Source organism: Chrysemys picta, chromosome 7 (assembly GCF_011386835.1).
Source record: "Chrysemys picta bellii isolate R12L10 chromosome 7, ASM1138683v2, whole genome shotgun sequence".
In the NCBI taxonomy this organism is placed as follows: domain Eukaryota; kingdom Metazoa; phylum Chordata; order Testudines; family Emydidae; genus Chrysemys; species Chrysemys picta.
Genome location: NC_088797.1, coordinates 89,843,325 through 90,131,682, shown reverse-complemented (window position 1 = coordinate 90,131,682; position 288,358 = coordinate 89,843,325). Strand labels below are relative to the sequence as shown.

The window sequence follows — 288,358 nt, the reverse complement described above, 5'->3', positions numbered from 1 at the left end:
AGTGGGATGGTGTTTCCCTTCCCAGTGTTATACAAAGCAGTTCACTAAAGGAGAGCAGATGTCCAGACTCACTTTTCATGACCACGTGGTCTCAGTGAGCAGAGGTGGGCTAGGGGTTTCTTGCGGATTGAGGGAAGAAAAAGCACAAAGTTTGTTAACTTGTATGAGGTTCTATAGAGAGAACAGCACAAGACAGCTGATTCTCCAGACAGAGCAGAGATGCTTTGTCTTAGGTTGCTGCAAGAAGTAGTTATCTTGCACTGTTTGTTATAGCCATACATGGGGGGGGGTTGGTGTTATAGTGATGGTGGTAACATACATCCATACATATAGGTGTGTCTGTATGTATAGTTTTCATATTGATATGTATGAAAGCATGTAAATCAATCTCTGTATAAGTTCTTTGTTTTGAGAAATTGCTGGTAATCTTTGAGTCTTCTTAGCATGCCATATGTATCAGGTATTGCTATGGTAACCTAAATTCTCCCAAGAACTATCAACACCATATTGTAGACTGGAGTTTCTGTTTCAGTCTTTTCAAACTGACAAGGCACTGACCTTTCCATCATATGCATTTTCTAATTATATGAAAAACTGAAAGCAGCTGTGAAGAAAGTTTGTAGGTAGAAAACAATTCACTCCAGTTAGGAGCTGAGGAAGAGTATGAAGAGAGAAAAAAATGACAAAACAGGCATAAAACAGAGATTTAGCAAATATATAGCTCTCTCTGATGAAAGAAATATTGGAAGTCTGACTGGCAGCACACTAAGAAGTCATTGAAGGGAACAAAGTATGAAACTCCTCTCACTGAAAAGTATGAGCATTGCATGATAAAAATATATATATATAAAATCACTCACCAAGGACAGTTATATCATGTCAGCAAACACATACTAATAATAGCAAATGAGTTCTTTAGCATAGTTGTAAATATTGATACAGACGAGAGTTATGAGAAAGAGCAGGAAGCATATTCCACAGATAAAAACAATTCTTTAAAAAAGCTCTTTGCTCCTACACTCTCAAGGTTATAGAATGATCAAGTGGCTTATGAGATCTGGACAGAAGTATTAGCATGAATTCAGAAGTAAAACAAGCGACAGTCTCCCAAAGTTTGATGATTAATTGACCTATCTGAACCTAGATCTCCACACACACCCTCTGCAGCAAGTCAGATCTGTAACAGGTAGGAAGGGAAGATGGTACATTGACCAGCTTCTTTGCTTTAGTGCTGTCAATACCTGTTAAATTCATAATCTCTCTCTTGTCTGCAGCCCAACCCCACCTTTCCAGAGGCCATCACCCCCCCCACACACACACACACTCTGGCATTGGGGCATGGAGGCAAAGCAAGGTGCATTTCATCGCTCAGCAGGGAGAAGGGGTGTGACATTGCACTCCATATGCTTTATGAAAATATGCTTATGAGCGTGAATATGATGTAACTGGAATACGCTTTATGCAAAAGGTCTCTTGTAAGGTATCATTACAAAGCTTATAATCTACTGAGTGTGTTCATCTATTTGTTTGCATATATTATTTCTATGTCTGGAGTTAGGAGAATAAGATATAAACTTGTATTACTGATGTAAACATATTAAGTGGAAGCCATTAAGGGTGCTTCAGAATCAATGAACTGTAAATGGCTCTGTTTACAAACCTTCCTGTGTACGTGTGGGCCAGCCCAGGAAGAATGGAGGCTGGGGTCTCACATGACATGTGACCCCACGACACTGGAATCCATCTTAAATCTTGTACTTTTTCATTTAGAAGGAGGGGTTGGGGCCAAGCACAGACAAAAGATTCCTGCCTTCCTGATTCTTGTGCCAAAGCTATAAAAGGGGTGGAGCAGAACAAAGGGGGCCAGTCATGAGAAAGCCCCTGCTTACCACCTGAGATGTCTGCTAGCGCTAACAAGGACTATACCAGGGGAAAGGATTGGGTCCAGACTAGGAAGGCATCTACTCTGTTAAAGAAGCTTATTGGAACATCTCTGAGGGTGAGATATTACCTGTATTCAGTTTTTTAATGTATTAGGCTTAGACGTGCGTGTTTTTGCTTTATTTTGCTTGGTGACTTACTTTGTTCTGTCTGTTATTACTTTAAACCACTTAAATCCTAGTTTTTATACTTAATAAAATCACTTTTGTTTATTAATGAACCCAGAGTAAGTGATTAATAGCTGTGCATATCTCTCTATCAGTGTTATAGAGGGCGGACAATGTATGAGTTTACCCTGTGTAAGTTTTATACAGAGTAAGATGGATTTATTTGGGGTTTGGATCCCATTGGGAGCTGGTGCTGGAGAGGTAACCTGCTGAGCTGTTTTTGGTTAAAGTCTGAAGCTTTGGGGGCATGGCCCAGACCCTGAGTCTTTGTTTCAGCAAGCTAGCGTGTCTGGCTCAACAAGGCAGGGTTCTGGAGTCCCAAGCTGGCAGGGCTCAGAGGTAATTTCAGCACATCAGGTGACAGTCCCAAGTTCTCTGTGACTGAACCCATCACAGGGGTTTCTCAGCAATCTCTCTCTCACCTTCCCTGCAATTGTCCAGAGAATTTCACCTCTCATTCTCACTTTGCTAATGTAACTGTCCAGTAGGGGAGGAGAATTCTTGGCAGTTCTCTTCTACCAGGTACCCCTAGATCATAGCTTCTGCAATCTTTGAGTGGGAGCTCTATGCATGGGAGCAGTGATCCCAATTGCCTACTTATGCCTGACTCAGGACAGCTAGTCTAGTTGTGAATCACTGTTGCACATACAAGAAAAAAGTGATTAATGACTCACTTATTTAGGCCTGGTTTATAGCAGAAATAATTAGGTCTGAACCTGAACCAGAAGATCAGTGTCTATGCAGTCTATGAATGGACCAAGACTCATGGGGCCAGATAGAATCTGAGTCTTGTTTTTTGTAACCTCTAAGTTTGGGGGGCAAAAGCATTTCCAAACAATAGGCCATTCTTGGTCTATCTTTATCAGAAGTTAAAACAAGTCACCACACTGTAAGGCTGAGTTTTCTTGCATGTGTTTAAAATTCCCTTTCCCTTTGAGGATATGTTAGAATTCAAACCGTTAAAATGAATGACATTATGTTAAATCAGTCATTTTACTTTGTTGGTTTTCAGGAGGAGATTTCTTTCAAAGCATTAAGAGTTACGGTTTTCTAAATAAATTTGCCATGCTCATGTAACCCAATGGTGATTGTGCATTACATGTTCTTCTCTGTGATGATCCACAGAGGATATGAATTATTATAGCTAGAGCTGGGTGAAACTTTTCAATTGATTATTGTTGTGGGTGAGTTTTTTGTTTTGTTTTGTTTGTTTGTTGTTTCTTTCCCCCGCCTTCAGATTTGCAGATTTGGGTCAACCAAAACATTTCATGAATTTGTGTGGCTTTTGCAGAGTTATTTCGGTCATTAAAAAACCTGGAAAAAGATTTTAAAGACAACCTAAATGTTTCATTTTTTTATTCTAAATGATTTGTTTAGAAATTTACTTTATATTTTATTAAAAACTTAAAGCTTGAAATCTGAACATCTTTTGTTCAATCCAAAATGAAATTTTTTAAACTTTTCCATTAGCCACAATTATTTTTTTTTGTTACAGATTGATCCAAAATGCTGACTCTGTTGAAATCAATGAAAGTTTTGCCATTGACTTCAATGGGACCAGGAGTTAACAGTCAGTGTTGGCCTAACTCCATTCTCATTGATGTCATTGAATGAGTTTGAAAATCTCATCAAAAAATGACATCACCATTTTAAAAGTAAAGTCACTAAGTAGCTAGGGCACAGTTCTACCATACTTATGCATACTGAGTGGTACCTTGCTCTGTAATTAGACCCAATGAAAGAAAATGTGAGTACTTGCAGAGCAAGCTATTAATGACTAACAGTAAGGATGGTTTCAGAGTAGCAGCCGTGTTAGTCTGTATCCGCAAAAAGAAGAACAGGAGTACTTATGGCACCTTAGAGACTAACAAATTTATTAGAGCATAAGCTTTCGTGGACTACAGCCCACTTCTTCGGATGCATATAGAATGGATCACTTCAAAAGTTTTTTTTCTCTTAATTAATTGGCCTCTCAGAGTTGGTAAGACAACTCCCACCTGTTTATGCTCTCTGTATGTGTGTATATATATCTCCTCAATATATGTTCCATTCTATATGCATCCGAAGAAGTGGGCTGTAGTCCACGAAAGCTTATGCTCTAATAAATTTGTTAGTCTCTAAGGTGCCACAAGTACTCCTGTTCTTCTTTTTAGTAAGGGTGGTGGAATCTTTTAATTATCTACCTTTTCCACTGAATAATAAAATCCACTAGTCTTTTATATCTGTAAACCTGAAACAGGTCAAGTAAAATGTACATATTGGGTGTGCAATAGGGATCATATCACAAAACCACTATCATATTTGGCAATGCCTGATAGGAAGGAGGGGACTGTCAGCCTAAAAGACATGTGTTGGATTAGAATTGCAAGGATGTTACAGGTCAGGTCACTACCAGCCTGAACTAGATAAGGCTTTAGCAAATTCAATCAGTCTCCCACTTCTAAAAGAAATCTTATCTAGTTCCCTATGGAAGGCTAGATATTCTGCTGATAGGAAAAGAAGGGCTAGTGTTTGAAAATGTTTTCTAAGATTATGGTATGGTAACAACAATTGTAGTTAGAAAAATATTTGAAATAAGCATGACTGACTGTGTGACATAAATCGAGAAATTAGATGAATTGGACTCAGATGTTCAACCTCATTATTACTCTTCGGAACTCAATGGGGTAAAAAAGACATTGGTTTACTGAGGCTCTACCCACACTAGTGTTTTAATTTAAGTAAATTAATTATATGTTTCTTTTTGAATATCTCACTGCACAAATGTCAAATAATTTAGATATTTGTTTTTAGTGTTTGGAGCCAGGAAATGAACATCTCTTATGTGTTTGTTAGAGGGATTTTTTCCCTTGTCTCTCATGTAAGCATACATAATATCTTATTCATGTCATGAGATTATATTCAGCTGATAATTGTTTATACTGTCACACACAACCCTTGTGAATCTTTACTGGGATTCTGAAATAGCCTCAAGCAGAAATATTCTGTTCCTTAAGTTTTCTATTGAGGAAAATGTTGAGATACATACAATCAAATAATAGCTAGGTTATAGGATCTCCGGTTATTAAAGACCAAAAGGTACCAAGTTACTTCTAAATGAGCTTTAAAAATGTTATGCATAATGCCAATATTCATTTGCATGCAGGTCTGAATTCAGAATTATATCAAATAAAAATATCAAATATTAAAAACCAAGATTAGGCAAAGTAATACTGGGGGCTTGTATTAATGTTACTTTTCTAGGAAATGTAATTGTTTGAATTTTTCAATGTCCTGAAAATGTCTTAAAGAATTCTAAAGGTGACCTGCAAAAGAAAAGCAATTGAGCTTGTGTCCTGTGTTGCTACTTTATGATGTAAAGGGTTCCCCCAGCCCATCTGCTTGTATTTTACATTAGAAATTCATGTCTTGCCTACTATAGAAAACAAGAAGATTATGACATCACAGCCACCAATTAAATGAAACCTGATTAACTGAGAGGGGAAGTGATTTTTCATTCAAACTGTTTAGAACTCTCTTCTTTGTTGTTAACACTTATTTTTAAATTTTTAATTAAATAGAAAGCATTTTTCTTTGTTGTGAATTCAGTTAAACCCCTGACTAGACCAGGGTTTATTTCATCACACTACACTGGTATAAATCCCCAGTGAAGATTTGTTGCACTGACATAAAGAATGGAAGATGGGTAGGATCAGCAAGGAAGGCTACCTCTTGGAGGTCAGAAAGCATAGAGCTAAAGTGAGAACTACCAAAAGCCGAGCACAGTGGGACCTTGCAAAAGAAATTAAAATCAATAGTAAAAGGTTCTATAGACATATACATAAAAAGAAAACAAGGAGAGAACAAATGGGACTGCTAAGCTCTGAAGATGGGGTGGAGATTGAAGAGAATCTAGGCATGGCCCAATACCTAAACAAATACTTTACCTCATTTTTAATAAGGGTAATGAAGAGTTTAGGGGTAGTAGCTGGGTGGCTAATGGGAACAAGGATATGAAAGTAGAAGTTACCATGTCCAAGGTGGAAGTCAAACTCAAACATCTTATCGGGACTAAAAATGAAATTGCAAGCCCAGTAACAAGGATTTTTAATGAATCTGTAAATTTGGGGGTCATATGCTCTGACTGGAGAATTGCTAATTAGTACCTATTTTTAAGAAAGGGAAAAAAAGTCATCTGGGAAACTACAGGCCTGTTAGTTTGACTTCAATTGTATGTAAGGACTTGGAACAAATTTTTAAAGAGAAAGTCATTAAGGACATAGAGGTAAATGATAATTGGGATAAAATGCAATGTGGTTTTACAAAAGGTAGATCATGCCAGACCAACCTGATCTCCTTCTTTGAGAAGATAACTTATTTTTGTAGACAAAGGAAATGCAGTAGATCTAATTTACCTGGATTTCATTTTTTAAATGTTTTTCTATCACCTTAAAAGACCAGAACTAGGACGAGTAATGTTTTTACGGCTTTCATCTTAGGGTGGCTAGTTTTGTCCATGGCAATATTTAAAATGGAGCAATTAGTGGCAGTTCTCCAATCTCAGATGTTCAGGTTTACAGTAACAAATTCAGGACTTCAGGTGATTTCAATGGGACAATTTATAAAAGAGTGGCTGCTCACAAATTTGAGAAAAGAGCTCATACTCTGAGCCTAATAACCTGTGAACCACTGATTTGCTTTTGCCAAAATTTCACTTAGCATGAAAGATGATATTCAATTACAGCTTTAAACCTCTTTCTCAAAATATGTAAGTCAAATAGTCCTTTATATGTTGTAGGTACATTGTTCTGATTTAACTGCATCAAAACCAGAAAACACTACTTTTTCTACAGTTTCTCAGACACAATGGTTGCATGCTGACTGTCCTATTATATCAGAAAGAGTTCAAATCATATCCCCTTTTGCCAGTGACTAGTATCCCTTTTATTCTCCTCTTCCACAGGTCACACTCTAGGCTCTTGTTTATCTCTGATGTATACAGTTTTACTAGCAGTAATTCCTGAAAGATTCACTGGCAATAGTAAGTATTCTGTCTTCTTCAGGTTACAGTCATTAAAGATATCATCGATCACACACACTCTATATTCCATCTAATAGAGGGCAGTAGTACAGTACAAACATGCATTGTCAGAGAAGAGGCAAACAAACATGGCTTGTTATTACATAGATGCTTAGCCAAAGAATTGAACAATTCAGCAATCCTTAAAATGTCTGAAAAAATATGACACTGCCTGTAACTCAGCCAAACATGCACCCAAACAAATCTTTCAGTACTAGAGCTGTGTGAATAATGTATTTATTTTTCAGAACTGCTTGGGGGGGAAAATCAATAAACGGAAAAAATTATTTTTCAGTCAATCTGAAACTGAAATATTTTGACATTTTCAGTAAATCAAAAAGTCAGAAAAAAATCTGTTTCAGTTTGAACAAAATGTTTCTTTCAAGCCAAACCATCCTGTTTCATTTCTGGGAACAAATGGCTAGATTCATAAAACCCCACACATGAACTGTTGGTGTGGATGAATAAAAGCTGGTTTGGGGATTATCTTAAAAACATGGTAAACACTTTAAATATTTGACAAATGATAGTAGTATCCATATTTTCTCAATCTGAAGTGTTCCCAGAAAGAGTACTGTTTTTGAAAGGACCAAAATGAAAGGGGGTCACCATTAGAGTTGGTCGAAACTCCGAATTTCCAGTTAACAAGAACATTTTGACATTTCAAAATTTGGTTTAATTCAGATTCAGACTCTTGAGTGGATTATGTTTTCCAATTTGCATTACTTTGCACTTATCAACATAGAATTTCATCTGCCATTTTGTTGCCCAATCACACAGTTTTGTGATATCGCTTTGTAACTCTTCAGACAGTTTTGAACATAGTCATTTTGAGTTATTGTGTATCATCTTCAAATTTTGCCACCTCATTGTTCACCCCCTTTGCCAGATTATTTAGGCATATGTTAAATAGCGGAGGTCTCAGCACAGAACCTTGGGAGCCTTTTAAAAAAACCTGATGTTGCATTAGCTAGCCTCCAATCATCTGCTGCAGAGGCTGATTTAAGCAATACATATGAAACTGCAGAACTATTTACTGTGGTTTGTAACCTAAATTCCTTCAGAACTCTTGGGTGAATACCATCAGGTCCTGGTGACTTATTATTGTTTAATTTAACAATTTGTTCCAAAACCTCCTCTATTGAAACCTAATTCTGTCACAGTTCCTCAGATTTATCACCTAAAAAGAATAGCTCAAGTGTGGGGACCTCCCCAATATCCTCTGCAGTGAAAACCTATTCAAAGAATTCGTTTAGTTTCACCACAACTGCCTCATCTTCCTTGACTGTTCTTTTAGTACCTCCATCATCCAGCGACCCACTGACTGTTTAGCAGGGTTCCTGCTTCTGATGTACTTAAATATGGGTTGTTTTTTTCTTGTTTCTTTTTGTGTGCTTAGCTAGTTACTCTTCAAATTCTTTCTTGGACTGTCTTATACGTTCACACTCAACTTGCCAGAGTTTAAGCTACCTTTCTATTTTCCTTAGTGTGATCCGACTCAATTTTTAAAGGATGCTTTTTTACCTCAAACCATATCTTTTACTCTACTGTTTAGGCATCTTTTGGGGACCTCTAACTGGTTTTTTGTTTATTTGCTGTATACATTAATTTGAGCGTCTATTATGGTGTTTTTAAATAGATTTCATGCATTTGACCCCTGTGACTGTTCCTTTTAATTTCCATTTAACTTGGTTCCTCATTTTTGTGTAGTTCCCTTTTAGACATTAAATGCTACTGAGGTGGGTTTCTTTGGCATTTCCCCCCGTACAAGAGTATTACATTTAATAATATTATGGTTGCTATTACTGAACAGTGCAGCTATATTCACCTCTTAGACCAGGTCCTGTGCTCCATTTAGGAATAAATCAAAAAACGCCTCTCCCATCATGGGTTCAAAGTTAAGCTGCTTCAAGAAGCAGTCATTTATAATTTTATCTCTGCATCTCTTCCTGAGGTGCTTTGTACCCAGTCAGTGTGAGCGTAGTTGAAATCCCCCATTTTTATTGTGTTTTCTGCTTTTGTAGCCTCTCCAGTCTCCCTGAGTATTTCACAATCACAGTCACCATCCTGGTCAGCAATAGTATATTGCTACTGCTATACTCCTACTGTTCAAGCATGGAATTTCTATCCATAGAAATGTTATGGTGCAGTTTGATTCATTTAAGATTTTTACTATATTTGACGTTCTTTCATATATAGTGCCACTACCCCACTAACACGACCTACTCCGTCATTCTTATATATTTTGTACCCTGGTATTACTATGTTGCATTTATTATATTCATTCTAACAAGTCTCCATGATGCCTGTTACAGAAATATCCTCATCTAATCACAGGCACTCTAGTTCACCCATCTTAGTATTTAGCTGTCTAGCATTTGTACATAAGCACTTGTACATTTTGTCAATATTCAGTTGCTTGCCTTCACGTATTGTATTTAAATGGAACTTCTGTGTTTGACTGTCCCTCACTAGCCCTGACCTGTACTTTACCAACTTCTTTCCTATCCTCCTTACTATGATAGGGATCCCCCTTTAAAAAATACATCCTAAAGTAGGTCTCTGCTTGAACCATGTGTTCCTGTCGGCTTTCCCCCCAGCCCTTCGTTTAAAAAACGCTCCACAGGCTTTTTAACTTTACATGCCAGGATTCTTGTTCCATTTTGATTTAGGTGGAGCCCATCCTTTCTTTATAGACTTCTTTTCCTGAAAGTTCCACAGTTCCTAATAAACATAAAACCATCCTCCCTACACCATTGTCTTAGCCACACACTGAGACTCTGCAGTTCTCCGCATCTTACTGGCCCTGCATGTGGAACTGGAACCTTTTCAGAGAATGCTACCATGGAGGTCCTGGACTTTAATTTCTTACCAGCTGGCTTAATTTTGCTTCCAGTACCTCTCTCCTACCTTTGCCTATGTCATTGGTACCTACATGTACAATAATCAGCAGCTCTTCCCCAGCAATGCACGTAAGTCTGTCCTATATGTCTAGTGAGATCTGCAGCCTTCACACCCAGCAGGCAATTTATCATGCAGTTCTCCCAGTCATCACAAACCAACTAGTTATATTTCTAATAATCAAATCATCCATTACTAGTACCTTACTCTTCCTAGTAACTAGGGTTCCCTCCCCAGGAAGGGTATCCTCAATGCAAGAGGATACCATGGCATCATCTGGAAGGAAAGTCCCAACTATGGGACTGTTTCCCTCCACACTAGCTTGATGTTCTCCTTCCCTGAGACTTTTGTCCTTCTTAACAGCACAGAGGCTGTCAGACTGGGGATGGGACCACTCTTCTGCATCCTTGAAAGTCTCCTCTATGTACTTCTTTTTGTTGCTCTTAGCTCTTCCAATTCAGACACTCTAGCCTCAAGAGCCTGTACTCTCTCTCTAAGGGTATCTTGCATGATGTGCCCACACACTTCAGGATCAGGGATCTAGACGCTTGTATAGAATTGGGAATATTAAAGCAGGTAAATACCTTTTTCTTCTATAAAGCTATGAATGGAGACAAGTTAAAATGGAGATGTAGCCCAGTCTGTTAAATAATCAGAATTTTTTAAATTAAAAGGTCATTTGCCAACAGATTTCACTAGGACTAATCATAGTAATAACTTTCAGCACACGTGTGTTTGCAGAATCAGGGCTTTAGTTAGCTAGTTGATTAAATCCCAGGGTATTGCTTCTGTTCCCTGATTGGATGATTTATGTCACTAAACAATCACTGCATGAATTTCAAATTGTATATTTGAGTGTAGAATATGCTATATGCATTGGGTAAGTATGGTACGTATTAGCTATGCAGTTAATAAATAATATAAACACTGTTAAAACACGTGCAAATATGTTTGTTTTTAGCAGAGCTCACACCCCACTGTGTAGTAATTGCTGATACGTTATGATCTTTTTTTTCCAATATGAGCACTGTGATACATGTTACAAAATAAACGTTCTACGTATGTAGTAATAGTTTGCATATATCTTTTTTTTAAATCAATTATAGAGATTAAACATACTCAAATGTATCTGAGATTTTGTGCCATCACTAAAGAAAATCTAGAATACTGCATGTACCTCAATCAATTTTTTGCAATGGAATTTTAAATGGATAAGGGAGGGGAGGAACTATGAAATAGCAGGCATTCATGTCCACAGAGGACTGGAGGAGATGGTTAAAGCCAACTGGGGGGAAATAAATAACAAGATTAATTCTATTAGAAGCTATTGAATCTGCCTCATCTGGGAAAAGGGACTATAATAAAGATGAAATCCACTACAGAATTTTATTGCATTTTATAACTGCAACCTTTGGTTAGAAACAGTTTAGCAAAACTGGATATATTTTGTCTTTTCTTTGAGTGGGAGCAAAATACACCCATCAACGACAATGTTATGCTTCTGAAGGAAGTGAGGTTTAAACATTCCAATTTTATCAACTTTTACTGACATTGGCCCCATGGTTGGAAATAAAGAAAACTTATCCCAACACAGTTCTCAGTGGAGACTTTCTGCTTAAGTCTACACAGAGCATTGTGGCAGGATAGGCTAGATTTACAGGAAACACATTGTTTCCCTTCAGCGCACTTGACTCTTAGGGCAAAGGCTCCTGGGGAAACTCTCATGGTTTTAGGTCCCTTCTTTGTTTTAGGGCTTGTCCTCTTACCTTCCTTATCTATCAAGTTTCTATTGGTTATGGAGATCATTAGCCAGTTTTCAATCTCTCAACTTTAATATAAGCATCCTGTGGCTGAAAGCATTTCTGTATTTAACTCCTACACATTATTGTAATCTTTTTACAAAATAAGCCTAGTGAAGTATCATTTGAAAACTAATAACTCACTGGTCAACAATATCATGGTGACATGTATGTAACACATTCTGTGTAAAATTATGAAATCCTCCTGTATGATGTTAGCACATGTTAAAACCACACAGCCCTGCCCAGGCAGAAGCATCCTGTCTCATACCTCAATTTACATATAAGTAGTAAACAGGGTCTTCAAGACAGCAGGGAGAATAAATGGCAGACGAAGCAAATTTGCATTTCAGCAAACTCAGGTGAGAAGAGAGAATGGAGTCTCCTTCATCACCACATTCCATGTCACTTTCTTTACTGTTTGAATAAACAGTAACCCTGAAAAGTATCCACTTCAAAGGTTAACTGGACTATAAAAGAAAGGGGCAGAAAACCCCAAGCTCTCTCTCACTCCTCTACATCAGAAGACAAAGGAGCCAGCCCTTTGACTTTGCGAGGAGATCCTGACTTGAGAATTTGGTCAACCATGTTGCTGGGAACATCTGGCACGAGTTTTATGTTGAACCAAGTCTAGCTTGTTCATCTTCTAAAAAGCTTTTTCTTTCTCTTGTAACCATTTCTGACTTTAATACCTGATACCTGAATGCATTTAAAAGCCTATCTTCTTTTGTTAATAAATTTGTTTTACTTTTTAATCAAAACCAATCCAATGCTGTGGCTAAACTGAACTGTTTGGTAACTCCAGTTAAAGTAGCAAACTGTTGAATATTGACCTTTTCAGGGGCTATGGACCTTTAATGTCTGAACTGTCCAGGAAACGGCTGGATGGTGCATAACATGCCTTTTGGGGGAAATTCAGGACTGGGGGTGTGTTGGGGCCACCCTGCAAGGAACCAAGGTGGTGAAAGCCAGAGTATGACTGGAGTGTTGCTGACAGGCTACTGGGGTCAGAGCTTCTGGACCAGGGATGTAGCTATACACAGACACTAAGGGTGTGACCTGCATGCTTGTAGGCTATTTGAGAGTGGCCCAGGTCGAGAGCTACAACAGCAAAGCATTATAAGGGATCCAGGGTTACGGGGCAGGCAGTGACAACCACTCACTGATTGGGATTGCACCCCAGAATATGACACATCCATTTAAAATGTAGTTAAAATAACACAAATAGTAAGGGGGCCGCTCCCACATCATTGAAGTAAATGGAAGTTGTTCTAAACTTCAGTAAAAGGGGTTGTGGGAAGGAGATGACTCTAAGTGTACATAATTATTTTAATCTGTGCACAGAAATGCCATTGTTTAAAATAGTAGTAGATACAGAACAAGTATAATACCAAAATGACCCAATGATATTTGGCTTCCTCAGACTGCTGCTAGACTGTCATTTTTAGCAAGATCATGGACTCGAGCAAGTGACTCAAATTCTATATTAAATTAAACTCTTTTATGTTTAAATAAATATTCACAATTTAAACAAGGTACAAATTGTTCAACTGTCTGAGCTACATTCTCAGGATTATTTGCATAGCAAAGTGGCTTTTCAGAAACCAAAGTGTTTGAGGCTTATAAAAATGGCTTTAATATTATACATAAAATCAGGTTGAACCAACTTAGCAGTAGACTTTCTTGTGCTGGTACATCACCAGACTGCATCCCCTGCATCCTCAAGGCAGGGGGAATTTGTTTAGACTGGTTGGAAAATAGGGCAGTGACTTTTTGACAGTCCTCCCCACCTTGGGAATTGGGGAAGGGGTGGGCAAGATGGGGGATTCAGGTCCCTGCACACTAGAAGAGAGTATGTACACCCTGCTTCTCCAACCTGTACTCATTCCATAGGGTGTCCAGTTCCCTGATAAACCAGAATTGGGAAGTGGATTTAAGGGAAGGCATCCTGTAAAATAAGCCCCTGCGAAATGGGACTGGGGTGCCTATTGTTTGGCACAGTGAAGAGATAATGCCCTTTCCCTAACCTCTTAACTCTCAGACAAGGGAAAGGTGGTGGAGTCGAGCAATGGTTGGCACCAGGTGTGGAGGACTGCCATCCAGGTGGAAATGATTAAGAATGGAACCATGATCCAAACTGTAAAAATCATTGCTGGTTAATTTCCAGGAGCATTAAGTAAGAAAATTGAGGTCTAATTAAACCACGTCTCTTCCATCTTGTTTTTCTTTCCACATATTCAGGCAAAGATAAAAATCACCAGTTTACTAGCTGTGAACACCTTCCATAAGAGTTTCACACACACACATGATTTTGCTATTTCGATACCATTTCTAACACACATATGATCTGATGATCAACAGGACAACTGAAGAACAGATTACTGTTTGTACATACAATGACTAAGGCTGCAAGTTTGTCACAGAGGTCACGGAAGTCACAGATTTTGTAGCAACTGGTGCACCTGGCCCAGGGCAGCTCAGGCAGTCCCTGCACCAGTTGCATCCCCCTCAATCAACTCCAAGGTGGAGGCCTGGCCAGGCAGCTCTGCACACTGCCTCCACCTGCAGGCCCCGCCCCCGCAGCTCCCATTGGCCATGGTTCCTGGCCATTGGGAATTGCCAGCACTCTGGGTGGAGGCAGTGTGCAGAGCTGCCTGGCCAGGCCTCCACCTTGGAGCTGAGTGTGGGGGATGCTCCCGCTTCCAGGGAGGCACAGAGACAGGTAGGGAACCTGCTGGCCATGCCAACCCCTCCCCCTGCACCAGCAGGCATCCTGGCCAGACTGTGCACAGCCTCCTGCCCCCCCTCCCCAACACCAGTGGGAGTCCCGGCCAGGCTGTGCGCCGTTCCATACCCCCCCCCCCCCGCACACACACACCCTTCCCAGCTCCAGCGGGGATCCCGGGCCTCCCCTCTCCCCAAGATTAAGTCAGGGATATATAATAGAAGTCATGGATAGGTCATGAGCTGTGAATTTTTGTTTACTGCCCATGACCAGTCCATGACTTTTACTAAAAATACCCATGACTAAAACATAGCCTTAACAATGACTAACCAAAGCCTAATGTATAGAGCACAAAAATGTCATTTAACAATACTATATTTGGTCAGGAATAACTATCTTTATGGAATGCAAATAGTGCCTACAGCTTTTTGTAATCCTATAAATTCAATATAGACTTTGCTCAGAAATTAAGTATTATAGTGGGGGACTAAAGGATTTGTCATTCTCCAGTGTTTCAAATTTTATTAATTTTACCAAGGTACCCAGCAGTTTAGCTTCTTATCAAGCAACCACAGAAATATGTGGCTTCACAGTTGTCTAATGCCTCCAAGTTTCATTCAACAGTCAAAGGTAAGTGTTTATTGTAACAAGGACCAGTATTCTAAATGTCTTTTGAAAGCCAGGAATCACAAACTTTTTTTAAGTAATTATTTCTAAAGCAAACAAGGAATTTCTCTGTGGGCTTGGAAGTTGAACATTTTGTTTTGTATCAGAAGATGAAGTAGTTTTAAAACTGTTCATACACACACTTCCAGACATTTAAAATGAATTTGACTATACCTTGCAACTTAAAATAGTATTATTCAGAGGTCTTCTGCCTTCCTATACTACAGATGATAGTAAAAGCAATTAAAGAGTAAATTTGCTGTGAGATTTTAGCAATTAACTCAAGTTTATACATTTAGATGAAATGTTCACACCCCTTAAGCAAGTGTAAACTGTAGACTGCAGAATATTGATTGAGCTCAAAAACCCTGGAATAGAAAAGCTTATTTTTCTCAATTCTCCTATTATGTCCTTATCCTGCAAAGATTTAGGCACAGTTATAACTTCACACACTATAAACAATATTATTTATATTAATAAGGCTACTCACAGCGCAAAGTTACTCATGTGTAAGTGTTTCCAGGTTCAGGGCCTTAAAATGCTTTTCCCCGTGCATAAACCTCTCCCCACACAACTAATAAGTTGTCTTACGATGTAGCTAAGAAAGTTATATTAAACCAAAGGACTTGGCAAAAGATAGATTACATTGAGGGGAACACAGGCAAATATTCATGAGGGTGTAAACACCAGAGGAAGGCATGGATCCTTTTAATAAAGCCTTTTCTCATATCTTTTAACAGAGGTAAAATGTTTCACAGAAAAAACCTTAAAATCAGAAGTTTATGTGTAACAGGAACATCTGTTTAGGCGCAGTAATTCTGGTACAAAATTTGTATCTAAACATTTGCTACAGGGGTTTTTAGATAACATTAGCTGCAAAAAAAAAAAAATAAGAGTAATCTTAAATGGGACTTACAGACATTTTCTTCCACAGTTTTCTAATGTTCATTTGTCAGAGTCCCTCGGGAAAATGACGTTAAGAATTCTAATGTTAATTTCCCCCACTAACAGCAATTAAGAAGAAATATCAAGCTATAAAGGCAATATTTAGCTTTGAAAGCTATTCTTTCCTGAACTGAGATTCGTTCAGTTATTCAGGAGCCAGCTTTTGATATTTGCAACAGCTATGATGTGCAGAATTATTCAGGTCTAGTGGAGATTGTTTTCAAAAATAGTTCTTCCACTCTAGCATTTAAATTGCATATCACAGGGTAATTCTTCCCTAGATTTACTAGTCACAGGTGTCTGGGTTTTGACCTGCTATCTAATTCCCTATTAGGATGGCGTCCCTAAAACAATTTGCAGATTTTCCATGCAATTTTGATATGACCATCACAAGTAAATTGTAAAAAAAGGGAAAATTTCCCTGAAAATAAGTTTGTATGAAAACCTGTAACTTTCTAATCTTGCTACTACTCTCCAGCATCTCCTTTTTATCATTTTCTCCTCTTTTCTAATATCTTAAGATTATTTATGTTTAAAACATATCTTACATCCCTCTTTTTCTTAGCACTGTGATATCTTTTGCATCATTCGATAACTTATTTCTCAATCACTTAGAAGTAGCTGTGCTTAACACCATTTCTCCCTAAGTACTATTGTGCCTGTAGGAAGAAGGAGAATTGTGCTGAATACATTTCAGGCAGAAGTCTATTACCATAGGTTACTCAGTAGGGACTTCTCTCAACAACTGTGTCAGACACAAAATCATAATGGGATATTAAGCTTAATTAAGAATCTTCTGTATGTTTCTTCTCCGTGTTGAATATCTGTATGGAGTACCTGTATGTTTTGCACAGAGCCAAGCGCACAGGTAGCCCCTAAGGAGCTGATCCTGCCTTGTGTAGCATACAGATGGACTGTTGCTCATGTGCTGAACCTCCATTAAAGTCAAATACATACTTGAATGTTTTTCTGAATTGGAGCTACAAGTGTTGTCATGCACACAAATGAGTTTAAAATAGGAGAAGACAGAAGGTTAAAGGAGTAAATTCTGCTTGTAAAAAATTACCAATTACACAAATCAACCATCACTTTTTTGTTTTTCTAAAAAAAATACTTTCATACATTGTTACCAGATTTGCCCGTTACTTTGGGGTATGCTCATTTATTAGGGTTTGTCATAAACAGATAGTTAAGGGTTAATGCCTCTTTTACCTGTAAAGGGTTAAGAAGTTCACCTAGCTTAGCTGACACCTGACCAGAGGAACCAATGGGAGGACAAGATGGTTCAAAGGGAAGGAGAAAAGTTCCCTTTGTCTGTTGAGTTTCACTTTGGACTGGAGTGGGAAAGCTCCAGAATTCAGCCTCTTATTAAGTAGTGAGTATTAGTGAAGGAAATAAATAGGTTTATGTTTATTTCTTTGTAACCTGTCTTGTGCAATTACAGGAATAGTCAAATTGGGTATTTGGGTATTTTTTGTGTGTGTGTGTGCAACTAAGGGTTTGCCCAGGGGAACATCCTCTGTGTTTGGAATCTGTTGTCTGTGAGAGTAGCTGGTATGCTAATCTCTCCCAGAGGGTTTTCTTTTACCTTTCTTTTCTTTAATTAAAAGCCTTTTTCTTAATACCTCATTGATTTTTTCCTTGTTTTTAGATCCAAGGGGGTTGGATCTGGATCCACCAGGAGTTGGTGGGAGAAAGGAGCGGGGATGGTTAATTTCTCCTTGTTTTAAGATCCAAGGGGTTTGGATCTGTATTCACCAGGGAATTGGTGAAGTCTCTCCCAAGGCTACCCAGGGAAGGGAATTAGCACATTGGGAGTGGTGGCAGCAGACCAGATCTAACCTGGTAGTTAAGCTTAGAAGTTTTCTTGCAGGCCCCCACATCTGTACCCTAAAGTTCAGAGTGGGGAAGGAGCCTTGACAGGGTTACTCTTCTGGGAGGAGGGTTCTGTAATTCTATCAATGTACTACTTGTGTCACTTGTGTTTTCATACAGAGCTCTACTTCTCCCTTCTGCAAGTTCCCTCCCAATGGAGCTATCCTGCAGGACCTCAGTTCCCCAGGGCTGGGTTCCTCCAGCCCCAGAATCAGATGAACACACACACACACCACTCTGAAGCTGACCCCTTATATGTCCCTGGACTCAGCAGGCTGGGTCAAACAGCACTTCCAAGCTGCAACCCTCTTATGCCACAGGTTCAGCATGTCCCTATCCCCACTTTCACATTACAATTGTTCTGGTAGTAACCCACTTGATGAGCAAACCCCACTGGACTTTTGGGTGCTACAGGGATCTTTAGCTTAGATAAGAGGAGTGTTGCTGCAGATCAAATGGGGAAGCCAAAAACACAAGTGATTGAGAGAGAGAAGGGGGGTAACCAGTTTAATCAAAAAGTTATTTATTGCCAGGTAATAATCATACAAGGAGAGCCAAACAAACAAAACAGTTACAATATTAAATCTAGCTTAAATTTGATTACAAAAGTCAGGTTTAGAAAACTAGACCTGATCACACAAGTCAGGGTTAGAAAGCTATACCTGCAGCAGAAGAAAAAAAAAAAAGAGAGAGAGAGAGTTGGGTTCTCACCACTCTGTAAAGCTTGAACCAGTCGGAATTGCCAGGTGGTGGCGGTAGCTGAAGGTCCGGAGTTCCAGAGACAGGCAGAGCCCCCAGCACGATCAGTCAGGAGAAGATGAAGTCCCAATGGAACTGATGCAGATTTTGGATCCAGGCATCAGAACCCTTACTTGAGCATGGGTAGGGGTTTTTGTAGGGAAACAGCAATGGTTCAAGGGAGAACACTAGATTTGTTTATGGGTAAACTGATGGCTCAAGGGAGTATACCAAAGTTGTTTTATTCAGGCTAGACAATAGGAACTAGTCATTCCTGGCTCTGGGTGGTGTTCCTTTGAGGGAGCTCACAATGCATTTAGGCAGCTTCAGTATTTTGGATACCAATCAAGGATTTATTACTAGAATTGGTCTGATAACTACTGAGCTGGGTGTGTGCAGGCGTGGGTTCATTAACATCTGGAGCAGAGATTCCCCCATCATGCAGTGCTTCCCTGCTTCCCAGAGTTCGGTGTGGTTCTTGCCTTGGAATCTCAGTTCTCCATTCTGTATACTAATGGCGATGCCTCCCTGTCCCATCTTCAATGCAAATGAGGCAAGGAGAGTTGTCTTAATCCTCTCACCCTCGTGGCTCTCACTGTCTTTTCATTGCTTTTTGTATATTTTTCTTCTGATCAGTTTTGGTTCAAGCAGAGGCTGGGGGGGGAGGGTGTCCTTCGTGAGTCAAACAGGCTGGATACTGTACCCCGATTTCCCAAGAACACAGAGCTGACAGGTAACAACATTTCATTTTCTTTTTGATTGGGGAAAATATTGAACGAGCATTTCCTAACAAATCATTTCTAAAGCTTCTTGTCATGTCTGAGATTGTGGGTTTCATTACAGTGTCAACCTATTAAATTAAAAGGTAAAACATCCCAATTAATATAACTAATTCAATAAATAGTTCTCTCTTATCATTAACATTCCCCGTGAGACCTCCAGGAAAAAAAAATCTGATCTGAAATAGTTAAATTTGGCATCTTTTTTCTCTGTCCAGGAACATTTTTGGAAAAGTTTGGTTGAATCATTTTGGCTTATCTTCAAGAATAGATGGTGGGTCGGGAGCTTAAATTGCAACTTTATAAATGCAGTGTTGCTGTAGCCGTATTGGTCCCAGAATAGTAGAGACATATGGTGGATGAGATCTTTTTATTGGACCAAATTTCTGATGGTGAAAGAGACAAGCTTTGGAGCTTTCACAGAGCTCTTCTTCAGGTCTGGGAAATGTACTCAGCATGACACAGCAGGTCCGGGGAGATGTGTTAACCACTTATGCGAAACAATCTGTTCCATCTTGTATTAACAAATGATATTCTGAGTACATTTCCAAGACCTGAAGAAGAGTTCTGTGTAAGCTCCAAAGCTTGTCTTTCTCACCAACAGATATTATCTCACCTACCTCGCAACTTTATTATGAACAGCTGTAGCATGCTATTAGTAAAAAGTGATTGGGTATGGAGAGGAGCACAAACATAGCTTTCAATAGTTCGGTAGAATTTGGCTGCCATTTGTCTAATTTATAAAGTATTATTTTAATATACTGTGTGCACACATCAACTAGGCTTTGTGAAGTAATCTAATATTTGCCATTGTTCTATGTATTTTGCTTTTGTCTGCAACTCAAATGTTCATCAACAGTGCTGTGTTTTTTTTAAATGATTATCTATGTCAGGGATGAAGTAGTTCTTTAAGGGGATCCTCCTTCAGCCTAGAACCTTCCTCCGTTCCCCTTCTGCTTGAGTTCCTGCTACTGTGAAACAATACATATTCTCATACCTACATCATTACTTGTACATATTATGTAGTACAGATTGTTCTGCTGCAGTCCAGCACACAATTAAAGATGAAGCAATTACTTTGTTTATTCATTTGTCTCAATGCAAAATGAAATCATACAACATTTTTAAAAGAACATTAAGGTTGCTAAGTGAATCACTCCAAAGGCAAGAAATGACTTCAAGATCCTGCTTTCTAAGGGTGAGGTTTTAGCTAGAAGTCAGACCTGTAACTTCTTTAGAGATTAAAACTGTTGCCTTACAAGGGAAATTAACATTGTCTAAGATGAATGACAATGCAAAAATAAAAACAAACTAATTTTCAGGTCATACTGCTTCTTTACGATGTTTAAAAGTTTATTTGTTTTTTAAATTCTGCTTCATTTGTTTTATAATAGCAAGTCTTCACTTTACTGAAGGACACTGGAAACTATGGGGAATCTGAAGGGTCACATCACCCAAGGCTAAAACTGTTTAGAAATCAGAACCTCCTCCCTATGCAGCTGTGAAAGGAAGAGGTGCTGTTCAGGTTACTATTCAAGTCCTCCAAATATGTTGTTGAGGTTCTACAGCAAAGAGTAAAGTGAGGACTTAATATTTCAAAAGTAAAACAATCAGAAAAACAAAAACGCTCAAATATTTAGGCTGTCTTTATACATCACAAAGGAGATGCATTTTTTGGTTCCACCGTTGACCTTTAAAATAGCATCCCTTAGCAAAGTCCCAGGTTCAAATGGTTTCTTAGGTTTTTTTTCTCCCCCAATTTTTCATTTTACTTGATGGCATATGTATTGAATGTATTCAATTATGCTAATACAGCACATTTAATTATGCACCAGAAATAGAAACTTCCTGAGAGCTAATGTGGGCATGGGTTTTCAAATCTGCAAATTTTACGGACCTATTTTGTTCATAAATGTCAACATCAGAACTTTGGTGTGCATGTTAAAGTGTCATTAAAAGATGTATTCATCTGCATCAGAGTGTATATTACCACAGCATTCTCTTTGTAACCTCATTAGCTTGATTCAGTTAAGACTATCGCAAAAGCATTCCTCCTTCATCTCTAGTGATGCTGAGAATTCCATTTTACTGTATGAAAAGCTATTTCAATTTCTTACGTTAAAAGTTCTGGGGTTTGGTGATGGGCTTCAGAACTGCTTTATATTTCCTTCCTGTGATCCAATGCACTGTCAATACTACCTAAAGATCTACCTGACAGGGTGTCATGAGTGGAATAAGAACCGTTTTTAAAATTTACTCTGACAGACAAACTCCTGGAACAACTGCAAGTGGAAGCAATTACAAGATCATTTGTATATATTTTATACCTTCAAGTTCTCTGTACTTCCTACTACTCTACATTGAATCACTTGGATTATGATTGTGCTATTGTATTTGGGAAAGTTGATAGTCTATGGGATTCATTACACACTGGAGTACGCACCTACATGTAAAACAGACAGCTCGGAACCTCCTACCATTTGCAGAAGTTGGACTTTATCATTTAATTCCACCAAGAGAACCTGATTAGCAAGCTACCAGGCAAAAACAATAACTACAGCTGTTAACCCGATGCTGATTCATAAAAAGTTTTCACAGAAATGTATCAATTTTGATGAAAAAACTTTCATCGGGAAGGTTTTGCAGGTCCAGAATAGCCAATAGCCTGGTGGTTAGGTCACTCACAGGAAGTGCAGGGGCTGCAAGTTCAAGTCCCTGCAACACACACAACACGAAGAGACCAAAATCCAGACAAAGATCTGGAATGAAGCATTTATTGATAATACTTCTGACCTCATCTGCATTTTTCCTTCAGGAGATTGGAGGTGCCAAACTGAACCTAAAGTTCTTTCAGATAAATTCAAGTCTGGCGGTAAATAACACTAGCACAATCTATGACCCAGTCACTGACAAGGCATTATAAATATAACAAGTCACAGAGAGCTATACAAATGATAGTTTAGTTAAAGTAAATAAATATCCCAGTTAAATGGTACTCTGTGGCGCTTAATCCTACTAGTGTATCAGAGTGACGCCCAACAACCAAAGCAATATAAACTCACCTCAGATAGGTATATCCCCAAGAAGTAAGGCATATATCAAACTATCCATGCATGTGTGTATTAAATATATATACTTACACAGACAAATGTGTTTGTGTAAGGTCAAGATTGTGACACATGGCCAGAAAGGGTTAAGCAGCTTGCAGGCTAATTGACCCAGATTTAACCTTTAGGGACGTATTGGTAGATAATGTTTGTGTTTGTGTGTGTTTACATATATATGGTTAGAGGTTAACGATGTAATGGAGCAGTCCCTCTCTATGCTGTATTATGTTAATTCAGAGATCAAAAGGAAATATTAACATTTAAATGAATCATAAACATAGTGATATCGCTGTATTCATTCCTCTTTTAAATGTATATCACATCACCTGTGAATGGTGGAAAACAGGCAATTGCCTTATGTTAATCCCTGTAGCTAATTACCAGTGACCCTTAGGAAATAGATCTACTTCAAAACCTCCAGGATTGCCTATTGTTCGCCTAAGGACTCCAACCTGTCAGGAGAAGGCCTTGAACTGTATAAAAACCCCTTGGGTCCTGATCTTTTTTAATCTCAGATCTGCTTGGTGCTTTATGCAGGGGAAGCTTAATTGGAAAGATTGAGATCTCCGGTCCTATCCGGATCACCCTGAATATGAACATTGGACTATAACCTATGGACTAATTCTGAAAGAACTCTTTGCAACTACAAAGTTCACCATCTCTACTATGAATCTGATCTCAGAACTGTACTCATGTCTGTATGTATACTGATCTTTTAACCAATACTCTCTCTCTTTTCTTTTTTAATACATTTTAGTTTAGTTAAGAATTGCCTGTAAGTGTGTATTTGGGTAACATCTGAAATATTCATTAACCTGGGAGGTAATGTGTCCGATCCTTTGGGATTCATTATGATGAATAAGATTTTTAGTAATGCTCATCATATTTGACTTGGGTGTCTGGGTGGAGGCCTAAAGCTGGGTTGCTTTATGGCAACTGAATTGTTGGCTTCTGGGTAACCAGTGAGGTATTATAGAAGCTGTTTTGTGATGGCTTGGTAAATCTGAGTATTGGAATATCTACCAGCTTTGGGGATTGTCTGCCCCATTCTTTGCAGTTCACCCTTATTGAGTAACCTGAGCGTGGCTCCTTGGGATCCTGGTCACAACTATCACAACATACGTTCTCTATATTAATGATAATCAGTCCTAGAGAAGACTGTCTGTGCAAAACTACTCCGTCTGCAGGGGTATTTCTGAAGATTTTTTGTCAAGGGCTTACTGGAGCCCAGTATCCCAGAGAGCAGGCTCACCACGGGTTTATAGAAAAAAATGCACCAAACTCAAAATAGTCACCTAGGTGTTAAAATCCCTAACACAAACACTAGTCCTTCATAGAGATCAAAGTACTGGCATGCTTAGGCCCCCAAACTGCACCAGGTTACTTGGCTTAGGGCATGCAGAGCATCCTGGCTTCACCCAGAACTGGCCAGCCCTTTTTATCTGGCTTGCTGAACTCTGATCAGCCTCTGACTCCTCCTGGCCCTGCTACATGATGGAGGACCAATTCTCATTTGAGCTGCCGGCAGATGATCTGGGAAGACCCCACGGTCACCCGGTGGTAGTCTGAACTTGCTGCTCGTCCCTTCCAGCAGCATGACAGCTTTGTAGGGCAGAATACACCAAGGTGACAGGGACTCTGACAGGGGGCAGCAAACACCTGGTAGACCCCCCCATCACAATTTTGTTTTAGCCCTCATAAATTTTACTTTTGTTTTAATTAGACTTAGAGGCTAGGTCTACACTACCCGCCTGAATCGGCGGGTAGAAATCGATCTCTCGGGGATCAAATTATTGCGTCTCGTCGGGACGCGACAATCGATCCCCGAATCGACGCTCTTACTCCACCAGTGGAGGTGGGAGTAAGCGCCGTCGACAGGGAGCCGCAGAGGTCGATTTTGCCGCCGTCCTCACAGCGGGGTAAGTCGGCTCCGATACGTCGAATTCAGCTATGCTATTCGCATAGCTGAATTTGCGTATCTTAAATCGACACCCCCCTCCCCATAGTAAAGACCTGCCCTAAGTCTCCATTCAATGGCATTTCCTAAATATTCAAATGTAATCACTCTGCTAGGGCATTCTTGTAGAAAATTGTCTGTGGCCAAACAGCAGGAGTAAATTCATCATTTCTACTTTCCTGTTTATCTTACTGAAGTTTTAACTTCAAAGTCTAGTTGGGGCAATTTAAATGCTAATATTTATCCAGTAAGGCAAACAAATTTAGGAGTAGGATAACCACCCAAAACCATATGTCTCCTGACTGTTTCCAGTGTTTTGATATTTTCTGGTGCACCTTTGTTTTCTTTGTTCCTAACAGCTGTTGCAATTGAAGCACTCGTCTCTGAGCATACACACATACCTTCACAATAGGCAATAAGCAGCAGGAGAAATGAAGAGTGAAAGGAATAATATTGACCGTTTCTGCTTCTCCTGAAGAAGAGAACTCATAGTGAGTTATAGAGCTCTAAAATGGTTGCATAGAAATATATAGTGTGCTTTCAACATGAGGAAGAATTGCTTGGTGAAAAGGCATCAGCCATTGCAGTGATGGCTTGTAATCAAAGTTTACCGTCAGAACAGAGCTAAAATGAATTTCCTAGTCCATCATGAATACCACTGGATTTTTTGCATGTATTTTAAGTTTAATTGTCTTTGTATATAGATATTAGACAAATAAAGGTTTAAAAGACAATTTAATACAACTATCTACACACCAGGTGTGTCCACAGAAACTACTAAAAAATATTAGTTGCATTACCATACCACTGTAAGCAGCAGCAAAAAACAAAACAAAACAAAACAAAACAAAGAACCCATATGATCTAGTCTATTTGCTATTTTGTCTTGAATCCAAAAAAGTCTATGAAATTAGACAGTACAATAAATTAACAAAATAGATCACTGAATCTTATAAAACTGTAAGGTTTATAAGGTATCAATTAAAGTAATGCTCCCACAGAAGACAACTGATTTCTATAACTATGAGCAGCAGCATGTCAAATATACATTGAATAGAGTAATTATAGTCAGGGCCCTGTGTAAATCTGTTTTCAATGGCTCACCAATTCTGAATTCTGTAGCAAACTGGAAGTAATGTGGCAGCTTAGAGAATAATTTGGAGGGGGAGGGGGAAGAGGCCAAGATTTGCAGAACTGGGTGCTTAAAGTCAGGCTCCTAAATCTATATATATGTACCTAAATATATGCTCTATTTTTCAAAAGTGTAGAGAACCCTGCATTTCTGGGCCTTCAAGTATGATGTACATGTCCTGGTCAGAAATTTGGCTGTCTAGGAAGCCCCTTACTGTTATCTACACAACAAAATGCACCAAACGTTGGAATATGCCTGCTGAAAGTGTCTAGAACAGGGGTCGGCAACAGTCAGCACGCGGCTCGCCAGGGTAAGTACCCTGGTGGGCCGGGCCAGTTTTATTTACCTGCTGACGCGGCAGGTTCGGCCGATCGCAGCCCCCACTCGCCGCGGTTCGCTGTCCCGGGCCAACGGGGGCGGCAAGAAGCGGTACGGGCGAGCGATGTGCTGGCCGCGGCTTCTCACCGCCCCCATTGGCCCAGGACGGCGAACTGCGGTGAGTGGGGGCCGCGATCGGCCGAACCTGCCGCGTCAGCAGGTAAATAAAACTGGCCCGGCCCACCAGGGTGCTTACCCTGGCAAGCCGCGTGCCGAACGTTGCCAACCCCTGGTCTAGAACATCTGATTGTAGGGGTAAACACAAGCCAACAGAAGGGACAAAATGGCAGCTGATTATGTCAAAATTAGTAAAATAGATTGTCTAGGAAGATTTGTAACAGCTGACTGAACTTGCAAATTCTGAGGCTGATTCTGTGATTACAAGACCCTGACTACAGCACAGAAGTATTTCCCTGCTGGTTTGAAAAGACATTCCCTATGGGATATGAAAAGCTAACACTAACACATCCTTATTTTTCTCTGAGTTTGGCTTTTTAAACTGTTGGGGCAAGAGAGATATTTCACTCTCTAAAAATTCTAGCGAAAATGATAATAAAAGAGGAAAAATATATATCTTCCCTTCTCTGCTTGCCTAAACCCATCTTCTGTCATTTCTACTTTTTATTTGTGTTTAATAAATATAAAATAAATAATCTTAACAACTCTTCATCCCTCATTTCCTACTTCCCTAGCAGTATAGACAGTTGCTGGTCTGCAGTATGTGTCTTCTGTGTTTGGAGCCCCACTTATTCCCAGGATTCTGCCCATGGATGACACAAAATGAATCTGGAGCCAGTTACTGATGCCACCTGCTTCCACAATTCATTTGGGAAGAACCAACATGCTTGTAAGGAGGAATGATTCTTCTTTGGAAGATTTTTCTTTTCCTGACTGGCCCCAGACATCAATGATAGACAGCTCCTAATTCCCTCAATATCCTCTCTGCTGCTGCATGCCAAAGTATCTGTTTGCAATTAATGTATTAATGGCAGAAGAACCAGAATGTCTAGTACAAGTAAAAGCCTTCTCCTTAAATGAGACAGTGCTATAAAGGAAGCATTGACCCATCAATTCCCTCAAAGCTCTTTGCAGCAGGAGTTTCTATACTCTGAGATGGGACAAAGGTGGATCGGTTAGACCAGAACAGTTCCAATTGTCATGATTTTTTGCACAGTCTATGGAGAAGAACAATTTCTTAGTAAACTCTCATTGCTGAGATACAGGATTTTGAGGACCCAGCACTAGTCACTTAACATATGGGTGGGTCTCCTGGGCTAACTGGCAAAACTACATCTACTAAAAATAGAAAAATAAGAATAGCTGTAATGTATAGTTTTTGTTTTCTAGGGTTCTAATAGGTCAGTGAAGTTTAAAAGGATTGCAGTATAAATATCATACTGACGACTCACTATTAGCAAATCAGAAGAGTTCGTGATGTATAATTATTTAGTAATACGTTAAACCATTTTTCATTCTTTTGCATGTATTGTGTTTATCAGGATTTCTTCTGAGGAATGTAATTGGGTTTCCCATTACAGATAATTGGAATATGTTTTATCTCCTTGCAAAGTCCAGTCAGATGAAACATGGAATGACATTAAAAAAAAAAAATCAAAGCACCTAATAGTTTTTTCTATCAGTGCTGGGGGACAATCTGCATTAACTTTTTTCTATTTTATCCAACCCTCTTTCCTTTTATATATACAATTTGAAAGAACTCAGGCAATCCTTATTTTTAGTTTTCACTAGCTACAGCATACCCCAGAGTGGCAGGAGTTACAACAAAAATAAATTCTTGAATTAGACAGCAATTTCTTTAGAAAGTTGAGTGGCACATTTAATATTTCCCGAAACCACAATATGTTTTTTACCAGAGACATATTTTAGAAAGAATAAAAAGAGTACTGTCTGAAAACTGGAAACATTAATGCACTACTGTCAGAGTTTCAGACTGGCAATTTTGGTACCAAAAAAATCAACTGAATCCTAACAAAAACAAAAAATGTATTCTCTTATTCTTTATTCTAAATAAATTCCAATTATGCATTTCTACAGGAGCATGTCAGTGAGATAATCATAGGCTCTTAGAATCATAGAAATCTAGGGCTAGAAGAGACTCAAAGAGTTCATCTAGTCCAGGCCCCTCCACTCAAGGTAGACCAAGTATATACTTAAGCCATCCCTGACAGGTGTTGGTCTAACCTGTTCTTAAAAACCTCCTGTGAGAGATTCCACAGCCTACCTTGGAAGTCTATTGCAGTACTTAACTATCCCGTTAGTCAGAGAGTTTTTGCTAATATCTAACATAAGTCTCCTTTGCTGCAGAGTAAACCCATTACTTGTTGTCCTACCTTCAGTGTTCACAGAAAACAATTGATAACAGCCCTCTTTATAACAGCTTTTAGCATATTTGAAGACCATAATGAAGTCCTCCCCAGTCTTCTTTTCTCACTACTAATGCAACCAATTTTTTTCCACCTTTCTTCATAAGTCAGGTTCTCTAGATCTTTGATCATTTTTGTTCCTTTCCTCTGGACTCTCTCCAATTTGTCCCATCTTCCTTAAAATGTGGTGCCCTGAAATTGACACATTACCCCAGCTGAGGCCTTACTAGTGTCAAGTAGGAGGAGGACAATTACCTCCCATGTCTTACATACAACACTTCCGTTAATATAGCCCAGAATGATATTAGCTCTTTTTCACAACTGCATCGTATTGTTGATTCATATTCAATTTGTGATCCACTATAAGCCTCATTCTTTTCAGAATTATTACTGCCTCACTAGTACAGCCCCATTTTGTGGCTGTGTGTTTGATTTTTCCTTCCTAAGTGAAGTACTTTGCATTTGTCTTTACTGAATTTTATTTTGTTGATTTCAGACTAATTCTTCAATTTGTCAGGGTTGTTTGAATTCTAATCCTGTCCTCCAGAGTGCTTGCAACCCCCCCTCCACCTCCGAGGTTGGTGTCATCTGCAAATTTATAAGCTTATTCTCCACTCCATTATCCAAGTCATCTCACTATGGTTCTGACCCTGGACATACTTCAACACATGAGTACCCTTTACTTACATGATTAAAATTACACCAATGTGGGAGCATTTGGAGCATCAGAGCCTATCTCAAACAGTTGTCTTTTGTTGACATGTGACTATAAAATTTTAGAACCAAAGATTCAGAAGCATTATTTTAGGCTATGGGCCAGATCCTGAGCTGATGTAAATCAATGTAGCTCCACTATCTTTACAAAATTAAAAAGCTAAAAATAAATACCATGCACTTCCCAGATTTTAGTTGTCCCAAACCATAAAATGACACATTTCTCATAGTAAATGAAGTATTGGGATTACTATGAGAACTAAAGACTTCAACAGTAAGTGCAATATGTCAGCTAGTAAAATGATGCATTTTACGTTGAACAGTTTTGAAAAAGGAGGACTGGCTAAATGACAGTTTTCCCTGGAGAGAAAGGGACAAAGGGTAAGATCTCGGTCTCTCTTCTTATACAGATTAGAGGGGAAAGAGCGGTACGTTATGTTCTCCCATCACCACTGCATAACCACTTCTCCCAACTCAGTGGCTGCTATACTGAAGCTCAGCTCCATCCACAAATGGGTAAATGTGGCCAGGAGAGGGGAAACAACTTTTTTAAGCAGAGTATTTTCCTTGAACTCCTTTGGAAACTTCACAGCATTAAACATTGTAAGTAAGTCTCCCCCCACTGCTTCTAGAACAATTATATTTTCTCACCACATTAATCAAACACTTAATACATACTGACCTCACTCCTGCAAGTGAGTTCTGTACAATATATCCTGGTTCTATTGAGCTTATGATCCTAGTGCCAAACTGTCAGTGGGCCTCCAATTTGGCAATCCACAAATGTAACAAATCTGTGTGCATGTAAAAACATATAAGCTGTATATGCAAATTCATAGTTTTGTGCATGCAGTTTGGCACTCATTTGCATGTGGAAATGCAATATTTGGCCCAGTCCTGTAATGATATCCAAATGTTAATGAGGTACATTGTGCTGTTAACTTTGTGTCTGAAAGATCCCTCTTCCTGTCACACCCTATGCAAACACTTGTCAAATGTTGCTCACAGACATCTGGACTTCTCTGGCATAAAGTCCCTTCTCCCCCTCCCCCGACTTTATTTTCTGTCCAGCCCCAGCTGCCAGCAGATTTGTGAAGTAGATTGCACAGAGTGATACACAACTATACAGGACGATCATACCGAGAAATACAAAGAAAGAGGAGAGGCAGATATTCCACTAATTTATAGTCTTCCTCAGTCACAGTACCAAAGCCCCTGCTTCTCATTTTCTATCCCATCACTCACCAGTCTTTGAATTGCTTTCAGATTTTCTACCTTCCTCCACAAGCAGGCATGAGCAGGTGGTGCCATAATACTGAATGCTTTTATACATACCACCTGCTGCAAGTTCTTTGGTTCTTGTTATTTCCACAGAAACCTTGTACTTTGAACACTATATTTTCAGGTCAGAGAAGTGAAAAAAGGGAGACTGGAGCCTCGACATTGTTGAATAGCATTTCCGTCTTCCCCACGCAGAGAACCAGCTGGACATGGTAGAGCTGGCACTGCTTGTAGATGGTGCCTGAGTTATTTCTATAGTTCACAATTTCTTGCCAAGTCACAACACTTTTGGACTATGGGGCATTTTGTAATCAAGTTTATCTCAAGCATACATTGTGCTGAGAATGCAACAGGGCATTGCTCTCTCTCTCAGACCCCTTCTGCATGAAGATGAGCATTCTTTTTACACATTTTTTTAATTCTTATTTAGTTTCTCACAAGATGAAATTACTGATTTACATTTGGGGGCTTCTCTTTATACATTTTTGAGTCATTAAACAGTGAAAATTCACTCTCTTATGCTCCCATTAAATATTTTTTTTTACAATTAACTTACTAAAATTTTGTCAACTGATAGTGAAAAAAATTAGATTAATATTCACTATTTACTACTAGAAGATTGTCTACATGTAAACATATATTTTTAAATTCAGCATGGATCCTCTGGCATTTCCCATAACAGGGCATTTATGTAAACAGTACAGACCAATATGTGGACTAATTCAATGTTATGAAATTAATGTGTGTCCTATCCTATACTAGGTTTCAATGCTCATTCTGAATTTGGATGCTCTCTGAATTTTATATGATCCTCTTGGGTCTGCAAAACTGAAGTGGAAACTTCACAAAAACAGAAACTGGTGAATTTTCTGTTACTGGTGCCTGTGAAGCTGGAAACCCACTATGGAATCCAGAAGTACAAATGTTAAAAATAATAAGGAAAATGGGTTTCTGAACTTATACTTAAAAATTAATCCAAAAGATCTGAATTTGAGAGGGAGGTTCAGGTTCTTCTTTGCCAGTGACCTCCACAGGTTAAATATCCATTGTATAAAAGGAGTACTGCGGTGATGGACTGGACAAACTCATTTGGTCTGTCCTGCAGACAGGGGCTGAAGCCAGCCCTGGCCTGCAACACTTACCAACAACGCCAAGCATGGAGGGAGGAGAGGGAGTGAATGAGAGGGAGAGGACCTTGGGGTACAGTATAGCAACAATAGCTGTGGCTGGCACCAAGCCTGGAAAAAATGCTGGGATAGGAGTATGTTGTGCTATTGTTCATTTGCATGTTAATAAATTTAAACCCTAGGAAGGGGGTGAAGTTTAACCCTTCATATGGTGTGATATCTGTCTCTTAGTTCAGGCGGAAAAGTCACCTGCTTCATACTCTTTAACCATTTTTTTAATTTGTTGATTTTTAATTTATTTGAGTTTCCCCCAATTCTTTTTTTATTATCAGTACCAAGTTGCTACAGTGATTGCTACTCTATAGATGTATTAGACATATCATTATAATGGTATTTGGTTCTCGATGATCTTTGTGTGCTGAAAGACAGTCTAGAACAGCGTTTCTCAAATTGGGGTTTGGGAGGGTACTCCAGGGCATCTGCCAGCCCCACTGATCAACTCCTCCTCCTCCCTCCCAGTGCCTCCTGCACACTAGGGAACAGCTGTTCAGCGGCATGCAGGAGGCACTGGGAGGGACGGGGAGGAGCGGGGATGGGGGAGTGCTTGGGGAAGGGGGCGGAAAGAGGCAGGGAAGAGGCGGGACGGGGTGGAGCAGAGGTGTGAAGAGGTGGGTGGGGCCTTGGGGTAAAGAGTGGAGTGGGGGCAGGGCCTGGGGCTGAGCAGGGGCTTGCAGGTCTACGAAAAAAATTAAATCAAAATGGGGGTCCTCAGGTTGCTCAAGTTTGATAACTGCTAAAGGTATAATTCTTGGGGCCAAATGTTAATATGCTGAAGGTTATGGTGATGAGAGCCTGATTTTGGAGGGATTTTTTGTTTATTTTTAAGATTATATAAACTATTTATTGAAGTACCATTACCCAGATGTCTTGAAATTTGTATATGTCAGATCAAAAATAACTTTCTAAAGCAATGAAATACGAGGAGGCAGCAAAAGCACTTGTTAAAGAAAACACTTAGTATTTCTACACGGTAGTGTCTTCCATCTGAGAATCTCGAAGAGCTCTGCAGACATTAATGAATTAAGCCTGTGAAGTATGTTAGTAAAATTTATCTACATTCTGCGTGCTTATGCCTTCATCCTGTAAACATATACACAAGTTTAACTTTACTATTGTGAGCAGTCCCAATGAAACTAGTCAGGCTACTCACAGTAAAAGTTAAGCATCAGCACAAGCATTTGCAGGAACTGCAAATCAGGTAGGGATCCCTATTCAGGAAGGGTACTTAAGCACATGCTCTTCATGAACTGGGCTTTCAGAAAAGTTAAGGTAACTAGAACCCAAGTCTCCTAACTTCCCCTTTTGGGTGGTAACCAGTAGGCCAGCCAGCCTGCCTGCCTACCTAAAATTAAAAGTAATTTTATATCTGTCTTGATAATAAAACTTTGCTATTGGATAGAGTCTATCATTATGTTTAGTAACATCTAATAAACACCCTTGAATCAGGCTTAATTCAGTAAATACCAGCAGAGCCAACTTTCAGAAATGCACAATGCTACCACTTTAATTCTTGTTATGAATCAGATTTCTGAGTTATTATTAGCACAGGTATTATCTTCAATACTTTGAGTCAAGGAAAGACAAAATCAGGTTTCATTTATCTGCATGTTGCTGGAATGTTTCTATATATTATGGGTTGGGTTTTCTACAGGAACATTGCAATACAAATACCTATTACATTAAAAGCTCACCAGCTGCAAAACAGCATTAGAAATAGAATGTAATTTAGTGAGCAACGCAATGGATACTTGGTTGTCAAGGAAGCTGGAAGCATTATTTTCTTCCAAATAATGATTTATAGAGCTCTAATGTTAGCATCTACAAGGCTTCACTTAGCTGCTTGTATCCTTTCTACTTCAGTCCAGAAATGATGCCCTCAGAACTCTGCAAGCTGTGACACATATAAATAAACCTTATCTGATTTCTACTAAACAAATACCTTAATATACAACAGGATTTTGTTGGAGAGGCATATAACTGCAGTATTACCAAGATCAGAAAATAGATTGACAAGCACATCACATCACTACTTGCCCCCTAAAACATTTTCCAGCTTGTGATATTTCCCTTTCTTTGTAAATTATCAGTGTGTCAGTGTGATGGACACTGAATGCTGAAACTGTTCCCCCACAAATAGATGGAAAATTGGTTTAAAGGTGAATGATAGGAGGAAGGGATCCAGCATTGAAACACTAGAAATATTTCAAGTGGTAATTACAAGATCAGTATTGGGAGGTAATGTCCAGCATCATTCTGATTAGACTGACTAATGCAAAGTATGAATCTCCATATATATCAAGTTTATCGTTTCAGAGAATCCTAGTACTGAACTTGTTTGCTATTGGTCTGTCCTAGAATCTTTCTCAAACAAATTTTGTGCATCTGTCTCTCCCATATGAGTGCATGTGCTCAGTTTTCTAGACCAAATTATGCCATTGTAGTAGGGTTATTAAAGTATGGCTTCTGCTCCATCTAAACGCTTCATTTGAGGCTGCATCACAGCTTTCTTAAGAACATTCATTCATTCTTCCTCCAACACATAAGCAGCAGAAGGGGGATAAGAACATTGTAGAGTATATTCCAACTCCATCTTTCTTAGAATGGTGAGGTCCTATAACCAAACAAGTCAGAATCTTACATTAGGTTTAGCTGAAACTTAATTATAGGGATCGGTGAAGATTCATGACAGAGTGGATTTATTTTTCTGAACTGGTTTATGTTGGTCTACCTCGATCAAATGAAATATTCTATTTAATATCAAGAAGGAAAGACGAGGAATGGCTGGTTCAAGCCCATTCAGAAGATTAAACATCATACTAAACAAAAGACTCCCTCTCTGCTTGAAAGAGAGACTTACAGATTCGTATGGTTTATCATCCACAATACAAGGAACATGGACAATTACCAAGAAGCCTATTAAAAGAGCCAACAGAGTACAATAGAACATATATTCTTGGTGTCAGTGGAAAGTCAGGGAAACCTACAGATTACTACAAGAATAAAAACATTACAGTACAACAAAGCCATGGCATCACTCTTACAAGTAGAAAAATATTAACATTTGTAACTTACAATTATTTAGCATCTACCATATCAAAGTACTTTACAAACTATATACTGTAGCCTAATCACTTCACCCACAGTTAAAGGGCAGAAGCTTTTCTCTCCACTGTACAGTCACTACACAGCTTTGGACAGGGCCACTGAGAGCGGGTTCGGGCCCCGGTGAAAAAAAATTTTCGGGCCCCCAGCAAGGGCGGACCGGCTAAACAGGGCCGATGAAAGGGGGGGGAAGCTGGGCCTGGAATTTTTTCGGGCCCCCCAGCAAGGGTGGATTGGCTAAACAGGGCCAATGAGGCGGCGGGAGGCCAGGCCCCAGGCCCCCTTCCGAAATGCCGGGCCCCGGTAATTTGTACTGGCTTCCCCGCCTCTCGTCGGCCCTGGCTTTGGAACAGGAAGTGAAAAAGAACCTATCAACTTAAAATAAGAAGCAATCATTTACAGCGGCGGCTCCAGGCACCAGCACACCAAGCGCGTGCCTGGGGCAGCAAGCCGCAGGGGGCGCCCTGCCAGTCCCTGCGAGGGCAGCAGTCAGGCTGCCTTCGGCGGCATGCCTGCGGGAGGTCTGCCGGTCCCGCGGATTCGGCGGCAATTCAGAGGCAGGTACGCTGAAGCCACGGACCTCCCACAGGCATGCTGCCGAATCCGCGGGACTGGGGACCTCCCGCAGGCATGCCGCCGAAGGCAGCCTGCCTGCCGTGCTTGGGGCGGCAAAAAAGCTAGAGCCGCCCCTGATCATTTACTATGAGATGGAATTATGCAGGATATTGGGATTAACATTGCTGTTCTGGCAAAATGGGCCATGAGAGGTTTTTAGGGTGGCCTTTTTCTTTAAAAAAAAAAAAAAAAAAGTTTGGCATGTCTAGCTACATGCTGTCCTTAAACTGCATGGCAATTGGTTCCTTTCTGTCTCTGAGAGTGCCACCTATTAAATCACCATTTCCTTATAGTATCAACTGTAGTTTGGAGCACTCCCGCTCAGCTATTGAGTATGTCAGTAACACTAGCTTACCTCGTCTGATGTCAGATCATGCTTGCCTCAGTTTCCCCACTTCTCATCTCCTGAAGTACTTTGGTAAGTCAGTAATGTCAGGGCTCTCATTTGGTGGAGTAACTTACCTTCTGAGTGATTAGAAAGTCCTCCCCGGGAAAACAAGAGTCCAATTAAACAAAATGGTCTCCTCAGCCAGGTCTTGCCTCACTATCTTCTGAGAAAAAGGCCTCTCATATCCTGATTCCTCTCTCATCATGCAGTGCAGCCCAGCCCACAAATCCCAAGAATTCCTCCCAATATCCTTGGCCTTAAAGAAGTCAGGCTTAGGAACAGTGCTGGCTAGATCAAGGCTTGCCATTAAAGGGACCCACTGCCCTGTTACAAGGCCCAAATAACATATATTGGTGTGGCTGTAGGCATGAGGTCAGTAGTCACTCTTGGGTTGAGAGATATTCAAAAAATTCTTTGCCTGGGTAACCATTGTATTTATAATGAAAGCTCTGATTTTTTTTCCAAAATAATTGGCTACAAGCAAAAGAATACAGTATTCAGCCATTAAAAAACACTTGCGTTTCTAGATTTTCAGCGTTATTCAGAGCAAAATCTTGGAAGCTAAACAGGAAAATTTAAGTTAAGTATAGTAAATGTATCCTATTGAGCAAGTCACTCTGAATGTTCAGAGGTAAGTATCCAGGCAAGCTAGTCAGAATAAGGTACATCTACACAGGTAGCTTTAATTTACACTTTTTGCCATTGACTTAATTTTGAAACTTCCTCTCATAAAGCCTGAGTCAAAGGGTCTGAGATCTCATTGTGGCCAGGACAATTTTTTCCTTATGTCTATGTACAGTGCCTAGCAAAATGAGACCTGAATCTCAATTGCTGGCCTTTAAATAATAATATCCATTCAGACCCATATTTGGAAATCACTGGGTTGTAAGGTATACCCAAGAGAAGAATTTGTATTTCATTGAAACAACTGGGGAGATTTCTACCACACCGGTTGCTTCACAGGATTTGTTTTGCAGTCCTAAACACTGGGAACAACTGTGAACCAAACTTACATTTCTGCAATGCTTTCAAAAATACCACTTCACTTGGCTTATTTTTTGGTTAACAAATGGAAACAGATTGATAAAAGATATGATATGCAAACACTAAAACATTCACTTGCTAATTCTAGTTAATATTTATATTTTGTACCAATTACTGGTGCCTTTGGGAAAGTAAATGTTAAGCAAGATGGGGCCTTGAAATTGAAACTGTGCGTCTCAGTAAAGACAACTCTCAAATGATACAAATGAAATTTTAAAAGGGAGGGCAAAATGATCAGCACATTCTTCATGAAATCCAGGAAATGTCAGTGAATTAAAAGGGAAAACCATCTTTAAAGAATCTTTTCACGCCCCTTAGCCTCCGTAGTCTTTTTTTGAAAATGTGATATAGCCATGTAGTTCATTTTTATCATCCATTTATCATTGTGTTATATGGTGTTATGGTCAATTCATATGCTATTTCATATATAATCTATGTATGCAAAATAGATTTAAGTTGTAGGATATAGAAGTATAAGAGAGACAAATATGTAGGAGTGATGAGTGTGTATTAGATATACAAGTAAAGCATGGCTGGAATGCAAGGCCTACAGGCTGACGCCTGTAAGATTTTAGCTTAGCCAGACAAGGCCATAGGCTTAAGAACACCTGACATGAGCGGATGACCTAGGAAAAACCTTATATCAGTAAGGTCACAAGATTACTGTAAAAGATGTGCCAATAGGTAACGTTACAGAAAACTAGATTACAATAAACTGCCACATATTGTCCAAGCGCACCAGACACCTGATTGCAACATCATGGACTGTCCTGTCTTGACCATATTGATGCTAATGAATATTAGAGGAACTAAGAAACAACCTATGAAAACCAGGCCCCCACAATATTCATGGGGTGTGGAAGTACAGATAAGGAAAAGAGGGTTGGAACCCTCTTGCATATGCATACAGTGTGGTCAGAACAACAATATAAAAGAGGTTCTCTGGGTCAAAGTAGGAAGATCCCACAGGACAATCCCTTCCCTCAATCAATGATCATCTGTTAAGAGATCCATCAGACCCATGGTAGTTTAATACTAAATTATTAAATTCATTTTTAAATTAAACAAAGGCTACAGTGATCTTTTAACTCATGTTGAATCACACTAAATTTAATCACAGTATATCAAGCTACATCAGGTAGTATGCTTGGACAACAGCTTCTCAAATATTAGTGGTGGAGGTCATATAAGTACCTAAAGCAATAGATCAGATAGGTACAAATGACTTAAAATGATGTTGCATCACACACACACACCCTCCTTCCCTTCCCCCCGCCAAAGAAACACATACAGCAAGTTCCCACAACTCTTTGATCGCTAAATCAATGAATGCTGCTGTTCTATGTTATAAAGTTCAGTAGTACAGTGTATTATCCACTGAGTGATTAAAATTTTGACTAAAAAATGAAAAACCCAACTTCCTAACAAACAGACTTAAATAGGTGAAAATTAGCAGGATTCTTGTAAATCATTAATAATTACAGAGAAATAGGTGTTTCTGATTTTCTGTAGCAGAAATAACCCAATTTTTTCAAGGAAATAATTACATAAGCTTTTTCAAACTCAAGAACTTTGAAGGGGAAGAGATTCCTGTGCAGGGGAAAAAAGAATTTGCTTCCAGGATATAGTGATTTATTTTTGTCTTCTATTTTGAGCATTCATCACATTTTTATGCAAATAATCTATGAAGCCCCAGGACAACATGAACCCTGTTCAGAATTCAGAAAATTTATGTACTGCAGAAGTTTTTGACAAACTCGGTGAGCTAAATATAGTACTTTCAGTCAATTTTTTAAAATTATTTTATAACTTCTAAAGAAAAATGACACAATCAGAGTGCAGTGCACAAGATATCACAGGTTGTGGTGATGGATGGATATTTTCTATTATCCATTATGTGGATACTGAATACATTCAACTAATTATTCCAGTGACATTATTTATTTACAAAAGAAAAAATATGAGAGCATGTAGGGAGATAATTTTTAGAACAGATGCTGTGCTGCTTGTTTTCTTGTCTAAAACATGTGATGCCAAACCAAGGATGAAAACTGGAGTTCATACTTTTCTATTGCAGCTAAAAAGAAAGAATAAACTTTTATTTTAGAGATTTGAGATATTAAACCCTAAGTAGTCCAGGAATTGTATTATATCTATCTATGACAGATGCAGAAATTGCTACATTTTACTAGCACATATTTTGGTTAACTTTTTTTAAAACACTAAAACACACTGCTGTAAATGAGCTTAACTATGAATGTTCAAACCAGCGACTGCCTTTTTAAAGTCATTTCTCGGAATATCCTGCTTGAAGGGTAGTAATCCTGGAAATGATGTCAGTGTTTTCAGATCAGCACTGTATATCACAGCATGTAATAATAAATACCATCTGACTTTTCATCCCAAATAGCTTTACAAAGAATTTCTTCACCCAACACTGCAATGCATGGATCTTTGGAATGGAATACAACACAACACTGATAACAGAGTACAGCAACACCTTACAAAGATTTAAGGCAAAAAAATAAAGAGAACCATATCAAATTGAAACTTTAAATGTATATTCAGGAAGGCATAATGTCTTGCATAAACTGTTGAAATTAACCAGGATGCTAGGGCTACTAGCTCTTGTGACAGGGTGCTGGGCAAAGGATTGCTGATTCATCCCTCTGTCACGCCAGTTTTCATTTAAGGGACTAAATTAGAGCTGGTTGGAGATAACCTGACCCTAATTGGGGAAGCAGAGACAGCCACCACCTAATTAGCCTGGGGCTGCAATAAAAGCCTCAGGGGAAAGAAGCAAGGGGGGAGCAGAAAGAAAGGGAAAAGGTAGGGAGTGGAAGCAGGAAGGTAGCTCTCCCCTCTCTCCAGTCTGCAGATGGTGAAGGGCCAACTGTACATGGTGAAACAGTGGTGGGAACGAGACTATGAATAAACTCCACCAGTGGTTACTAACCCTAGAATCTCAGAATGACTTTGTGGAGCTAGCAGAGGCAAGAGCCAAGGGGGCCCTATCATGCTCTGCTACAGCCCTATTCTTGCAAACAGTATATACTGGATATTTAATAACCACAAATGATCAGAGTACCTCGGTTACAGTTCATCCTAAAACAACATATTCAGCAGCTTAGCTCTGTTCATGCATTGGTTTATTACTGACATCAAAGGATGAGAACCACCATATGAATCACCAGTCTTGTACTACTTGCTGCTTCCCTTGTAGCACCCTGAATTTTTTCTTGGAAGTTCAGATCTGATTCTTGGATCTGACTTTGTTTGTGAGATATCAAAAGAGAGAACAGTGGAATGAAAGCTTGCAAGAAATGTTTTTTCTAGAATAACAGTTACAAAGATGGAGGTACTCCCTAGTTGGGTATTTGCTTAGATGTACAAAATATCCATTTACATTCATATTCTCCAGATGTCCTGTCATTCAGTGATATACTACTAGGGTGAAAACTTGGTCCCAAGGAAGTCAATAGCAAAGCTTCCATTGAACTTCAGTAGAGCCAGGATTTCACCCCTAATGCATGGAATAATGGTGAGGAAAATAATGGCTGAAAAGATGAGGCAGCAACACCAAAGCAAGCCGTACTGTTCCTGACTATTATTTTAAAATACTGTAGTGTGAGATTAGCCTGTGCATATCATCTTTTTTGTTTCTCTGAATGATGTTTCCAAATGGTTTGTTTTTGCTGTTTACTTATCTTTATTTTGATGTGATGAAAGACGTTTTCATTCTGTGAGTGAAGCACTTTTAACAGAATTGCCACCCTCTTTTAGGGCTGGTCCACACTAACCCCCCTGTTCGAACTAAGATACGCAACTTCAGCTACGTGAATAACGTAGCTGAAGTCGAAGTACCTTAGTTCGAACTTAAAGGTACTTACCAAACGTCCACACGCAGCAGGCAGGCTCCCCCGTCAACTCCGCCGACTCCTCTCGCAGAGCAGGAGTACTGGCGTTGACAGCGAGCACTTCCGGGATCGATCCAGGATCAATTTATCGCGTCTAGACAAGACACGATAAAGCGATCCCAGAAGATCGATTGCTTACCGCCGAACCCGGAGGTAAGTATAGACGTACCCTTACAGTCAGCACAACATACAATTAAATACACATTTTCAATCTCAAAGGACATCCAGCCACATCATTTTAATAATCATCCTATAGAATCTCATTTTATTTGAGTCATAGAATCATAGGACTGGAAGGGACCTCAAGAGGTCATCTAGTCTAGTCCTCTGCACTCATGGCAGGACTCAGTATTATCTAGACCATCCCTGAGAGGTAGTTGTCTAACCTGCTCTTAAAAATCTCCAATGATGGAGATCCCACAACTTCCCTAGGCAATTTAACCACCCTGACAGTTAGAAAGTTTTCCTAATATCCAGCCTAAACAGCCCTTGCTGTAATTTAAACCCATTGCTTCTTATCCTATCCTCAGAGGTTAAGGATAATATTTTTTCACCCTCTTCCTTGTAACAACCTTTTATGTACTTAAACTGTTATGTTCCCTCTCAGTCCTCTCTTCTCCAGATTAAACAAACCCAATTTTTTCAATCTACCCTCACAGGTCATGTTTTCTAGATCTTTTATCAGTTTTGTTGCTCTTCTCTGGACTTCCTCCAATTTGTCCACATCTTTCCTGAAATGTGGCGCCCAGAACTGGACACAATATTCCAGTTGAGGCTTAATCAGTGTGGAGTAGAGTGGAAGAATTACTTCTCCTGTCTTGCTTACAACTTTCCTACTAATACATCCCAGAATTAGGTTTGTCTTTATTTTTTTTTATTTTTTTTGTGATCTACCATGACTCCCAGATCCCTTTCTGCAGTACTCCTTCCTAGGCAGTCATTTCCCATTTTGTATGTGTGCAACTGATTGCTCCTTCCTAAGTGGAGTACTTTGTATTTGTCCTTATTGAATTTCATCCTATTTACTTCAGACCATTTCTGCGATTTGTCCAGATCATTTTGATTTTTAATCTATCCTCCAAAGCACTTTCAACACCTCCCAGTTTATTATCATCTGCAAACTTTATAAGTGTACTCTCTATGCCATTATCTAAATCATTGATGAAGATATTGAACAGAACTGGACCCAGAACTGATCCCTGCAGGATGCCACTCAATATGCCCTTCCAGCTTGACTGTGAACCACTGAGAACTACATTCTGGGAACGATTTTCCAATCAGTTATGCACCCAATTTATAGCAGCTTCATCTACGTTGCATTTCCATAGTTTGTTTATGAGAAGGCCATGCGAGACAGTATCAAAAGCCTTACTAAAGTCAAGATATACCACATCTACTGCTTCCCCCTCAATCCATAAGGCTTGTTACCCTGTCAAAGAAAGCTATTAGGTTGGTTTGACATGATTTATTCTTGACAAATCCATGCTAACTGTTACTTATCACCTTATTATCCTTTAGGTGTTTGCAAACTGATTGCTTAATTATTTGCTACATTATTTTTGCAGATACTGAAGTTAAAATGACTCATCTATAATTCCCCGGATTGTTTTTATTTTCCTTTTTATAGATTGACACTATATTTGTCCTTTTCCAGTCCTCTGGAATCTCTCCCATCTTCCATGACTTTTTGAAGACAATCACTAATGGCTCAGATACCTCCTCAGTCTGCTCCTTGACTATTCTAGTTTGGATTTCATCTGGCCTTGGTGACTTGAAGACGTCTATCTTGTCTAAGTAATTTTTAACTTGCTCTTTCCCTATTTTAGCCTCTGCTCCTACCTCATTTTCACTGGCATTCACTATGCTACTAACCTTTTTGGTGAAAACAAACAAAATTTTCATTTAACACTTCTTCCATTTCCACAATTTTCTGTTGTTGTTTTTCCTCCTTCATGAGTAACAGGCCTACCCTGTCCTTCCTCTTGCTTCTAATGTATTTATAGAATGTTTTCTTGATACCCTTTAAGTCTCTAGCTAGTTTAATCTCATTTTGTGCCTTCGCCTTTCTAATTCTGTCCTTACATGCTTGTGTTATTTGTTTATATTCATCCTTTGTAATCTGACCTAGTTTCCACTTTTATAGGACTCCTTCTAAAATTTCAGATCACTGAAGAACTTCTTAAACTAGGGTCATCTCTTAAGCCAGGCCTTTCCCCAGTAGCTTTCTCCACCTTCTGAATGAAAAAAATTGTCTCCAATACATTCCAAGAACTTTTTGGATAATCTGCCTGCTGTATTCTGTTTTAGATGATTTTGTTAGTTCTTTATAAAAAGCCTCATCCACCTCTTCTTCCTGGTTAGGTGGTCTGTAGTAGACCCCTACCATGACATCACCCTTGTTTTTTATCCCTTTTATCCTTACCCAGAGACTTTCAACAAGTCAGTCTCCTATTTCCATCTTAATTTCAGTCCAAGTGTATACATTTTTAATATATAAGGCAACACCTCCTCTTTTCTCCCCGGTCTGTCCTTCCTGAGCAAGCTGTACCCTTCTATACCAATATTGCAGTCAGGCGTATTATCCACCAAGTCTCTGTGATGCCAACTATATCATAGTTGTGTTTATTAACTAGCATTTCAAGTTCTTCCTGCTTATTCCCCATACTTCTTGCATTAATATACAGACATCTACTATACTGATTTAATTTCCCCCCTATGTTCTCTCATCTCTCCCTTATCCCTGCTATACTGGCCCATGCTCCCCCCCCAACATAGATTCTGATCCTTCTCCCAGGTCTCCATGTTTTGGACTTACCTGTGGGCTTTTGTCACCTGTCCCCTGTCAAACCCAGTTTAAAGCCCTCCTCATTAGGTTAGCTAGTCTGTATCCAAATATGCTCTTCCACTTCCTTGATAGGTGGACTCCATCTCTGTTCAGCAGTCCTTCTTCCCAGAACAGCATCCCATAATCAAGGAAGCTGCAGCCCTCCCGGTGACACCATCCTCGCAGCCAGGCATTCATCTCTAGGATGCATCTATCTTTGCATAGGCCCCTACCCTTGATCAGAAGGATCAAAGAAAACACCTCCTGTGTCCCCAACTCCTTCATCTGTACTCCCAGAGCCCTGTAGTCACTTCTGATCTGCTCAGGGTCATAACATTAGTGCCCACATGGATGAGTAGCACGGGGTAGTAGTCAGAGGCTGGGTGATCCTCAACAATCCCTCCGTAATTTCTCAGATACGGGCCTGTGGCAGGCAGCATACCTCCCAAGATGCCATGTCAGCCTAATAGATGGGTGCCTTCATCCGCCTCAGAAGAGAGTCACCAATCACCACTACACTATGTTTCCTCCCAGTAGTGGTGGCTGTGATTCTCTCAGCCTTGGGGTACATGGCTTCTCCTCCACCACCTTTGGGATTGATTCCTCATCGCTCATTGCCAGGGCAGCATAATGGTTCTTCTTCACTGTGGTTGGTGGGTTGGGAGCAGGGGTGGAACACTGCCTGCTTCCAGAATTAACCAGCAGCCAGTGTCCTCCCTGTGAGCGAGCCATATATTCCTCCCTCAGTGGCATGACAGCAGTCCACTCTAGTTGGATAGCTTCCTCAGCCTTGGACGTCGCCATATGAATACCCTCAATGAACTGACAGACATCTTTCACACTGGACGGTCCCCCAGCCTGGCTTTCTGGGAGTGGGAAATGCAGGCCACAGTCTCTGCAAACCCACACCAAGATCTGGGTAGAGGCATCCATTGTCAGGTTCTCTGTCTGAATACAGACGCAGGTGGAGGAGACAGGAGCAGTGTTGCCACTGGCGATGCAGCCCTTCCTAACCATAGTAATTATATTGCAAGTCCCTCTTACAAAGTCCCATGTTCACTAGCTCCCCTTGGTTGCTTATCCTCCTGCTTTTAAGGCCTTCTCTCCTAGGACAGCCCTACCCCCTCATTAATCGCACAGGGGACAGGTGATCACAAAGCTAATTCAGGCTGATCTAAGATGATCAAGGATGATCCAGGGAACAAAGGCTCAAACAGTCCCCAAACACACAATCCCACCTGACCCTGTAACTTTAAATAACCTGTAAAAGAAAGAAAAAGAAAAAAAAACATACACGGCCAAACAAACTCACTGATCCCAAGATTAGTACTTGCACCTTGTTCTTTCATCAGGGAGATCTCCTTTCCCTCTCAAACTCCTCTGTATCCCTCCATAATGGTCTACTGTTACTGTATAGCTATTTAAGCTTCTACCACAGCTATCTGTAAAAATATTATATGAAACAAAAGCATCCATAACATTCTAGTCTTGGCAACTGATTTATATTAAAGTAAAGGTGTTAAAAAAAAAAAGAAAAAAAAAAGAAAGGTCTTGGTCCAAGATATTTTTTTACAGGATTTTTTTTTTCAAATTATGAACTGTTTTATTAAGAGTCTAACTAGTTTCAACACTTTACCTTTATTTTACATTATTTTGATGGTCTTTAACACCAATGTAGGCTGACTAAATTTTAAATGTAAAGTTAATCACCTTCCAGAATTCATGGTCTTTATTGTAATCTAAACTTGCCGCATAAAATACAAATTTTGTTCAAGTACATGGGCCGATCCCATGACAAAACTGTTTGGCCAGAAATGGAAAGAATGTGCTTGTAACAAAATATAATGGTGTGACATTGACTTGCATTCGTGGAGGGATGGACGAGGACATGCTGAACAAAGGTGTGACATAAGTCTTTCCTGGCCCAATTCTGCACCTTTACAAACCTTTTGTAGTATTTACTAATGAAGACTGTCCCACTGACTAACCTTCCCAGTAGCCTTATATACACATTGAACATGAGAGATAGCAATATTGGCCACTATGGAACCCTGTGAAGAGAATCTTTGGGGCAGATAAACAATAGCACAAAGCTACTGGTTTCTCTCAAAGCCAGTTGGGGCTTTGTTAGGTTAGGTTCCACAAATGAGTCAACATAGCTCGTGACCAGTTGCATAAACAAGTGCTGAGCTAGCTAAAAGAATCAGCATGGACACTAACTGCAATATTGCAAGACAGAGACCATCAACTAACATTTCTAGTGCAGTTTTCTTTTTATAATGAGGCCTATAGCCCAATGGAAGAGGGTCAAAACAGTCTGCACATGTAAAAACCTGCCAGTTACCTTGCCACAACTTTCTCTCAATGACAATTTAAAAAATAGATTGGATAAAGGTCACTTATTAACTGGACTGTCAGCATTGAGCTGGTACCTTGATTAGAAACAATAGTTTCTTTAAGAACCACTACGTTTACCCAAAAATTATTTATATGGAGTGCACTGTTGTATTGGAATGTCAGCAATGCATAAAGTTATTGGATATTGTCAAAAACAATTAGATCCCCTCTTTGTGACATATAGTAGAGGTTCTGATTCTGCACCTGTCATTCCCCTAGAGTAGTACTTCCTCTCTCAAGAAGGCAGAATTTCTATTATCATTTCAAATAAAGAGATGATTATTTCCTATGATATCCAAATTATTCATGTTTTGCTTACATTTTCTTGCTACTACAAGTATTTTTGTCAATATAATATAATTTGACATTTTATTTGAAATTAGAAGAATTATTTTACCTCTCTAATTAATGCAGTCTGTAATGCACAGGGGATGTTAGCAATTAATAAACCAAAAAGCTAATTGTAAAGAGAAAATTTAAATTTACTTTCCCCCATTTAGTAAATCTTTAGTACTTCACAGCAGACTTGTGCATTAGTTGATCATAACCTGATTGCCCCACAGTTTCAAAGATTAAGGTTCTCAACTATGCAGAGGGTCAATGATATTGTGTGATATGTACAGTATTTCCAGCTATTCTACATTTGCTGTCATTCCATATAGCATAATTTTCAATGAAAGGATTGCAGAAAGGGACACTAGCAGGCAGACTTGCTTAGTTCTTCTGACTAAATTAATAGATAAGATGCAATATTATTGCAATCATTGATGAGTAAAGGACATATCCAACCCACATATCCCCTAAATGCCATTCTTTGCCTCAGCTGCCCTACCTACACTGATAGAAGCTACCAATCATTCCAGAGAATACAATGTTATTGAATATGCTGTACTCTGAATAGAAAGGAGGAATACATAGGCAAAAAGATACTTTCCCTAGTGAAAAGAACTTTACAGCCATAAGTCACAGTAACATCTCCTGTTGTTCCTTTAACATCTTTGGGCAGGCTTTCCTTTCTGAAGTACCTTGATTTGCCCACAACTCCTTTTGGATGGTGTTTCTATGCCTATGCTACAGTAATGTTTACCCAATACTCAGTTATGTTGAAGTACCCTATTATTTCTCAAAATTTCCACCTGCATTTCCCAACACTTTTCTTCATAGGTCATCTTTCCTGTCTCCATCCAATCACTTTCCACCCTTGATTTGCCAGATAAGACTCTGAATTCTGGACAGGCACGGATTTCAAAACACAGGTTTCTGAAGGTGATTGTCTCAGATGCTTTATTTTTCTGAGATGATGCCAGGGTTGAGTCCTTTTTGAGGTTGCTGGCTCAGCTTGTTGTTCTAATACAAAGTACATATCTCCCACATTACAAATAAAACCAGGTTTTAACTCATACATACCATACATACCATAAAGACTAGAGAGCTGTGAAATATTTATGGTTGGTCAGTGATTTACCAATGAGACTTTTCTAACTTTCTAAGAAATCGAAATCAAGTGTCACTGACCTGCTCTCCTTTGTTGCCAATACCTTCAAGTTAGATGTGATTTCTTACATCCTAGAAAAGCAATGGCTTCTAGATGAATGGGCAACCAAAAAATACATATCCATTTTTACTAACAATTTTCCTGACAAGAAAAAGTCCACGTATGTTATGGTGGAAAGATGATTGGAGTAGACTAATTGCTCAAGAAGAAAGGGGTCCAGCAACATTGATTTGTAATACAATAAAAAAATCTTAAAGATAATAGATTTTAGGAAAAATATTATTTTATGCACAACTAATGAATATTGGTATGCAATTCATAAACAATTATAAAATTATATTTAGTACCAAATGATCCTTTACGTAATCCTCAGAGTTTCCTAGCAGAAATGGTTATACTCAAATAAATGAAGAATTAATATCTGATATATTAATAGCAATTAGGGTCTCTCATGGAAGAAGGAAACAAAATTCCTCCAAACCAAAAGAATGATTTCATAAGGCATGGAAGATCACCGCTAAAGAATAGTTAGTACATCAAATATGTACATAGCAAAATAGACAGAAGACAAAAAGATACTTAAATATTTGAATCCTATTTTTCCAGTACTCAAAGTACATTTATCTGCAAGGAAATTATTGCATTTAACTATTTTTTTTTTTACTATTAATAACTATCATAGACTTGCAGTGGCATGGTAATCAGTAAAGACAGAATTGTTACGTTTAAGGAAATATCCAAAGGCAAGTCCCCCTGGCTGGTGTAAGAAGGTTCATCTTCTTACATGGTAGTACCTTGCCCAAAAAGGTAAAATTGATTATACCAGTGCATGTTTCTCAAGCGAAAAAGTGCTGAGTCCATTTTTGTATTTGTTAATATTGCATTTTTGGTACTTCATGGTAATGTTTTTTAAAATTGTTTATGCTTCCTAAATAAACAATTATAAAACACAAATAAAGCATGTGCCTCAGAGATAACTGATTCATCAGCTCAGGCATGCTGGGAGGTGCATCATTCAGCACCATTTGCTTTCTGGTCTTGTGTCAAGAGACAGGTTCACTTGGACAGGCCCCTTTAAGATCACTGACTCATCATCTTTAGCCACCACAGTGATGTCAAGGCACCTTTGTGAGCCCACTGGCAGAAAACCTTTAGCTTGCTTACTTACTGTCAAGAACAGGCCTCTGTAAACTCTGCCTTGATGGGCTGGTTCTAGGCATCATGCCTGTTTCAACACTTGTAGTTTGCTAAGATGGATGTGATAGCGAAGGCCTTTCCAAGGTTACTGGACCATCATATTAGCTTGCTGAGCTCATTTCAAGGCTACGCCTCTGTGAGTTCAGCTCTGCAATCTAGACATGCTGAACCAGTGGAGCCAAAGTTACTGACTCAGCAGAGACAACTAGGGGGAAAAACAAAACAAAACAAAAAAACCTGCATCGTCACCGAGCCAGTTTTGTGTCATCAGGGATCTTATCCCTTATCATATCATGAATTACATGAAATGAAGAAATGGAACATTGTTCACCAACACTTTGTATTCCTAAGAATCACTACATGGTGAAACCTACGGAATCAAGAGTAGATATCTCAGCCTCTGTTAATGTCTATTCCCCCATTTAATGTGTGATATATTTTCCTCGACTCATGTCTTCCTACCCTCCCACATAAAATTGGGGGACCAACGTCCTCAAAATCACCAGCTTTCTTAATTCTCCATATTATCAGCTGCATCATTCTACCAAATGCTACACTGATAGGGTGTTTTGATTCGTATCTGCATTTTATATATATTTTAGACTATATATTTTCCATCTTGGCATTTTTTTTCTTTCCCACCAGTAACATACTTAATATTTATACTAATTAGACCTATTTCCACTTTTATAACCCTCCAGAATCTCAGAGTCTTAAACTATTGTTGGTGTCACTAGGCATAGCTACCAGGTAACTCGGGGGAGTGGAAGGCCATAAGTGCCGATGAAACTCCTGCGCTCTGGGTCTAAGTGAGCCATAATAACTCCATCTTGTGAACTCTCACCTACTTCCATGCTAACTGCTTACATGCTGTAGCAGAAATGTAATGGTCAGCTTTTCTAGCAAAACTTGTAGTGATAATGCAGGGGAAAAGTGGGAGGGAAAGACTGCGTAAGACTGCATGCGCATGAAACTACAAGGTCAAAGATAAGCATACGGATGGGAATCTTTCTAACTGTAACTGCTGGAGGAGGGAGGGGTAAGAGGGAGTAACAGAACAAAGGCTTGCACAGAAACAGCTTGGAATATAAAATGGGACACTTGCTTGTATTTGCTGCGCTTGATTTGAGACATGCTGGTCTCCTAGTGCCTATTCAGAGCTCTTGAATAAAGTTGGTTTGTTTCTCCACCCCGGTGTGTCTATTGTTGCGGCGCACACTGGGCAACGAACCCCGCTGTTGCCCCCCTCGGGCCCTTTGAGCCGGCAACACTGTCATGAAAACAATCTTTCGAACGTCACAAGCTCTAGTGCTCTTAAAGATGTAAATGTATTCCTACCTTTAATCTGTAGCTCCATTGTTCTGTTAATGAACCTTCACAGCTTTTCTGACTTTACTTTCCATACAAAACATGCATCCCCAAAATTCAGTCTTATTTGTTGACAATACAAACCTTGTCAAATGATGTAGAAATGTCTATTGTGTCTCTTCACTTTGTGCTGCTTTGATAGCGGGAAATGTGCAGTTCAACGGGATGCACATTTTTTCTCTTAAGGAAAGATAAGTGCTTTTCAGAAGAGATTTTTTCATTTCCATTATTCTACCTTCTCTACTGTCTGTCCTTGGATTAGTTATAATTTGACCAGTGCATCTGGAAAAACTAATTGTGCATGTAATACATAGAGCATAGTTTTGGCTTCTCAATTAACAATAAAGGTTCTGTAACACAAAATAAAACTTCAAATCTCCTTTCTCCCATCAGCTAGATTGTTCAATGTGTTTTATGCACAGAGTAACCAGCTGCCAGGAATAAATCAGTTTTGCAATAATCTTTTTGCTCATCGTCTCACAAAGTAAATATATTCCAAAATATATACATGAATAAGCAAATAAACAATCACTGGTAATATGAGCATAACAGAATCACTGCTTTTTTTTATTGGGCATAAAATAGGATGAGATGAAGGTCAAAAAAGAGGATATACAAGAAAGCTGCAAGTGAAAGGCTAGGCACCTTAAAATTAGAGTTGTATGTGATGTATAATATTCAATGTGACATTTCAAATGTTGAAAGGAACTTAATTCTTTTTAGATTTGATGGTCACCGTCAATTTAAATAGCTATTTGATCTGGAATTTACAACAAGATAAAACAAAGTGGATTTTTCTGCCACATCTTCTTGACATTTTTTTATAAGTTTTTTTCCTTTGAGTCTTGATGATGCAGCTTCCCTACAAGAAGAGATACAGTAACAGCCTAAAGAATCGAATAGAATTGGGCTTTATGTCTTTAATACCCAAGGTATCCCAAAGCACTTTACAAGCAGTGGCGGCTCCAGGCACCAGCGCTCCAAGCGTGTGCCTGGGGTGGCAAGCCACGGGGGGGGGGGGGGCGCCCTGCTGGTCCCTGCGAGGGCAGCAGTCAGGCAATCTTCGGCGCCATGCCTGCGGGAGCCTTCGGCGCCATGCCTGCGGGAGATCCGCCGGTCCCGTGGATTCGGCAGCAATTCGGCGAAGCTGCGGGACCGGCGGACCTCCCGCAGGCATGCCGCTGAATCCGCAGGACCGGGGACCTCCCGCAGACATGCCACCAAAGGCAGCCTGCCTGCCATGCTTGGGGCGGCAAAAAAGCTAGAGCCGCCCCTGGAAACAAAGACACACTAGCACCCTTAGACAGGCGTTAAAGGGCCATCACCGGCTTAAGCAGCCATTCTCCAGCAACAGGAAGGGGTAAACAAGAAACATTGCATCACAGGGATGGTTCAAATTGCACATGCGCAACAGACTGCATGTCACCATGACTCAGCAAGGATGTTTCTAGTACAAGAGATCATATTATAAGAAGGGAGGAAAACTCTTGACTTCACCTCTCCTCCCCTCATCTCTCTGCTAATTATATCAATGGCTCTCAAAGAACTGAACAAAGAGGGAGGGGTCCTAGGCTGGAAGGAGACCCAGCCTGTGAAATTTACAACAGCGTATGGTGAAACAAAACCTTTACTTTTAAGTTCACTTAGCTTGTTAAGTTAGGTATTAGCTTGCGTATTACTCTTTTATTTTGCAACCAATTCTGACTTTCATACCTTAATACTTGTAATCACTTAATATCTATCTTTTTGTAGTTAATAATTGTATCTTATTGTTAGGTCTGTCAAATGATTAAAAAAATTAATTGTGACTCATTGCAACATTAAAAAATAGTCACGATTAATCAGTTTTAATCACACTGTTAAACAATAGAATACAATTTATTTAAATATTTTTGCATGTTTTCTATATTTTCAAATATATTGATTTCAATTACAATACAGAATAAAAAGCTTACAGTGCTCACTTTATATTATTTTGATTACAAATATTTGCACTGTAAAAAAGATAAAAATAGTATTTTTTAATTCACCTCATACAAGTACAGTAGTGCAATCTCTTTATCGTGAAAGTGCAATTTACAAATGTAGAATTATTATTTTTTACATAACTGCACTCAAAAATAAAACAATATAAAATTTTAGAGCCTACAAGTCCACTCAGTCCTACTTGTTCAGTCAATCACTAAGGGCTGGTCTACACTACAGGGGAGTGATCTAAGTTACGCAAGCATCTGAAGAAGTGGGCTGTAATCCACGAAAGCTTATGCTCTAATGAATTTGTTAGTCTCTAAGGTGCCACAAGTACTCCTGTTCTTTTAACTTCAGCTACATGAATAACGTAGCTGAAATCGACGTACTTATATCTACTTACCACAGTGTCTTCACTCCGGTGTGTCGATGGGAGACACTCTCCCGTCGATTCCCCTTGCGCTTCTCATTGAGGTGGAGTACCGGAGTCAAGGCTAGAGCGATTGGCGGTTGATTTATCGCATCTATAGTAGACATGATTGTGATGGGTTAGGTCACAGGAACCCCCTTGGGACAGTCACCTGATGTGCTGAGACTACCTCTGAGCCCATTCTCTCTGCCAGTTTGGGACTTCAGAACCCTGTCCTGTTGAGCCAGATACGCTAATCTGCTCCAACACAGACCCAGAGTCTGACCCACGCCCCCAAAGCTGCAGACTTAACTGAAAACAGCTTAGAAAGTGCTCCTGTCTCTAGCACCAGATACCCAGTTCCCAATATGATCCAAACTCCAAATAAATCTGTTTTACTCTTGTCAAGGCTGGATCCCCACTTTGAACTTTAGGGTACAAATGTAGGGGCCTGCATGAAAAACTTCTAAGCTTAACTACCAGCTTAGCTCTGGTTCGGCTGCCACCATTTCAATGGATTCCCTTCCTGGGAAGCCTTGAAAAACCTTCACCAAATCCCTGGTGAAAACAGATCCAAACCCCTTGGATCTTAAAACAAGGGGAAATTAACCATTCCCCTCCTTCCTCCCACCAACTCCTGGTGAATCAAGATCCAAACCCCTTGGATCTAAAACAAGGAGAAATTAACCATTCCCCTCCTTCCTCCCACCAACTCCTGGTGAATCAATTCCAACCCCCCTGGGATCTACAACAGGGAGAAATTAACCATCCCCCCTCCTTCCTCCCACCAACTCCTGGTGAATCAAGATCCAAACCCCTTGGATCTTATAACAAGGAAAAATCAATCAGGTTCTTAAAAAGGAGGTTTTTAATTAAAGAAAAAGGTAAAAATCATCTCTGTAAAATCAGTATGGAAATTAACCTTACAGGGTAATCAAACTTAAAGAGCTCAGAGGACTCCCCTCTAGTCTCAGGTTCAAAGTACAGCAAACAAAGATAAACACTCTAGTAAAAGGTACATTTACAAGTTGAGAAAAACAAAGGAAAACTAACACGCCTTGCCTGGCTATTTACTTACAAGTTTGAAATAGGAGAGACTTGTTTAGAAAGATGTGGAGAACCTGTATTGATGTCTGGTCCCTCTCAGACCCGAGAACGAACACACTCCCAAACAAAGAACACAAACAACAGCCTTCCCCCCCCCCCAAGATTTGAAAGTATCTTGTCCCCTTATTGGTCCTTTAGGTCAGATGCCAGCCAGGTTACCTGAGCTTCTTAACCCTTTACAGGGAAAAGGATTTTGGAGTCTCTGGCCAGGAGGGATTTTTATAGTACTGTACACAGGACAGCTATTACCCTTCCCTTTATAGTTATGACAACTCTGTATAAAGCTTATACAGGGTAAACTCATAAACTGTTCGCCCTCTATAACGCTGATAGAGAGATCTGCACAGCTGTTTGCTCCCCCAGGTATGATTACTTACTCTGGGTTAATTATTAAGGAAAAGTGATTTTATTAAGTATAACAAGTAGGATTTAAGTGGTTTCAAGTAATAACAGACAGAACAAAGTAAGTTACCAAGTAAAATAAAGCAAAACACGCAAGTCTAAGCCAAATACATTAAGAAAATCTCACCCTCAGAGATGTTCCAATAAGCTTCTTTCACAGACTGGACTTCTTCCTAGTCTGGGTCCAATCCTTTCCCCTGGTACAGTCCTTGGGTATGTCTACACTACAAAATTAGGTCGAATTTATAGAAGCCGGTTTTATAGAAATCGGTTGTATACAGCCGGTTGTGTATCCCCCCACATAAAATACTCTAAGTGCTCTAGTCGGCGGACCGCGTCCACAATACCGAGGCTAGCGTCGACTTCCAGAGCATTGCACTATGGGTAGCTATCCCACAGTTCCTGCAGTCTCCGCCGCCCATTGGAATTCTGGGTTGAGATCCCAATGCCTGAATGATGCAAAACAGTGTCGCGGGAGGTTCTGGGTACATGTCGTCAGGCTCCTCCCCCTCCGTCAGAGCACTGGCAGACAATAGATTCGCGCCTTTTTACCTGGGTTACCTATGCAGACAACATACCACAGCAAGCATGGAGCCCGCTCAGATCCATCGTCATCGTACTGCAGTGGCTATCAGTCATGCTGCACCGTCGGCTGCCAGCTTACGATGTAAAAAATAGATTTGTTCTGTATTCATTTGCTTCCCCTCCCTCCGTAAAATCAACGGCCTGCTAAACCCAGGGTTTTGAGTTTAATCTTTTTTTTGGGGGGGGGGGGGGACATTCTGTGTGACAGTTGTTTGTGTTTCTCCCTGATGCACAGCCACCTTTCTTGATTTTAATTCCCTGTACCTGTACGCCATGTCGTCACTCGGCCCTCCCTCCCTCCTTCCCCATGTCCGTCAGATACTAGTTTCATGCCTTTTTTCAGACCAGGCGCCATAGCTAGCACTGGGATCATGGAGCCCACTCAGATCATCGCGGCAATTATGAGCACTATGAACACCAGGCGCGTTGTCCTGGAGTATATGCAGAGCCAGGACATGCCAAAGAGAAACCTGGACCAGCCGAGGAGGCAATTGCAGCGTGGCGGCGAGAGTGATGAGGAAATTGACATGGACATAGACCTCTAACAAGGCACAGGCCTCAGCAATGTGCAAATCATGGTGTTACTGGGGCAGGTTTATGCCATGGAACACCGATTCTGGGCACGGGAAACAAGCACAGACTGGTGGGACCGCATCGTGCTGCAGGTGTGGGACAATTCCCAGTGGCTGTGAAACTTTTGCATGCGTAAGGGCACTTTCATGGAACTTTGTGACTTGCTCTCCCCTGCCCTGAAGCACCAGAATACTAGGATGAGAGCAGCCCTCACAGTTGAGAAGCGAGTGGTGATAGCCCTGTGGAAGCTTGCAATGCCAGACAGTTACCGGTCAGTCGGGAATCAATTTGGTGTGGGCAAATCTACTGTGGGGGCTGCTGTGATCCAAGTTGCCAGGGCAATGAAAGACCTGGTGATATCAAGGGTAGTGACTCTGGGAAACGTGCAGGCCATAGTGGATGGCTTTGCTGCAATGGGATTCCCAAACTGTGGTGGGGCCATAGACGGAACCCATATCCCTATATTGGCACCGGAGCACCAAGCCACCGAGTACATAAACCGCAAGGGGTACTTTTCAATGCTGCTGCAAGCCCTGGTGGATCACAAGGGACATTTCACCAACATCAACGTGGGATGGCCGGGAAAGGTACATGATGCTCGCGTCTTCAGGCACTCTGCTCTGTTTCGAAAGCAAGAGGAAGGGACTTTCTTCCCGGACCAGAAAATAACCGTTGGGGATGTTGAAATGCCTATCGTGATCCTTGGGGACCCAGCCTACCCCTTAATGCCATGGCTCATGAAGCCGTACACAGGCAGCCTGGACAGGAGTCAGGACCTGTTCAACTACAGGCTGAGCAAGTGCCGAATGGTGGTGGAATGTGCATTTGGACATTTAAAAGCGCGCTGGCGCAGCTTTCTGACTCGCTCAGACCTCAGCGAAAAGAATATCCACATTGTTATTGCTGCTTGCTGTGCGCTCCACAATATCTGTGAGAGTAAGGGGGAGACATTTATGGCGGTGTGGGAGGTTGAGGCAAATTGCCTGGCCGCTGATTACGCGCAGCCAGACACCAGGACGGTTAGAGGAGCACAGCAGGGCGCGGTGCGCATCAGAGAAGCTTTGAAAATGAGTTTTGTGACTGGCCAGGCTACGGTGTGAAACTTCTGTTTGTTTCTCCTTGATGAACCCTCCGCCCCCCCCACCCGGTTCACTCTACTTCCCTGTAAACCAACCACCCCACCCTCCCCTCCCCACTTTGAGCACCGCATGCAGAGGCAATAAAGTCATTGTTACTTCACATTCATGCATTCTTTATTAATTCATCACACAACTAGGGGGATAATTGCCAAGTTAGCCCGGGATGGGTGGGGGAGGAGGGAAGGAAAAGGACACACTGCAGTTTAAAACTTTAACTCTTATTGAAGGCCAGCCTTCTGATGCTCGGGCAATCATCTGGGGTGGAGTGACTGGGTGGCCGGAGGCCCCCACCGTGTTCTTGGGCGTCTGGGTGAGGAGGCTATGGAACTTGAGGAGGAGGGCTGTTGGTTACACAGGGGCTGTAGCGGCGGTCTCGCTCCTGCTGCCTTTCCTGCAGCTCAATCATACGCTGGAGCATATCAGTTTGATTCTCCAGCAGCCGGAGCATCGACTCTTGCCTTCTGTCTGCAAGCTGACGCCACCTATCATCTTCAGTCCGCAACTTGCTCTGTTCATCCCGAGATTCAGCCCGCCACCTCTCCTCTCGTTCATATTGTGCTTTTCTGTAGTCTGACATTGACTGCCTCCACACATTCTGCTGTGCTCTATCAGCGTGGGAGGACATCTGGAGCTCCATGAACATATCGTCCCACGTCCTCTGTTTTCTCTTTCTAATGTTCACTAGCCTCTGTGAAGGAGAAACATTTGCAGCTGGTGGAGGAGAAGGGAGAGGTGGTTAAAAAAGACACATTTTAGAGAACAATGGGTACACTCTTTCACGTTAAATTTTGCTGTTCACATTACACAGCACATGTGCTTTCGTTACAAGGTCGCATTTTTCCTCTTATAGTGAGGGCCTGTCGGTTTGGTGTGAGAGATCACTCACGCAGTGCCAGGCTACAGAATTCGGCTTGCAGGCAGCCATGGTAAGCCACAGTCTTTTGGCTTTTTTAACCTTCTTAACATGTGGGAATGGTTTTTAACCTTCTTAACATGTGGGAATGGTTTCAAACAGCAGCGCCCTCATTTCCCATATCAAGCATGAATTGGGTTGGCCATTTAAAATGGGTTTGCAATGTAAAAGGAGGGGCTGCGGTTTCCGGGTTAACATGCAGCACAAACCCAACTAACCCCCCCTCCCCCCTCACACCCAATTCTCGGGGATGATCACTTCACCCCTCCCCCCACCGCGTGGCTAACAGCGGGGAACATTTCTGTTCAGCAGAGCAGGAACGGGCACCTCTGAATGTCCCCTTAATAAAATCGCCCCATTTCAACCAGGTGACCGTGAATGATATCACTCTCCTGAGGATAACAAAGAGCGATAAGGAATGGATGTTGTCTGCATGCCAGCAAACACCGGGACCATACGCTACAATGCTTTGTTATGCAATGATTCCAAACTACGTGCTACTGGCCTGGCGTGGTAAAGTGTCCTACCATGGCAGATGGGATAAGGCAGCCCTCCCCAGAAACCTTTTGCAAAGGCTTTGGTAGTACATGAAGGAGAGCTTTCTAGAGATGTCCCTGGAGGATTTCCGCTCCATCCCCATACACGTTAACAGACTTTTCCAGTAGCTGTACTGGCCGCGATTGCCAGGGCAAATTAATCATTAATCATTAAACATGCTTGCTTTTAAACCATGTGTAATATTTACAAAGGTACACTCACCAGAGGTCCCCTGTGTGCCCTCAGGGTCTTGGGTGAGTTCGGGGGTTACTGGTTCCAGGTCCAGGGTGACAAACATATCCTGGCTGTTGGGGAAACCGGTTTCTCCGCTTCCTTGCTGCTGTGAGCTATCTACATTACCTCCATCCTCATCTTCCTCATACCCCGAACCCTCTTCCCTGTGTGTTTCTCCAGTGAGGGAGTCATAGCACACGGTTGGGGTAGTGGTGGCTGCACCCCGTAGAATGGCATGCAGCTCCGCATAGAAGCGGCAAGTTTGTGGCTCTGCCCTGGACCTTCCGTTTGCTTCTCTGGCTTTGTGGTAGGCTTGCTGTAGCTCCTTAATTTTCACGCGGCACTGCTGTATATCCCTGTTATGGCCTCTGTCCTTCATGGCCTTGGAGACCTTTTCTAATATTTTGCCATTTCTTTTATTGCTACGGAGTTCAGCTAGCACTGATTCATCTCCCCACATGGCGAGCAGATCCCGTACCTCCCGTTCGGTCCATGCTGGAGCTCTTTTGCGATCCTGGGACTCCATCACGGTTACCTGTGCTGATGAGCTCTGCGTGGTCACCTGTGCTCTCCACGCTGGGCAAACAGGAAATGAAATTCAAACATTTGCGGGGCTTTTCCTGTCTACCTGGTCAGTGCATCTGAGTTGAGAGTGCTGTCCAGAGTGGTCACAATGAAGCACTGTGGGATAGCTCCCGGAGGCCAATAACGTTGAATTCCGTCCACACTACCCCAATTCCGACCCGCTAAGGCCGATTTTATCGCTAATCCCCTCGTTGGAGGTGGAGTAAAGAAACCGGTTTAAAGGGCCCTTTAAGTCAAAAGAAAGGGCTTCGTCATGTGAACGTGTCCAGGCTTAATTCGATTTAACGCTGGTAAAGTCAACCTAAACTCATAGTGTAGACCAGGCCCTTGTTCCAGCTCAGGTGATAGCTAGGGGATTTCTCATGACTGCAGCAGGAATTTTTTGTCTCTCTGGGTCCCCACCCCTCCTCCTAAATAAATCGACTGCGTTGATCCGGCCGGTAGTGTAGACCAGCCCTAAGACAAACAAGCTTATTTACATTAACGGGAGATAATGCTTCCTGCTTATTTACAGACTATGGGACAGGGTCATGATTGATTAGTGCAGTGCGGGGGGTAGAGACACCAGGAGGGTGGGGTCTGGCAGTGGCAGCTCTGAAGCGTCCTTTACCTGCTTTGCATCCTCACGGCTGCTGGCAATTGCCCTTACTCCTCTCATCATGTAAAACAAATCAATAGATTATTGAGGGGAAAAGAGGGTGAGAGACCGGCTCCGAGGAATCCAGAGACATTTCAGTAATCTACGCATCTCATCTGGATATTATGGAGTCTTTTGTCTCTGGCCTCCTCCCGCTTACTGTTGCAGCTGGTGCCTCCCACCCCATCCAGCCTCTGCCGAATCCTGTCTGCACAGGTGTGCGATTAATGCTCGTTTTTAAAAAAATTGAATTTGTTTTGAGTTAATCGCATGTATTAACTGCAATTAATTGACAGTCCTATTTATTGTTTTATCTTAACCGGTGTGTTTGGATTAGCAGGTGTGGGAAACTCCATTTAGGATAACAAGTCTGGTGCATGTATCATTTCCTTTGATGAAATGACGGACTTCCTGTGAGCTTGTACTGTTCAGTAGTGTGCTGGACAGATTGCTGGGGGAACAAGGCTGGGACTAAGAATTTGAGAGTATGTAATTTGTCCTTAATGTAATGCATGAGTGACTGGTCAGCGTGCTCATGTAATTAGCTGGGGGTGAATTTGCATGCTGAAGGCTGTGTGAGCCGGCCAGGTGTGGCTGTTCTGACAGCAAAGCAGTGTAAAAGGCACCCCAGACGAGAGAGTTAAGGGGACACCGCTGTTCAACGGTCCACACTGTACCTTGGGGAACGTCACAGTGCGGGCCACTGCCCAAAGAATCCTAGACAACAGTTGACCTGCCCCTCTCCAGCCAGGACCGGCTCCAGTGGTTTTGCCGCCCCAAGCGGCGGGGGGGGGAAAAAAAGCCGCGATCGGCGGCACTTCAGCGGCAGCTCTACTGCCACCGCTTCATTCTTCGGCGGCAGGTCCATCCCTCCGAGAGGGACCGAGGGATCCGCCGCCGAAGAGCCCGACCTGCCGCCACTTCCCCTTGGCCGCCCCAAGCACCTGCTTGCTGAGCTGGTGCCTTTAACCGGCCCTGACCAAACACATCGTGGAGGCTATTTATCCATAAAGCATAGCCTGTAAGGTATCTACAGAAAGCTCGTAACTGGTCAAGAGTCATAATCATTGCCAGACGTATGTACGGGTAATGTGTAAGGATGGGAATAATGTATTTATATTGAAAGTCTGCTTTATGAACTTGGTGTAAACGTTAGTTGTCTGGTAATAATATGTCTTGGTGATGACCCATTCAGGTAGGAGGGAGTTGTCACCCCTCCCTGTTTAGCAGGAGAAGTAATGCCAGGCTCAATTGTCCACTCTTGCTCCATGCCAAGACTATCAATGGAAAGCCATCAGAGACAACAATCAAAACAGCTTGGCGGGAATACAAGAGCATTACAACAGACAGGGATCACCCTGCCCTATGAATAAAGACAAAAGACAGTTTCAATATAACACAAAATGGGGAGAGGCACTGTGCATCCTTTCACTGAGGAGACATCTCAGGGGAGCCGGGGTGTTCTCATGAAAAACCAGAGCCTGGTTCCTGTGAAGGCAACCTTTTCTGCAACAGACTGCAATTTGGGGAGTAGGAGGGAGAGGGGGAGAGGGGAACAGGCACATGTCTCACAGAGATCCTGCAGCCCTGGCCCTTGCCCTCCTCCAATGGCTCCTGCTTCCGAGGGCCTCCCGGTGCAGAGATGGTAAGGGGGGCCTGTCCCTAGTAGATGTCAGGCTTGGACCCTCTCTCCTCCCCAGTGCACTGCTCCCTTTCATTGGTTGCACTGGAGCGAAGGGGCTGAGTGTGAGGGGAGAAAGGGGTCCTGTTACCACAGTGCTGTCTGTTCAATGGGGCTGGGTCCTCCCTCTTACTGGACCATCCCCCACCTCATCCAAGGACTGGAAGAGTGGCTGGCCGGAGATGTCCCAACCAGGTCTAACAGACCCTGCCTGAGGTCCTCTGTGCTCCCCAAGCTGGCTTTAAGGACTAGAAAAACCACAGGTGTTCAGGTCTGACTTAAAAGCGAGTAACAGTAACTAGACAGAAGAAGGTGAGTTAAAAGTGAAATTGTAGTTTTTAGCTTCTTTGAGTGTGGGGAGGTCTCTATTACTGTTGCAAAGCAGAGTAGATCAAAGCACACTAGTGAACTATTAGTGAATGGTAGCAGGGTCTACATGGACAGTGTGCTATAGTTTTACACCCTAGTTTGCCAGACACTGACAATTTGACTATACATGCCCTTAGTCACTCTCAGTGGAGGTTTTGGTGGGATGTTATGGTATGGCTTCTTCTAACCAACAAGAGAGTATTACTATTCAGAATCCAAACCAACACAGTGATGTGTATTATATGTCACAGGTAAATTCAGAAGAAATACTAAGCCTGAAAAACTACAAATCTGAAACTAGTTGACCATGTGCTAAGTGTTACAGAAAATGAAAAAAAAAAAATACATGTGCTAAGTAACAATCTACCAGTGAGTAAACAAAAACTACTCTAACTGAAATGAGATGTGGACGAAAACAAACATAGGAGACAGACAACATTAAATGAATTGATGTAAAATGGTGGCAAAAGTGATATTCCATTTATAGGAGAATAGTTGAAGCTCCACAAGGAACAACACAAGACTGAGTAAATGGTGAAAAGTAAAATTATAATTCCTAAATCATTGACAAAAGAAATGGTAAATGTAATTTATTCTGGACATCTGGGAATTAAGACATAGGGCCTAAGTCTGTATATTTTGTGCACCTCAACAGAAGAAACAAAAAGTAAAGTTTTGGGGATTGATCCTGAAAAACAATTCAGCACATAGTGACCTTTACTCCCATAGTGTTCTATTGTATTGGTGAGGATCCATGTAAGGATATGGTCAGGTTCTTTTTCAAAAATGTTTTTGCAGGAGAAATTGTGTGAGAGGAATACATGTATTCCTAACATCAAAAGCCTTAATTAAGGATCAGTCCCGCTTCCAGTGAAGTCAACAACAAAACTCCTGTTGACTCCAATGGAATCTTGATCAGGCCAAACGCCAAACATCCTTCATTCATGAAATATTAGCTTGTCCAGGCAAATGCAGAGAACAAACATGTTCATGTAGACTTGAAATGTGTATTTGCTAATAGAAGACTGCTACTGAAGAGGCTTAACATACTGTTTCACAGCTTTGGGATACTGAGGACAACCTTGTGATTAGGCTTATAAAATACACACTAGTGAGGGTACAGTACATGTAAAGAGTTTTATCAGCAATAGGCTACAATTTGTCAGTAAGGAACCTCATAGGCTTGCTCAAGAGTGAAGATTTGAACATACTATTCTGTCATGAAGAAATTCATCAACAAAGTTTTTGGCATAGAAGAAAGTATATAGTATACAAAGGCCCAGGAGAAAAAAGAAATGGTCCAAAGAGCAGTATCTTGGAATATATTAGAAATGCTTCTATAAGAGAGTGGGGCTTACTAGTCTGAATGTTGATGAACAGGGTTGAAATGAAAAGGTGTCTAACATCCCTTCTAGAATGTATTGGTCAAGTAGGAGCAAACAGATAAAATCAACACTAGATTAGCAAAAGTGCTTCCAAAAAGAGACAGCCATTTAGATGGCACATGGAAGACAACTCCTGTGATGCTCACAGCAATGCACCATAAGCTAAAATATTCAGATGCAGTAGACGACATCTGATGAAAACTGAATGAGTAATAAAGATGATCTGTGTTTTTGGGGCACAATAATGAAGAATCTCCAACATGACTTAGAATCTATAATCAAAATAAGTGCATACAAATTACTGGACAATGCAAATATAAAGATACAACTGAATGGTGAAGTAACAAAACATCCAGTGGAAGAGTAATCTGCCAAACGTGATAGAAACTATATGTCACCTAGTTCAAGTGCCTGAAATAGAAAATAAGTTTTGTTCTGTCAGGGCCGGCTCCAGGCACCAGCTTACCAAGCAGGTGCTTGGGGCGGCCACTTCAGAGAGGGATGGCACGTCCAGCTGTTCGGCAGCAATTCGGCGGATGGTCCCTCACTCCTGCTTGGAGCGAAGGATCTCCCGCCAAATTGCTGTCGCAGATCGCGATTGAACACCATTTTAATATTTTCAGATGGGCTCTGTCTGTGTGCCCAAGTCCCTGTGATGGTATTGCAGCTGGGAAAAAACCAGAGGACCCTCGTGTCATATGAATTATCTTGGGAGTTAACCAGATAATACTCGAGTATTTAGTGTCATCTACTGTGCTAAAGAATTAACTGTGTTGTTTTAATGATGTGACACAGTAATTTCTGTTGCTGAATAGAAGTTCATAGTCTAAAGAAATTCAATTGTGTGGTGCATTTGTTTCATTTTAATTACACTATTCTCAGGAGAAGACAAAAGATGGTCTCTTGAAAGAATATTAATTGGGAATTTCAGCCCCTAACTTCAGAAGTTTGAGATTTGTCTTTGCTCTTTAAAATCTTTAACTGCTGGTGACAGTTCCATTACAATATTTGACTGTAGCTTAGCAAACGATATCAACCATTTCTGTGAAATGTAATGAGGAAAAAAATGTTTCTCTACACTTATTCCCCACCCTCCTGATAAGCCTACAGATCCATGCTTGTCCAGTTTATTACGAGCATCTTTAATCAATACTATTTCTACAGTTTGACACGTTGAAATCTCCAGTTAGTATTTTTACTAGTTTGGATGAAACCTGGGTGGATTCTGACTAGAGATTTTATTTCACATTGGAAACGGTTCTTATTTGGGGAGATGTCACAGTGAGAAGTATGGTCTTAATGCCTATAATAGAAAGGAAAAGAAATGGTTCTCTCCAGTAAGCAATAGTCCCCTTAATATGTGGTCACATAGCAGAAGGAAGGAACAACCAGCTGTGCTGGGAGGAAGGAGGATTTAGCTATTGTATAATGTACATCCCAATTTGCAGCATTTCATTTCTACAGAATTCTGACAGTCTATTATATTAATTGAGTAACAAGGTTAAAATTTCCAAAGACCAGAACTTTAACATTTTTGTTTCTCTTTTTACTTATTCACTGACACCTGTCTTTACTGTAAAACTCCATGTTCTCTTAATACATAGGGCTAAACTCACAGGTTAGCTGGATTGGGCCTCGGACGTTGGAATAAATAATAAGCACTTCAATTTCTTAAAACTACTCTTTAAAAAACTCAAATGTCCCATTGTTTAGAGGCACACCCGTAAAGTATGCAGTCTTTTCCCCAATGCCATAGAATCCTCCCTAATTCATACACAAGCTGCCCCACTTACATAGCCCACTCACATTTAACTTCGCCCTCTAACATTTGCAAAAATATAGGTAAAGGTCAAACAAAACTGGCAGAATATTAGAAATGAATCCCTTGGACACTTGTGTAGTAAAAAGCCTGCAAAATTTTCCAAACACAGGGTTTTCACCTGTTTTCCCTTCCCCATTCCTGCTTCTCTTTCCTCTGCATTGGGTGTCAGCTTTTCTCAGAATCTGTCAGCCTGGAGCAAGTGCAAACAGATGGACATCATACCAAATGGACTGAAGGTAAAAAATCCATTGCAATCAATATACTACAATGACTATTGTGAGAGATTGTGCCACACACTCTCAATGAAACTGAAGAACCACTTGATCAGCATCCTGTACAGGAGAAGATCAAGAATGAGCTCTCAGAACTGGAGACTCTCATACAATACCAACCTTCCACACAAACTTCCATGTGGCTGGACTTTACAAAAATAAGACAAGCCATTTACAATGCACACTTTACTTCTCTACAGAGGAAAAAGGACAGTAAACTATCTAAACTCCTACATGCCACAGGGGGCTACAACAGTGGTATCATTAACTCACCCAACAAAATTGTTAATCTATCCAATCACACACTTAGCCCAGCAAAAAAGTCTGTCTTATCTCAGGGACTCTCTGCCGCACCACCCCCACGCGCATGATACAGTTCTGCAGTGATCTGGAAGCCTACTTTTGCCATCTCCGACTCAAGGAATATTTTCAAACACACCACTGAACAGAGCACTTACCTACAGGAACCCTCCTACCAACACTATAAGAAGAATTCTGCGCCGACTCCTCCTGATGGTTGAAATGACAGACTGGACTTCTACATAGAGTGCTTCCACAGACGTGCACAGGCTGAAATTGTAAACAAATGGCATCACTTGCCCCATAACCTCAGCCGTACAGAACACAATGCCATCCACTGCCTCAGAAACAACTCTGACATTATAATCAAAGGGACTGACAAAGGAGATGCTGTAGTCATCATGAACCGGAGGCGCCAGGCAACTCTCCACCACCACATTTGACAGGCCATTATCCTTCAATCCCACTGAGGACTACCAAAAAAAACCTACACCATCTGCACAAGAAACTCCCTGCTATAGCACAGGAACAAATCTACATAGACACACCCCTAGAGCCCTGACCAGGGGTATTCTATCCAAGATCCATAAACCTGGAAATCCTGCTGTAAGAGAGCCAATGCCTGAGATGATGGGGCGTCCCATCATCTCAGGCATTGGCTCTCTTACAGCAGGATTATCTGGCTATTTGGACTCTCTCCTCAGACCCTACACTACCAGCACTCCTTGCTATCTTTGAGACACCAACAACTTCCTGAGGAAAGTACAATGCATTGGTGATCTTCCTGAAAACACCATCCTGGCCACCATGGATGTAGAAGCTCTTTACACCAATATTCCACAAGAGGATGGACTACAAGCTGTCAGGAATAGTATCCCTGATGAGGCCATGGCACACGTGGTGGCTGAGCTTTGTGACTTTGTCCTCACCCACAACCATTTCAGATTTGGGGACAACTTATCCCTTCAAGTCAGCGGCACTGCTATGGATACCCACATGACCCCACAGTATGCCAACATTTGTACGGCTGACTTAGAACAACGCTTCCTCAGCTCTCGTCCCTTAGTGCTCCTCCTCCACTTGTGCTACATTGATGACATCTTCATCATATGGATCCACAGGAAGGAGGCCCTTGAAGAATTCCACCTGAATTTCAACAATTTCCACCCCACCCATCAACCTCAGCCTGGACCAGTCCACACAAGAGATACACTTCCTGGACACTACAGTGCAAATACGGTAAGTGATGGTCACATAAACACCACCCAATACTGGAAACCTACTGACCGCTATACTTACCTACATGCCTCCAACTTCCATCCAGGACACTTCACACAAACCATTGTCTACAGCCAAGCCCTAAGATACAACTGAATTTTCTCCAATCCCTCAGACAGAGACAAACACCTACAAGAGCTTTATCAAGCATTCTTAAAACTACAATACCCATCTGGGGAAGTGAGGAAATAGATTGACAGAGCGAGATAGGTACCCAGAAGTCACCTACTACAGGACAGGCCCAACAAGGAAAATAACAGAACACCACTGGCCATCACATACAGCCCCCAGCTAAAACCTCTCCAGCACATCATCAATGATCTACAACCTATCCTGGAAAACGATTCCTCACTCTCACAGACCTCAGGAGGCAGGCCAGTCCTTGCTTACACTCAGCCCCCCAACCTGAAGCAAATACTCACCAGCACCTACACACAACAACACAGAAACACTAACCCAGGAACCACTCCCTGTAACAAACCCTGTTGCCTACTCTGTCCCCATATCTACTCTAGCGACACCATCAGAGGACCCAACATCATCAGCCACACCATCAGGGGCTCATTCACCTGCACATCTACTAATGTGATATATGCCATCATGTGCCAGCAATGCCCCTCTGCCATATACACTGGCCAAATTGGACAGTCTATACGTAAAAGAATAAATGGCACAAATCAGACATCAGGAATGGTAACATACAAAAGCCAGTAGAACACTTCAATCTCCCTGGACATTCAATAATAAAAGTAGCCATCCTTCAAAAATAAATAAATAAAAAACCCAACAACAACTTCAAAAACAGCCTTCAAAGAGAAACTGCAGAGCTACAATTCATTTACAAATTTAACACCATCAATTTGGGCTTGAATAGGGACTGGGCAAGGTTGGCTCACTACAAAAGCAACTTTCCCTCTCTTGGTATTGACACCTCCTGATCAGTTATTGGGAGTGGATCACATCCACCCTGACTGAATTGGCTTTGTCAGCACTGGTTCTCCACTTGTAAGGTAACTCCCTTCTCTTCATGTGCCAGTATATTTATGCGTGTGTCTGTAATTTTCACTCCATGCATCTGAAGAAGTGGATTTTTTTACCCATAAAAGCTTATGCCCAAATAAATCTGTTACTCTTTAAGGTGCGACCAGACTCCTTGTTGTTTTTGTGGATACAGACTAACACGGCTATCCCTCTGATACTAAGAATATTTCTGTGGGCCTAGTTGGCTTCCAGAACCACAACCAAAATTTACCTTTCATGTCACTCATGGGCTAGGAGATCAGCATTTTCCATTTTTTTCTCCTTGTAACATTCCAGATTTTGAGCTCACTATAGATGAAAATGAAGAATTTCAATCTCCATAAATTTTTAAGTGAAGTCTCTTATGAGAACCCAGAAATGATCACTTATTTTACATTCTTTATAAAATGTGTTTAAGTCTACATGCTCTTGACATTGCAATAAAATGCCATTAAATTAATGAGTAGTCAAGGTGTATGGGTGGATTCAAGAGGACAAAAATTGTGCTATAGTAATACCAACAGACCCCAGTCATTGGCCAGCGGGATCAAACCTGGGGCATCTGGAGCTTAGTGCCTGAGCCTCCCAGATTGCCCACAAAAGTATCCGTTATGCTTGGATAAAAGGAGATTCCCCACAACACACTGCTGCATGGTGGGCAGGAAGTCTGTAACTACTACTTCTGGAATCCTGACCTCCAACACACACACACACACCCCTACCCCCAGAGAGAGCAACTCCACAGGTTCCACTGCCTGCAGGCCTCGAAGAGGGGCAGACACTATATTTTGTAATGGAACACTGACTTTCACCTGTTGAACTTCAAAACATTGTGCACTTGCAAATGAATAATCTTGTCTGTGATGCTTCTCTTCGGGGTTTAAAGCCGAAAGAAAATTGTACAAGTTCTTTTATGTTATGACACGTAGACATTGCTGCTTTGATTTTCAAAGGCTTCCTTTCTTTTGTTTCATTTATGATCTTGTAATGTGCAACTTTTATGTTTTGTGATAATGAATTTCTCTTAAGGGCATCTGTTGCATCGTTCTTTGATCCCCAATGGAGAACTGTAGCTCAACCATGCTGAAAAATGTATGCTACCTGTGATTTGTATGGGACGGAGGTGTTAACATAAACACAGATAGAGCAACCACCTCACTTGTATTTTTTATAAACTATGCCTTCTCTGTCTGTTTTGAAGAAAACTGAGGGACTCAGAAAGAGTCATATTTTCTTGCTCTCATGTCTACAGAGATTAAGTCTCCAATGCTCTTTTCAAGATCTAAGCAGGTGCATCTGGGGTGGGGGGACACAGAGGTGATGAAAGCAGATCACCAGCATCCTCTACCCTTCATCCGATTCCATATAAGGGACCCCTCGCCCCCCAGTCCATGAGATAAGGACGCTGTGGAGGTGTCATACAACAATTAGTAGAGGACTGGACTATGAGCAGCCTTCTGTGGCCTCAAGCCAATGGGAATAAATAACAGCTGTGAGACATCGCTGAATAAGATACTGTCAGCATTTCCTTATGTTGCTTTCATCTCTGTATAGTGAATATTCCCTTCCTATTTTGAAGGGAGATTTGGGACAGCAGTCACAAGAAATCCATTTCACTACAATTTGTGTGGGGAACATGTGACCATTGAGAAAGGGATATATTCAGGAGTTATGCCAAGCAATTAGCCTAGACAGATGTCAGTACATCTGTAGGTTTGGCTGGCCAAACCTTGCTTACTCTGAGAGGGGGACAACCCCCTCTCCTGACGGGGCAACTGAAAGGAGATTCAATGAACTGAAATGTGCCGAGTTCAGAGGATGACCCATTCAGGGGACGATATGTCTCCATATCATCATCGCTGATATGCTATGGGATTATTTTCTCATCCCATGCACCACAATGAAGTAAAACTCCTCCCACTCCTTCAGAATATTGTCTGTAATATAGTTAGGCATGGCAGTATTCAATTTGTTTTATTATTATTTTGAAGGTAACATCAATGTTTATTTTAAGTCATTTATTGATTTACATTTTCATAATTATGGGTTTTAAGCTTTTTTCCATTTTAGCTATTGAAATTTTCACAATTGTGGAAAATTATAGGGGAAATCAGACACTTGTTTAATGACAATAGAGATTGAGATTCAAAACCTTTATCACCATTAACACACAAATTAACATCACAGGTTAAAAAAAATTACAAAGTAAATATCCTTCAATCAAACTGTAATAAATTATCAAAGCAGCAAATTTCTTACTTTACCTATCAACAAATTTTGTTCATCATCAATGGAAATATTTTTCCATCAGTTTGTGCGTGTGTGGGGAAATCAATGTTTGCCTACCTTTACTGATAAACATCTAACCCTTCCAAGCCTAATTACAATATTGTTCATGTTAATATTTTGGTCAATCTATAATTTATGCTCAATAAATGATGTGTGTTATATACAGTATCAAACCAACAGATACAGAAAATTGTTAAAAAACTCATAAAAAACATAATACACCTCTACCCCAATATAATTACGAATTCGGATATAACACGGTAAAGCAGTGCTCTGGGAGGTGGGGGGCTGCGCAACTCCGGTGGATCAAAGCAAGTTCAATATAACGCAGTAAGATTTTTTGGCTCCCGAGAACAGCATTGTATCGGGGTAGAGGAGTATACTATAAATGTAAAAATAGAGAACAACAGCTGCCTGTGACTACAAAAAACAACAACCAGAGAAGCCTAAAAGCAAATAAAGCTACGACTAAATGCAGCATTGGCCAACACTATCACGTTAGATACATCTTATACATGTTCCTTCACCTCCCCTTCACTTTCTAAAAATCTACAACACAATCTTTACTAGAAATTTTAGTCCTATATAACTAGGGTGACCAGACAGCAAGTGTGAAAAATCGGGATAGGGTATAATAGGAGCCTATATAAGAAAAAGACCCAAAAATTGGGACTGTCCCTATAAAATCGGGACATCTGGTCACCCTATATATAACCTAAAACTACCATAATAGTGCTTGGAGTGGTGAGGGAGGATTGTCTGCTTGAAAAGATTATTGTGCAGTTCCCATACAGACTGTTGTGGGTTGAGTTAAAGTGAGGTGTAACCACCGCTCTTCATTTTTGTAGTTGTAAGTAACTAGTAAGTTCCCTTATGGAAGCAGGTAGCTGAAATGATAGCATCTTCCAGTCAAAACCCAAGCACATGGTAACACCCAAAACAAAGGCACAGGTGAGGAATTTTAAAAATGTATGTAGAGGGGCTCATTTTTGTTTTAGTAGAGGGGTATCTGAGAGAGAGAAGAAGAATAGGAGAGAAAGAAACACAGGGAAAGAGCAGAAACTTTGGACTACGCACTGACTGGAAAAGAGGTTTGGAATTAGGATCAATGACTCTCTCTCTCTCTCATTTGATTACTGCTTTGTTCAGGGAATCAGTAGTTTGTACATTCTTTGATACAATCCTGTTTTATTTACAAAAAGATAACTCCATTCATCAGTTTCTTCTTTTAATGGAAACAACCTGCAGGGCACTACATTTTCAGCTAACTGCTCAGCTCAAAATGGATAGCTACACTATATTTTATCCAAATTAATGTATACAACTGCTAGAGTTCACTAGAATTAGGTCCCCAGATGTAATGTACATAAATTGCTGCCTAATTGCTGATTATTTCTAACCTGACACAAAATTTCATTCAAGATTCTAACCTTTCATATTTAAATTTATTTTTAATTAAAGGCAGTTCAAAGCAATGAGAGCTGGGGATTCCCTTAACATAGTGGAACCTGCAGGTGTAGGAAAGATGATATAGCAGCTCCCTGGCACTAACTTTGTTCCTGGCCTAGGTGGTGTGTCAAAGTAGGCCAGGAGTGAAAGGGAGCATAGTAGGTCAGATCACCTCAGGCAATCCGTAGCCAATAGAATGGTTTGTAGTAGACCACTCCAGCCGGGATAGCTTTTTGGACTGTACTGGCACCCAATACATGTATTAATGTAAGACAGCAGAGGCCACTTCTTTGAGCTGTTTCAACCTCCCCACATTGGCAATTTTTCTGCCCCACCATATTTTGTGTTGAATAAAGCTGAGGTAAACCCTGGTAGAGTTTGGCTCACTATCGGTTTGGTTGTGCTGTATATTAAGTTATGAAAACACTCATTTGCATCTTTTCTTTACTGTAGCTTAAAAAATATGGTCTCTTTTTGTCCTCCAACAGATAAGCAGCACTCAAAATCTCAGAGAGCTTGGCTTCTTTCTCTTCTCCTTTTATAGAATATAATTTCAGTAGGCAGCACTTCTTCAGTATGGTGGACATGACTAACACAATGCTTCTCAATACACATAGCAGAGATTTTCACAATAGAGTGCAAGGATATTTACAGGTTTCAGAGTAGCAGCCGTGTTAGTCTGTATCCGCAAAAAGAACAGGAGTACTTGTGGCACCTTAGAGACTAACAAATTTATTAGAGCATAAGCTTTCGTGGACTACAGCCCACTTCTTCGGATGCATACAGAGTGGAATAAATATTGAGGAGATATATATACACACAAACAGAGAGCATAAATAGGTGGGAGTTGTCTTACCAACTCTGAGAGGCCAATTAAGTAAGAGAAAAAAAAACTTTTGAAGTGATAATCAAGGTAGCCCAGTACAGACAGTTTGTACTGGGCTACCTTGATTATCAGTTCAAAAGTTTTTTTTTTTTCCTCTTACTTAATTGGCCTCTCAGAGTTGGTAAGACAACTCCCACCTATTTATGCTCTCTGTATGTGTGTATATATATCTCCTCAATATTTATTCCACTCTGTATGCATCCGAAGAAGTGGGCTGTAGTCCACGAAAGCTTATGCTCTAATAAATTTGTTAGTCTCTAAGGTGCCACAAGTAGCATCCGAAGAAGTGGGCTGTAGTCCACGAAAGCTTATGCTCTAATAAATTTGTTAGTCTCTAAGGTGCCACAAGTACTCCTGTTCTTTTTTCAAGGATATTTAGTTTGCTAAGTTCACATATGGAGCCAATATTTTCCTCTCCTTTACCATGCACACAAACACTGAGATGAGGAAAGAAATGAATTTGCAGCATGAATGCACACATACATGATAGACTAGAAGTTGATGGTGTCAAACGTCATGATGAAAGTCTCTGAGTATATGAAGAAATTAAAAATAAAGGAGGAAGATGGGTTTAGGGTTTTTGCTTCTCCAGTGATTAGTAGTGTAGGTCCATGTTTCTCACTGCTACGATTCTCTGATATTCCAAAATCAACTCATGCGCTAATATTTAACAGTGTATAAGGGGGAGGGGGGGGAAATCAAGATTGGTAGATCTTAAGGCCAGAAGGGATCATCTAGTCTGACCTCTTGCATAAAATAGGCCACAGAATTTCATACAGTAATTTCTGCATCAAGCAAAACAACTTGCAGTTGAAGTAGGGTATATCTTTTAGAAAGACACCCAATCTTTATTTACATGGTTCAAGTGATAGAAAGTCCACTACATTCCTTGGTAGCTGTTTCAATTGTTAATTATACTGTTAAAACTATGCACCTTATTTCCAATTTAAATTTGTCTAGCCTCAATTTCTAGCCAGTGGATCTTGTTAATCCTTTGTTGGCTAGGTTAAGAAACCCTATACTGCTAGCTGTCTTCTCCCCTTGTAGGTACTTACAGATCACGATCAAGTCACTTCTTAAACTTCTCTTTGAAAAGTTAAATAGGTATCCTGCTACAAAGCATGTTTTCCAATACTGGAATCATTGTGGCTGTTCTCTGAATCCTCTAAAATTTTTCAGTGTCCTTTTTAAGGAATGGATAACATAACTGAACACAGTATTAGGACTTGTCTACATGGGGGCACGCAGTAGGCACGTGAAGTTAAAGTTCATTAAACACCTATTTGAACGCTCTCAGCATGCACATTCAATCACCAAAAACTGAAAAGAAAAAATAGAAACATCACGTCAGTCCATCATTGTAAATTGATTGTATTATAGATCAAGGATTCATAAAAAGAAAGTGGAAAATTCCACAATATTTTTGTAAAAGTCCAAAATAGTTTAAATTCATTTTTATAAACCAACAGCCTACAAAGCAATAATATATGCAAAATTATAATGCATCTAGAAAAAGAAACCCATAACTAAAGCTCATATATAGTATTTCACGCTATCTTATTTTGCTTATTTTTTGCTGGGCAAGTCAAAGGAGGAAGATAAGCACTCAGTTGATCATCATAGGAGAAAGGAAAATGGCCCTAATGACAAAGAAATAGAAAGCACAATTATATTCTATAACATCTGTGAGTATCATATCATATTATAGAAATCCTTGCTATATTATGCTATAAATCAGAAATTAAGAAACAAAAACATAAATCTCCTGTTCATTTTCATAAATACATTTCTTGTCACAAGTGTTATGCTAAGAAGAGCTGTTGACAAGGTGACAAAATAGAGCTTTCTTGAGTAATTAGGCAAGGGAATTTTTTTTGTTTGTTTAGAACCCAGCTGAACAATGATAGTATTCTCCTCCTTACCATTGAATTGAGCTAACAAGATGCTCATTACTCCAACACACACACTTTTCAGGAGCAAATATCAGTGCAGCAGAAATCCTCTTAATTTGAAACCTTGTATTGTTCGTTATCTTCCAAATCTGTTTGTGTAAATAAGTACAGAACTGTATGATATAGCTTCTTCCACAAGAAGCTCTTCCCATTTTAAAAACTTATGGATAGAATGTAAAATCAATGCAAGTGAATGGGCATCTGCAGGCCACCAAACATTTGTGGAGCATGGAGCATTTGTAAGTCATCTGTACTGTCACTATCTCTTCTCCATAGCTGCTTGCACTAGTATCCTACAGTGTGCCATATCATTGTTCCCAGCCAGTACAGGGTCTCACATGACTGCTCAGGTCACTAATTCTATTATCTTCTTCAGCATGGATATTCTCACTTTTTATAGCTATCATCCTATTTGACCTTATGTCAAGTAGTACACTGCTAGATTGAATTGAGAGGCTCTAATAGCATATAAAGAATATGTTTATCAAACTCTTATGCAGGTATAAAATACATGAAAAGCAGGAGAGAACAAGCCAAAGAGAGGATCAGCAAAAAGGACTTTTCATCTCATATGCCACAGAGCAGAGCTCAAGAACAATACACAAGCCAGGTTTGGAGAAAAGCTGAGGATTGAAAGAGCAAGGGCAGGGATATGGCCAGAGAGACTGAATACAATGAATGTATTTTGTAAACCACGCTGCTCAGAGATGAGGATAGGAGTAGTAGAATTAAATGCTATTAACAGCTCATGTGCTTTAGTAACAGTTGTAGGGCAGATGTGACTGTATTTCATGCATGGCTGCCTTGAGTCTTTCCCATCAAGTGCCCATGTAAGTTTTGGGCAGAGAATCTTTTTCTTTGGGCTTTGACACAAGGGATCAGGATTTGGGAAACCATTGATTCAGGCACTTCAAACTAAACTTGATTTTAAGTACTCTGTAGACTGAATCAAATAGTTTGCACAACTCCAATGGTGAGAATAGATCCTTTTCATTCTTTTGGAACAAGCAAAATATGGGAATGTTCTGCCCTTTTATTGAGTCAATGAGACTAAAAGGTATTATTTTGGTAGCACTTCTATCTACCACCACCAAAATAGTGAGGGACACGCAGCACAGTTTGCAAGTAACCATCAAGGAGATAAAGATCCAAAATACATCACAGAGAGAGAAAATCCAAATGATCAGTTGTTAATTTTTACTAATATTGACAAGCAAACTTTGCTTGGTTTAAGCATAAAATTCTACACAGCTACCTATGTATTCAAAAGGCATACAGGCACAGATCACTTGAAAAACATTTTTACCTTCTTGAAAAGCCTCAAGCCTTTGTCACATCTTCTTGGTATTTCAATCAAGTTTTGCTGATTATTTATAACCTAGCCTCTATACCTGCAGCAATGAACAAATTGCAACACTGAAGTTAAATAAGAAAAAAAATGTTAATATTATTTCACTTCGAAAACTATTCAAACCAGTTGCTGTTTGTGTCATCTTCATTCTCTTTGTCACATTAAAAAATGGCTTATCACTTTTGTTCTTATCTCTTCATTTTATTTATACACAAATACTTGCAAAGGACAAATTTGCAGCTAACATAGCAGTGAATCAACTGGCAGAAATCTGACAGGACAACAGTGTAAGATGTTTCATTGTATCCTGCCACTAACAGACATGGCAGAAGGCATCTTTGATCTTGTTTTCCACTTCCATGTATCTGTGATGGTGCATGATTCATATCAACTTCTGAAGCCTCTTTAATGAACAAATGAACTCTGAACAATAAAGAAGTGCCTGTGGAATACAGCTGAGACTTCAATGAGAAGAGAAAACAGTGTCACAGAACACCAGCTGTTTCTTGACTTCAAAATATTTTCATCAGAAAGGCTGAGGTTTGCTGGTCAAGAATTTGAGACAATCAGTTTCAAGTCTGCAGTTTCTGAAGAAATGTTCCATCTTGGAAGATGGTTTGTCAATATATTATGTAGACAACAACATGCCAGGGAGGTTGAGCACCAAAGAAGAGTTATGGGTTTATGCCATAGCTGCATTTTATAAGTTTAACAAGTTTTCCATGGGGCACCAATTCCCAAGTTACCATGCTGTATTTACTTGACTGAAGTCATTACTGAAATGCAGTCAATTTCACTGCACAGTAGTTTTGGTTTAGTAGAACTTACAAAGATTCAATAACAGCTTAAGCAACTCGAAAAGCATAAATCAATCAAACCAAGTTCACAGTCTTCAGAGAAAGGATATCATCAATCACTCCACTATTTTTCTGGGAGGACAATGTTGTATTTGTTGTAAAGATTCTAAAACATGTCAAACTTTGTTTATTTTCTTAGAAAATGATTAAAAGAAAAGTTTAATTAGTGAAGAGAACTTAGATGACCAAAACAATCAACCATATAAAAAACACATGCTGAAGAAATCAGTTATATTCTTTATGATGCAGCTGGTATTTATACAAATATGTAATACATTTTGTCAGCAATATATTTTAAAACATTGTGTAGTTAGCATCTCTGCAGTGTTGTATCAGAAACATATTTCTCATGACAGAAGAAGCATTCTGAGTTCTCTTATAAGTCTATGAGTAATCTTGGCCCCACTGAAGCCTGTGGCCAAACTTCCAGGGACTTCAGTGTGTCCAGGATGTCAATCGTATATGTATTTTCTGTCATAGAAATTCATGGAACTCAGCCACCTTGTTTTCAACACTTTAGAAAATAGTTGTTGCATAGGATGATCACATGTGGACTTTTAATCCTTCATGAGACTCTGAACAAATGTATGCTGAATATGGTCTTAAGGGAGTTGTGAGCAGTTTTTATATAGATATAGATAGATTGATTTCATTTTAGGTGGCTAATTATACTACCATTTACCATGTATTCATAATGATTCTTATTTACTTATATACTGTAACATACAGACATTCACGTTAATGTGAACAGAGTTTTGAACCTTACTGAAATGGTATAACAAGCATGTTTAACTAAATAAATCTCTTGCTTTTTAAAAGATACTTATCACCAACACTGTAATAGGAACATTAACATGTATGGTCCTGAGCCCACCTGTTCTCCCACAGGTTACATTCAGTCAGAAAAACTGCATAAGCATGTTGTAGTCATGTTTCAGTGTGTTTCAATCAGAAGCATGTTACAGTACAGACTTATCTTTCATATTACTTCAGAAAAAGAGTATTTCCGTGTCTCAGCACAACTCAAACATCTAGGTTAGGAGGCCACTTATTAGATACCCTCAGTTCACTGAGAAAATTTGGAGAGAAAAGAGAGGCAGAAGAAACTAATCTGCACTGTTGTAATATCAGATCAAAGGGGGAAAAGACCTGTAAACTGACTCAAGTTCTCAGGGAAGAGGTTATTCTTGGTATTTAATAGCTTAATGTAGCAGACAAAGAAACTTGGAGGAAGGCATATTGCCCTCCACTTATATTTTAACACCAACTGCTTGAAGGGCAAGATACTTAGCTCCCTGGTACACTAATGATGATGTAGTGTGGGTGAAAAGGCCTCCCTGTATTATCAATCATAGTATGTCTGATATGCAAACCCACAGGGCATGGAATTCAGCATTTTAAATTAAAGTTCTGCCTTGAAGATTCAGGGAATCACAGCCAGCTCTTCCTCACAGCTTTTGATGTTTTTCCACAGTTGATGAGGGCTGTGGGTTATAAAGTCCAAAAAAACAACTATAACTGACTCTCAGAATCAGTCTAGGGAGATAGTGCTTTATGTTCTTGTCTTGTTATAGTTATGTTAATGCCTTTCTCATCTCTTTAATGCTGTTCATTCCATGCTGACTTTTTTCATCATTCTCTTAGTGTACATTGGTTTCATTGGGGGTTGAAAGTGGAGGGAAGGGCTTCTTTTTTCAACTCTCTTTTTAAGTTGAAACGGGGTGGCAAACAATCAAATTGAATTGGATCAAATTGAGAAAAATCATTTTGAATTGACTCAGCGAAAATTTCAAACAAACAAATATAATATTTGATCAGCCCTAATAAAAACCTAGAGTGAGAGAGAGGGTCATTGTGGATACTAATGTGCGCCTGTGTAAACCTTTAGAGGGGGTGCTCCTGAAATACCACACTGAGCCTCCAGGGGACTCGCTCCTGAACTACAGCAGCAATGGCTGCAGAGGCTCAGGACTCCCTTTCCCAGATTGCCTAGGGTTCTGGGCAGCAATGAAACTGGCTTGCAACATTGCCAGAACTCAGACCAAGGGTTTGGTTTTGGCATTGGTTGGAGTGTAGCAGGGAGAGAAGCATCACAACCAGGGAGGATCCTTCTACCCTTCATGTTCCTACCCAAGAGGAAGACTTTGAGTCCTTCTGGGATTTCTGTGAAACAGGACAGTTTCATCTCAGCAGAGAGCAGAAAACCAAGAGGCTGAGGAATGTGTCACAGCCAGGCTATCTGCACATTGAATCCAGACCAGATAGATCCCCAAAGATGATCTCCTTGGTGTGGATACTTGGTAAGAATATCCCTGTTTATTTGTTTTGATATCTGGTATTAAGCCAGCCACCGATTTCAGCACTGCACCACCCATCAAAGGCTGAGCTTGGTACTTGGAGGGAGCAGGGTGGTTTGTAATGGATGTACATAATGGGAGGGGTAAAGTTTATTTATTGTTGTTTTTGTCTTTTAGTATCCTGATCCCTCTTTCCATTGTCCCTTATCCTGAGATCCCCATACTTAACAGAGCACCTGTTACTGTTTTATTACTCCAGGAATAGGGATAGCTATTTTACTTGTGTGTGTTCTGAGTGACACTCTTCAATATGAGATTGGATGTTGAACATTTTCCCAAGGGACAGGCCATCTGTGTTCTCTGCATAAAGAAGGGGTTTCTTTGGCTGGATGCACCAGGTAGCATTATAGGTGAGCCCCGAAATGCATACCACTGAGGAGAAAAGAGAAAAGGGTGCAGCCGTGCATCAGGGCTGGGTTACACCTGTAATTTAGGTCACTTGGATGACAAAGTCTTCGACTAATAGAGGCATTCCAGGGGCTCTGACTTCTACATGATGTAAACTGCAGGTTCCATTTGCCTGCAGTTTGCACCTGCAAAAATGAAGGCTCACTTAAAACGAGATTAAAAAGTTGGATCTCTGACTCTGAACAAATCTTCTCACTTTACCAATTCTTCCTCCTGCTTAATCTAAAATCCCATTTCCTCCTTTGTCTCTTAATTTCGCTCTTTCTGCTGTTATGCATTATTCATCTCCGTAACTATATTATTTAGTTCTGTGTTCTATTATTAATTCTGTAAAGTACCTGGAGTTACATTTTTATGAAAGACCCTATATAAAATAAAGTTGTAACGTTGTATTAATCCTGCAATGAATTCATAGGTATAGTTGGATTACAGAAACTATGTTGTGGCAGGGGCAGTGCAGAGTTGCCTAACTGTGGGTTAAATGAAAGGAATGGGCTCAGCTTGCCAGAGGTGTTATTACTACCCTGGAACTGAACAACATGATTTGGGATTTGTGAGCATAGAGACCTGAGCTCGCTTAGTCACTATGGCAAACAGTATAAAATTCTTGCTGAGTATAAAAGATTATTAACATAAAAAACATAAGATAGTGCAGGGTGCAGGGAGGACAGGACTGAAGGAAGATAGTGGAGGATGTAAAACTTTGAGTGAAGGGCAACAAAGTAGGGCTCCTAAATTTTGTATTGCATTGATCTGGGATCCTTATTTGTCCAGAAGTGATTGTGCAATGGCCTTAAAAGTGAGCTAAGGCATGAATGTCTCAAAGTATCAAGGTTCATAAACAAAAGCTATTGTACCTCTGGGAAGAAGTAGCCCTCCAAGAATCTTCACTTGGCCACACGCACTCCCACAGCACCACCACCCTTCTCCACAAATCCTCAATTTTTAAAAGCCCCAAAAGACAGGGTGGATACAATACACCATCCACTGTTGTCATTTTAACCAGTAAAGCATCATTCCCAACATGCCCATTTAGGCCATTTTTTTCCTGGTTCCTGAATTCTCTTTCCATGCAAGTTACAACTTAAGCATAGACCTTAAGTCATATCAGTAGCCCCTCTTGTTTATACTTAGTCTTCATGTCTTTCTTTCATGCTTTTTCTATCAGCCTATATCGTTGTAATTACTATGTCATTTATGGTAGCACCTTTCGCTGACTGACTGAGCAAGGCTTAAGAAATCAGGTTAGGCCGCCTGCACCCCAATTGTCACAACATGCTGCAACAGGAGCCCTCAAAGGCATTTTCCCTTCTGACCTTGTCCAGTGGCACAGCAGAATCAGAGTGTTTGTACTAATCTGACTGTCAAGAATGTGTGAAGCTACTGGGGCTAGTCAGCCCTAATGAAGAAAGTAAGTGAGGAAGCAAGGCCATAGTCCTGTCCCCATCTCCACTCTGGTCAACACTGTTGACTGGCATGCTGCACACTCCAAAAGTGTATGTACCTCCTGAATGCTGAGGAGCTCCCAGAGGTATTCTGTTCCCAATGGGACAATGCCTACCAGAACTCTGTTTGAGATGAGTAAGGCACAGTCTAGTCCTGAATTCTTAATATCCTCTTCCCATGAAAACAGACTAACAGCAAAGACACAGAATTGCGAGCAGGGAAAACACTTCACCAAAAACAACAACCTAAGCAAACCAACACCTGTCCCCTGGACAGAACTAGGCTGATCCTGAACCTAAGCTCTGTTCAGATAGTGATCCCCAGTTCCTCTGTGGGACTCCCAACACAGCCATGGCTTCCTCCCTACTTCGTACCTTCATATTAGATCCCTGGTCCCACTCTCCTGCCCAAGACTCTACAAGAGTCCCCAGCTTCATCTAGAATACAGGGAACTTGAATTCAGTGCAGCTATCAGTGTGGCTTGGTTCTAACACAAGATCTTAGAGAATGTGGAAGGGTCTATCAAAAGAAACTAGTAGAGGGTTTGAAGTGGCATCCATGAAACAAAGGACTATAAAAGGATGAGAGACAGCACCAAAACTTATCTATAGCCAACCCTTCAGACAAAAACCTATGAAATAAGTTAATGTTGGAAGGTACCATTATGAGAATCTCATGTAGCCCTCCCCTAAGGTGTGGCTTAAGCCTCCCTTTTCTCTCCTAGCCAACTGATATCACCAGTATTTGGAGTGTCTTATCTTTCCTCATGCAGGTCAGGCACTGGTTTCTTTTCATTCTTTTGGGTGATGATGCCTGATGCCTCCACACAAAGTGACTCCTCTCTGTGCCAGCTAGGTAGGGTTGCGCTGCCCCTAGAAAATCAATGACACTACTACTAGGTAGCCAAGATTGTAAAGCCAATTACACAGTGGACAATAAAGAGAAGGGGAGGGAAGAGCTTGTTTTTCAACCAAAGAACCACTTTGTTATACTTGACACAAATTCCCCAACAAAAATATTCAGATTATGTGGGAGCAATAACTAGGCCTGAGTCAGCTAAATGTTAAAATGTGACTTAAGGTTTGCTAAGCTTGCTAAATGGACTTTATGTTTCAGGATGGGAAGTTTCTAAATTTCTGTTAAAGCAGTAAAATATGTCCAAACTAAAAGTTTTGTAAGTTGCTTGCTAAATAACTAACTCATAGCAGTGAGTGAGAGTGTGTGTGTGTGTGTGTGTGTGTGTATGTGTGTGTGAGAGAGAGAGAGAGAGAGAGAGAGAAAACCATCCAGGGTCAGAAACCACAAGAATGAGGAAGTTAAATAAACAAGAAAGCACCATTAAGGAGAAGACAGAGAAACTGAGGCAAACAGGAAAGCATAGTAGAGAAAAACAATCATGGTCTAGGTGGCCAATACATGGCGTGATCGCCATATGTGTGGGTTAAGTATGATTAATAATAATTAACTAATGAAATGGCTAATAGCGTATGTGGTTTTGATATTAATTGGAAAATGTGTACTACAGTGTGCTGATTGAAAGACAGTTAATGAATATGTAACAAGAATATGTATAAATATGCTAGGAAGTAAGGGGTTAATTTGAGCATTGTAGACATAGTGCATCATGACTCACTTATGCTCCAGGAGAAGGTAACTGATCATTGTCCTTCTCTGTCTATCTGTCATTACTGACTGCAATTTGTTAATTGCAAGGTTTTGATTCAAATACAGTTTAAATAAATAAACCCGAGTATCTCGTCCCAAGTATGTTAAACCTCACTCACCAGTTCAGTGATGAAAAGTTCAGATAAGGGTCTAATTTAACTGAAATCTGTTTGTACAGTGTTTGTGTCTTTGGATGATCCCAGAATACAAATAATCAAGTAATCATGTTACAAAAGTAGTGGTTGGACAGTTGTCCATAATAAATCCTTATTCTCCTCATTGTATAGTTCCATTACAACTGAAATAAAGATCTGATGGACATTCATTTCAACAGTATACATCATCAGCCAGTTGTTTCAGTGCTTGATAGAGTACTGTACAATCAAACAAATCATTGGGTGCTAACCTTGACCTGAGTGAGACTGCTCACCTAGGCAGTAACATTAAATGGAGACAGAAGATGAGTAAGGTGTAACAACAACAGGTGAGCAATATTGCTACATTACAAACATCTGTGAATTTTAAAACATACAAGCCATTGCATCTACAATCATATAAGACAACATAGCCCCTTGCCAAAGGGGAACGTATCAAGGTGCTACAGGGTGTTGAGGGAGTATTCCCCAGTGCAGATGCAGCATAGGGAGGCTGTAATCAGAGCTATTCTGTCCCCCTCACAAGCCCTGGCATAGGTATATGCTGAGGACAAGGTTGGGGCGGATTGGAGATGTGTTTCTGAGTTGCACCAGAGCTCACAGGCAGCCTGGGACAGGTGACCACATATTAGAACAGGTGAATGCTGCTGTAATTTATGGCTGTTTTTTGGCTCCCAGGGCCACCCAAAAACTGGAGAGTATAATGGTTACATAAAACCATCTTTGGCCTTCATTTGCCCCTGGATTGCACCTCCTGGAGGCACACAGCACAGAACTGGATCCAGACAACACAGCTCAGATATATATTATGTAATGTGATTGATTAAAAACAATGCACTGCAGGTATCTTAGATATATAACTGGTGAAAGATTTCATGACACAATGACATTTAGATAGGGTTTGAAGGATGAGAGGGATAATGCAGGCTATTTCATTGTATGAAAAGTTAAAATGTCATCAAAACAAAAGCAATACTTATGGCATTGTTTTTAGCAAAAAGTCCTCATCCTGCAATTCCTCCTCATGCAAAACTCCCATGACATAAAACTTTGCATATGAACTTCAGTGAGAATTTAAAAACCCAACTTCTGAAAAACACACAAAAGAACTTAGCCAAAGCTCCGGACCAGGAAAAATAGCGGTGTCCGTTTTTATTTAAGGTAAGTTTTTGTGTTTGAAGACCAGATAAAAGTAGACAATGGGTGGGAGGGGGAATTGGGAGAAAGAGCCCAATACACACATAATAACGGCCATACTGGATCAGACCAAAGGTCCACCTAGCCCAGTATCCTGTCTTCTGACAATGGCCAATGCCAGGTGCCCCAGAGGGAATGAACAGAACAGGTACAGAACAGAACACTTTTTAAAATTAGATACTACAATATATATGGAATGTATGTGATATTTTGATATTACTGTAAGGAGAAGACCATTAAAATTAATATATGTTGGAGACTTTTTTTAATAATTTTCCGCTACCTGTAATTTTAGTTTGGTTGTCTTTTATTAGTAAATTCCTTGATTCACTCAATCCTATTGGCAATCTTACCTGGTACGCACAACAACATTCTGAAATATTTATGTTAAAGGAAAGCTCTATAAATAATCTGACAGTTATGTTTTCTATATTTACTTGTTAGTTTTTAGTGGTTTGGTAATATAAGTACTGCTAACAACCTACTTTCAATTTCTGGCTTTTTGTCTCCATTGATTCATTATGTGATTTTATGGTTTCCATTAATGAATGAAAATGAAATTTAAGCATTACTATAAATGTTGCAAACAACCATCTGCTTTGCCTTAATTACCAAAAAAAATTAATGTGTGCGCACCTCTTTCTGAATACCAATATTCACATTTCTTTGTAAGGACAAGCTGCTGTGATACAACAGATCAGAGTATGGAAACTCTATCCAGCACTGAGGGGTATGCCTGATTTTGCAACCCTGTTTTTATACAAATAGTCCCAATGAATCTAATGGGACAACACATACAAACATAGGTGACAGGTAGACTTGATGGCCCCAATCCTGCAAATGCTTACACATATTCAGAACTTTACATGCTTTTTCAGTCTCATTGATCTCACTGGAACTACTGAATGATGTAACATTATCCACGTGTCTTTGCAGAAAGAGGGCCTAGTTTGTAAGGTGGTCCAAAGAATGCGCACAAATCTTATTGTTTGCTACAGAGATCTACGTGCAGAACTATGGCACACTGTTTTGAGAGTTTTCCCCTTAATAGGTGTGTATTACCTCATAAAAAGTAAAAAATGTTGTCAAGTTGCTATAAGCTGATTTTTCTAATGAGTAACTGAGCCAAAAAAGTAGTTAAGAGAATGCCTATTAAAATATTCAATCTTTTAAAAAGCAATGAATTAAAATAAAAAATGCAATGTGCTAGTTTTTGGTAAAACTAGTGGTGTTGAAAAAAGAAAGAAAAAATGTCTACTGGAGCATTATAAATAGACAAGGAAAAATCATGATTACTATGCGTTGCTAATCCTACTTCACACTTTCAGAAGTTATTCCCAGACATTTCAGAACAGATATCTGTAATGGAGTCTACAAACCCATATTTAGCAAGGCAGAATGGGGATGGGAGCCTTTCGGGCCTGCAGGCAAGCAGCCTGACTGCACCCCCACACAGCTGCCACAACTACTCTCAGATGCAACCAATAAGGGAAACAAGGCCTGCTATAAAAAGAGAGAGCTCGAGAAAGAGGGAAGGCAAAAAGACCTGAGACAGCAGAGAGGCACCATCCTTGCATCAGGCTGCCTCTAGAAACAAGGCCCAAAAGAACAAAGCATACCCTTGAACTTAATTAGAGGCCAGGAGCGAAGAAATGCCCTCATCAGGGGCTAACCAAAGAAAACCAGATAGGAAGCAGTAGGTACCCCCTGCAAGACTACATCAGGGACCACTGACAATTATACATATTCAGATAACACATTCCAGAGGACAGAGCAATTTAATGCATTTCAAGTTAATGTTCATCACCCTTCCATCATGCTCAGCTAATGGGCTGCATATCTCCAATCAGTCTTCTCCAGGGGAACTGATTGGTGCCTAAGTGATCAGAGTGCTGGCTCACCTGTTAGCTTCCAACACTCTGTCACAGCATTATAAGTGGGGAGGCAATCTGAATTTGGCATGCAATAAAGACCAAGACCATGGATTAGATGTGATAGTAAACAGGGACCAGTAGAAGGTTTTCAAAAACATAGTGATGGGCTCTTAGAAGCTAATCACTCTCAAAGGAGACGCTCCCACATGGTATACAAGTTGGTAATTATGTGGCTTGAATGTCCGTCCAAGGAAAATAAAATAGTAGCCTAGTCTTTCAGATTTCAACATGTAGATCATAATAGTTAGGTCCCAGGCTGATAATGATGTTGCAGTCCAGGGATTAAAAGAGTTTTTCCTTTTTTATAGCTACCTGATCATTAAGGAGCAATGATGTACATAATAGGACCCAACAACTTCAGTCTATCTTGGTGATCAGAGGACCGATACCCTTAATGGATGGAAAGGTCAGTGTTCTGTCTCAAGATGCCTCAGAGTCTTTCCTCTTCCTATGAGCATCACTTCTATTTTATCTGAATTAAATAAACTGTCATTCAAGTAATTACCTCTTGCAAATATTATGACTCCTTAAGATATCTCATAGCACCATTTCAACAAACTACTAATATTTTAAAGGGTAGTATACAGAGGTGAAAACTGTTTTAGAGATTACATACAGTTACACTCACTACATACTGTATTTTTAAAGAATTAGGAATATTCTCTGTTTATTTCCACGATCTCTGGAGCCCGAACAATTGTTGCTCAAACCACGAGTCCTGAACTAGAAGTTTTATGCTTTACCAACTGAGCTAGATGACATGCCAAACAATGCACTAGTAATCTCTTGTATTGTAGCCAGAGCTGCTCTCTTTTATTTGAAGATTGTTAGTTCAAGTTCCAGCAGAAACAGATGGTTACCCTGATGCCCAGTTTGTGATGTGAACCCTACTATTGAGAATGGTTTTACGGGTCTCAGTAGGTAGCCAAAGGAATGTTATGTAATGTTTGCCAAGAATATTCTGTCTCAGAAGGAATAAGTATTTGAATCAAACAAACTTCTAATGTAGGAACGAGTATTTGATGATCCAATGCTTTAGCAGCTAGATGCTTTCAATACTAGATGCTTCGTGTTAAAAAAACATTTTCAGAGTTCACAAACTTAAAATAAAACAAATCTATTGATGGTGGTGTTGGGTTTTTTTCAGCTACACTTCCTAGCAACCAAGGAAATTTGTTCTCACTTTTCCCTTCCAAAATTCTTTTTCCTAAGCATACAGTGAATTCATAATGGTGAATTTGCAATAATGTATCAATAGCATCTATGACAGCTGTTTGGGATGTTAAAACAGGGATGTGACATCATGGCAGAATCAATCATAAGGTGAAGTTGCATTGTGAGGGAGGAATCAGTGTTTATGCAGGTATAAATATGTAGAAAAATAAAAGGAAATGTAATATGACAAATCTGACCAATTAAATTATTTTTTTAAATAAATGTTCTCTTCATTCAGGGTTCCGGAATTGCAAAGCTTTGGATAGATAAAATAATGTAGATAGCTCAGTGAGACAGATGAGCAAGTAATATACATTAGATAAGAAAGATGAGATAAGACAGACTGACAAACTTAGTGACAAAACATTTGAGGATTCCCACATCACAACCAAAATACATGTACGGGCTTTCCAATTACAATTTTAAAGCAAGATATTGGAAAATGAGATCTTTTGCACTTCCACCAAAAATCATAATCTCAATTCTCAAGGCCTATCGGATAAGTGGATAAGGAAATGACTTTCAGTCATTGGGTTTTATAATGAAAGCCTATTTAACATTTTCTTTGTCTCTTTGCCCTGAGTTTGCCCCATGCCTATTGAAATCAATTCAGGTAACTTAATGCATTATGAATCTTAAGTAGGAATTATGTTGGATTTTCATATATATATATACACACACACACATACATATACACACACACATATCCTATTAAGGTAAGAATTAATGAGAGACTACTGTAGTTAAAGTATATTATCACACAGAGAGCTACAATAGCAACAAAATACATGAAAATAAGGTACTACGACAACTGACAATCATATGTTTTGAATATAGAACCAGTTCAATATTTTTTACCTTAGTAGCATATACTGTACGGAACTCTTGACCTGCAAGTTCATTTATATTTCCATGTAGACAAAGAAATAAATTGATTTGAAGATGTACTGAGTGGGATTTTCAAAGCTGCTTTAGATGCCTAATTCCCATTAGAAAACATTGATAATTGGTGAAGATCCTTTAAGAAGTTTTGAAAATCTCACCCATTATTTCCATTCCTCTCAAGAGATTCTTGTGCTCTTCTTCATAAGAAGATATTTGCTTTTTTGCCTTTCCTGGGTCTTTCCCCCTCTTTCCTATTCCCAGTGCAGCCACAGATCAGCAATCCCTGCCTGGGAGGAGGGAACCTCCTGCAAGTTACATACAGACTGGGAAACACAAGAGAGAGCCCTGAGCAGCCTGCAATTAGCAGAGAAACTGGGAGAAGAGAGCCATAAACAAGAAGCATGCAGGGAGAAAAGAGCTCAAAGCAATCTAAATGGGACTGAAGACATAAACAAAATGGCAATAATACCAGAGAGCCTGCTGGTAATTTAACACTAATCCCATTTCTAGTTAAGTAACGATCTATAGAAAGTGTCTGACCAACTGCACCTGTATTCCCCACGGTCCTTCAAGAGCACCACTCTAGGCTCCCGACTCCCAGCTGTTGCCTCTCTTGCTCCTGATCTGGCAGCCCCAGGCCATGGCTCCAGCAGTGGGGGCTGACTGCCAGCTGCTGCACCAGCCTGGAGCTGCTACCCCTGCCCCACTGCTGCTCTTGGGCAAGGGCTGACAGCTGCTCCAGCCCCACCACTGTGACAGGTTGAAGCAGTAGTAGTCACAGAGGTCCACTGAAGTCACGGAATCCATGACCTCCATGACAGAATCAGATCCTTAATAATAATTAGGGCCCTTCCAAATTCACAGTCCGTTTTGTTCAATTTCATAGTCATAGGAATTTAAAAACCATAAATCTCATGATTTCAGCTATTTAAATCTGAAATTTCACAGTGTTGTAATTGCAGAGGTCCTGACTCAAAAAGGAGTTGGGGGGGGGGGGTGTCACAAGGTTATTGTAGGAGGGGGTTGTGGTACTGCTACCCTTACTTCTGTGCTGCTTCTGGTGGCAGTGCTGCCTTCAGAGCTGAGCAGCTGGAAAGCGGTGGCTGCTGGCCAGGAGCCCAGCTCTGAAGGCAGAGCCACCACCAGCAGTAGGGCAGAAGTAAGGATGGCATGGTATGGTATTGTCACCCTTACTTCTGCACTGCTGATGGCAGGGCACTGCCTTCAAAGTTGGGCACCCAACCAACAGTCTCCACTCTCCGTCCGCCCAGCTCTGAAGACAGCGCAGAAATAAGGGTGGCAATACCATGACCCCTCTAAAATAACCATGCGACACTTCCCCCCTTTTCAGTCGGGATCCCCAGTTTGAGAAACACTGGTCTCCCCCCATGAAGTCTGGTCTTTTGTGTGCTTTTACTCTATACTATACAGATTTCACGATCCATGATGCATTTTTCATGGCTGTGAATTTGGTAGGGTCCTAATAATAATACATAAACGTTGCATTTTTGATGCACTAAAAACTTAATTCAGTAAGGTTTTTCAAGGAGGTGTCAGGAAATTGCCACATCTGTCTCAGAAAGTACTCTAAAAATCTATAAAATTTAATATAATATTAGTAGTAAATATTTAGGATTGAGGTAGCATCCAAAGGCCTTAGTCAGGATTGGAGTCCCATTATGCTGGGTGCTGTACAAACATGTTAAAGAGACAGATTATAAAACCTTCAGAGTAGAAATTAACAGAACAAAGAAAAGGGGAGGGGCCGAGGATCCAACAATCAGGCAAATAAATATGGTAAAGAACCAGCGCTGATTTGTTAGATACATGTATTTTTTTAAAAAACTGAAAGCAGAACTAGGGAAGAAGAAAGTAGGAAAAGTCACGGTTTATTGCCTGCCCAGGCATCATGGCAGAAGTGAATCTTAAAGTGGGGTAAAACGAGGATTAGGTAATGGCTCTTCAGATTTTATCTGGGAATTTTTCCTATGCAGGAGAGGCAGCACAGGAAAAAGTACAGAGGTGTGTAAGGGAGAAAGATGACTGATGGGCAGTAAAGTCTAGGGTCAATGTCATGAAGGGCATTAAGGTAGAGATCAGAGACTTGTATTCAAGGTGGAAGTGAAGGGGGAGCTAGTGAAAGGACTCAAAGAGGAAAATGGTGTGGTCATAGCAATGAGCCAAGATGATTTTAGCAGCAGCATTCTGAAGGAGATCACGGGTCGAGCAGTCAAGACTAGACAAAAGAAGGGTAGCCGTGTTAGTCTGTATCCACAAAAACAACGAGGAGTCCGGAGGTACCTTAAAGACTAACAGATTTATTTGGATAAAAATAAATGTTAGTCTTCAAGATGCCACTGGACTCCTCATTGGTTTTTTAGGCAAGAGAAGATTGCAGTAGTCAAAATGTGACATAATGAAAGCTTTAGCTGAAAATGTTGGCTGCATGGACAGAGTGAAAAGTCTGGATTTTAAGATGTGTAAGAAAAAGGAGCAAAATACAGAAGTGCCCTGAATGTGTGATTCCAGTGATATAGATGAGTCAAGATGACACACCAGTTGTAAAAGTCTGAGAGATCTGGAGGATAGTGTTGTCCGTGGTGACCAAGAATGTAGGAAGTGGTAAGGTTTGTGGGGAAAGTTTTCACCACAATGAATTTAAGATGATGACTGGACATCCATGATGACATGTAAAAAAGACAGGCCAAAATATTAGATTGGATGGAGATAGCTCATCAGTAGAGAGGTAGATTTGTGAGTCAGCAGTGGATATGAGCACCTAGAGATATGATGTAGCTGTAGAAGAAGAGAGGGCCAACACCACAGTCATCAGGAACAGGAGAGAGTGGAATTACATCCTTTTTTAAAAAAAAATTCATCCTCTAGCATGATATAATTCTCAATTACATTTTAGAGGTCAAGTTAAAAAAAAAGTTATAGGAAGGTTGTTTCCCATAGGACCTTTCTATAAGGGAAAGTGTGTAGTATCAAACACTAAAATGTATCCTTTCCTAAAATATGGTAAACCCACAGACTCCAATCACTATGACATAATGACGTTTAATCTAATATACTGGTTAGCCAACTAGCATGTAATATTAGCAATATATGCATTCACACTTACAGGAGATTTTCAGAATGCAATCATTGTACCCATATTGGGTTTTCCTTTTCATCACATCAGCCTTCTGTGGTGTCTTTTTAACCTTTAACTTAAATATTAATTTTATTTAGCTTTTCCCCCCTGCATATCACCACTAATCTTGAAGGGCAAGAAAGCCTATTTAAATGCATTGAAGTGCATTACCATGAAAAAATAATGAGCCCTTACAGCATTCTAATTTAGGTAGGTGCATTTAAATTAGTTATAGCATGTGCTGTCAAAAAGTTCTGCCCAGACAGGATTCTGTTCAGACAAGGATCTGATTTCTACATTTCTAGCCATACTGCCCCAATTGGCCTTTCCTGGCTTTAGTGCTATGGGGCCTAAGTAGGATTCAGAAGCCAAAACATCCTGTGCCTTGCGCCTATGGAGCTCACTGTGCTTGCTGTGCTTCCCTCCCTTCCATCCTTTCTAACTAACAAGGAGTTATTCTTTTCTCTCAGGCCCTCACATACATATCGGCTCACTGATGTTGCAAAAACCATCCAGCAGACTACATTCAGAAAAACAGATGTTGGTGACACACAGGAACAGCTCTCAGAGGAACATTCACTGAACAGCTCTCTAGCCAGTTAAGCTTATGGGACACATGTTAAATATTTGGTATACTTTAGGCCTTTTCTAAACTGTTACATTAAATCAGCTAAAGTGCTGGTTGATTTAATAGTGAAAACTTGTGACCTCACACAATTAGGCCTTGCTTACATGGGAAAGGGATTTTTGGAATCTGTCCACTATTTTTATATAGTCCAATGCCAGAAGGGAATGCCATTGTAATCATCTAGTCTGGTCTTCGGTATAACATGGGCCATAGAATGTCCTCAAAATAATTCCTATAGCATCTCTTTTAGAAAAACATCCAATCTTGATTTTAAAATGTTCAGTGATGGAGAATCAGCACCTCTGTAAATTGTTCCAAGGGCTAATTACTCTGACTTAAAAAATTAAGACTTTTTTCCAGTCTGTATTTGTCTAGCTTCAACTTCCAGCCATTGGATTGTGTTAAGATCTTTCTTTGCTAGATTGAAGAGCCCAGTATTAAAGATTTGAAATGAAGTTAGCCCTTAACCTTCTCTTCGTTAAATTAAATAGATTGAGCTCCTTGAGTCTCCACTATGAGGCATGTTTTCTAATTCTTTGATCATTCTGTAACTGATGCAGAATAACTATAGCGAAAGAGTGCATCCACCTTCTTTTCTTATGCCAGCTTACACTACTTTCCTTGTGAGTCGGTGCATCCTCACAGCTCTTTTGTTTTGTTTTTTTAAATAACCACACAGCATTCTGGGAAGCTTATTCCATGGTTCAGTGTACTGCCACTAGGCTGTATGAACTGGGACCTGTCTCATGGCATTGTGGGTACTAGAACCTGCTGAAATTCTGGGAATTGGGGTTTAACTAAAGAACTCCCATGATTCTTTTCTTGGCTTTCCATAATTTCTCTCTTTTTGGTTTGGATTTTTTGTTTTGTAAACCACCAACATTTTTGCAGCCTGGAGGAAACATTGCTGAGTAGTTTCATAAAACCTTTCTTGGATAGACAATGCCTTACTGCATCAGAGAATAGGGAAGAGAAGGCAGTAGTAGGAGAAGGGGTGGTTAAGCTTCACAATGAAGTAAACCAGAGATGAGCAGAATAGATAAGGCTGTGTTGGGAGAAGAAATAACCCAGCAGGGACTGGGAGTGAAGGTAGGAAAGGTGAAGGAGAGTTATTAAAATCATTGTTGCTATTCCTAAAAGAAGAGAAAAACAGAAACAAAGATAAAAACTACGAAAACAATGATAGGAACGAGATAGGCATAGGGGACCCACAGCTTCCAGAGTTATAGACTAATACTGTGACCATAGCCTAGGCATAAAAGCATCATTGATACAAGTAAGACCACACTAAAGAGATTAGTTTTTATTTATTCTGCACTCTGCTTAATACCCTTTAGAAGTTTAACAAATAAAATCCCTTGTTTCTTTTTCTGTGTTGTGCTTACTTTGCTGGATTTCTGGCTGTGCAGCAACCGAACACAAAACATTACCCACCCAGCTCAATGCTGTTTGTGGGATTTTGCCACATGATAAGCATTTCCTTTCTAGTATATACTGCATAAATCCTCATGTGTACAAGCTGTGTTGTATTTAAGCAGCATTTCCCTGTGGGAGGAGTAAAGGTGGTGTTCATTATTGTTGCTATTTGCACTGAGTTAATGCTGTTATTTGGATCTCCACAGGAAAGGATGTCTGAAGCAATCTTTCTTGTACAAAAACAAAACTATCACAAAACTGCTAAAGTCATTTTAATATTTGACCTAGAGTCTCACACATTTCCCTTTAGTGTCAGTGGAAACCTAACAGCTAAAATTATGCTCCATAATCTATAAACAGAAGATCCTAAATAAACAGTGTTTCTCTATTGGTAAACATCTATGACAGAACCACAACTCTTTTCTCACAGTCCTGCATATGAAAGTCAGCAAGTATCTTATCACGAACATTTATCTACCTCACTGTGAGATTGCATATGCACCACCTTGCTGAGGCATGACAAATGTGTCTGCCCTCAGCCATCACCCTCCTTCCCATATCTGATGGGCAGTCACTCCATTCTTACCTTAATCTCCTTTTCCTTGAGAAGAGCTAGACGTTGTATTACTTACAATTTCTTGAAGTTCTTTTTCCTTTTTAAATTCTACATAGTGATAGACTCAGATGAAAATTACATATTAAATCACAGAGGAAGAACCCAATAATAAACTGAAGCTACACTTCCTCCTTGCCAAAAGGATTATTTTGCCTGTGCAGTATCATTTATTTGGCCTTTCTTGGGAAAGTTGTTTTTAGTTAAGCCTTTTATTGTTTAGTGCTTTGTTGCTTGTCATTATTCTAATATTAGTTTTAAGTTTCCATTTTTTTCATCTCACATTGAAGGATATTTACTGTAGAGTTGGGGGTCTTTTTAGCATGTTCAGTACTTACATGATATACTCCAGCAGCTTCCAGAGCACTTTATTAATAGACGCTCACATCAGCTTTGAGTGCAGCACCTGCACTAAGAGGCTTGGTTGAGTTCTCCAGGACCAGGTGTCTGGCTTGGCTCAAGTTGTTCTTGGTTGCCTTCCAGAACCTTTCCATAAATCCTTAATTATAAATTATCTGGAGGTATGGACTGTCTTATTAATTGCTTGAACAGTGTCTAAAACAATGGCACCTCGATCTGTTATTTGGGTTCCCTTGTGCTGCCATGATGTAAATAAGTCCAACTTGATGGTGTGCGTGTCTCAGGAACAAAAAAAGGATAAGCAACGACTCTTCTAGAAGTCTGTCTCTTGATTCAAAGCCAACAAGTTATATATAGTATTCCAAGGTAGATACCACATCATATGGCCAAGAGGGATTCCTAAATTAGATTTTGTTTTGAAACATTTAAAAGGCTTTGATTTTTTTTTTGGGGGGGGGGGTTATTTTGCTTTAGAAAAATATTTAGAATCTATAATTGCAGCAGAACCTTTAGGGCCAGCAATTTTTATCACTGCATCCCCAGGCCCTCCCAAATGAAACAGCTATGAGTTCTTTTGAATCAGATGTTATTTCTTTAGAATACAGCAAATTAAGCAGATTGGATCATTGAATTATACAAAAGGATAAATAGTCATGGAAAGGAAATAAACTAAGGAAACTAGGGGACTTGAGCTGCTAAATCTCTCAGGAATCATTTATACCAGATGGTAAATTAAACAGACTCTTCTTTACAAACAAGTTTCCAAGACATTCAGAGCAGCTTCTACAAATTCTTACAACAATAATAAACTACAGGCTCTTTCTGCAGTGAGCACATAGTATTTGAGCCACACAATGTACCTTCTTAAATTAAAAACTTTGTTCTGCTTACCCAATATATCTATCCTACAGCAAACTACAGTTTAGCATATCTAAGTAACAGTACATTCATAAGAAGGCTATGGAATAAAGCCAACTGGTGAAATTTTATGTGCTTCATAATTAATTCATTTCTCTTTTGCCTGCAGGCACACATCCTCAAATTGTGATCTCCTCACATCTCAGAAGATAACAAAGCTGCGTTGGGTCATGGCTTTGATGAGAGACCTGTATGTAAAATTTAGGTGCTGTAGAAAGTGGAACTGATAATTCTGTAAGTGGTACTACATCTCTTATTTCTGAATCAGGAGAAAGTTATTGCCCCAGCATATTGTCAGCATTGTACCAGGGGGCATCTCCAGAAGGAAAATTTGAACCCCACACCCTGATCGCTTATAGTTACTAGAGGTCCTATAGCACGTGTCAAACCTCAACCTCATCACCCTATCCAAATTCTATCTAAAGCGATTACATTCTGACCCTGGAAATTTCCGCTGACTGTATGTTATACTTCATTTCCTTCTCTATTGAACTATGCATAGGACTGGAAGCCAGGACACTGGATTCAAATCCTGGTTCTGACATTTATTTACTTTGCAATATTGTTGTAGCCATGTTGGTCTCAGAATATTAGAGAGACAATGTGGGTGAGGTAATATCTTTTAGTGGACCAACATCTGCTGGTGAAAGAGAGAAGCTTTCAAGCTCCACAGAACTCTTCTTCAGATGATTATGGACAAGTGGCTTAACCACTTTGTAAATTGGGAGGAAATATACTTAGTTCAAAGGGGACAGAGTTTACAATTACTTTTTGCACAATGCTTTCAAATTCTTAAGTGCTATATCATCATGAGGTGCTCTTTACGTTTGGAATAGAAGCTAACGCTGCACGGGGGAAAACAATCATAGCTCCAGGCATGACAACTCTCTTGTCCTCCATGATGGGTCTGAGATTCCCATGATACATATATTAAGCAGGAATGAGATGTGTGACTTGGCAGAAGCATTTTCTGCAGAGAGAAAAGATAAATAAAGTAGCAGTGGAGCTTTTAGGGTCGACTGGAGAGGATGTTTTAATGGTCTAAAGAATAAGGTTTCAAATATATATTCTCCCTGGAGCTGTAAATTCAAATTGAAGGCAGAGATGACTCAACTTTTCTCCAAAAGGCAGAGAAACTGAATTTCATGCAGTTTACCATGTGGAGTTTTCAGACAAGATGATAAAAACTGTTCTGCTCTCTGCAGACATTAAAGAGATTCAGTGTCATTCCTATTAGAACATGTCCTCATCTCATTTAGCACCTCTGTTGAAAAAAGTCTAAGTAGAAATACAAAGAATTGCACGGACAAGGAAAGTGAATGGGGGAGTACATGGAACAATGAGACAACATTGGTCAGTATGACTGGAAATGTATCTGTACACGAGCAGCCTAACAGTAAATTTTTTGTAAGCATCACAGCAAAGGAGAGTTTTGAGGAAGTTTCTGTAGGAGGAGTTAGGTAGTTTTGCAGATGTTTATGGAGAGCTTGTTAGAAAATGTGAAGTGAGCGTAAAACGTATTTTGGTGTTAATTCCCATGTTTTAAATCTATCATGGATTTTTTTCCCAGCAAGCTGTAAGATTCCAATATTAATCAGACTTAGCAGGCATTGATAGACAAAAGAATGTTGCTTTAATTGACAAACAGAAATAAAGTAGCTCTTAAAAAACGTTGTTTGGTTCTTTTGGAATTCTCCTAGTAATGGAAATAATTTCACTGTACTTCGGGCAGATGCATTTCAGATTTACCTGGGTGGCAAAATTAAGAGTCTTGGTATAGAAAATTTAAAACTTTTTTTAAACCATATCATATATACTCTGAGGTGACGTAAACTATCTTTTGAAAGTGTGAATCTACTCTAATCAACAGTCAGACACACCAGATTTCATGGTTCACATGGATGAGATAAATGGTCCAGTGACAAACTAGCATGTTTAGTCTGATTCCCTGTTCTTGAAGCTAAATCAATTGAATTAGTGGAAATGGCAGAATAAAATACAAAGCATCTGACAACTTTTCGCCCAACACACCAAACCATGAAGTGTACTAAAAGTGGAATTTCTCTCACAAAAAACACAGATGTTTTTTTACCTTAAGCTTTTCTAATGCTTTGTCTTGCTATATGCCCACACAAAAACCAGTGTTAAATTGTAACTATGGTTGCTACTTACAATTCCAAACTAGTCATACTATTCCATTCACCACTAAAAGTAAACATTAAAGTTATGGAAATCCTCAGTGAAGACTGAGTATATTCCCAGTCTAGTATTCTCTTGCTCTCTCTGCAATATTTAAACAAGCTTAAGTCCGCCATGAGAAACTCCATACAAACTTAGCCATCCATAAGAATCTGTGGAGGTTTCGGGGGAGCTTTTGGAAGTTGGCAGGGAGCAGTACGGGTTTTGAGGCATCATGGAAAAGATCAGCAGGATGCGTCAGAGGTGTCAGGGACAGGGAGACACAGGGAGAGTGTCGACATCTCCATTTCAGGCCTTGGGGAGGGGCACAGAGTAAGGATCTTTCCTTCAGGCCTGTTGGGAAGCTGGAAACTTTTTCACTCACCTTGCCAGCCAAGGGAAGCATGGCACGTCAGGTGCAATGAGGAGTGGGAGATCTAATCTGGGTGCTTTTTGCTCTGAGACTGGAGCAAGTAAGAGCCTAGATAAGAGCTCCTGCTGCTCTGCAACCGCACCAGCCTTGTAGTCCCTGCTGAGTGGCATTTGATGAGTACAGTGCGATCTCAAAATGTCCAGACTCCTTGTCTCTCCATAAGGGACTCTGACAAAGGAATACACATAGGGCTTGTCTATACTTACGCGCTGGTTCGGCGGCAGGCAATCGAACTTCTGGGTTCGATTTATCGCGTCTTGTCTGGACGCGATAAATCGAACTCAGAAGTGCTCCCCGTCGACTCCGGTAATCCTGCTCGCCGCGAGGAGTACGCGGAGTCGACGGGGGAGCCTGCCTGCCAGGTCTGGACCGCGGTAAGTTCGAACTAAGGTACGTCGACTTCAGCTACGTTATTCACGTATCTGAAGTTGCGTACCTTAGTTCGATTTGGGGGTTTAGTGTAGACCAAGCCATAGATTAAAAAGTTGCTAATTTCAGAAAGAAATGTCATACATGTTAGATTAGACTACTGCTTGGAAGAGCCAATATAAAAGTCTCCTAATTTTTCAGTTAGGAGACAGTGATACCATACCATTAGGTGGCTATAGGGAGATAAAGAAATACTAGATAACTAAAAACATTCTAAATCAAGCCATTGTTCTCAATTCTCCAGATATTGTCAGAATTCGTAGCACATGATCCTTTCTGTAAGCCCTTAAAATAAAGAGGCAAGGTCACGGCCTCAATCTCTGTGGACCTGCTAGCAACTGGCTCGGAAAAAGAAAGCAGACACAGCAAGAGGAAATGGCAGAATAAATAATACCATTGAATGATGTCTGCACTCTGCAAGCACATTAGCAATACATGTATTCAGTGGGAGACTGATACATTTGGTCAAGAAAAGTAAGCAATTCAGAACCTCACTGAAACCTGACCTGTAAAGTGACAGATGGATGGTGAAAGGGGAGAGAAAAAGAGAACCGTCAGGCAGAGCCATTATTTGCAGGCATTCAAATCCCAGGGCTAAGCCCCCCTTTCGCCATCCCCACACACACCCCTAAATTGGAGAACCTAGAAATGTGAAGGAAATTTCCAGTGTTTGGTTTAAAAATTAAATTGTGATCCCTTTCCTTTGTGAAGATAGCTTTAAAAATGAAACCAATGTAAACAGATCACAAAATGCATTGAAAGCTTGTCACTGATATCTTCTGAGAGATCATTCCCGTTCCAGACATGCAGGGCTGGCCTTTGGGGTCTGGAGAAATTGTAGCTATAGGCCCCAATTCAGAGCTCAGCTACAGGGAGCAGTTCCACCTAGACTGCTGGCGCAAGGGTCTCTGCATGTTCTTTATTAGCCAGCTGCCTACAAATGAGCCAGCTCCTCTGGTCCTGGGGCCGGTTTTGTTTAATATCTTTATTAATGATCTGGAGGATGGTGTGGACTGCACTCTCAGCAAGTTTGCAGATGACACTAAACTAGGAGGCGTGGTAGATACACTAGAGGGTAGGGATCGGATACAGAGGGACCTAGACAAATTAGAGGATTGGGCCAAAAAAAACCTGATGAGGTTCAACAAGGACAAGTGCAGAGTCCTGCACTTAGGACAGAAGAATCCCATGCACTGCTACAGACTAGGGACCGAATGGCTAGGTAGCAGTTCTGCAGAAAAGGACCTAGGGGTCACAGTGGACGAGAAGCTGGATATGAGTCAACAGTGTGCTCTTGTTGCCAAGAAGGCTAACGGCATTTTGGGCTGTATAAGTAGGGGCATTGCCAGCAGATCGAGGAACGTGATCATTCCCCTTTATTCGACATTGGTGAGGCCTCATCTGGAGTACTGTGTCCAGTTTTGGGCCCCACACTACAAGGAGGATGTGGAAAAATTGGAAAGAGTCCAGCGGAGGGCAACAAAAATGATTAGGGGTCTGGAGCACATGACTTATGAGGAGAGGCTGAGGGAACTGGGATTGTTTAGTCTCCAGAAGAGAAGAATGAGGGGGATTTGATAGCAGCCTTCAACTACCTGAAGGGGGGTTCCAAAGAGGATGGAGCTCGGCTGTTCTCAGTGGTGGCAGATGACAGAACAAGGAGCAATGGTCTCAAGTTGCAGTGGGGGAGGTCTAAGTTGGATATTAGGAAACACTATTTCACTAGGAGGGTGGTGAAGCACTGGAATGCGTTACCTAGGGAGGTAGTGGAGTCTCCTTCCTTGGAGGATTTTAAGGCCCAGCTTGACAAAGCCCTGGCTGGGATGATTTAGTTGGGAATTGGTCCTGCTTTGAGCAGGGAGTTGGACTAGAGGACCTCCTGAGGTCCCTTCCAACCCTGATATTCTATGATTCTATGGGCCCTGATTCATTAAGTGAACCCCTTCCAGAAAAGAACTTAAACTTTAACTTTAACCACATGCTTAATTGCTTTCCTAGGCTGGAGCCTTAAAGAGTAGCAAGCAAGTCCTATGGCCACAAGGAGAGACTGCTCAATAGCATCAGAAGCAGCACAATCTAGTGGGCTAAGCAAGGAACTAACCCCATCTCTGATAATGACTCCCTCTGTAGTCTTGGGTCAAATCACATAGGCAACGTTTTTAAACTTAGGTGCCTAATTGTAGGCATCTAAATCAAGAGCAGGTGAGCACCGGAGCAGCTCCCATTCACTTTTGTTTTTGACAAACAATTTTTCCTCCCTCAGACAAGATTTTGAACTAGCTGCATTATTTGAAAATATCAGAGAATCTATTTAATACAGTAAATCAATAGAAATGACTATTTAAACAATCAGTTTAGTTATGATTACATTAAGAAAGTCAATAAAAACACAACACTGAAAAAAATACAAAAAAGTCATGATATAACATGGTTAAGGATACAACATGAACCCTAGCTTTTATAAAATCAATAAGCTATTTGGAGATAAACAGAGAAGGAAGTATGGAAACATGAGAAGAAAACAATATCAATAACAAAAGATGTTACAGAGAAACATACTCTGTTAGAATAAAAAGCCTCAGTAATCTTAAAAACAAAGTAACAAATAAAGTTCTGAATCTGGCCATTATTTTGATTCTCTTATAAGAGTTTCAAATTTGAGTTTTCAATTAATGGCATTTAACAGAACTGTCTCTCTATGCAGTCTTCCAGTTCTCTGTACTGCAACTTTTTAATATTTGTTAATCACATACGCCATATTTAACCATGCTGAAAATGAGGTTTGTAAGACCTTTCAAATTCATAATAGATTAATCACCAGTATTAATCAAAGCCATCTAGAACACATTCCACCACCCAGACATAGATATATAACAAGGGAAGAAATATGAATAATGAGTTCATAAGTATTTGAATTAACTTTTTCTACTTGTGCTCAGAAAAGGATAATCACTGGACATTTGAACTTCAGTAGTTCCATTACCTCCAGTGAGGCTATGCATGTGCTTAGATTAAGGGATGTGCTTAAATACATTGCTGAATCAAACTGCATTGCCATCCCCCAAGTGTTCAAAAGTCATGAGGCAGGCCCAGAAAATCATGAGATGCTTACAACTAATAAATATTGGGTTATTTTTATTTGCCTTCTGGTGCCAAAGCCCTTCGGAATATTACTCAGGTCACATTTACTAACTTTCCCCCACAACCATGAAAGCTAAAAACTTACTTTAAAAAAAGAAAGCTAAAATTCTCATGTAATCACTGGACTCCAGGGGCTGTGGATTTAAGAAAAATACCAAATATTGCAAGACTTCTCATAAAAAAAAAATCACACAAAGCTTTAGCACTGGAGTTAGAAAAGGGAAGAACTAGTGGGAGGAGGAACTAGCTGAAGGAAGAGGAAGAGTCCATTAATTCTAGCCTGGTAGATGCCCCCACATACACTGAATTTTCTAGGTAGAACAAAGTTTCCTTTTACACTTACATTTTTCTTCGAAATTCCACATATTAGGTTGCAATAAAATGTATTATTTTCTAAATGTTGATTTCATTGACATCCCTTCTACCCCGCCGCAAAAAATGAAACAAATCAACCTAAAAATACAATATATACCTTAAAACCAATAAAATATAATTGTTATTCCGTTTTCCCATTTATGGAAACTAAAACCTTGCCAACATCATTTTCTAGAAAATAAAATTGGTTATACAACTTTCATTATAGGCTTTGCAAAAGCCATGAAAGATGGCATTAATACTTATCTTTGGGCAAAAATCTTTTCTATATGTAACTGTATAATGGTTAGTATAGTGAGGTAAACTCTTCTTTGGTCTGGCCATGTGAGCAGCACAATGCATGTGTTGCACAGGACCAACTGCTACAGGTATTCTTGAAGGCTTGGTTCTAAGGAGCTTGAGCCTGTCAGGGGACCTCTTACTCTGCTCTGGTTAGGTAGCCACTCTCTCCTAGGGCCCAGAGTCCCTTCATTCTTATCCAACTGATTTTTTTCGTCTTCATGAGAGGCCAGTGGCCTACCTCCTCCTTCCTGGTATTCAGGGATGTTTCTGAGCAACATTGAAGCTATTGCACTGAGGATTACAAATGAAAGAACTGCTATGAATTCTGTGATAATACATGAGACCCTAAATCCCTGTGCAAGGGTACAGGCTCAAGAGCGGGTGTTTTAGAACCAGATATCTCGGCTTTATTACACACTCAGGTTCCCCTATGAAAGGGGAATCCCTAGCTGGCTGTTTAAGCTAACTCTCCATTACATTTATGCTACTACAGCAGCACAAATGGAACACTGTAGCAACCATGATCTGGCCTAGCATGTGGACACATTTTCTCCAGAGGAAGGCTACACACATTCTAAAATCATACAATAATCTCATCCTCCAAAATGCTGCTGAGATAAAACGTTCTTAAAACAAAACCAACATGGTTTCCTATTTTAATGGAAAAAGTAAACGTATTCCTGTTGCTTGGATTTGCAACTGAAAAGTCCGCACCACATACTCATCTTAAGTTCTAAGAACATTAAAATGAATTGACTTGTTTGAGTGAAGCATATATTTTCTGTCCGCATTGGGGAAAAAAGTGAACATAAATATGCTGGTGTCAAACTACTGAACGAAAAGAGCTATACAAAGTAGTTAATCATAGTTACTGCCTTTGCTAGAGAGACTTGGTCAATTAAGTCTATTTTAGTAGTCACAATGATGGGTCTGTAGTTCAAAATAAAGTATAAACCTGCAGAGTTAATTATAGAATATTAAAAACCTCTGCATTTCTCCCAAATGGCAGTTAATTATGCAAAACTGCTATAGTTCAAGGCAGGTAATAGGTATGACTATCTCATTCATATTCTTTTATGACCTATCCAATATTCCCAAACTGGGGTCCACCTAGGGAGATACCATTCATGTGTTTGTGTAGCTCCCTTGGCTTCAGTGGATTACATCCCAGGTAACAGAACACTTATTACATAATTTAATGCAACCCAATAGGACAGAGGTGGGCAAATGATGGCCCGCAGACCACATCCGGCCCATGGGACTGTCCTGCCTGGCCCCTGAGCTCCCGGCCGGGGAGGCTAGCCCCTGCCCCCTTCCCTGCTGTCCCACACCCCCCGCAGCTTCAGCGCACTGCACCGCCAGTGCTCTGGTCCGCTGCTCCTGCCAGGCAGCACGGGCGGCATGGCTGGCTCCAGCTGGGTGGCAGGGCTGCGAGTTCCTGCTGCTCTGAGCAGCGTGATAAGGGAGCAGGGGGAGGCAGTCAGGGGACAGGGAGCAGGGGCAGTTGGATAGGCATGGCAGTCCCAGGGGGCCAGTCAGGGGGTGGGGGTGTGGATAGTCAGGGGACAGGGAACGGGGGGGTGGATAGGGGGAGGGTCCCAGAGGGAGGTTGGGGCGGGAGTCCGCGGGGGTGATCAGGGGACAAGAGCGGGGAGGGTTGGAAGGGTTGGGAGTTCTGAGGGGGGCAGTTAGGGGGCGGGAAGTGGGAGGGGGTGGATAGGGGGCGGCGGCCAGGAAGTTTGGGGAGGCACAGCCTTCCCTACCTGGCCCTGGCCCATATAGTTTCGCAACCCTGATGTGGCCCTCAGGCCAAAAAGTTTGCCCACCCCTGCAATAGGATATGCTATACAAAAGTGGTGAATGGTTCAGAGTCCAAAAAGTTATTTTTTCATATTCATAATCTATTATGGTGATAAAGGATACCCTGCTGAAAAATTAAATTGTTGATTATGTAGATATTACAATGGCTTCTTAAACATGATTCACCAAGCTTTCACATTTTTGAGGTGAGAGAAAAAGGGGCCTGTGTCTGCTATCATTATAAACCAGAATGAATTGAAAAAAAAATATAGACATTATTGTGTTGACACTATACCACGTGTTGCGATGAATGGGTAGCAGTTAATAACTGAAGTATATTTTATATCTGCAGGGGGAAAAAAGACAAGTTTTGAAGTATCTTTACAAGTATCTTGTTCAATGTCATTACAAACATTAAATATCTTGTTTTTGTATACAGCATTTATATCTCCCTTTTCATTCAGTAACAAAGAGCTTTACAAAGAATTGTCAATATCATTTCACAGATAGGGAAACTGATGCACAGAGAGGTTAAAAATCAATGAGGATATTTCCATGAGTAAGGATTCTAGGGCTGGGCTTGTAAGAATGGGATCATCTGTATGGAAGATCTGGAATACATACATACTTTCAAAAACAACGAGGAGTCCTTGTAGCACCTTAGAGACTAACACATTTATTTGGGCATAGGCTTTCGTGGGCTAGAACCCACTTCATGAGATGCATGGAGTGAAAAATACAGGAGCTGACATCAGGAATCATAGCATTCAAAAACCAGTAGGAGAACACTTCAATCTCTCTGGTCACTCAATAACAGACCTAAAAGTGGCAATTCTTCAACAAAAAAACTTCCAAAACAGACTCCAATGTGCAGAACTGGAATTAATTTGCAAACTTGATACCATCAGATTAGGCCTGAATAAAGACTGGGAGTGGTTGGGTCATTACAAAACCTAAACTTAATTTCCCCAATACTAATTTCTCCCTGCTGTTACTAACACCTTCTTGTCAACTGTCTGTAATGGTATCAAGTATCAGGGGGTAGCCGTGTTAGTCTGTATCTACAAAAACAACAAGGAGTCTGGTGGCACCTTAAAGACTAACAGATTTATTTGGGCATAAGCTTTCGTGGGTAAAAACTTCACTTCTTCAGATGCATAGAGTTTCACTTTTGAAATTTGAATTTGAAGAAGTGAGGTTTTTACCCACGAAAGCTTATGCCCAAATAAATCTGTTAGTCTTTAAGGTGCCACCAGACTCCTTGTTGTTTTTGTCTGTAATGGGCCACTCTCTTACCACTTCAAAAGTTATTTTTCCTCCCTTGGTATCCTGCTGTTAATTGATTTATCTCCTTAGACTGACCGCACACTTGGTAAAGCAACCCCCATCCTGCTCCTGTATTTTTCACTCCATGCATCTGATGAAGTGGGTTCTAGCCCACGAAAGCTTATGCCCAAATAAATGTGTTACTCTCGAAGGTGCCACAAGGACTCCTCATTGTTTTTGCTGATACAGACTAACACAGCTACCTCTCTGAAACCTGTCTACGTACTTTCAGTGAGCGTTGGTGACATAGGCCATTTGACATGGGCATTGTCTCAAGATCTTAGGCTATTTATTTAGCAGGGCTAGCAGCATATTAAAAGTTTGCTTTAGAAACAGGTTGTAGCTGGATATTTTTATTTAACAGTATTTCCAATAAATGAGAATAAAACATCCAAGAGTTTTAGAAAATAAAATAGCTATGAATAGTTTTGTTGGATTTAAAATTAATTGTTTCAGAAACTATATTGTAACTTGGTTGTATTGTCAAGATAAAGTTAAATCAATGATTAATTTGACCTACAATTTCTCCAATTAATGAAGCACCTCATATGTGATTGTATATGAAGGTGCTTTTTTTAGAACTCAGTTATTTGTATATGATCTGTGTAGTCACATAATTACACTTTAGCTTATCATAGTGCAGCTACATATAATGAGCCCTTGTTCCACGCATGTTATTTACTAAAGGAAGATTTTTCTTTCTTGCAGAATAGTTTTCACTGAGGAGATGGACTTGGCAAGAGCAGAGCTATCCATTCAATAATGAATATTTGTTATGATTTTGTCAGTTGTGTAGATGATTCCTAGGAACTGACATTATTGACCAATTCAGTATCTTGCATTAGAAGACAGCAAAAAAAAAAAAAAGTCAACAAGAAATTATTACTTAGCTTCCCCATCAACATGTTTAAAAAAATAAATATTCTTCCACAATCTACCATGTTTTCCCCCAATTTTTCCCCCCCAAGAGAATAACTCCATGCATCTTTTAGGGGTTAGCAATCTAATCTAGGCCTCCACTTCAAAAAACACTTAAATCAATGGAGTTACTCACATGCTTAAAGTTAGGCATATATTTAGATTCCCTGCTGAAGTAGGGACTTAACTAGTAATTTAAGGAAAGAATGATCTTGTAAATTTGACAAATCCAACTCTAAACTATAGTGTTTAGCTGTTTAACCTACATCTACATGAACCATTACATTTCTGTTCAATTCTATATTTTATTAAAAAATAATCAGTTACTGAAATATTTATCTACATATCAAAGGAAAGCCTGCAAGTCAAATTGATTTGTCTTGCTTGCAAAGTACCTGAGACGATAACATGCCATATTTTCAAGACAGGTAGGCTTTTCAGGATCTTATCTGGCAGTATTAAATCTTTAAACTGTTTAATAATGTAATTATGATTTTTGAACTTGCTAAGCTATTATTTGCTGCTACAATATTTTAAAATTTAACAAACATAGGTTTTCAGTTTTACAGACACACGTGAAAACATTTGCTATACCCAAGACAGAGAAATTGAAGAAACAGTTGAATCCTGCAAATAGAGAGACTTTTTTTTTTTATTTGTGCCATCCATGTACAATTTATGGTAGAATTATTTTTTTCACTAAAAATTTTTAATGAGGAAATTGAATAAGACTGATGCAGCTGGTGGTCAGATGCATGTAACAGAAATATAGTCAGAGTCTTTCTAGAAGGTACATCTTTGCCTTTGAGAAATTAGACATAAATGTCTGGAGCGCTTCAAAGATCCCCACCATTCAATTAACAATCTGTATTCTAAAAGAGCTCTATGCCTATTTAACCCCTTCCAGACTAAGGTTTTTCCCATTAGAAAATTCTGAAGACCCATCAGTGCATTCTTCCAACCACTTATATTATGTGTTTTGTTTTTTTGTGGGGGGGAGGGGTGTCAAAAAGTATGTATTCTCACTTTTGAGCCTATCATTCCACAAAAAGTCCCTGCTGGATGTTGACTTCCTGTTTTTCCCACCTATAATTCATTTTAATTTAAAATCATTGCTTAAACTATAAATGAAAGCTTTGGGGACATTTTCAAAACAAAGAAATGATAATAGCATGGGGGAATGAATGCTGCTTAAGTATCTTTGGCATATCAACAGCATTCTTTCCTCCTATGCTATTATCCTTTCCTTGTTTTGAAAGTTTTACTATTAAAAAGCTTTACTATTAAATTACATTTAATTACTAATGTATGCTCCCAGGCTGACACCACTAACCAGTTGGTATTTTTCATCATATTAACAAAAATATATTGATCTCTTCCTTTCTGCCAACTGCCTATCTCATCTTTATGCTGAACAAATTTTGTTGCCTTAACAGCAGAATTTATTTACAAGCCTTTCATCAAGCAGCTCAGTGGAGGAGAAACTCTGGCTTTTTTAAGGGACAAGGCTCAACATTGCTATCATTTGGAAAACTGGACACTTCCCAATGTTGTTGAACATGAAACATGTGTGGTCCATTTATTTTCACAAAACTAAAGGGAAAAACAATCTTGCTGGCAAACTTCCCATCTACTTAAAAGAGAAACAAGACAAAGTCCAAAGAGAAGAAGAAAAATATAATCATATTAAAATACATACAGCACAATCATCAGTAGTAATAATGATGTAAACTGCTTAAGATCCACATCAGGGTACATAATGCACCTCTTATTTATTTATTTTAAGCAGAACTCCCCATTGATTTCAGGAAAATCCAGTAATGCATATCATCCTGCCTATTAGCCTGATCTGAAGCCAAGTGAAGTCAACTGGAGTGGCCCTAATAGAATATCATTGGCTATGTTACAGTACATGTGAAAGCATGTATGCATCACATATAGAATCAATTAATAGAACCTAATTGTGGAATATTCATTGATCTGAATTTGCTTTCACATGTATTTGCACTGCAGTGTTTCTATAGGTATGGGAGGACCATCCTACTCTCAAGACAAACAAAAGACAACATAAAAAAAGACAAAATATGTAAACAAGAAAAAATAATTTCAAACCTAATAACGCTATTAGTCCCCAGATGTCTTCATAATTTCATCAGTTATTTCTGCCTTCCCTGCAAAAAAATTCACAATTCTAGATCTTTTAAAGATCTTGAGCTTGTATATTGGTTGTATTTGTGAGGTGTTGAGGTTGTGTCTGGGGCCAAATCTGGTTAAGGGATTACGTACAAGATGGAGTCAGGAGACTGGGGTTCTATTGTTGATTCTGCCATGGATTTATTGACTTACCTTTCTCCCATCTTCTGTTTCTGAGAGCCGTGTGACTTCACTGAAAACACTGGAGACATTACTGCTTATTAACATGGTCAGTCCTGGACCAAAAAGTAGTATATTGACTCTCAAATATAATGGTGTAGTGTTGGGGTAACTACATCTTTGACCCTCTTCATAGTCTGCTCAAGGAATGCCCTTACAGATCTCAGGCCTCTAGCCATCGCCTGTTTCTAGGCAGGGATCTGAACCCTTCTCCTTCCTGACCAGGGGTTTAGATTTACAACCCCATTTTACTTCACTGAATTTATCCCAGCGGGTCTAGCCAAGACTCCAGCCCATGCTATGCTTTCTCTCTAAGAGGTATGACCAATGTATGCCAGTGGTTACTAGTAAACCAAACACTCACTCTTCCAGAGCAGAGCACATGTATTTAATGACTAAAGCATACAGAGAAAACATAAAACAAAAAGTTGTAAATGCATATTTAAGCTTATCAAAGGTCCCCCCCAACTGTCCTCCTGGGAGTCCCTAATAGGTTCCAAAGTCTTCTAAGCCAGTCTCTAAGGGCTTGCCTCTCTTGGTTAGCAGGTCATGTTAATCTGTAGCCCACAAAGCCCTTTCTGTCAGTTCAAACTCAGTCATTATACCCCAAAATCCAGGCTTTGTTCCCAGGCCTCCTGAAACTGATAAAGCCAGTTGTTGCTGTGATGGGTTGGATCACAGAACCCCCCTTCGGAACTGCCAACTGATGTGCCAAGACTACTTCTGCCCCTGCTTTCCCTACCAGCTTGGGACTCCAGCGCCCTCTCTTGTTGAGCCAGACATGCCAGTCTTCTCCAACACAGACCCAAGGTCTGAACCACATGCTCCAAAGCTGCAGACTTAACTGAAATCAACTTACGGAAGTGTTCCTGTCTTTAACAGATGCTCAACTCCCAATGGGGTCTAAACCCTAAATAAATCCGTTTTACCTTGTATAAAGCTTATACAGGGCAAACTCATAAATTTTTCACCCTCTATAACACTGATAGAGAGGTATGAAAAGCTGTTTGCCCCCCTTCCTCCCCCCCACCCCCCAGTTATTAATACATACTCTGGGTTAATTAATAAGTAAAAGTGATTTTATTAAATACAGAAAGTAGGATTTAAGTGGTTCCAAGTAGTAACAGACAGAACAAAGTGAATTACCAAGTAAAATAAATTAAAACATGCAAATCTAAGTCTAATACAGTAATAAAACTGAATACAGATAAAATCTCACCCTCAGAGATGTTTCAATAAGTTTCTTTCACAGACTGGACACCTTCCGTCTGGGCACAATCCTTTCCCGCGGTACAGCCCTTGTTCCAGCTCAGGTGGTAGCTAGGGGATTTCTCATGATGGCTGCCCTTCTTTTCTCTGGTCCACTCATTTGTATATCTTTTGCATAAGGTGGGAATCCTTTGTCCCTCTGGGTTCCCCCCCCCCCCTTTCTCAATGGAAAAGCACCAGGTTAAAGATGGATTCCAGTTCAGGTGACATGATCATATGTCACTGTAAGACTTCATTACCCACTTGCCAGCACACATGTATACAGGAAGACTCACAAGTAAAACAGAGCCATCTACAGACAATTGTCCTGGTTAATGGGAGCCATCAAGATTCCAAACCACCATTAATGGCCCACACTTTGCATAATTATGATAGGCCCTCAGAGTTATATTTTATATTTGTAGTTTCAGATACAAGAGTGATACATTTATACAAATAGGATGACCATGCTCATTAGATTATAAGCTTTGTAATGATACCTTACAAGAGATCTTTTGCATGAAGCATATTCCAGTTACATTATGTTTATACTCATCAGCATACTTTCATAAAATCATATAGAGTGCAACGTCACAGCTGCCCCAGGAGGTAAGGCTTCACTTGCGAGGCAACCACAAAACCACTCTGCAAATGTGAGGGATAGAAACGAACATTTTTTCCACTATTTAAATGAACGCAGAGCTTTTTACATAACTCAAAAGCTCCCAAGAGGCAGCCCTATGTGAAAAACATCAAGTAAGAGATAAAATTGTGAGATTTGACAACACATATTGCACAGCTGAGTGTCTGGAAGCAAATGGGAGAGACAGATATATTCACAGTGGAGAAATGGTGGGAAGGTTTTGGCAGGACGACAGCAGGAGCTGGAGAAAGGTAAGGGGGAGATTTTCATGATAATCTAATTTAATTTTAAGAAGCTAAATTATTCATCATAGGGATGATCTGAGCACCAAAGAGGAGGAGAGGCCTTTGAAAGGAGAGGAAATACTAGGCTTCACAGGGCAGGAAGGGAGGGAAATGCTCAGTTGAGGAGACCATGTTGGTTATAGGCATATGAAAGGTAATTTTGTAGGGTAACACCAAATCAGAGCATGGGTATTTGTTGACTGACCACACGGGTACTGATAAACAGCCACACAGTCTGTATACAGATCTTTGTGTGATGGCTAAAGATCATTAGTGAACAAAGTAATCATATAATATGGAAAATCCCTACAGCAAATACCCACACAGTTGTAACTACAGCATTCCTGTGCTCTGGCTGACTGAGCACACTACATTTCAGTATAATATTATTGTATCTGTAGCTAACGCATAGTTAGGACTGTAGACCTTCAACATTCACTTTTGGAATCTGGTCAGAATGTTGTTAAAGTTCTAGTGAATATAGCAATCAGTCAAATAAAACTAAAGTCTACTCATTAATATTTTAGTCATGCTGGCATGTCTTCATTTTCTTTCTGCACGGCTGCAAAGAGCATTGCCTTTTCTTCAAATACATAATAGCACTTGGTTGGTTGACATTCAGTGTATCAACCATTTAAGTGCTGACACGATTGATGGGAATCGCTTTATTTGTCCATAACCACCTACAGCTGAATACTTTATTTAAAAAATACTTTACATACCAAAGGTTGTCATTCTAGGGATTTTGAACACAGCTCAAGAGATCATGACCACCCTTCCCCTCTCAATTTGTTGAATGGGAGAGACATCCAAGAAAGCCCTGGTATGGAAAAGACTGTGAACCACTGCTTTACACAGTGCTTTCTGAAACTGAAATAATATCCACCAGTTTATAAGACCACACTCCCAAATGTTTTCATAGTATAGAGCTTCACATTAAGATTGTACGAATACATGATAACCTTCTGTGCAATCAAGCTTACCCAGGGTTTGTTGGAGCAGGTCAGTGGGTGAAGTGTTGCTAAATTCATCAAGCTTGAGTTTAGATGGGCTTTCATAAAATGTTTATGCTGGTGAAGAGTGCAAGGTTAAAGAAGCCCGGAACAGTCATGAGAAAAATAGAACAGCTAAAGATAGATCAAAATTATTATGGAAAAGATCAAAATAGCTTAACATATATTAGTAATGGTCCTGTATAGCTGACAGCAGCAGGAGATGGAGGGTCAAGAGAAGTATATGGAGAGTGAATAATAAAGTGAGATGAGAAGGAAAAATGCATAGGGGAGGGTACAGAACTAAAGGGGATTAAAATTAAAAAAGTTTAGAAAGGTCTGGGGGGGAAAGGAGATGTGAGAGTTGTCAGAATGTCTGTCAGAAAATTAATGAAACCAAGGCAGAAGTAAAAGAAATTCAACAGTGGACTTGGAGAGGTTATTTTATGTTCAAAAGGTGAGCATGCTTTGAGGGACTTCATTATTTCAGCTTCTCAAAAGGGCTCATGGTTTGCTGAACACAGCTGCAGAACTGTACATACAGACCCATGAACCTAATAAAATCACTTGTGGTGCTTATAAAGCTTTTGCTTCATATTCTGTGCTACTCACTAGAATAAATGCACATTAAATCTCAATCCCCAAAAGGCAGTGTTACTGGAAAAAGTCACTGAATATTGCAGAGAGGTATGAAGGGAAAGCAGTCTCCAATAAACATGTGTGCATGGGTTTGGTGCAAAGTCCTGTAGTGCATAAACATGTCGTCACAAAGACCTTCAGTAATATACATAGAGACTGAGGCTTTCCACTGAGAAATATCTTTAACAAAATATTTCTTTAGGAAGGCTGCCTGGTGTAGAGAAATCATGTGTGGGTCTAATTCATTGGAGAGATTGCTTAGAAGTAATTCAACCTTGCCACTATATTGCCCCTCAGTGTAGATAAGGTCAGCAAGAGCCCAAGTAATCCACCAGAAAAGAACAGATGAGCCTTTATAATCCTGGCAGCAGCTTGGTTTTGTTCTTCTCTTGAGAGTACGAGAGATGTGTTAGGATTTAACATGCAGCCTGTTTTATTAGTTCCTGGAAGGAACGCCAACGGTGCTTTAACTCTCTCTTGTAAAAGTGTTTTAAATGCTCAGTGATTCTGAATTACTTTGTTAGTCACTTTATCCCTGAGGTAACAGGGGAATATCCTTCCTGTTTACAGAAAGATAGTAGAATAGCATTTGTTTTTCAACTACTCAAGGTTACAACCTCTCCGTAACCCAATGAAGAACATTTTTGTCATTTGAATTTCTCTTTTAACTTACAATACATTAACCTTTGCCGTTAAATATTGCTGTATGCCATTCCTTTAGCAAATTTTCTCCAAGAAAAAGCTTACAAAATGTGAAATCACTGATAGAATTGGGTTAAAACTAAAAACCACCTCACTATCACTTCTACAAGAAAAATGTTGCAATTGATACAACATGCCTAAGCACACACACACTCTGATGCACCCCATAATAGCAATCCAAAAAACCAAAGCAAGACACGCAGGTAGGTTGCCAATTAAAACCATGTAGTAACCATGAACTGGTTAAGTCAGCAAAAGTCTGAACAAAACATAATAGTCCCAACAGAAGATATGAAGGGCAGGCCCTGAGTAGCTGCACACAGCCAATGCTATACAAACACATACACACAGCCTTAAACAGGAACACTGAGTTCAGGGACCAGGAACCAAAAACAGGAGTGGAAGAAGGAAGGCAGCACAAGCACATGCATGTGCCCCCTTTACAATTTCCTTCCCTTCTCCCCAAAAGTTCATTGGTACCTGGCCAGCGACACCAGGTGATCTCAAGGATCTCGAGAGATGGATGCTCTTGCTGTGGATCAACTTCCCCAGTTGGCCACATATCATATGCAGAAAGAGTGCTCTCTTCCCTATCTGTTCCCCTTTCAGTAGGCAGTATAGCTTGCTGGTTAACAATACATTCTCCCTGTGATAAATGCACCCACTATGCTCCATATCCTGCAGCCCACAAGAGCACACCACAAGTATTGAAAAGGCTTCCAGACCCACTGCTTGTCCAGGCGTGAACATCTGGAGTCTTGCATGGATACTCTTGTTGAAACTCGTGTATTTCTAGACACATCAGTCAGCTTCAAGGACACCAAAAAAGGGATTGGATGAAATTTTTCTCATCAGCTTGGTCCTCACAGGTCAACTGAAGAGCTGATAGAATGGGGTTTCTCCAATACTTTCACATGTACTCCAAATATCATATAAAGCATGACAGTGCAGTAGGGAAGAGTATATCTTGATGTTCCTCCAGTGTGCAAGCTACATGCTTCTTCAGAGTCCCATAAAGTTTCTTCACTATCCCATTTCCTTGGGGATGGTACACAGCACATTTATATTGTACTGTACCAATACTCATCAGAAAGCCTTCAAACACTCTTAATATAAAAGATGTCCCATTATCTGAAACAAGGATCTCTGGTAGGCCACACAACAAATAAAGGGGTTAGACAATAATGAGCTCCTTTGAGGTGCCTTGTGAAATTATGTATGCAAAAGTGTAAGTGTCTGTAATAATCAATGGTGTGTAGCCACATAGTGCAATTGAGGGGCCACTAATATCCACTATAATTGTCCATGGTACGTCTATGACTACTGATTTCAAAAGGAACTAAATGAACAGAGTTCTATGCATTGTGCAGACTGAGCAAGCCTTCAGGCAATGTTCAATGTCGGAGTGCAGCCTTGGTCACCAATTGCAACTATGCAGAAGTTTCTTCATCTTCATACTCCCAAATGTCCTTCATGAGCCACATCCAGGACTGCCTGTCACAGTGCTATTGGAATGATCAACCAGGCTCTGCTGCATAAGATATGTCGAATAGTATATTTTCACCATGAGCTCAGAATGATTTTTGTAGAATGTAGATAGTTTTCTAAATGACTAGGTACATTCAACCCACTGGGATAGCATATATTCCGATGCACACTTCAGCATTTTAAAGAGTGTCAGCAGTGTCAAATATTATCCAGGAGCTGGGAGATCACCCTCTGAAATACCTCAGGAGCACAAACTAAGCCAAAAGGGAGTTGCTGGTAGCAGTTCCTACAAAGTGGCAGGCAGAAAGTCAGCAACAGCTGTAAACTTTCAATCACAGGTATTTGCCAATAACTGGATCAGTAGTCCGACACAGAGAAAATCCATGATCCGCTTACCCAGCAAGTCATCTCTTCAAAGGTTAGCAGCTGAAACTGCTCACATTTCACATATTTATTAAGTGCCGTAAAATCTGTGCAGGATCAAATATTGCCCAGAATGAAATGGGAACAGGAACACTGAATCCAAGAAGCAGGAAACAGGAAACAAATCAGGCATGGGAATAGGAAGCTGGAAGGCAACACACACACAAATTGGTCTTCACAGGAAACAGGAGAATATCCCACCTGTTTACAGAAAGACAACAGAATAGTGTGTCTTTTTCAGCTAGTCAAGGTAACAACCTCTATATAACCTAATGAAGAACATTTTTGTCAACTATCATTTGAATTTTTCTCTTACATACATTTTTAACCTTTGCCATTAAATATCAATGTAATAAAAGATTCTGTATGCCTTCCTTTACCAATTTCTCTACAAGAAGAAAACTTAATGTGAAAGCACAGATGGGATGGGGGAGAGATATTTGTTTTAAGTTTTAGCCCAATTCTCACTATCAGTTCCACAAGGAATATTTTGCAGATGATACAGTATATGTAAGCACACCTATTTATAAAGGTACATCTGTATATTATATATATATATACACACACACAATAGACATTTATCCCTCTTTGAAGAAGTAATACATGAAATAAAATGAGATTATTCAACATAAAGAAGTGCCAAGAAATACTACACATTGGAAATGAGAATAAATTTCTAAATAGAAAACTGCAAATAAAGACACTTCATTTACTCTTAAAATACCACTTTTGGTAAAATAAAACATGTTTTGGCTGTGAAGAGAACCAATTTGAATATTCCATAAAGGACGAGGGGCATATTTTCAGTTTACTGCATAGAGGATTACATGCACCCACTCCTACTAATGTTAATGGGAGTTTCATGGCAAGTCCTCTACTACCAGGTTGAAAATTTGTTCCTAATTACAGAATAAGAACACTAGACAATTTTGCAAGCTTCTTCAGAGGTGCAATATTAACTTGGCCTGAAACAATTAAGAAGTTCTGCAAATTAGATAAGAGTGATTAAATATATACTTAATATACAATGTTCTAAATGTCTTGGGGGCTTTCCAGTTGTGTAATGTTCTCTTATAATTCCTCAATAGTTCTATCAAAAGGTATTTTTCTGTAATAATGGGAGCCTGACTTATTACTTATGACCTTTTTAAACAAAATTCTCAATGACATGTCTTTAAACAGTGCTAGGGGAATGCTTTGTAAATTCATTTTAGTACATGCATAAAAAATGAAACATCTAATGCAGCATAATGTATTTCAGCAATTTTGCGAGTATTAGATACACACAATTCAAATATGCTAAATAGTCTTTTCACCTTTGAAAAGGATTTGGAAACTACTGTAAGGTTGTCAATGTACTGGGACAATTGATCATATACAACCATTAAACAATGGGATTAAACAAACTTTGGACCAACAGACATCTGTAGGATTAAGGAATGTAATTATTATACAGAAAAATATTATTGTAAACTAAATGGATATTTTGGGATTGAAAATAAAAGCAAGTGCAAGGCGCTAAATCAAGTTCTGGCACCATCAAGCCAACAGAGCCAGGATGAGTAGTGACACCAGCAGGGGAGTTCTCTCTACAAATGATTTGCCGGCAAAGGGTGCAATTCTACACAGCAGGTCATTGTCAATATCTCAGAGATGAATTTTTCTTCTCCTTTGAGCAGAAGTAAAGTGTACAGTGACCAGCTGCTGACAGCACACCCTAGTCAGCTGGTAGGGGGCTAATCTACCTTGAAGACTATAGAGATGATGCTTGCTTATGTTTATATAGAAATTTGTTGAAATGTAAGTAGGCCCAAAAATCTATTTTCTAAAAATAAGCTTGACAATAGTCAAGCGAGACCTAGTAAAATATGAGTAAAGTGAGACACTTCAGAGGTAAGTTAGAGATAAGTAAGGCATAACCCCAAGTCATGCTGTAAACATGTTTGGTCCTTACTGGTTTTTACAAAGTGTTTTAGATAAAGTGTTAAGTTATTGGTATGGCATTTACACAGATAAGACAATGTTTACTATTAACTAGCCAACGAGAAAGTACAATATAGTTATGGTAGAGCAAATATAGATATTGTAAAAGATTGATTTAAATATTAATTAAGGGGATTATAATTGGATTAGACAAAGAGTAGCATGCTAATTTTAGATTAGGTGCCCATCCACCATCAAGATACCATTAGTAAAAGGATTATACCCATTCTCCTCATTTAGGGACTGATCATCCATAAATGCATCACTTCATCTTACAATGTGAGCATCAGTGCAGTGTATGGTTATATTGTAATGCCTGTTTGCTTAACTATTTTATACTAAATAAAGGCTAATTTTCATAACTCACTGGGTCATTTAGTCCTCCACTAAATTAAATTATTTGTAACAGCTCTACAGCGTTGAAGCTTAAATAATTCAGTTTGGTTTTATTCCTTTATTTTTAAAATTACTAATTAGGAAAACAAACAAAATGTTACAATCTCCTCTCGGAGAGGCCCATGTCCCCTCACTTATTTACATCTGCATTAGAGCCATAAATTGCTTTTAGGAAAACCTCTCTATTCACCTGTACATAGCAGTCCAATGTTGAAATGCCAGTAAAAACTACATCCTATGCTATTTTATCCTTTTGACACCCATAGGGTTACCATATTTCAGCAAGCAAAAAAGGGGATGGGAGGAGCCCAGCCCTAGCCCTGCCCCCCGTCCTACCCTACCCCCGCCCCTACCCCTCCCACTTCCCGCCCCCCTCAGAACCTCCAACCCTCCCCCCCGCTCCTTGTCCCCTGACTGCCCCCTCCTGGGACCCCTGCCCCTAACTGCCCCCCAGGACTCCACCCCCTACCTAAGCCTCCCTGCCTCTTGTCCCCTGACTGCCCCCTCCTGAGACCCTCCCCACATCCTAACTGGCCCCCTAGGACCCTACCCCCTACCTGTACCCTGACTGCTCCAACCCTTATCCACACCCCCACCCCCAGACAGACCCCTGGGACTCCCACGCCCCATCCAACCACTCCCCACCCCCTGACTGCCCCCCCCAGAACTCCCAACCCATCTAAACCCCTTTGCTCCCTGTCCCCTGACTGCTCCAATCCCTCTCCCCACTCCTGCTCCCTGACAGCCCCGCCCCCAGACTCCCCCCCCCGCTCCTTGTCCCCTAATTGCCCCCTCCTAAGACCCCTCCACCCTAACTGCCCCCCAGGATCCTACCCCCTACCTGTACCCTGACTGCCCAAAACCTTATCCATCCCACCCCCGAACTCCCGACCCCACCATCTCTTGACTGCACCCTCCAGAACCTCCCTGCCCCTTCTCCGACCCCCTGGCCCCCTTGTTGTTGGCCTTCGCCTAACGTCTCTGTGAACTTGCTCAGGAACGGCCTGAGCCATTCGTCCTGGCACGCTGGGCAGCAGTGGAGGAGGAGCGGGAGAGGAGCTCCAGATGGCCAGAGGCAATCTGCGAATGCAGGGAGGGAGGGAGTGATCTCTGCTGCAGGGGAGAGGAGGAGGGGCTCTCTCTTGCTGTCGGAGCCCCATGTAAGTGGCACCATCCGGCCGGCTCCCCTGTTAGCCGCGTGCGCTCTGCATGGGGTGTGTGTGTGTGTGGGGGGGGGGGAAGTCCGGACATTTACAAATTCCCCCCGGACGCTATTTTTAGCTCAAAAAGCTGGGGGAATCCGGACGAATGGTAACCCTGGACACCCATGACCCTAATTCATTTCTGATACAATGCCACTGGCTTCAATGGAGTTAGAACAGAGATGAATTTGTTCCTTTATCCCACTCTGCACATTAGAAAACACTAGTCATGCTACTCCGTATATCTCTTGTTACCTGGATGCCCTACAGTTTGAGAAGGCAGATAATAAGGCACTGCTAACACTAATGTTGGTGTATAATTCTAATTCAAGAGGGTACAGCAAAACAAGCTTTGGGCACTGCTCCTAGATAAAAATTATAGCTGCTCATCTTGCTATAAAGTCATAGCATAAGGGTGGGAACTATTGCAAATTCTGCTGATGCAATTGTTTGTGAGATACTTATTTTCAGCCGGGCACTTGTCTCTGCCAACTGATTTTTTTTCTTCTAGAAGAGTCATTAAAGTGCAGGCCCTGAGATTGGAATCATGCAAGACCCCACTCTCATTTGATTTCTTTCGACAACATTGTTGTAAACAATCCTTTACACTCATTTGTGCCTCAAACAGAAAGGATGATGCTGCAAGTTGCAGGCTCTTTCTGTTGCAGTGACTTTTGCTTAATTTTGTGTCTCCACTTCTCTATTAGTCAGAGAAATTGGGGCATGAATTGTACCTATCCCCTTTTCTTTGAGTTGTCTTAACTGAATTATTTTTCCCATTGCATCATGTGGTGGTTGAAGGACGTCTGGCAAAGTGCTGAAAGCCAGGTAATTTTAAAATGGGGCGGGGGGAATCAAAACTATGTTCATGATGCTTGACTATTAGTCTACCTCAGTGGATTAACCACCTTTTGATGTTTTTAGTGTTCTAAATATTTGATTGAATACTATTGTGGATTTTCACTGTTTGTTCAAGCTTATACACATTGCCATTATTCTACTCCTTTAAACAAAGTTAATATAAATTTATCTTTAATTTTTATCTTATATTCTAGACTATCATACTTGATTAAGATGTTGCTTTAAAAAAACATTTTAATTTTAAAATTGCCAGGCTGTCTGCACTTTGAAAGACACCCTTTCCCTTCCACAATCACCTCCTGTAAGTAAATGGTGTTCCCATGCTGAATCACACAGACTCTACACACTTTAGGCCATCATGCTATGACAGAATGAATGATCACAAAGATCATGGTAGTCACTAGTAACACACCCCCTCTCTGTACAGTCACACTCTGTTACAGACATTTGAAAGAGTTCACATCTTTACACACATTCCCTACAAGAAACATTTAGATTTATTTTTCAAGCCACGTCCTAAAAGATGTGTGCACCCTAAACTCCTATTTCAGGCCATTGAGTGTTGAGAATGCAGCAGAACTGAGGACAGTACATAAAAAGAGATGTCTGCTTACTGTAATGGGATGTTTTTCAACACTTAAATGTTAAAGGCTCAATTGGGTATATGATGCCATAGACCAGCAAGCCACAGTGGCTCAGTGACAGCTCAGGAAAACTTTCTGCCTGACTCTGCTACAAAGCCTCATGGAGTTTAGGGATTGCTGGGAGAAATCAGGGTGCAGAACATTCCTTTCCAAGAGTGCAGTGTTTGCTACCTTTGAACTGGTGACACCCTGGATTGCCAGAATGGGATATGCAGGCCTATGGCCATGTTCCAATCTCTGCCTCTTCAGAAATCGGATCCAAGGTCACTCTGAGCCCACCCATACCACGCACAAAGACTGATAGTATCCAGCTCCTGCACAGAATAACAAGGGGAAAACAAGACCAGGGTCATCAGCTTTCTTCCACTCCCTTGCTTAAAATCTTTATTGGCCTTACCTTGCAATTTAAGTGAAATGTGTACATTTAACCACTGCATGTGCAAGGAGTATTGGATCACAGAGAGTGGACTGGGCGGTCAACTGCAAAATCATATGGAAAGCTATATGAAATGGGGCATAAGGAGATGTTACAAATCCCTTGCAATAGGCACCCTTCAACTTTGCAATCAATTTGGTGTTTAAACATCTCTCTCAAAAATATTAAGTATAGCGAAGTAGCTCCCCTGAGGTAATAGAGAAACATATATAGCATATAAGGTTTATTGAAAATCAATGCACTCTTTGTGCAGCATTTATAATGTTCTTCAGATATATAGCAGGTGGACAAAGTGGCTTAACAATCAGTGACAACTCCAAACAGAGTTCATTTGTTGCTCATTGCATTAATATATACTGGCAATTTTTTATTCAAAATGTAAATCCACCAGTGGAGATAAGCCCAGGTAGAGGCATGAGAGTATTTTGCTATTATTTGACCCTTCCTAACAAATTAAAACAATAATATTTTAAGAAGCAGGGCTCAAGGGAAATGGGTCCTCCAGAAATAATGTTGCAAAAATCAGAAAGCATTGATTGGCACCCTATGATCTTTTGGGGTTGTGTCACCCCTGCTCTGCAACCTTGGGTGCCTTACAATGCCTTGTAGTTCCCATCTGGGCCGCTCACAAACAGCCTTTTTGAGCATGCAAGTCACACCCTGAATGTCTGTGTATAGCTGCAGCCTGCCAGCACATACTGACTTCCACTAGCCTTGGTTACCACATGTAGGGTGACACCACCCGCCCCTGGCAAAACACACTCCGATTTCCAGATTTATCCTCCAGAAATGTGTATTCTGTACTGCACTGGCCAGCCTTATCCTGAACAATTCAGATAACAAATGTCTATTGCCCCGGAAGGGAACAATATACAACAACTTGCCACCTTAAATGGAGTCACCTGCACAGTTTGCAACACTGAATTAATTTTGATTAAAGAACAGAAAAAGTTTATTCAATTCCAAAGAGATAGGTTTTGACTGCAAGAATTAATGCATTAAAGTCAGAAATGGTTACAAGAAAAGCAAAGATAAAACACTTCCTAATATTAAAACTTTACCAACTAGGCTTGGTTTAAGGTAAAATTCTTACCACATTCTTCCAACTGCATTACTGACTAATCTTCAGGTCAGGCTTCCACCCAAAGTCAAAGAGCTTGATTTCTATGCCTTCTTAGGTCGAAGAGAGCGATGGACAGGGAGAGATAATTTGGGGTGTTTTTGCCCCTCACTTTTATACTTCAGTCACCCTTAGTAATTCATTTCCCTGAGAGTGACCCATTCAGACTTGGTAATACTGGGAACCTTTTCATATCCTATCATTGAATCAGACTGTGCTGCAGTTATCTAAGAAGCTATGGAGCTCTAACAACAGATGTTTATTTCAAAGTGAACATTCTCAGAAAAGAGGAATCATCTTTCTGCAGAATGATTTTACATTATGGCAGGTTGAGATAAGCAAAGATACCGCAATCTTTTTGTTTGTTTTTGTTTCGTTGGAGGGGACTATCTTATTGCCTTTCCAAAAATGATAGACTGTTTACAAAAGTTAACACATACAATTCTTAAATTCAGCAAAACCACAATTGTACTTCTGCCAGATAAGTAGCTCCATGCTACTTATGCCCCTCTCTGAGCATGAATGCTTCTGTGACTATTTGAGGAATTTGTCTGTGTACAGCTTGTGAATTCTGGTTGTTATGAATTGTTGTATCATGGAATATACCTCCATGAATCTGCAGGGCTGTTAGCATGCCCCTCCTAGACCAGGTACAATAGTAGGTCGTTAGACCCTAATGGTCACCTATTCAGATGGATACACTTTGGGATAATGGGTTGGCTGAGGATAGAAGACCCAGTTTTGGAGAGAGGAAAACAGGGGTATGCTTTCATAGCATGTTTAACTGTGGGACCAGCCAAAGTAGGATTACCATATTTCAGCTTCTCAAAAAAAAAAAAAAAAAAAAAAAAAAAAAAAAAGAGGACACTACTGGGGGGAGACTGGAAGAGAGGGGAAGGGAAGGGGATATAGTTGGGGGAGGCAGAGAGGGTGCCTGCAGCAGGGGTACTCACTAGAGGTGTGTGTGGCGGGGGCACTGTCACTCTCTGTCACGGGGGCAGAGTAGCTGGCGCAAGCCCAAGATGAGACAGCAATCAGTTAGCATCTCCCTGCAAGACTCCCTCCCCAGGACTGGGAGAGAGGGCCTGAGTGGGTGGGCTCCGGCAGCTGTGGCTGCAGGGGAATGGACCAATCAGCTATAGATGCAGGGGAGGGACCAATCAGGGCTCTTTCTGAGCTGCAATATCTGCTTGGTAAAAATCCCAGACATTTCCTGTTATTTGAAAAAATCCGCTCAGATAGAGGAGGGAGCCTCAAAAAAACAGCAATGTCTGGGAAAACCCGGATGTACGGTAACCCTAAGCCAAAGGAAGTAAGCTTATTTGGAGCAAAGGTGTGTCTCTGTCGAGAGACTCTATAATTCAGAAGAAAAGTCAGGTGCAGAAAAGGGGAAACTTGGTTTCCTCAGAGGACTCTACCCTAAGCCCAAAGAACTCTCCAGAGTGTCAAGGAAATTGAGGCGGCATGGCAGGACCAAACACAGCCACCTGGCTTGTCTCCATCAGATGGAGCTTTACCAGGGCTCCGTGTGAGACAGCTTTTAAGGCTCCCTACCATCACAATGGTTAATTTTCAGTTTGAATGGTCATTCATTGGGTACATGCACTCTAGGTTACTCATATATCTCTGCTCCTGATCTGGCCAATCCAAGTGGCTCCAAGCTTGAGGAACTCCAATAACTGTAGTTCTAGGTTTTAAAAGTTTTTGTTTTTTATTATTATTGAAAGAGGATTAAGTCAAGTTTACCTCATAAAAGACAAACAGCTGCTCTGCTATCTCTGCATGCAGTTATTCTAAAGTAAAGTATGTTGGATGTTACAGAGTTCATAAATACATCAGAAGAATACAGTCTAAAGTAAATAGATTGCATTTTCCTAAAACATTTTTATTAAGTTTCACAGCTATGAGCATAAAGAACTTAACTTGGAAATGGAGCAGCAAACTCAGTGGCCATAAAGTACCAAGAAATAAATCATTTGCATAATGGAATTTACAGCTCTTTTTTTTTCTATTGCTAAGGTTAAAATTATTTTTGATAGACCATATTGTGCTTATTCAGTTATGAACACATAACATGAGGAAGTAGAAAAAAGTAAAAGCTACATTTGATCATATTGGTCCAGCATCCTGTTCATATTATAAATCACTGGAGCTAAAATAGTCTACCTGAGTTGTATCTTCTTTGTTCATCAATGCTGGGATTTTCAAAGGAGTTTAAAGGACTCTGTTTGCCAGAAGCTGGGAATTAGCGACAGGGAATGGATAACTTGACAATTACCTGTTCTATTCATTCCCTCTAGGGCACCTGGCATTGGCCACTGTCAGAAAACAGGATACTGGGCTAGATGGACCTGTGGTCTGACCCAGTATGGCCGTTCTTATGTTCCTATCATATAGGCACCCAACTCCCACTGAGTTTCAATGGGACTTAGGCACCTAACTGGGCTTCTTTGAAAATACCAACCCAAATCTTCTTGAACTGCTTAATCTGACAATATATAAATTGTGAGCTAGAAATGACTGTGTAACAAAGGGTAGTCTACAACACAATGTAAGCCCAGGGTTAGTAGAACTTGAGTTAGTAGACCTTGGGTTTGTTAACCTAGGGCTACATTCATTTGTAACCTCAGGTTAGGAACTGTTGAACTGGGTCCCAACTTGGGGCTCCAGTGTCTACATTGCATTATGTGGTCCCAAATCCAACCACCCAGACTGCCTACCTCCCTCCCAAAATGTGGCCACTCTAGCCCTTTGTTCATGGTGAAGTGAGGGACAACTTGATTGTCCACCTCACTTGACTGTTCAGAAAACAAAGAAAGTTTGCCCAGAGGATTGTGGGATACTTTTTGGCAGACTCCCAGAGCATGAGTCCAGTGCAGCTGCATCTATGATGCAAAGCAATTGGGCTTCAACTCTGGGAGGCTATACTCCATTTATTAAATCTCCCTTCAGAGGCAATCATTTGGACTAGCATTGAGCAAATAATTCATAAGTTTATTCAATTAATGCTTTTCTTTTTTCCCCGGTCCATGAACTGTCCATTTATAGATTCCCAAATTCTATTATTCTTCAAACTCACTTGCAAATTTCTGCATCATTGGACTTCATTTGCAAATCACTGGATCATTTGCAAATACTTGAAATTTGTATTGCAGTGGTTAGTTGCACAAGTCACATGGTGTAGTTTCAAAGCCCTGATTCACTGACTAATGCAATCAAACAATAGCATATGAATTGTAATATTGAATCAAATATGAAACATTTGAACTGAAAATTCAGTTTTCAGGATTAGTCACTCTAGTAAAGCTTGAGTGCTTGAATGTTTGCAGAAAGCAAGCACAAAAGGCTTGCAAACATGGTTGAATTGAAATTTTCTTTAATATTCAAATTAATAATAGCAGATAATTTCCCCCTTTATTTGCTCTTTTTTATTATAAAATGATTGTACAGTGAGGGTTTTAAAATGACGTTTTAAAAAAAGAAAGCATTATATCAAAACTTACTGGATGAGTGCGGACAACACAAACGAGTTCATAAAGAATGAAAGATGTTTCATTTTAAAGGTGATCTAATAAAAGGAAAAATAGGTTTTTATCTTTTTGGCTTCTTTATGATGGACAAAGGCAATCTGCTCTCTTTTTCTACTTGTTTCTTACTTTAGAAATATCAGTTCTTGTCTTCCCTGTTTTACTGAAGGTCTCCACTGAAATATCCAGAGAAGGTGATTAGGAGATCTCTCTGCCTAAATCTTACCCAAAAGAGCTTTGCACCCAACTGTTTCTGGTTGGGGGATTGGGGGGGGTGTGTGTGAGGGGATGTTGTTAACTACAAAACTAACAAAACCTAATACCTAACAAAAAGCTTTACACAGTTTGAATAAAGTTTTACTTGCCCTCTCAAATAATCAGCTTTCACTTGCTATGATAAACATACTAGCTCATTTCTACAGAGTTGTAAAAATGCCACTATTACAGAAATTCATACACATTCTGTGTCTCTAACAGTCCTTCAAGACATTAGATCTAATGTCTTGAAGGACTAGCTATTGTTGGTTGTGGTACAATTCTTTTTAAAAGCTGTACATTTCATCAGTAGGTTTGGCTCTCTCTGCCTGAAACAATTTGACTTCAATTATTTTTTTTAAGGTGCAAAGCTGCAGCCTGTAAAATATAACCACACAAACAAAGAACTCATTATATGGCATCTAAACATTGGAGGAAGCTTCCAGGAAAAACAGGTAGACCAGACCCAAACATCTAATGTAAAAAAAAAATTTTAAAATCCCCAAACATTCAAGCCTTCTTCCTATATTAGAAGGGGGGAAAGCTCATAAATCTTTTATTTTCACTTGCATATCACCTCAAAACTTTGTTCACTGAGACTGATGAGACCTCTCAATTTCAGAAATGTTCCAGTATAATCTTATACCAATATACTTCATGTGACAGGGTGCAGAGCATTACTTCAAATATAGAAAACCATGTCTTAATTTCCCAGCTACTTTATCCTGAATTCCAACACTAGAGTGTCTGAAAACGTTGACTAGGCTAATCAGAGCTCCTAATTAGAGGATAAGGAGCCTGAAGCCTTGTTTCAGTGAAGACCCAGCTGGTCATAAGGTTGCTTTAAAATGAGACACACTGTTAGGCACAGGGAGAGACAGAGAGAAGGTGCACTGAGGTAGCAGCAGAACAAGCTAGCCAGGAGTCTCAGGAAGACTCTCTAGGAAAGAACTATAGAGCTCTGTGTAATTCGACAGGTCTTCATTATTTATATAGAACCTTTTCAACATGGATCTGTAAGAGATTAAATCATTTGTATGGTACCCAAGAGGTAACCTGGACATTTTATCTATCTAAGTACTTATACCATATTCATCATGTAATATCTGGAACATAAAGTATATGGCTAAATAAAGAATCTTTGTTGGACAGCATGATAATAATACTGAATTGTATTTATTCTGAATAAAGCTGCAATAAAAAAATAATACAACCAGCTAAAAGAGCATAATATTGCATTTTCATTAGCTAATGAAAAAGCAAAGCAACCATTATCCTTGCCTCAACTTTTTTGAAAAAGACACTCGTTGCACATTGTCTGCTTTTATGACACAATGTCCAAACAAAAATCTAGGTTAGTGGAGAAGATTACAAAAGTTTTCTTGAATACTGGAGAATTAACACTTATGCACATGCACATACACAAAGCTTTGTGATTCGGCCCATGGCAGAATATTGCAAAGCTTTTGTACTGAATATGACAATCTGGCAGAAAGAACAAAATGTTACTCTGGATTGAGCTGGCAACTACCAATTGACATTTCAATTTCAAATGCAAATATTCATCAAAGAGAAAAGTAGTGGGTTTGAAGAGCTGTAATCTTGAAAGACATCATCATCCATAGTTCTGCTAACCTGCTGCAATGTTCGTAACTCAGAGTAGCTTCAGCACTCAAATAAGCAGAGAAGGACTATTAACGAACTATCTCCCACCATGTTCACTGAGGACAGAGGCTGCTTGGTTCTTACGCAGATGCATAATGAAGGATAGAGCCTTCACGTGGCCCATATAATGGAAAAGAACAATTGTAATTCATGCCTGGTGTTCCTGTCCACAGTAAATACCTGCCAGGAATATGGTGAGTTGACCGAACTCAGCTTATCTATAATATACTAGGAATTTGAGCATGTAGCTACTGTGAGACTGGGTATCCTAAACCTGATGCTTCACCTGATAAGCCGACCTTCTGCATCTAAAAACCATAGTTCAGGAATATCCTTCAGTAAACCAAAAGTGTGAGTTAATTGAAGGTAGGCTTTATCCCCTGGGATTGCAGGAATCTGCTCCTCAGCTCAGCAAGACTGAAGCTCCAGGTAACACAACAAAAGATGATCCAAAAGTTGTGCATCTCCCAAGACATTCAGATAGTCAGAGTTTACCCATATAATTTCATCCCAGATATTTTTTGTTTGCTTTTACCATAAAAGGAATTAAGACTGGGTTTTCAAACGGGCCTAAGAGAGTTAAGTGTCCAACTTCTATTCAAATTCAGTGGCCATTGGGCATCTAACTCCTTTAGGCCCCTTTGAAAATCCCAGCCTAAAATAATACTTATACATACACATTCTTAATTATTTACATCAAGCACTACCATCCACCTGTGGCATATGTTCAGGGGACAGCAGTGCATTTGGATGGAAAAATGTATCTCCTTATTTACCCATATTTCCCTTTCAATACTCCTTGAATTCCAGTGTACACTCTACTCAACGTTATCTGAAACCCTCCACCACATAGCGCAGTACACACTTGGGACCTTGCCAAAGCATGCTGCTAAGAGCTTACTTTCTAATTATTCTGTGTTTAGAGCGCTTAGCTGATTATGGAAGGTCTATATTCACCAGCTGTTAATCATGTTTAGTGTACTATAATGGCATTTAATTTTTTCCATGGGATATTAGGTGGCCTGTATACACACTATGGTAATTATCTTTAACTTAAGTAGTTTGTTGTTATTTTTTTCCTATTATAGTCTCAGTTATGTTTCATCTCTGTGGAAAATTATTTACATTTAGTTTGTACTCCAGCTACCTTCTGTCTGGAGCCACATTGAAATCTATGGTCCTGAACTTCACTAAGTCATTAGTGGGGACAGAGTTACTTAGGAGTGTTAATGATCAGTAATTATGATGTTACAAATGGCAGTTGTTTGATTTTAAGATAGTGGAAAGAGCCAACACATACTTCAACAAAACAGGTAATACACCTACCTTTTGGGAAGAAGGCCCAGTGTTGGAGAAGCCCCAGTGTTTCACATTAATTGCTGCTTGTGGCAAAAGCACCTCAGCAGCCAGTGCATTTGCTTTGTGGTTAGGAGCAGCCTCTCTTTTCTGTAGTCCTGCCAACCAGGATCCACTTGTGATCCATTTTTGTCTTGAGACTCGCCCCTTCAGCTAAGGCACCTTTGATCTCCCCTCTTTCAGGGTAAATCAGAGAATTCACCCAATGGTCCCATGACCTCATACCAACTGAGAGCCCTGGTCCAGGCCCAATAATCCTTCTGGCCCCTTACATTTGGGGGTCTTCCCAGTAGTCCTCAGGGCTGACGGGGGGGGGGGAAGCCGGTACAAATTACCGGGGCCTGGCAGTCTGGAAGGGGGCCCAGCTTCCCCCCCGCCTCTCGTCGGCGCTGTTTAGCCGGTCTGCCCTTGCTGGGGGGGTCTGAAAAAAATTTTTCACCGGGGCCCGAACCCACTCTCGGCGGCCCTGCTAGTCTTCACAGTAAGGCTGAAAGGGAATCCAGTTCCTCCCTCTATCCTGAGTTCCCAGGGACCCTTGTAGCAAGTGGTTAAGGTCTGCCAGATCAGACCTCTTACTTCTTCCCTGGGCTATTTCTTACACCAGCCCCCCTTCTCATCAGGGGACTCATTCTCAGAAGAGTGTGGGAAAGGGGTCTGCCATGGGGTCAAGCCCCAGTCCCAGTTCTTAAGCCAACAAATGAAAAAAAACAGAAGTCAACAGAAATAAAAAGAGGCATCAGCTTCTGTGTCCTACCAAGATCTTCCAGCTAGCTGTCCTACATCTCTATGCTCACAGACAACTGAAGGCTCCTTTGCTGTGCTCCTCTCTGGGAGCTGAAGATGAGAGGTCTGTCCACTACCTCCTCACCCTCCACAGGCAAAGCCCTTCTGAACTGCCTGAGCCCAAAGCTGCCTGGTGCAGGGGGTTGTACATCCCATCACACTTTATAATAAAGGTTAAGTGGAAGTTCCTCTGTCATATGAACCACTAATCATGGAGAAAGGCTGGTTGAGAATTTTCAATCAAAACTTTTTTCCCCCAAATGAAAATTGGATTTTTGTCTATACCAAAATTCACAAAGCAAAGGATTTCACTGATAAGATTGTGAGGGTTGTATATTTTTTTTACAATGCAATTTCTACATCTTATTGCATTGTAACTCACAGATGTTACTTTTTGTTCGAATAAGATTTTTCTCCTTCCTCCCAAGATGGTGGTCAAGATTTGGTTTCATATATCTCAGTTAGTTCTCAGTAGTGAAAATATTTCTATTTATAATGGGAATATTTTTAAACAAACATATAATGTTAGCATCAGATTTTATTCAAAAGTAATATTTTACAAGAAAATTACCGTATCAGATCCAAAACCTATTTCGCAGTTCTCTTTTATGGTTTTCCCCTCAAACTATTTAACTTTGCTCAAATAAGAGCTGGAAAAAATTATTTTTGACAAGTCTTCACCCTATAGGCTACCAATAACTCTGCAATTATGAAGCAAATACTGATGCATCATTTATAGAGAACTGTAATATCTCTCTGTATCATATAAGGCAATAGTGTTGTAATAGCCCCAGAACATAAAATTTGTTTTTCAAAATTATGAAGGCTTAAGTGTAATACTAAATTTTATTATAGATATTTTCTTTTTAGAAGGAATTTTTAATCTATCGTTTATAGGACTATCAGCATTTGACTATCTGCCTCTCAAGTCAAGTAACCTAAAGCTAACCTCCTAATATTGTATAGTATCTGAATGTGATTGTGATATCTTGTTCTGGTTCATCTATTTTCTTCGAATAAGTAGTAATTTATAAGGCAAATCTATATCAACATGAAATACAAATAGTCTTTCTTACATATTTTATCATAAGACAACTGAGGTAATTTAAATACAAAATTGAAATTACTTATATAGTAGGTTATTATAGGATCAGATTCAGAGACAGTGTTACAAATTTTCCACAGTCTCAATCCTATTACCACTGACTTCCTCCTTTTATCTATTCTTTTTACAGATGTAACCTGTCTTGATATAACTAAAAAATGCCTTATTGTTCTGTTATGTCTGATTTTCTCTGAGGCTCCTAGAGTATAAGAAACCTTGCAAAAAATCCAACAGGAACCCCATCAACACGAGTAACACCAATGGTCATCCTTCACTTGTTATTTATATTAGCATTTTTCTATTTTTCTCCCCTTTCATGTAGTATACAGATTTTTTTTAAAATTCATGCAAATGTGTAAAGAAATATTTTTGATTTTTTTGAAGTTTGGCAAGTCAAAGGTCATAGTGATACAGACACTATGATATAGTTTTTATGTACTCCTTTCATCTTGCCAATATTTTCCAGAACATTACGGCAAAGGGAGAAGTCCCAGTTCCTTTCCAGCCTCTTCAGAACTACACCCATTTATCCTAAAATGAAATCCAGACTTATTTTGCAGAATGCAATCAGACAGGGCTTATTTTGTAGTGCTTAAAACAGCTCCTGCATTCTTAGTCTGATTGTAATGTTTAACTCTCTATAGAAGAGCACCCTGCCACTGTACAAGTATTAACAAGGCACTTTGAAATGATGCATGCTGTAAACCTTCACATTTAAAAGTATCCATTTCCTTTCTTTACTACCATAATTTCCCCCTCTTTAACTAGATTTTAAATCAATTATCTTCACAATTCCCCTTAAAAACCAATCACCCTCACATTAGCCACTGGCTGAAAGCTTTTTCCTATATATTTATTTTCCATGCCAAACACCCCTAAAACATGCAAGCATTGTCACTATCATGTACAATTTGCAGCTGCTACTAATTATGACTCACCCGGCCTGTATCATAAATCCTTCTGAAAGAGGCATGATCTTGAATTGTCAAGTGCTGGAAGATATTGGATGTGGACAACTGACCTGAGAGAGAGACAAACTTTCATTAATCTCCCTCCTTTTCTTCCATATTCTCTCATTTTTATTATAGTCTCAAATAGGGATGGGCCTGTATGATAGATTTTAGAACTCTGCTGATCTAGGGCTTTGGTTTTGACCTGAATGCTATCAGTTGCCACATCTTACAAGTGGTCTGATTCTTTCTGCTTATAATTGAATTTCAGAATAGGCTACATGGTGGTTAGAGAGGTAAGTGAAAGACAGGGGAATATTGCCAATGCTTCACTTTGTCTGAACTCCTGGCAGTGTTCATGATTACCATGCAATAGTAAATAATAATTAGAGCTGCTAAAATAATATTTTCCAGCACCTTTCAGCTAACTCAATCTCTGATCAATTGTGGTGCTTGTCCATCAGCAATCCTTGTCTGCCTCTCAGCAATAATCACATCAGTACTCTGTGCCGGTATAACTGCCCCTGTAGGGCTGGGCAAAACTGTGAACAGCCTTAAGTGGGATTTAAGTGGTGTACTGGCTATGAGCTGGCCCTCTTTACAGGGGGTAATGTCACCTTCAACTCCTTGTACCTACCACCCAGAAATTGATTGATGAACTTCTGTATGCACCCCAGCACATGCACTGTTATGTGTAAGCAGAATATTTCTAGTGTTATATTGTAAATATGGACTCGCCACTAGTGCTAGATGTCAGAGTTTTCTTGGATCAAAAAGGGACACCATCAGAGCAAACACTGCCCAACATTTAATTTTAGAAAACACATGAAATTCTATTTAATGGAGAAGGGCTATGTGATGACAGGCCCGATGATGGCTCTTTATAGACAGGAATTTCAGCCCTAGAGAGAATCATATATTGACTTACATTTCAGTATCTAATTGAACCTAACATGGCAACATCTGTCTCCAAAGCTGACCTCTGCAAATATTTGGTTCCATTGGCCTCTCATCCAACACATTTGATGTTCCCATATCAACACAGACCTCTGGGCTTAAATTTGCCCTGTGCTCATCCACCCGACACACACTAGTTGATTTGCATAGTGCTTTATAAGCAGAGTTCCTGTCTACATAGGTGAGATTTATACTTGCCCTCTCACTGAGCACACAACTGGTCTGTGTTTGCCTAAAAACATAGTATGGCTGTGCTACTCTGTATGCTGCTTCCTCTCTAGCCATGGGTTTTAGATTCCTTGGGCCATTTCTTGTACCCAAGCAACTTCCAGAGCTCCATTTAAATTAAGCTCAGCTCCATGATTTATCAGTTTGTGGACTTTTGGAGACTTAGCCCAACACTGCCCTTTCCCAAGTAATTTTTTCCATAGTCCGCAACTCTAACGCTGTTACAAACTGCTTGATGGGTTCACTTGGGCCTTATCCTTCATTACAAAGTCTGTAGCACAGAAACTTTGGGAAGACATTCATTTAACCTACTGTAATATGCCCTCAGCTGTTGTGTGTCTTTGGTTGATCTCTCTCTCCAAATACCATAAGCCACTATCTAGCCTTAAGTAAGGGCTACATAGTAGCATTGAGCTAGGGCCCTGCATTAGAAGTGATGTGTACATAGGGGCATTAGTGCCTTCACTCCATCTACTTCCAGCCCCTCCCAGTGCAGCTGTCCCAAAAAGCTGCACAAAACACAGTCTGCAACAGATGCAGCTTCCAGTAATGTATGTATATTTCATACAGGAGGCATATGGATCCCTGATGATTTTCTAGGGAGATTAGTTAAGACCTTTCCATCCACTAGTGTCCAGTCTCAAGCAGAGACATACCACAGAAACCAGTTTATTCTCGGCTTTCACAAATGCCCTCACCAGCACTTATTTTCATGCATCCTACTAGATGGTTGTATGTCCCTTGGACATGTGTTAAAGAAATTGCTTAGTGGTAAGCTTCCAGTTTTCCTTCAGTTACTTAAATTGAAGCCACATTTACTCAGTGGTACAGCAGCCATAAGGATTCAACAGTCATCTTTAACTTTTCACTTGGGTCTCAAGTGATCTCTTGCTGATGCGGTCAGTGCAATGAGAGATGTTGCCCTTTCCAAGTTGGCTGGATACATTACAACATGCACTCTTGCCCTTAGCCACTATCAGGGGCTTGCTTGGAAAAAGTGTACAAATCAACTGCTGTTTGCCCATTAGGCATCAGATGAAAAGCAAATCTACAAGTTGCCAACATTTCTGTATTAGAGGCCGTCAGATTTTTATCTGATAGCATGACCAGAGACAGAACAAAAGCAGCAGATGTAACGGCTTGATTCTTTCTCTCTCTCACACATACACACACACACACTCTCTCTCTCTCCCTTCCCCCCCCCCCCCCAACCCCCTGAGAAGTTCTCCTTTGATTTAAATTAAATTTTCCCTAAACTCACAAGATTGTAACTGCTTTTGTTTGGTTTTTCATGAAAAGACCTTTTCTATCCCTATTTTAAAATATGCAGTTTCCATTCACTCTGCATCAAGAATGTCTTTGTGCATGAGTGAGTGAGTAGTTCAACAGTTGCTGTTTCATTACCCAGAGCAGGATGTGTTTTTCACTGTTTCTCTGACTCTTGCCACTACATAGAAACAAATGACAAAATAGAGTAGTAAAAATTAATTGAGTTAATCAGCTCTGTTTAACAGCCAAGGCTTTTGCTTGAGAGCTTTACTATTTCTGACTACAGGTCTCAAGAGAATGTGGCAGTGTATTATTGCTCTTCTCATCTCCACCTCACTCTTCAAAAGGGATAACATTAAGGGACCTATTCAGCTTCTATTGATTTTCATTTGTAAAGCTTCCACTTGCTGCAGTGGTACAAAACTGGGCCCTATGGGTGCCCTGCTTGGATGCACTGACAAGTAGTAGAGGTCACAGGGAGCCTCAGTGGAGCTGTAGTCTCTTGTAATCCCTGCCTGCAATAATATCTCCTTGTGCTGCTAATAGCAGTATAAAACTTAAAGTGGGCATGTCTGGGCAACAGGACCTTGTTATCCATATTCTTTGAACACCAACTATCTCCAGGAGAACAGCAATGGTGTGAGTACAGGTATAGCACATGACACTGTGAAGAGTGCTTCATCCAGCTCTCATGACACATGCACGCAAAATGTCTCCCGGCAGCATTACTCTGCTTTACTCCCAGTGCTCTGCAGACTGTAAGAGCCATTATTTAGCCATCTTAATCAACTTTCTTTTTTCCACTCCACAGGCAGAGCAACTAACTTATCACTATGCAGTCATAATAATGCTAATATAATATAGCTGAACTCTTGCTTATGGTTCAAAAATGAGTGGGCGCAAAACCCACTCCAAAGCTCAGTATGAGCTTATTGTATTTCAATGTAGTACTGGAGGTAGATGATTGCTCCGTTAGAAATGCGGTACATCAGGTGGGACACTAAACTCTCCTACTCATTCCTAATAACTCTCAAGGTGGAACTTGGAAGTTAAAATCTCCATGCCCCTTTTCACATTATATTTTGTTTATTTTTTTGTCAGCCTCTGCTATCTTCCCCAGAGTCTCCTATTCCATCCTGAGCTCATACACAGAAAGGCCTTGTAAATGTGTCTCTTAAAAAACCTATTTCTGCTGTGCCACCTGCAGACCACGTATATATGTTTTATTGAAATAAATCCTCTTTTGTTACTCTTCTTCTCTAATATCTGCCTGCCTTTAGACTGTGAGATCCTGGGGGCCCTCTTCTTGGAAAGTGTCCAGCACATATCCTCATTTATATAATAGGCACAACCACGAACAAAAAATAAATGATTAGATGACAACAATAGCAACAATCTCCTTTAGAAACTTGCATTTCAATGGGTTTTTCCTCCTTATTTTTCCTCCAGTGGGGTTTAAAAAACACAATTCAAAATAACTGGAAAGTAATCAATACAGACGCTCCCTGAGTTACGCAAGACGCAATTTATGCAAATTTGTACGTACGGAAAAAAGTTCCATAAGCCAGAATAGGATTTTCAAGTTGCGGAAATTTTTGCGTAACGTACGGGTATACGATTCTGACTTATGCAAAATCTGAGTTACGCAAGGCTTTCCAGAAGAGAACGATTGTGTAAGTCGGGAGGCGTCTGTACTTCAAACATTATTTATGCATGAGAACCTGTAATTTCAGAGTGAAATGAAAGCTTGAATAATTCAATATTTGGGTCTTTGTTGAACTATGTTAAATATTATTTTTAATTAATTAGCAAATATTAAAAATATAAAACTTCATTTATTCAAGTGATAATTCTGTCACCAGACAATCAGGGGATTAGATGGGAATACAATCCTACAGAGATTCATTATTTACAATCCATCATTTAAACTAATACTAAAGAGACTTTCTCATGTTTATGGTTCAGGTTTTGCTTGTGAGGCACATTCTTGTGCTGAGAACAATATGGGTCCACAATGCACCATTACAGTGCAGAGGGCATCACACCTGCTGCTATTGCCCTTTTTGGAATACAGCCTGCTCCCTCTTGCATGCTGGTTCTACTCTGCAGGCTGGTGAATGAAGTCATGGCCTCTTTCTGTCCCTTTCGTGCACTGTGCAAACATGGGGGAGCATGGGGATAGAAGTCCCACAATTGCATCTGATTTTTGTTCACAGGTCACAAGAGGGGTGGGGTTAAGAGGTGGGCACAGAAATGCCATTAGCAACCTCCCCACACTATGCAGGCCAAGTACAGTCTGGCCCCTAATATACATAATGGAGTTAGTGTTGCGCCAGTAGTCTATTTTCTTTATTGTAGTCATATTGTAATTGATGGTGTACATGGGCCTTAAATACTGTATAAATAATAGTGTCAACTATGTCCTTACATTAGTATAAAAGCTGGTCACATTAAAAAAAACCACTTGCAAATATAATCACAATAAAGTACCTACATTTATATTTTCTGCCATTCATTGTATCTTTATTTCATAAATATTCAAATAACTATTTTGACATTCAAGAAAATATTTGTAAATCCTAAAAGTTTTGTGAACTTGTACTGGAAGACTCCACTACTTCCTAATCATCATTTGTCATTCTTCTGTTCATGCTGTAATCATCCAGCCAGGAAGCAGTAACCAATTACACATAGGAAAGGCTAATAACTAAAAGTTCATACTGTGTAGTCAGCAGCTTGCGCATCACCAGTAGTTTGAAAATTATTTGTTCAACCCATTTGGTGAACAGATAGAAATAATGAATTGCAGAAACTAGGAATGGTTTGTGAATAATCCTCAAAAATAAAAGGTGCTAAATTCATTCTATTTAATTGTTCAATAAACACTGTTTGAACAGCCATAGTAATAACTGCAAGACAAGAATAGTAAAGGTAAACTATTGAAATTTCCCCTTTAATAAGCCTGTACGAGTAGTTGCTTTCCTAGCTGCATGTGCGATGCTCATTGCACTCTCATCCTTGACCTAGAGTTGGTAACCCAACAGTTAACTGAATTCTACTTTTCATTGGATTAGAGAGTCACATATTCTGAAGTGAAATACATAGTTCACTGGACTATAGTCAGTAATGGCTTCCTTTCAAAATGAATACAAATTAAATGCATTGTTGTTCTGGAGTCCTTGGAGTACCTTACTGGTTACTCATATCTCGCTCACCATCTTTAATTAAAGTCCACCTATTTTATTCCAATAAAATGTAATTTTGAATTCATGCATTATAAAAAGCAGCTCTTGTGTTCTTGGCAACAGGTGCCCTAGATATGGGATGACTAGCCATAAAGGGTATGTCCTTGCTGCAATTAAACACCGGGGCTGGTCCACATCAGCTGACTCGGGCTTGTGTGGCTCAGGCTAAGGGGCTCTTTAATTGTGGTATAGATGTTCGGGCTCAGGCTGGAGCCCAAGCTCTGGGACCCTGTGATGGGGTCTCAGAGCCAGGGCTTTAACCCCGAAGTCTACTCCACAGTTAAACAGCCAGAGCCCTGCAAGCCTGAGTCAGCTGACACAGGCCCACCCCACTGCAGTGTGGACATACCCAAAGGGAAAGTAATCTTTCAGTTTAATAATGGTAGTTATTTGCTGTAGAAATGCCTTGAATGAGAACTAGAGTGACCAGGAACCAAGTGTGAAAAATCAGGATGGGGGGGGGGGGGGTAATAGGCACCCATAGAAGACAAAGCCTCAAATATCGGGACTGTCCCTATAAAATCGGGACATCTGGTCACCCTAATGAGAACAGACATCAGAGGCTAGATAGAAAATAAAGGCCATCACACAGTGAACATATTGATAGGAGTCATGCAGTCCAAAAGGATATGATAATCCCCTTAGAAGATCACTTTCAACATTAGGTCCCAAACCCTTGGTAATGCAAGTGTCTTAAAGTCACTGAACCCTAATCAAGTCCATTCTTGGACAGGACATTGGGCCATCATTCAGTTAAACTCATTATCTGTGAGCAATGGTCAAGGGTGTCTTCTGAGAGAGACATTTCTGGCTTCCTGAGCTTCCAAGGCCTAAATTACACGAGTGTCTTTTGAGTCTTCCCATTAAATCCCTGAAGGACTGGTAACTGAAAAGCTGTGAATCACAATAAATGGGAATTAGAGAAATTAAATAAATTGTTTAAAAAGCCAGACATCCATTTCCTGTGTCCACACCTGTTCGTATATGGGCTGAAGAAGAGTTTTACAAGTTGCAGGTGATCAGAGGAAACAATTTTTCTAAAAATTGTAGGTCAAAGTGCCAGAATGAAATCCTATGTTCATCCACAGAAGAAGGATGCAAACTTCACTACATCAATGAGTCTCAAAAGAGGGACAATGTGTAGGGTGAGAGAGCAGTCCATTTTCCACGCTGCCACTACCAAGACTGCCAGTTAGAGCTGGTTTTGTTACCTACATTTTTAAGCCACTGAACAGCTACCAGATAGTAATACCATTCAGTCCTCAACCACCTACAGTCAGGTTCAGTCCAGCTACTTAGAAATGCAGACGCCAATCTCTATTACTAGTTTTTTGAACCATCTAGTCTCATCTTCTCTCTTTGCTATCTGTTAGCAGATACCAAGATAGTACCAAGAAAAATACTGCTTCTGTTATGCTCACTGGCACAGATGCTCAACCCTCTGGGAATTTCCTCAGAACAGCTATAGCTGTTAGTAAACATTCTACTAAAATATATACTTCTGAAAAAATGCTTTCACTAGTTCAATCAATCTTAAAATGAAACTGATCCCCCTTTCTGTTTCATTTACTATTATTTCCTCTGCAACATAAACAAGTACTGCAGGAAAACAAAGCAAACAAACGAAGCTGAACAGATATCTCTGAGGAGATGCACCACATATATTCATTTTTACTGACAATACAGAAAGAAAAAAGTAAACAAATTAAATATTTTCCCATTAGTGATGACATTTTCTATATAGTAGAATATGAATGACTTGCCAAGTTTTTTATTTTTTAAACATCAAACATAAGGGGATTTTTAAAATACTAGAGTCTTTAAACTATAAAGGTTTTATAGCATTATGGTTTTGTTAAAAAAAAAATTCTTAGCAAAAAAAATAGCACTCAATTATTTTCTTTGACCATGAGTATTTTAAATTTAACAGATAATTGAACTTGTAGGTCAGATTTTAAAAGTACCAGGGGCTTCAAGGCTGAGGGGATTCCAGAATTAAAAGACTATTTCTATTTCAGAAAAGTCATTTCTCTAATAGAATGTTCCTACAAATGTTCCTGTTCAAGCTGGTTTATGAACTGATCAGTAACACTGAGCATGACAACATTATAGAGTGACTATATTTCCAAGATTACCTGAAGCAATTCTTGAATCACGGGTCAGCAATACAGATTGTAAGAAAAGGTCAAGCCACAGATTTCAATATAGGAATATTCCTAGAACCACATCCTTTGCTTTGGTTCTGTGCAGCCAAGCCAGTTAAAACTGATATCAAAAATAGGACCTGAACAGACTTCCTCACCCTCCGGAATTCCATTTCATCTGCACAACAAGGAAGACTCCTCTTCCGTTCCATACTCTGAATGTATTGGCAATGGAATGTGATACAGTTAATCTAAATATTAACCTGAAGTTTTGGTTCCTCATATTAGAGACAAAAAATTAAGAGCAAGAACCTGAAATCACTGCAGATTCAGAATATTTTGGATCTAGTGTTTGGTTCAGACCTTTTTCTACAACAGTCTACAAAATACACAACTTCCTTGAACTCTGACTATATATTTATTTCAAGGGACCTGCCAAGAAGGCAAGGTAACTGACGAACTCACCACAGAAGTCAAACCCTTTATCAAAAAAGTTCAAATGTAGCATCTATCAAACTGAACTAGGCAAAATCCATCTTCACAACCAGGTTAATCCTGATCCTCTACAGCTTATTACAGTGATCCTGAATTGTTTTAAGACTTGATCTCATGTCTCTGAAGACTGAGTCTTGTGGCCTAACCTCTGGACCATCCTTCCTCCCTGAAAGTGTGGGCATATATTCCTATATTTACTTGCTGGTTTAGCCCAGAAGAACTTAATCACCAGATTACTTGGGAGCTTTGACTAAAATAGTTTTGTAGCCAACCCTGTGAAATCCTTTCCATCATACAACTAACAAGGATATACCATTTTAAAGCAAACTGGCCATATTCATCCTGGCATAGCTTGAACACAGCTTGTGAATGTGATTATGAAACATGTTTTAAAAGCTATAATAGGGACAAAGTGGGCTAGCCACTTTTAAAATTTGGACAAGACCTAGGTGATTAATGTTCAGGGATGTTAAGAAGTGAAAAGGCCTTTTTTCCTACAAGAAAAGCAGAAAAGCTACTGAAAGAGAAAAGAAAATAGGGCTACATAATAATCAAAAAGCTATTATTGCTGCAGGAAAAGGACTGTGCATTTGATTGACAATTTGAAACCGCTATTTGTGTTCTAACGTATGACAAATTGCGAGGGTATGCACCAGCATGAAAACTACAGTATGCCAATATTTAGCAGAACTTTGGAGACAAAGAGGAACTGCAGCTATTTATCCACCATAATGATAGCAAAAAAATAAAGGAATTAATGCTGAAGCCTGCTTAGGTGAAAACCCTGCCCAGAGTCCATTGCAAATGGGGATGCAGAGTCCATGAAACAAATACTGTATTGACTGTTGGAAGGGAATATTCTTGTGCTGGAAATTATTCAAAAGAAAAATCACAATACAGGACCATTTCTTGTCCTGTACAAGATCCAGCTAGCTGTTCAACCCTATCCAGTGGATTGCAGAGAAGAGATCTTCTGAAATCCTTTTAAATTTATTTATTTGTCTCCACAGTATGCTAGGTGCTTTCCAAAAAGCAGATGAAGACATGGTCCATGTATTCGAAGTTGCCTAGAAACACTTGTGACACCTTTACTACAGTGTAGTGTCCCTTGTCAAGCCAAATTTCCAATACAGTATGATACTGTTGACAAGATCAAGGATGAAAAGTAGCACCTAGGTACTATTGGGCACTCAAAATGCACACACAGGGTAGAATTGTTTGCAGTGACATGAGAACAAGTAGTTTTAATAATGGGTGTATTATTAAAAAAAAACTTGGCATCAGCCCACAATTCAGACCATACAGACTTCTCCAGTATCCTGAAAGCAAAGATGTAATTTAATGCTTTTCCTGCCATAGGAATCCTGCCATCTATAGGCAGGGATCTACTGCTATCCCAAGTAGAAACGACGTGCATGCTACCTGATGCCCACCAGATTCTCCGTTAACTTGCAGAGAGTCCATACAATCTTGGAGATGTAGTGGATGAACACTTTACTCTGACATGGCTCTTTATTTTGAATGGATGCTGCCTTGATGCTCTTGTGGGGGAAAAGGAAGAATCAGTTCCCTACTTTAGCACAACAGTGCAACAAGAGTAAAAGAGCTTTATGGAAGGGGAGCATCATACGGACCAGTCTCAAAAGAGATCATGCTGGATACTGAGCTCTTTTGAGAATCTGGCCCTTATTTATGTGCTTAAATGAGAGATAAGCTGTTTTGGAAATCTTGTCCCAATTGTAAGTGTTGAGGGCTTGAAAATTTGGCCCACAGGCAAGCATGTAATGGAAGGGGCTGGCACTGGCCTTTTTTTTTTTTTTTTTTAAAGATAGAAAAGTGTTAACAAAAGTGTTACCAATTCACGGAAAGCAAAACAAACTGGTTACAGTCAACTGGTCTGGTTAAAGAGTGTGCCAGCAGCAGGCAACCTTGTTCTTAGTTTCCCCCCTCAGAAACAGAGAATAAAGTAAAAGCAGAGAGAAATTATATACACAACCATAGTCATATGAGTACTGTGTAGGTTCAAGACAAGGAAAAAAAACCCACAGTATAATGATAATGAAGAGCAGACAAAATACAGCCAACTGCTGCCTCCTGCTGTATATTGTGTAGAAAGGTCCCCCTGGGTTTTCTCCCTCTACTGTCATTTTGGTCTCTCTCAAAATTGTATTGAGTCTCCAGAATTTTATTACCAGACACCCCTTTTTTTACATGTACTCCCAAACACTACACTAAATGTACATCACAGCATATTACGGCTTCACTTAATGTGTTTTTCTGTTTTGTAGCTGCATGTTTTCAACTTTCTTGCCTCTGAAAAGACCCCACAGTGGAAAATCCAATCAAGTTTCAGTACAGCAATCAAGCTTTATTGCGGTTGTGATTTTAGTTTGTTCCCAGGTGCACAGTCATTACTGTATCCTCTTTCAAACATATTTTCAAAACCTAACATTTTGTAGCAAGATGTTTCTGTTAATCATAAAAAGTAGTGCAAATCTGCTTATTTTTTTTGTTAGTACATTACAGCACATAAAACAAAAGGAAGCTGCTGTTTCTCTATTATGTATCTTAGAAAAGCCACACATCAACAGCCATCTAGGTTACCCAATAGTTCATTCTTTCTAACCTCCCAAAACTTCACCTAATTTATTCAGGTTTGCTAATTTTAATTACTTGACTTGGTTCTTGCAGCTTGTTAAAACTACTAGTACCAAGTGGACAACCATAAATATCAAACCAGTTCCCAGTTAATATTGGAAGCACAACCGGCCTCTAAGAAGAAGTTGTAAACTACTATCTATGACTAGATTTCAGATTCATTTTCTGTCACAAATAGGTCATTCTCAGATACACTGAAGGCATTGTATGTACTATCAATCTGCAAAGGGTTAAGACATAAGAGTTTGTGCTGTTAGCTGCATTCATATTTCACCACTCTAGTGCAATATATGACATGACTTCTCCCTGCAATTTTTTGCTTTATTTTTATTCCTCAGAACTAAGCAAAATAAAATCCCATTATTTTAAGAGAAGATGGATTCGCTAATAGCTGCCTCAAGAAGGGCTTTACGGAGTAGAAGTAAGGTTATACTAGAATGCTCCTTTTATAACCCAGAGAAGGAGAGCACTGGGTTTGTACCTGAGGCCCCAATCCTGCAAGCCGATTAACAGACAGACACACATGACCGTACAAAGCCCCATTGGTTGGACCCCATGAGGTTGCAGGGGTCCACCCACATACATCCTATTGCAAGATCAGGGTCATAAGGTGATAATTATAAGAACTGAGTCTACTGAAAGCTTAAAATAAAAAGTGCCCAATAACTCCATGAACTTCATGAACAGAAAATATGATCTGTTTCATGTAAATATGTTGACATATATGGAAGACAATTGCTAACCCTTCGGGAGACTTTTGTGTTTGTCCATCCTGATAAATGGCTCACTTCAAACACTGCACTATATAACAGCATTGGCATGAGTCTGAGTGTTGGTGTGTCACTCAGAGAGGTATAAAGCAACAGAGGGTCCTGTGGCACCTTTAAGACTAACAGAAGTATTGGAGCATAAGCTTTAGTGGGTGAATGCCCACCTCATCAGACGCAAGCCAGAGAGGTAAGTGTCTTATCAAAGGAGCCATATTGACTGCCTTTATTTTCAACTATTTTAATAAACTGCACTGGACTTAGTTTACCTGGAACTATCTAAGCAACACTGCAAACATTTTAACTTTAAAATGTATTTTACTTTTTGTTCTGATAATTATCGTAAAGTGAACAAAGTGGATTTTAATTATACTGTAAAATTAAGGATGTTGAGATTTTTCAAGTGAATACTTTCTCTCTTCACTGTTCTATAAAATGCTAATTTACTCTATCTTTCCTCTTGAAATTGACAAATTGTTTGCAATTCAAAGAAAGCTCACGGATTTCAATGCCACTTTAAAAGAATGTGGGAATGTTTTAAAGTCTGTACCATCATTATTATTTATTTACTTACAATAAAGTAGTTTATGTGCCTTACTCAAGATCAAGGCCTCATTGTGCTAGGTAAAAACTCAAGTGTAAAAGCCTGTCTGCCCTACAGAGCTTGTAATTTCATATTTTGTTCCTTTTATACTCGCCTACACAGCTTCTTTACTATTTAGCAGCTCCCATTAAACTTCCATTCTCTTTACTAATGTTTCCTCCTAGTTTAGAAAAGATATGAAATCATTAGGAAAGAATTTTAAGTAACTGACATTATTATTTTTTTTGGTTACAGCGTAATCAAAGACCTGTAGACTGTGTGGTGCTTAAAACTGGAGGTAAATTGTGATAGCAATGCTTTTTAATGGCATAAAGAAGGGAAGACAAAGTGAGAATTGCTATCTTCTGCAAGCCAAAAGCTGCTATTTGAAGGTGCTACATTATCCACTTACAGTCCTATTTCCAAGGGTTTATAAAATGATTAAGAAAATGCTCCATGATGAAACTTATTACATAAGGCTTTATCCTGAAGCAAACTTAAATCTGGTTGAAATCAGTTTACTTCTTTTATAAGTTATATTTTTGCAATTTCAGATGCTCTTTTTTGTGCTCTGATTTATAGTCAATGCCTTCAGCTGAAGCCATCATATTTTACACAGTTATTAGTCCATGATGTAGACTAAAGCTTCTAAGCGTTTCAAACAGAAATAAAACAGCAGCCACTCTGTACAGTGTGTTTGGAATGCTAAATTCACGTTCGGAAACCTAGCATATGGGTGCTAATTTGTAGGATCTGTAGCAGTCAGCTCCCCAAAGAGGTGGGTTGGTGAAGTAGCCCTATCTGTGGTACTCAGGCAGTCTTCACTGTGACCAGTAAAACAGTGCCAGGCTTCTGCATGTATTATTTAAAACCTAGTTAAAATAAGCTACCAACTAAAGCCTAACACCAACCAACCCAACAAGCCAACTCTATTGTGTTGGTTTGCGTTGAGTTTTTCAGTCTTTCCTGCCTACCCCACCCCCATTCCCCCCACTCAAGCCCCAGCATCCTGCCAGACAACTAAAAAGCCCAACAAACCTCTATTTCTCTGAAATCCAATTCATATTGGATGAGTCACATAGACCTCAAAAAATATTCCAGCATTATAGCATGTGAACATTCCCACTTAAAAAAATAATAATAAAAAAAAAGTCCTGTTTGTTGAAATGTTACTCTGAGGCCTGGAAAGGCTTGCAAGATCAGTGCTCCCACTAGCTTGGTAATAAAATCATAGCCATAGAAATTTAGGGCAAGAAGGGACCTTGAGAGGTCATCTAGTCCAGCCCCCTGCACTGAGGTAGGACCGAGTACACCTAGACCACCTCTGACAGGCGTTTGTCTCACCTGTTCTTAAAAACCTCCAATGATGGGGATTCCACAACTCCCCCCCTTGGAAGCCTATTCTAGAGCTTAACTATCCTTATAGCTAGAAAATTTTCCAAATATCTAAACCTAAATCTCTCTTACTGTGGATTATTCTCTAGGCTCACTTGCATAATCAGTCACTGTCCTCTTGTAACATCCCTTAACATATTTGAAGAGTGTTGTCAGGTGCCCTCTCAGTCTTCTTTTCCCAAAACTAAACATGCCCAGTTTTTTATCCTTTCCTCATAGGTCAGGTCCCATGTTCTGATGGAGATTGTTTCAGGCATTCAGACAAATACTGCAAGAATATTGATGATATTTGTAAAAGTTCAGAAAAATAAATTTGATTTGGCTGTTCTTACTACTGCATGCACAAGTATCTATTTTTCATTTAAATCTTTAATATTAATACAGTGTTTATTGCATGCAGTGAATATAGTGGGTCAAATTAATCTTTCTTACCACCACTGGAGTTACAACAAATGGAATATTTTGCACAGTACAGTATTTTTTAAATAATATTAAGGCCAACTTGCATAACGGTGTCAATTCTGCAGTCTCTGCAAGGTTGGATATGGCAAGGGTAAACATCTTGTTGGTTTCTTATCAAAACTAAACTTCTGAGGACTCCCCATCACTAGCTTGATCATGAACTCCTACAAAAGGACCAGATCCAAAGTCCATTTGAAGTCAATAGGAGTCTGTACATTAATTTAAACAGCCTTTGAATCAGGCCATTGTTTTCCAAATTACTATTATTACAGAGGAAGAATATCACAATAAGTTATTGGGGTCTTGTTCTTTTATTCATATACAGTATTTATAATTCATTCCAAAAATGTTTATAGTGGCATTAATTCTTTGTCTGGATTCTCCCCAGACCTTGATATACCTCATTTTCTTAACATAGCTTGTGCAGCTTTGCTGGCTGAATCAACAGCTGTGCTATGCTGATATGGGATCAAGTGGCAAATTGTGATAATTGTTGCTGCTTCAGCCTTGGCTAACTAAAACATACATGTCTGTGGGTGAATTTTGACCCTGTTAAACCTTGACCACCCACCATAATGTTTTGTACAGTACTGCTCCTGGAGTTTGTAAAGAGGTTATTTTGTCTGAATTGTCTCCTATTAAATTCTTATATATGCTGCAAAAAAATAAAAAAAAATCCATGATAATTTATGGTATTAATATTTTTAGTAAGAGCCAGTAAATATTAACTGCTATAAAATGGCACAGTTGGGTTCATTTTGATCACTGAAGTTCCTTGTAAAGTATATATGCAGTACATCCACTTACAGAATCCTAATCGAATTCCAAGATGGAAAAAAATGCTATCAATACACACTGGAGATTATTCTGCCCTCAGAAGTGGAGATATCTAGATTACAATTGTATGAAATTAATCATTAATACATTATTCCACATTGCTGGTTCACTGTCAGTGTTTGCACTTAACCCGACTTCCAAACCACTGATCAAGGTTTAGAAATAACCTTGATAATGTCCCACCTATAGATAGCAAGGGACAGGAGAATTAGGAAGATAACACTTATTGGGCAAATTCTCAGTTCTGATCCCTGGGGCTTCAGAGGCCCAGTTCAGACTGCCAGAGAAAGTCAGAAAAGCCTCAAAGTCTCTCTAAGGGTATGTCTACACAACTAAATTAGGTCAATTTTATAGACGTCGATTTTTAGAAATCGATTTTATACAGTCAATTGCGTATGTCGACACTAAGCGAATTAAGTCAGCGGAGCGCGTCCTCACTACCGTGGCTAGCATCGACTTACAGAGCGGTACACTGTGGGTAGCTATCTCACAGTTCCCGCAGTCTCCGCCACCCATTGGAATTCTGAGTTAAGCTCCCAATGCCTGATGGGGCAAAAACATTGTCGTGGGTGGTTTTGGGTACATGTCGTCAGTCTCCCCTCCCTCCATGAAAGCAACTGCAGACAATCGTTTTACGCCTTTTTTCCGTGCATGCATAAGGGCACTTTCATGGAACTTTGTCACTTGCTTTCCCCTGCCCTGAAGAGCAAGAATACCAAGATGAGAGCAGCCCTCACAGTTGAGAAGCAAGTGGCGATAGCCCTCTGGAAGTTGCAACGCCAGACAGCTACCGGTCAGTCGGGAATCAATTTGGAGTGGGTAAATCTACCGTGGGGGCTGCTATGATTCAAGTAGCCAATGCAATCACTGAGCTGCTGCTATCAAGGGTAGTGGACTCTGGGAATGTGCAGGTCATAGTGGATGGCTTTGCTGCAATGGGGTTCCCTAACTGTGGTGGGGTGATAGACGGCACGCATATCCCTATCTTGGGACCGGACCACGTTGGTAGCCAGTACGTAAACCGCAAGGGGTACTTTTCAATGGTGCTGCAAGCACCGGTGGATCACAAGGGACATTTCACCAACATCAACGTGGGATGGCCGGGAAAGGTGCATGACGCTCGCATCTTCAGGAACTCTGGTCTGTTTGAACAGTTGCAGGAAGGGACTTACTTCCCAGACCAGAAAATTACCATTGGGGATGTTGAAATGCCTATAGTTATCCTTGAGGACCCAGCCTACCCCTTAATGCCATGGCTCATGAAGCCATACACAGGCACCCTGGACAGCAGTAAGGAGCAGTTCAACTATAGGCTGAGCAAGTGCAGAATGGTGGTAGAATATGCATTTGGACATTTAAAAGCTCGCAGTTTACTGACTAGGTTAGACCTCAGCGAAACCAATATTCCCATTGTTATTGCGGTTTGCTGTGTGTTCCATAATACCTGTGAGAGTAAGGGGGAGATGTTTATGGCGGGGTGGGAGGTTGAGGCAAATCCCCTGGCGGCCAATTACACACAGCCAGATACCAGGGCGATTAGAAGAGCATAAAAGAGCATAGCTGGGCGCCTTGCGCATCAGAGAAACTTTGAAAACCAGTTTCATGACTGGCCAGGCTATGGTGTGACAGTTCTGTTTGTTTCTCCTTGATGAAAACCCACCCCCTTGGTTGACTCTACTTCCCTGTAAGCCAGCCGACCTCCCCCCTTCAATCACCACTTTCAGAGCCAATAAAGTCATTATTGTTTCCAAATCATGCATTCTTTATTAATTCATCACACAAATAGGGGGAAAACTCGCAAGGGGTGGGTGAGGAGAGGAGGGAAGGACAAGGCCACACTACAGTTCAAAACTTATTGAATGCCAGCCTTCTGTTGCTTGGGCAATCCTCTGGGGTGGAGTGGCTGGGTGCCCATAGCCTCCTCCCCCCACCCCTGCCTTCTTGGGCATCTGGGTGAGGAGGATATGGAACTTGGGGAGGAGGGCAGGTGGTTATACAGGGGCTGCAGCGGTGGTCTGTGCTCTTGCTGCCTTTCCTGCAGTTCCACCAGATGTGTGAGCATGTCAGTTTGCTCCCCCATTAGCCTCCGCATTGCATCCTGCCTCCTCTCAGTGTGTACCTCCCTCCTCTCATCATGTTCATTTAACGCTTTCCTGGACTCTGCCATTGTTTGTCTCCACACATTCTTCTGAGCTCTTTCAGTGCGGGAGGACTTCATGAGCTCTGAGAACATCTCATTGAGAGTGCGTTTTTTCCACCTTCTAATCTGCACTAGCCTCTGGGACGGAGATGATAGGGGGAGCGTAGAAACATTTGCAGCTGCGGGAGGGAAAAAAAGGAGAGTAGTATTTTAAAAGATACATTTTAGAGAACAAAAGGGAAGACTATTTCACACTGAATCAAGTGATTCACATTACATAGCACATGTGCTTTTGCTACAAGATTGCATTTTGCCTCTTATATTGAGTGCCTGCTGGTTTGGTGTGAGACTTCACACATGCTCGGCTGGGCAACAGAATTTGGCTTGCAGGTAGCCATGGTAAGGCAAAGGGTTTTGGCTTCTTCAATCGTCATAACATGTGGGAACAGTTTAAAACAGCAGCACCCTCCTTTCCCATACCAAGCAAAGCCCGTTGGGTTGGCCATTTAAAAGGAGGGGCTGCTGTTTTAGGGTGAATGTGCAGCACAATCCAACCCCCCCACACCCAATTTTCTGGGATGATCGCTTCACCCCACACCCGGCTAGTATCAGGGAAGATCCCAGTCAGCCATGAACGGGCCTTCCCCCACCACGTGGCTAACAGCGGGGATGATTTATTTTCAGCCAAAGGCAAACAGCCAAAGCCCAACAGCCAAAGCCCGGGCCCATTCGCTGCAAGGTTTTGTTCTGCAATGATTCCAGACTACTTGATACTGGCTTGGCGTGGTAAATTAATCATTAAACATGCTTGCTTTTAAACCCTGGATTATATTACAAAGGTACACTCACCAGAGGTTTCTTCTCCGGCTTCATGGTCCGGGAGCCTGCCTTGGGAGGGTTGGGAGGGTATTGGTTCCAGGGTGATGAACAGTTCCTGGCTGCCGGGAAGAAAGGATTCTCCGCTTGCCTGCTGTGCACTATCCTCAACCTCCTCCTCCTCATCATCCTCATCTTCAAACTCCTCATCCCTGTTGCATGAGACTCCCCCCTTGCTGGTGTCCATGGACAGTGGTGGGGTAGAGGTAGGCGCCACCCCCAGAATTGCATGCAGTTCATCATAAAACCGGCATGTATGGGGCTGTGACCCAGAGCGACCGTTTGCATCCTTTGTTTTTTCAGTAGACTTGCCTCAGCTCTTTAACTTTCACACGGCGCTGCTGTGTCTCCGTGTTGTAGCCTCTGTCCATCATGCCTTTGGAGATTTTGGCAAATATATTGGCGTTTCGTCTTTTGCCTGCATGGTTCTTCTCCCCATACAGCGATCAGATCCAGTACCTCCCATTCGATCCATGCTGGAGCTCTTTTGTGATTCTGGGACTCCATGGTCATATCTGCTAATGAGCTCTGCATGGTCACCTGTGCTGATCAGCTCGCCATGCTGGCCAAACAGGAGATGAAATTCAAAAGTTCACAGGGCTTTTCTGTCTACCTGGCCAGTGCATCTGAGTTAAGAGTGCTGTCCAGAGCGATCACAATGGAGCACTCTGGGATAGCTCCCGGAAGCCAATACCATCGAATTGCATCCACACTACCCCAAATTTGACCTAGCAAGGTTGATTTTAGCGCTAAACCCCTCGCTGGGAAGGAGTACAGAAATTGATTTTAAGAGCCCTTTAAGTCGATAAAATAGGCTTGGTCATGTGGATGGTGCAGGGTTAAATCGACCTAACACTGCTAAATTCAACCTAAACTCGTAGTGTAGACCAGGGCTAATGTCTGTCATCTGTTAGTGGGCCCCAGAGACCTGTTATGTCACCTGGGGGTGATCAGAGCACAGCACCACTCTAACCATGTCCCAATATATTCCCTACATGGGACAGGCTGGAAAGGGGTGGTTTAGATCCGGCTAGGAGTGGTTCCATGACAGCCAGGCTTTTCCCAGACCGAAGGAATTCACAGCTGCTTAATCTCAGCAACTATTTGGCCCCTTAGTGGTGCTAAAGCAGCACACAGACCCCTAAAAAAAATATAGGAGCAGATACCATCCCCCTCCACAGACAGAGCACAATAGATATAGATCTTCTGTGCACAGAGGATGACACCAGCCAAAAACTGTGTTCTATGGGGGCTATGTAAGCCTTCCTCCAGCCAAGCCTGCTGGGTGTTTTATTGATGAGTACATTTATGGCCTTATAGGTCCACAGGCCATTTCCCATACATAAGTTTCAGGGGAGAGATGAAAATGTCAGGAGCTGCAGGGGCTACTGTAACCCTAAAAGCAGTAGTAGCAACCCCTGAGCAGCTCTGCCAGTAGTCTATGACTGGAGGAAAGGGATATCTTCTTCATTTGGCATCCTCAGAAGCTGTCTCTACGCTAAATAATTTTACCCAACAATTCTTAGTGGTGCTATTACAGGTTCAGCTGAATTGGTGAACTCCCACAGCTTCCAGCATTTTACCAACATGAGTAAAATCTGATTTTTGTGCATGGTGAAATTCCCCATTATAGACAAGGCAAGAGATTCCCTAGCTACTTCACTGGATTAGGATTTCAGCTGACAATGTTTTGGAGGGAAAAAAAAGACATTATTTCAGATTGCAGAGAAGGAAGTCAAGTAATTTCCTTCAATTAATTTTCAATATGGCATCCAGTGACTTCCCTCTTCTCTTGCCCATGACCCAATCCTTACCCTCCCAATTGTGTGTATTTATAAAGGCAGTAAAATCCACTTACAGAATCAATACCAGCCACTTTCTTAGGGTGACTTCCAATGAATTGATTTACCCCAAGAGTCGATACTGACTGGCAATGACTTCTGCTTAACTTTGGAACATAATTAGCATAAATTCTGTGGGGACACACACAGATTTTGCCAAGTGGGGTTAGCTGGTGATTAAGTGTTCAATGTGTGTGAAATTCACAGTTTGATAATTTAATGCAGGGGCTGCTGAACAAAGTTTTAAAAGATATGAAGATAAACTGAATAATGACTCACTGCATTTCAACTCTTCTCAGGTGGCTTTATTAATCTGGTTTCTTCCCACAATCAGAATAGCTACTTAAATGGAACAATAGGGCATCCACTCATAGATTAACAGATTATAAATCCAGAAGGGACTGATGTGATCATCTAATTTGACTTCCAGCATAACACAGGCCATAGGATTTACCCCAAATATCAGCTTTTTAACTAGAACATACCTTTTAGAAAAAACATCCAACAATTATTTAAAAATTGCCAGTGACAGAGAATCCAACACAACTCTTGGTAAATTGGTCCGGTAGTTAATTACCCTCACTTTAAAAAAAATGCAACTTTATTTCCAGTCTGAATTTGTCTAGCTTCAACTTCCAGCCATGGGATCTTGTTATACCTTTGTCTGCTAGACTGAAGCAGCCTCTCATCAAATTTCTATTCCCCATGCAAGTTCTCGTAGACTATGATCAAGTCACCCCTTAACCTTCTCTTGGATAAGCCAAGGCTATGGCTACAACTGTGCAGCTCACAGCAGTGTCGCTGTACGTATGCAGTTTATGCAACGTAGCCGCTCTTTATCAGCAGGAGAATGCTCTCCTGCTGACAACATAAAACCACTCCCAATGAGGGGCCGTAGCTTTGTCAGTAGGAGAGCATCTCCCGCCGACAAAGCGCTGTCCACACTGGCGCTTTTCATCGGTAAAAAAATTGATGCTCAGGGAGATTTTTTTTTCACACCCCCAACCGACAAAAGTTTTACTGTCGAAAGTGCAGTGTGTGTAGACATAGCCAAAATAGACTGAGCTCCTTGAGTCTTTCTGTCTCTAAAGTACGTTTTCCAATTCTTTAATGATTCTTGTGGCTCTTCTCTGAACCCTCTCCAATTTATCCATTTCCTAGCTGTCTCAGTTAAGAGCAGTCCTACTGTCACCTCCCCAAATATCACTGAGTTTGGAGGCCCATTATATTGTCATTACCTTGGCCTCCTGCATTCTAACAGACAGTGTTATGCTGGGGCTTGGCTTGAACCTTATGATTGTACCCTTCATTCAAGATACATGTAAGAAACAATCAAGCTCCTTAACAAGACCGATAAGCTAAAACAACAGGAGCCATTAGCTAAAACAGGTCCATGCAGGGCCAGTCAGAAACTTAGTACATGGAAAGGTTTCATTGGGCATGGTTTGTTAGAGAGGTGTGTGTGGTGGGGAGTGTAGATGCAGGCAAAGAAACATCACAGAAGGAGGGTGAAGGCAGCAAGGAAGCACCAGACACAGAAGCACTGGTAGCGTGATCCTGAGAAAAAGCTAAGACAGCTCTGGGGTAAGGTGCAAGCTGGAAAGGGGCTTGGAAATGTAATAAAATGGAAGTAGGCTCCTGTGGTTTGATTCCTTCTGCATTCAGGGTCTTTGCATACATTCTTTGTAAAGAAACAAGATTGCAATAAACATATTTGATTCCATCAATTTATGCCCCTGAAGGAATATACCTATAAGCTCCCAATTTTAGCTAAGCACTCAGGACAATAGGAGTAACGTAACATCTATGCATTTTATGATCCAATATCTTTGCATTAATGTGTCTGAACTCAATTTTTCGGTCATTCCTCTCTCCCATCCCCATACAGTATATGCATCATTCTCTTAGCTTTCTTCTGAAGGACCTTTCTCTTTTATGTCTCTTTCCAACCTCAATACTTACATGGAGCCAGCAGCAACAAGGGCCGGGTTCAGTATCTAGGGATTCCTTTTCAACAATTCAACACAAAACCATCTCGAGCCCCCACCCAGTGACTTGGGACAATTACACACCACCCCCTGGGTGCCTCTGAGAGGCAATACTTCCCTTCTTGCTCGCACAGAGTCTGACTGTAGCAAAAATTTCAGAAAACACCACAACTAGGGTTCATAAACACAAACCATGAGCAAAAGACCCACCCTCAAGCAAGTTGAGTAGTGTCCTTTTCCTCTCAGGGTCTTAAGTCCAGCAGTCCCTTTAACGTGCCTGTCCCTTCTCTGTACCCCACTCACAGTTGCTGTCCTTGGCCAGTGCAGCCCCAGAGTTCAGAGGTTCAAACGCAGAGTTCACCTCCCACCCTGTGTGGAAGGCGGGGCAGGGGAAGATAAGGAGGCAACTTACATTCTGCCCTGCTGGCCACTCACCAAGATGTCTTCAGGGCCCTCCCCCACACTTAACACAGCTCTCAGTGATTTCAGCTATTAGTGGGGGAGCCTCACTTCTGGTGCCCACTGGGCAGTCTCTTGGAGTAGAGACACTGTCCCAAAGCAGGTCTAATACTTAGACCTAGGTATCAGTGATTTCAGCTCTGCAGTGTGTAACAAGACTCTCAATTGAATCTAAATAAGCTCTTCTATTATGCCATGGAGAGAGGAAGGGTCAAATGGTGTCTAGGACCCTTAAACAGGGCCACACCACCAGGTACATGTACCTGTCCCAACCCTCTCTCAACTCATTGGGCTTTGGAACCCATGTCCCCTGCCTAGCGAATGCCGTTCAGTTGAGGGTGAGTCCCTCCATTAGAGTATGCCAGGTGCAGTTCTGCTGCCCTCGGTTAACACAACAAGGATAACAACCCTTTATTACTCCTGCCCCAATAACAAGGAGACTGGGGATTCAACACCAGTCACAAGTGATCACTTAGGCATACAATCCCATCATGCTGAGCACCTAGGCAGAGTGAGTGTGTCCATGCAAATGAGATCAGTTTCTGAAGTCTTCTTCCACAGCTCACCAACAGATGTCAGGGGAGAGCTCATTCAGCCTTTGCTTACATGTGGATACACTAACCTTCCTCATCACACAGGGCACGGTTTGGTGTTTCAACACCACACGTCTTCAACATGCAACTTTGCTTGATTTTTTGCACACGATTCCCTGAGTTAGGTTATAAAGGTTTATTTGAAGTGATATAGATTGTGACATTTTAGGAGAGATTTTAATTCTGCCTCAGCTCAGTAAATAAATCTAAAATATTTATTAAAGCTGTAATTTCAGCATGAAATGTTTTATATATTTTGCCTTTGGCACATGTCCAAGAAGCATTTATCAAGCAGCCCAGCAATGCATTACATTAGCTTTGCTTTTTATTGTACATAAACAAATTACCAGTTATTGCAATCTAATTATTAATTCAGGCATCTTTACACATGCACCAAAGTTCTACCAAACAAGCTTCCAAAATCTCACTTAACATTGTGCATACAACGCTTTGTAATCAGGATCACAACAACAGAACACTAGACAACATTTTGACCCTTTGCTTAAAATATTTTTAAAGGTAGAATATGAAAAACAAAATGGAGAGGATTCCACTAACATATCAATGCAGAGTATATTAACACAGTATGGATTGCATCCATTTCTACATCTCTCTAATGGTCTACAGAAGGGGTCTTCAGACTTTTTCATATTGTGGATCACACCTTAATGGAGACTGTACCATAAACGTCCACACCCTTCCACAATCACACAGCCCACTTAATTCTTTCACACTAGGATCAACAGCTGCTAGTGTACTGTCAGGCAAAAACTGTCTTTCCCTTTAAAGAGACAAGGTGGATGAGGACCAACTTCTATTGGTGAGAGACACAAGCTCATTCAGAGAGTGGAGCCAACAAGTAGATTCTCTGTAGCATGTTTCCCTTAAGACTCTACACATTTACAAACAAATGCATAAGGGAGTTATTTCCTGAAGAGTCCCCCATGGTTTCTCCAGCACAGCAAAGGTTTTGGTGGAAAGAAAGGAAAATACCCAATGGTACCAGGGCCGGGGTAATCTGTGCTGCCACAAGGAGAGAGCTATTGTAAAATATACTTGACTGAAGTAGTACCCAAGGGGACAGTCAATATCCAAAAATGGACAGTGCGCAGTACCACTCGAGCCACACCCCAGACGGGCCCGTTATGCTACAGGGTGGGGTGTTATGGAAGAGTTTGGCAGCTTTTTGCCAACTTGGTAACATCCTTACAGTTGGAGTTAATGCCTGGGAGATCCCACCTGTTTGAAGGTTCCAGAGCATGGTTGTGAACTGGGCCCAACATAGTTATGCACTAAATAAATCTGATTTTAGACCCACTTCTAAAAACATAAATCCCATAAACCCTTATGTGAAGCTCTATTTCCTCAAGCACTACTCTGAGCTAATAAAAATGCTCTCTCAAGTTTGACAAGTTACTTTTGGCACTCATGTCAGAAAACTTGAGGCCAGGAACTAATTGGCTAGCGAAGTCAGAAGTACATTTCACAGAAGCTACGGGTACTTCAGTTTGTGATATGTTATAGTCATTTTGAATTAGCGTTGCTTAAACCATCCCACAAAGCCAACAAAAAAGCTTTTAGAAGTGAAAAAATTCCAAACACAGCAATGCAGGAAGATGAGATAAACTCATGGCTGTCCAGGGAAAAGAACAATAAAACTGAAATGTCAAAAAAGATATTTGTTTTTTTGAATAAATAATGTCTTCCACCCTCCCCAACAACCCCAGATTCAAAGATATAAAGCCTAGTTCAATGCATCTGTGATGCGGTATACAAACCACACACAGGGCAACAAGGAGCTTTTCTGGACTTAGCCAGCCCCACTCTGCCACACCAACGAGAGATGCAAAGGCTGGAGGAGGGATTAAAAGGGAGCAGAACAGCTCAATTGGCAGACCAGCACCTCAAAGGGAAGGCAGAATCTCTCCCTACAACTGCCTAAAGGTCCCTCTATGAAGGAAGGGAGGACCTGCTTCAGGTACACCCAGAGAGGGAGACATTCCCCACCCTCCATATGGACTCAATTTATTTGTATTAATTCCCCTTTTTTTGTTTGTGGATCGCCCCTGAAAGGGAGAGACTCAGAACTGACTTGGCCAGAGGTCTAAGGTGCGAGAGGAGGCAGCTGCCGTTCCAAAAGGGAGAGAGTTGCCATGCTTTGCTTAGCCACGAAGAGGCGCCATGTGGTGAGCTGGCCCCCTTCATGCTTTCCTGTACAGACTGCGAACTGTGGATAATCGAGGGGTAGTAAGAAATAGCCCAGAGAGGGTAGCCTTAAGTTGTTCCTGGGCGTCAGACCCTTTTGTTGCCCTCACAGGGCCCTGTGGAGTGGGAAGGCCTGGGTTACTCTATCAAAATTCCCTCTGCAGGTCAAAGAGCCTAAGCCCTGACCACTAGACAATGCTCCCCACAAGCAAAGACTGTCACAGTATCACAACTGTATCCAGACCTTGATGTTTCTTATGGCTTTACTTGAATTGCTGAAAAAAGCATACAAGTCAAAACATGCCTTTGTGACCACTTAATTTTATGTTTTTGCATAGACTTCTTGTACATGTGTCAAATCCTCACAGGTTTGCAAAAAAGTGAATATATTAACTCTAGCAACCATAACGCTATTTTTGTTCTTGCCACCCAAGGGACTGTTCAAGGTTGAGTTGAAGGGAAATAGCAACAGTGCTTCCTGAAGTAAAAAAGTGTGCCTATTGAGTAAGCAATTTATTCATGCCTACATGATTTGTCACTAAACCTTTCATCCTGCTATTGACTCTGTTAGCTTCTAAATGAAGATTCCTTATAGAAACAAACACATATTGAAGGACCATCTGCATTGGTGAACAGACCCATTCTTGAAAACCATTGTCAACAGGTCCCAATGCTGGAAACTGGTTACACACCTATGGGGACAGGACAAAACTTTCTTCAGCAACGTTGAGCAACTGTTCTTTAGACTTGGTGGAAATAAGTGCAGGTGAGCCATGGTGGAAACACAAGGAATCCTGCCAATTCTGTGGGCACTCCCACCAAGGGAGTTCCACGTGAAGCTCCAGGGCACTATATGACCTATTGTACATCTTGTGATATGTTCTAGCATCACATTCATAATCCAAGCTATTTCAATTATTTCCTTAAAGGGATACTGTCAACTTGAAAAAAAGAGTCATATTTCCATCTGAAAGTTATGTACTTTTTATTGTTACAAGCCCCTCTAGATAGCACTAATTGAGACCCCAAAGAAAAGTAACTCTCTCTTGTCAGTGTTTACTTGGTGCATTTGTCAGCACTTTGGCCCAGATCCACAAAGGTACTTAGGCATTTAAACCTGGATTTAGGCAATAGTCCCAGTTTTAAACCCCACTCAACAGCCCCCAAGCCTGTAGACATCTAAATTCACTCAGTACCTACATTTTCTGCTGCAAAAGTTCCATAGGTGCTGTGACAAAGTTCCTCCTCTATCTTGGTGGGTCCTGCGCTTATTGGAGGATTTTCTTGCCTCAGAGATTCACCATGTGGATTGGGGAACAGCCCAGAGACCTTCCCCTCTGGAAGAACCCACAGTCCAGGTCAATTGGGAGGTTTGGGGGGAACCTGGGCCTGCCCTCTACTCCGGGTTCCAGCCCAGGGCCCTGTGGACTGCAGCTGTCTATAGTGCCTCCAGTAACAGCTGCATGACAGCTACAACTCCCTGGGCTACTTCCCCATGGCCTCCTCCAAACACTTTCCTTATTCTCACCACAGGACCTTCCTCCTGGTGTCTGATAACGCTTGTGCTCCTCAGTCCTCCAGCAGCACACCCTCTCAGCTCCTTGAGCCTCTTGCTCCCAGCTCCTCACACACCCACCACAAACTGAAGTGAGCTCCTTTTAAAACCCAGGTGCCCTGATTAGCCTGCCTTAATTGATTCTAGCAGCTTCTTCTCAATTGGCTCTAGGTGTCCTAATTAGCCTGCCTGCCTTAACTGGTTCTAGCAGGTTCCTGATTACTCTAGTGCAGCCCCTGCTCTTGTCACTCAGGGAACAGAAAACTACTCATCCAGTGACCAGTATATTTGCTCTCTACCAGACTCCTGTACCCCACTGGTCTGGGTCTGTCACAGTGCCTAAGTTTCTGCTTTGAGCATGAACACGCTGCATCCCTCTAGGCAGCCAGACATAGGTGCTGAAAATAGGGTTGCAGGGGCTTGAAGTGGTTTCCATTACATACAGGCCTTACAGTTTGGTTCAATGGCTCTCAGCACCCCCACTATACAAATTGCTCCAGCACCCTACAGACACCTAGCTTTTGTCTACACCCTAGTGCAATTCACAAACTTGGGGGAGGAGGGGGGGGAAATAGGTGGTGAAGAGCACATCCCACCTCGGGGGCCCAGGCTGGAAGGCAGGCTGGATATCGTACCTATTGGATCAGGTCCCATTCAAGATCTCTCTGGAGTAGATAGTGGAGCCCCACCAGAGCCAACCTTATAACTTTAAGCCCAGCAGTTAGACCACTCATCGCCGAGGATGAGAGACACCCAGGTTCCCCTCCCCCCTCTGCCGGAAAGGGGGAAAGAATGTTAACAGGGGTCTCCTTCTTCCCCCTCAATCCTTTTGGGCACAGTCAATTTCATTACATCATTGCTGGTGCCAGGTCCAGCCCACAACATTTTGGCACCTGAGGCGGGGAGCTCAAATGACACCCCCATGCTCCCTCACTTGGACCAAAACTTTGAAAGGTCTCAATTCTGCCTTCTTCCTGTTCTACTCCTCTCATGGTACTGCTCTGCTACCTACCCCAATAAAAGAGAATGAACAACTTAAAATGCCTTGTTCAAAAACTTTAAGTAACACAACTTTCAAACGCCTGAACAGCAAAAAAAACTTTTCTTGTCTGCATAGTGCAAACTGGCATTTTTATCTGTTTGAATAATCAAAGTGGTGCTTTCCGTGCCTTCTTGGTTCCAAAGATTTGAACTGCTTCCTGAAGGTCCACAGTCTGGGCCAGCTCATTCTCTATTGAGATGATTGCAAGGCCGACCAGCCTCTCCTGTGTCATTGTGGAGCGTAGATGTGTTTTTATTAACTTCAGCTTGGAGAAGCTGCATTCTCCAGGTATAGTGAGGAGTTTTGGAATATCATACAACATCCCAAATATACTGCTGTGTTCCTTGAGCTGCATGAAACGTTCTTCAACTGACTGTATTGCACAATCTAGCACCTGGTTAAAGAATTCAACTTTGAATTGTTGTTTGGAGTCTCTTATGGGATTATCCTGTGCCTCATAATCAAAATGTCTTCTTCTTCGGTGACTCTTGTATTCTTGAATGGGTGGGAAAATAGCCTCAGTGTGAAGTTCCTCTGCCAACTTCTGTGCACTCTTCAGAACGTTTTGAAATCCCTCATCTGACCGGTAAGACTGTAGGTATGACTTAGCTTTGTCCAGTTGTTCCATTGCTCCAGATATATCAAGGTCAACACCTTGGAGTCTCTTGCTTACAACATTTATTTCAAACAGTATGTCATGCCACAACACTATGCCACACAGAAATGTGAAGTTATGTATGTTTCTGGTGATTCCATTTCCCTCTGCCACTGTTCTCCCACAAACAGTTCCTGTCATAGCATTATCCTCCATCATGGCAACTATGGCATCAACTATCTGCCCAATTTGGTGTTTGATAGGCTTTATTGCCTCCACTCTACTTTCCCATTGTGTGGCACTCAGTGGTTTCAGTGTCAGAGAGGATGTTCCCAGATGTTGCTTCAAAATTTGCCATCGATGAGTTGATGCAGAGAAAATACATAATGCATTTGAATTACATTAAAAAATTTAGTAGCTTCACTAGAAGCTGATGCTGCATCACTGACCACCAAGTTCATACCAGCTCCTGTAGTATCATCAATGTCAATACATTCTAGAAAATGCTCTCTGACAGTCACCATTGCAGGGACATTTTCACTTCTTGTTGTTACAAAACACACCATTAAAGTTATTTGCGTCGTATGGTTAATGTCAGGTGTGCAGTCCAGAATAACAGAGTAATATCTTGAGGACTTCAGATCTGCCACAATCTTCTGTTTGACTTTTGTTGCCAGTAACTGTATGATCTCATTTTGAATTGTTTTTCCAAGGTGGTGGTGTGTGTACATTTCTTGGGTGGTGACTCTTCTTAGATGCTCCTGGAATACAGCATCAAACTCAGTCATCGGCTCCACAATTTTAAGGAAGTTTCCATTGTCAGACACATACAGCTGATCTGAAGTGCCATGTAGTGCTAGGTTTTGGGTAGCAAGCATTCTCACAATGGCAATGAGCCTTTTCAAAACATTTTGCCAGTAAAGAGACTCTGATGCAATCTTCTCTTGATGCTGATCATCTATGGTGACCTTTAACCTTAGTCTCATCTCAAGCTCTTTCCACCTATGGAATGCTCGCTGGTGATTTGCTGCCTTCTCATAGCATGCCAGATTTCTAGCCAGATTTTTCTAGTCCTTTGTTCCTGTAGAACCCAATGTGGCTGGAACATTAGACTGGAAGAGTTTGCAACAAAAACAGTATGCAGCATTCTGGGTTATTGAGTACATAAGCCATGGCCTCTCCACTTTGTCACCATTGGGGATTTCACGCCAGTAATGTGTTGGATGGAAACGTCTATTTTCATTGTCTTTGGGGAACATGAAGTTTTTCACTTGCTGTGGCCCATGCAGTACAAGGAAGTCCCTCAAGCTACTGCTCAAATGGGTCCACAGTCCCAGATCATCTAGACTTAAGGAACTAAACTCAGCAGCAGCTGTTTCTTGCGCCTCCACCACACTCTTCTCTGATCTACACTTTTCTTCAGGAATGTGCATGGTTACATTCATTGGAGATGGAGATATGGATGCTGCAGTAGCTGCCAGGTCACCTGCACTCTAACTGGAAGATCAGGCATCTCCTCACCACTCCCATCCTCACTGGGGCTGGAAGGCTCACCGTGAACATTTGTGTCTATGTATCTCAGGAGAGCTCCTTCCTGCTTAGATAAAGCAAAGGAAGCTTTTCTCTTTCTTCTTCTGAATGCTGCCCCGGAGGGGCATTTTCTTCTTTCACTCATGACTGCTGTTCTGTGCCAGCTATAGTGGCTCTCAACACTCAATTGAAGGGGACAAATAAGCAGGCTGGTAGCAGGGCCTGAGTGAGGGAAGAGATCAGCGTCTTAAGGGCCTAACTGACACCTACTACTTCAGTTGACTGCCTGTTCTCCTCAAGTGGGTTCAGGGAAGCAGCAGGAAACAGGAGGCTCCCTGAGAAGCTGGTGTTAATCAGTCCAGGCTCCTGGGGGTGCTAGAGAGGTACATAAGAAGCTCCTCCTCTCTCTCCCTGCAGCTTCTGCTGCTTTCCGTTATTCCCTCTCACCTTTTCTCCTGCCTGCCTGTTATGTCTCTTGTGCCCTCCTTCCTCCAGCACAGCACTCCACCATCTCTGTGCATCTAGAGCAGAGAGATTACATATGCACCAGCAGCAGACACAATTTTCTACACTCTGGGTCCTAGTGGCGCCCTTCCCTGCCCCCCTACCCCCCCACAGTCTGGCACCTGAGGCAGCTGCCTCAGCTCGCCTCATGGTAAGGCCAGCCCTGGCTGGTGCACACTCTTTCCCAAGCCCTACAAAAGGGTGCCCATCGGTAGCAGCAGAGCTGAAGCTGCATGTGTACGTAGCATGGGTGTATGTAGTTGAAGATGACATATAGCTATAGAGAGAGTCTAGTAACATATTATGGTCTCCAGGACTGAATATGGGACTTGATGCCAAGAACTTGTGCAATTACCTCCTGTAATTCTAGGAACTTCTTCTACTATGCACAGAGACCATCAGTCTATCATAATTACATGAAAAAGAAGCATCTACAAAACTTGTCTTGTTTTTTCCCCAGTGCATCCTGATTTCTGCTAGTCTGTCTTTTAGGCTGTAAGCTCTTTAGAGGAGGGTCTACTTCTACCACGTAGGGGCTGAAAAAGTAACTCTCAGTTTCCAATTGCAGTGTTGTTAGTGATTTGCTGGGTGGCCCAGAGAGAAGTAGTTTCCTTTCTGCCTCAGTTTCCCCCAAACTCCTACCTCAGGTGAGTTTGTGAGGATTAGTATGTTGGTAATGAAATTTGAAAATATAAAGTGATATACCCCATTAATATGTTGTTTCCCTTCGTTGAGCAATACTAGACACCAGGACCTTACAGGTCAGCTTCCCAGTGGAGGAGAAATCAATGACTTTAAAAATGGGTATATTTTTAATGCAACTTGCTTATTTTACATTATGTGTAGCAGTCCTCGAAAAGAGGTGGTGACAAACATCACACAAGCAATCTCCTCTTTTAGGGATTTTAAGCCTGAAACACCTATGCCCAGATCCTAGGTAACTACTCAGTCACCACGGCCGGCTCCAGGCACCAACGAAGGAAACAGGTGCCTGGGGCGGCCAATAGAAAGAGGTGGCAGTCCGTCTGTTGTTGGGGCGGCAGGTCCGGATCAGCAGTGGCAGCGGCACTTTGGCGGCAGCTCAATCGGTCCGCTTCAGTCTTCAGCAGCAATCCGGCGGTGGGCCCTTCACTCCCTGTCTTCCTCTTCGGCAGCACTTCAGTGGCAGCTCAATCAGGTTTTCCTTTTTTTTTTCCGCCGCTTGGGGCGGCAAAAAAGCTTGAGCCGTCCCTGTCAGTCACAGCAGTTCATGCTAGTTAGAGACATTGTTATAAACTCTTGGAATATTAAGAGAGTCTCACATATTTGGAGTTTTACTTAAAACCACAGTTCCTGGAGTCAGACTGGTGGAGAATCTCAGCATTGATTTTTTTAAAAACATTTTTAGTTCTCATTGTTGCAGAGAAAAGCTTGAAAATGTGACCCGAGTATCTAAATGCTCAAAAACCACAAGGCAAGTAAAATGAACTAAAATATTTGTTTTTTATATAAAAATACACTTTTTAGGTTTTGATTCATGATTTTTGAATACTTGGGATGGGCAATTCTAGATTAAGACAGAGAACAAACTCCTGCTGTTTGCAACAGCTCCCCAAAGAATCAACAACAGAATAATCAAATACCAGAGCATTGCTTTCAAGACAAACATTGGCTGCACATTACGAAAAAGAACTTTTAACATGTGTAACAGTGTCAACTGGTGACCCCTGAAACAATATATTTTACATCTCTCTCTCTCTCACACACACACACACACACACACACACACACACACACACACACACACACACCTTTTCTTCTTAAGCATACCTTTCCAGGAGCGCCGCCAGCTTTTCTGCCGCCCTAGGTGGCGGAAGGTCCCGCCCCGAAATGCCGGCCCCCCACAGAGGCGGCGGAAGGTCCCGCCGCTGAAATACCGCCACGGTAGCCGCCCCCCAAATTGTAGCGCCCTAGGCGACTGCTTAAGTTGCCTAATGGGTTGCGCCGGCCCTGTACCTTTCAGAAAAAAGTGCTTCTTCATCTCCCCTCAGATATAGAAATTTCTACCAAATAAATAAACAAATAAATAAAAATCAATCAATCAATCAGCCTGCCCTTGCGCAATACGGCTGGACCAACAACAGCTCTTTTACACACTAAACATTTCTCAGTTTGAAAATCCATTTTCTCATATCCATGCAGTGCTAATAATGAGATCTTTATACTATGAGAGGGGAATATTACAGGGAAGACTAACACCAACTTCTAGCCCTCAAAAGGTGCAGATATAGCCATTTTAATTCATGACTTTTTGCTTTTAGAAATACATCAGAAACAGGATTAAAAAAATATTAGTTCAATTGATTGACAATATTTATACAACATCAATGTTAAGGCAAGGCAGGCATAATTTTGTGCACATTGAAAGTTTAAAATCATCAGAAAAAAGTCTGACAAAAATGATGCAAGATATTGGCATTGTATGGTATAAAAAAAAAATTGAGGCAACAGCTGTCGGCTTCGTTTTATTGCTTGTTAAGTGTAACACTGTTCATTTATCAGCCCAAGCTTTTGAAATGCTACAAAATGTAGACCAGAACTGTCAGTGCAAATATTAAATATGTATTTGTTTTTGCAAGCAATTAGATTGGAACATCTCTCTTCCTCATTATTAAGAGCTAGAAGAAACCGATAATGTTCATAAGTGGTAAATGAAAGAAGACAAAATGTAGTATACCAGTGGTGTTACAGCTTTCAAGTTTTCTAATGAGTTTCAAAAAGTTTCCTCCAAAAAAAATGCCTGTGATTGTAGCACTATGGGATAATTGAATCAGAGAAGGCGAGCTAAGGAGATCTTGATATTCTGGTTCAACACAAATGCATGCTGCATACATAGTAATAGTTTTTATTTATAATGGATTTTATTCCAGGAATACAAATGCATTTTACAAACTCTACAGAGAGGAATCATTTCATCTGTGCATCGGAACAGCACTTCTTGGATGGAATGCATGGCTATTTGAAACACAATGCAACTGCGCACTGTAGAACAGGGAGCGGAGAATATTGTTTCCATGTTGCAGAATATTTAATTATATTAGTGGTTTTTAAAGTGTGCAGGAATGGCCATTTCTGTGAGCTCTTGCATTTCAGGACTCTGAAAACTCCCCATCAGCCCATCCAACTGTCAGACACCACATGGAGGGGATCTAAAATGTTTATCAGGCTTCAACACTACAAATCTGGCAGTTTCGTCTCTGTGTGTGTCTGTCACACTGTTCAACAGACAGCAATCCCTTCCAAACATGGAATAAGAGGGCTTTTATGATCTGTTTATCATTCCGGATGGCGACAGCTTGCAACATAAATTCTAATTTATCATTTGTAAAGGTTCAAATAAGAAGGGAGCTTTGCTAAGAGGATGAGACCTGGAAAGGTGTTTGGAGCACTGGGAATTATATTTTACTCATGCTTTGCTCTAAAATGTTTTGCTATTTCTATTTTATTCATTTTAAGTTGCCTGTCTTACACACACAGATATGTATATTTATATACACTTGTCTAAATTAAATCCTGTCCAGCTAGGATGACCAGATGTCCTGATTTTATAGGGACAGTCCCCATATTTGGAGCTTTCTCTTATATAGACGCCTATTATCCCCCACCCGTGTCCCAATTTTTCACTTGCTAATCTGGTCACCCTATGTCCAGCACAGCCATTCATGAAATCTAGAGTTTAGAAAAAATAAGAGACTAAATCGCAGAATTAAAGATCTTGAAAATATTTACTTAATTTAATTGATACTATGCTCCTGCTCATTTTTCAACCTGACATTTCCACTAATGGATAATTTCCTTTTCCCTTCTAGACAGCCAATTCTATCTTCCTTGTAGCCTCTCAACATATCAACTTCCTCACAAGGGTTGTCTGTCATTTTATACAATTATTATATTTGTGAGGATGAAATGGCAGCAGCCTCTTATGCCCTTTTTGCCACCATCTTCCTCCTTGGCAGCATTATTGATTAGTACTATATCTAGGTCTGCACCTTATATGTTCTGTTTGGATTATTTCCTTGTCTTTTGAAACTTCCACACATCTACAGTCACTTTTCCTCAGCATGTTAAAGTCAAATTTACATTTAAAATGCAATTCATTTTGCATACAAAAAATAAGCAACTTAATGCTGGCCGTGAATTTAAAGCAATCTAATTGCGTCAACCATATAAACGGAGGCATTTAAATTAAATGCCATAACTTCTTGGATAATACTATCCATATGCTACTGGAGTGACTTTATGTCTAATACATGATTTATCAAAGTAAACCAAAATTAGTTTTTGGAAATGATTCAATGCTACCATTCTGAACACCACATTTTGCCAAAAGAACTTATATTTTATACAATGCATAGAAGATGCTAAATTGTGGGGTTTACAGAGCACAATAAATCTTTTGGCTATTACTGATGCAAATTTACTTATCATAATTTCAATTCTGTGTTCAAATTAAACATTTGGAAACAATAAATCCTTGATGCAGTTTTAATTAGCCCATTTCTAATTCTGTACTCAAATTTTTTTTGACACAATAAGGTCTCTTTTAATTGGCATAAAAACAGGGCGAGGACGAAGACAAAATATCAAGATAAAGTTTTCTACTTAACGTATTTATTGTTTAAAAGTTGTCATGATGGTGTAAGTATTCTGAACACACTGCAATAAGTCAACTTAATAAAAATCAAAAATGAAAAAAGTACTGAGCTAAGTTGTCCTGCAGTGTTGACAATTAACAAAAATATCCATGTATATTTATACCACCAAGAAATCTTGAACATCACAAAAGCATATACGCATGTGACTGAAGCTGCTGTAATATATAGTGCAAAGTGATGATCCTAAAGGTTTCAGTAAAAGAGTTATCTTCTGGAATTCAGACACTGATATTGAACCTTGAGTGGCAAAAGTCACTTTGTCTTCTTAACACAAACCAAGATGAGCGGTAACTGTCCTTTTATGTCCCTAAGCAATGTTCAGATAAAACTGATATGTCATAATCTATAACTAAAAAACCATCAGTACTGAACCTGTTCCTGCTGTTTTCTCATCCACTGGAACCCAACCTATGATGACCTCAGTGATCTCATGATTAAGGACAGAATTAATATTGAACTAAAGAGACATTTTACACAATTTCAAGCAGACTCAGCAAGTAATATATTCATTCCTCTTCCCTCTCCCCCCTTCTCTCTATTTATTTTTATTACTCATTAAGATTCAGTCATATCAAGTGGGAACAGCTTCCAGATCTCTGTTTAAAATGGCAAATAAATGGAAAGAGTAAGGGATTCTCTATGCACTGAAAAGAAAAAAAAACCCAATATGTACTACTCAATGTGTTACCCACTACAATTAGGAGAGAAAGACACAGTCCCTTTATTCCAGATATACTCAACCAATAATAAAGACTACACTCTGAACCATCACAGCACTATCTAGACCAGTGGTTCCCAAACTTGTTCTGCCGCTTGTGCAGGGAAAGCCCCTGGCAGGCCGGGCCAGTTTGCTTACCTGCCGTGACCACAGGTTCGGCCGATCGCGGCTCTCAGTGGCCGCAGTTCGCTGCTCCAGGCCAATGAGAGCTGCTGGAAGTGATGGCCAGTACGTCCCTCGGCCCGCGCTGCTTCCAGCAGCTCCCATTGGCCTGGAGCCTCGAACCGCGGCCACTGGGAGCTGCGATCAGCCGAACCTGTGGACGCAGCAGATAAACAAACCGGCCCGGCCCGCCAAGGGCTTTCCCTGCACAAGCAGCGGAACAAGTTTGGGAACCACTGATCTAGATAATCATCCAGTTAATTCCTAAGGCAATTCATGCCACCAAAGTTTATTTGGCAGATCTGGTTGGGTAGATTTGTTTTGGGTTGGTGTTTTCATGTCCTTTCTGAGGGCAAATGTGATCAACATTTAGCCCATATTTTGCCCAGCTATGGGTATCTAATTATATCCAATACTAATGCTACGTTAGTTTTCCCTGGTCTCATGCTGGGTGTCTTTTCTAAAAGGGCCTTCCTATCTATATTTAAAATATAACATTGGATTTCAATTACTATTGTGGTATGTGTAATATATCATTAAATTTTAAGCATTAGGAATTTTAAACATGGCAAAACAATGTTTTCCCTCAACCTTGTTCTCAGACCAGGATGAAACGTATTTACTGAAACTTTCTAAAGAAAATTCAGCTTGAAACACAGCAAGGAAATTTCAGCCCAAAGGGTAAAAGTTATGGTTAGAGTTCTGCACAGCTGAAAATGCATCTTATAATGGAAAGTATTAGACAACTTTAAACATAGGTGTTGCTACTCACTCTGCCTATAATCCAGCAATATCATATAATTAAGAATATATAGCCTAGGATTCGTAATGAAGACTAACATTCTGTGGCATGTGGTTTGTCTATTAGTAAACATGAGGGTACTTTGTAAACTGGCTTTTTTTGGCTGTGGCATGCATCGTTTTAAAGCAAAATAAAATAATCTGACATGTCTTTCACTTCTGAGAGCCATGTCACATTTCACAAAACACTGCAGGGCATATTGGATGGGAAGTACAATAAAGTGCAGGACTCTTTGTAATTGGAGAATGACAAAAGCCTCGAGAAATAGAGAAAATATTTATTATATAAAGATAGGGATGAGAAATAAGACATATGTTCCTGTTAGGCAGTTTAATCACACAATACTTCATCCCCTTCTCTTATGTCATGTAAACAACTTATATTGAGTTGTTTCCCCACCCACACACACACACACTTATGAAATAATTAAATTAAACATGTCTAACTTATTGGCAAAACAATTATCCTGTGACCAGTTGTTAAATACTACCAATATTAGATCCGTCAAATGTAAAAATCCTACACACAGATGTATGATGCATTTATGCACACAAAGTCCTAAAGAATCATGCAAATTCACATTTCTCCAAGTACTGGATTTTGCATTTGCATCTCTGACTTAGCTGAAAAAGTCATAAGATGTCATGTAGCCAAACAGCTGCCTATTGATTATACATCAGAGAAAGCTCACATGCACTGTTTATTCCTGTAAATACAATGAATATTTTGAGTCCATGAAGTGTGCTTCTGATGCACTTATGTAAAATAGGAGTATGCAAATAGCTGGTGCACAGGGCATTCACCATCTTCCTTCAAGCTATGATGTTTCCACTAGTGCTTCGACCCAAAGTTGGTACAAAGGGGAGGGAGCAGTACCATGAGCCCCTACAGAATTAGTTGAAGTGAAGCAGGGGGAAATCAAGCACCCTTAAATCCCCGGATTAATGTGGGATGGTTACCATATTCTGGAACCAGCACCAGCAGGCTGGTTCCTGTCCCACTGTTGCCAATGTGGGCCCAGACACAGCAAAGCATTTAAGCATACAGCTAGCGACATTAACAGTCACAAGGGTGAAATGCCTGAAAACTGCATGGAGACTATTTAAAAACACCATAATTGAGCTCAAACTAAATGTATATGCCAAATTTTAAAAAACCAAAAGAGGACCCAAAAAAATGTCACCATGGCTAAAGAGCAAAGTAAAAAAGAGGCAGTTAGAGGCAAAAGGACATCCTTTAAAAATTGGAAGTTAAATCACACTAAGGAAAATAGAAAGGCACATAAACTCTGGCAAGTCAAGTGTAAAAGTATAATGAAGCAGGAGAAAAAGGGCAGGAATAAATAGTCAATTTTCATAATGGAGAGAAGTAAATCAGTAGTTCCCCAAAGATCTGTACTGTGACCTGTACTGCTCAATGCGTTCATTCTCTTTTCCAGATCATGAATTAACAGCAAGGTGTCAAATTTTGCAGACAATACAAAATTACTCAAGATACTTAAGTAGAAAAGCTGATTGCAAAAGACTACAAAGGGATCTCACAAAACTGGGTGACAAAATGGCTGATGAAATTCACTGTTGATAAGTGCAAAGTAATCCGAACTATACATACAACATGATGGGGCCTAAATTCACTCTTACCTCTCAAGACAGATCTTGGAGTCATTGTGGATAGGTCTCTGAAAACATCTGCTCAATGTGCAGCAGCAGTCAAAAAAGCTAACAATGTTAGGAACCATTATGAAAGGAATAGATAATAAAACAGAAAATATCATAATGCCACTACCTATATCCATGGTATGTCCATACCTTGAATACTGCATGCAGTCTGGTCACTATATCACAACAGATATTCGAATTGGGAAAGGTGTAAAGAAGGGCAACAAAAACTATTAGTGGGATTGAACCTTAGCCCTTCCATATGAGAAGAGATTAAAAAGATGGACTATTCATCTTAGAAAAGAGATGATTAAGGGGCAATATGATAGAAGTCTATAAAATCAAAGACATGGAGAAAAAACGTGTTATTTACACAAAAGCTAGGGGGTCACCTAATGAAATTAATAGGTAGCAGGTTTAAAAAAAACCCAAACAAACAAAAAGGAAGTACTTCTTCACACAATGCACAGTAAAACTGGGGAACTCCTTGTGAAGGCCAAGAGTATAACCAGGTTCAAAAGAGAATTAGATATGTTCATGGAGGATAGGCCCAGTAAAGGCTATTAGCCAAGATCATCAGGAATGCAACCCCATGCTTTGGGTGTCCCTAAACCTCCACTCGCGAGAAACTTGGACTGGATGGCAGGGAATGGATCACTCAAAATTGTCTTGTTATTTTTATTCCTTTGGAAGTATCTGTCACTGACCACTGACTGAGACAGGATATTGGGGTAGATGGACCACTAGTCTGACCCAGTATGGCCATTCTTATGTTCCTATGTCAATGAAACTATTCACATGCTTTAAAAAGTTAAACATGTGCTCAAGTGCTTTGCTGCTTCAGAGACTTGGGAAGGATGGTGGCCTCCAATAAAATAATACTTCAAGAGTAGCAAAAGACTACTAGGTGCTCCTCTGCCTCTAATGGAAATATGCCATCTGCACTGGGTGAACTTGGAGAGGGACAAGTAATCTCACTCCCACCCCATAAAAATGGCCTCAGTTGCTTTACAGAAGCTAAAGGGAAGGTTGACAAAGGGAAGTATGGAAGGCAAGGAAAGCTATGGCCATTTCCCCTGCTCCCTCGGTTTCAGTTTCCCCTGCTCCACACAGGACCACCTGATGTTGGTGACTTCAGTGTCTTAAAAATAAAGAAATAAATGGGGATATCCTATCTCCTAGAACTGGAAGGGATCTTGAAAGGGCATCGAGTCCAGCCCCCTACCTTCACTAGCAGGACCAAGTACTAATTTTGCCCCAGATCCCTAAGTGGCCCCCTCAAGGATTGAACTCACAACCCTGGGTTTAGTAGGCCAATGCTCAAACCACTAAGCTATTCCTCCCTCTTGTCTTTTATCAATGTGCTTTTTGTACAATCAGGTATTTCTCCACAATGTTTCATTTAAAATTACAAATATAGAGAAACGAGGTGAGTGAAGTAATATCTTTTATTAGACCAACTTCTGTTGTTGAGAGAGAGAGAGACAAGCTTTCGAGCTTACAGAGCGCTCTTCTTTGGGTCAAAGGCTACATCTACACTACAGCACTTGCAGCTGTAGCACATGTAGTGGAAATACTCTAAGCAGATGGGAGAGAGTTCTCCCATCTGCTTAATAACTCCTACTTCTGAGAGAGGCGGTAGCTATATCCGTGGCAGAAGCTCTCCCACCAACATAGTGCTGTCTACACCAGCACTCAGTCAGTATAATTTATATCACTCAGGGGTGTGGATTATTCACACCACTGAGTGACATAAATTATGCCTAAGTAAATTCTAGTCTAGACAATGTCAAAGTGTCACTGTTAAACACAAGGTTTGAATGGATTGTTTAGCTTAAGTAGTTAACACATATTTCAAGGGACCATTCCGGGTGAAGTGGCCCATTAAACACCCCTCCAGTCACAGGGAGGAAAGGAAGGGGAGAGAGGGCAAAGCAGCTGGAGGTGGGGGTTGTTAGTTGGTTACAGATTGTTGTAATAAGCCATAAATCCAGGGTCTCTATGCAGTCCATTATTTTTTGTGTCTAGCAAAGTTATGAATTTAAGCTCCCAGGCATATCTTTTGAAACCATTGTGCAGGTTTCCTTTGAGGATGACTGATAGGTCAGATATAGAGAGATCACTTGGTGGAAAAATGTGTTCACCCACAGGTGATGTGGTGTTTTTCCATCTTTTATCATTTTCCCATGAGAGTTCATTCGAGAGCGTAGTGATTGTCTGGTTTCACCCACATAGTTGCTATTGGGACATTTTGTGCCTTGGATGAGGTACGCCACATGGTCTGATAGGCATGTGTACAACCCATGGATCTTGAAAGATTTGTTGTGGGGATTATTGATCATTGTAGCAGCATGTGTTGCTCTCGCAAGGTCTAGTATCACTTCAGTTGATGTGTCCTGGTCTGTGGGGAGCCTGGAAGCTTAAATTCATAACTTTGCTAGACAGACACTAAAAATCATGGACTGAATAGAAACACTGGATTTATGGCTTATTACAACAATTTGTAACCTACTAACAATCCCCACCCCCATTTGCTTCCCCCCACACACACACACACACACTTCCTTTCCTCCCTCTGATTGGAGGGGTGTTAACTGGCCACTTCACCTTGAATGGTCCCTTGAAATATGTTAACTACTTGCTCTAAACAATCTGTTCCACCTTGTGTTTAGCAGTGATATGCGGAGTACATTTTTCATACCTGAAGAAGAGCTCTGTGTAGCTTGAAAGCTTGTCTCTCTCACCAACAGAACTTGGTCCAATAAAATATATTACCTCACCCTCCTTCTCTCTCTGATATTTAGGACCAACAGGGCTACAACAAAACTGCAAACAAGTATACATAGTCAGCCATTCTTACTCCTTTCCGACTATGCAATTTGAATTCATTTATATAAGGAAAGGCTATAAAAATCAATAATCTTGGTTTGAGTTGTTTTATATTAGACTATAATTTGTTTTAAATGTTGCCAAAGCTGTGCCAGCATAACCCCATAGTGTAAATGAAGCCTATGGAAGAGGTTTTTTCTGATGGTTTTAACTTCCCTGAATGATGGTAACTAGGTTGATGGAAGCATTCTTCTGTTGACATTGATGCAGCTACACCAAAGCTTAGATCCACATAGCTACGTCGGTCATGGATGTGAATTTTTCACTCCCCTGACTGATGTAGCTATATCAGCCTAAATTTTAACTGTAGACTAGGATTAAAACAGTTAATTTTAATAATCATTTCCAGAATCTTTGTAGTTTTGTGGCTATTTCTCATTTTGAGAGCATCTCTCTTTGCACAATTTGTCAAGGCAGAGAGTATTGCGGGGGGGGAAGGGGGGGGGGGGGAGGTTCCTACAATTTTTTTGCATTGTTCCAGACAATAAATCAGAATGCACATGCATTAGTAAGATAACAAATGTATTCAATATCATGCATATCCAACTTACTATTAAAATATTTTGGCCCAAATCCTCAAAGGTATTAGGTACCTAATTCCCATTGAATTTAATAGTAATTTGGCACCTAAATTCCTTTAAGGAACTGGGCCTTTGTGTATGCAAATTTGTAATTGCTTCAATGAGCAATACTTTTAACTTGGAACATTTGGTACACCCATCCATTTATTTAAACATTTATATTATAGAGCACCCAGACAATCCAATCGATATTGTACTGAATGTCAATTTACCTAATGTTTTCAGTGTTGTTGTAGCCCTGTTTTGTCCCAAGATATTAGAGACACAAAGTGGTGAAAGATATTTTATAGGCAGTTTTGAGAGTATTCTTGGAATCATTACCAAAAAGTATTACAGACGATGAAATAGCCAGAGATCTGAAAATGTCTTATACTTTACCTCTTAGGAGTGTATGGACTGCACAGTCATTTACACATACATACTGTGAACAGCAGACAGTCTAATTGTAGACTAGTACATCATAGTTCTTCCAATGAAACTTCCTACCATAGGATGCACCGTAAGTGAGTAGGTGCAGAACACACTGAAGCATATAATAAAGATTGCCACAGCTATTCAGCCTTCACATTTGTGCTTCTGTGTTGCCACATGTGGGGGTCTAAATAAATTGGGCAGGGCAGAAGAAAGAAGCTGTATTTCCGCACACATATACCCATTAAGGCAAAACCATTCTACTTTGAAAGGAAAAGACTGACAAAGGTGTCAGAAATATTTCTCCTCCATAACAAGGTAATTGGAAGTTGCCATTTTGGTCTTACACGCATCTTAGAACTCTTGAGCAATATGGAAACAGCTTTCAAGGCATACTTCACAGAGCAGGGATGAGATCGTTGCAAAACAGGAGAGTCAAAATGCATTATTTGTTGGAATTAGACTAGACAGGGAAGGAAAGAAAGAATTTTACAACTGTCTAGTGATGCAAACAGGAAAGTTAATTTTCTACAAGTCTCATTACCATGGTTGCGGTTCCAAATAATGAAGGATTATTTTTCCATTGCTGACTGTGCATTACAGAAAAACATGTCATTTGCAATGACAAATGCTTTTGTGACTGAATGCAACTTCCCAGCATAAAATACACTGAAACCAAACTATATGAAAAACCAGAAGGTGGAAAATGGTGTTTGAGTTGCAGTCTCAGGGGACTCAGCCAAGATCTGACTTGTTGCTTAGCCAGTGCAAGACACAGAAATCACATTAGCATTATAAATTAATCTCATTACTTTACGTACTCCAGAGAAATACTTGTAGACAATGCAAGATCAAGAAAATACTGGTATTAACTTTACTAAAAGTTTTCACTTTCAAACCAATCAATATTTCCTGAGTTTCAGCTGTAACTAATCGTAATGAAAATGTACAGGTTTAATCAACCTAAAATCAATACAGTCAAGTAAAAACAGAATTAATACTGCTCCCTCTCTCCTCCTCCATCGACTCAATTCTGCAGCTATCAAAATAGCAGCTAGAATATGGGTTAATGTTAAATCATCTAAAGAAGAAACTTAAGGAACACAGATGCAGTCACATGCATACCCATTTCAAATTTGGGCAGGGAAAGACACTGTCTTGATTAAAATATAAGTGACTTCGGTGCCTAAATCCCATTTTCAAAAGGGATTTAGGCACTTAGGAATATAACATCTCACTGAAAATCAATGGGACTTATACTGTTAAGTACCTGTGTCACTTTTGAAAATGTTACTCAATTTCTTATTTATGCTTGGTTTGTTCTACCTCAGTCTACTTATTCTCTAGCCCCTGCCCACAGCCACTCCAAACTAAGGAATCTTTAAAAAAAAAAATCACTAATGCTAGCATTGAATAGGTGATATCACCTGTGGAAGCCCTAATGTAGGCAAGGCATCTGCAGCTTCCATCATGTTTCCCACTGTAATAGGGTGAAACAGGTAGGAATTTCTATGAATTTTTCCCTCTGTTCTTCTTCTTGGACCTGCTATAACAAGGGTATCAAACATACAGCCCGTGGACTGAATATGACCCATGGAACGATTTCATCTGGCCCGCGGACCTCCCACAAATCTTTGGTCTTTTCTAACTGATCCCAGAGCCCACATTAGAGGGTATGATTTGTAAAAGGTACTAGTGTGTTGCTCTCTAACTCCCCCATGTGGATCCTACTAGTGTGCACTGATGAAGACCTGTTTCAAACATGACTATCATCAATGCACACTATTATTCAGTGTGCGCCAGCTGGGTCCACACAGTGGAGTTAGAGCACAACATACTGGTGTGCTCTACAACATCATACCCCTATAGTCCAGACTCTGACACATCAATCCAGCAAAACCTGATGTACAGACATCAGGCCTGGTCTACACTGCCGGGGTAGGGGGGGGGGTGTCAAAGTTACACAACTTCAGCTACGTGAATAACATAGCTGAAGTCGACGTACTTAGATCTACTTACTGCGGTGTCTTCACTGCGGTAGGCTGACACTCCCCCATTGACTCCGCCTATGCTTCTCGCTCCGGTGGAGTACCGGAGTCTATGGGAGAGTGCTCGGCGGTCAATGTATCGGGTCTTCACTAGACACAATAAATCGACCCCCCACTGGATTGATCGCTCTGGAGGTAAGTGTAGACATGCCCCTAGAACCACTTGGTCATGTTTAAGAGATGCTGGGAGAGGCCTAAATCTGATGGAAGCTGGTACGTGTCCTGGCGAAGGGAAAGGATATTGAAGAACGCTTACCTGCCCGCTGGAAAGTAGAAATCCCAACAAGGCATTGCAAAGAAAAGAAAACTTCAAAGTCAAAGGGTGAATGCCTATTGCAGCCAGTAGAACAACAGATTCCCCTTTAAGTTGAAAAAAAAATTGAGGGGATACCTTTTCTTCTACGCTTCCCTTCCTTGATTTAGTCAGCTTGTGACAAATGGCCATCATATCTTTATCCAAGAGGAAAACGATAGATCAAGCATGTTTTGTATTTCAAGAGAAATAGAGGGGTAGCCATGTTAGTTTGTATCCACAAAAACATGTGCTTGCACCTGAAGAAGTGGGTTTTTTACCCATGAAGGCTTATGCCCAAATAAATCTGTTAGTCTTTAAGGTGCCACCAGACTCCTTGTTGTTTTTTTGAAAGAAATAGAGAATTTTGTATTTCTTTGTGGACATGACTGGAAAGCCCACAAGTTTGACTGGTAAAGAATAGAAAGTTGTGGTAAAAGAATACAACATTCAAAGAGACTAAGAAGCAAACCATGTGAAAATATGACAAGTACACAAGAAAGTTACATGAAGACAAATACTCTGAATTAGCAAAGCCAGTCATTGAAAAAGCAGCAGTGAGTGTTTACGGATGTTCAGCAAGTAAGTGATGCTGCTGTTAAGGCAAGCTAAGTGATTACCCATTAAATAGTGGTGCCATCTAAACCATTTTCTGAGGAAGAATTTGAGGAACTGCAGGCTAAAACTTCCAAACTAGTTTGTCCAGGTAAGCAGCAAACTTCGCAAATATCAGCCTCTCAAGAAATACAGATTTCAGAGTAGCAGCCGTGTTAGTCTGTATCCGCAAAAAGAACAGGAGTACTTGTGGCACCTTAGAGACTAACAAATTTATTTGAGCATAACCTTTCATGGGCTACAGCCCACTTCATCGGATGCATGTAGTGGAAAATACAGTAGGAAGATGTGTGTATACACACACACACACAGAACATGAAACAATGGGTGTTACCATACACACTATAAGGAGAGTGATCAGTTAAGGTGAGCTATTATCAGCAGGAGAGAAAAAGAGCTGATAATATCCTGCTGATAATAGCTCACCTTGACTGATCACTCTCCTTATAGTGTCAGATTGTAATGTTTGAACTTAGTTGCCTGGTACAATTTACAAGATAACCTAACTCAATGAATAGCTAACAGCTACCTGACCTGTTGCATGCATTATATTGCTTTTTAAGTCTCATGCAGCTTCTCTGGTGGGCCTCGTCATCTCTCGTGGAGATGACCAGCACTCCCTGCTCAATGGGAAGCTGACACCTCCTCCTTATGCAGTTATTCAGCTTGACAGTTCAAACAAGCTTCCCCAGCACAGCTCCAGAATTATTTGCTCCAGAAGTCATGGGATTTTGGATTTCACAATGGTGCTCTTTAATCTAGAGCTAAGTAGCTTTCTGGACTTGCTAGCCTAGCTCCAAAGTCTCTCAGGATACATCTACACAGCCATAGGCGCCAACTCCATGGGTGCTCCGAGGCTGGAGAACACATGGGGGGAAAATGGTGGGTGCTGAGCACCCACTGGCAGCCTTCCTCCCCACCCCCCCATCAGCTCCTCCCCCTGCCCCCAGTGTTTGCCACTTGCAGGCCCCACTGATCAGCGCTTCTCAGTGGAGTGGGGGCAGGGCCTGGGGAAGAGCGAGGGGTCAAGCACCCCCCAGCACATCAGAAAGTCGGTGCCTGTGTACACAGCCAAGAAAAACTTGCAGGGCTGAGTCTCAGAGCCCAGGTCACAGGACTCAGGCTATGGGGCTAAATTTAGCAGATCCTCACCAGATTTCAGAGCCCTTGTTCCCACTTGGGCTGGTGTATCTACACTGCCATTTTTAGCCCTGCAAGCCTGAGTCAATGGATCTGGGCTCCATGTCTTGGCACCACAGATTTTTCTTTGCAGTGTAGACATACACTAAAATGTATAATCCAGCTTTAGCGCCTCAATATGTAGGTTCTTGTGACCAAATATGCACACAACTAACTACCTGCACAGGCATGCATAACACTTCCGTCTTCTAGAGGAAATCCACTGTCCAATGTACAGTCCAAGCAGCCAAATGAATTGGGAATCACTCCAGTGGTTACTTTAGCCCAACAACTTGAACTTGCCATGGACACTTACGCAGCAGCACCTCCTGCACTCCCCACACAGAGAATAATGCACACATTTTTTAATATTACACACACACAATTGTGTGTGAGCCAGACAAAGGTAAAAAAGCTAAATGGTGTTGGCCTCTGTATCAGCAGCATTCTAATTGATAAGACCTCCAAGGAGCCCAATACAAAAAGAGCACCTGTCCAGGATGCATGAGGCATCCTCCGTAGCACCACTGGGGGCTGTCCTGGATGCCTTAGGCATGGTTGATCTTGGTGCAGCAATCCACACCACACCTGTGTGACACTGGCAGGCCAGATGCCAGTTCTTGCCCAGGCTGCAGGCATTAGCCAAGAACCAATAAACCTATAGCTGGAGACCAGATAAGTTCACCTGTATGCTAGTTTTGCTCAAAATAGGTATTAATCTTATAAGAATGTATTTAGTGATTAGAATCTATGAAATGCTTGATGCATTAATCTCACTTGTAATGTCGGTGTTCCATGCTATAAGAAACATGTAAGTTTTGCTTTATAACTTTGAAAATGTTTGCTCTGAACCTGTGAACCCAGGCACAGGAATCGTCCTCCACCTCTGCCCATCCAGAAGGACTATTAAAATCAGTTGGGCCCTCAAGGAACATCGCAATACAAAGGATTTGCTAATGACCCTATCACATCTTGGAAATGCTATGTGCAAGGAAGCTTGTCCTGTCGACTTGGAAGCTAAATGAAGGAAATAAAAGTCACAGGAAAATGTGTATATACATATACATACACACACATTTGCTGGCTTTAACCTGTAAATAACTCATTTCTTTTTTCCTAGTTAATAAACCTTTATTACAGGATTGGCTACAGGCCTTGTCTTTGGTATAAGATCTACGGTACCAACTGACTTGGGATAAGCAACTGGTCTTTTGGGACCAGAAGCAATCTGAACGTGGTGTGATTTTTGGTGTAAGACAAATGACCATTTATCACGAATCCAGTTTGTTTGGGTGGTAAAACAGACTGCAGAGTCTAAGGGGACTGTCTGACACACCACAGTAAGACTGTTATAGTGATACAAGAGTTCACATTTGTTCCTGGCTTGGGGAACTCTAAATATAAACACACTACCCATTTGCCATCCTGAGGTAGACACTCACAGTCATAAGTCACTCCAGACAGCATGACAACCTGAGCTTGTCAAGTTGGTTCCAGAGGCAGCGTGTATACATTGAAGGAAGCAAACAAACAAAAACAAAAACAAAAAAAAGAGAGAGGAGAAATAGGGGATAAAGTGGAGGTGGTGGAGGAAAATAAGGTAACATATCTGGATTGCCTGTTGTATTCCTGATAGGATCCTATATTCCTAAGATACTTGATTCAAAGTCATAACTTGTGTTCATCTAAAGAACAATGCAGTTATGTAGCATGATATATAGACATGAATTTACTAACCATTTCGAACTGAAAAGCAGCTTTACTGTCATATCAACAGTTTAGCAATAGCATGTTGTCAGCACTTGCATCTTATACTATAAGACAATATTATTTTTTGGAGATATAACTAAGCTACAGAATAAACGCTTTTATGAAATTTGCTCTGCAGAGCCAGATTTGATGAGTGCTTTGCATGTCACTATTCAGAAAGCATCTGTTTTCCATGCCTACAAGTAGTCAGCTCAAAAATTGCTCAATTTTAACCATTTTTACTTGCTGTTTGCTCCCATGAATATATCCAGATGTACCATGTTAACCTATTTTAAGGTTTTATACTGCTGTCCATCATCATAGTAATATGTTAGCATGTACCTACATACAAATAAAAAAAATAAAAGTAACTTTTTTGCAATGCTCCTGTTATAACTATTTTTTCATAAGGTGCTCCAATTAAAAACATCTAACACTATGCCACAGTAAAATGGCTCTATGAATATATACAATTGTAATTGTCAGAGGGTACACCTGTCCTGTAGCATTCTCTGCTATCCAAGTGTGGCATTGGAGGTGCTCTCTGCCTCAGTTCCCCCTAGAGTCATCAGTAAGCTCAACAAGGCCTTATAAAGCGAAGAATGCCCCTTCTGAGGGGTATCATGCAAACCAAAGGCCCAATGAAAACACTAACAAACCTTCACCCCAGCATTTTAGTTGGGGGACAGAATTGGTCTTAATTTATACATTCCCACCTGGGTCCACCACTTGCTGGAGGGGAGATTCTGTCACCTAAGGTCCCTTCCCTGAAGTCAAACCTTTTGCCATTATGTGCGGAGAATCATTCCCCAGAGCCAGGGGTCTGTGGCAACTGGTGAACCGCAGATTTGCTCTGGAGTAGCGCTTAGTTTCTGACAGGCTGGTTATCTTGCTACTGTCTGGGAGTTTCTTGTCCCTCAGAGTATACCTTCCAGGCCCCTTGCTCTGATGAGCTCTCCTGGCAGCTCTTCTCAGGAGCTTCCAATCTCTGGGAAACACCCAATTGAGCCCTGGTAAACCTTTAGCAGGCTTATTAGCAGCCAACCAGTCACTAAGGGATTTAATTACCTCCAAGTAGGTCTGAGTTGGCTCATTCTCCATTACAGGAGCCCGACACAAGTAAGCTGATCCCTGAACCCCATAAATGGCCAGCCCCCCATGACAGTTATAGATTGATTATACCATACTGTATATTGAAAATAGTACAACATTGGAAAGCAGCTGCTCCGAAGGAATCAACAAGACTCTGGATTACACTGAAACCTGAAAATAAAGTTGATCAACACATTTTACTAATAAGGCTAGAAACCATCTGTAAATAGAGTTATTTTCAGTCACACAATAATTATATTTGCTTAGTTTACTTACTTCACAGGCTGTAGCTGTATCACCTCAGACTCCAATCATGTTCAATCCCACTAATCCTGTGAGATGTAATCGAGACAGGATTTGCGTAGGAAATCTTTGGGAAAAACCCAGGGTACAATTGGAAGTGCTGTTCATGGTCTAATAGATAGCAGTCTTTCCCTTTCAACGAGTATTAAATCCCATGTATTAGGAGAACATAGTACCTACACTAACCCAGTCTTTTGGATGGGATGGCACTGGGATTGGTATCTTGCAAATAAGGTTGTCAGTCTATGTATCTTACTAAATTTCATTTGAATTAACTGTAGCATACTGACACTCTAAACATCCCTTCCACATGTTAAATGGGATGATATTCATTTCCTGTCAAACTTAGCTATGTAGCGTTGTTTTTGTTTATTAAATAGTTACTGCATTTCACCTCAGACCACTCAGTTTCAGTGGTGTGTGAAGTAATACCTGCATGTGGAAAGTGTGGCTGCTACATTAACTTCATAGTGCAGCAGGCATTCCTCATTCCTGCTCTATTAGCCCATGAGGAGTGGGGAGCAGAGCCATGCTCCCTGCCACTTCCACCCCTTATGGGGAGTCTAGCACTGGCAGCAGCATTTGCCTTTCACAGTCTGTGTATATTTAGGATCACAAGGTTTGCAACTCTGCTTGGGCCTTTGCTCCTTGTAAAGCCAATACCATTAGGATCACACGTTAGCAAGTAGTAGTATATAGTTTTCTTTTGAGCATTCCTTTATTAGCAGGTTCTTGCAATGCAAGTATTTGATAAGAACTCCAAAATGTTATACATTTGAAGCAGAGATAAAGATGAAGGTTTTTAGTGTGGGACATGTCAGAGCCCTTCTTAATTGCTCCACATGTTTATTCATTAAGGGTCCTTTGAAAGTGCCCCTCAGTCCAACATTGTGGCTACCAAGATGTTCATTAAATTAGAGCTGACTGAAAAGAGAAATTCTGTCCCACAAGACGTTCTAGTTCTTTAACATTAGGTAGGATTCATTGGTTGTTGGTTTTTTTTTTTTTTTTTTTTTTTTGGCAGAATAAGAGCATCCACACAGGATTCCAACTCAAAAATATTAAGCTGTATAATTTCTACATTTTCAATTGAAAATTATTTGACATTCCCACATCAAAACACGTTGGGTGGACATTAGAGCTGACAGAGAATTTCTTAACCAAATGTTTCATGAAAACATACCTTTTGAGAAAGTTTCATCAGGTCCTGGATGGAATTTCTAGTCAAATGAGAGAGAGAGAGGGCAGGCAGTGGGAGGAACAGCTAACAGTTCAGTTAGGACTCTTCTGGGAAATCCAGGTTTAAGTCCTGCCTGATTTGGAGCAAGACTTGAATCTTGGTCTCCGAGAACTCAGGTGAATGACCAGCCACCAGGCTATGAAGTCTCTCTCTCTCTCGCTCTCTCACACATGCACCCTTTCCTAATGAATATTTAATTATTTCTACAAAGTGAAACAGCTCCAACAGGTGAGTGGCTGACTCTTTAGCTTCCTCTGAATCAGGCAGGGACTTGAACCTTGATCTCCCATATCACAGGTAAGTGCCTTAACACTTACATTGACTATTTTTGGGTGGCGCTCTCTCAAAAAATTCAAGGAGTCTACTTTTCATTCCACTACAGAACAAACAAAATGTCAGCATTTAATGTGAATTCTTCTTTTCCAGTCAACCCAAAATGACATTAATTTCTGCCTCTGCCTGAGCTGCCAAAATACCTCATGGAAGCTGAAGTTCCAGATCATCCTTAATCACCATTTTTCCCCCTGTGGGATCAGCTTTGTGGCTGGATTACATCGTCCATGATGTACTGCAATATCTCCCTGTTGCTGAGCCACTCTAATGAATTGTTTCTTTTAGATTTTCCTAATGAAAAATCCCACAAAAATTGAGTCTCTGGAAAATGTTGGGATTAAACCCATTTTCTGATGAAAAAAAGCTTCAAAACACTTCAAATGATCAGCTCTAATTAAAACATGGGCAACCTCAATGAAGTCTAACGGATATTGTGGAACACCTTACTAGAATATATATTAGAACAGCTGTATCAGTACAGCTGTGCAGCTCCAGCACTGTATTGTAGACATGGCCTAAACCACTATTATTCAGAAGACGGTGGCACTATATTGTAAACTAACAAGATTTAAAATACCTACAAATGGGATTAATATACAGTAAAATATATTTTGCTTTATTTGTATTTACCTCCCCGTCCCAATTTGGTAGTGGCCCAAAGGTAGAACCAAAAGGCTGAGTGTGATTTGAGATGTGAACATGAAGCCAGGATGAGCTACCATATGACAAAAAAGATTAACATTAGATTTGTATGGAAAAAAAACTGCATCAGAACCATACATGAATTTTATCACTTACTCTGCAATTAACCTGCTGGCATTTCACAGCCAAATGATTACATTTCTGTTTCAATCCCTCACAACCACCTAGCCTTTAAGATCAACTAAGTAACTAAAACCTTCAGACCCCGGGGGAAATGTTTGAGACTTCTTCCTTCGTCAATATTCAATGCTACACATATAGAACTAAATGAATTCTAAAAAAACACATTTTCTATGAATACTTGTTTGAATTTTTAAATAGATTTGCTTCAACTGAATTCACATCCCTGGGTTCACTTCCTGCAACTAATCGAGCAAATGAGTGGAAAGAAATGTTCACAAGAACAGCATGTTTTAAGCAATTACAGCAGAATATTCACAGCCAATTTCAAATTCATCTGTTTGAGTATTCAAACCAAAAACTTTATTGTAAGAATTAGGTGTGATGTAAGCGTATAAAATTTGCTGTAATTTCATTAGTTTGTGTACATGAAATCAAGTTTAAAATTCTGTTTTAACACTTTTTGAATATGGACAGAGGAAGAAAAAAAATCCATTCAAAAATATATATACCCGTACTGTTTATACAGTCAGTAGAATATCTTAGGATCTCTCAAATTGAAAAAGTATAGTCTAGGATGCTATTAAATATAATACAGTAAAATATATTTCAAGTCCCTTTTATGAACCAAACAAGACAGATCAGCTGTTTCAAAGGACATGTAAGATTATATTTAACACTGTCAAAGATGAGATAGCAGCAATATCAGAAGTCTGAAACATTGGATCTTGTCTCAGACTACATAATAAATGATGTATGTTCACTTGATTTTCTCTTGAAGATATTCTTGCTAGTGAAATTAATTGGTTGTGCTTGGAGTTTGTTTTGTCTATTGACATAGTAACAGATACTAATGGACTCATTATACTAGAGCATCGAGGATTAAAGTAATTCCTTAAATTGATTTAATTTGTAGTGACTTTTGAACTCTGCTGGAAGCAATGCCAAGAATAGTATATGTTTCTAAGAAATTAAGTAAATGTCAAAGATGATGTATGCTTTTTTTCCTTTTCAGAATTTGTATACACAAAGATTTAGAATTTCATTTGGTATTGTCAACTGGTACTGCCTCCCTGATGCCCTCCTGGTGTTATATTTAAAAGGACTAAATTGACAAATCATACTGGAAGTTACACATCAGGCCTGATTTTTAATTCCATTGAATCTGTATGTTTTGGAACTGGGGTTAGAGAGGAAGATGGCTTTGCATGGCCTGTGCACCATTCCATAGTCTTGGGACTGTTCATAGCATAAGTGAAAGTAGCCTCAAGGATACTCTAATTTACATTTGGCTAGCACAGTCTGAAAGGACTGTTCTAGCCGCTGAAAATAGCTGGAGTGCAAGGGTGTTCCAGCTACATGTCCTTTCATTCTGGCCACACTGGCATACACCCTTATCCTGGGTGCAGTGAGGATAATGATGTAAACGGAGCAAGAAGACAAGGGGAAGTTGTGCTGATCAGATCTAGGTTAGTGAGAAAATGGGTGGCAACGAAGCCTAAGTCACACCAATTTGGAATTCTGCAGTTGTGTAAAACGGCCAATCCTGTTTACAGTTTACAGCCCCCCTGCTGGTACAGAAGGTTGAACCAGAGGGGTTATTCATTCTGCATTGCTGCCCTCCTGCGAGTACTTTTTGAAGTGCAGAGGAAACTCCATTGGCCTCCCACTGGGAAGCTGACCATGGACTTCTGAGTTGTCACAGAGAAGGCAAAAAATAGTGTGAATGGTGGAGGCATGGGAGGAAAGACCACAGACTAGCTACTTTTTCTGTATTTCAAAAAGGAAAACGCTTCAAACTATTTCCTTTGAAAGGGAGATGAGAAAATGGAAAGAAAGAAGGATGGAGAAAATAAACTTCCCTCCTTTACTGTCCCCTGTGATCCTAGCTGCAGTTTGTGGAAATGTCTACTTTTAGCTCACTTCATATGGCTAATGCTAACCAAATTCAATTTTCTCAATGGAAAGTTAGAGTTGAAAATGGTTATTGGACCACAAACTGCTGTTGAAAGGAGGAAGTAGGGACTAGTATTATACTAGGAACATTTTTATGTTATTGTGTACAGAGAGAGAGAGAGAGAGACACTAAAAGTTTAATTCTTCTTATCCTTCTACTAGAGGAAAGATGCACTGCATGACTCTCCTCCCCAGTATTCTAATAGTAGTAGGCCATGTAAGGGTGTGTGCATTTATAGGCTATTGATGTATTTCTCAGCTGGTTGGCATGCACTGCCTGTTGTAGCTTTTTGCTATATTGAATTGTGACGGATATGAATGAGATCCCTAAAGTGGGTTAACGCTTCTGAAACGGCTCAATTTGTCAGATTCTATTAAGACTTCCCTTTTTTTTTTTTTTTTTTTTTCTTTGTGGTGGGGAGGCTTCACTTCAATATAGCAAATGTAATCATCCTAAAATGTCTAATAGGGTTTACAAAATAATGTCAAAAATGAGTAAGGAGATAAATTGATATGGAGTTCAACTTTCTGCACTTGTATATTTTAATGAAAACACAAATCATGTGCCTGTTGCATATAATCTCCTCAACAGCAGTTAATTTGAGGTTTTCAAACATGAAATTTCCTGGAATATGAAAATATCAAACTTCCATGATTTATTTTCAATTTGTTGCCCTAGTTTACTGTATAGTTTAAAAAGAACAAACATTACCCATTTTATAGGTCTTTTAAAAGATTTATCTTAAATATAGTAGAGTGAATAATCTGTAGGAGTAAAAAGGTTATCCTAGAGCAACTTGCACTTCAATTTTATTCAAAAATATTCAAAATATTCAAAAACTGCTCAAATTTTTGAGATTAATTCTTAGTTTCAATATTTGAAATTCAAGTCTGTTGATTAGTTTTGATTGTGCATGTAGGTCACATATTATAGTTTGTTTCCTCACAGGCCATCTAATTAGAATCAGATTTCCAGTGTAAATAATGCCATTCTGGAGTTTCAAAATTCACTTTCCTTAAGTGAATTCTATAATACTCTTAAAATGTGTTTTTCCATAAATATTCCCACCAGTAAACTTGTTAGCTAGACTGTCTGTTAGAAAACAACGGAAAATTCAGAGAATATTTACTGAATATTAAATTAAATTTTGACATTAAAATGTCATTAGTGGTGGATGATGATAGAGAGGGACACCCAAGAGTCAACGACAATGAAAGGGAAGGTCATCCAATAAGGCCAACTACATTTACTTGGAAAAGGCCGTGCCTTTGTCCACTCCCCATCCATCTTTAAAAAGAAGCTAGGGCTGGGAGCATCACTCTACTAAAATAGTCTTGAACTCAGAGGAATTCATGGCTTCTTTGCAGGAGTACAAAGGAGAGCTCACTGAGCATTCTCTCCCATCTTGTGCCCCCCCAGTTACCAGACAATCCACCGCCCCCCCCCTCCCAAAAAAAGACAGCACACACACACACACACACACACACACCCCAACAGTGAATTCAGTTTTTCATTAAGCACCAAGATTCATATAAAGTCAGTTCTTGGTTTTGGAAAACCAATAATAATTTTTAGTAACAACTTTAAAGGAGAAATTAGACCAATGAACTATTGTCAGTTTGTCCCCATCACCAATCTCCTAAACCATCTAGTCCCCACCAGCAGAAACCTATATGACAGGTTTAAATTTAGATTTTGGAAGATACCAAGATACAGATCTTAGAGCGATATTGAAAAACTGAATACTATGACCATCTACCATAATAGCCTAAGGAAGAAAGGAGGTCACAAAAGCAGGAAGAGGTCTGAATGACAGTTCTTATGCAGCTTTATCTTACTGTGAGCTGAAGGCACCTTTCATGCCAAAGCCAATGCTTCAGAAATTATCCAAGCTAATGCTGTTTTTGCAGATAATACATAAAGAACACAATTCTACAAGCACAGATGGTAAACCCATAACTTAAATTTAAAAAATAGTTTTGTTTTGTTTTATTACCCAAAGTTTAAATTAAGGCAATAATGTCCAAAGGAATTCCAGACTTAATAAACTCCCCTACTGTTTCACAGCTACACCACTTCCAGACAGTCACAGATACAAAACATGAAAACTCTGATGCAAGAGGATCTTAATACCAGCTGTAGATCACTTAGTCAGGTAATCAGCTTCTGACTGAAATCATTCTTAACTGAAGCAAAACAACTAATACAAATCCAAGCTACTGTCATGACTAATTAGAATATAAAAAGGTTACACAATATTATTGGATCACAAAATATAGAGCAGTAAACAGACATCCCTTTGCTAGTGTAATGATATTTCTTAGAGAGGAAATTAAAGATCAAAATGCAGTCATCACAAAGCAACACTTCTTTTATACTACAACAAAAATAAAAGGTTTTGTGATATCACACTTTTAAAATATAAACAGTTAGCACTTGGTGTATTTTGAAATAAGAAAGTAAAATTAGGTAGGGGATATTGTTTTAGAGAAAATGTCATTTTGGCTTGGACTTTCCAATAAAATTTTTCAATCGGTGCCATTAGAGTCAATTCCTTCCATTTTTCTGAATAAAGGTGACAGAAACCCCAACTTAAAATATGTCACCAGGTTTAGAGGAAAGAACAGTTCAATCCTACAGCCTGTTATTGATAATGGCTCTCATTCTGCACCATTTAAGTCAATAGAGCATTGCTGTGGATTTAGGATCTGGCCTATACCTAGCAGCATACAATACACTGCACACAAAGTCTTTGTACATTTTAAGCATAGCTGATATGACAGAGCAAAAATCAGAATATTTACAATGAATGATGAGAAGAGGAGGTAGGATCATTGTACCTGGAACCCATCATGAAACAGGTGAGTGAGTTTTTTGGAAAGCAGAAAATGAGGGCATTGTGTACAAGATGACAGGAATCAGAGGGGTAGCTGTGAATAAGCCAAGGAGAGATGGATGGTTGTATGGAACAGAGAACAGAAGGAGAAATAGACAGATGGAGAGGAGACATGGTAGAGGTAGAGAGCGCTTTGGAGTTTCAGAAAAGAGCTGTTCCTTTTGTGAGAGATTAGAAACTACCAAAGGGTCTCAAGAAGTGGGAAACAGTTGTATGACACTGTGATTGCATAAGCCTGGAAATGCCTTACTTACAACCAGGGGGCCAGCCATCACAAAATATAAGAAGGCCTTGCAAGAGAAAGTGCTGGATGGACTTTCTTCCAGCCAGAAGCACTGACAAATCTTGGACTCATAGGAAGGATGAGATCAGACTAGGAGAGGACACATCTCAGGATTTTTATTTCAATAATGTGCTACTGTCAAGTACTTTTAAGAGTAAATTGCCAGTGGTTAACAAATTCCTTTGCTGAGCCTATGTTCCTTCCTTGCCTGCCACATTATCCTCAAACAGGATCAGGTACAAGCCAAGAGTTGCCATTGTCTAGGGGGAGTTCTGGGCACACGTGTGTAAGCAACCAGAGGTTTTGGAAAACTCAAGCACTGATTTCAGGTTTTAGGGTGCCTGGGCATTAGCATTCCACATCCCAAAGGAAGGACATCAGATAAATGACCTGAGTCTGGGAGTGTGTCCTATGTACCCAGAGCTAGAAAGAGTAACTAGCATATACCGACACTCAGTTGATGTGGAAGCTTGTGAGGCCCAGAAATTGGGTCCACTTTGTTGTGTTCTTAAAGTTAACAATGTTCTGAGATTGTCAAATTGCAGGCTCAAATGGAATTATTTAATCAAAAGATTAACCATGTGAGATTAGTACAGCATTATCCAGAATACAGAAAGAATAGATGTATTACCACTCATGGTGTAAGGAAAAGAGCTAGCCTCTGTGTCTTTCTCCTCTATAACTGGTGGGATGGTGACAGTTGGCAATCCCTACATAATTCCCCAAAGCTCTGTCTTTTTATAGGTCTTTTATGAGGCAAAGAAACCCCTTTTGGGAGGGAAAAATACTTTCCCATGGCTAAAAATTTACCTTGTATTTCGTTTTTCTAATAGCCAATGGAATTTCTTCAGTTTACCCAATTGATGAGGAAGCGCTAATCCTGTCATCATTCCTGACAGCTGTGATAACCAGCAATTTTATGGAGTTAAAAGCATTGCAGAAAGCATTTGCAACGACAAGTATGTCTTATCAATCACCCAGTCTTGTTTATACTATACTTCTGTAAACGCTTTATCAGTTTGAGGGGTCTTTTTCCTACACATCTATTTTCCTCACAAGATAATTAGATACAGCCCAGCACTCAATCATATGAAATTCCTGAATACTCACTCACGGCCTTAAAATTCAAACAAACTCTCTACTAATACCATAAGGATTTGGGGAGAATAGTTAATATATGAATTTAATATTAAACAGGACTAAAAGGTTAATCTTTACTAACAGGTACTAACAACTTGAAACAATACTGGGCCAAACATTGTAATAATGATCAGGAAATGGGATGCTTGCCTAGGTCACAAAATCACTATATGGTTTGGCAAAACTCTGAGTAATTAGTAGTTGCCCATAAAAGACTGACTGGTGTTTCAGGTAAGGATTTCAGTGCATTGGCAGAGATGTATAAGAGAAGCTTGCATAGCTCATTCTTGCACTGTCTGGTTTGAGCTAGTACTGATAGCGTCTCCCATCCATCGACAGTAAATTCATATTTTCTTTTTTACAATGCTGAGCCTATGTCTACCTGTTTGCTGCTTTCTAAATGGTTTATTTAGTTTATACAGACAGTACAAAATAAAATGTGAACACGTTCATTCTGTCTGGTCTCTATCGCCCCCTGCACAAACAGAATGACTGCACAAAGAGGAGAGTTTGCCCATGTAGAAACCTAGGAGAAGATTAATCAAATCACAAAGAATATCCAAGACAAGAAGTATTCACTCACCCAAGCAATGAAGTAGAGCAACAAATTTTTCACACGACCACAAGGTGATTCAATTAAGACAGCTGCCTACTATGATAGATAAAGACTTAAATATCTCCATGGTCCCATATTCAAGCTTAGGAGCTGCCAAAGAAATTTGAGAGAGGCTTAGGAAATGGATTTAAAGCAGCAGCAAGGTGACCCGCAATTTTACCACCTGAAATCGGATTGATTCATACGGAGGATGTCTTGCTGTACAACTTAAAAAGATAGAAATATCACAGGTCTTATATAAGCTCATCTAATAGACATCAGTGCATTATAACAATCTATATTTTTCAAGAATTTATGGTAATATGAAACTTTGAAATTAAAATTCCTGAGAAATAACCTGAAAATAATGCTTTAGCATGTGGACTACAATTTAATAAAGACTTGTCTCCTTTACAAAACTTGTACCAATGTTTTCACAAGGAGTTCATAATTATGGCTCACTTTTAAAAAAAATCTGTGAAGAAAGATATTGTTCTGGAAGCCTGATGTGAATAATGAAATAAGCATATGATAGCTGTCTGCAAGAGAGAGGAAGATCTCTTATAGCTTAATGTTTAGGTGCTTATCATTATCCCTTCAGCTTCCACATCATCCAACAGCCTTTTGTTCTAGTATGTACAGCAGAATAGATGAAGTAGAAATCCATCTAGATAGAGAGTCTTCGATGTTTGACGGTGTGATATTTCTCTTTCACCATTTTAGTCATTTTATTCAGGGCTTTTATGTAGCACATTCAGTAGTGAAATGCTCCTCTATTTGTGAGGCTTCATTTGAAGTAGCCTTACTTACTGTGAAAGTACTTGATATTTACATATAGACTAATAATTGATGGCCCCAGAGAAAATAATCAAGCTATATTTCACTTGAGTTTTCTGCTGACTTTATAAATCATGAGAACACATTGAGTGGTTTATTACTGGCAAACCACCGAGAAGAAATTTAGATTTGTATAGTATTTATTCGAGAGTCATCTGTTCTTTTTTTTCCAAAAAAGGACTATTAAAAGGGAACTTATAAATACAAGAGAGGACCATAGATGGGTGTGTGTGCACACATGTGGGATAGTCAACAAATGAAATCAACTCATCTATTTGCCCAGGCCCCACAGGGGCCCCCACGAGAATATAGTATTCTATAGTATTGCAACTTTTTTTTTATGGACGGGGCCCCCAAAATTGCTTTGCCCCAGGCCCCCTGAATCCTCTGCAGCCCTACTATTTGCCTAGTTTTACAACTGGCTACATAAAAAGCACTAGCAAAATCAGTACAAACTAAATTTTCACACAGACGATGACTTGTTTATACTGCTCTATCTCCTATCCTCTGAAATGCAAGTACAATATTTATATTTCAATTGATTTTATAATTATATGGTAAAAATGAGAAAGTAAGTAATTGTTTAATAATAGTGTGCTGTGACATTTTTGTATTTTTATGTCCGATTTTGTAAGCAAGTAGTTTTTAAGTGAGGTGAAACTTGGGTACGCAAGACAAATCAAACTCCTGAATGGGGTACAGTAGTCCGGAAAGGCTGAGAGCCACTGCACTAATATACTACACCATACACCCACAACCCATACACTCCCACACAGACACCCCATGGTCCTGGCTGTCTGGATTCCTTCAGCAAAAGATGCAAGTGAAATAACAGCATCCTTCTCCTTCACTGCACCAATGAGGATAGTATTTGGCTTATAGGATGCAGAAAGATGATAATCTAGTAACCTGTATCTAGAGTTTACAAATTGCACCTGCAGTTCTCCTATAATCACTTGTGGTGGGATCAACTTCAGGTAAAAATGATAAATTTTAAGCTCTCGCTTTAAATTTAAGACACATGCCAAAATGCATAATTCTATGCAGTGTCTGTCCTTGCCTACTCACTTAACCTCATTAGTAAGACAAGAATATAAAAGTATATTTTACCATTGAAACATTAGATCCTAATTAAGCAAGCCTTTTCTTTCTTAAGGGGAGATTAAAGACAGGAGAAAATGGAAAGGAGAGAGAAAGAGAGAGAGAGAGAGAGAGAGAGAGAGATACCTCACTTATACATTGTATCCAGTGTCCATTAAATCTTGACTGTGGCACAGATTCTAATACTGTATGACCCAATTATCTTTTCTGTTCACAATATTTAATGCTTCTATCAATTCCATATGGTCAGTTCTTACAAATTTACTAAAACTACAAGTTTACCCTATCCAATGGTACAATATTGCTAGTGCATAAACAAACAATACCACCGTTGGCACACTGTTATTAATAACCCTTTTATGTTTAACTAAGCTATAGTAGCTAATCAAATAAAACAAACCTAGCATGATTAACTGTCCTAGTTTCTTAGATGCTTGCAGTGTTGTTGCAGCCGTGTTGGTCCCAGGATGTTAGAGAGACAAGGTGGGTGAGGTATTAATATCTTTTGTTGGACCAACTTCTGTTGGTGAAAAAGACATGTATTTGAGCTACACAGACCTGAAGAAGAGCTCTGAATAGCTCAAAAGCTTGTCCCTTTCACCAACAGAACATGGTCCAATAAAAAAATATTACTTCATGCACCTTCTGTCTCTCTAGTTTCCTACAGACTACCCAAATTCCCCTTTAATCCCCCCTACCAAAACCTACCAAACCCTCCCAAAGACCATCTAAGTTCTACAAATTGGGTGGAGGGAGCAGGGGGAAACCTTCCCCCGCACAATGTTACATATTTTATTTTTTGTGTGCCACCTGTCTTCAGTATCTACCAAGTCATTCTGCCACCAACAGTGGGAGCCAAAGAGAAATGAGAACTAGAAAATGTTTTAATGCTCAGCCAAAGTGAGAGGATTTGAGCCAAATCACCAAGCTAATGATCACTGATGAATCTAGCCCAGGAGTTAAAGGCAGCACTTTGATAACTTGACAGATGTTAGGGTTTTCTGAAGTCTGAATTATGTTCACACAGAATAAATCATTCCTACATGACATGCCTTCTACTGAGCCATGTCACAGAATGAAGGAGTCATTGCAGGGCATTCACTGCAGCTGAATTATACAGTCCAGCTGCAGAGAATAACTGAAGGAAAAACAACTGAAAAGAAGGTAAGCAGCAAAAGAAAAAAAGGCTAACAGGAAGAAGAAGATTGAGGCGAGGGGGGGAACCTTCAAAATAACTGAAAATATTTGGATGCATACATGCCAAAAATGCACATCTGATTTTCACACTCAGTTACCTTGACTAGTGTAGAAAATGGCATCTGCCTTCACAAATGGCAATATAATTGCCTAACAGTCAGGTTGCATGTGAAAATGCTCAATTCACAGGTGCCATTATATTAATCACAGGCAAATTAGAAATGGCCTTGCATCCACAGCTGCCTATATGCCATTTTGAAAACCTATTTTCCTCAGATTCAGCTATTTGGTAAAAAAAAGGACATGATCAAAAAAAGGAAAGAAAATAGCATAAGACAATGGTAGAGCTGAATCCACCCATCTTGGGTCTCTCCTATCTTGATACCAACACTGCAAATAAGATAGCAGTTAGTCACAGAAGTACCTATTATGTTATCCCAACAATTTGTTGTTCATCTTATGCTACCAATGTAGCTATCCTGCATGCCTGTGAATCCCAGCTGCTGCTGCTCATTTACATTAAAAATGATTTTTGCTGAACTATTTTTTAATAATTCTTTTATTCTAGTTGTGCTCCTTTACTAAGATTTCTGTAGAATATCAAAAACAATGGCCCATTTCTGTCAAGAAGGCACTGGGAGGAAATAAATATTTCTCTTTGCAATTTTTTAGTTGACTATACATAGGAAAATAGTGCAGTTCTGCCCCCCTGAAGCGATCACAGATGCTTTGAACTTTTGACAAAAACATACAAAAAAATCATTGTTATAAAAACTGAAGTGTTCATCCCATGTCTCCAAAAAGACAAGGAGATAAAACCTCCACAGTTCTGAGATTCACTTTCTGCTTGCCTCGGTCACAGTTCCTAGGCTGCTGACAGGTGCCTCCTACTGGATGGACACTGAAAAATCCATCTGCCCAAGTAGAGGTCTCTGTGACACAACTAGTGTTTAGTAGTACTATTGTATTGATGGGGCTCTTGGCTCTCACTCTCTTAGGCCCTTTTGTATGTTCTCAGATTCCCTAACCTAGAAAGGGGTAAAGAGTAATGGTACCAGCTACCTAATCGGTTCTCCTCAAGGCCTGCCGAACCTATCTTACCAAGCATAGGAGGAGCTAGTCAATGGCCTTCCTGAGGGCAGTTCCCCTGACAGCTTCCAGGAGTCTCCTTCGGGAACTGTAAACCCATCACCTGCTCTCTCCTAGCTGCCCAGCAACTGCTGCAAACATCCTGCTTTTAAGCCCTTATTCCATTTTTAACATGATTGCCACAACAGCTCTTTAAACCCTGCACTGGTGATGAAGGGGTTATACACCCCATCACAGCCTTATGTTGTATTTACTGCTAGTCTACAAATTAATAGTAGTTGTGATGATAATCATTCACTTTGCCTTCTGAACTGGAAGCGGCACAATCTGGGAAGGGTGGGTATCCCAGTCCATGAAGAGGAGCAAGTTTGCCTTGCTATTAACCATCCTGAAGACTAGTGATGTTGGGAATAGGGTTAGCTGCATGCCTAAGACTTCCAGCCACTAACCTCAGAAGACTTCAGAGGCCCCCCAGACACATGGCTCCTAGAGAAAAGGGAGCAGATTTCTTGGAGAAAGAGACTTTTGATTTATTATTTCATGTTGAAACCATGTGAAGCTAAGCTGGGTTTAATTCTATAAATCCTACATGCCATCATCAGCAGTTTTGTCTTTAGGGTTTTCAAGTTTTATCAGTTAACGCCCATGAACTGAACCAATAAATATTAGCCATAGTCCAGAATTCCAAACCACTAGGTTCTGTGCACAGAGTATCACATATCAACGTATCAATTTCTACAAAGGTTCTTTAGCATTCATCTTGGTGTTAATTACACCCAAACGAAATGTATATAACTATCCTCAGACTTTTACCTAAAAATTATTCAACCACTGACTCAAAACACAGATTTTCAGGTAGGGTGGCTTAGTTTGACTTTATTTGATACTCAAAATATAAAATCTACTCTTTTTTAAAATGCCATTTTACAGTTGTAATTCTTTGCACTTAAAAGCACATTTGTCAAGGATCTCAGAATGATTCACAGTTCTTAGCATGATTATTGATAAGCATTTATATAGAAACATAAGATATACATGATGCTTTACAAATAGACAACATATCAGTAAAATGCTAGTCCCTGGACCAAGGTAAACAAACATTGTAACATCCTTTGTACACCTCTTACACATATGGCTAAATGGAGACACAAAGGCTTACGTGACTTGCTCAGGGTGAGTGAGAGGCAGGCAGAACACAGAACCTAGGAGTCCGGACAACCAGTCCCCTCTTCTAACCATCAGAAAATCTCTCAATGTTATATGGATGACTATAACAAAACTATTATTGGACTATCTCCAGGGGCTGCAACCAAGTATATCACACAAAAAATGCAATGCCATATGGCCAGAAAACTGTAACTAATTTACAAATCATGATTTTGTAAAATAATTATTTCAGCTATATTGTTGCATTGTTATTCCTTTACTCCCTGACATCCCTCAAAATAATTATGAATTTTTCTTCCAGTTTTCATCTGATCAGGTTAAACAAAGCAAGACAGATTACTCCAGAGACCTAGGCTATTTATCATCAGTATTTTAACAGTCTGAACACTATTATCTGTATTAGCTTAGCCAAAATGTAATAATAAAAAAAAAAACACTTAACCAAAAACAGTTTTAAAAGCTTCCCTTAAAGATAGTGAGCAAAACCAGAAATTGTTACAGGATTCAATACATCAGTTCTTCTTCTAAAAGCATTCCCAATAATAGTAAAATTAATCTTCTTTCAATACATTTCCTCTTCTGAGTCTACAAAATATTAACTGCATTATGATAAAAGAAGGACTTTTTATCTTTGGCAAGGTAGCAAAGTACCTTCAAAATTAATTATACTCTATTGCTAAACTTAACATATATCTGCAGTATTTTTATTTATTTTACCACCTTATTTTTTCCCACACTGCCATTTAAAGAAAGCAGGGTTGAGGGGAAACTTTGGGAAATACACAGGAGATGTTCTTCAGGGAAGGGAATGCACCTGGTTTCCCAAGGTTGAGGGTATTGGAATCTAGCTTAATTTGTACCATCAGTACCAACTGATTGCCTATGCTTTAATGATATGCCTCCTGGAGCAGTACTATCCTGCTATGAAAGATGAAGGCCCTGGATACATGCCAGGGGGCAGGGAAGGTAATGAAATAGAATAATAGTGTATGTAATGAAGTCAATAATGTTTTACATAAAAGAAAAGGCTGAAAGGGCTGGAATCCATAATATGTGGAATAGTTAAGTATTTATACAAGGAGCTCAACTTAATTTGGTTTAAAACTAGAGATATGCAAGGGCAAATACTCCCATAGCAAATAAAAACATTTGAGACCAAGTGATCTCAGACGTGACAGCCCACCTTACAAGCACTCCTTCAGCTTCAGAGTTCCCAACTCCCAAGCACATCATTGCTACAGTTCCTAGACAAATTTCAATTGCATACAAAGTGTCCCTGGCTCTCTAGAGAATGCCACCATCACAGTCAGGGTCCAAAAACAGAGCAACATCATCTCAGACCTGGGTGCAAACAGAGTATATTGTTCTCTGAGAGCAAGGGATTCTCTCTCTGGTATAAAGCCTTCCTGTTAAAAAGATGGGTTTCTTAATGAGACCCCAGTAGTCAGTCCCTCCCTCCCAGGGTTTACAGTTTGTAAAACCACTTCAGGGTACTAAAGGTATTTTCCTTCCCCTTTCTATTAAACCTATTAACTCCTCCTCCACTTACCAGGTAAGAATATAAACACCCCATCATATAAGGGAATAATGGAAACTTTAAATGCAGCCTGAAGTCAAGTTTAGGCAAATGAATTAATGGGGCGGAATGATCTTCAAATGTACTATTTAAATGTATTCATCTGGATTTTTAAAGTCTGCCTATATCAAAACTGGTCCCAATAGGGTCCTGGTGCCCATATGCATGAGTAAGGGTCAGCAGCTTCAGGACTTTCTTTTTTTTAAAGTATTTCAATTTTTTAATATATCAAAAACCAATGGGGCTGATTCTGGCCACTAAAGAACAACAATGTGATACTGAAAGAGCAGTATTTAGGCATGATTCTTATTGATATCAAAACCACAGAAAATGGGATTACACAAAGATTTACAGAAAAATTAAAAGGCATCATCTTCATCAGAACTAGAATTAGAAAATTGTCACCATCATTAACATCAGACAAATCCATTAAACCTTAACTTTGTTTACAAAAAATTTTTAGAATGAAGGAAGGTCTGTTTACCTTGTGAATTCTAGGATTGCTGGGGAACTAGAAGGATCGCTGATAGATTGAGTGGGAGCCCCAGCTGGGTTTGTGGTACTAACTAGATTTAACTAAACCTTTAACTGAATTGCTTTACTCTTCTTCTGGGCTCTCTTACTGCTCATTCCTCTTATCAGACTCTGCTGTATCCAGCTTGTATGAGTCATAAGAAACGCAGTCATCATAAGCCTAAACAAAGCCTGGGGACACAGCCCTGCTGTGAGTAGGATATACATTTGTGTATTGAGGAAGCTCAGATAAATGACATTTGGATAACTGTGAACACTACAGAATGACTAAATGAAAGGTGTGGCTCGAGCCCTTGCCAGTAGCTACTACTATAGGAAGGGTACAACAAATTGTCTATTGTAATTTTTTCTCACACACACACACTCATTCAGTTTGGGGTGGAAATTTCCATATTTGGTCCCTCTTCAAAGATGAAGTTTTGAGCAAAATCCCTTGCAATAATTTGAGTTACAAGACTAACAAAAATAAATTTTCCTAACTGTAAAAATACTTTCTTTTTTGGAGTAAGTGTTTGCATTTGAAAGTGAGGGAATGTGAGCAAGTAGCATATCTGCCATGTTCCAAAATGACAGATGTGTACATTCAAAACTCACCCTTTTCTTAAGATCCAGCTTTAATGAGCTACCACACAGTCCTAACAGAACAGCCATCAAACCTATTTTGCAAATTTAATTGTTCCCCCCTGAGATTAGCATAGACTAAAGTCATCTGATTAGAGGCCTATTCCTATAGTCAGTGTGAGTTAACAAGCTGCACCTGCCACAGTGAACCAGCAAAACTCAGCTCCTTCCACGGTTCCAGCTCCTGCTAACCCACTTTATCAGTGTATCCAGGCACTCCATTAGAGAATAATTTAAGGGAATAAGTTAAACAGCTGGACTTTTAAATAAGACCCTTGATTTATAATAGATTATAACGATTAAAACAGGCTTTGGGAGATATGAAAAAATTAGGCTGTGAAACAAAGATTATGAAGATTTGAAAATACACCCATCAAGAGAGGAAATCAGAACAGAACTAGACCACCTCAAACACAATATCTAGGCAGTTCCACAGAATAAATCATATAAAGTTAACCCCAGATCAAACTAGGTAACACCTCAAATTCCACCTCATTCCATTTTTAAAGTTATGAATGTTTAAACTAATGAACTAATTTTCTTCAAAGATAGCTTGTTTAGCAGAATACATTCAGACTTAAAAGTCAAGACAAGTCTGAACACAGAATAATTCTGAGCAGCTTTAAGGCAGTTTTGCACTTTCCATATGCATTTGACCCCCTTTATAAGGGGGAGAGTCTCTGAACATATTCCCAATAGGCTACTACATTGGCCTAGAATAGCCAGAGAAAACAGAGTGCTCTAATCACACCTCTTTTTTCTTCCCCTTCCTGAGCATGTCCCTGTTCTCCGGGTTGCATAAGGGTGATTCCTCCAGGCCTGAGCAGTCTGGAGAAGATATACATCCCTATACTTGGGAAATTCCAAGGGTGAGTTAAGTAGGCTGTAGAGTTATTATACATTGACTAAGCCAACATAGAGGGTCAACCACAAAGCCCAAAATTGTGGCCTGTATGTATTGTACCATAACTTATGAGAGAAATTCCATTTTGTATGATAATGTATTTCTTCACAAACCATTTATAGTGTTATAAAGCACGGGTTCTCACAGCAAATTTTTGGTGGCCTCCAAGTGCGGCCACCAACTCTTGCTGGTGGCCGCACGGACACTTCTTCCAAAAATTATTTATTTTTCCTAAAGTTAGTAAAATAATATGCACATGTATACATCCAAATCATTGTAATTTATTTATGTAAGGTTTGGGTTTGTTGTTTTTTTTTTTTTTTTGCAGACTCAGTAATAAAAATAATGCACAGTTATCTCTATTCTTTATTGGCCCTAAAAGAATAGAAACACAAATAAGGTGCTTTGCACGTTCTTGTCTTTTTTATTATTATTTCTTTTGCTTTTTTGGTAAAAGTGGTTGTCTGTATAACAATTCTGAAGTACATTTAAAAATACTTTGACATAATAAAAGTCCAAATAATAATGAAAAACGTATCTGGGTGGCTTGGGTCTGGAGAAGGGAAGCATGGCTGTGGCTGGCCTGGGGCTCCTCCGGGCAGGTGGCAGGACTCAGGGCTGCAGCTGGCCCAGAGCTCCTCTGGATGAGGGGCACTCTGGGCTTCGGCCAGCCCAGGGCTCCTCCGGGCAGGTAGGGGGGCGCTCGGGGCTTCTCTGGGTGGGGGGCTTTTGGTACCAGCAGCAGGGAGTCTCAGGGCTCTGGCTGCCAGGGGGTGGGGGTGCGGGCAGAAGGGGTGGAGTCTGCAGCTAGCCTCCCCAAAGGGGGGCTCCATCCACTGCCCATGCACCTGCCACTCACCTCCTAACCCCCAACCCACCCGCCACTCACCTCCTGCATCCCTCCTCAGTCCCCCTCCCGCAGCTCACCTCCTGACTCCCCTGCCACAGACACATACCCCCCACACACTGTGAGAACCCTCTCTTATTGGTGGCCCACCACTCACCTCCTCACTCCCCCGCTCACAGCCAGACCCCCATCCCCGCCAACCTCCTCACCCTGCTGCTGGTTCACTACTTGCCTCCTTACTTCTCCACCAGGCTCCCCCCACTCGCCTCACCGCTCATCTCCTCACACCACACTCCCCACTGGCGTCCTCACTCCCCCACTCACAGTCAGCCCCCCCACTGGCTTGCCTCTTTACTCTCCCACCAGGCCTCCACTCGCCTCACCGCTTGCCTCCTCACCCACCCACTGCTCGCCTCTTCACCCTCCCCATCCCACCACTCGCCTCCTCACCCCCACCATTGCCTCCTCACTCTCCCACTTGCAACCAGACCCTCCACCTGCCCTCCTCATCCTGCTGCTGGCTCACCTCCTTACTTCTCCTCCAGGCCCACTTCTCGCCTTCTCACCATCACCCATGGCCTCCTCCCCTTGCTCCTTAAGTGTTGTGTGTCCCACCTGTGTCTCCAGAGAGGCGGCGCATGCAGGAGCAACATAGAGAAAGGAGAGGGGCTGATGCTTCTGCCCACCCCACTGCCCAGGAAACTGCCAAGGCTGCAGGGAGACCCCTGGTGGCCGCATTTGAGAAATGGTGTTATAAAGAGAGAACAGAATTTAAGGGGTAACTTTTAAGAGATGGAACTACAGTTTTCAGCTTTACTGCTGGATTTCCCGACTTTTGGTATCTCAGCCTTAATGTTGCATAAACACTATTTTTGAATGGTCTATATATTGTAGCTTGTTTTCATTCAAGTCTACAAAATTCTTTGGGATCCTCCCTGATGTAACAGTCGAGATAAAAATAAGGTAATTTATATAAGTAATGTCCAAGAATACATGGCTCCAGAGTTTTGGTTCAGCCTATGAATTACAGAGGAGTCAGCCTTAAAGTCCTGATTCAGCAAATAGTGAGTTTTTTGGTCTCTGGGCTTTTGGTTAGGCTCATCTCTCATGCATTTCAAATAATATTCATAGATTACAAGGCCAGAAGGGATCATTGTTGTTATCTAGTCTGACCTCTTGAATAAGACAGGCCATAGAACTTCCTCAAAATAATACTTAGAGTATATCTTTTAGAAAAACATCCAATCTTGATTTTAAAATTGCCAGTGATGGACAATCCACCATGACCCTTGCTAAATTGTTCTAGTGGTTAACTACCCTCTCTGTTAAAAATATACACCTGTTCCCAGTCTGAATAAGTTTAGCTTCAGCTTCCAGCCATTGGATTGTGTTATACCTTTCTCTGATAGATTAAAGAGCACATTATCAAATATTTGTTTCCTATGTAGGCATTTATAGACTGTAATCAAGTCACCCCTAAACCTTCTCTTTATTATTATAACAACAACAGAAGAACCTCTTGTTCAACAAATTATAAAAATGAAATAGTAAGGGAAAATAAACTTCACTTGCAATGGGGGAAACAGTAATGCAGTATTGCTGCCTCAGAACTTCAAGAAGTCTTCATAAGCATGGTGCATTGCAGTAATAAAGTCAAAAAACTATTATACAAAAAGAACAATTACAACAATGCAAAGTAGCCAATCACAACTCACTGTGAGAGCTTCATTACAGCGACAGACTAATATTACAAAAGAAAATTGTAATACACAAGTTATTTTGAGTAAAAAGAGTACTATAGGGCAAGATAAATGTATCAATACTTTTTTTATCAACAACAATAATTACATTCAACAGTTATATACACCAGCAAGAGAAGATAGTGACACATGCATCCGATGAAGTGGGCATTCACCCACGAAAGCTTATGCTCCAATACTTCTGTTAGTCTTAAAGGTGCCACAGGACCCTCTGTTGATCATAACCTAGAATGACAACTGGATGTTTACATTGAATCACAAGAAACATAGCAAAATGCAGGAAGCTTTTCACTTTTTTCCCCAAAACACAACCCTGTCGTTGCTAGTTTAGGGATAAAATTAAACTCTATCTCCACAGAATCTCACCCACTGGCTCCTGTAGTAGGCCCATAACCTCTGGTTGAGTTACTGAAGTCCTCAAATCTTGATTTAAAGATTTCAAGTTACATAGAATCCACCATTTACTCTGGTTCAAACCAGCATGTGACCTGTGCCCTATACTGCAGATGTAGGCAAAACAAACAAACAAAAAAACATCCCTAGATTTCTTCCAATCTTACCTAGGGGAAAATTCCTTCCTGACCTCAAATATGGGAATCAGTTAGACCCCGAGCATGTGGGCAAGACCCACCAGACAGACATCTGGGAAAGAACTCTCTGTAGTAACTCTGAGCCCTCCCCATCTAGGCACCAACTCTGGCTGTCAGAGATATTTGCTATTAGCAGTCTCAGATGGGCCATATGCCATCGTAGGCGATCTCCTCATACCATCTCTTCTATAAATTTATCAAGCTCAGTCTTAAAACAGGTTACATTTTTTGCCCCACCAATACTACCCTAGGATTGCTGTTCCAGAACTTCACTCCTCTGTGGGTTAGAAACCTTTGTCTAATTTGAAGCCTAAACTAATTGATGGCCAGTTTACATCCATTTGTTCTTGTGCCAACATTGGCCCTTAACTTAAATAACTCCTTTCCCTCCCTTGTGTTTATCCCTCTGATGTATTTATAGAGAATAATCATAGTTCTACTCATCCTCAGTTTTGTTAGGCTAGACAAGCCATGCTCCTTAAGTCTCTTCTCGTAAGGCAGGTTCTCCATTCTTCTGATCATCCTAGTAGCCCTTCTCTGCACTCGTTCCAGTTTGAATTCATCTTCCTTAAACATGGGAAACCAGAACTGCACACAGTATTTCAGATGAGATCTCACCAGTGCCTTGTATAATAATAATAACATTCCCTAGCTCTACTGGAAATACCTTGCCTAATGCATCCTAGGATTGCATTAGCCTTTTCTCATGGCCACAAGACATTGGTAGCTCATAGTCATCCTGTGATCAGCCAATACACCCAGGTCATTCTCCTCCTCTGTTGCTTCCAATTTATATGTACCCAGCTTATAACAAAAATTCTTGTTGCTAGTCCCCAAGTGCATGAGTTTATACTCTTAAATATCATCTAATTTCTATTACTCAAGATTTCAACGTCTGTATGATATTCTTGTCTGATATTACGGTCCTCCTTTGTATGGACAATAACTCCCAATTTTGTGTCATCTTCAAATTTTACTAGCACACTCCCATTTTTTGTGCCACGATCATTAATAAAAATGTTAAATAAGATTAGTCCCAAGACAGATACTTGAGGAACTCCACTAGTAACCTCTCTCCATCCTGATAGTTCACCTTTCAGCATTGTCTGTTGTAGTCTCCCCTTTACCCAGTTCCTTACAAACCTTTAAATTCTTACATTAATCCCCATCTTCTCCAATTTAATTAATACATTTCCCATGTGGAACTGTATCAAATGCTTTACTGAAATCCACGTAGATTAGATCTACTGCATTTCCTTTGGCTAGAACAGGGATGGGCAACCTTTGGCACACGGTTCGCCAGAGTAAGCACCCTGGCTGGCCGGGCCGGTTTGTTTACCTGCTGCGTCCGCAGGTTTGGACGATGGCAGCTCCTACTGTCCGTGGTTCGCCACTCCAGGCCAATGGGGGTGGTGGGAAGCAGCGGCTAGCACATCCCTCGTCCTGCGCTGCTTCCTGCAGCCCCCATTGGCCTGGAGCGGCGAACCGTGGCCAATGGGAGCCGCGAACGGCCGCACCTGCAGACGCAGCAGGTAAACAAACCAGCCTGGCCAATCAGGGTGCTTACCCTGGTGAACCACATGCCAAAGGTTGCCAATCCCTGGGCTAGAAAATAGCTATCTTAAAGAAAGAAATCAAGTTTGTCAGGCACAATTTATCTTTTGTAAAACTATGTTGTATTTTATCCCAAATACTGTTTACCACTATGTTTTTAATTACTCTTTTTTTCAAAATTTGTTTTTAAACCTTGCATACATTGAGGTCAAACTAATGGGCCTGTTGTTTCCCGGATCACTTTTTTTCCCTTTTCTTAAATATAGATACTATATTTGCAATTCTCAGTCATAGGGCACGACCCCCAAGTTTATTGATTCATCAAAAATCTTTGCTATTGGTCTTGTAATTTCATGTGCCAGTTCCTATAATATTTTGGATAGAGATTATCTGGAATCCCCAGTTTGGTTCCATTAAGATGTTTGAATATGGTTTCTTCCTCAAACGGTAATTTCTAGTTCTGTATCCTCTGTTCTGATTAGCCATCCTGCCACTGCCCCCAAGATCCTCATTATCCTTATTAAAAAGCGAGTCCAAGTATTCACTTAGATGTGGGGCCCTACCTAGATTATCTTAATTTCCACCCCAACCTCAATGCTTAGAGGTCCCACTACTTCTTTCCTTGTTTTCTTTTATTTTATATGTCTAATGAACCTTTTACTATTGGTTTTAATTTCCTTTAAACCATCCAGCTTTGCTGGGCCTTTGGCAGTTTTCACTTTTTCCATGCACTTACTGACCACAAAAAGGTAGCTTTCCTTGCTAATCCATTCTTTGTAGGCTTTCTGTTGTTGGGAGGTTTTTTTAAAATAACCTTTTGAGACAATTGCTCATCCAGATTACTAAACTTTTCTTCATTTCACAGCATGCAGCTACATGGGAATATGTGATACCCAAGTTCAGAATAAAATTAAATCACTTCTTACTCTTTTTGATGTGATGATCATTTGTAGCCTCAGCAAAAACAAGTTTTCACTATGGAATCTGTTTTCCACTGAACAGCATTAAGCTTGTGCTTTCATAGGAGAGGACTGGTGCAAATAGGCAAAATGTAATTTCTGCTGCCATCACATACCTTCACTAGCTGAAAACTCCTATATACCCAAATATAGCATTCAGAATCACATGAGAGAAAAGAAGTAGGAATGTCCTAAGGCTAGACTGTGGGGACAAGGAAGCCCACAGAATCTTCCTGTGGTTCTCAGATGATTGTAGACTGCAAATGTCCCACTTTTTTTTCACCAACATACTGATTTTGTTCATGCTCAGAGTTCTCACAGAAAATGGTAAAACTAATAAAACATGTATTTAAAATCTGCTGTCTAAGTGATGTACAGCTTCAGAGTACTGAAAATGAAGTTTTTGTCTGTAAGAAGAGAAACAAAGACCAAGGTATAACTTTCTGCACAGGGAAATTCTAGGATGAACAGGAGGGCAGACTAGATAATCATGATGGTCCCTTCCAGCCTTCAAGTCTATGGGTCTACTAACAAGCCTACCTCAAAAACTAATGCAGTAGCCAACAGTGCCTACTTAACATGATGCCATATCAAATTACTGCTGGAAAAAGTTACTATATGAAATGTCTGTAGGGTAAAAATCAGGGTTTAGTGTGTGAAAATGTTTGAGAAATTAAGGGAAAAACAAAGATATACATGCAATATCCTGACATCACACACAGGGCCTGATCCATTGCCAATTTAAAATCACTGGAAAGCCTACTATTGACTTAAGTAGTTTGGATGAGGCCCATAGTTACTACAGAAAAATAAACCTTGATTGAAATTAATCCTGTGTGTTATTTCACTAATATTAATGGGAGCAAGCACATGCATAAGTGTTTGCAAGATTGTGGCCACAAACACTTTGGGGCCAGAACCTTGGCTGTATTCAGCTTAACTAGCCCCCCTGAAGGTTCTTTGTGTTAGGGAATCCTTGTGTGATGTTGACCCATCATTGCAGGTTGTTATGGTTACATGGCAGCACCTCTGCCTCCCTTCTGTCTCTCTAAAAGGAAACACCTCAGGTCTTGGGCCTCTTGCCCTTACCTGTTTCTGGGTGGAATTTTGTAATTCTTCTACTGTTAGACTGGGACTCAGGTGGCTTAAATCTGTCTTTGCACCCAGACCTTCCTCCAATCTTGCACCAGCACAGCTCACATGAACCTGCGCATCTGTATCTTTAAATTTAAAAAAAGAAGAAAAAAATATATAAGTTGGAAGATGGAACTAGTTAAATAATGCCCCTCAAATACACTACCCCATGGATGGATGGGTTCACTGATGATTTTTTAAATTAAATATTGATTTATTTGTTGTACTCCATTAGACTCCTTGAATCATGCTATGATGAAAGGACAACTGCTGGACTCTATGGGGGAAATCCCAGCCCCGCTGGAGACAATGACAAAACTCCCATTGATTTCAAGGGATCAGGACTTTGTAGGCTGAAGTCTGCCCCACATATTTCCTGAATGCCCAGCTCACTTACTCAAACTGGGGGGGAGGGATAGCTCAGTGGTTTGAGCATTGGCCTAATGAAACCCAGGGTTGTGAGTTCAATCCTTGAGGGGGCCACTTAGGGATCTGGGGCAAAATCAGTACTTGGTCCTGCTAGTGAAGGCAGGGGGCTGGACTTGATGACCTTTCAAGGTCCCTTCCCGTTCTAGGAGATAGGTATATCTCCATTAATAATAATAAAAAATAAAACTGAGTTTTACCTGAAGAACCCAATCCTGTGAGATGCTGAGCACACTCAACTTCTGTTGACTTCAATGGGACTAGAAGGTGTTCAGCACATTACAGGAAACATGCAACACCTCACAAGAGCAGATCCTCAGAGAATGTGTCTTTATTTGAAAGGAACCAAAATGCAAAAAGTATGCTCTTGCTAAGATCTTGGGACATGACCCAGCCATCCTCTCCCCTATACTAACTGTAAATATATTAGGTGGTTGTTTTAATCTCAGTCTACATTGGTGGGACCACTATACAATATGGCAATGCCCCAACTTTGTATCTGGTAGAGACTGTTTCTGACGTCATAATGCTATAAAATTAGGGGTAACTCCACTGTCATAAAGGAAGATATACCTATGTAAAACTGCCATATCCCCAATCTGTAAAACCGGTATGCCCTGAGTTCCATAAAATGGTAATAGCATGGCCAGTCCCATCCCCACAGGTGGCAGCAGATTATGGACCTGAACTATAAGACCACTGATTTGTGTGAGTAAAGTTTTAGGATCAGGCTCCATGTTATACCAGGCCGTGGGAAGTACTGTGGTCTAACACAGTGCCCTGACACAGTTAACTTTGTGCAGACAGGATCCTTAGAGTGAATTAGAAAAAGTATAAAATAAATTAACTGTATAAAATGTCATGATCTTCCACATCCAATTATTTTATGAATATTTTCCCCTCTATAAATACAATAAAACAAAAGAAGAATAGTACATTGTGTATAAAAATCATCAATCCATGCTACTGCTATAGAAGATTGGTTAATTTTGCCTTTTGCAATAAATCTTGATTTCACCATTTTTAGGGATACAGATAAACCATCAGAAAATTTATCATATTCATCAATTTTCTATTTACCAAGAATATCTCCTTAGTGTAACGTATTTAATTTGAATATTTGGATCTGATTTCTAGCACTTTTTTTTTAACAAAATGGAAGAAACAGTCACTATAAATAGTTCATTTGAACAACAACATGTATCTTTTAATTAACCGGTGTATCAGAAAGTGAAAGGCTTATCACTTTGCAAAGTTCAAAACATATTCCTACAAAGTGATATATTCTTTGGGTATTAGAGATAACTGCTTCCAAAAATGTTATGTTTCTAAAACACGTTAGAATTGTCTCCATTGCAAATTTTCTATGGAAACCCTTATTGATATCCCAGAACTCAAACTGCTGAACTGTTTCATGTCCTCAGGTGTAATGGGCACAGTACTGAGTTCTTAATCACGTCTTCAGTGATTCATGTGCTGGTAGGAAATAACTGCAGTATGTATCAGCGCAAGCATTTTTATATGTTCCTGAAGCTGGCAAAAATATTTTATCGTGGAAATAAACACTTCAGCAGTATCTAGGATTTTTTCCCTCTTACAGGCAGCAAAGGGGCTTGTTAAGTGAATCCCAGGTGTGTATTGCCAAAAGAAAAACATTTGAAAGTAAAGAAAACCTTATTGTAAAAGCTATTGGACAAACTTGCATTCAGTTGAAGCTGCAGCAATTAGTTGGAAAAGGAATTGTGCAGAGTAGTTTCTCTGAGGTACAGTATGTACTGATTAACTACAATAGGATTCATCTATGAAATATTACATGAAAAAGAAGACTAAGTTGTAGATGTTTTATCATCTATGCTATATTGAATAGATTGGGTTAGTTGTATTTAATTCACCGTGCTTTATCTTCAGCAATCAACCCTGTAAATGTACAAGACCTTTGCGTTGACTACTTTGTGCCACTCTGGCAAATAAAAGCAGCTTTTATTTATTTATTTAGCATTTGAATATTCACCGAGCCAAGCAATAGTGTTCTTAGTGGCCAAGTGGAGCTTTCAGAACCCACCGCTGAATTTGATTAGTGGGCTCTTTGCCTCACTCTAGCACAGGGGTCAGCAACCTTTCAGAAGTGGTGTGCCGAGTCTTCATTTATTCACTCTAAATTAAGGTTTCGTGTGCCAGTAATACATTTTAATGTTTGTAGAAGGTCTCTTTCTATAAGTCTATAATATATAACTAAACTATTGTTGTATGTAAAGTAAATAAGGTTTTTAAAATATTTAAGAAGCTTTATTTAAAATTAAATTAAAATGCAGAGCCCCCCGGACCGGTGGCCAGGACCCGGGCAGTGAGTGTGCCACTGAAAATCAGCTCGTGTGCCGCCTTCGGCACAGGTGCCATAGGTTGCCTACCCCTGCTCTAGCAGCACAAAGCAACCATTAATGCAGCCTAACCACTTATGGCCGCTCTGTCCCGCTTGAGTGAGGCAAAACAGTTGGAGTTTACTAATGTATCTGGCTCTTTTTGTGCAGGTAGGTGGGGAAACATAGTGTGTGTTCAAGTAGTTGATGTAGACAACTGGGAGTCAAAATTCATTTGTCTGTTCCCTTCTGCATCTCAGCTTCCCTATTGAAAAGATGGGCAATATTTAGCTTACGGACTATTGCAAGGCTTTTCAATCTATAACTAATTTCTGGGAGATCATTGGAGTAAAGTGACACAGAATGGGGCTCTGTCTGTGCCAAACTGAACTCCATTTTGTCTTGTGAATACCACTTTTGATTGTAACCTTCATTGCCACCTTCACTTTGCATTGTAATCTCCATGTTCAATTAAGATATCCATTTTGTGTTGAAAACCACCTGGCCCTGACAAGGCCAGTCTATTCTAGGTACTGTCCGGCTCAAGCTGGGGGGTGAGATACCCCAGAAAGGGCTAACCCTGAGAGAACCCCATTAATGTCTATCAATGGATTATCTCTCCTACTGAAACAGTGATTTTCTAGCAGTACGGCTATTGATTTCCAGTGATTCCTAAAAGCCTGACTGAGGAGAGGATGGGGAGTCTGGAAGCTAAATTCAACCAGTGGAAGCAAATGGGGAAACAGAGGCTCAGACAGATTTAAAAGGTGGGTGTTTCTCTAAGCAAGAGATCACCAGGTTAAGGGGAGAGAAGGCCGAAAAGCCTTCCTACCCTAAGGACATTCATCAATCCCAGGAGTCATAGGAGGGGTGAGATCAGGGTAAGGATCTGCAGTTGGGAGTATGTTGTTTTTCAAAGATCTGTAAATATCAGGCATGCTGTATTAAGAATAAGGTGTCTATGGTTAAGAAATTCCTTTGCTAAGCCTGTGTTCCTTGCTTTCCTACCATATTGTCCCTGAAGGGTTTAATTAGGAAACAGAGATCTCACAGCTAGGTGGACTCTTTGGAAATGGGTTTAAGGAAGAGGGGGTTTAGAAGGACTGAAGTGCTGGTTTGGGGATTTAAGGTAGCCAGACTACAGGGTCCCACTAACCAAGGAGGGTGTCAGACACCGGTTCGATACCTGTGAGTGTCTCTGAGATATCCACAGCTAGGAACATGACCAGTCATTACCCAAACCATGGAGGGCTTCAAAACACATGAGACCCAGGATGTGAGTCCATGTAAAAGAGGTGGGTTACTGTCTAGACAAGAGGATTAGGCCATACAAGAAAACTATTATATAAATGTGGAACGTATTCTGTTGTGTGTGTGCCCTTCACTCCCAGATCTGCTATCATTCAAAACCTACAACTAAAGACATCTGGGGAGAGCAATAGACATGCATATATGTTAAATGCATTTAAATATATTGGACTGCAATAGCTTTTTGGAAGACAGAGTAGAAAGAGTGTAAGTTTTTGCCAACTCTAAGGAGGACGGTTGGCACAAGAGCTGTGTGAAAGTCACTATTTTTCTTTTGTAGATTTGTGTATGAAATTCATTGTGTTTCATGTAAATTTGCTATAAACACAAAATTTTCTATGAAATGTTGATAATTTCTCATGAGAAAAAGGATATTCCCACTGTTTTTATATAAGCCATGTTTGCTCATTAGAAATTCAGGAACCTCAGAAAAAAATTCCAAAAGAATGAGCATATTTTTCAGTTTGTGACCAAAAAAAAAAAACCCTTAATTTTATTAGGAATATTCTACATAGTTGTCAGCACCTGCACGTTTCCTGTATGAATTCAATGAAGTCTTTTGCCCAGGGGTAAAAAGAGCTGCAAAATATAGCCACAATGTTAACATCAATGTATCAGAACTCTTAGAAATAGATTATTTATAAGCAGGAATATTTCAATATGGCTCTAACAAATGATCATACATTAGAACATTTAGGAACCTGGAGCTTTTGTCAGTTCCTCAGCAAACCTTGACTAAAGGAATTGATTAGGTGAGTAAACTTACTTAAAATATTTGGACAGTATGCGGTGAATTATGTTCTTTGCTTTCTTACATCCTTTTAAAATGTGGCAGATAAAAATTCTGGTTGTTAGTTTCTCTGGATACCAGCTAGGAATCTGGGCAATAAAATATCACTTTGTAATAAAAAAAATCATATTTATTCCAGAAGTTTATGGGGAAGGGGAAGAACAATAAAACTACACGAGGCAGCATCTTTCATAGCTAAAAATGTGAAAAATCTTTCAGATATGCAGCACACTGAAAGGTACAATATACACTAGGCCAGATTCAACCCTGGCACCAAGCAACATAAACCAGAGAAAATTAGCAGAAATTCTTCCAGGGAGGCATCACAACATGACTGAAAGCTTCCTTACACTGAGACAGCCATTGAAGACTGGTGGGGCCCATAATGAAGGCAGAGCTAGTGGTGGAGAAGAATGTGACCACAGTAGTTAGGAAAGGTACTGTTGCAGCACATCCCTACAGGAGCTTCAACGATCAGAAGCTCTGATGAAACCACCACGTGCAAATTACAATTGCTCCGCTCCTAACTCCATGCAACCCAGAAGATAGAGTACACAGCAGAAATCCCAGTTACCTTCTCTCAGGAGTGAATCTGAGCATGGTGCACAAACCACCCTTACTGGCTCAAGGAGGTTCAATATGCATTTCTTTTGCACCTCCTTGATAGTTGTCTATCTTTAACCTTTTAATCATAATAGATGGACGACAGTATCAGGGGGTTTATTGAACACTATATGAAGCTGTTAGTCTATAAAAGTACACATTCTTGGATTAATAAAAATGGCAATTTAAAATGTATTCAAAGCTGAATATGAGTAAATCCCAGTTGAAAGGTATTAGCCCTTCTGCATTGTTGTAGAGCAACTGGCATTTATGACTCCGCATAGCTGAAGAGTCAGAGTACACAGTTGGGTGTAACTCCAAGGAAACATTGCAACAAGAGCCAGATTTGGAAGAATGATTGCCTTCTGTTTCCATTAGTTTACAGAGTAAGCCAGGAGGAACACAGTGGTCACTGACAGATATGATGTAACAGAGACTGAGGGTCTATTAAAGTTTTTTCCAAGAAGCTCCACACTATGTGGACTCTATTTCTCAGTGGATGAACAGTTGCCTCTTCTTCAGCTTTAATTTTTTTTCTCCAGTTGTGCTTTTCTCTGCATATTTCTTCAGTCAGTTTATATGTGGAAATTTTCTTCAGTGCTCTTTGCATCAGAATTTAATGGATAAATCATAAGAGGCTAAAATAAAGATAACTGTATAGCCTTGCTTGGATTCAACATGGCAGAAAGGGTCTGATATCAATTTGAAAACTCTTCGTTAGGTGGATCAACTCCCCTCATCTGTTGCTTCCCCATTTAAAGGAACTGCCAGTCCTTGAAGAGTCGGACTCACCATAGGGATGCTGATGTCTCAGAGCTTATTCTGCAGGTTAGTTCCTTGGCAAGCTTGAGTACTTGAGTCACAGTCTCTATTAGGATGAAATGACATTAAAATCGTTGGAGCAAGAGGCACTGAGAGCCTATTGTATTTTCCAACACACGTTTAATCATGTTGTAAGTGAAATGCCAACATGTGACAACATCTAGAATCAGCTTGAGACCAACCAGGCCTGAATCATTTTCCTGCAGCTTAGAGACAACCGTGAATGAATATTTGAAATAGCTGACAAACAAGTTTGCCTTGGAGGATTGTTCTAGTAATGTCTCCTTGCTGTTGATCTGCAACCTGAATAATGCAAATCATACCAAGCTGTACGCACTACATTCACTGACAGCTTTTATGATGTTAGCTGCATTATCTCAGAACACCACCTGGACAATACCATTAGCAAGCTGCCATTTATAAAACATGTTCAGAATGCCTCTTAAGTGTCTCCATATGTTTGCTATCAAAAGCTTCACAATGTAGCTCAACTGTTTCTTTGGTGAATTCCTTTTCTATCAAGTGTGTTGTTAGTCCTAGAAAAAATTGTGAGGTGTTGCTCTGTGACCATACATCTACAACAAACAATAGGATTTCATGATTTTCATTGGCATCATCATTTGTTGCCAGATTTTTCATATATAACATGCTGAATGGTATAAGGAAATACCTTGTGTAAAGAAAGCCCCTGGGGCTCAGCAGTTCACATTGGCTGGTTATCATCAGCTCATCAAGGACAATGTTAATTCTCTTTGCAACTAAAGAATTCATTTCCCAAGGTCTCTTTGGGATACCCAGTATCAGAGGGGTAGCCGTGTTAGTCTGAATCTGTAAAAAGCAACAGAGGGTCCTGTGGCACCTTTAAGACTAACAGAAGTATTGGGAGCATAAGCTTTCGTGGGTAAGAACCTCACTTCTTCAGATGCAAGTAATGGAAATCTCCAGAGGCAGGTATAAATCAGTATGGAGATAACGAGGTTAGCTCAATCAGGGAGAGTGAGGTGCTCTGCTAGCAGTTGAGGTGTGAACACCAAGGGAGGAGAAACTGCTTCTGTAATTGGATAGCCATTCACAGTCTTTGTTTAATCCTGATCTGATGGTGTCAAATTTGCAAATGAACTGGAGACTCAGCAGTTTCTCTTTGGAGTCTGGTCCTGAAGTTTTTTTGCTGTAAGATGGCTACCTTTACATCTGCTATTGTGTGGCCAAGGAGGTTGAAGTGTTCTCCTACAGGTTTTTGTATATTGCCATTCCTGATATCTGACTTGTGTCCATTTATCCTCTTGCGTAGTGACTGTCCAGTTTGGCCAATGTACATAGCAGAGGGGCATTGCTGGCTTATGATGGCATATATACCATTGGTGGACGTGCAGGTGAATGAGCCGGTGATGTTGTAGCTGATCTGGTTAGGTCCTGTGATGGTGTTGCTGGTGTAGATATGTGGGCAGAGTTGGCATCGAGGTTTGTTGCATGGGTTGGTTCCCGAGTTAGAGTTGTTATGGCGCGGTGCGTGGTTGCTGGTGAGAATATGCTTAAGGTTGGCAGGTTGGCTGTGGGCGAGGACTGGCCTGCCTCCCAAGGTCTTTGAAAGTGAGGGATCATTGTCCAGGATGGGTTGTAGATCACTGATGATGCGTTGGAGAGGTTTAAGCTGAGGACTGTAGGTGATGGCCAGTGGAGTTCTGTTGGTTTCTTTTTTGGGCCTGTCTTGTAGCAGGAGGCTTCTGGGTACACATCTGGCTCTGTTGATTTGTTTCTTTATTTCCTTGTGTGGGTATTGTAGTTTTGAGAATGCTTGGTGAAGATCTTGTAGGTGTTGGTCTCTGTCTGAGGGATTGGAGCAGATGCGATTGTACCTCAGTGCTTGGCTGTAGACGATCGATCGTGTGGTGTGACCGGGGTGGAAGCTGGAGGCATGAAGGTATGCGTAGCGGTCGGTGGGTTTTCGGTATAGGGTGGTGTTAATGTGGCCATTGCTTATTTGTACGGTGGTGTCTAGGAAGTGGACCTCCCGTGTAGACAGAGACCAACACCTACAAGATCTTCACCAAGCATTCTCAAAACTACGATACCCACACAAGCCAGACGTGTACCCAGTGGTGGGAGTGGGAGAAAGGAACAAAGGGGACATTGAAAATAACATCACTTGTAGACCTAAAGGTATGGCAAGTGTGAAAACAAGACCAAGTCAGAGAGACAGCATGAGCCTTAAAAATGTAGGTCCTTGAATGCAAGGGCATGAGTTTGAACAGTGCAATGGGGAACCAGTGAACTAAGTCAAAGGGTGAGGGAAGGTTCATGTGGTCTAAAGGAAAGGTGAGCATTTTGGATGGACTGAATTTGGCAAGGTTAATAAAAAAAGCAGGGAAAAAGAAAGTTACGGTAGCTAGGATGAGAAATGCTTTGAGGGTGGATGAGCACCTGGATCGTTGAAATGGAAAGGCTGGAGTAGCTTTAGAAATGTTGTGGAGGGAAAAAAGTGACAGGATTGAGTCACAAACCACCTGTATATGAGTAGAGTAGAAGGGAAGAGAAGGGTTGAAGATTATTTTAATCATGTGGCCGGGTGGCAGGAAAGATAATGGTGCTATCAAACATAACAGATACTGGACGTGGTAAAGAAGACTTGAGAGGAAAGATTATGAGCTCAGTTTTGGCAAGTGAGCTACCATCCAAGATAGTAAACTATCCTGGACAAGACTTTCCTAATCTTTGTTTTACAGCGTCTGGCACAATAGGGCTTCAAATCTAATTATGCCCTTTGGGTGTTATTTTAATATAAATGATTCATAATAATAATAAAATGAGATGTCTTAATCTCACATGGCTACTGGGTATCTTATATTCTTCAACACTATCTGAGCAATTCCAAATAGCTTCATCAATAGACTAGTACAGAGACTAAATTTAGATCAGGAACTCCTCACATCTCTAGTATATCCATGTAATCACTATTTTCAGAGATAAAAGAAAATCAGGGACACAAAACTGTAAATTCTGCAATTTTATCATCTTTCTGTATTTATTCATCATCATTTCCTTCAGACTTTGACATGAGAAAGTTTTCTGTTTATAGCTTTTTCCACTACAAAGACGCTTCACAGAATAGACTGTTGTATTGTTAACTGTGGTCTACACTACAAACTTAGGTTAATGTATGCTGCCTTGCATCAATCTAGTTGTCCATGCATCTACACTTAAATTTGTCTCCCACTGATGTAAACTTTCTGTTACACCGACAGTAACACCACATCCCTGAGCAGCGTTGAGCAATGGTCGATGTAGTGAGATTGACACAGCGCAAATGTAGATACTTCATTACCTATGCAATGCCGACCACCTCGGCCATCATTGGCAGAGATCAAACATGGGACCTCTTGAGCTAAATGCATGAGCCTCTGCTGCATGAGCTAAAAGACACATCTCTCTTAACCAACGCTGTAGCAGGCTCATTGGTCTCTAGCTGGCCTAGCCACTACTAGAGGGGGACAGAGTGCTACACCGAGCAGGCTGGGGTCACACCTATGTTGACCCTAACAGTCCTCCAGCAACTGTCCCACAATGCTAGACTGCTCGGTCACAATTGTGAACTTTGCTGCCTAGGGGTCATGGAGACTGGAAGAACCCCCCACCCTTTAAGGCCCTGTGGATTTTTGAAATGCCTTTTCCTGATTGTGCAGTTTGGCGAGCACATCTAGCTGATCTCCACTGTTGTCACCACTTCCCAGCTGACCGTGCTGGCTAAATGCTCCAGCTTACAGTAGACCAGAGATATTGGATCTCCTGGGACAGTGGGGAGAAGAGGCTGTGCCCGCTGTAGAAAAGTGGACATCTATGAGCAGATTGCACAGGGGGTGCAGGAGAAGGAGTATGACAGGGATAAGTAGCTGTGCTGCGTGTAAGCAAAGGAACTGCACCAGGCATGCCAGAAGGCCAATAGTCAATCCAGTGACAAGCGGCAGGTCTGATGCTTTTACAAAGATCTGCATGCCATAGTTGGTAGAGCCCTATCGCCACCTCGCACACCACCATGGATATCTCCCAGAAGCCCAAGTCACAGGTCTCTGGCATGAACAGTGAGGACAAAGATGACAGAGGATATGTGACCATGGGGTGGGAGGGAGTGGAACACCTGCGCCAGATAAAGAGGAGAAAGAAGAGGGCTCAGGATAACATGTTCAGTGAGATCCTGAAAGCCAGTGCTGCATCAGACCATGAACATAAGGCCTGGAGGGTGAATGTTGCAGACTGTATGGAGAGGGAAAGAATGGACAGGAGAAAGGCCTAGGAGTCGGAGATAGAGATGCACCAGTTCATAATGGGGCTTCTCCAGGAGCAAACCTAGATGCTGCAGACTCTGGTGGACCTATAGGTCCAACAACCCCGCGCTCACCTCCCTTTGCAGTCCATAGAGAACTCCAGTATAGCACCATCCTACACCTCCCTACCCTCAACATTCTATGTGGCATCAGGGATTGCATTCCTACCCCTATCACTCCACACTGGGGAACATCAAGGACAACCAGAGTTCCACATACATCAACTGTGGCTCTCACAGGACAGTATATGTGTAGCTAAAATGGACATTAATGTTCCTTCCCCTTCTTTAAGCTCTGATCCATACATGTATTAAGGTTTTAATGTATTTAATTTTAATTTTCACATAATTTTTTTTTAAGTATTTTTGTTACTCAGTAAAACTCTATTGTTTGGGAAATAATTCATTTTTATTAGTTCCCAACATATGCTGCAGAATGGCTGGCAGTACTGAAAGCACCCACTTACTTCTGATTATACACTTTTACCCACCTCATGGGATCAGTGAGACACACAGTACAATCCTAAATATACAACAAGTACCACAAAAGTAATAGTTGTTATATTCATAGATGTGCATCAAGCACCACAATATTCCTAACAGACCCCCAAACTGCAGAGCCAGGCAGAGCACAGTACAACCTACCACATTACTGTGGCTCACTGTTAAAGTTCTCTTTCAAAGCCACGATGAGCTATCTAGCTCCACATGGAGCTCTTCTGATATCATTAAACACAACATTAAAGTATGATATATATTGTTTCTGTTAAGAAGGCTTTTAAGAACAATTGACACATTACTCTAAAGCTTGCCAGTGGGTTATTTCAATCAACTTTTGGTTAACTTTTATTGCAACAAGGTTCACGCTCCACCTATAAAATATGATTTTGTTCAACTTTCCTTTCCCCAAAGTAATTGGTTCAGTTTCTGAATGTAGTTAAGATATATCAAAGTTTTTTGTGCTATATTATTAAGAGCAGGGCTTCCATACATTTCACATGATAATACCAGAAAGATTTGGCAGAGCACTTTGTTTGCTACAGTAAGTATATCTTTGTGAAGGAAACTGTCTGCTCAAATAAAATTGCCTGCAATACCAAAACAGAATGCCTTTGAAGTCACCAAGTTTATTTTGATTATGTGGCGATTACATTTTTGTTGTATTTATTAACAATTTAATTGCCTAATCAAGAATCTGCATCATGAAAAAAAAATAGCCATCTATAGCACTACAGAGGTGTAGTACAATGTGCACCACAGCTGCATCACCACATAGTAAAAATTATGATTTCAACAGAATGAAGGATTCTGGCTATACACCCTAGGGGATTTAGCCAGCTCCTAGTTAAGCTAATAGGATCTCTTCATTGACTTCAATGGGCCCTTAAACAATAACCCTACATTTAACTTTACCACCAACAACTTTATATGTTTTTAGAGAGAGAGAGAGAGAGAGAGAGAGAGAGAATTCCCAACAAAAGAACCAAGGAAGACACCCACAGGCCCCCAAATTTGTAATAGGACATGCTCTGTCCCCATCTTCTGATGCCCCAGGAACCTCTCAGACTGTCTAATAAGGGGCAACTCATGTGATTTATTAACATTCTCATCACCAACAGTCTCATGCAGCAAATTATTTACACAGTGCTGAGCCCTGGCACCTTTAGACTTGGCAGTTCATCGCTCTGGCACCTCTGGGCTTGCTGGATCAGTTGTGAAAATAAAAAAAGTTGCTTGAGCCCTGGCACCTAATTGCTTGAGCCCTGGCATCTCTTTCATTACAAATTAAGCATCAGCATAAAGCCGTCTTAGCTCCCTCCCGCCCCCCAATCGCTAAGAGGTACAGCACAGAATCTCACTCAATTTATATACACACTTTACTAGAAATGTTTTTACTGTGATAGAAGGAAACACAATATGAATGTTACACAATGAGACAGTCCCTTGAATGCCTTTAGCTCAGGCAAGGAGGCACCAAATCAGCACATGCACAGCTCCCTTGACCATGAACTCTTTCCAGCCATCTGTGCCCAATATTTGGGTACAGTGGCATCCTCTAGCTACTTTCATGCAAGAAAGGCTGCAACCACTTCCGTCATTGCAACCTGTCCCTATTGGATTTTCAGCCTTGGGAGCCTTCAGCCAGGATTTATGGTATCAGAAACTATCATAGACCCAGGAATGGCTATAGTCCAAAATCTGTAAAGCACTCTGGAGATGAAAAGTGATCAATGAAAGCTAAGTATTATTAATAAATATTAAGATAAAATAGTATCTATATTCACTTTCATTAGGATGAGGTTTCTATCTTGAAATTAAGCGTTTGACCATGGTAAGGACATAATGATATGGAATACAACTTCTTCAGAGTACTGTACAAAACAATTTCCTAATAATAAAGATAAAAATTTAATGCACAGTTAACCAGCATGTCCATGAATAAATCTTGATTGATTAGCATTCCATGTAATTAATTAGCAAAATCTGACCAGAGCCCAGTGAGCACCACATATGAGTCACAATAAAGCAGGACAAATTATTTCCCTTCTAAAAGGAAAAGGGGTCAGGGATAATGAATGATGTAGACAGTGATCGCGGTCCTACAGCAAACTCTATAACAGGAGAGTGTTATTTTCCATCTTCTGGAGGTTATCACTATTATAAATCCCTATATTTCATTTTACAAAATTTTATAATTGGAATCATATCTTTGTATTAGAGACACCATTTCACTTACACAATATAATCAAGCAAAATTGCTGTGTATTGATTTGTCCACAGACCTTTAACAAAAAGTAATAATTTATACAATGTAATTTCTCTCCTGATTGTTTTAAGGTACATTATTATTTGTATGTCTTTGAGATTACATCAAACTAGTACTGTTATTAACACTATCTTTATTGATATACTGGACTGAAATCCAGTGGCTAGACTTTTATATTGCAGATTTTTTTTTTATTTTACTAGTTTCACAATAACCGATAACAAGCCTCTTATCTAATTGTGCCCCAAACCACTGGCCACTCTTCTCAGACGCCCCACCACAGCCTCTAACACAGATAAGCTCAGAGACAGCCTTATAATTAGTGAGGACACAAGCCAATGGTAAACTTGCATTCCCTTTTCATCTCACTATTAGAGTGAGACGCAGGTATAATTCTATAATGCCCCCATTGCTAGAGAGCAAGCCAGTCTATTAATTTTTAATCTGCTTACTTTAGACTAAGGATTCTCTGAAGGTCACCCAAAAGTATCAGGCCTCAAGCGGTCATTCACAATCCTAAAGCCACAGTGTGTTTTGATTCTGTCAGGAACACAACAGTTCTGGAGTGGAAGCTTGCCTTAAAAGGAACAATGCACCCTGTCACAAACCTTTACATGAGTGTAAGATCCCTTTCCATGTTTTTACTCCATCACAACTACTACAGTACTGGAGAACGCTTTATGTCTCTATATATTCCTCTGAGGACACAATCACTTTAAATTCAAGAGATTCCCTATTTAGCTGACCTCTGAAATCACCCTCATCAACATTTTTATGGTATCACTATTAATAAATCTTTATGCTTTCCTATCGAAAGTCAAACCCATCCAGCCACAAGATAACTACTGCCCTTTAACTCTATGCATTAATGTGTATATTTTTCATATTACCTTGTCATGCTTTTACTTCAGATAATGATATCTCAGCAATTAGAGATAAACTGGCATGCAAATTGCTAGTAAGCAAGTTCCCTTTAGTTTCCTAATGTATGGTATGGTAAAAATTCTACTTCCAGGAATTATGTCACAAGCAATGAGGAGAAGCAATATCTAATGCACTGAGTAATGGATCTGAAGTTTGACCCAATGTTCTGGTTTTGCAATATAGCAACATTCTCATAATTTGAAACTACATAATTCCCAGAAATCCACCCTTACTGTTAAAATATGCTCTTGTGATTTCTCATCCTCACTACTGAAAACTCTTTTTTTTTTTTGTAGGCTCTCTGCTCCCATCTATTTCACCAACAGTTCTCAGTACCAAAGCACTGTTATCAAAATCATATTCTGTTCTCACTACACTGATTGTGTCTCTCCATCTCATGAAACACTCTATCATCTCTTTATCTTCTGCATAATATTCAAGCTTCTCTTCATCTTCAGATATCTCCAGAGCACTGCCCTTGCCTACAACTGTGTCCTCTCACCTCCTCCTGGAAGCCTCTCCACTCTGAACTTTGCCTATGCTTTTCTTTTGATCGTGCTCTTTGTTTCCTTTGACCCTCCCCACCTTGGGTTATCTTTCACGGTTCTCCATAGGTTTGTGTAATGAACAATGGCTGAACACACAAAGATGCTATGGCTGCCAGTCAGGATTGGACCCAGAACTTTCAGCACCCAAAGCACAAACCTCTAGCACTTGAGCTAAATTGTCTAGCAGACTGAATAATCACTAGAACCAGCCACTAAAGGGAATCACAATCACATTCACCATGTTGTACCTGTAATAGGCCCCTAAGGATGACCGAGTACTGGTGTCACCAATTTATTATTACAGTTTTAAATTTCTGGCTATTGTACATTTTAAATTGTTGCAGATCTCTGTTGTCCAAAAGGGTCACAATGCACTCAGTGCCACCACACATTGGCTGAATCTACACTAGTAGAAATGGGAATAATTTTGATGCAAGAATTCCTTGCTGAAAATTTCCATACAAGTTATCACAAGAAGGATTTTTTTCTTGTAAAATTAAAAGAAATAACTGTTGAAGTATAGGAACTTTTACATTCAAATGTATTTGAGCAAGAGCCTTGTGAGTTTTCGTAGACTGATTAAAATGGATACAACAAATACAAGTCTGTGTCAATCAGGAGATGTCTTTGTTAGGAATAAAGAATTTATGCAGTCATTAGAATGTAGCCTCAAGGGTTTTTTTTTTTAATTCAAGTTCAATTTTATACCAGTGGCCTACCCACTCCTTACACAGAGCAAGAATTCCTGAAGAAACTAACAACACTCTGGAACTAGCCATGTTATGAAGATTAATAACTGATTCAACAAGTTTGTTAATAAACATTCTGTAACATTAGCAAAGAGCAAGCAGCTTCAGTTAATGTTACAGTACAGCCCCACTAGCTGTTTGAAAGGCTCCTTTTTGCAAACCTGTACAAAATTGTGACTCTCTATTTTTTGTGGGAAACAACATATTCTCCCCCCATACCCACTTAGACAAGAAAATAACCTGTTTAAGACTATTTAATTAGAAGTAACAATAATGACAATCTAAAAACAGCAACCATTTTGATATATTGCATATAGAGAAGTGTACATTTTTGAGTCACTTCCTCCTTTTCCTGTATAGATTACACCAAGTTTTTCCTTCGACTTTGTTTTAAAAGAGACTCTGCATTGTTTAAGACTGAAAGCACTGCCTACCTTTGCATCTCATATAGCAGAAGAATGTGTTGTAGATAGAAGGACAGAGATGAGCAAAGTCATGGGTAGGAAAGCCTTTCATTGAGTGCAGAGAGTGAGCCTGCAACGAGTGCCAGAAATTCATACACTGACATCTTAACAATGGCCACCTGAGGAACTTCATGGTTTTTAGCCCTCATAAGGAGTAGCCACTGTATACAGTACGAGAAGGAAGAAACCATTCATCTTCGATTTTGAAACAGCCAATGTACTTCTGTACATTTTAAAAACATTCATTAAAATGGGCAAATAAACCATAATTCTGATTACAGTGTAAAAGTTAAAGATTTTTAGCTAACATTATTTGCATTAGCAGAAATCAATAACCTCCATGTGGATCTCTTTCTGGCTGCCTCAGCAGGTAACTGCTATGCCTGGCATTGTGCTGGTGGGTGCCTGGCATTGTGCTAGGCAGATGGTTGCCTACCAGAGGGAGAGTTCATCTAGAGGTGGAAAAGCACACAGGGATAAAAACGAGGAGTCCGGTGACACCTTAAAGACTAACAGATTTATTTGGGCATAAGCTTTCGTGGGTAAAAAACACTTCTTCAGATGCCTGGAGTGAAAATTACAAATACACGCATAAATATACTGAAGAGAAGGGAGTTACCTTATAAGTAGAGAACCAGTGATGACAAGGCCAATTCAGTTAGGGTGGATGCGGTCTGCTCCCAGTAATTGATGAGGAGGTGTCAATACAAGAGAGGGATTGTGATTTTCCACCCATTATTGTTTCATTTCAGGGCTACTTTTAAAAAAGGCAAGTTAGTTTGGAATTGTTGTGGTGCAAGTGGGTGGGGTTAGTGTTGGTGAGCTTTCTGGGGAACATCTTTCAGTTAGTGATGCAAACTCAAGAGCTCAACAAATAAATAAAGTACATTGGATCTACACAAGCACTGTATAAACATGTATTCTCCATAGGCCCAATCCTGTAGCCCTTATTCTCATGAGTAGTCCCATTCTTATGCACGCAAATACTTCCCAGTTCACTGACTGCTCATGTAAGGGTTCCAAGATTGGGCTCTGTGGGCTAGATCCTTCAAATATCTGAGCATCTTCAATTCCCATTATAGTCAATCAGAGTTGTGTACTCTCGATGCCTTGCAAGGGTGCTTAAGCTCCTTGCAGGATTGAACCCTTAATGCTCAAAATGTGGTGGATTTTTCTTTCCACACAGATACAAAAAACTCTCCTCTCCAAATCTTTCTAGTATTTGCTAGCTAGCAAGTACAAAATCCTGATGCTTGCCTGCAAGAGACTAGTATCCTGTTGTTAGTTAATCTATACAAGACACCATACCATATATTAATTAGTAAGAGGGGAAGGAGATCCAGCAGAGAGAAAGTCCATAGCATAATTAAGGAACATGTTTTAATCACAGGTCTACTATTTTCTGTCATCCTCTGGGGTTTTATCCTCCCCTTCATCCCATGGCAGAGATAATGAATACTTATGAGGAAATACTGCAATCAGCTAAGCAATTCATTTCTGAGTGATTTTAGTTTTGTTCCAAACAACTAACCCAAATTTTAGCAGGGTCAATTAACCTTAAAGACCCAAAATTGTTTTTTAACCATAGATAGATGCAGGTAGATCCTTTTTAAGGTATTTATTTACTTTTTTAAAAATCTCTTTAAAATTCCCAGTCTTTTACCACTTCTTGATTGGATTTGTTTTTATCAACTACTCTCACCCATCCTCATTTCTTATTTTGTGAAACACATTTCCTAGAGTCAAATATGTTTAATATAGCTAAAAAGAATACAAAGAACAAAAATGGGACAATGAACAAACCCAAATATTAAAATTTGCTCTCCTTTGTTATTTTATCTTTGCCATCTCCCAGTATACAGAAATAATGGAAGAGACCAAGAATCACTACAGTATTAGGCTTCAGGCAGTAATTAACCTGTGATTTTCCTATTAAATTGAATAGAAAGCTGTGGGGGGTTGCCACAACATGACCCACTTTATTGCAAAATAATCAGCCACTGCCATTATAGCTTTCTAAAGAAGATTGAACTATGCCGAGTGGCAGGGAAAAAAAGAACTAAAGTATAAGCCAAGTTTTTATTAATATTATATACACCTTTATTTTTCAGGAAACAAAACAGTGCACTTTGTGAATATTCAACAAGAATAGCCAAATTTGGTACGCACAATATGCATGCAAATTAGATTCAGAGAGCTACCAGTTGCAAATATTCCCTTTTAGTCATAAATTAGTGCTTATTCTTAGCAAAGGAGATAAACTTTATCAGGACCAGCAATAATCTTGTTGCTCTGTTATCTTCAGAGACACACACGATTGGATTCAGTAAGCATGAAGCACACTGCACAGAGAAGAAGAAAATAATAAATCTGAACTTATAAAAACAGAAAATCTGGAACTCCAGACCAGCAAATCTGATAGTCCTTCAATTTAGGATAACCCAATGGAATTAGGACAGTTAAGAATTACACTATCCTCAAACATGTCAGTTATCTCTATATAAAGGGCCAACCTTTATTTTTTCAACAGACTGATGATAATCCTGTCTACAAAATTTTATCCTATTCTAATATGTCTCAGTGATGCTCTTTCTAAAATGGCTCACATCCTAGTAAAATCACCCTGTAGCCAATCTGGACCAAAAAAGCATAATTCATTAACCTATCTAAAAAACATCCTACAAATATAAGGGCCTGATCCAAAGCCCACTGAACTCAAGGGATATGTCTACACTACAATCATATTGTGTGACTACTGCTCATGGAGGCATAACTGCACTAGCTTTAATCTAACTTGGATAACAATAGCCATGAAACTGCAGCATCTCAAGCTTCAGCATGGGCTAGCCAAGTAATTATCCAGAGTTCCAGGCAAGCTTATACTGGTGCTGCCACAGCTCCATTCCTCCAGGCTACCTCAAGCTGCAGTCACACATGGTGACTGTAGTGTAGACATAGCCAATTAAAAGACTCCCAGTGTCTTCCATGGGCTTTGAATTGGCCCCATAATGCATTTATCTACACGACAATCCTACGAAGTAGCAGCATTATTGAAACTGAAGTTCCAGACAATGATACTGGTGAAAGTTTCATGAAAAGTATGTGATTGTTTAGTTATTTCTAAGCTCTTTCATTATTCCCACAAATAAAATATTTGATTACAAAGATTTTTTTCATTTTCAAATCATTCAGACAAAAATTGAAATAAAATACATACACACTTTTCTTAAAATTCATCTTGGTTTAGAGGAGTCTGAGTCACTGAGCAGCAAGAAAAAAAAATTATTTTTGCATCTTATGTATATTGTTTTTAAGTGCACATATTTGCACATGCACATAAATGCACTGTTAAGGACCCTTTCCTGAAAGTTGCTAGGTACTCATCTTAATGGAAATTGAGGGCATTGGTCACCTGCGCATATCGAACCCCTTAATCTTTAATGGATACTGATTTCTGTCTTTTTACACAAATAAGAAAATAATTTTGTCTCAACAATCTCATGGCACTTTCAGTGTAAGAATAGCTATACCGTTATGGTGTCATTATTACAATGACAACATGTGTGATTACAATAGCAAAATTAATTCAGCGCTAACCTATGGAGAGCTCAGGATGGCTCCATTATTATGGCATATTAAAATAGGAAATTGCTTTGAAAGTAAGTTCATGGAAAAGTCATGGCAATGCCATTAAGAAGCCTCTACGGAGAGTACAGTGATGATTTGATAGAAAAACAATTTAAATGCCTGTTGCATAGAGATCCTCATTACAAAGCTTTTATGATGTGAGATTACCGTAGCAAAATAATTTCCATACATGTCTACAGAAATTCTATGTGGTTAACAACTCAGGACCAATTCTACCTTCATATGCAGTGTGCAGCTACCATTGAAGTGTGAAATGGTGTAAACATTATTTTAACTAAGTATATGCAATTATACCCTAGTTCCAATGTCAAATTGAAATGAATCAGTATCAGTGGTAGTTCTATTACACAGCTGCTAGAGAGGGAACTTTAATACACAAAATAGAGAGGACAATATTCTAAGCTAAACCTCACAACACAAGAGAATTATATCTCCAGAGACTGGCTGCCAGCCTACTTACATAAGTAGGGCTTACATAGGGCCTGATCCTGATATCACAGACCTCAATGGAAGAGTCACTGACTTCAGTGGGACCAGGAGTGGGTCCATAGCAGTGCAGGACCAGAAGCAGATCAGGAGCCATCTGTGGTTGGATGATTTTCTGACATCTCTTGCCTTCATAAATTTTCTAAACTTTCAAAAATTTTAAAGGTTTGCATTTCATTTTTAATCTTTTCATAACTATTTAGCTTTTTGTTTGTGTGTTTTTAAAAACCTGTTGTGCCAGAGAAGAAAAAAAATACTCCCATGCTAGCATCCCCATAACCAGTCAGCATTAAAAAAGCATGATGAGTCTATAGAAAACCCTCTCCTGACCCCCCACAACAGGGGTCAGCTACTATCAAGTACAAAACTGATTAATTCCCTTTAACTTAAACACCATTGCCCCGTCCCGTTTTTGTTTTGATTTGTCCTGACTGGAGCTTCTCACCAGAAGTCCTGTCCCCCTACCAGCTTGTTTTCTGCAAAATAATATTTCCTTAACTTCTCCCTATGTGTTTCCTTGTCATTTGTCCCCTACATTTGTCAAGAATCTTCAAATATACCTTAAGACTTCATTTTATAAGAACACCCTGAGCAAGTTTAACTATTCAGTTGAATTATGCTCAGAACTAAATAAATGCAGTCGTGCAGTCTTTTCCTGTATGTAAACCCCATTTGTCATCTTGGTAGCCTTACTTTATCATTTTTACAATTTATCTATATCTTTCTTCAAACTGGATGATCAAAAATTGACCCTATGCTCCAAATACAATCTAGAAAGTGCTTCATAAAGTGGTAGTACAATATACTTTGGCTCCCCTCTATACTATTCCCCTCTTGACACAAACCAATATCATATTAAACCTCTTTTACTGCCATTGCAGTACACTGCAATAAGGATTTAAACGAGAGATACATCCTTACAGCTAAGTCTTTTTATGCTACCAGCTAATTCTTTGACATTTAAACTTAGCATGGGCTTTATTTCTACACCGCTTAGTGCCTCCTCATGGCCAGGCATTGCATAGCAGCCTCTCTTTCAGGGACAGCAGCTGCCCCCTCCTGTGCATTGGCTCTTCAGCAAAGTCACTTCCAAGTCTCCCCCTTTCCAGAATAATCCACAAACAAAACAAGGGGAATTAACACAAACTCAGCTAGTTTAAGGGCATGTCTACATTTGCTATTTAAAGTGGAAAAAGTCCCTTTTTTGCACAAAAACCATGGGAGCGTCTACACTTGCCAATGACTTTTTGCAGGGAAATTCAGAAGTTTCACCACAAAAAGAAAACCACCTCCATGAGAGGCATACAGCTCTTACCAGTGATGTTTTTGCAGTGATGTGCAAGTGAAGACACGTTCTTCCAGTTTACAGAGCTTTTAGCCTCCAGGTGATATCCCACAGTGTCTAGGTGACCACTCTAGCCAGCAGCTCTTCTGCTCTGTTGCCAGGTAACCAGACATCCACCCCTCCCCCTGTAAAGCCCCAAGAACTTTGAAACTCCCCTTCCCATTTTCTTGGCAAGTGCTCACTTATCTGGCCAGATGACAAGGCCTGCTCCACGCAGCAAACAATCCCCAGCTTGGAGCAATGCTGAGCTGCTGAGCTTATCAGTGTTTGGGGGGAGGAGGCTGTTCAGGGACCCAGGATCCCCCACGATCATCCCCCATCCCCCAAGACCAATCGTCAACCTGGAGAGAGCTGTACTGTAGGATAGCTGCCCTAAAGCACTGCTCTCATCAGCAATGGAAGTGCTGCTAATGTAAATACTCTGACACCTGAGAAATTAAGTGAGAACACAAACCAGCGCTTTAATTTCACCGGTTCCCTATCACCGATGAAACTTACAGTGCAAAAACTCTGCAAGTGTAGACATACGCTGAGAAAGGTGGGAATGCCTCTCTCTCAGGTGCATCAGAAGCAGGTCCTGACCTTCAGGCAGATATTGTTGGGAAAGCTCCTGCCTTTCCTCAGGAGCTGCAAGTTAAAGACCTGCTCTCTTCCCTGGTCTGCCTCCAAGTGAGCTGTTCTACTTCCTTTTAACTCTTCCAGCCTATTCATCTCTTGCAGGTATGGCAGGGCGGGGCTGGCTGGGCCCAGAGCAGCTCCTTAACCCCTTCTTGCCCAATGCAGGGTTTAATATCCGATCACATGGTGTCATCTACAAAGTTAATGATGTTGTACCTTTGTCTAATTTACTTTGTCAGAGTTCTGAATGACAGCTACTTTCAGATGCCAACATCAGAAAATGTTACATACTCTTAGGAAAATATTTATTTAAAAATAGAGTGTGCATGTGGATGAGTATAAATATTTTATGCTATCATTAAAGAAATGCTCAATGTACGTAGTATTCCATACAAAAAAATATGTTAAGAAAATATTAAAGTTGAACAGTTAAGCACTCAAGTCAGGAAATACCAAATTTAAGGCTGGATTTTCAACTTTCACTCTGCTTCCTTATGTCTATGAATTATTATAAAGTCAATCAGATAGTATTTCTCAAATTCAATATAGTAATGTAATATCAAACTTTATTTCTATACTTACATACACAGGTAGCATCTTGTAGTACTACTGCTCTATGTATGCTGGACAGAGTCTATGAAGGTCAATGATATGTAAAGCACATAGTAACACAACATATATAATGGACTCCAATGAAAATGTGCTGATTTTATATAACCTGTGGAGTTTTCAGCTGAGTGTAGTTACTTGCCTTCTTCTCTGAATTTCCTCTAGGATGGTCTGTGCTATGCACACTTGTGTAGGAAAATTAGCTTCCTAAATAATTGCCTTTTTGCTTGAATTTCACTTGAGGAAGTTTCTGCAACTGATTGGGGAAAATGAATCAAATATGACTGTTGACTAAATTATTAAAATGCATACCTCAGAAAGAACTTATAAAAGAAGCTTCAGATGTGGATCCATGTATATGTAAGGGATTCTTTATCTTTCCTCCTCCTCCCTTTGTCATTGCTGATAGTACCGCCAATTCTCCACATCTCACAGGTCCATAACTTGGGTATTGTCTTTGACCTCGTATTTTTTTGTGGCTATGTGACACAGTGCTGGGCAACAGCACCTATTGAGAATCCAGGGATAGGGGGGCACAAGCCTGCAGTCATCTAAAGGTCCCTCCCCTCAGTCCACACCCAGATCTCAAGTGATTCCGATGGACAACTAATGAAAAACAGGGATGGAGAGAGGGTCACAGTGTCAAAAGCAGGGAGCCAGAAGAAGACAACGAGCAGAGAACCCCAGACAATGCCCACTTCTCCTCAAAGGTGTCTGGGGAGTCACTGGACGCAACCCAGAGGAACTCTGCCCAGAGACATGACTTGACTCTGCCCAGAGACATGACTCTGGTCACTGCAGCTCTAATTAAATTACTCCAGGGCAGACCTCATTAAGAAGACTGTGCCCAACTGATAGGCTGAGGAGAACTGAGATGTTAATTAGACCATTAAGCAGGTGATACAAAAGGCACAGGAAGGAAGCAGAGAGAGGGAGAGCGAGCTTAATCTTTGCTGTTTGCCTCAGGAGCGGAGGGATCCCTAGAACTGTAGACATAAGGCAATATAGAGTATAAGGGTCATGAAAACTAATATTGTGAATAAACTACACAGGGCATTTTACCAGCAAAAGAGATCTGAGGTGTTTGTGGACTTGAACAAGGGCAGAAGCAAATGGCCCTGCTACAGGCTAATATAGATAAGGTCACAGACACCTACTTTACCCCTCCAGTCCACTCAAATACAGCTACTATATTCAACTTCCTTGCCAGTCTACCTCAGCATGTTACCTACCTCTGTGAATCCCTCCTCTGGCTTCCTCACTTTTAATACATCAGCTTCAATCAATCTGCTTCAGGCCTTTTACAATTGTGCCCCGTGCAATTTGGCAGTGTTTGTCTCATCACATAGGCCCCCGCTGCCTCCTCTCTAACAATACCAGCCTTGACCGTCCATTTGTCCACTTCTCCCACAACTATCCTCATGTTTTCTTCCATGTGTCCCTTGTTCTTGGAATGTGCTTTCTGAGCTCACCCATCCGACCATGACCCTCTTCTTCAAATACCTCCTCTTCGCTGATGCCTACAAGGAATCAGCCAGTTTATAATGAGTAGGTTGAGTGGCAGTCAAATATAACCTGTGCTGTCTAGTTTGACTGTAAGCTCTTCACAGCCACTATGCAGGTTTTTAAATATGACTTGAATAAAAATATTAAATATAAAAAAACTATGTTAAGGCTAAAGTTTCATGGCAATTCAGAATTGAAGTTAAATTAAAGCTCTTGACTGCTCACCAAATAGTGACATTTGAGACTACTACGAGTGGTACAGCCTTGATTTTTCATCTGCTTGGAAAGATTAAACATTCAGATCAAAGTTAAATTTTCCCACTACAAATATTCAGTATGTAGAGAGGAGAAATTATAGTACACACTTGTTTTCTCAAAATTATACAATGCATGGTCTCATTTATCTACAAAACACAGTGCTTCCTTGGACATATATCACATTAACAATCATTTCTTCTTTCAATTTTTCCTCATTCCTGAAACTTCACCTGCTACAAAGCAGAGATTATCTTAATTTAGGAGATTCCAGAACAAGCTTTTGATGGATTTCTGTGTATCACTGTCAGTTCTCTCTTTCATGATTTCATTTTCTGAATAATCTCATAGTTCATTACCTTGTTTCTCTCATAATTTTTCAATGTTTCCAATCTAAAGTGAATTATTTCATTATTCTTGATTTATTAGGGTTTTATCTGTGTTTAATTATGATTAATTTCTAAAGCCTGTTTTTATGCTTTCACAAACTATTGACTAGCACACACATTTTTCATCATACTTTTCTTGGATTCATACCCTGCATTAATTCATGAATGACTCCTACTAGAGGTAGTTAATAAATCATTCCATACTGTCATTCATGCACTATCCTTATATTTTCCAACTCTCAACCTTGTGCAGGCTGGTACTGTGCATATGGCAGTATAAACAAAGTATGATTTTTATGATGTATGAAGATTAAAGTGGAGAACACAAGTCAGTCACATGCAAAAGCCCCAAGTGGACCATTTGCCATTTTATTATAAAATATGGCCAAGAACTTATACTCAGATCTATTTAAAACGATGAAATTCCTCCCATTTACACCATATATGAATTCAACCCTATCACTGCATTATTATTATTAATTTGATTTCTAAATACCTGATTATATGTTTACATTTGATAAACCATCAGGGACCATTCCTGCATAATTTGCACAAACAACACAAAAATCACATCTGGAGAAATAAGAATGTATATTTTTAAATCTATGGACCTCTGTAGTGACATTCTAAAACACATTTGAACAGAATAACTTATTTTTGACCTTTGGAAATGATCATCATGACCCTGATCTTGCAAATACTTAAACTTGTCTGTCAACATTAAACAAGCTTGACGTCAATGGAAATGCTGATGTGCTTAAAGTTAAACATTTGTAAGTGATTGAAAGATCAGGGCCTATATGTTTTATATAGATGGTCCTTTGTGTTAAGTCCTTTATTTTATAGCATTTCAGTTGATCAAACAAAGCTACTTTGTTACCAGTAGAAGGAGCTTTTGTATTAACATAATAGAACATTGCTTTTTGCAACTTATTACAGAATGGTCATACTTGATTAAAGAAGAGTAGCAGAGCACTGAATAAGACATTTTCTTATAAATCTCAATTGATATCTATGCAGCCTAAAGTTAATTTTTCCTTGTGGCCTTACCAGTCAGGAGAGAGGACTGCATTTTTGTTGTATTTTTTTATCCTTATCAAACCATCTCCTTCAAAATTTATGCCAGGGATTCCTAATGAGATGTTGAGCTTTTTACTTTTACATTGCTGCGATATTATTGGATGTCACCAAGTGGTGTAATTACAAATAAGGAGAATTTGTAAGACTAACTAAATACAGAGGTAGTTAGCTCTTGAACAAATGCTTGCTGTAAGTTGTGTTTCAGCTCTTTTTAAAAAGCTGAGAGTATCACCAGAATACATTCTTTCTGCTTGAGGTTCTCTTGCAGGACTTGTATTTTAGATGCAGAGCTCTTACCTACTGGTTAAATCCATGCAAAACAAATATAAAACATTACACAATGTCAAAGACACACAGTTACAATTTCCACTTTGGTTCAGGTCAATAATGAAAGCTGCTATTCTCTAACTGTTCAATGGTCTATGTTAAATAAACTGGCAGCCTCAATAAAGCTCCTATGAGAAGAGTGCTTACATCACAAAACACACCATCAGAATTGTCTTTACATGACATTTTTGCTAGAATTTGCGGTAGAAAGCCCAAGACTGGTGATTAACTCAAACTGCCTTCATACTGCTATGTGTGTGAGGTCTCTAAAACAGGTTTGAAGTACACCTGCAAGACATTATGTGGAAACTTGAATTTATACTTGAAAGTGCTGTATCCATTCTATGGATAAATAAAGGGCTCTGCACTCCGAAGTTCCAGCCAATTTCTCAAGTACCAAGTTCATTTAAAAAACAAAAGAGTAGTGAAAGAAAGACTGCTTATGTTTTTTCCTCCTGAGATTATTACTCAACTCAAGCCATTCTCTCTCTGTGTGTGCGTGTGAGTGTGCGTGTGTGTGTGTGTAGAGACAGTCTTGGAAATTATTTAGAGAACTGCACTACTATTGATAGGGTTCCATAGTAATAAAGGAGCACAATGTATGGGAACACACAGTTTTTCAATCTCTATCAATCTGCATTTCACAGATCCTAGCAAGCACCCCGTCCTGGTCACCCACTAGGACTACTGTGAGGGGGAGATAAGCGTCTGTGCTCTGTTTCCCCTGGGGTGTGTGAAGTTTCTGGAGTATCACCAGGGTGCAGCACTGGTTCCTCTCTTGGCATCTCTTCACATTTCCTGGACACTAACTCTCAGTCGAAATGGGGCTTCTCAGCCCACCGGCACTAGGCCCTAGTATCAGCCCTGACACCCCAGTTATTTAAACACACCCCTTTCCCAGCACTATAGCACAAAGGTAAGACATTTCTGGTTTACAGCTTAACTCTCACAGGGGCACACAGTACTTGTAAAACAATATACACACATTCTTTGCACACTTTATGCTCTTTTACACTTAGTCATGTAAAGCACAGGAGAGTTCAGATCCCACAAGACACTAAACACATGTCCCTCACCCACTTTCCTCACCACTCCAAGGCATACTTGGGCTGGGGTCTGGGTCCTTTGGGTTGTCCAGGTCCTTGCAGCTATTTGGGCTCAGGAAAGCAGGTATGGCCCCTACCCCATGAGGCTGCTCCTGCTGGGTGACCTCTCCCTCCTGGAGACCCTTAACCAGCTTCTGTGACCTTGCTCTTTCCTGCCCCATGCTTCCTCTACCAGTCTCTCCCTGTTCCATTATTAAGCCCCTCCTAGTCACTTGGTCTCTTTTGTTCTACTCCTGATAAAATTTCCACTGTTCCTACTTTCCAGTTCCCCACTCCCTTTAAGCTAAAACTAGATTTTCAAGGTTTGAGCTGCTTCTTAGAATAACCTTTGTGAGATCTAAGTATCATTGTTAGCCTTAAGTATTTCCCATTGATCCTGCCTGGTGTGTATCTGCTACATGCCCTGTCAGAAATTCACATACACATAGGCACTCATAATACAGTTGTTTTTCATAATACAATTTAACAATATCAGTCAGAACTTATAAATTGCACAGATGTAGTCCCAATTCATTGCAACATGCGCCACCCTCATCACTGCCAGTATCTGAGTGCTTGTAATGAAGCCCACCTCTATAATTCCTCCAACTACTATTTGTAGGTCCCTGTTACAATTAGACATTCACTAAATGTACGTCACACTGAGATTAATTAAAGCTGCTCAGAGCACTGTTAATTATTAATTCGTTTTCTGTAGTTGCTTACCCTGTAATTGCAGTACAGAACATGTGGTATTTTGACTTTGCCCTGACCCATCCCACCATTTTTTGGCATTTGTAGATCTTTTGTTGCGCTTCAGGTAACCTGTTTTATTATAAGTTAGATGGTTTATCAAGCAGAATATTTTAGCATGTGTAGAGCTGTTCTGACTAGCTACAAGAACTCCTTTGACTGAGATCAGCTGATCCATTTGAACAAATAGGCTGTTCTTAGTACAGAGTTCAGTTCTGGAACTTCTTTTTCCTGCCAGTCCCACAGTGTCTTTGATTACCTGCAGGGCAGAGTAAGGCTCATTTCTTTCCTCAGGCACTTGCATGAGGGGCTTGGGAAAGGGTTGTTTGTTTTTGGAGAAAGCCTTTTCTCCCACTTGAATGTGAAGGGGCTAAAGTTGTACATTTTTTAGATGTGATCTAATCATGGTCAGGAATATTTTTATAAATCTATAAATAAATACATACATTGGGAGGCTTGCCTTGTAGTGTCGTACCAATCTTTTTGGCATGCAAGCAATGATAACACATAGCCCTAAATTTTCCCTTTGTGTGTGTTTTTCCTAAGCAGAGTGTGATTGTGACCTAGAATTTTAATAAAGTGAGAACAAGGTCACAATTTCCTCACATAACAATAGCTGAGTTCACTAAGCTCTCCATGGTTAAATCTAACTTATTAGTATTTGCTGGTCATCAAGTTCCATTCTAGAATTTAGCACTAGACACTCTGAGGTACCCTTATCTCTTCTAATTTATCCAAAATTCAGCTACATTAGAATCATAGGGTTAGAAGGGACTGCACATTAAATGTTTCTTTATAGAATTCAGAAAGTCTATTGGCACAAAATTGAATTAACTTTGGCTAAACAAAAGAAAGTAAAATACTATATGGCATACTCTATGAGCATGGGGATACAACGTTATTTAATAAATCTTCTTTTAGCAGCACTTTTGATTTTTAAAAAAAGTGCTGTACCCTAGAGGAATTTTCATTTTATGTTTCAAAAGGAGGTCAATTTATTAAACTTTACTGTATACAGATTAAGTAAGGACTTTCTGAAAATTCTCAAACTTATCTACTCAGCTGAATACATTCTCTGACTCTGCACTTGGGGTAATTGCAGTAGTGTTTTAGATCCCTGGGTAGATGGATGTAATAGTCCTATAAATCCCAGATATTCGGCATTTTCAAAGACTATAAAATATTTATGAGAGGATATAGTTTTAGAGACATCTGGTGGTTATATAATCCTAAAGAAAGAACTCAACAGTGCAGATATTAAAGGTAAGTTCTACTTTTAAAACAAAAGTATCCTATAAAGAGAAAAAAGTGATTAGTTTGTGCAGTGTCTGTATGAAGACTGAGGCAGATAATTTGCCACAAAAGGTGATGAGGAACAGGGCAGCTTTGCTCCCATTAAAACAGAAAAACAGCTTTAAAGAGAAATAACTATATGTTTCTTTCAACAGTTTTAAACACATCACAGTCTTAGCGTGTCTTAGAGGTGTTGTTGTTTTTTAAATAGACATTGGATATACTGAAAAAATTGTAAGTTCTTCCCTTAAATGACTCTTTGGTTTGCTTTGTTAGGTTGTATTGTGTTTTGTTCTGTTTCTTGGCTATACTCTTTCTTCCTCTATTTAAATAAATAAATAAATGAAAAACTTAATTAATACCCTTATATGCTAAACTTTTCTACTTTGCCAACTCTGAACAATTCAGAAACAGGAAAAAAAAATCTTAAAATGCATATAGATGAAAATACAGAAAAAGAAAAATAGAAGCACTTAGAGGCAAAGTGAAAGATCCAAACAGTCTTTCTTTCCTTAACAACTTATTTTAATGAACAACACAGAAATTTAAAAAGGAGCATTATTTAACTTTATGGCCTTAAGACTTTTTGTACTTAGTGATACATCCATACAGATCTTCTATTAGGATATAAAATGTAGAATCACTAATTTGGAGATATCAGACCAAGTTCTTCTCTCATTTATATGGACTTAAATCCAGAGAAACTCCACTGAAGTCAGTCACTTAGAATTTAAACCAGAGTAACAGAGCAGAATATGGTCCATATATGATCTATACCTGATATAATAAGGCTGTGATTGTATTGGAGAAAAAAATACTATAGTACAGATTTAAAGACCTATAAAACAAAGGGGGAAAATGGGAATTTATAGCTTCCGGGCATGCCTAAAATTGAGTCAGGATGACTGACTTTTTAATCCCCAATACCTAGATAAATAAAAGGAGGCCCAGCAAGTTAAGTAAGTCCTTCTCTCTGATTTTGGCTTATCTGGTCAATTGGCAATTTTCAAGTCTATGTTAATTGCTCCTTTTTTACTAATTCTAAACCAAATGTCACTGAAAGACAGCTTCGCCCTTGACTCAGATTCTTCACATGCTCTTCTTTTTCTGACTATTTGTAAATATTGTAATAATTTTCTGTCAAAGAAGAAGTGGCATGATTGTGATTTATATGACCAATGAAACATGAACCAGTTTTTGACAGGAGGGAGAAGGCAAAGGTATCCTGCAACCATATGCCACTATTGCAATCCCTCTTCTTTATCAAAAATGAAGAATATTAAGAGTAGGTTTATTTTGTTTTTAATCTTTCATTTGTAATTTGAGAAATAATTTTGATACAGTCAAGATATTTCAGTTTGAAAATTACCTGTTGATTACTGGAACTAGCATCCCCTCTACTCCGATGACATTTCGTACCCCAAAAACAGAATCCTGTGAAATGCATGGGACAGAGCAATAGACCCTGCTCACTTTCATAATGGATATGAGCATCCCAAATATTAAATTATGTAGCCTCATAGTAGCAACACTACAGTTGTCCCGGCCATGCAAGAAGATAGACAAGATGCAAGAGACATTGTTTAATTAGCCTGCAACTTATTACCTCATTTGGGAAATATCCAGCAGTAAGTCATACAGAGCAGGTCACCCTTCTTCCTCACTAGTTTCCACTATTTGAGGGCTGCCATCAGCCTCAGGACTCCCTATGGAAGTAATACCTGCACTGGACACCTGTCACATGGAGCCACCAGCAATTTGGCTGCCTCCCCTAACACAAGTCAGGTTCCCAGATAATGAACAATTTTCTCCCTAACATTGGCCAAAAATATATCTACTTCCTAGTCAGAGAGGTGTACCCCATCATCAATGAATAATTTAGGTACCCAGTATGATTATTTTTTTATAATGACAACATGTACCCATTCCAAATGTCAGACTGAATCCTCATAATAGCAATATTGCAGTTCTGACTGAAAAGGCTCTTTCACTCTATAAACCTGAACTTACAAATTTTCAACAAAGTTAGCCTACATACTAATATTTCCCAATCTTGTTTTCAGCCAAGATGTGATTGGAAACATCTATTGAATCATTGTTTTAGTTAGCCAAGCATGAAAAGGCAGAGATTTTCAAACATTAAGAAAGGTATTTCTCACATATTTTTACACGCCGATCATTCAGATGGAGTTTTGTCTTAAAACTTAAAACTTGGACTGTAATTACAGGCAAGAAGCTACATTAATATAACATTATGTTTGAGATTATACATGCACCTAATTCAGGCAATTTAAAATTATAATTGCTGTGGACACTATAAGCTACATATCTGTTAAATCATGAAAGTTAACATCATTTGCAGAATTACACAGTATTATTTGCAAGATGGTGTTAATGCAGCATTACATGAGAGATCTATATGTACCCAAGTCCGGAAATTCAAAGTTATGGCCAACAAATGAGATTTTCAAAAGCACCTAAGGGAGTTAGGAGCACAAGTCCCATCTCAAACATAATATGGTTATCATACCATTTCATCAACACCATTTTTTGCATTTACTGCAATTTGTTTGGGGGCAAGTTGACGCAAATTCCCAAATAACTGAGTTTATCTAGGTCCCTTCCACCACTGGAAAAGGACAATACATTCTGTGTCCCCAGGGGACCTATCCCCCCCATTTAAGAACCTCTGCTGTAGAGAACCAATTTCCCTGCTATAGAAGCACTGCTCCTTCTGGAGCCATGCTCCCACTAACTTCCACCCTACTTATCAAAAGGGGTGCTCAGAGCAGGAGTTAATGCTGCTCTGTGTAGTGTTAAGAATATATATACACATCTGTGAGTTATTTCCATCAGGTTCAATGGGAAACAAGCCACAAAGTGTAGCTGCTTCCCTTACTATGAGTGTCCCTGACCTCAGAGCTGCAACCCCATGAATTTGTGGAAGCAAGTATTTGAGTGGAAGGAAATAATATTGTGTTTCTTCCTCTCCTTTCTATCCCCCCATGCTAGAGATGCAAAGCGTTTCCCCCCCCAAATCCTCCCTGACCCTAAACATTAAGATGTACCCCATAGAGCTGCCTGTGTCTCCCTTCCTACTGCCACTACAGGAGAACAGGAACTAGCACTTAAGCAAGAAAATAGACATTTCAGTATAGCTAATTTAACTGTGGAGCACAGAGTTCATCATTCAGAAATGTGCTTATATTTAAGTGCTCTGGCTGTTTCCCAGAGGGATATTGAAAAACACCTGTCTGCAGTGATGGATCTCTGCAGACAGCTGTTAGCACAGAACCAGCAGCAGAGCTATCTCCCAGCCAGGCACCCCCATCACAGCTAATAATTCTGTGCCTGAGTACACAGGAGAGAGTTGAGACTCTTGACTCGGCTTTTGTAGAAAACCTGAACGTTGTGGCAAGATCACAGTCTTATTTACTTTGTACATTTACTTCTGTTCATTAAAGTGCTATGCTACTAAATAAACAATTCCTTAAAACTAGGATATTTGATATTTATCAGAGATATTGACATTATTTATCTTTTGAAAAATAAACTACTTTTCATACACAGAATAACTGGCAAGCTGATATTTGGCTCCTTTTAGTTACCTAAAAACTTGCTAAATTAATTTTGTCTTATGTTTCAAGCAGTGATAGAATTGGCTTTTTATATTAACATTCAAGTGCACCTCACCTAAATCATTAGTTAAATTATCATCATTTGTCGAATAAATCCTTGCCTCCACTTCCAGAGATAATCCACAGTTAATAACAGTTTTGTGCAATATTGAAGCCTGCTGGGGAAATCTTAAGAACTTTAGATGGCCTGTATTAAAATGTATTACTAGATCATTTGTATCAAGGCATCTGAATCTCATTTGCAGAAGGCCAGAAGTTATTTCAGTATCAGTGCTGATTTTTTGTGCTTCATTATGTTGTAATTCATGTTTCTGAAGATTTGGAATTGTAGTCAAAAGGCATTTCTTTAGGGAATAGCTATTATCTGCATTGTCTGAAAAACAATCCAAAGAAGTGATAGGATTGTAAAAGAAACAATATTTTACATCATATTAAGTTGGGATTATTCTCTGAGGCTCTATGCAGATTAGTGACCTTTCTTAATGTATAAACCAAAGCATGCTGCATTCTGGGTTCATGTGCTGCATTCTGGGATCAGGCCATTTTGGGAATAAACAAGCGGTCTAGCTCTGGTATGGGGGTAAAGCTGAAGAGACTAAATGTTACTTCTTTCTTTCCACAGCTAAAGGATGATATTTATAGGGCTGGGAAATAGGGAACTGCCAAATATCAGATAGTCACTAGGCAAGGCTAATAATAACCAATAATAATAACCCTAATCAAGCACCAGCAGGGAGTTCTAATTAAAAATGGATGGGCTAATATGACCCTGTGATTATTACAGGACAAACTGCACCTCAGCCCTCTTTCTGGTCTCTCTGGGTATGTCTACACAGCAAAGAAAAAACTGTTGCTGGCCCATGCCAACCGGCTCAGGCTGCAGGGCTGTTTCATGGCTGGGTAGACTTCCAGGTTTTGGCTGCAGCTCAGGCTCTAGGACCCTGCGAGGTGGGAGGATTCCAGAGCTCAGGCTCCAGCTCAAGCCTGGAAGTCTGCACAGCAATGAAACTGCCCCACAGCCCAAGTCAGCTGGCCCAGGCTAGCCACGGGGGTCTAGTTGCTGTGTAGACATCCTTCTGAGTGCCCCCACCTGAAATGTTCAGCCTCTGGCCTTTACCTGTCCCAGGGTGGAATCTCATGATTCCTCCACTCAGACTGGAACTCAGGTACACTACCCTGTGTATATCAAATTCTTATCACCCCACAGATCCAACTAGGTTTGGAGTACCTGTGATTCCTCCCTTCGGGACCTGTGAGCAGCGATACTGGGGCTAGTAACCTCCTTAAAACAGTATAGCAGTTGGAAGAAAGCATGAATGAAATATGGATTCTATGCATATTAAGGCCACGTCTACACTACGGGTGCTAAAGCAGCATACCTACAGTGCCATAGCTATGCTGCTGTAAACCCATAATATAGACTCAGATTACACTGGTGGAAAGGTTTTTTCCATCACAGTAGGATGTCCACCTCTCTGCACAATGGTTGCTAAGTCAACACGTGTTCTTCCATTTACCTAGCTGTCATTAGACCAGGAGATGAGGTCAGCATAGCTATGGCACTCAGGAGTGTGTATTTTTCACATCACTGAGCACCACAGCAATTTCAATGTAAATTTTGAGCATAGACCCGGCCTTAGTCTTCTCTAATCATATGCTACAGGAATGGAAATGAACCAATTTATTGCTGGCAAGCCCAGATGATACTATGGATCTCTCAGGCTTTGTTTTCACAGCTAAAAAGGTGGAATTTTTTATAGCAAGGTAACTAACATGTAATAGTTATCTCACTGTAAAACCCTAGTGGAAACCAGCTCCCTGGTTTCTCCATTGTTGCAATGTCCTGGTGAAATCGCTCACCGTGCTCGTTGCTCACTGCTCCGCAGTTCGGTGGGAAAAAAAAAATCTAGATGAGAGTGCCAAAAATGTATCTTTAGTGACATGTTGCAACCAAGGCTTTTGTATGCCTTGAGGAGGTTTTCCACCAACAACCTGTAGTTGTCTGCATTGTTGTTTCCGAGAAAATTTATTGCCACTGACTGGAAGGCTTTCCATGCCGTCTTTTCCTTGCCACGCAGTGCATGGTCAAATGCATCATCTCGAAGAAGTTCACGCATCTGAGGACCAACAAAGACACCTTCCTTTATCTTAGCTTCACTTAACCTTGGAAATTTTCCACCGAGGTACTTGAAAGCTGCTTGTGTTTTGTCAATGGCCTTGACAAAGTTCTTCATCAGACCCAGCTTGATGTGTAAGGGTGGTAACAAAATCTTCCTTGATTCAACAAGTGGTGGATGCTGAACGCTTTTCCTCCCAGGCTCCAATGACTGTCGGAGTGGCCAATCTTTCTTGATGTAGTGGGAATCTCTTGCACGACTATCCCATTCGCAGAGAAAATAGCAGTACTTTGTGTATCCAGTCTGCAGACCAAGCAAGAGAGCAACAACCTTCAAATCGCCACAAAGCTGCCACTGACGTTGGTCATAGTTTATGCACCTCAAAAGTTGTTTCATGTTGTCATAGGTTTCCTTCATATGGACTGCATGACCAACTGGAATTGATGGCAAAACATTGCCATTATGCAGTAAAACAGCTTTAAGACTCATCTTCGATGAATCAATGAACAGTCTCCACTCATCTGGATCGTGAACGATGTTGAGGGCTGCCATCACACCATCGATGTTGTTGCAGGCTACAAGATCACCTTCCATGAAGAAGAATGGGACAAGATCCTTTTGACGATCACGGAACATCACCTGCCAGGAGATTCCACTGCTGTAGTCTAGAGCCCAACAGCTCTGCCTTACTCTTGGGTACTTCCAAATCCCTGACAAGGTCATTCAGTTCACCTTGTGTTATGAGGTGTGGTTCAGAGGGGGAGGATGGGAGAAAATGTGGGTCCTGTGACATTGATGGTTCAGGACCAGAAGTTTCATCCTCTTCCTCTTCCTCGTCTGACTCAAATGAGAATGATTCTGGAGCATCAGGAACCGGCAGCCCTTCTCCGTGGGGTACTGGGCATATAGCTGATGGAATGTTTGGATAATGCACAGTCCACTTTTTCTTCTTTGACACACCTTTCCCAACTGGAGGCACCAGGCAGAAGTAACAATTGCTGGTATAATCTGTTGGCTGTCTCCAAATCATTGGCACTGCAAAAGGCATCAATTTCCTTTTCCTGTTCAACCACTGGCCAAGATTTGTTGCACAAGTGTTGCAGCATATGTGTGGGGCCCACCTCTTGTCCTGATCTCCAATTTTGCAGCCAAAATAAAGGTGATAGGCTTTCTTAACCATAGTGGTTATACTGCGCTTTTGTGATGCAAAAGTCACTTCACCACAAACATAGCAGAAGTTATCTGCACTGTTCACACAAGTACGAGGCATCTCTGCTCACTTTGGCTAAACAGAAATGTGTCCCTTTGCAAAATCAAACACTGACAAATAAGAGAGCACGACACTCTATGATTTCTAGAGCTGATATAGGGCAATTTGTTCAGCAGAGTGATGTAAGCTTCGTTATGATTGCATCATCCATGACTTCTAGGAATAACATGATGCAATTCATATCATGTATGACGCAATACCAGCTTCAGATTGCATCATTCATTGTTTTGTCTAAAAAGCAAGTACTGTCCAAACCCAGTCATAGATTTATTCATAGATCCAGTCAAAGATGTATTTTAGTCATTTCTGGTTTAAATTGAGATCCCTTCCCTTTATAACTCACTTAGCCTCCGCCATTCCCAAGTCAAGGGTCGTATATACTGACCCAATAGCATATCTTGAAAACTAGAGCCAATCAACAATTTTAAGCATCATTTTCGTTCTCAGTGACCCAGAATTAGTAAAGTTTGACTACATGTATTTCAGAAGCATTTTGGCTGTAGAGCAGTGTTATTTACAAGGTTAAAGCAGGTAAATATACACACAAACGAGTTGCAGTCTTAGGTTACAAAAGGTAATAGAAGTTGCTGTAATATGCAAGCTCTATAAGTCCTCTAGGGCTAACTCAGGCCAAACAGTTGGAGATCCCTTGCTTATACTTAGAAACCTTGCCTCTCAGAGTTCAAGCAGCATAGAGAGAACCAGTTTCTTCTTGTCAGGGATTTTTATTCCCTTCCTTCAGAGTTCAAACTGATTGGACAAATCTACCTGCATATCTCCTCTTCATGGGTGCAGGGGAGGAATCAACAATCTTTTGTTCTCTGATGTTCCACAGTGGTTTTTCTGGTGTCAATGGGCCTTCTTTTGCTGGGCAGGAGATGACACCTCTTATGGAAACCTATTATTCACACTTAGTAATGCTTCTCTCCTGACTCTGATGGTTCACAGTTTCAGAGCAAACACTTAAATACTACCTTGTAACACAGGATACAGCTATTATATGTGCAATTAATGCATGCAGCAACTCACAATCATTAAGACTAAACACATGTTTATGGCTAATACCTATTTTAACAATACAGTAACTCCCCACTTAACATCCTCTGGCTTAACGTTGTTTTAATGTTACGTCCCTGTTCCATTACAGAACGTACTCATTTAAAGTTGTGCAATGCTCCACTATAACATCATTTGCTTGCCTGCTTTGTCCACGGCTGGCAGCCCCCCTATCAGCTCCCCTATGCCCCCCCCAGTGCCTCCCACCCGCTGGCAGACCCCGTGGATCAGCGCCTTCCCCCTGCTCCCCCCGCCTCCTGCCCTCAGCAATCAGCTGGCTTGCGGTGTTCAGGAGGCTGGGGGGAGGAGCAAGGATGCGGCGCGCAGCCTCCCCCTTCCCTCCCCTGCCTCCTGCACGCCGCAAGCCAGCTGATTGCTGCAGGCAGGAGGCGGGGGGAGAAGGAGGATGGTGCTGATCTGTTGGCGAGGCGCTGGGGGGGGGGGGCATAGAGTAGCTAACAGGGGGGCTGCCAGCCTGTTTAATACCTGTATTAAATTGCTTGTTTAAAATGTATATAATGCCTTTTGTCTGGCAAAAAAAAAAAAAAAATCCTGGAACCTAGCCCCCCCCCCCCCCCCATTTACATTAATTCTTATGGGGAAATTGGATTCGCTTAACATCGTTTCGCTTAAAGTCACATTTTTCAGGAACATAACTACATTAAGGGAGGAGTTACTGTACTAACACACAGGTGAGCCAGACTGGTTTCCAGCTATGCATTTGTCAGTGTTCAGTGAAGGCTAGGGGCCTTGGCATGAGCTGGCACCTGGTCAGCCAACATCACACCCACCACACTGTGAAACAAGTAAACAAATAGAAGAGGCTGAACTTTTTATAAGCTCACAAAGATGACCTCCTGTTCTTGCTTTCCAGGTGCTCCTTTTTCACAAGCTGGTTCAGAACTGAAAGTTTCCACAGTTGTCATATCTACCATGACCAGATAGCAAAACCTAATTTCCTGCTGACAGGTACAAGATGGGAGCCTGAGCCTATTACTGATGTTCACTGCATAGTTTTAAAAGTTTTATTAGAATACTAAGTTATCAAAGTTGGCATGACGTTTTGTAAAATCCTACAGTGTTTGCATTATACATGGGCTATTGTGAGTCATTCCTTCCTGCTTATTGCAAAATTTGATGCACCATCTCCTGTAGAGAATCTGTTTCTTTTAATTATTTCTGACTGAATAATTCCTTTTAGTGAATGATTTCTATGCTGATTAAATTGGAAAGATTAAAATTAAGTCAAGCTATACCTTTGAACATGAATCTAAAACAATTACTATGCTAACTCACAAGTGACACACTACTGTAGAGGATTTAGGACATATGTTATGCTCTGTCATTCAAAGGAGGTTTAGGGACTCTGAGATAATTATTTTAAATTGGGAAGGTATTTGGCAAAGATGTTGCTACTGATTACATATGTAACCATGCTGAGTTTAAAGAAGCACTGTGAAAAACTTTCACCTAAAAACTTTAAGACATGTAAAACTCATCTAGCTTTCAAGTCTCATTACAAACTCAAAACTTAGATCAGGTTTATCAAAATGCTTACTAACAGTCAGAAAACTTTTCAGTGAACTCAGGCCCAGTTTCACGCAAACAAATATGTATTACTGATATGGCACTATATTAATTTTAGGCCATATGTTGATGGCCTTATTCAATTTTTATTCAGTCCTTATGCAGGCAAGCTAATATTGTTAACAGTGAGAGTTCTCTTGAATAGAAAATTGGCAAACAATAATGCTTTGATCCAGAATCCATTGAAGTCAATGGAAAAAGATTGACTTTCAATGATCTTTGGATCAGACTTTAAGGAAGAACCTCAGAGTTTAACCCCATATGATTAATGAATTGCCTCTTAAATTAGTGAGTAATGTACATAGAAGAATTATTTTGTCTACATAGATTGGCATGTAACACTTCCTACAGCATATATCTTCATTAAAGATGGAAATTTTTCTTAGGGAAATAAGTGGGTACACCCATCAATAGGGAAAAGTGAATCTAAAAGTTTGGAGGTTACATTCAGATAAGCACCAAAGCTTATTCAAAACTTAAAAAAATACCTAAACCTCTTGGGTCTACTGAACTGGAAATCTCAGAAATGTTCTCTCACTGGATTTCTTGTGCTTCCAGCCCCACTGGAAAAATAAATAGAAGAACTTTTTTTTATTTAATTTTGGCACTTCTGCTTCTGTTTTGAAATTGAAGCCAGGGACCAAACTGAGCCCTCAGTTACACTCATGCAATGTCAAATGATACTAGGGCAAAATATGGCCCCAGGAATGGTGAGGTGCCTAAAAAGAAAAAATAATAAAAGTTATCCGAACTTATTGTTTTGGGACAGAGTTCCTACTGGGTGGTGGTCTCATTCGACTGCATTGCTATCCATCAATTTCCCTTGTTTTTTAAAGTCACGTAGTTAAACTTCATCCAACAGCAGTCAGTGTTCTGCTGGGTCTTTAATCTAGAATTCTAGATTAGAGTTGGCAAAAACATAACAACCCTTGAAATTCATCTAATGATAAAATTAATCTTAATACTTGCTTTTCTCCACTACTATCCATTTATCAATTTTATTTCTATTTCTGTTTTAGTGCCTTGCTTTTTTTTGTTTTGTTACTATTTACTCTCACTATGTTTCCACTGACTTCTTGTAGTCTGGAAGGTTTTAAAAAGAAATTATTGGGAAAATGACAGCAAATTATTTTTGCAAATGTAACACACAACAGAAGAGATTACAAAGTTGTCCATCATGTATCATTTCTGCTTTATGGTATATGAACTTAGATATTGTTGTCATGGAGGCTGCATGTCTATGGTTTTTAAATAAGGTGCAAATGCAGACGTTAAGTATATGACCTGAGTTATCTTTTTACTGTTATTGATTTTTCCCAATCTATCAATAGACATGTAATACACAAAGCAGAAAGAAGAAAGGATAAATGTACCTTTAATAATTTTTTTGCCATGGTTTGTCAAAAGAGGGAAAATGAGGCAAGAACATATTGTCCCATGCCCTCCACCCCGAACAGGGGACCATGTTATTCACATTCCTACCACTCACATCTCTTTGGTCTTTCAGCTTCTCACCTGCATTTGTCTGATGCAGTCCCTTTCAAACACTTTTGTCTGTGCCCCATCTGACCAAGACCGCAAGTGGAGGATTAGGCTCATAAGTACTTCCCTCTAAAGTCTGAGGGAGTCTTGTCTCTTTTGGATTAGTCTGCATGAAATTCAGCAGTAGGTTTTTTAAAAGTCAGATTAAGAACAGAGATTACCTGACTATTTTGTAAGATCCAGTAAAGTAGGTTCATTCCCGTTAGATTAGTTGCAGAGAAAAGCAAAGAAAATCTTACCTCCCCTGAGATCAAGTCTCTTTCTGACCATCCCCTGTTCAGCCTGACACCTTCTCCATACAGTCCAGTGGAGCTGGTCTAAACCTGGAATTTCTGTTTTATGGGAAATTTTGACATATCAGAATTGGCTTTCATTCCAAATCTGAACAAAACCAAATATTTTTGAAATTTCTTGTAAAAATGGAAATTCTGGCAAAAAACAGTTTCAAAAGTTTTTTGTTTCAGATTTTTAAATTTCATTACAGAATTCCAAAAAAGGTATTTTATTGTTTTATTCATTTTTATATTTGTATCTATTTTTATATTATTTCATAACATGTCAATAGTAGTGCATATCATGACAATATAATAGTCAACATTTTATTTTTAAAATCATTCATGGCTGATGCTACTTAGTACTGATTGAGTCTTCTAATCTTTTCTATTTCATAGTGTCTCCTGTTTGTGCTGTGTCAAAATGTTTCATTACATGACAAACATGAGCCACTTAGATGTACAAAAGAAGCTTTTACTGGTGTAGCTTATTCCATACCTGAGCAAAACAAGCTATCCTGGTAAAAACTCAGTTTTCCAATGTTACTATGTCAATGCCACGGGCTTTTGCCCCGACTGACATAATTATGCTGGCAGAAGTCTATAGTGTAGGCATGGCCCCAGTCTACATTGTCTGGTGCCCCCAGCATATAAAATACAGGGATTTAAAAATCAACAATTTCTTTACACTCACACCCACTTACCAATGTGTAATTTACCTTATTCCTTCCCTGTGCACTGATCCTTACATATCACCTCTGAACCTGGCCCTCTGAATCTAAGGGAGTTTAACCTGGTGTAATTTACAAGCCAAGGAGTTAGAAGAGGATGGAAACTGAAGTATAGGGTGACTCCATTAATTTACATCTAATTACATCTGTGGATAGAAGTGTTTTGCTGTTAGCCTCCTCTTGTCTGGCTTCTTGACATAAATTACACAGGTTTAGGCTTGCTGAGTGGGCCAAATTCAGAGGCTATTTGCACAGGAGATGTAAAATTATATTTGGTAAATGAATGTGAATAAGATTGTAGTTTACACATTAAGGGTGCTAGAAGCAGATGCACAATACACCAACTCAGACTCACCTCTGATTTTGTAATCATGAAGGTAGAGTCAAGGATAACACTGTTCACATAAGCAGGATTTTTGTTCTCAGTTTGCATGTGCTGAATAAATTTCAGTCATTTAGTGGAATGAGAGGTTTTACTATATCAATAACTTAAATCCTAGTACTAACACAGAGCTATTGTGAAGGGAATGATACATTGTCATTACTCTTTGTTCCACTAGCAAGGTTCAGAATACAAGTATATAGTTTCAACTGCAGATTTCATAAGCTCCTAGCAGCCCCTTAACAAGAAAGGTTAATGTATTAAAATACCATGCATTTTGCTTTAGGTTTCCCCACCATTTAAATGGTGGGAAATTTTAAATGCAGTCTTTAAAATCAATAAACTTAACTTGTTACTCTCTCCAATGTGGGTATGTCCCCAGCAATGGCTGTACACAAGAATTCCTATGCTCTGTCATTGATAATGTCCACGTTCTGCTATTTTATTTTGGAGGAAAACCGCCCTTCAACTTGCCTGAAGGCACTAAGTAAATGGAAAAGAAGCTGCAATATTATGTTCTGACAATTCTTTGAGGACAATTCTTTTGTATTTACTTACTCTTTATTTAAAGAAGTACAGAGCCATAAAAACATCTGTTCATTTTCCCTTCTTTTGAGGAAGGTGTCAGTTGTAGACAAGAAGAAGTCTCATTCACTGTGACCTTTAGATAGCAAGATCTGAATCTAAATTCACCACCTCTTGCTATGAGAATGACACTGTTACAAATAAGATTATGAAAAAGGATATGTAGAAATAGTGGAAAGCTAAGAAAAGGGTTATTAAGAAAAGTACCAACTCTGTGCACAAATACCTAAGAATAATAAATTTAGGAAAACAAATGAATGTCAAATTACTCTATTTAAATGTTATGCTCAGATACCTACAAAAATGTATGTCATGTATTCATAATATCATCATAGATGGCCAAAGAAAAAAGTACAGAATAGACTTTTTATGCATCATACATGCAATAAACATCCTTTTTGCTCAGATTCTCTGACTAAAATTTACCCCTGGGTTAGCATAAGGGTTATGCATCATTAAAGTCCTATGTAAGTGCAGGATCTACTCCAGTGCACAAAGTATGCAGAAAGTATACGTTACATACCTATTATCTGACAGGGGCATCCGCCATTCCAAAATAACTAAGTACACATAGGTGTGCCCAGACTACCTTATATAGTGGCGGCGGGAGGGCGGGAATGGGGAAAATGTGCCCAATTAAACATTATTTCTGTAAAACAGTGTTGTTTCATATCATTTATCATCAGCAGGTAGACCACAATCAGTTGTGACTCTGTCAGATCTCAGAGGCTAAGCAGGATCAGAATGGCACACTGATGTAAGATCTTAAAAGACAAAAGTCAAGATGCTACAATAAATGGTGATGAAGTTTTAGTAAATGATATTCTTCCCTCTGAGTTGATATTGATTCAGTATCTGAACATGTTGTTATGGGATTCTGTTCTGCAGGAGGTCCTGTCTTCTGAACAAGATCCTGAGCACTTGAGTTTATTGGAGTTCTTGGAACACTTTTTCTAAGAGCAGGGGCCTTAGCATTAGTGTTCTGGCCAAATTCCAATCTGGGTAATTTAATTCTGCTTCCTAGGGGGTAAGGGATGCATCTATTAGAGAGACCACTGTTAGCACCCACACCTCAACCCTGACATGTTATCACCGTAATTAAAATGTTCTGGGTCACTTTTGTTTTCTGGAACTTTCCCAAACTAGCAGCAGGGAATTGTCAACAGAGAAACTTTGTCTGTGGAACCTCCTCGGTCTGCCAAGGGCTAGATTCATCTGGTTACTCAGGCACCTCGTGGATTGCTACTATGCCAAGGTGTGAGTCCTCTTTATGGTGGAATGGATGGCTTTTCAAATATGTTGTGAGGAACACTGCTGCCAAGGCAGTAGGTACCATCAAATGCTTAAATAAATACAGAAGCATAGTTTGTACATATTACAAAGGTCTTTGTGATCCTTCAGATGAGAGGGGTTACATAAGAGAGTTATTATTTATTAGTAGCATATTAAAGCTCACAGTAGGAAGTATATACCCTATTTTGATCAGCCCAGCAGTTTGACAAGTCAAGAGACTGTAAGACGTTCTCAGCATGTTACTATGAAATATATTTGAATGTAATTTTTAATGCAATTATCTTGAAAATATTTTCAAATCCATTCCACAGTTTATTCATCCTAAGAAGTGTTTTTATATTTTAACACTTTCAGGATGATAGGCGGTTGTCCTTTACTGTCTAATAGTGTATATATACACACACACACACACACATATATACACATATATACATACACACATACATATGTACACACACACACACACACACAATAGCACTTTGAGATATATGGATGGAAAGCATTATATAAAACTAGGTATTCATTATTATTCTTATTGAACTGTTTCAGAGCAACATGTGAAAAGGGACACAACAAATTTAAAATAAAAGAGGAATAGCCTTCACAGTTATCTAATAATAGATTACAGAATCCATGTCAATATGGACCAGAAGTCAATACAATCAGAGTTGGTATTTTCATGGGTATTTTTAGTAAAAGTCATGGACAGGTCATGGGCAATAAACAAAAATTCATGCCTGTGACCTGTCCATGACTTTTACTATATACCCCTGTCTAAATCTTATCTGGGAGGGACGCTGCTCTGGAGGGCTGGGGGAGCCCCTGCTCCAGGGAGGCCAGCGGCACCAGCTATCGGGGGCCACCGAGCAGCGTGCTGCTCCTGCCGCCCCCAGGACCACTGCTCGGTCAGTCCCAGGGCCAGCCACACCAGCTGCTGCTCAGGCGGTCCCCGGGGCCAGCTGCCCGGGGCCACTCCGGCAGCGGCCAATGTGGCTGACCCCATGGCTGCCCAACCAACTGGCCCCGCCGCCGCAGAAGTCACGGAGGTTGTGGAAGTCACTGAATCCATGACTTCCGCGACCTCCATGACAGACATGGAGCCCTATTGATGGGCAGCCTATAAGAAAATAGGATGGTCTTGTGATTTCAAAAATGTTGATCATTTCTAAAAACAATACATATCATATGTGAAATGAGTGGGCCATATCACAGAAACTACCATCACAGTTTGTGTGAACTGACCATTTGGTTTAGTTTTGACACAGAGATCAAAGGCTTAAGAAGCATGGAGATTGAAGAACCCTCTCAAATCTGGGGGTAGTCCCTATAAGTTTGTGAAGTATTGGTTTGTGACAGATTTTCGTTACCCATCTGCCTGGGCCACAGTTGATCAGGCTGGGCCACAGGATCTTTTCAGGGAGGAGATGACAAAGCACACCAAGTTTTAAAGCTTTATTAATAAAATAATAAAATAACAGTGGAGAGTGCTGGAAATGCTTCCACGTCACTCAAAGGAAGAAAGAAAAGAGTTAGTGCCCCAAACCTCCCAAACCCTAATCCACTCTCATACTCACATATGAACGACCCAAAGGTGGCCAGACCTGGGTGTAACATGAGAAGAAGGAGGAAGGGTGGACGGGAGTGCTGTCCTGGGCCCAGGCCGTCCAAGAATTCGCTATGCTCTCCAAATTGCTCCAGCTCTCAGAAGGGTTTTAAGTCCTGGCTCTTCGGGGGGAGGGGGAAAGGGTACGCTCCATTCTGGGACCTCTGGTCCTGGTGCCTTCTGTGCCAGTCTAAACCTGCCTTCCATGGTTTCTTCAGCTTTCCCAAAACACACCGGCTAGACTATGTTGTCCTCTTTGTTTTCCTCTGTGCTGGCCTTCGCTTGCCTCGCTTGTTATGGACTGGCTCGGCAGGTCTGTGTCTGTTCAGCTGAATCTTCCTTTCTCACGGCTGGTCTGTGGATTCTGGGCCCCCCTCTTTCTTGGCCGGCAGCCGAGAGTCAGATGTGTGCTGTGGCCCTGAGCTGGCTGGAGTTAGAGAGTCTTATCTTCGGGCTGAGCTTGCTAGCTGCAGTGTTGAGTTAACCCGTCCTCTCCTTTCTTCTTTCCTCCCCCTCCTCCCCCCAGCCTCTCATACCCTGTAAAGGAAACTTTCACTCTCCACTCGCACACTTTTGACCCTCCCCAAAATGCTTTGCGATGCTTGCAACAGTGTTAGCAATATACAGTGCTGATCTGCCTTCTCAGGGGACTTCCTAAGGGGAGGGGGCCACTGGGTTGTAACATTCACCCCTTGACCCCGAATCAACATTTTGTTGGGAGGGGTCACCACTTAGGTTTCCATCCTCCCCCTGGTATGGTGGTAAGGATTACTGTTGGCCTTCTAAATAAACAGCAATATATCATACATAAAATTATTAGGACAGCAATAATTGCATACATTAGCCAATAATAACTTCTGGCTTCATTAGTCACATAGCATAACACATCCCCCCATTGGCATAGATGCTCCACTCGAATGGTGGTGGCAAAGGCAGCTTTCTCCAGGTTAAATGTGTGTTTTAACACTGTGGAGGAGGAGGCGTCTGTCTGGTGAGCTTATCTCATATAACACAATAATGGCCTAATCCTTACTTAATGGATAATTGATTAGCAATGTATAGTAGATGCATAAGTAATGCATAACCAATATACATGCAGGGTTTGTATGTCTGTGTAATCAAGCGTGGTTATGACCTCTGTATAATATTTCAGAGATGAAAAGTACAAACAAAGGTTTCTAGCAACGATATCATCATCTGAAAATCCTGTTATTGAGTTTGTGGAGTGTTGAGGCAAAACAAGGCAAGTTTCTTTCAGATAAATAGGACGGATACACTTTTTAGCAATAACAAAACTAAGGATCCAAGAGTGCAAGTCTACAACCCAGGGCTGTGGGGGCTCTAAATCACTGACACTCCTTCAGCATCATCAAGGGAGATGGGTGAGGCAGCTTCTCACTAAACCTGGAAGGTCAGACCCTACTGGAAGTCCTATGGGAGTACCTAAGCCCTGCTGCCACCTGATTTGTCCACACCATTATTTAAGCCAGGAAGTGAGCCAGATGCGTTGTCTTAGCAACTGTGCAGACTTCCGGCTGCTGCCACATTGAGCCACGCTCTTGCCTGCTTTCTACAATCCTAATCCAACCCTTTCCTGATTCCTGACCTGCTCCTCATTCCTAGCTGCCACCTTGCTCCTGGTCTGTGCCTGATTCTTGCCTTTCTCCAGTTCCTACCCTTTCACCTTTCTCCTGACCCACAGCTCAGACTTCTGGCTCTGGCTCAACCCTTGGCTCTGGCATTTGGTATCTGACCCCAGCTCCAATCTTCATATTTGATTCCTGGTCCTGACTCTGGCTCTACCCCCTGGCTCTAGTATTGGCATTTGATTCTGGCTCTGACTCCCACATCTGTTCCCTGACCTGGACACCTGCTCTGCCTACTACATCTGACTCCTGCTCTGCCCACTAGACAAGACTGCCTACATCCTGGTTCCTAATGAAAAATAGAAAAACCTGTAATAGTGTAATCTGGAATAGCATATGTGGTAATAAATATTGCCAAATAGGGAAGGATAGATGGGTATAGTGAATGAGAAGAAAGGATATTCATAAAAGATAATGTGTAATATTGTGTATAAAAGTCCCTAAAGTCTATCTCTGTAAAAATAGCTAGTTCACTAGCCTGCTACATCACTAAGGTATAACATTCTTCACCTATGCCAATAAAGCCTAGACAATGGATCTAAGAACCATGTGTTAGCAGTAGACTGTGCTTTCTTTGGGTTAGCAAGGAAACCTTGCTAGACGGTGTCCTAAAATATCCTTACAGTTTCTCCTGAACAAAAAATCTGTAGCATATTTGTGGACAAGTGTGAGAGTTTGTAATAAGAGTCTGTGCTGCATTTGTTTTGTGGATAAATAAGAGTATTCAGCACCTTTCACATGAATACTTAAATTCAATGCAAAATAGAATACAAAGAATTTAAGTCAAAAAATGGTACGGTATATATTGATGAATTATATTGTATTGCTAGGCCCATATATATTTAACATTTTGTGATCATAACAGTCCTGAATAAGATACGAGAACAGGGTAAATATTAATTATAATTATATTATATTATATTATATTATATTATAAAAGCAATAATCTATGTTATTGTAAACTTATGGCTGATGATTTTATTGCACAAGTCAGGAAATTCTAAATTATGACACCAATAGCAACCATAATTCATCCCTCTTGTATTTTGTATTATTGTACTGCATGGTGTTCACTTTAATGCCTTAATATATCTGCAATATTACTGAGTTATAGTGATTTGGGGCAGTATATTTAAATTCCCTGAGCCAGATTCTGGTCTCAATTATATCAGTATAAATCTGGAGTAACTCAAATGCCTTTGTATGTTTTATTGTAGATTTTACTGATAGTAACTCTGGACCCCTGGCTTCAGTTGGTTTTAAAAATCCATGTCTTGATTTTGAATAACACCTTTTAATTAATGTAATTTTGATTTATTACATTTTAAATAAGGCAAAAGACCAAAAAAAAATAAAACTGATCCATTTCAAATAAATGCACTGATGCTTATGATATCAAGTCAATGGCAAAGTTCCAGAATCCTTTGATTTAATTCATTTTGGGAAATATGGTGTTTATAACCTTTTTAAAGATTCCAAAGTTCCTATTGATGTAATTGGGAACAAAATTGGATGCTGTATGTGCAGTTATTTGATTTTGTAATCTGAGATTCAAATACATGCTTGAATGCAATCGTTAGAACTCTATGAATTGTATATCATAATTATTTGGGGATTTATATATTTTTAAATGCATATTTGTTTCAGTGTTCCGTTTCCCAGATACATATGCACACTCAATACCAACTTTTGGTCCCTTTGACATTACTGTGGCAAAATTCTCACTGACTTCAAGGAGAGCAAAATTTGGCATAGAGTTCATTGTTTGAAAAAAAGGTAGTAGGAAATAATACAGTATAATGTGTTCATTTCATGTAGATTTACTATTTGTAAACCCAGTTTCTTCAAAACACATCAAAGGACACCAGTTCTCACTGCATATTAAATCTGTATTTGAAGATCACCAGAAAAACATTTATCAATTGTCCAGGCACAAAAAACATCTGAAAAAAAATCATAAATGCTGAAAAGTACTTCCGACTCCTTGCCCACCTCCCACAAATGATGATTAGTAACAAACAGTTTAAATTTGCTTACTTTTCTCAATTCAAATGGAGATTAGAACAAATCCATTGGATTACTCATGTGCTTTGAAGTTAAGAATGTGCTCAGATGTCTTGCTTGATTAGGGCAGAAAGCTCCGCATGTTGCAGAATCAAGCTCTATTTGCATTACAAGGATAGCAGATGCTTGTATCAGTACAGACTCTTCTTCCATATTATAATGGTTGCGGGTCAGGCACACCCCGTCCCTTCCCAGGGTGGGGCACGAGTCTTGATAGGCCCGTGGTCGCACCTGCCCACCCTGGCTTGGGGCTGTGCAGCCGAGTGGCCGGAAACACTAGCTGTCCCCCACCCCCAGCTTGGGGCTGTACGGCCTAGCGGCCAGAGTCTGTCGCTTCACAATGGGCCGCCACCCCAGGATGGGCGGTGGCCAGGATAGGGGAACCCAGGCCCCCCGTTCCTTCTCCCTCGGTAGCATCCAGAGTCTGGGGGTTGAGGGTTGCTGTCAGCTGGCTGGCCTCCACGTCATGAAGTTCCCATGGCCCTTCAGCAGGAGCCAGCAGCACACCTCCTTCCCCTATGGCGGTCAGCCCAGACTGTGCCAGACTGCTCCCTGTTATACTGGTGTTGCACTTCGAGCATGCCCAGTAGGGTTGTGGGGGCATGGCCTCCTCAGCCCACAGTGAGGAGTTAACCCCCGCAGCCCCAAAGCGGTGCATGCATGCCCCGTCTCACTAATGTTTAGGAATGTGAGAATGATGGCATAGTGTACAGAATCTAGGAGAATGGGCTGGCAATTGAGTGTATTCCCTACTCCATATCTATATAAGGTTTTTGAAGTATAATTCTCTATACATCTGGTCCAGAGCCCGTTGAATTCAATGGGAGACTTTCCCTTGACTTTTATAGACTGGATCAGGTCCTATTTGCAACCAAGTATCAATGAAAGAAGTCTCTTGATTTTCTTCTATACTTATCTTAGAAATTAACAAATCTACAGATGAGACTGAAATAGTGAAGGGTGGAAGTGCAGTACTTTCTTCTTTCTCTGTCCAGGAAGCTGTTCACGAAGCAAAACTTCAAATACCTTTATTGAGAGCTAAAGTACTCAACATCATGCAGTACAAAAACAGTCTCATTACACTTATAACTGCAAGAGAAATTGGTCTCAAGCTGGCAGTCAAAAAAATGATGCATCACTCAAACACTAAGCGTCTACACTAAAATGTAGCTCCCACCAATGTAACTCACCCACTATTCCAACTTAATGACTCCACCTCCACGAGAGGCATAGCACTTAAGTCAATTAGTTAGGTCACCACATTGGCAGGGTAGACACTTCGATGCTTACATTGACTGTTGCTGCCTTTCAGAAACCATCCAACAAGCCCTACACTGGCAGTTAATCAATGCAAGCACTCCTGGTGAGGACGTGCACCACTGACATGAGGAGCGTAGAATGGGTGTGTAAAACTGATTCAATTACTGCGGTGGCTGTACATCAACATAAACTTAGGTGGACTTAATTTTTTAGTAAAGACTTGGCCTTATATACCTGGCCTCAACATCACCATATCAATTCCTGTCTTATGGATTCCAGCCTAGCACAGGAATGACTCATCAATGCATGTGGCTTAATCAGGCTCTAGTTCAGGGATGACTCACAGTACATAAAGTGCCAATCATTGCATACTATTCACCCAATGTTCTGCAAAAGACCATCGTTTTACATATAAATTACCAGAACAGCAATAATCATTGTTTCAAAAGTAAAAGTCCTTTTCTAATGCCCATATTAAATATTGTATATTCCTTTCCATCTCTAAGTAAACATCCCTTTACTATGAATCATCATTTTTCTTCTAAGGAAGATAGAAATGAGTTGCCATACCAGATCAAAACTTCGTCCATCTACTCTGTTATACTATTTTTGTCCTGGGCTCATAAGTGAATACTTCAAAAGGAAGGTGAAAACCTGCTTTAATGCTGCCTAGCCCATTGTGCAATGCCATATCTGTGTGTGCATACTGGGGGGGAGGGGGAGAAGGAAAGGAATTATTTCCTGTTTCCTGCAGCCAACCAGTTTATATCATAAATATATGAGTATCACCTTATTTTTGTCTTTGAACTGGATATACAAAATGCCCCTTTGGCCAGATGCTCAGCTGATGTAAATCAGCATTCAAATTAATGGAGAAATACTGATTTACACCAACTGAGGATTCCTTTCCTTGATTTATGCATAAGTGAAAAGAGTAAAGTTCACATAAATCTTGCAGAAATACTATCCTGAGACCTAATCCTGCTATTTCTACTCAGGTAAAATTCACATTAAAGTCAAGATTTCTTTTTTATTTTATAAATGATTAGATGCTTTTTAGTGTACTCAGAAAAAAATAATGTTTTTAATATTTCAGCCATATATACTGAAGCAATCTACTGTACTTGTATCTCTGTTAGAAGGAAATAGCTGTATTACTATGATTGAAAAACTTTTGATTGAAAAATCTCTGAACACCAACACTGAATCTAGTATTAAATCAAAAACAAGACTTCAGACTGCAATTTGCTGTATATAAAATAAAGAAATCAACATGCAAAATATAGTTTCATGTTTTTGCACAGTGGCACATACGAGCATACAGAGAATCCCTCCAAATTCGTACCTGCTGGAGCCCTTATGTCTGTCAGTCAGTCTCAACTCCCCAAATTTATCAAAAGGAATTCATTAAAAAGTGCTGTAATTTGCGTGCCATTCATTTAGAAAATGACAATGAATTTGATTTACATAGTCTCTTTAAAAATTCTATCACCCATTTCCCTGAGGTAACAAGCACTTAATATCATAAAACTCCAAAGAGAGAAATTCACATTTGCATTATACATACTACATTAACATTTTTCTCACTTTCTTAGATAACTTCTTGTAGAGAAATCCAATAGTCTTCCAATTATTATTAAGGTTGAAAGCACTAATAGATTATGTGATTAATTGCTCCATGTGTTTAATTTGGTTTCTTTATTGCAAAAATGAATGTTGAATATACAACAAGGGCTAATGCCACTCCAGAAATAACTATATATTAAAGGGTTATTTAAGTTTTCTTGAAGTCTAACACTTCATTCTGTACATCACTTAAGAAAGAATCTCTTCCCATATCCTACACAGAATATTCTCTCTCCTTCGTCCCATTTTGTAAAACTTGTTTTCTTGGCTTAAAACTTTGGAATCTTTAAAAAGGTTATAAACACCATATTTCCCAAAATGAATTAAATCAAAGGATTCTGGTTCAAATTAAGTGATAAACTACAAGGTCTTAAGTAAGTAGCTAAAAACCTTCAAATATTGTATGTAAAGCCGTAATTAAATTTATTATTTTGTGTGTGTACGTACTCACTCATGTAAATAAGGTTAAGTGCAAAGCTATTACAAACTTGGAGCACGGAAATGTTTACTTATCAGTTGTTTTCTCTCTTTTTAGCAGATACGCATATACAGCTGTAATCAAGAAAGATATGCAGAAAACAAGCTGCTGAAAGTTACAGATTTGACTTTTACAGAGAACTGTTCTTATTAATCCTAGCTGGTGCAGACTGAACATGGGAAACTACTTAAATACAACATACTAATCTCTTCCAGAAAGGAAAAAAAGAACAACTAATTTCGGTCATTTATATGGCCATTTTGATTTGTCTTGTTTGAGTGTTTGATTTTGCTACACCTAACAGCCCTCTAATCATTTTGACAATTGTGCCAAATGTAAAGATGATATAAATAGTGAAAGTTAGATTCCTTGGGCAAAACTGTGCTGTAACACTGGCACAACCCCCACTGATTTCAATAAGGCTGTGCCAGTGTAACCAAGACCACAAATTTGCCTACTTACACTAATTTAGTTTTCCTTATATTCAGACTACCTAGACCTACTTACACTTACTAATCAGGGTGTTAGACAGACAGGATGGGTAAGGTAATATCTCACTGACAACTCTCTGATATCATCTACTATAAAGAACTCAAGGATGATCCCCCCACACCACAATTTACTCAGGAATTTAAGAATATCATCAAATCCTTCCCCAAACAATTCCAAGAGAGAAGCTACAAAAACTCATTCCCCCCCTACTCCCATGAACCTCCGCCTTCCCTCAGGACATTCTACATGCTTCCCAAGATACACAAACAAGGAAACCCAGACAGACCCATCATAGCTGGCTATAGTACTCTTACTGAAGGAATATCAGGACTCAGAAACCATCCTCAAAACCACTCACCACACAAATGGCCAGCTTTCTCCAGGACAGACTTCTTCCACAAATTCCACAGGATTAACCGCCCCCATCAGAACATCATCCTTGTTACCATGGATGTCACCTCCCAATACAGACACATCCCACACAATGACAGCATAGTTGCCTGCCTCAAATATTTACAAGACCATTGACAATACTCAGATATCCACCCCAAAATCATCTCCAAACTCATCCATTTCATCCTCGCCCATAATAAAAAACGGTTACTCACCTTTGTAGCTGTTGGTCTTCGAGATGTGTTGCTCATATCCATTTCAATAAGGTGTGTGCACGCCGCATGCATGATCATCAAAGAATTTTTACCCTAGCAACACCCGGTGGGTCGGCTGCGGAGCCCCCTGGAGTGGCGCCTTCATGGCCCCGGATATATACCCCAGCCAACCCAGCGCCCCCCTCAGTTTCTTCTTGCCAGCTACTCTGACAGTGGGGAAGGAGGGCAGGTTTGGAATGGATATGAGCAACACATCTCGAAGACCAACAGTTACAAAAGTGAGTAACTGTTTTTTCTTCTTCGAGTGCTTGCTCATATAGATTCCAATTAGGTGACTACCAAGCCTTACCTAGGTGGTGGGGTCGGACTGAGACATCGCTGAGTGCAGAATCGCTGAGCCAAATGCAGCATCGTCTCTAAACTGCTGCACTAACATGTAGTGAGTGGCAAAGGTATGAACAGATGACCAAACCGCCACTCTACAGATCTCGTAGATTGGAACCTGGGTCAGGAAAGCGGTCGAGGAGGCTTGAGCCCTCATGGAGTGGGCGGTGAGGCGTGGCATCGGGACATCGGCCAAGTCGTAGCAAGCACGAATACAGGACGTGGTCCAAGAGGAGATACTTTGCGAGGAGACCGATAGGCCTTTCATCCGGTCAGCCACTGCAACAAAGAGTTGAGTCGTCTTCCTAAATGGTTTTGTATGCTCGATATAGAATGCAAGGGCCCTGCGCACGTCCAGAGAGTGCATACGTTGAGCTTGCCGCGTAATGTGCGGCTTAAGATGGAAAACTGGGATTAAGATATCCTGGGTCACATGAAAAGCTGATACCACTTTGGGGAGAAAAGCAGGGTGGGTGAGAAGCTGCACCTTGTCTTTATGGAAGACTGTATACGGAGGTTCCGACGTGAGGGCTCTGATTTCAGAAACACACCTTGCTGAAGTGATGGCTACAAGGAAGGCTGTCTTCCAAGATAGGTAAAGGAGTGAGAAGGTAGCCATTGGCTCGAATGGGGGCCCCCGTGAGCCTGGAAAGGACCAGGTTAAGGTCCCACGCCGGGACCGGTTGATGCAGTTGTGGGTATAGGCGATCTAAGCCCTTTAGGAATCTGACGACCATTGGGTTAGAGAAGACTGAGGAAGCATGTTCTCCTGGATGGAATGCCGAGATAGCTGCCAGGTGCACCCTGACAGAGGATAATCTCCAGGCCCTGCTGTTTTAGGGATAGGAGATAGTCCAGTATAAGTGGTATCGACACCTGCAAGGGGGGCATGGTGCGCTGCTCGCACCAACAGGAGAAGCGCTTCCATTTGGCTAAGTAGGTGGCCCATGTGGATTGTTTCCTGCTGCCTAACAGAACCTGCTGCATGGATTGTGAGCAGAGTAACTCCACCCGAGTTAGCCATGCAGCATCCACGCTGTAAGGTGGAGCGATTGCAGGTCGGGGTGACAAAGTCGTCCATGGTCCTGGGAGATCAGGTCCAGCCACAGTGGGAGCATGATCAGAGGCTCTACCGACACCTCCAAGAGTGTGATGTACCAGTGCTGCCTTGGCCATGCTGGAGCGACCACAATCATGCGGGCCTTGTCCCTGCGCAGCTTGAGCAGAACCCTGTGGACCAGCGGGAATGGAGGGAAAGCGTAGAACAGCTGGTCTTTCCACGGCAGTAGGAAAGCGTCTGACAGGGAGCCCTGAGAGCGCCCCTGGAGAGAACAGAACACTTGGCACTTCCGATTGATGCGTGAAGCGAATAGGTCGATCTGGGGAAACCTCCACCTCCGGAAGATGGAGTGGATGATATCTGGGCGAATCGACCACTAGTGAGTTTGGAATGACCTGCTGAGACCGTCTGCCAGCGTGTTCTGGACTCCTGGGAGAAACGATGCCATCAGATGTATCGAGTGGGCTATGCAAAACTCCCACAGGCGAATGGCCTCCTAGCATAGAGGGGATGACTGGGTTCCCCCTTGCTTGTTGATGTAGAACATGGCCGTGGTGTTGTCTGTAAGGACTGCCACACAACAGCCATGTAGGAGACCACGAAACGCCTGACACACTAGGCGTACTGCCATCAGTTCTCGTACATTGATGTGCAGAGTTAGTTTGGATGCGGTCCAAAGGCCCTGTGTTGGGTGTTCCCCGAGGTGGGTGCCCCAGTCCAGAGATGATGCATCTGTGACAAGGTATAAGAATGGTTGTGGGTTGTGAAATGGTACCCCTTCGCACACCGACATGTGGTTCAGCCACAAGCTGAGGGAGGTCAAGACCGATTCCGGAACCGTGACCACCCTATTCAGGCTGTCCCAACCTGGACGATACACCGTTGATACCCAGGCCTGAAGCGGGCGGAGCCAAAGTTTGGCATGCCTGGTTACATAAGTGCACGACGCCATGTGCCCCAAAAGGCCGAGGCATGTCCTTATCATGGAAGTCGGGAAGCTTTGGAGGCTGCGGATGATGTTTGCGATAGCCTGAAAACGAGTCTCCGGCAGGAGAGCGCGGGCGAGTCTGGCATCTAAGACTGCCCCGATAAACTCTATTCTCTGGGTTGGTTCCAGAGTTGACTTCTCTCTGTTGAGTAAGATGCCCAGCTTGCGGAACGTGCCTAGGGTGAGTTGGACGAGGGATCGCACTTCTTCCCTGGTGTGGCCCCGAATGAGCCAGTCGTCAAGATACGGGAACACCTGTATCCGTTGATGATGAAGGTAGGCTGCCACGATGGCCATACATTTGGTGAACACTCTCGGAACCGTGGACAGCCTGAAGGGAAGGACGGCAAATTGGTAATGTTCATGGTTCACCAGAAAGCGAAGGAAGCGCCTGTGTGGAGGGTAAATCGCTACGTGAAAATACGCGTTCTTCATGTTGAGGGCGGCATACCAGTCTCCAGGGAAGGGATAATGGTCCCCAATGAGACCATGCGGAACTTCAACTTTACCATGAATTTGTTGAGTCCGCGCAGATCTAATATGGGTCAAAGTCCCCCTTTTGCCTTGGGAATTAGGAAATAGCGGGAGTAAAACCCCCTGCCCCTTAGCTCCGATGGAACCTCCTCGATCGCTCCCATGGACAGGAGCGTAAAGACTTCCTGTATAAGGAGTTGCTCATGAGAGGGGTCCCTGAAGAGGGACGGGGAGGGAGGATGGGGGGGAAGGGAAGAAAATTGGAGAGAATATCCCCTTTCCACCGTGTGAAGAACCCATCGGTCTGAAGTTATAAGGGACCACGCATGGTGGAAATGGGAGAGATGATCTAGAAATGGAGGGAAAGGTTCCTGGGTGGTGACTAGTACGCCGTCCTCGGGTGCACCTTCAAAAATTTTGCCTGGGCCCTGACAATGGTCTAGGAGGGCCTTGGTTCTGACCGGGTTGGTGGCCGATGGATCTCCTTCTACCACCTCGTCCACGTCTTCTGTAAAAGTCTTGCCTTGGACGAGGGGGAGGGTAGAACCTTTGAGGCTGTGGTCTAAAGGGCCTGCGCTGGGTAACTGGGACGTGCATCCCCAGGGAGCGCATGATGGTTCTGGAGTCTTTTAGGCTCTGTAACCGAGAGTCCATTTTGTCTGAGAACAGGCCCTGCCCATCAAATGGTAGATCCTGCAGGGTCTGTTGCAGTTCTGGCAGTAAGCCAGACACCTGAAGCCAGGAGATGTGTCACATAGCTATGCCCGACGCCAGGGTCCTAGCAGCAGAGTCCGCTACATCAAGAGAGGCCTGTAAGGAGGTCCTAGCCACCTTTTTGCCCTTTTCCACTAAAGCCCCGAACTCATCCCTGGACTCTCGTGGAATCAACTCCTTAAAATTTACCCATGGAGTTCCACGAGTTATAATCATAACGGCTCAAGAGCACCTGTTGGTTTGCGGCTGTGAGCTGTAGGCCCCCCGCTGAGTAAATTTTGCGTCCAAACAAATCGAAGCACTTGGCGTCTTTAGATTTGGGTGCTGCGGCCTGTTGACCATGCTGTTCCCTTGCGTTCACTGAGGACACCACCAGTGAACACGGCTGAGGGTGAGTATACAGGTATTCATACTCCTTAGAGGGAACAAAGTATTTCCTCTCCACCCCTCTGGCAGTAGGTGGGATAGAGGCAGGGGTCTGCCATATTGTCTTGGCGTTAGCCTGATTGGTGCGGATGATGGGCAACGCTACCCGGGACGGGGCGTCAGCTCAAAGAATGCTCACCACCAGGTCCTCCAACTCCACTATCTCCTCTGCTTGGAGGTCCATGTTACGTGCCACCCTATGTAAAAGGTCTTGGTGAGCATGTAGGTCTATCGGGGGGGGGGGGACCCGAGGTCATTATCCCCACCACCACTTCATCTGGAGAAGACGAGGAAGATGCTACTGGGACTAATGGATCCTGTGGTGGGTCCAATTGCGAGGGGTCCTGATGTTCAGGATCAATTGTACCAGGGTCTGGGGCCCATATAGGAGTGGGCGCAGGCGCCTCCATACCCCCCGGGGGGGACGACTGATGGTGGCCTCCGGTACTCGGGGCTCTGAATGTGCTGAGTGGGAGGCCGCCGGTGGAACCCCTTGGGCTTGGTGGTACGCCCACGGGGTCCAGAAAGACCACTGTGCAGGCTCCTGGCTAGGGTCTTTGGCCTCATCCTGCCAGTGACCCAGGCTGTCTGCTGTTTGGCCCGGTGCGGGATAGGCTGAGCGGGAGGCGCCATCCGACTGGGAAGAGTGTGAGGTGGATCGTGAGGGCCAGGGCGGTGCAGACTGTGCGTGCGTTGACTCCGCTGGGAACGGTGCCAAACGGTGCTTGCCCACAGGATAGCGGTCTCTGCACGGTGCCGGGGAGCGGTACCGGGATTGAGAATGGTGCCGATGGTCATGCCGGTACCGAGATCTGGACCTGGATCGCAATGAAGACCGTCTGCAGGAGCAGTGCTGCGAGCGACTTCTCGAGTGGGATTGGCGCTCTGACCGGTGCCAGGAGCAGCGTTGGGAGTCCAAACGGTACTGAGGTCCGGAGCGGTGCCGCTAGGTGGAACGGTACCATGTGGAAGATCTGGACCGCGAGTACGACCAGTGCCGTGATAGAGAACGATGCCAGGACTGCGAGTGGTGCCGGGACCTACTCCTAGATCGGGAGCGGTGCCGAGAGTCCACGCTCGGAGATGGTGGACGTAATAGGGCTGGCTTGCCTCTAGACTGCACCGCACGGGTGGGATGTGGTACCATAGCCTGAGTCAGTGCCGGTTCTGTAAAGGCAACGAGTTCCTCGCCATCACAAACGTCTCCGACGTCGATGGAAGACGGGGCTCAACCATGGTGCGGGTTGGGGAGTCAGTCCGCGCCGGACTCAATGGCCCTTCTGCTGGTGCTGGAGTCAACGGTGCCGATATCAGCGCCTGTATCCTCAGTCGCTCCGGTCCCGGACGCGCATCCAAGGTAGGTAAGGGGGGTGCCGGTGCCTGTTGTTGGGAGACAGTCCCCTCTGGTTTGTAAGGTCTCTTCTGACCTGGGGACAGGGACTGGCACTGAGGTGCTTGCGGTGGATGCGGTGCCGGCGAAGGCCGGTGCCGTGGGACTCTATCCGTGTCTCCTCACAGTGCAGTACTGGAAGTCGCTGCCGGAGCACTGCACACCAAGGCACTAGGTGCCGGAACTTGGTGTGCCAAAGGAGGGTCCGGGCTGAAGGCCGCCTCCATAAGGAGCTGTTTGAGTCTAAAGTCCTGCTCCTTTTTGGTTCGAGGCCTAAATGCCTTACAGATCTTGCACTTTTCGGTCTGGTGAGATTCCCCGAGGCACTTTAATCAAGAGTCGTGGGGATCTCCCGTTGGCATAGGCTTCCAACAGGCTGAGCACAGCTTAAAGCCCGGAGCCTTGGGCATGAGCCCGGGCGGCACACCGGAGGAAGGGGGGGGAGGGACCCCTTCCAGCCCGCTAACTTCACTTATAAACTTAAATCTATAACTAACAACTACTGTACTACACTAAATCTATAACTATATAACTACAACAATATCTAAACCGGGAAGTAAAAGCTAGGGAGAGTGGAGGACAGCTATGCCGCGCTCCACAGTTTCAACGACCATCACGGGTGGTAAGAAGGAACTGAGGGAGCGCTGGGTTGGCTGGGGTATATATCCAGCACCATGAAGGCGCCACTCCAGGGGGCTATACAGCCAACCCACCAGGTGTTGCTAGGGTAAAAATTCTCTGACGATCGTGCACGCGGCACACACACACCTAATTGGAATAGATATGAGCAAGCACTTGAAGAAGAATTTCACATTCAAACGCTTTGTCCAAACTATGGGAACAACCGTGTGTACCAGTATGGTTCCTGAATATGCCAACCTCTTCACAGGCTGCCTTGAAGAATTTCTGGACTAATATACCATGAAACCAATGATATACATAAGACACGATCAATATTTTCATCATCTGGACAGATAGCTTAAAGTCCCTTGTAGATTTCCACCACAACTTCAACAACCATCACCCATCCATTAAACTCTCTCACGGACACTCCCACATTCACATCTACTTCCTGGACACCTCAATCAGCTTCTACAATAGAACCCTACAGACAAAAATATACCAGCAAAAAAACTATCCCAGCACAGCAAGAAATCTGTTATCTATAGCCAGGCATTCAGATACCAAATAATATGCTCCAAACAACAACAACAACAACAACAACAACAGGATATTCAGCTTACAATGTTCAAAAAAGTAGATCACATCATGGAATAAGGCACCCAAATACGCCAAAAGACCTGGCTTCAATACAAAAAAAAAAACCTCTGACCACACACCCCTAGTTGTCAACTCCCATCCCACACTAGAACTCATGCAAGGTCTCATTGAATAGTTACAATCCATACTTGATGGGGACCACATCCTGAAAGAAATTTTTTCTGAACCCTCTCTTCTCACCTTCAAACAATCCCTCAAGCTCTCCAAGCTCATCGTCAGAAGCAAGCTCCCCACCAATCATGGCACACCAATTCAAAATGGAACCAAACCCTGCCAGAACATATGCAAAACCTGCAGACATATCTCCACTGCTACAATGATGAACCACTCCCAAACACACTTTTCAAGATCCATGGATCCTATATATGCTTATCACAATATGTAGTGTACCTCATCCAGTGCAGTAAATGTCCCCAAAACAACTATGTGGGTGAAACCAGACAATCACTTTACTCTCAAATGAACTCACACAGGAAAGTGATAAAAGACAAAAACACCATATCCTCTGTGGATGAACATTTTTTCACAAAGTGATTGCTCTATATCTGACCTATCAGTCCTCATCCTCTAAGAACACCTCCACAAAACTTACAAAGGACAAGCCTGGGAGCTTAAATTCATAACTTTGCTAGACACTAAAAATCATAGTCTTAATAAGGGCATTGGACTTATGGCTTATAACAATCTGTAACCCATTCACCTCCCTTTTTTCCCCTATGACTACAGGGGTGTTAATGGGCCATTTCACCTTGAATAGTCCCTTAGTTTAGCATAAGTCACTGATTCTCAAACTTTTGTACTGGTGACCCCTTTCACATAGCAAGCCTCTGAGTACAACCTCCCCATCCCCCCTTATAAATTAAAAACACATTTTTATATATTTAACACCATTATAAATGCTGGAGGCAAAACAGGGCTTGGGGTGGAGGCGGACAGCTCAGGACCCCCCATGTAATAACCTCGCAAGGGAATTTGCTTTTCAAAATAACCCAGGGGGGAAAAGCAAGTGTTGCCTAATATATTTTACATCTTGAATTTTTGCCCAATTAAGACACCTTTTAGCAGATGTAGACTAATAAAAAATAACTAAGACATTCACCCAATAATTTTAAACCTAGGGGTTGGAACAGTTGACCTCTACTTTGCCCATAAGGAGATTCAGTAATGTTCATAGGCTAAACCTGGGTTCATGCTGTGATGTTGGGCCCAAGCCATAATGTATCAACACTAGGGTGACCAGATGTCCTGATTTTATAGGGACAGTCCCGATATTTGGGGTTTTTTTTAAATATGGGCTCCTATTACTCCCCATCCCCATCCCGATTTTTCACACTTGCTGTCTCGTCACCCTAATCAACACTATCTGGAGAAGCATAGGGGTGGGTAGTACATAGTCCCCCCTTTTCTCACCATCTCATAAAAAAGATTCCTCATGTGTGAGGTTCGAGCAGGCCTACCACTCTACCCTCTAACAGTAGAAGGGTACTGATCCAGCTAAATGCTCCCTGTGGAGATCCAGATATTTGTTGTAGAACTTCTGTGGGTAGAAGTTCACTGGTAGAGTTGGTCAAATTATCCATGATTGATAATTTATCTGATAAATGTAGCCCTTTTTCACTTTATTCATAAACAGATTTGATTTTACAAATCTACGCTACTCAATTCTTTGATTGAACAGTTTTGCAAACAAGTTTCCTCATATTGGTTATGCACAAACTATCCGCTTTGGCTTATTATTTGTAATGAATGGCATGTGTGACAGGTCACCTATGTCACATTGTTGCTTCTGCTTCCTGGTTGGACGACTAAAAAAATTTTAAAACAAGAGAACAGTAAATAAATACTATTTTTGGACATGCCTTTCTGGTGCCCCTAGCCCTGCACAGCACAGCTGCATCTAGAAAGCTCCTGACAGTAGAAGCCAGGGGACTTGACTTGTCCACTACAACAGAACTTCCACTATCTGTGGCTCCTTCTCCTCCCCGCCCTCCCACCCCAAACTCTGGAGTACCTTTTAATCTGTCATTGCTCCCTGAGATGATGTACAGCTGACATCAGGCTCAGAATGGGACAGAGCTAATTCTAACTAGAGACGTGAAAGTCATAGATAGTTCAAAGAAAGTAATGCAGCTTGATTGCTCCATTTCAGCCTGAGCCTAGTAGTGGGTTTTGCTTTTTAAAGATTCCATAAAGGCCAGTCACATGTGTTCAGACTGCAGATTTTTGTGGTTTTATTGTTTCAAAGCATTTAAATCACGGACTTGTGCTAGCTTGAGTGTACTATTTGGGGCTCCCAAGGTGCTTACCTCCAAGATGGTGGTTTGCTAATAAGCAGCCGATTTTTGCATCTGAATTCTATCTGCTAAACACACTACACAGAAAGTGAATGTATTGATAAGTACTTAGATCCAATATACAAACTGAATAAAGGTTATTACGGTGGAAGCCTGCCAAGATAGTGGAGAAATATTTGACAACTTTATAAGTCAGGAAATTCAAAGTTAAATTTCCACACGCAACCTGCTATCAATGCTCCTCATCTGCTTATTCACTAACAAACCTGTACTCCCAAATGCCATTCCACAAACCACTGCAACTTATTCAGTTTCCAATATGGACCACAAACCCTCAGCATACTGTAAATACAAAAAAGATATAAGAAACATTGCTGGACTAATCCCAATAGTGTGAGTTACATGATGTAATTTAATTCATAATAGAATTATCAACTACCATACTGTAGTTCATCAATCTATATTGATGAGCAATCGACCAATTGTCTCCACCCCTGACGATTGTGTGTAAGTGCTTGAGTCTCCATGAAGTCCATTCCTGTCCACTCTTTTATGTTGTCAGTCCATCTCTTCTTCTGTCTACCTCTTCTTCTCTTCCCCGTACTGTCCTTTGGAGGATGATCTTGGATAGACTAGATGATTGTGTTACATGGACGTACCACTTCAGCTTGCACTTCTTCATGGTTGTCAGGAGGTCTTCATATGACCCAGCATGTTGGGTAATGTTGCGGAGCTCTTCATTAGTGATGTAGTCAAAGTAGGAGATGCCCAGGATTTTATGGAAGCATCTCAACTCTACTACCCTGTATTTTCCGTTCAAGTTCTGCCGTAAGGGTCCATGTCTTGCAGGCATACAGAAAAATGGAGATGACCAGTGCATGCAGCAGTTCCAGTTTGGATTCCAGGCAAATGTTCTTGTTCCTCCAAATTGGCTTTAGCTTTGCCACTGTTGCTGTTTGCGTAGTTCTTGTCAGAATTTCTGCCTTTGATCATTCATCAGTGATGATTTCCCCCAAATACTTGAACTGTTTCACTGTCTCCAGCTCTTGTCCACTGACAGTGATATGTGAGCTGATCCCATCACATTTGTTTGTCATCAGCTTCGTTTTCTCTGCATTGATTTCCATGCCATATTTTGCAGAGGTTTCATCCAATCATTTCACAAGGTTGGCAAGTTCATCTTCGCTGCCTGGTAGACAGTCAATGTCATCAGCAATCCAAAGATTTGAAATTGTTCACCACCCAATGCTGACTGTGCATATGTGATCTTCTAGGGCATCAGTCATTATGCGCTCCAAGTAGATGTTGAACAGTGTAGGCAAAAGAAGGCAGCCTTGCCGGACTCCAACAGTAGTGCAAAATCACTCTCCTATTGTGCAATTGACGAGAACTTCACTGCTGGCCTTGGCATACAGTTGTTTAATGGTAAGAATAAGCTTACAACCAACATTGTACTTCTTTATGGTTGCCCAGAGAGCTTCGTGCCATACTCTGTCAAACACCTTCTTGAAGTCAACAGAGATGTGATAGATGTCCTGCTGGTGTTGTAAGTACTTCTCACATAGAACACGAAGATTGAAAATCTGTTCTGTGTGTGACAAAGTTCCTCCTCTATCTTGGTGGGTCCTGTGCTTATTGGCGGATTTTTTTGCCTCAGAGATTCACCATGTGGGTTGGGGAACAGCCCAGAGACCTTCCCCTCTGGAAGAACCCACAGTCCAGGTCAATTGGGAGGTTTGGCGGGAACCCGGGCCCGCCCTCTACTCCGGGTTCAAGCCCAGGGCCCTGTGGACTGCAGCTGTCTATAGTGCCTCCTGTAACAGCTGCAACTCCCTGGGCTACTTCCCCATGGCCTCCTCCAAACACCTTCCTTATTCTCACCACAGGACCTTCCTCCTGGTGTCTGATAACACTTGTGCTCCTCAGTCCTCCAGCAGCACACCCTCTCCCTCTCAGCTCCTTGCACCTCTTGCTCCCAGCTCCTCACACTCTCACCACAAACTGAAGTGAGCTACTTTTAAAACCCAGGTGCCCTGATTAGCCTGCCTTAATTGATTCTAGCAGCTTCTTCTTAATTGGCTCCAGGTGTCCTACTTAGCCTGCCTGCCTTAACTGGTTCTAGCAGGTTCCTGATTACTCTAGTGCAGCCCCTTCTCTGGTCACTCAGGAAACAAAAAACTACTCATCCAGTGACCAGTATATTTGCCCTCTACCAGACTCCTGTACCCCACTGGTCTGGGTCTGTCACATGTAGTACTTCTTCCAGCACGAAAGCCAGCCTGTTCTTCAGTGATGATATTCTCCACTTGCGGCTTCAATCTGTTCGGTATGACTTTCAACATCACTTTGCTGGGATGGCTAATTAAGTTTATGGTCCAGTAATTTTGACACAATTGCAGGTTGCCTTTCTTTGGCAGAGTGATGATTAGTGATTGTGTCCATATGGAGGGCCACTCACCAGTCTGCCAGATCTTATTGCAGATCTTGGTGAGTACATCTATTATTATTTCTCCTCTGAATTTCATCAGTTCAGCTGGGATACTGTCAATACCTGTAGCCTTTCCGTTCTTGAGTGATTTCACAGCTGTAAATACAGATCTAAAAAAATCCCTGAACCCAGTTATATATGGGCCTGTCACGGCGTCACTCACCATACTGGTGCCTCCTGCTGGCCATTTCAGGAATTAGTTCAGTCCCAGCAGGTGCACCCTCGGATGGTGGTGGCTCTCCCGTCCTCACCTCTGCCTGCAGAACCATTATGGCGCCTTTCTGCTCAGCATCTGCTTCATGGCACAGCCCTCCGGCCATGTCACCATCCGGTTTCCCCCCTTGCAGGGGACTCCTCCAATAAGAGTCCAGCCACTCCTCACAGCACCTTGGCAGTCCACAGCCAGGCCGCTCCTTCAGCAGCTAGTGCGGGGCCCCCCCCACTACTCCGGGCCCCGACCCAAGGACACTGCAAACTGCAGCTTCCTGCTGCCTCCTCCTTCCAACTCACTGTCTATTCCCTGGGCTACTTCCCCGCAGCCTCAGTTCCTTCTGCTCCTGCCTCTGGCTCCAGCTCCTTTGCACTCTTCCCAGGGCCTTGAGCCTGTAAGTCCTGGAAGCCAGTTGTCTCTCTAGGACTCCCTGCAGCAAAATCCTTCACTGTGGTCTGCAGCTTCCTTTTATATGGGCCAGCTGCCGCTCTAATTGTCTGCAGCCGCCGCCCTAATTATCTGCAGCTGTCTCCCTAACTGGCTGTTTCCCCTGCAGCCACTCCTTTGGCTGCTTTGCACTCAGCCTCCCTAGGCTGGTTTTAACCTTCTCAGGACCACTGCAGGGCAGGTGCCCCATCACAGGGCCATAGACCTGAACACAGACCTTACTCCCTTCTCCATTTCAGTCATGAACTGACAGCAACCAACATCAACACCTCACTTCTTACACTTCCATGTACAATTGAAAAAGATAGTGTCTTATAGACATCAATCCACTATAAGCCAAGAGTCACTGCAATCCCTCATTCACCCCCAAACTACACATTGACTGGAAAAGTAGAACAACACTATGTGTTGTAGACAATATACATAATTTCTAAATACTGTAAATGACACTTGCATAACCTGGAAAGATAGGATGAGAACCATTGTCCTTCCCAGTTACAAAAATACAGGCCTCTGTCATTACAGCTAAAATATCTCCCTTAGTTGACATTAGTAATAGGACCCTGATGCTCTGTATCAACCAACCACTAGCAACCTCACACAAAGCCAGAACATTACAATAAATAGGAGACATATGCATTTTCTGTTAAGATTTATCAATAAAGGTGCTAAAATGAATATAAGTAACAGACAATATTGAATGAATGAATGAATGAATGAACGAACGAACATGAATAGATATTTCAGTTGGAACTTTAGATTTTGCTCACTAGAGCATTTTTAGCCCAGTGACAGGAAAATCTTGTCAAAAGATCTGCTACATCCTTTTCCAAGATCTTTCCCTCCTTGTCTTATTGCTTTTGATGCATGCTTGTCTTGGACTAAATTCTGATTGCCTACAGCCCAGCATGCCATAAAACAGACTTTGAGGTTTCTGCCCCACCAGAACCTGGGTACAGGCCACTCCAATGACCCTCTGTGACAGGAGCTACAGAAGGGCATTCTAGCACAGATGCTAGGGATCAGGGCCATGATACATCTCTGCCACATCCCTCCAGCTCCTCTATAGCAATTATCAATGGGAATTATTTTCTCACTGCTGCCAGAGATTATTTTCTAGTCATGAATAACCTAGGTAAGGTCTGTGTAAAAGGACACTGCTGGTAAGATTTTGGGATACAAAAATGCTATGTATGCATCCTTAGACTCACCCTTTTCAGCAACAATTCTGCAGGCTACCACAACTGTCTGGCCTTCGTGCCTTATCAGTTTTTAAAGGTTCTTTTAACAACCATTAATCTACTATTGGCATTAGAGAGTCCATTTTAATTCCCCTTCTTTGTGCTCTTGTAACACCGACAGACCCTGGTTGTCAGCTGGTGGGATTGAACCTGGGAATCAAGGGCGGCTCTAGGCACCAGCAAAGCAAGCACGTGCTTGGGGCAGCCCAGTTGCAGGGGCGGCAGGGATCCAGCATGGGAGCTGAGAACCAACAGGGGGCCCTGGGAGCTGTAGTTCCTTGGTTAGCTCCCTGCCTATAGAGCCAGCCCTGGAGCAGGGGAAGAACTACATTTCCCAGCAGTCCCTTAGCCACTACCAACAGGAAAGGGGGAGGGAGTGAGGAAGCTGAGACCTCATGCTGCAGCCTGCTATGAATGGAGAGCTGCACTGTGAGTAGGGATTCCATATTTTAACATTAAAAAAATAGGACACCCCACGGGGAGGGAGGGTAGCCCCACCCTGCCCCCATCCACTCCCTCCGACTGCCCCCCACAGAAACCCCAACCCATCCAACCCCCCTGCTCCCTGTCCCCTGATCACCCCCTCCTGGGACCCCTGCCCCAACTGCCCCCCAGGACCCCACCCCCTATCTAAGCCCCAATGGTCCTTGTCCCCAACTGCCCCCTCCTGAGACACCCCTCCCCCCCATCTTGGGGCAGCAAAAAACCTAGAGCCGGCCCTGCTAGGAATCTCTGGAGCTAAATACATGAGCCTCTACTGCATGAACCAAAAGCCACATGGCCCTTAGCTAAGGCTATAGGGCGGACTCATTAATCTATATCTACGTGGTCTCGGTGCCACTAGATGGGACAGAACACTACACCCAGGAGGTGTGTGGGTTATACTATTATTTCAGAATATGGTGCAGGTCCCCTTTCTTAACATGCAGTGAAAAATAATGCTACATAGCTATTTAATATCAGTGCATTTGTCCTTCACCCCTTACTGCTCTTCTTTATTCATAAAGAGAGCAGATTTTGTCTCAGCTATATATTTACTAATAACTTTCTCTCTTATGTTGAGCTTTCCTATGGTATTTGACATTTAGTTTTCATGTTTTGCTCCTTCAATTATTTTTTTATGAGCTGCATTCCTTATATTTTTTATCAGTGATGCAGTGGTTTATATACCAGAAATTCAAACTCTGGTGCATAAGCCTTGTGTCAATATCCCTGTTTATGCAACAGGCTTGCAGTTAAAAACAAAACCAACCCTTCCTCCACTGATTGTTCCTTCTTGGTTACTGAAGAATTGGACTCAGCCACATAAACTCTGGGATTGCTGCAAGTTCAGAAATGAAAATACCTGAGTTATACACATATACAATAAATTCTGCTATTGATAAAAGTAAAACACTATTGTCACAAAAAACATGGCATTTTCAAAACAATATTCCTTATGTACTCATAAAAAGATTGTGAACTTTTTGTATGTTTTTGATGAGCTTCAAGATCAGTTGGTCTAATATTTTAAACTATGGGGGTTTATTTCTGCCCTCTTTTGCCCAACCTGTAATTTCTACATCAATTTTAATTAATCACCTTGAATCTAGCAATTTTGGAGCATTTTTCAAAAGCAATTTGCTCATCACTTAGTAAATAAATACTTCCTAGGAATCATAGCTGATAATTTTACAGATTTTTTTTGTTTTCCCCAATCATTGTTGTTTTAAAGAATAAATAGTACTTGACTGCTCATTTCTTTCTGAATCACTTCAGTTACTGATTGAAAAACCTCACACTCCATTAAAATGCCACAACAACATTAGTCACTACCTGAATGCCAGATGCAAGCCATTTAATTTTCTTCTGTAGTACAACTAGCAGGACAGTAGAAAGCCTGACCTAACTGTGTGTATAGTAGCAGCCTGTCATTCTGCTCTACAGGAAAGCATGGCTTTGGGAGTGACCTTTAGCCAGGAGACAGCAGTAGTATGCTCAGGTCACAACAGTAGACATCATGCAGAAAAACGTCATTGTTCTTTAGTTCCTGTCAAACTTCTATGTTTCCTTCTTAAAGTATTACACACACACACGCCCTCTGAGATCAAACAAATATTCTCATTTCAGTCTGGTTGTACACTATCTTTAAGACAATCAATTTTTAAGGTCACCTATTGTAGGTCACTTAACACTTAAACCCTTTAATAGAAATACACATTTAACATTTGTTTAATACTTTACAATGCATAAGATCATTACTTTTATTCGAAGCAAAAACCTCTTTATTTCCTCCCCCCATTACATTAAAATTCCTTTCTTCATTTCTAAATTGTTTGCTTGTTTCACAATCCTTACTCTTGACATTTTAATTGTACCTGTGATATACCGGGGCACAATCCAGACTAGTGAGGTGCTGTGTCACACCTGCCCTGCAAGCTTGAATGCCTCACAGTGCCTTGCTGTAGCCGCTCCCACCTGGGCTGCTCAAAAAACAGCCTTCCAGTATGCAAGTCACCCTGAATGTGTGTGTGTGTGTAACTGCAGCCTGCCAGCTACACCCTGGCTCTCACTAGCCTTGATTATACTGCAGGATGACTCCTTTAAGAGAATAATGTGCCAGTTTATTACTTTAAATAGTTACCTAGACATTTCCGTTTAAACACACTGGTGTTTAATAAGACAGTAAGACAAGTTTATTAACTACAAAGAGAGAGAGTTTAGTGAGTATAAATAATGAGGCATAAAAGTCAGAAATGGTTATAAGAAAAATAAAGATAAAACACTTATTAGTATCTACTTAAGAAACTAACTTAGTTGCAAAGCAAACTCTCTCATCACACGTTTTTAGCATATTACTGACCAAACTCTTCAGATCAGGACCTCTCCCCAGAGGTCAATGGCTGTTACCTTTTGTCCTCTCAGGTGTAGACAATGAGGTACCTTTCCCAGACTTGAAGAAGAGCTCTGTGTGACTCAAACGCTTCTCCCTCTCTCATCAACAGAAGCTGGTCCAGTTAGTTCTCAAAGGGTTTTAAAGAAAAATGGAGTGACTAAATCAAGCTTCCTTTTTGAAGATGGAATGTAGATTTTGCAAATGAAGGTTAGAAAAAATTGATGATAGCAGAAGATAGAAATTATCCAAAAGCCAGTGGTAAAATCCTGGCCCCACTGAAATCAATGGGAGTTTTGCCATTAAATTTCAGTGAGGACAGGATTTCACCTCAGGTCCATTCCCTCCCTCCCCCCCCCCCCCCCGTTTTTTTTTAATGAACTATTGTATACCGTTTAAGAACTCATGTATATTTGATGATAATCATAGGGTAAAGCGGTTGCACAATTATGAAACATTTGAATCAATTAGTAGTCCAAGATGTATGAAAACCACATTTCATTCACATATAATTCTTCCAGCGCTTTAGACTATTAATAGTAATTAGATTGTGGTGGCATGCAAAATGTGCTAGGCGCTTTCCAAACACACAAAACACAATCCCTACCCAGGATATTGGGAATATGATGAAGAGGATAGGAGAGAAAAAAGCAGTAATACCCCTTTCTTCAGGCACTCCACATAACCAAAAATCAGGCCAGCAGAAGGTATGGCAGTGGGGGGATGTGACAAGAGAAGGAATCAACAGAACAGATGGGAAATGAATGCAGCACCTGAAGGGGTCGCTAAGCAATGTTTAACAATCAGATCCCAGACAGAAACTGAGGGGTTCTTTGCTCCTATCAACATGCATGGAATTGACATATGCAATTCTCTTTCATTTCAATTGAAATTATGTAATTCACTTGAGGGGAAAAACACCTGTATACATACACACCCTTCAGCTAGGAGCACCACACTCGACTAATCCTTCAGTCAAAATTCAGTGCAATTAAGTGAATTTACAAAGTAGGATTCCTGTGAACAACAGTATATACGCTTATTTATGTCCAGTTTTTCCAACCTAGTTTAATGACTTTCTCTGAATTCATTTGAAAACTTCTGCTCATTTCTCAGTTTATGAAAAGCAGCAACACTATAGTATATTTAAATGCCAGCTTTTCCATTATTTACTCTTTCAGCCTGAATTCATCTTATTTCCAGGCTGACAGTTTCCCACTGGAGGTTTTAGGCTTCAAAATTATATAAAATCAATGAACAGCAGCAGGTCAAGATGGTTTGGGTTAGATATCTCTGGAGAGCTTTAGAGCCGATAAAAAGGTGCAGATACTGTTGATAGCTTGGAACAGTAAATACCTTGACGCTGTAATAAGGTTATGTCAAAAGAAAAAAAAACACTCAGGTCATTCAAAATAATCTTTTCTGATACCTTAACTGCTGTAGTGAAAATTAAAATAATAAATCATTCCTTGACAGGAAACAATTTTAAAGAAGCAATTTTAGATTTGGGTTCTGATGAGCATTAAGAGCTTTTTTAACACATCTTTTGCAATGGGATTAAGTAGAATGACACTTCATATAAACAACAACAAAATTAAGGTTTTTGAGGTATGCTAGTTTAAATCCAATAGAAGTGATAGGCAAGGTTAGTGAGATTTTAAAATATATTGGGTTGTCCTATTTCTACTGAATTAACTGCAAAAGCAAATGAACTTTTGATCCCAGACTTAGCTCTAAGGACCAATTGCAAAACAAAGCCTACAGATATTTAGAAACACCCAAACCATGCAGAAACAGTTCAATTACTAACCAGAAAACCAAGGTACCACCCCACTAGTATAATCCTTATTTACACACCAACATTTTTCCACCCCCAGAGGCAGCTTTCAATAGAAGCCACAAAGTGGCTGCTAGGTGCCCCTTGTAAATTTGTGGCATTAATTGTCTGACAACAGAAAGCATTGCCCCGGCGATAGACGGAACTGCTGCATGAACCTATACAAGCTAACATCTCAGTTGTCAAATCTACAAAACCAGGGATAATGAAAGCTGCTCAAAATTTTTTATCAGAACATTTTGTTTGACAAAACATGGCTTTTCAACTAAAAGGAAAGTGTTTTTTGCAGAACTTTTCCCGTTTACCTAAGTTTCCCAGGCTTTGTCAAACAAACTGAAAACCAAAAAGGTTTGGGGAGGAATTTTCAAATGAATATGTTGAGTTTTCAGTTAAAGGGGGTGGTGGGGGGAGGGAAGAGAGACTAAGACACGATGTCGGGGACTTTTTAACCCAGACGGCAAGGTTCGTTGTCTGACCGCAGAGTGAGAGACAGGCAACACCAGCAAGGTCCAATACAAGCTCTTTATTGAAGAGTGCACACAACAATAGAGAGCGGCCCGTCTCCAGAGAGAACCAGCCACGATTACAATAACTAGTGAGATTATATAGACAGTTCCGTCGCGTCATAATTAAAGCAACCCAATCCCCCTTTATTAGTTAGAAAGCTTCTAATATTCATGCATATCTATCTTCTTTGACACTACAAACAATTCGTGATGCCTCAGCAACTTCTTATGAGCTTTGTTGTCATGCACCAGAAACTAGGAGAAAGGAGGGAGTTAAGAACAGAAACAGGGAGTGGAGACTGCAAGTCTCCATATGTCCAAACAAACCGTTCCTAGTACATTTGGTACAAGAATACGGTCCCCCCCTTTATCTCATTCTTTGAAGCCCAAGCAAGCATGTCCTCATGTTTCACAGAGAGACAGGAATGGCCCAGCAACTACAGTTAGCCTAACTTTGGCTAAGCTGGCCAAACAACCTGTTCTATACTCCATTTTCCTTGGACCTAACAACGACAACCATGACGTATTTTTTGCAGGAAATTTTGGAAAAACTGATTTGGGCCCCGACTATCCTACATTGCTTACCATCAGTTATAACATATACAGGACCTTTTCATTAATAAAGTAATAGTATTAATCTGTTACATTATACCTCTGTTCTCAACCTTTAATTCATTATGAAAGGCTTTAACACTAGTACCTCATCCATCTCTAGTAGAGTAAGTTTTCAAGTATTTATTTAAGTTTTATACAACTTGCTATACATTACAGCTATGAGAAGAGATTTACTAGTGCTATATTTTGCAATTTTGCCTAATACCTCTTGTCTAAATCGATTCTGCAACTAATAGCTATAGACTTTTGATACAAAACTAGACCCATGTTTTCTCACAAAAACATTTTACACTGAGTGTAGGAAATGAGCCCTAGCTTGATGCATAAGCCATGAGTGAATGGGGAGAAAATTATAATTTCCATTTTTTTCAAACATATATAATAAACATTACTCTGTTTATGATCAGAAATAGGAACAATATACATTGAGCTGGTCATGACTTTTTTAAAAAATCCATTATTTCAACAAAACAATTTGCAAAACAGGGTCAGGCTTGACAAATCTCCCTACTTCCAAAAAAAAAAAAAAATTGGAAAAATGTTTTAAAAATTGTCAAAAATTACCTCTTTCAACATTTTCAAAATAAAAAGTCTCAGTTTTTTCAAGCTGAAATGACTTTTTGTTTTGAAGTTTTAGTAAATTTAAATTTTAAAAAGCTTTTAAAAAAAGAAAAAAGGAGGAAATCAAAAGAAAATGCTTCAAAATTATTTAAACAAAATGTTTCAACTAACCCAAATCTTTGTTTTGTTTTATTTTGTTTGTTAGTTCATGATGTTTTGTTGAAATTTTTACTTTTTGAAATCTTGAAAATTCTTTCACGACAGAAAAAACATTTCTCTTCTAGCCCTAAAAATAAGTAATATGGTTATTCAAGGCTCTTTTCCTGACCATTTCTTTGCAGGATTATGAAATACAAGTGTTATTTTCCAGAGTTTGTTTATGAAGTGGTTGAAGTCTCTTCAGTGACAGGGCCAAATTTTCAAAAACTGACATCTTAATTGCACATACAAACTATATACACATTGGCACAAGCAGGTACAGGCATGTGTAAAATATGCTATTGTACACTCAGTTATCCATTTGGATATACAACTGTGCAGTTACCCACTTGCATCCACAGATGTATTCCAGTTCTGCACCCAAATGGTTCTACTGCTGTACCATCATCCTACACCCTTCCATTTATTTGAAATTTATGGGCCAGATTCACTGATACGGTATGGTTGGTTTGCATCATTCTGGTGATGCAAAGCAGCTGTAAACCCAGCTTAACTGCTTGGTTAAGCTGAATTTACTGCATCTTTGCATCACCAGAGCAGTACAAAGCAGCTGGACCCTACCAGTGAATCTGGCCCTACGTTTCCCATTAAAAGAGTCTATAACCAAAGTGATCTGCTTATAGGTAGTATCATTCCACATCTATTACTCTTCTCTATGACACTCCCTTTATTATTATTGTGGAAACATTCTTTCAATGAGATCAAATAGTGAGTGAGTCCTAAAACTGGGTTACATCTATGATCTTCATTTAATATGTTTTACTCAACTTTCATTCTGTGGCACAGTCTAATCCAGCTGAAACCAGGAAAAAAGTTTTAGTAACTTCAAGTCCAATATTCCACCCCTTTTGTTTTTTCCCTCATTCTTTACTCCTTTGAGCCACGTTCTTATTCATAGACAATTAAAGTGCATAGAATTCAAATAAAGGCCAAACATTATGCAATAATAGAAGTACAACAACATGTCTGCATTCTGACATGTTAGTGACATAATGTAAGGGAAGGTGGAAAAGAGACAGGCACTTATCATAGGTTTCCCTTCCACCTACATTGTTCTGATAGATACAGAAGTCAGAGGGTCTTTCTACATTGCATATTAAGCCCAGGGCTCTGTCTCAGGTTTGAGCCCAAGCCTCCCTTCCATCCACATACAAATCAGCAAGCATTCAGGACCTGGGTCCTAGGACCCTATTAGATAGTTGGGGGTCAGAGCCCAAGTCCCAAGCCCTGTCATTTTACAGGGTAGATGCAACTTAAGCTGCAAACCTGAATCAGAAGATGTGTGTAGTGCCGTATGGATGAGTTAGCATGGCTGTGAGACCCGGGTCCAGCAATTGTAAACCCAGGTAGATGCTCAAGCACAAGCTTGGAAATACTGAGTCCACAAGTCCAAGTCCCACAGACCCAGGCTTAGTGTGCTGCGTAGACAGATCTTAAGTGAATTGAGATTGGGCAGTAGAATAAGCCATTCCTATCATTCAGGCCAAATGCTTTACAACGAAAGGCAATCTCCAGCCCCTGCTGTTTTTTATTCATCAAGCTACAGTCACCATTGAGGACGGCAGTTGTCCTACACCTCACATCACCAGCAAGAGCATAGACCCAGGAAAGCCTGGAGTGCTACTGGGTGGTTAATTCCAGCTTGTTAATAAATTAAGGTATGCAGCAGTGATTCCACCAGTACCATGCACTTAATATACACACTGAAGATGCACTCAAAACCATTTTACCTTTTTAACCACATCACAGCATGCCAGGACCTCCTGGATCTATGCTCTTTCTGGCCTGCTGGTGTTACAAAGAAGTCAATAAAAACTAGACAAGGGCAATCAATAGCATGTAACCAATATCAGTAAATATAAATGTAATTGAAAGTGAACGTATTATATATTTATGGGTCCAAACTTGCAGTCCTTAACTGGGCAAAATTCCTCTCAACTTCAAAAGGAGTTTTGCTCATTTAAGGATTGCAGGATTGGGCTTGATATCATAATTTATTTGTACCTCATCCAAGACACTTTGTCCTAATCATCTAGTGTAGTGCTAATATATCTTGCCACCATATTATTTTGACTTTTCCTGTTTGACAAATGTGTCTCTTGAGGATCTGATAATTGATTATTTTAATTCAATAAATTTCTCTTCCACCTCCTATGAAGACAGATTATGCTTAACGGAAATATGTACAATACAACATGCCAGAAGTGTATAATACCCTAAACTTTAACTGGTGAGCATGGTAATTTACCACTAGATTTATCTAGACATTGATATTTCATGTTTAAAATGTTAAAAGTTCTTTCAATAATCACTCTGGTGAGTTTTATGAGATTCATTATAATTTCAACTATTTTGTTATAATTTATTGGTGGACATAAATTAAGAATCATGATTATCCAGTTTTCTATAAAGTACTTTCTGACTCCTGTCAATTAAACAAAAGCCATTTTAAAAAACGAGAATAAATTTCATTAAACTAACACACACTCAACAGCCATCTTCCTTTTAATTATGAGAGTTTTAAAATGCTATATTCTATGAGTTTGCATGCAAGTGAATTAATCATATAATTCTGGATGGATGGATGGAAAAGTAGGTCCAATCCCATAGCTTCCTTGGTGTAGGTAAATGCCAGAAGGTAGTAAAATCAGGTTAATCTCTCCTGAGGAAGGATGGTAAGGGGCATAACACTGGTCTACAATTTTTGAGAAGTCGTCTGCTTCAGAGATAAAATGTGCTATTTATTATGTATTTTGATGTGCTGAATTCAAATATGACAATTAAAACAACTGATTGGCTACTGTTTCTAAGATATTTAAGTTTTTACATTTTATGTCTACGTATATTGTGTAGATAGTAGAGTTTTAATCATAAATTGTAAACCTAGGTCTTTTCATGTGTTTATGGTTGCTTTACATGATAATATTTCACCTGTCCTGTTTATGTAACACTTTAAAAATCAGCAAAAGGGTTATATAAATAAAATTTATTATGAAACAAAAGGCAAAAAACTATTCTGTACATAGTTTAGTCCTATTCAGTGTCTACTCGGCGCTTCTTGGCTTGTCTCTTGTATTCATTAAATGGAGCATCTCTTGTCACTGTCCAGCAATAGTCTGCAAGCATTGATGGGCTCCATTTGCCCTGATAGCGTTTCTCCATTGTTGCAATGTCCTGGTGAAATCGCTCGCCGTGCTCGTCGCTCACTCCTCCGCAGTTGGGTGGAAAAAAATCTAGATGAGAGTGCAAAAAATGTATCTTTAGTGACATGTTGCAACCAAGGCTTTTGTATGCCTTGAGGAGGTTTTCCACCAACAACCTGTAGTTGTCTGCCTTGTTGTTTCCGAGAAAATTTATTGCCATTAACTGGAAGGCTTTCCATGCCGTCTTTTCCTTGCCACGCAGTGCATGGTCAAATGCAACATCTCGAAGAAGTTCATGAATCTGAGGACCAACAAAGACACCTTCCTTTATCTTAGCTTCACTTAACCTTGGAAATTTTCCACGGAGGTACTTGAAAGCTGCTTGTGTTTCAAAAGTTGTTTCATGTTGTCATGTTGTCATAGGTTTCCTTCATATGGACTGCATGACCAACTGGAATTGATGGCAAAACATTGCCATTATGCAGTAAAACAGCTTTAAGACTCGTCTTCGATGAATCAATGAACAGTCTCCACTCATCTGAATCGTGACCGATGTTGAGGGCTGCCATCACACCATTGATGTTGTTGCAGGCTACAAGTTCACCTTCCATGAAGAAGAATGGGACAAGATCCTTTTGACGGTCACAGAACATGGAAATCCTAACATCACCTGCCAGGAGATTCCACTGCTGTAGTCTGGAGCCCAACAGCTCTGCCTTACTCATGGGTACTTCCAAATCCCTGACAAGGTCATTCAGTTCACCTTGTGTTATGAGGTGTGGTTCAGAGGAGGAGGATGGGAGAAAATGTGGGTCCTGTGACATTGATGGTTCAGGACCAGAAGTTTCATCCTCTTCCTCATCTGACTCAAGTGAGAATGATTCTGGTGCATCAGGAACCGGCAGTCCTTCTCCGTGGGGTACTGAGCGTATAGCTAATGGAATGTTTGGATAATGCACAGTCCACTTTTTCTTCTTTGACACACCTTTCCCAACTGGAGGCACCAGGCAGAAGTAACAATTGCTGGTATGATCTGTTGGCTCTCTCCAAATCATTGGCACTGCAAAAGGCATAGATTTCCTTTTCCTGTTCAACCACTGGCCAAGATTTGTTGCACAAGTGTTGCATATGTGTGGGGCCCACCTCTTGTCCTGATCTCCAATTTTGCAGCCAAAATAAAGGTGATAGGCTTTCTTAACCATAGTGGTTATACTGTGCTTTTGTGATGCAAAAGTCACTTCACCAAAAACATAGCAGAAGTTATCTGCACTGTTCACACAAGTACAAGGCATCTCTGCTCACTTTGGCTAAACAGAAATGTGTCCCTTTGCAAAATCAAACACTGACAAATAAGAGAGCACGACACTGTATGATTTCTAGAGCTGATATAGGGCAATTTGTTCAGCAGAGTGATGTAAGCTTCGTTATGATTGCATCATCCATGACTTCTAGGAATAACATGATGCAATTCATATCATGTATGACGCAATACCAGCTTCAGATTGCATCATTCATTGTTTTGCCTAAAAAGCAAGTACTGTCCAAACCCAGTCATAGATTTATTCATAGATCCAGTCAAAGATGTATTTTAGTCATTTCTGGTTTAAATTGAGATCCCTTCCCTTTATAACTCACTTAGCCTCCGCCATTCCCAAGTCAAGGGTCGTATATACTGACCCAATAGCATATCTTGAAAACTAGAGCCAATCAACAATTTTAAGCATCATTTTCATTCTCAGTGACCCAGAATTAGTAAAGTTTGACTACATTTATTTCAGAAGCATTTTGGCTGTAGAGCAGTGAATCGGTGGAGAGCAAATGTACTTGGACTGTGGTCCTGAGTTGTGGAGCTGCTTGAGTGGCAGGGAGCTCTTTCAAATGAGTTCTCCATCCTTTAAGCAACTGTAGTTCTTTCCGTGACCTCTCTCTGTGCGTGCCTTATGTTTGGGCTGTGACAGCAGCCATAATCCTTTCACACAGCTCTGGTAGGAGGAGCAGGAAGGACCGAGACTAGTTCCCTTTGTTTCATAACAAGAGTTTTAAATGTACCTTGCCTGCAGGTGCTCTCATGTCCTGGTTCATGAAAGGAGTTTCATTCCTGAAGGGCTCCCTCGCATCCTCCCTTTAGAGACATGTTACCAACACTGCTAACCCCAAGCATTCAAATGTTATGAGTCAGGACCCCAAAATCATGTGAGTGGCTTTAAAATCATGAGACTTCTTAACATAATTAATTTAGGGTTCTTTTATTTACCTTCTGGTTTTGAGCCTTTAGGGTACACTAAGGTCATTGTAAGAGAGTCCTTGGAGGGTCAGGTGACCTAATGGGTTGCACACCCAGTTTCCAGCTTCACCTCCCAGCGGGAAGGCCTTTCAGTCCAATTCCTAATCCTTGTACAGGGCTTAGCTTCACCTCAGGGTTTTCAATATCCTTGCCCTCCCATTACTAGAAAGGGAGTGGGGTGGAAATGAGGCTTATGCCCCTTCTGCAGCAAGGGCACCAGGTAGGCAAGCCCAGGCCCTCCCACTCCATTGGGCTCTGCCCCAGGCCCTATGAGAGCCAACAGTGTCTGGCACCCTGCCTTTGTCACTTTCTACCATCCATCTCCCTGCACAGTTCCAAATCCAATATAAGATAAAATAAAGAACAACGACTACATCTTCCACCCCAGCTGGGCTCAGCAGGCAGTCTTATTCCTCACCCAGAGGGGTCTTTGGAGCCCTTGCTCAGGAGCCCTAAGATAAGAGTAGGTCTGTCTTCCTCCCAAACTCCCGCTGCTGAGCTGAGTTGCTCCCTTTTAAGCTTTCTCTCCAGCTGAAGCATGCTTTGCAGGTCTGGAGGGGTGGGGCTACCTGAACCCAGTATTGTCCTTTAACCCCTTTGGGTCTGGTATGGGTTATATACACCCCATCACAGTCATTTACAAGCTTTATTCCACATCAGTGAGGGTTAAACTTTCTTTAAAAAAAAAAAAAGCTGAGATTCTGATGTAGTCACTTGGTTCCAGGAGCTGGGACTTCAAGAAAACCAATTATTGTGAGAGTTGGCAGTATTGTGTTACTGGTAGCCTCTCTCCAAACCAGAGTGCTGCTGGGGAAAACCTCAGCCCAGTGAGGTTACTTCTACCTCAATGAGCTTCATTATTGGAGCTGTCAGCCAGGAACAGTTCCCATGGCCCCTTTACTGCTAGTCTTTGGATGAATGTCAGCCCACCTGAGAAGAATCTATTTTCCCATGCACACTTCCCTCAAGGAGAAGCCTGGTATCCCTGAGCCTCTCCTGTGGACTTTGTCCAGAGCCTAACTATTGTATGTAGCAGTGGGGAAGGCGAGTACCAAGACTCCTCTGTTCGGGAAATACCTGTCATCGAGCCTGATTATGGAGGGGAAATTATTTTCCAAACCTCAGTTTGTTAGCGTTGCTGTCTCTGGGCCAAATACTGAGAATTGCTGAGCACTTAGTACTCCCATTGATTTCAGTATGAGTTACAGGAGTTCAGCACTTGGCAATGTTTAGCCCTATAGGAATATGTATGCAGTCAATAGGGCTTAGCCAGCTATTTGCTGCTTTATATATAACAAAAAATATATGCAAGGATTGGCAGCGAGGTACAACTTACCTTCAGAGGCTTTCAAGAGAGATAAAGTCCTTATTTATTTTAACTGATTGCTTTAGCTTGGGACCAGAAAAGAGCACTGTGTGACAGTGTGAGCCTGGTGGGCAAAGCAGAGTGATCTCATAAGCTAACACTGATATTCTTGTCGAAGCTCCTTGAGAGCTTGAAAGACTGGCAAACAGCTAACTTCAACTCTAATATCTTCCTGCCCACACAATCTCCAAGTACAATGGTCTGGAGTGGGATAGAAGTCAAGACACCGCAGGGCTATAGTGGACAGTCCTGTCATCTGCATTGATAAGTAAGCCTAATCACAAGATTAGAGCTGTGTAGAAAGTCATTCCAGCTATCATTAGGGAATATTACATCTTGACTAAAACCAATCAGATACCTGTCTGAAGGTGATTACTAGACATGCAACTGTTCAGGTTAAGAAATGAGCTATGCCTGTATATTTGTGATGATGGTTCTGGCATGTCCTTTCTGCATAAGAAGTTACTTTCAGTCTGTACCATCAAAGGTATGCAGTTCTCTATTAATAATAGCTCTAAATCGTCATTTAAATTGCCACTGAATGCCTTTATTTAAGCCACTTGATGTGTTTAATGTTTAAACAATGGTAATAACTGATAAATCAGTCATTTATCTAAAAGGATCATTTAATTATTCTAAAGAATAAATGGCACCTGAATATTTAACTAAGGGATTTAGACATCTGAGATACTGTTTTAGAATTGTTATTACTTTTATTTAGATTTGTTCCTTTCCTAATCACTGAAATACTCTGGGGCATACAACATATGTCTTGCCAGTACTGCTGTTTATGAGTAAAGTTCCACCTCCCCCCAACTCAAATCATGGCACCTTAGGGACTTACTGCTTTCCCTCTTGCTCCATTTCACCATACTGAAAACAGTTTCCTATATAAAAGATGTGGCCTTGGGTTATGCACTGAGATATGACATAAAAGGAAGCAGCACCTGTACAAATAATACCACATTGAACTCTAACAAAAAGCTATTGGTTTTATTACACCTTCTTCAAAAAAGTTAACAACCGAGAAAGGCAAAGTAGAACAACAAAGATGTGACACTTCTGGATCTGCTTCAAATACGTTAATTAAATAACAGATACATTATTCTATACTAACTCTTCTGCTCTAGAATATTGCTACATCATCCACAGTGATACCCACTCCTTACAGAAAGACACACAAACAAACACGGTCATCTGTAGCTTCAAGCTACGCATTAACCTTAGTATTAGCATATTATTGTGAGGGATTTTTTTAAATTTAATTACTTTGTAGAATAAGACAGTCACATTCCAGGGAAAAGAAAAAGCTTTGCGTTTGCCCCTCTTCACTGCAGCTGCATTCAACAAACACATTATAGTTTACAGAGACAAGGTTTAAATATCCAGGGACAGGCATTATCTCCGGAGAGATATAGATATTGAATTCACTGTAGATCAAGCTGAGGCTGAGGCTGGCAGCTTTCAGAACACAAGGCAAGACCTGTCTCCTTGAGGAGACACATTACAGAATGTCCTCAGTAATAAAGTGGACTTCCATTTGAAGTCCTGGAGTCTAGTAGTACAAATGTATTTAGAACCAAATACCATTACACACATTTCTAATGTGTTCATTACAATGGAATTTAGATGCTGTTACATATAGTAGGTGCTTACTTACAAATACTTGGACTAAAATGGTTTTCTTAGAGAGGACATTCACCATTTTCTGTAAAATGATACCTCCAAAACATTTCTTATTTCTTAACACTCTTAACTTAAAAGCTTAACTTCTGGTCAGTACAACAATCTTAAACAAATCAGCAAGATTAATTTTATAATACCCCTTATCTAGTTTAAATATATTGTTCATGTCTTCTCTACAAACTACATAATCCCAGTTTTGTAATTCTCTTAATGTATAAGCACCTTCATTCCATTTATCAGCTCAGCTTTCTTGTGCTAGAATCTCATTGTATGTCATTGTACAGCTTCACTGAATCTTTCTTCAGATACGTAGATGCAAGTCAACATTCTGTTAATCTTCTTTCCTGTTCCTATACACTGGACGCAGAATTTAAATGTTGGATATATCAATGCAGTCACATTCTCCCCCCTCCCCCACCCCCATAATGCTTGAAGGCCTTTTATACTATACTCTGGTCCTTACTTCTGATCAGTTGCATCACTTTATACTTAAAGACTTTGGGGGAAATTCATCCCTGCTGTATTTCTATTGGATTCAGTACAGTTATACCAGGAATGAATTCAGCCCAGTAAATTTCATATTTCACTTCAGAGTCTCTTCACCTAAATTTTTCCTCTTAAATTTGCAAATGATACAAAATGGGGTTAAGGCAGAATTTTTGAAGTTTCTTTAGCTTAAATTCCTTTTACGTGCACAAAGTTTTATATACGCTGAACTTGCCTGTACACTTTTTGCATATGTAAATTCCAACATGCAAGTGACAGTATTTGAAAATGTATATAAAGTATTTGCACACCCAAATTTGTGAACACACAAGACCTGTTTTTAAAATGTGGTGCTTATTTATTGGACACCTAATAAACCTCAAACTAAAAAAAGCTTGAAGATATCTTGTCTGATGAACAAAAATCTTTGACATACATACACTGTTAAAATATAAAGATTGTAATGCTGCCAGAATCAACTGTAGTTTAGATTACTGGCTCCATGAAAATAGACAATTCTTGCATCCAAGAAGAGGGAAGAATTTTGGATTCAAGTGTTACTAGAACACACTCATTTCTGGAAATCCAAGCAGGTA

General features: G+C 40.6%; 1 long non-coding RNA gene across 1 annotated transcript; it reads right to left on the bottom strand.

Annotated features, from left to right (window-relative positions):
* Positions 1–50,660: 50,660 nt before the first annotated feature.
* LOC135972944 (uncharacterized) lies at positions 50,661–196,822 on the bottom strand. The gene is made up of 4 exons (XR_010589555.1): positions 196,651–196,822; positions 130,361–130,443; positions 52,454–52,574; positions 50,661–50,944 (listed from the first exon to the last, which is right to left on the bottom strand). It is a non-coding gene; the product is annotated as an uncharacterized LOC135972944 (long non-coding RNA).
* Between the last annotated feature and the right edge of the window lie 91,536 nt (positions 196,823–288,358).